This window comes from Cetorhinus maximus, chromosome 15, assembly GCF_964194155.1.
Source record: "Cetorhinus maximus chromosome 15, sCetMax3.hap1.1, whole genome shotgun sequence".
Taxonomy (NCBI): Eukaryota; Metazoa; Chordata; class Chondrichthyes; order Lamniformes; family Cetorhinidae; genus Cetorhinus; species Cetorhinus maximus.
In genome coordinates, this window is record NC_135893.1 from 70411263 (window position 1) to 70681149 (window position 269887).

The window sequence follows — 269887 nt, forward strand, 5'->3', positions numbered from 1 at the left end:
TTGAAAGTCATATACACCAAAATATTCAGGTCCCAATCCTTGTATCCAAAGTTAAGATACAAAGAGACTGAACAAATATGGTTGCATTCCCTGAAATTTAGACAGTTAATATCTTAAGGGGCGATTTAATTGAAGCTTAAGGGGAACCAATAGGGTAAAGAGAGAAACTATTTCTGCTGGTGGGGGAGTCTAGATCTAGGGGTTATAATCTAAAAATTAGACCAGGGCTTTCAGGAATGAAATTAGGAAACACTTCCTCACAAAAGGTGGTAGAAATTTGGAACTCTCTCCTGCAAATAGCAATTGATGCTATATCAATTAGTTTTAAAACAGATTGATAGATGTATTAGCCAAAGGTATTAAGGAATGAGGCACAGACAGGGAAAGAAGTTAATCCAAAGATTTGCCATGCTCTCATTAAATGGAAGAACAGGATTGGGGACTAAATGGCCTTTTGCTGTTCCCATGTTGCTGCATAGTGCTAAAAACAAAAAACTGCGGATGCTGGAAATCCAAAACAAAAATAAAAATACCTGGAAAAACTTAGCAGGTCTGGCAGCATCTGCAGAGAGGAACACAGTTAACGTTTCGAGTCCATATGACTCTTCAACAGAACTAAGTAAAAATAGAAAAGAGGTGAAATATAAGCTGGTTTAACGGAAATCCTGTCGGAGAGAAGAGCAATACTTCTTCAAGGTAGCATTCCTTGAAGAGGAGTGGCAGTCAATTAAACACTAAGATAAAAGCAAAAACAGGTTGATGCTGTTCTGACTGACACCACAAGGTGGCAGCAGACAATGGATAATCACAATTCAATTTACTGACACGAATAAAGACAAAAGCCTGGAACAAGCATAAAACTCACCCACATTTGGAAATAACAATGAAACAATTCAGGTGGAGACCCCTTGGTAGGACAGAAAGAAGAGCAGGGATACCCTTAAAAGATCAGAACAAAAGTGAGTGGGTGGGGGAGAACAATACATGTGAAGAGGGGGAGATAATGGTTTTAATAGCCTGTAAATAATTTGCAAATATGGCGCTAATGGATTGAATAGAATCATGGAGCACTGAAGGTTGTCATTCAATCCATGAAACTGTGCAAGCTCTTTGAAAAGAGCTCTTCTGTTCTTTCGTCCTGCAAATTTTACCTTTAAAGTATATATCTAATTCTACTTTTGAAAGATAGAATTGAATCTCCTTCCATTGCCCTTTCAGATCATAATCACTTTGCTTAAAAAGAAATCTCTCCCCACCAACTCCACCACCCCCAGCTCTTCTGCCAATTAACTTTAGTCTGTCCTTTGGTGACCTACCCTCCTGCCAGTGGAAATAATTTCTCCTTATTTACTCTTACCAAAAACCTTCATAATTTTGAACACCTATATTAAATTTCCCCTTAACCTTCTCTGCAATGAGTTATGGCTGAACAGAAATTATTTTAATAAAAGCAAGCTGAATAAGGCGAAAGTGCTCAATGAAATACAAAAGATTACCACCAGGAGGCATCATGATGACATGTGGAAAATAGCTCCACAGCAGAAACAGGAGACACTAAAAACCTTCAGCAGGTCAGGCTAACAATGGGCAGAAAACAGACAAAACACTTCAAGTACACATCCTTTAGGATACCCGACACTGCTTGTCCGCCCGCACCACAGATAATGTGGTATTTAGCTTATTGTCCAAATTCAGTGGAAGAATTGGTTATTCAGAAGCTTTGTTTATCCTCAACTACAACCGGAAGAAGAAAATAAGAGGAAAACTAAAATGTGCTTGATCAGTTCACTTTTTATTATTGCAAGAATTTTGATACAGATTTCATCTTATGACCAGCAAAGACAGCCTCAAATTAATTAAACAGCGCAGATTCTTGCTCCATTTTCAGTAAAAGAAAAATCTTAAAGTTTAAATTGACAAACCCCTGAGGATAGTAACTGGGACTTGCCCAAGGCACCATATGCAGCATTCAAAAGTAAAGCAATTCACTGAGTTCAAGACTCCTGTACCTTTAAGAGTACCAGGCAATACTACATAATATTGTTCCGTACATAGAATATAATAACAGGGTGATACCCATTTTGACATTTTTTGCCTTATGGAAATCATGTTGCGTTAAGCGAGGTGTATAAGAAAGACTGGCAGGACAATATAAGGACTTGCAGGTTTCGAAGAGATTAGTCCAGTGATTCAGACAATCTTCAAATCTTTCAAATCAGCCTCCAGGGTCTGTGGGGGAAAAAATATAAAACAGCTTAGTGAGGTTTTAAAAATAAAGAGGCCGCCAACGTATCCTCTAAAAAATATTTTTTCTGTGCTGTTTTGTAAGAGGTGAGGGATGCAATAATGTTGGGGAAATGCAGCAATCTCCAAGTTTGGCTCCCGGTGTCAGCAATGAGCAGACTCAGGCTTAGTAGATCACAGGCCAGATACCAAACAAAACTTCTCCCATTCTATTTTAAAAACATTAGAAAAATACCTCAACTTCCAAGAACAGTGGGATGTTTTCAATTTCTCTAACCGGCCTCCAGCCCTATGGCCTTTTGAGTTATCCCAGCTTGTGCCGAGCTGTAAGCAGCTTTGCACTGTAGTCCCAGTCTCAATACTAATTTAATACCAGGTGCAGCCCATAAAGCTGGTTGTGAGAGGGGACTTTTGCTTCTTCAATTGGGAAGATAAAAGAGACTGTTAATCCACTAGTGGCCTGGTGGCCAAATGGTTAAAGTCAGCACTGTGGCCTGATTTTTAAGGGGATGCTGTAACGAAGATAGCAGGGGTGGTATTTGGAATACACGAGGTTCCAGGGGCCAGCTACACTTAACGTGAACGAACCACAACATAAATAGTTTTATTAAATTCCTGTAACACAGTTCTTTTTAAAAATAATGCAACAGCCAGCAACAACTTGCACCTTTAACATAGGCTGCCAACATATGTAATGTTTTTCTATTTCATCACGAGGGACTCATTTTTTTCACTCTACTTGCACGCACGTATCTTTCTAAGTGGGAATACTGACTCCTCATTCTTCCATCTTACTAGACCAGGGGTGCTGAAGCAAATCAGAGAAGGTTCCAAGTGCTTCTTTGGCTGAGATCAACTCATTTAAATGAGATCATGGATCGAGTCTCCTGCCCTATGAGGCCCAGTACCACACTCAGCAGCACACTCATGCATTGCACTGTGGTTCTACAGGCTGTTCCTGAACTTGATATCAGGTGGAGGAAAGAGGTCAGCATAACTTTTACCTTAATATCCCAGAGAGCCATTCCACCATCCATACCAGTGGTGCAAAACTTAGAACAATTCTTCTTTCCACCCTCAATAATGGAGATTTGGCTGTAACAAAAATGAGGAGTTACGGTCAAAGTTCTGATTTTCCATTCATATAATTGAGAAATACAGAAACCAGGCAGAGGTTTTGTTCATTGTGACATCCCGTAACTTCCTACATTCTTCACATGCAGCTCAGGGCATTGCGATGTAGTGTAAAAAGGCAGTGGAACAGCACGTTGTGTACCCGAGTGACAGCAAATCATTCATCTCAGCTGAAATGCACCAGTAAATGGTGGTGACCTTGCTGGCAAATAGTAAGGTAGCTGCTTCCATATATGAGTTGTTGGGAGAGACAGTCTGATCTGCTTTCTGGTCTGTTCGTACACTCAAAACTCCAGGAATGGGCTGGACAGCCCTCACTAACAGTAAAATAAAAACAGTAGCAGGATCAAAGGTTTTGAGGCCAGAAGCCAGACTTATTGACTGTCTTGCCTTTTATAATAGATAATGCAGTGTTATGGAGAGCTCTGGTTGGTCTAGTTGGTTCTAACCACTGAACAGAAATCCAGGAATTCAGCCAGTTAGCATTATACCTTAATGTTGTTAAGATATAATTAATGGGCCATCAAGTCAAAAAACGGCCTTGTTTTTCATTCTATCAGAATTTGTACTAGAATGCTATGAAATTTAGTACCTCAAACATCAATTGGTTTCTCAAATGACAAACTGCTCATGTGTAACCTACTCAGTGGCAAACTACAAGCCATAAATTAAGGTAATGTGAATAAATTTAAGGATGTTTGTCCTCATTGCAGGAAGCTAGTTCAGAGGCAGGCAAATAGCAAGGTATACAGATCAAGGTGAAGAAGGATACTATAAAATATCACGCAACTGAGGAACATAGGAGTAGGTCATTCAACCGCTCAAGCCTGTTCCTCATTCAATTAGGTTATGGCTGATCTGTTCTGCAATTCCATTTGCCCCTCTCATTTTCACATATTCTCTACCCTTGTTTCCAAGACCCAATTCTATGCCTTTGTTTTGCTAACAGTCTCTTGCGTGAAACCTTATCCAATGCCTTCTGGAAATCCATAAAAGAGGATATCTATAGACATTCCCGTATCTATCACATTGGTGACCTCAAAAAATTGAAATAGGTTAGTTTGATAGGATTTATCATTTACAAACCCATGTTAGCTCTCTCTGATCAGTTCACATTTGTCCAAGTTCTCAGTCACTCTGCCCTTAATAACCTCAACATGGTATTTCACTGCCAAATGAATTATATTTGGAGTGCACTCACTTTTGTTAGATAAGCAAACTAAGCAAGGGCCCCAAGGACAGATGAGAAGCTTGTTCACTGGGGAATGGTTTGTAGGTAAAAGAAGAGCTCAAAGTGGCAAATAAAACATCAGAAACTTGGGCAAAAATAAAACCCTACAAAATAATGGAATCAATGGAAAATGCAATATTAGACACTGCGTAATGTATGCAAGTGGGAACTTGTTCTCAAGCCAGTTTCTGAGGGTGTGGTGCATTGAGTCACCCAGAATGTTGGAATTCATTACAAGAAAATAAATAAAGTTTAAATCATGTTGGGTGGAAAAAAATATATAATCCAGACAAGTTGAAAGTCTCAATATCTCATGGAGTAACATATTTTCATGGGTCTTAGTGATCTCCTGAGCTTATTTTTAGAAAAGTATGCTCGGTATTGCTGAAAAAAAGAGACATGTCGAAGCTTTTCGGCTTGCACTCATCAGGACACTTCACAAGAATACCAATATAAGGAGAAAATGATAATTTATAGTGTGTGAAGAGAGTACTGATTGATAGAGGCGTTGCCATGAAGAATGCACCAGTGATGGTGAATTCTCCATGGTAACACCTCTACTAGAGTCCACTTGCCAACCAATCAACATTTTCTTCACATACAGTACAAATTGTTGTTTTCCCCTTGTATTGGTATTCTTGTGAAGTGTCCTGATGAGAGCAAGACGAAAAGCTTCAACATGTCTCTTTATTCAAGTTCTGTACTACCAAATGACTATTTATATGTTGTGTTGCATAGATAATTAACTTTGTGGTACTAATTTTTCCACTTACGAGGCACACCAATAACTAAATTCCCTTTCACATGCAAGTTCTGCCCACCTGAGTCAATTTGATTTCATTGTTTCTTGTTTCCAAAATTCAATTTCAGTGACCTTCTCCATTCTTTCATCACTGCTGAACTGTTTCTCTCCCTGTCCCTCCACATCAGTGGCCCTTCCTTTCAGTCCTGCCTTCCACAATTCTCCCTCTAAGTCACTTTGTTTCATCAGACTGATTCCTCGGATGGCAGGATTGTTGTATGAGGAGAAATTGGGTCGACTAGGCCTGTATTCGCTGGAGTTTAGAAGAATGAAAGGGGATCTCATTGAAATGTATAAAATTCTGACAGGGCTGGATACAGATACAGGGATGATGTTTCCTCTAGCTGGGGTGTCTAGAACAAGGGGTCACAGTCTCAGGATATGAAGTAGGACATTTAGGACTGACATGAAGAGAAACTTCTTCACTCGGAGAATGGTGAACCTGTGGAACCTCTACCACAAAAGGCTGTGGAGGCCAAGTCACTGAATATATTTAAGAAGGAAATTATCAGATAGATTTCTGGACTCTAAAGGCTTCAAGGTATATGTGGAGAGAGCAGGAGTAAGACATTGAGACAGAGGGTCAGTCATGATCATATTGAATGGTGGAGCAGGCTCGGAAGGACTACTCCTATTTTCTATGTTTTTGCTACGAGAAACCCTTCTCGTCCACTGCACCTACAAAGCTGCACAACCTTTTCATTCCCTTTTTCCACGCTTGATGCCAACTCCCTTTTTCCCACCTTGCTCAGTGTTCAGAAGAATGTTCTTTACCCTTTTGCTGAAACAGCTGTTCCTTCAACCTCTTGGGTCCTGCTGCGCAGTGACATTTCTCCAGGAAGACTTCTTAAACAACATCTGCTCTCTCTCTCTCTCTCGAACTATAAAGATGGGACTGTGGTACAATGGGGTGGGGATCCGTAGTCAGGTGTTGTAACTGGCCATAATGGAGCAGGTGCAGCAGAGTGTGCACACCAGAGATGGGAGCTTTCTAAAACAATATACCGACAGATGAGGAAGGCATATTTACCAGAGAATTATCACCAGGAGCTTTTTTTGAAGTTTTTTGTGAGCAACCTACAAAATTACGGGGAGAAGGTGGGAGAATGCCACTAGGCGAGTTGCTCATTCAGAGAGCTGGTGCTGACATGATGGGCCAAATGGCCTCCTTCTGTGCTGTAACAATTCTGCGATTCTGTTACTTGTAAGTTGCAAAATCTCTTTGCTTTCCATTGAAAATGGAAAATGATTCCTCACAGATCACACTGCAACTGAATTTCCCTCAGAAGCAGGTATGGTATAGACAGCTGATGCAGGCTTGTTTCATTACTGTGATAACTCTGATGGGTTAAACTTAGCCACTTCCATGCAGCACAGCTGTAGATAAATATATATTTTTTTTAAACAGTAAAAATGTGTGGGGGGAAATAATGGTAATCAAATTGAGTTCAGTGAATGGCTGTCTCAGCGAGCTGGAACAGGTATGATGGGCTGAATGGCTCCTTCCTGTGCTGCATACTTTATAATTCTACATTGGATGCTCAGGTTTTAGAATTCGAGCTTGGGTCACCTACTTACTTCTTTTCATTGTTTCTGATTTATCTCTCCATTTTTTTTCTTCCCCTCAAAGTCCTTCACTTAAGTCTCACATCAAGGGTCAGTTTTAGGCTCATTGTTCTTTTCAATGTTTATAAATGGACTAGACTCAGGTATGGAGAGAAGCATTAGAAAATTTGCAGATGATACAAAACTTGGCCAATATTGGTAATGATGAGGATAGTTGTAGACTTCACAATAGTGCAACGGGCAGAAGCATAGTAGATGGAGTTCAATGTGGAGAAGTGTAAAGTGGTACATATTTGGGAGAGAGAGAGAGAGAGAGAGAGAGCGAGCTCCACTCCTTACCTGATGCTGTTCTTGTGCAGGGTCTCAAGGCTGGCATTGTTGACATCGGCCGATGCATGTTTGTCCAGGTTCCTGAACTTTGCCAAAGCTGACATTCCACGCTGCACGTTCTGCTTGGGAACATCCAGCTTCTTGCCAAATGTCACTGTGTCTTTGCTGCTGTCGTAAGTGAACAGCACTGGGTAGCAGTCATGACCCTGTGAGAAGACAGCAGACAAAAAAGTGAATCCTCAGTCCATTAAATTGAAATTTACTTACATCCAGGGACTGAATGTTACAGCTCACTGCCCCAGGTCACCTTCTGTTGATGTGCAGATATTCAAAACACTACACTCAAGTGATTCAATGTAACACTTAGAAAAAATGTCTGCTAATTTCCTTCTCAATAAGGCATCAACCCATGTTGGGCTGAGGCCATCAGGTACTAGGAGTCTTTCAGTAGTTCACTCAAGGGCCACCCACCATGTGTAAGCCTAATCAGCTGGGCTCACCTCCACAGGGTATCAAGTGTGAAACCTGGTCCCGTCTTCAACTCATGTCTACACATGCACATCAGGGATGTCTTGGCAGCAGTCTAGAATGAGCAATCTGACTGATGTTTCCCCTCTTCCAAGCTGGGGTTCTAGGCCAACTTAATTTTCCAAATGCTGCCCAAGGTAACTCAGCCTGGGCAGTCTCTTCAGGTTGGTATCAGCTTAGCACAGGCTACATGCATACCCACTGAGCCATTTCTTATCTCTCCTGAGCACAGAGTGTTCCGCCCTTTTGACAGTCTAGCACATGACTGCTGAAGGCACTGACACATCATAGTCTACAATCATTGGCATGGCTATTCTATTACCCATTACACTCCCAAACATATATCCAATTCCCTTTTGAAAGTTAGTATTGCATCTTCTTCCACCGCCCTTCCAGGCAAATCATCATAACTCACTGCATAAAAATAAAATTCTCCCCATCTCACCTTTAGTTCCCCTATCACCCTTGTGTTCATTGACTTAGGTTCCAGTCAAGCAACACCTTCATTTTAAAATTCTTATCCTTGCTTGCAAATCTCTCCAAAGCCTCGCCCCCCACCCTGCCTAGGGGCCAAGTTTAATATAGGTGACTTGGGTCTTGCCCACAGGCTGGGCTCTCAGCGACCACCCTCTCACTTCCCAATGTCGGGTCCAGGTCCCTCACCAAGTGCATTTAGACCCCCCTCCCCCCCCAACTAAGCAATCCGGACAGGGTTTGCTTTCTAGGCTTCCTGCATGGAAAATCCACTGCCTGCCCCTGGTTGAATACCAGCAGTGCCAGGATGAAGCCCTTAATTGGGCCCACTTAAAAAACTCCAATTGGCAGCTGGGCAAGAAGGCCGCAAACATTCCCACCAGGGATTTAATCGAGGCACAGGCAGGAAGGTGGCGGGGTACCCTCCTGCCCAATTAAATGCCCACCCTGTCACCAAACTCACCATGGGGGAGGGCATTAAGAACATAAGAAATGGAAACAGGAGTAGCCCATTTGGCCCCTCGAGCCTGCTCCGCCATTCAATAAGATCATGGCTGATTCTTCTTGTGTTTCAATTTCCACATTCCTATATAACCTTGATAATCTTTGATTCCTTTGCCTAACAAGAATTTATCTACCTCTGCCTTAAAAATATTCAATAACCCCCCCTCCACCACCTTCTGAGGCAGAGAGTTCCAAAGTCACACAACCCTCAAAAAATTTCTCCTCATCTCTGTCCTAAAGGGTTGACCCCTAATTTTAAAACAGTGCCCCCTAGTTCTGGACTCACCCACAAGAGGAAACATCCTTTCAACATCCACCTTGTCAAGGCCATTCAGGATCTTGTATCTTCAATCAAATCACCCCTCACTCTTCTAAACTCCAGTGGAAACAAGCCCAGTCTGTCCAACCTTTCCTCATAAGACAACCCACTCATTCCAGGTATCAATCTAGTAAACCTCCTTTGAACCGCCTCCAATGCATTTACATCCTTCCTTAAATAAGATCAAAACTGCACACGGTATTCGAGATGCAATCTCACCAATGCCCTGTATAACTGAAGCATAACGTCCTTACTTTTATGTTCAGTCCCTCTCATAATAAAGGATAACATTCCATTAGCCTTCTTGATTACTTGCTGTACCTGCATACTAACTTTTTGTGATTCATGTACTAGAACACCTAGATCCCTCTGCAGCTCAGAATTATGCAGCCATTCTCCATTTAAGTAATATTCTGCTTTTTTGTTCTTCCTGCCAAAGTGAGGAACTTCACATTTTCCCACATTAAACTCCATTTGCCAGATCTTTGCCCACTCACTCAACCTATCTATATCCATCTGCAACCTCATGTCCTCTTCACAACATACTTTCCTACCTATCTTTGCATCATCTGCAAATTTAGCTACCATGTCTTCACTCCCCTCGTCTAAGTCATTTATGTAAATCATAAAAAGTTGAGGCCCCAGTACAGACCCCTGTGAGACTCCACTTGTCACATCCTGCCAATCAGAAAAAAACCCATTTATGCATACTCTCTGCTTTAAACACCATCCTCTCTCTAATCTAACTGCAACGCTCTGAGATACCTATGCTCATCTAATTCTGGCCTTGAACATCCCCGATTTTAATCGCTCCTAACATTGGTGGCTGTGCCTTCCATTGCCTAATCCCTAAGCTCTGGAATACCTTCCCTACACCTCTCTAGCTTGCTTTTCTCTTTTAGGACACTCCTTTAAACCTACCTCTGACTAAGCACTTGGTCACCGACCCAAGATGTGGTTGGGCATTATATATTGTTATTTTACAACGGTCCGGTGAAGTGCCTTGGAACGTTTCATTAAAGACAAGTTGCTGCTGGTTCTTTTGCAAATTATCTTAAATCTGTACCCTCTGATCACTGACAATGGAGACAGTTCCTCATCGTTTACCAAAACCCTTCATAATTTTCAAGACCTCCTATAACTTTCTCTGTTCCCAGGAGAAACACTCCTGCTCCTCCAATCTCTCCACATTACAAATACCTTAACCCTCGCACCATTCCAGTAAATCATCTCTGCATCTGCACCAAAGCCTTGACATCCTTGTTGAAATGTAAAATCACTTCTATAAATGTTTGAAAAGAATTTCCCTCCAAGCAACTTGGTCCTTTCTGTGGCAAGTGGACACAGGGATACTCAGCTAACAGATTCTGTTGGAGGGACACTGGTGTATTTCTACCACGTGACTTACCGCTGCCACTAAACTGTTCTCTGTGATAAACGTAACAGTCAGGAGAGGTAAAGACTCTGTGTCGAGGGTAGCAACCCTGTAGGCAAGAAAAAGTAGCTTGAGTCAGTAGCAAAGCCAGGAAAGAAATATGATTAACATTATAGGAACATCTAGATGCTGAGAAGCTGAGTCAATAGTGTCATTACAGCACAGAAGCAGGCCATTAGGCCCATTGTGTCCATGTTGGTTCTATGTAGAGCATATCTCTATCCAATCAGCCCCATTTCCCTATTCTATTCCCACAGCCCTGCAAATTTATTTCCCTCAGGTGCCCATCCAATTTCCTTCTGAAATCATTGATCATCTCTGTTTCCACCACCTTTGAAGGCATCAGGTTCCAGGATATTACCATTTGTTGCATAAGTCACATCTCTTCTCTCTGCCCCACCCCCAACCCCCCACCCCCACCCCGCCCCGCAACTCTTACCAAAAACCTCAATTCTGTGTCCCCCACATCCTCATATGATCTGGTCTACTTCATCTAACCCTGAATAATCTTGTACAACTTTAATCAAATTTGTTCTTTTTCTTTTCTCCCCTCACCCACTCTCCTGTGATAGCAGCGACTCGTGCTGGGGATGAGCCATCCACTCGGACCTAAACCCGATTGCCATTCTTCACCCGCACCTGGACAGCTGCTCAAGTTGAACACATCACAGCTGAGCCCAATTCCATCCTTCACCAACATCCACTCATACACTTTGCAGCAGAGAGTGCGGGGAAGGATCCATCAAATAGTACTCAGCAGAGGCCAGGAACACCGAAGTCTATTGTAATGGTCCTCGTCTCAGCTGTGATTGGTTAACTCAGCAGCGAGTAGTTTTAAGGATTTGGAACGCTCCTGGTCTGTACTGCTCAACATCACAATGGACTGCACAACTACCAAGAGACCGGGTTTGAGGATAGAACAATGTTAAATATGGTCACAGCCCTTTAAAAGCAGAAATGTGCGTCACAAACACTGTGCTTTAATCATCAATAGTAACTGAAAGGAACACATGAGTTAGCCAATCACCAGTGCCTGATTTCAGGCGTGAAAAACCATGACATGCGCCTGGACAAGGAGGCCAGAGGCTGGCCCGAAATTTGGCTTAAGCCTCGTTTAATTAATCCAGGCCAGCTACAGGCACCTGTTGCACCTCCACAGGCAGCTTTTCCGCTGTGTAAGAACAAAATTTGGGCTGGTAGCCTTGTTGGCGACAGCCTCAGGTGAATGTCAAATGGGAGAGGAGGTCATCTGGAGGGAGGGACAGATCAGAGCCAATAGGATTGCTGAGGAGCAGGGAGAAACAATCCTGCTCTCCCTGGCTCCATGTGAATTTTAAATAAAATGACCAGAAAAAAAAACTTACCATGATGATGGCAGCCAGTCCTTAGTCTGTACTCACTCCAGATGAAGCTGAGCAGAATTAGCCTGGAGCCTGCCTGGCTTCTTGGGACATCAATGTTCTGAAGGGTCCCAAAACAGGTGTTAGGCCCTCATTGACATTAAGGGTCCTGAAATGCCCGTTTTAGGTGGCTGCTAGGGATTCCTGAGAAATTTTCCAACTCAATTTCAATTCAGAAGTCCTGCAGGCATCCTTGGGCACATTATACCCATGGTTATGTCAAAAGAATAGGCACAATGAGGTCCATTTTTTAACTCCATAATTAAATGGTCATTTTCACTTGAGCTGCCGTACGTTAATAGAAAGTTTAGAATATCCACTGGGAGACATTTGATGATGTGTGTGTTACCACAATTCAACGGGAGAATGTTGCAGAGGCCTCTCAGCATTAAAACATGTGGATTTTGGAATCAATGCCTCTCACTTTGCTATGACACGCACAAACCCTGCAGAGAGCAGTATTGCAAACCTTAAACGTCAAAAGGTCTACTGTGAACATCACCACCACTGCCAGGTGATCTTTAACCCTGTCACAATGTGACCACTATCAATGTAAGGACAGTAAGGGGCTGCACATTATTGGCATTTGATGTTAAATGTGACCGGTGAGTTATTTGACACTATGTTCTATCTACATTTCGTTCACAAAATTAAATTAAACCTTACTGCGTTATGTTGTTAGGAATATGTTTGTACATCAATGTGTGTTATTGATAAAGTTAACCATATCAAACGCACGTGAATTAAAATGGAGGCTTACGTTGTCTTCTTGTTGGCGTCGGTGACACACACAGTGCTGTCATGGCTGACCCAGGCCAAGCGGTTCCCACTGTCGGAGAAACAGACTCCGTGAACCCAGCCTCCAGTCCCACTGGACTCAAACATCAGCTCTCCAAACGGCATCTTCGAACCCCATGGCGTGGGCGATGGTTTTTCCTCAACTTCCTTGATGTAGGCAGAGAAAATCCTGGCGACGAGAATGCATTAGTGTTGTTAGAATGCTGGCGACGAGACTACATTCTTACAGCAAGCTACTGCCAAGCATTTTTGAGATTCTAATTGGACTTGGGCTGTGGTAAATCCAAATATGTGGACTCTGGCTCTGCTTCAAAAGAGTTTTCCATCACAGACTCAATACTGCTGACATTTGGCAAGGTGTTCATTTTAAAACCACAGACAGTAACGGAACTAGGTTAAGAGAACAGGAAAGCTTCAGTGCTTCATTGGCCTTACCTCTATGAACTGGTCGCTTTTGGCATGTGACCCGAGGTGCTGAATAGCTCGCCTGTGGATCTCCACATATCCCTGTTTAACCTGATGTCCAGTACTGGATACCCAATCAGGAGCAGATAGCCGAGATCGATTCCACATTCCCCACCCCCCAAACACTACCAACATCCTGCTCCATATGACTGAAATCAATTTTAATGGTGTCTTGGCTGAAATCAGGTTAACTTGGTGCAACCGTGAAGATCAAAGCCAATGTGCCACAGCACATGATGTAAAGCAACTGTCCAGAGCGTGGAATTATAGACTTCAATGCACACACTTATTGTTTTACACACTGCAACCTATTTTTAACCAACAAAACTTGGATGCAACAGGTCAGAGGGAGAGGAAGAGAAAAGAGGGAGTCACAGTGATGAGTGGATGACCAATAGCTAGAAACAACTGATTTGGAAAATCGGAACCAAGGAGGGGGGAGACTGGAGAGCACAGAAAGAGAGGGGAAACTTGGAAATCAGGAGCTGGAAGAGAGGAAGCCAAGAACAGTGGAGTTATCCCTGATGTCATGGCCAATACTTATGCCTCAAGCAGAATCACAAACAGATTTATCTGGCCATTCTCACATTAGTGCACACATATTGGCTGTTGTTTTTCTGCACATTACAACTGTGACTACACTTTAAAAGAACTTCATTGGCTATAAAGCGCTTCAAGATGTCTGGTGGTCTTGAAAACAACTTTATAAATACATGACTTTTTCTTTCAGAGAGGGGCCAGGGGTAGGTGAAAACGTTGCACTTTTGAGAGCGGCAATCCCAATGGAATTACTGAAGGATTGCCCTGGTCTATGGGAGCACACTCCAGCTCCACCAGTCACTGCATTCCCAAATTCCCAATTCCACTGCCATTGAGCACATTGTACTCCATGTTCCCCATTTTGATAGATTATGCAGCCATCTACCTTTCTCCAGGAATAGATTTAATTACCTCCTGAACACATAATACCCACCCCTCCTATGGCTTTCTTTGTTAATTTGTTACTCTGTGTAAAAAACAATTTGCTTCTCACTTCCAACTTCCTGATTTTCAAGTTTCCACATATATTTGAACTCGTCACATAAGGGTTCCTGATTTGTTATTTTGGCCTTGTCTTGTGGTTTACATTTTCTAAATACTTCCTCAGAAATTGCTATTTGTCCCAACAACCATAAAATTCACATTTCCAGTATAATATATAATGAATACTCCAATGTAGAACACACAGGACAGAGATGTTCAAGTGTAACATACACAATAAATGCTTGTGTAAATATATGCACAATATAGTTTAGTTTTATATATACACACACATGGTATTCTCCAGTATGCTGTGTACATGATTTCAGTGGAGGGGAAATGTTTAAAATATAAAGTTTAATTATAAAGGAACATAAGTAAGCCATTTAGCTCCTCAAGTCTGTTCCACCTTTTAGAGATTATGACTGATCTGCAACTTAGTTCCATTTACCTACCTTTGCCTCATATCCCTTGATACTTTTAGTTAAGAAAAATCTATCAATCTCAATATAAAATTAATTAATCTTACAATTAACAGTTAACTAATTGTTGTTCCCAACTTCTACTACCCTGTGTGTGAACAAGTGTTTCCTAATTGTGTGCCTGAAAGTTCTGGCTCTCAGTTTTAGACTATGCTCCCTAGTCCTGAACTCCTCAACCAATGGAATTAGTTTCTCTCTATAGTTTCTCTCTTTAGTTCCCTAACTAGGAAACTTTGTTTATTATCTTAAAATTATGAATGCAAGTCAGGGGAAGGTGGCATAGTGGTCATGTCACTGGACTAGTAATCCCGAGGCCCAGGCTCATGTTCTGGGGGCACGGGTTCAAATCCCACCATGGCGGCTGGTGAAATTTAATTACAATAAATAAAAATCTGGTACAATAAAGAAGGAGGGTCACGTGGACTTGAAACATTAACTCGGTTTCTCTCTCCACAGATGCTGCTAGGCCTGCTGAGTTTTCCAGCATTTTCTGTTTTTGTTTCTGGTATAATTCAGTAATCTTCTGCTCCTACGTCTTATGGTAATGGTGACAGACTACTATCAATTGTTGGAAAATCCCATCTGGTTCACTAACGTCCTTTAGGGAAGGAAATCTGCCGTCCTTCCCTGGTCTGGTCTACATGTGACTCCAGACCCACAGCAACGTGGTTGATTGTTAACTGCCCTCCGAGATGGCCTAGTAAGCCAAGGGCAATTAGGGATGGGCAACAAATGCTGACCTTGCCAGCAACACCCACATCCCATGAAAGAATGTTTTTTATAAAGGCTTTGTCTAACATAAACTGCTGACTATCCACAGGTGTAGCTACTACAACACAATGTTAGCTATGTGCACTAACTGTAGTAGAGACCACCTTACTAACACTCACACAATACATGTCTATTTACTCAACAGACATCCGCTATCATTTAATAATCAAGGAAGTAAAACACACTCAATGATCAAAAAAGTCACACACTACTTTTATCACACAAATTTTAAAGTTCATCTGCCTACATTGTGCCACAGGTCCAATTTCTGTGTCCATTGAATCACTTTTTACTTACTATAATGCATATAACAATATGCAGGTCTCACTATCTGGTAAAATTCATAAAGCAAGAAGATCAGTGAATTACGATTATGAAATCGAACAATTTGTGGAGACTGAATATTAATTTTTCAATTTCTGCAAATTTGCCTGAAGTGATAAATATATCAAATCTTCTGCATGTTACCTGCATTTGAAGTCAGAGGATCCAGCAGCCAACAGAACATTGTTGGGATGCCAATCCAAACTCAGTATGGTAGAACGAATTGGTTTCTTGATGTGTTTGCAAACCCACCTGTAAAATAAGCATATAAGATTAAACCCTGAGGTAATGTGAAGTGGGACAGTCCAGGTTTTCTTTAAATGCGTCTTTCTTTCATTCCTTTCCTAATGTGCACACACACACACACTTCCATCTATAAGTGAGAGTGCAGTTTGCATGGACAATGGGCTTCTCCTCATCTGACAGCAGGTACTAATTGCCAGCGTATTCTCTCAAAAATAGTTTCTCCCCCTTATCTAGCTGAGGGATGTTGGTGCTGGGAAAAGGAGCAATTTCCTTTTCAGACACCAAGCGCCAGTGTCAGGTTTGATTGTGCTGGATGCAGGGTAAAGCATCTTCTACTCTGCCACTTCAAGGTGGTCCAGTCCCAAACTCAGAAAGGTACCTTCTACTGAACTAGTGCGACATTTTCCATTTCCCCTACTAGGAATCCTTGTAGCTGCTCTAAGTGGCATTCGTGTTAATTAAAAGCAGTGAACCACTAGAACCCAGTGAACAATGCAGCGAGGGAGTTTTCACAACACATTTGAAGAATTTCGCATTGTGATAGTTTTAGGTAACACTGGGCCTCACAATAAAACTTGGAGAGAATAGTTAGAGTTGTCAGGGTGAGGAATATTAGTGCTGGGTGATGAAACATGTCCCCATTTCAGACACCCAGTTCTTAGCATCGTGCGCTTGTAGGTGGGGTATAACAGACTGAATACATTTGAAAGGCTCACTTCATACTTCAAGCAACATATTAACCCTACTGCACTGATGTAAATGTCTGCAGTAGCTCAGTGCATAGTTTTCTTGCCTTGGAGTCAGAAGACTGTGGATTCAAGTCTCACTCCAGAGGCTTAAGCAAATTATCTAAGTTGTCAATTCAGTACAGTACTGAGGATGTGCTGCATTGTTGGAGGTACCTTCTTTCAGATGAGATGTTAAACCAAGGCCCCCTTTCTTCTCTAAAGTATATGTAAAAGATCCCACACCACTATTCAGAGGGGTTCTCCCTGGATCCTGGCCAACAGTTATCCCTCAATGTCATGAAAACACATGATATGTTAATCTCATTGGTGCCTGTGGGATCTTACTGTGCACAAATTGATTGCCATGTTTCTTACTTTACAAGTAAGGGACTACACTTCAAAAAAGTACTTAATTAGCTGTAAAGTGCTTTGGGATATCCTGAGGTTATGCAAGGTGCTATATAAATACAAATCTTTAGCATAATATTAGCCATTTCCCACACCAGCCACTGTCTAACCTCTCAGTTTTGCTGATTTACTGATTAATAGAGGGGCCTCTATCCGATATCTACTCTTAGATTCATTTCCTAGTCCAGTCATTGCAAACTCACCAATCATTGTCCTGCTCAAAATAGCAGATGGAAATCAGTCGTGACCCACTGCCCACCGCAAACTTGTTCTCCTTTGGTGACCACTTCACGCATCTGGCAGCACGGTTGATTCTTAGGATGACAAGAGTTGGCTTCCAAACATTGCTCTTCAGGGACCAGACATAAGCGTTACGGTCAGTCCCGCAGGTCACAATTCGATTGCTCTCCGGAGCCCAGCCAATCCCTAATCCAAGAACAACAGCATTGGATTGGATTGATCACAAAGCATAAAGAACAGATTCTCAAGAACGTCCTACAGTTCTTATTATACCTGCACCACAAGAAAATTAACTAGGACTGACTGAAAGCAGGGATAATTAGACTATAAGACAGTCACGAATAAATCTGATTAAAAAAATTGAACAGAAAATTCTTTACCCAGAGAGTGGCGAGAACATGGAACTCACTAGAAGCTGACGGGAATAGCATAGAAGCATTTAAGGGGACTCTCGATAACAGCACAAGAGGGAAAGGAATATATGGATACATTGATCAGGTTTGATGTAAAGCGTAGGAGGAAGCTTGTGGGGAACATAAACACAAGCACAGACATTTGGGTCAAATGGCCTGGTTTTTGTGCTATAAGCTCTATACAATCCTATGAAATCCTGAGCACCCAAGCAGGTTGTGTACAGCGAAGATGTAGCTGAGCTGCTCTGACACTACTTGGCTCATAACAGGTTATTAGGCATTTCTATTTTACAGTTTACTCAAGTGTTTGAATTATAATACAGCAACTATTAGCAAATCCCAGTCTTGAACATTATATTGTTCTGCATTGTAATAATTTTATTTTGTATATTCCATATGTAGTATGGAATATCCCATATCTTATAATGGAGTTGTGTGTGTGTGTGTGTATATATATACATATTACTTAGTGGAATGTGCAGCATGCATTCCTGTCATAAGTAGCCCATATAGAAGTAGACTGTGGATATGTTGCACTCACACATGCTTGCATGCCATGCTAGAATGTGGCATGTTTGTGTGTTATACAGAAGTATTTTGTGCATATGTTATACCTGCATATACTTTGTATGTCATACTTGAATATCTCTGCTATGTATGTTCTAGGTTGGAGTGTACAATATAGATTATACTGCAGTATACTTGTGTAATGGAGTAAACCGGTTAGCTGTGCATGCAGTAAGGCAGTAACAATTTAAAAACGCTGAAGGAAAACTAGAACTTGGAGAAGGTATAACTATTGGGCAGAATCCTCTGTGGACACTGACAGGTTTAAGGTCATTATTATTTTTTTATTTATTATTTTAGTCTTTGCTAAATTTCCAATATTACAACAATGATTACACTTCAAAGCCAATGATTTAATTTGGAAGAACTTTGGGGCATCCTGAGGTTGTGTAGAGCTCCATACAAACGTAATGTTCTTCCTTCCTTATTTGCTAACACCACGATACTATAATTTATTTTAGATTCATTGCAGCTTCAAGAAATCCATCTACTTTGGAAATAAATATTACTGAAAAGAGAGACATGTTGCCAAAGTTTTAGTTCCTGCACTCACCAAGACAAACACAAAAATGCCAAATTTCAAATGATCACAACAATTTGTACTACAGGAGAAAAGGGTGCTGATTGGTTTGCAAGATGACTCTGATTGGAAGAGGTGTTGCTACAAGGAAATATTGGCTCCCCAAGCTCCCAGGTAATTCAAAAAAGGCACAAGGCTTGAACATACTCCTTTTGTTTGCAGGAGAATATGTTCGAGCCTTGTGCTTTTTTTTCCATTAAAGTTACCTGGGAGCTTGGGAAGCCAATTCCCAAGCTCCCTGTTGCTTTCTCCATGGTAACACCTCAGCTAGAGTTGACTTGCAAACTAACCAGCACATTTTTCTCATGTGCTACAATTTGTTGTGATCGTTTGAAATTTGGCAGTCTTGCATTTTTCTGATGAGTGCAAGAGGAAAAGCTTCAGCAACATGTCTCTCTTTTTAGCAATATTCAAATTCTGTACTACAAACAACTGTTATTATGAAATCGGCTGCCTTGTGATGAGACTTCTTCATTGACGAACCATTAAGGTGTGTGTCTGTCCTGAACACAGGGAATGTGTATGACCACTGATGTCTTGCACAAGTTGTCATACAGAGTGATGTACGGTGTCTCACCTGTCACATGTCCACTATGCTCCTTCAGCTCGTGAATTCTGCTCCACTTGGAGCCTTCTTTCTTGTAAATGTGGACCTCATGGTTGTTGGGGCAAATAGCAATTTCTGAGGAAACAATTAGAAAATGTAAACTACGAGACAAGGCCAAAATAACAAATCAGGAACCCTTATGTAAAGAGTTCAAATATACGTGGAAACTATTGAAAAACCTGGAAGCTAAGGGTGAGAAGGGAGTTGTTTTTACACAAGGGGAACAAGTTGGCAGAGAAAGCCATAGAAGGAGTTGGCATCTTGGGTTCAGGAGGTAATTAAATCCATTCTTGGAGATGTTTGAGGGACATGGTAAGAAGGTAGCCGAATGCTTAATCTTTCAAAATGGAATTGGCTTGTTGAGTGCAATGTCCTTAACAGTGGGAATGGGGATGGAGTTTGGTAAGAATGGGGGGGGTACTGGTGGAGCTGCACGATTTCAGATCTTGTTTTGTTTATTTTACTATGCTATGTAGATCTAGGCAAGGAACCGGGAAAAAAAATCAAAACAACAAAATGGTAAATGGATCAAAACACAGGGGGGAGTACTCAAGGGGGGGGAGAAAAACAACTATTATCTGTGTCTGGGCTGCCACCTCTGGCTGGAATATTGGAGGTTTCATCATGTGATCTCCCACCTTCAACTGTTCCATCCCATCAAAAACCCTTTTCCCTCCGTCTGCAATATTATACAATTAGCGAATAAATGGTGTTCAAATGAAGGTGAAAACCTAACAATTCCCCAATGGCTTCTCTCCGGTGTTAACTGCAGCAGTGCTGGGGGATTACTTTTTTTATTCCAGAAAGCTTTCCATGTCAAAATTGGAGGGACAGCAACCCTACACTGGTGCCGTTTCAAAAATTTCAACCAGTTTGCTCGGCTTTTTTCAGTGCCCCTAATAAACTACACACGTGCAATGAAATACTGTGTATTTCTTAGAAAATCCTGGCCATTAGATAGATATTCTACAGCAGGAGCAAGTGAGACTTGGGACTCAAAAGAGGGTGGGAAAGGGTTACGGGTAAAATTCCCTTCGAAGGACAAATGGTCTCTCAGTCATTAATGAAAGGCTAAACAAATCATATGTTTCAACGGTCTGTGTTTATTCAACATCATTAATGGACCATTAACTACTCAGGAAATCAGACATTCTCCCACTTTTGGCTAAAAGAGGAATTCCCTGCCCTTAACTCTTAGCCAAGGGATGTAGGTTTTCTGTGCTGGACTTCCTGCTGTTCAGTCCCCTGTGCCTAGCACATATAGATAAGACTTCACACCCATAAAAGCTGTCACTTGATATTTTAATGCTGGAGCACACAATTTAGGGTTAACCTTTTCACTGGCATGGCAGCGATTTCCAGAATTTAAAGACACAAATGTGCGGTGCAGTCCATTCGCTACACTTGTAGAGTATGATTTTACATGAAAGATGGCCTAAATGTGGTTAGCATCCATTGCCAAGGATGCTAAAGGAGCAGGTGTTAAATAATGCAAGCATGACCTTTTGGTCGATAGCGCGTGAAGCATTTTACATGCTTCATAAAATCATTCTCAAACTGCAAATAAAAGCAGTTGTTTTAAAGGGGTGTTGTCCCTATATTGAGGGTTTAGGGTGCTGGTTCCCAAAATGTTCATCACCTTGGTTGTGAGGGTCTGTTTACGTCACTGCGCATATAACAAATTTGTTATTAAACATCAAAGAATTCTGCTGGCAATGAGGTCACCGTTAGGCACCACACTGTTTACAAACTTTGTGAAGTATCTTTTAAGGAACATCTATCCATGGATATCTAGATTCAGAGTAAACTGCATTACCCAAAAAGATGTTTTGTTTATCATCTCCTCCCAAGTGGGACTCTGGGTGTTTGAATATTCAAGGATCTTGCTAAAAAGTGAAGATGGGTTATCGAAGTGGTTCATTTTGCATTCAGTCAGCCCCCTTTTCTCCTGTAGTATAAATTGTGATCGTTTGAAATTTGGCATTCTTGCATTTGTCCTGATGAGTGCAAGATGAAAAGCTTCAGCGACATGTCTCTCTTTTCAGCAATATTCAAATTCTGTACTACCAAGTGGCTATTTAAGGACCTTCTAATTCATGCATGGGATAGGATCAGAGGTGACCAACAGCCAAGTTCAACATCCTCCATGTTTACCACCAGGGCAAGATGCGACTTTGTTGATATATTTGATTGTAAACATCCCAAAGCATATTTAAAAATTAGAGAAATTCATTTGGAATATTGGGGTTAAAAGTGCTGTGCTTCACTTTATTCTACAGATCATAAAAGGGACTGTTTAAAAAAATATATAGTTTCCAGGATTTCCAAATATTTATAGCAATACCTTACAAGCGAGAAAAGCCTGTGATTTCTGCGGTGCTCGAGTGTTATATTTTTACATAAATTTTTCTGAAAATAAAACTGACCCAAGACAGGGCAGTGCTGGGGTGCAACACTGGCCTCAGTGCCCTTGGGTTAGTGAAAAAAAAAATCAGCCACAGCTTTCATATCCAATCACTTTCCAGTGACACGCGCTGGAAAGGAAGTGAAACTGTGGCTGTTGGAGAGGAATTTTCCGTGTATTTTTCCTTCTTTGTTCTGGGGTTTTCTTGCTTTTTCTGCCCCTCCCAGGGGTTAACTGTCTGCGGAAGTTGCGATTGGAGGTGGGGGAGAATGGGGGGGGCGGTGCAGGTGGAGGTGGTGGGAGCGTATGCTCCAGGACGTTTTTCCCTGTTGCCATTTCTGTTTGTTCAGATAACACCAGGTGAGGACAGTTGTGGTTGAAGAGCTGGTCAACATCCATTGCCAAGGTTCACTTGAAGATTGGCTACTTAAACAAGACACTCAAGAGTTCACACATGGCACAGTCCCATACCATGGCAAAGAGTTAATGTTTATGGCAACAGAGGGGAGGAGGGGAAATTGGCAAATTCCATAGCTGTGATTACACAGAAACAGAAGAAATCCACAAGAGTTATTCATGGATTCCTTATTTATTAAATCCCTTATTTGTTAAGCAACACCAGTGCAAAACTGATATAAAAACAACCCCTCCCATCCCTTCTAGACTAAAATGCTGACAAAGTATTACAAATATGAGGTGTATCAGATTGTTGTGTTTTCAGACAGTCTCTTTAATTTTAGATAAAATGGAGGAATGAGGAGAGACATGTGACCTGCTCTGAATACTGCCCGACAACAAGCCTATATGGCTGGATTGTTAAACGTTAAAGCGGAAGAAGGTGCAAAATGTTCACACCTGTAGACAACAGTAAGAGCAGTTGTGCTGACTGATCCGGTTAGTCTTGAAGTCTCATAGGGAGCATTAGGAATGTCAGGTTTTATAAATGGTTATACATTGAACTGTCTGTAATTCCAAGATAGAAGAGAGTTGGGGGTCTAGAGGATGGTTAAGCAGCATTTTAACTTGGATATACGGCCCATGTGATCACTTTGCCATGGAGACAAGCTGTGGGAAGAGAAAAGTCCATAGAAAGCCATTATAGTATCAGGTTACAGGTTTTCTAAAATATCCCTGATAATCGGTCAGAAATCAGTTTGCAAGAATCTGAAAGAGAGAGAGAAACAGCTAGTCTTGCACTTGAAGTAGGGAAAATGCTGACTCTATTGTTCGTCACACAGAGCTCATGCTCAGGTTGAAAAGACCAAGCTCGTGAGGACTTAAACAAGGCTGGAAGATTTGCCTAGCTTGGCCTAGAGGGATGGAATTTCCAGTGTAAAGTTCACAATGCAAGTCAGTTTTGGCTTTCGAAGCTACCCAGCTGGGAGAGGAAAAATGAAGCAAGTCCTTGGGGGCTGAGAAACTTGGAACTGGTTCCTGGAGAATAAAATGTCAACTTAAGGGACAGCACAACATATAACTGTGGTGGGAGGATTTTCGGCCATTTTAAAAGTTAAGTGAGGAAACTTTTCAGTAGTTGACAGTACAAGTGACTAAACACTATTTTTGTAGGCAAATGTTGCTTTTAGCATTTATTGCAGTAAAAGTCTTCTCTATGGGAACTGTGACAACTGTCCTACAAATTCATTGTGGCACAATGCAAATTGCATTTTATGCATTTATTACTGCTTGGGGTTAACACAGGGAGCTCAAAATTTAAATTTAAATGTATCCTTCAAATGCTCACAACATTTTTTTTTACAAATTTGTAATTTTGAGCAAGAACAATTTGGATTGGTGGAAATCATAGCCTTTCCAATGACTGACCTGTGACAGCCACAAACATCAGGAGAATCCTAGCTTTTGACAAAGCGCCTAACCCAGAAATCTTAACCCAAATTTTCCCTTTTACAGTGTTGATACACTTGTGTGCCATCCACATAGTTCGTTCCCCTGTTTAACTGGTATGAAGCTGAGTGGCAATGATGGCACTACACTGACAGCTGCCCTCCTTGATTTTAAGGAGGGTTGCCACTCTTAACTGCCTAACCTGTGACCCCCATCACTTACGGTCAGGACTCTCATGTAGAACAGCCATTTTGGCCATTGGTATGGAAGGCAGGAGAAGCCAAAGAATGTTACACTCTTTTTAGGAGAGAGGAGGAGAAAAAAGTGACGGAGATTTGTAAAACACAATAGTGAAGTTTGTAAATGTAACAAAAAGGATAGTGATTGCATTAACCAGTTATAAATATCAATACTGAGTTTTAATATAGTAGTATCCTATTTAACACTGGACCTATACAAACAAAAGAGACATTCATGACCTAAAACACTATCTATGTCACATTCTCATTCATTCTTCACTCCTCTGACATTAACTCCACCTATTCGCTTTGCCGCAATGTATTGATTTCAGAATTCTTGTCCTTGTTTTCCAAGCTGAAGTTTTGCCTTATCTGACCTAAGTGACCAGCTCCCATGTCTCCACATGCACTCCCTGCTCCTCTTCTCACCAGGTTTCCCCTCTTTTTCTGCCCCACCATCACTTGTTCAACCATTGCGCTCCTTCCCACTGGAGTTCTCTACCCAGGTCCTTCCCCTGGCCCACCCTGCCCCACCTGTTACTTCTCTCGCTGCTTTTGAAAAATCCTCCTTTAATTCCTTTACCTCCTGCCCATGCCTTTCAATTCTCTGTTCCTCTACCTCCTGCCCATGCCTTTCAATTCTCTGTTCCTCTACCTCCTGTCCATGCCCATACCCGCTGTATTTCTTTCCTCCTCTTCGCTCAAAGGTTCGAGAATGTTTTCTTCCAACTGAAAGGCGCCCAATGAATGCAAGCTGTTGTTGCATGTCCGGTTTGAATCTGACCTGTACATTTAGTAGAATGCACAAGGTCAGTCTTTGCAGCATTAAGAACACCGGACGTTCTACAAACTTGCCAAGACAAGAACAGTTAGCATTTATAACAGGCGCCAACATTAGCCAAATCTAGGTCCTGTGAATGCTAACTTGGCAAAGGGCCATGGTGAAAGAATTTCAGTCCAAATACAGTAGTTATGAACCAAATCATGCCCTGAACTGACATTTCTATTCTATGAAATGACTGGAGTGTATTTCCACCTCAAGTTCCGTTTTCCAATTTACAAAGAAAACATTCAAGGCCTTGGAGGCAAACAGTGTGACTGAGCCCAAATCAGCGGATTGGGTTATGAAGAAAAGCATTGGCTCTCAACTTTGAAAGGAGGGGAATTAAATGGGATCTCACTGTGATAGGTACAATACCAAAATAGAAAGGGTCAACTAAGAAAATGGTATTGGTTTTAACCCTATTTGTCTAGCAGTAACTGGCTGGTGGTTAAAAAATGAGCCATTTACTCACCTGCCAAGAATCAGACCCTCTGCCCCATTTTCAATTTTAACCTGCAGAGGAATGTGGTGCCCATTTAAAACAGGTGGAGGCTTCAACAATTGGTGCAAATATAACTCCAACTATATTTTAACTGGGTCCTGAGATAGGAAACCTCTGCAGACAGAAAAGTCAATCTTCCAGGGCAAATGTAAAACTTTCCATTGTGTTGCCAGCAGGGATCCTCTGCTCCTGACAAGGAAAGTCCTCGGCCTCCTGTCTCTTCAGACCCGCCATAAGACCCCACCCCATCACTCAGCTGGAAGCTGGCCAAGGCCTGCCTGTTCTGCTCATCTCTGCCAGCCAGGAAATGGGCCAGTAGCTTTTAAATAGAGAGCTGGGAGTTATAACAACAGACCTGTGAAGTCAGTTAGTGAGGCCAGAGTTGCGCGTTTCACACTTGCCCTTTCCCACCGGTAACCTGTTTGGGATTAAAATTGTGACCTCTGCCATTTTAAGTTAAACCACACTGCATGTGCATAGCTACAAACTGATAAAGGGAAATTCAGGACTAATTTCATGAAACACTTCATGTAGAGTGGCCTTCTGGGTTGGGTATTAGAGACAAAAACTCCGGAATAATTCAAGTGAGGATTAAATGGCGTGATGAGGGGACTATAGATCCCTATGGAAAGAAGAACTAGGTAAAATGAATGGCTTCCTCATTTGCACTTCTGATTCCGAGCATCATTGCCTTTATTTTTTGTCAATTTAATCTAGTAATGTGGATACTGAATTATATCAAATCGAAGCCTATTATCATTTTGTTAAAAAAATCTGTTCTGGAGGTGAAAACATGACTAGTCTGACTGCCTGATTTCTGTTGTTGTCAAACACCATGGACTTATGATGTGAATGCTTCTGGTTGTTTCTAGTTAATGGCCTGGGTGTATTTTAGTCCCCACAGAGCTTCAGTACAAGAAAGAGATACAGATGCTGTGTTATTTACCTTCTAATATCCGTTTAGTGTGTCACACCAAGTCAGTCATTATAGAACAAAGACGTGGCATACTGTAATTGCAAACAATGAGTTAGCTATAGGAAAGAGAACTGGAAGTCAATCTTATTTCCAAATAAGGACAACTTGCTTCAGCACTGAAGCAGGAACTCGATCTTGACCAAAGATGAAAGCAATGAGTGAGGTTGTTGAGAGAAGTTTTAATCATAAAGAAACTAAAGGAGGGTGTGGCTGCCAGAATACAATTTGCTTGAGGTTATGGACCAGAACTATCGCCAGGGCCCTGAGAATTTCAAACACCATGTTGGCAGAAATCAACATTATTTTCAGATGACCTGCTATTTTGCTGGCAACTCAATTATGGATTAATTCATTTGAATAAACTACCATAGGGACTTTTTTGCCACTGTTAATGCAGAGAAAGCATTTTTTTTAAAAACTCAAAAACGTATTAAATCTTTGAAATAATCTGTTAGGCAGGACAGCAGAGGCTAGAATCATAGTGTCAGGAAAATCCTGGCCTGTCTCCTGCCAACACAAGATGGCTGCTGATACCCATCTACACTGGCTGGATCTTACTCAGATTCTGCAGTAAATGAATTAAAAAATTACAGTTTAACTTGGAAGGTGCATGCTGGCCTCTATTGCACAGTTTTGCAGTGCATAATTGTATAGTTTTAGCAAGAGTGCATTGTGACAGAGCACCTTACCTTCACACTCTCAACTATATGTCAAACATCCCCACTTGCGAAATCTATGTGGAGCTGAACGCAGGGGATTTCAAACGTTAATGTGGTTCATAAAAACTGAGCTTCACCTGAACGTTTTGCTCCCCCTCCTCATCTTGTTTCTTATTAAAACCACCACATTCCTTCTGTCCAGTGATACCTTACTAAACTGTACTTTGTCTTTCCTTGTTCTGTCTTCATAATGTTATGGAAAGTGCGAGTTAAATTTTCACACAGCAATCATGTGCAAAGTTTGAAGGAACATTAATGCATAATCCAAAGAGCAACAATTAGTAAACAGAATTCAACTGTCTGAACGAAGAGGAAAGAATAACCACTGATTATTTTTAACCGCCAAAACATCAGATTCTTTATTTTCTTTTCTGGATCCCCCACAGAGAGAATATTTGAAATATGCGTAGCATTTGAATCGTTACCAAACATGAGAAGACTACTCAGAAGTGTCAGTCTGAAGTTAAAATAATCATGACAACACAAAGGCTGTTATGAAACTTTAGTTTGAGTGAATTTCCTGGCTGCTGCTTACTCCGTTGCTCGCAATGATGTCATGGGGTAAAACAGTATGACAAAGAATGCATGGCACTGGCAGCAAACGCAACCTTTTGGCAAAATAGGGAGAGTCCTCTTGTTGGGACTGTACATGGGTCCCTGAACCTGTTCTGGTGGCCACTGTCATGGCGGTGGTAATCTTCCTGCAGGAAGCCGATTACAAAGCTCCCGGCCCTCTGCCCAATTAACAATGGAGGGCTGGCACTCCATGCTGCAGGCCCAGAGGGCTGGCAGCTGGGGAGCCTCAGCACCATCACTGATGGAGGTGGCCGCTACTGATGCTTCAACGAGACCAGAAGGGCATCTCCATTTTGAGGCATCCTTGGAAAAGAAAGTAAAAAAAAAAAATGCCCCTGTGCTGGGGCCAGGCAGGCAGGCAGGCAGGCAGGCCCCTGGTGAAACCTCTCCAGCGCCAGCGTCAGGGCTGCGAGTGCTGCCATTGTCACTGGGGCCTCCCTCCTCGGACGGTGGAGTCTCGGGATGCGAAAGCCTACCACCAGGAGGAGAGCTATGCAGCTGGCGGCCTCCCCATACATCAGGGAGGGGTTGCTCTATTTGCCAGCAGCCTGGGAAAATGACTGTCAATTTACCCTTTAATTATCTAAATTGGCAGCTAGACTCCAGTTGGTGGGCACCCAAGCTGCTACTCCTGCCTCTGGGAAAATGGCCTTGCGCAGGGACTGTATTGGAGAGCCCTTCTGACACAGCCCCCTTCTTGCTTCCTAGCCCACTGTGCGCTGCGCATTTCCTATGTTACAGCAGTGACTACACTTCAAAAAATTCTTCATTTGGCCGCTAAGCCTTTTGAGACATTCTGAAGTCATGTAAGGCACTATACAGATACAAGTTCTTTTCATCTTAAATTAACTAAAAAACATTCACCACAGGCATTTACCAGGGGCTGCTAAAATCTGAGAGTCATACAGCACAAAAGGAGGCCCTTCAGCCCATCATGACTATGCCAGCTCTTTGATAGTGTCAAATTTGTCCCACTTCCTTGCTGTTTCCACATTTAAAAAAAAAGAATTCTGTACATTTTAATTTAGCCAATGTTGTGCAATTGGGTTTCATGATAGTATCATAGCCAACTGTTTCCTCATTGGTCTCAAGTGCAAGACATTTTTTTCCCATTCGTTCATGGATGCTAGGCCAGCATTTATTGCCTATTGCTAATTGCTCTTGTTCAGAGGGCATTTAAGGGTCAATCACATTGCTGTGGGTTTGGAGCCTCATGTAGGCCAGAGCAGGTAAGGACAACAGATTTCCTTCCCTAAAGGACATTAGCGAACCAGGTTGGTTTTTAATGACAATTGGCAATGGTTTCATAGTCATCATCAGACTTTTAGTTCCAGATTTTTTTCTTATTAAATTCAAATTTCACCATCTGCTGTAGTGGGATTCAAGCCCTAGTCTCTGGAATACTAGTTCAGCGACAATACCACAATGCCACCAACCCCCCACTAATGTTGTGACCTATGGTTCAAATTGGAGGATCGAGGTAAAATACACAAGAGGCCTACAACATATGAAATGCCCAAAATATAATTGGATGTTGGCTTAGAAAGAAAACTGTATTTATATAGTGCCTTGCCAATGAAGCACTTTTAAAATGCAGTTACTGTTTTAATGTGGGAAACAAAAGAAGCTAATTTGCACACAGCAGGATCCTATGGACAACAAGTCTGTTTGACCTTTGCACAAAGGTTAAATGTTGGCCAGGGCGCTAGGAAGAACTCCTCAACTCTTTTTCAAAATAGTACCTTGGAAGAGCAGATAAGCTAAGCCAAGCCAAGAACTCCCCCCCCACCCCCACCATATTAATTTACGGGATGTGAGCTTCACTGGCTGGGCCAGCATTTATTGCCCAACCCTAATTACCCTTGAGAAGGTGGTGGTGAGCTGCCTTCTTGAACCGCTGGAGTTCCTGTGGTGTAGGTACACCCACAGTGCTGGTAGAGAGGGAGATCCAGGATTTTGACACAGCGTCTCACCTGATAGAGGGGGAACCTCAACAGTACAGCAGTATTGCACTGGAGTGCCACCTTAGATTATGTGCTCAAATCTCTCAAATGGGCTTAAACAGATAAACTTTAGACTTAGAATTAAAACCACTACTAACGGAACTAAGCTTAACACCTAAGTGTACTGATGATAAAATGCAGTGATGGCTCTAACATTCTAAATCTCTGAAACGTTCTACACCATCTAATTCAGAGAGAAAACAAACTGCATTAGCACTAGAATAAAGTACGTTTTTTAGAAAAACATTGAAATTCCCAAACAGGCCCCTTTGACTCAACACAGTTAATATTCCTCCTCCTACTGAAGTTTTGCAATCTCAAAACAAAGCCTTTCTTTGAACAGTATTCCCGGCTGCATGAATCACTGCAATGCCTTTTATTGCAAACACCTTTTGTGCCCTGTGCACCTAATTATTTATCTGTTTCAAAATATTAAAGAGTTTACAAAGGGGATTTTAAAGGAATATGAAATTATGGGTGTAGTTTCTGCCACTTAACCAGATTTTTGGATTCCTGGGGAAAAAAAAATTAAAAATTAATGAAATAATTGACAAGTTACTAAAATATAGTAATCATATTAGTCCAGTATCTACACAAATATTCATGAGATTTTCCCACTGACTCAGTCAGAGAAGTAGTAAACTAAGGCTTCTTCAATGCTCAGCTGGCTAATACAATGAGTAGTTGAGCCTTATAGAGCAGGAAACTCTTTCGAGTTATCAACAGTCACAGATTGCAACTCTTTCGAGTACAATCACAGTTCTTGGTTTCCAGGAGTGGGACATGAACTCACAACCCTCTGATTCAAAGGCGAGGGTGCTATGAACTGAGCCACAGCTGACACCTCCTTATAGAGCAGGAAGGTGTGAGGATCAGCTAGCATCACTGAATAATCTGATTAGGATCACATTCCTGTTTGTGGAAGCTTGCTGTTTGCCACGTTTCCTATGTTACAGCAGGGGCTACACTTAAAAGGCTTAACAGCTAAATGAAGTTTTTTTTTTGAGATATTCTAAATTAACGAAAGGCACTATACAAATGCAAGTTCTTTTCTTAAATTAACCAACATTTACCAGAGGCATCAGAGCCATTGCCTTTAGCCTGGTCTGGTTTTACCGAGGTCAGTCGGAGTTCCTGCCCCTGATTGCCCTCCCATTGACCCCAGCTAGAAGTGTGATTATGTGGACATTGGATGAAGATAGGAGTGAGCATCACCCTTATGGATCCTCTCCATCACCACACCCTCTACCTTCACTCACATTCAGCTGAGCTACCAGAAAGTTCCTTCTGCTCATTGAGTTCCAATCCTTTTGGTAGAGGATAACAACAGCAATTTGAATTTATATAGCACCTTTAACCTAGTAAAATATTCATATGTGCATTATCAAAGTCTGATGTTGAGCCTTGAGAAGACATTAGGACAGCTGACCATAAGTTTGAACAAAAGGTAGCTTTGAAGGAGTGTCTTAAATGAATAGAGAGGCAGAGGGAAGGAATGGAGAGGAGGGAATTTCAGAGCTTAGGGCCTAGGTAGTTCAGGCATGGCCGCCAATGGTGGAGTGACCAAAAATCAGGGATGTGCAAGAAGTGAGAATTGGATGTGTGCTAAGGTCTCAGTGGACTGCAGGGCTGGAAGAGGGCAAGGAGTAATTTGAAAACAAGGATGAGAATGTTAAAATCAAGGACTAATAATAGGGCTTGTTGCTGTCTCACTGCCACACCAAACCCTTTCCATTCTGTATGCAGCATTACAAAGAGTAAAAAGAATTCTTACTCAGCTCAGCAAACAAAACTGTGCTTGAAGCTAGCAGGGAGCTGGTTACCATTTCCTCTACCCTGACCAGGCAGCCACAAGCTTTGGCCCCGGCTGCTGTATGTCATCATCCTGCAGTTTCTGCAGAAACAGAAGTTCCCCAACATCCTCTGAACGGCTGCAACCGTGGAGAGAGAACGGCTTGCACTTTGCAGCTAATGAAGTATTTTTTACCCATAGGCACAGTTGTAACATAGGAAGCATGGCAGCCAAAATCAGGCACAGCAAGGGTCTCACAAACAGCAATGCAACAACAACAATTTATGTTTGTACAGTATTTTTGTGTACTTTAATGTAATGAAACACTCCAATGTGACACTGAGCCACATAATGAGATACTGTATTAGGTTGGACGGTGAGAAGCTTGGTTTTAAGGAGTGTTTTAAAGGCATACAGTGAAGTAGAGAGCCAGGAGGTGTAGAGAGTATTCTAGAGCTTTTGTGCAGGCAACTGAAGACACAGCCAATGGTGGAGAAATTAAAATTGGGAATGCACAAGAGGCCAGAATTAGACGAGAGCAGATACCTCGGATCAGATGAATGACTATAAGTTTAGTGTTGTTGTTTAAGGGATATAACTTCTGAAGTACAGCCATGGGGCTTGTGGCATCCAATTGAGAGAACAGATGGGGCCTCACTTAACATCTCATTCAAAACTGAAACAATGCAGCTCCTTCTCACATTGAGTTGTCAGAGTGGGAGTTGAACACATGGCCTTCTGACTCATGAGTCCAGAGTGGTACCAATTGAACCATGGTTGATATCCTCTGAAGGGGAATCAGCTGCATGTTTGGCTATGTTCATGTTCTAGTACAACTGCCCAGAGAAAAGAAAATAAGCAGGCATCATAGATTCCTCCATATCAGTTGCAGGTGGCCTTCCAGCAGTCAGACTGAGTTTATTTTCTGATCACCACAGATTAAAATTGACCGTGGCTTTCCATTGTTGGGTACTCGGAAGACGAGTACTCGCCCCTCTGGCCAGAACCTAATAACACTATTTACATTTGTATCACACCTTTAATATAGTAACACATCCCAAGGTGCTTCACGGGAGCGATTATCAAACAAAATTTGGCACAGATCCACATAAGGAGGCATTAGGAGTAGGTGAGCAAAGGCTTGTCCAAAAAACTATGTTTAAAGGGGTTTAAGGGGGAGAGAGGGATAGAGAAGGTGGAGAGGTTAATGGAGGGAATTCCAGAACTTACAGCCTAGGCAGCTGAAAGCCTGGCTGCCAATGGTGGAACAATGAAAATCAGGAATGTGCAAGAAACCAGAATTGGAAAAGCACATAGATCTCGTAGGGTTTTAGGGTTGGAAGAGGTTACAGAGATTGGGAGGAGCAGTTCAATGAAAGGATTCGAATGCAAGAATTAATTTTTTTTTTTAAAAACACGGTGTTACCAGCTGGGAACCAATGTAGGTCAGTGAGCACAGGGCAATGGATGAACAGAACGAACAGAATGGACAGGCTCAAGTTTATGGAGACGGAGGAGAGCTATTCTGGAGATTACTTCACTCATATCATCAGATTTCTTTAGTCTGGGATGGGGACAGCCAGTGGTTTGGCAAGTGATTGACGCAAAGTAACACTGTTACAGTAATGAACTGTTCTAACATCTTTGCATTCCAACATTTAGCTACTGTTTTGAAACAATTAGGAAACTCCACTGACACAGATCTTACAAATGACTGGGTCCCCAATGATGTTTGGAGTCATTTTGAAATGGTGCAATGACACAGTTATAATCCGCACAACAAATAAACAAATGAAGTGGTTTTTACAAGCAATAACCAATGCCACGTTATTCCCTCAGGTGGGCATAAAAGATCCCATGACACCATTTTGAAGAAAAGGAGGGAGTTATCTTCAGTGTCCTGACCAATAGTTATCGCTCAATGTTACTAAAAACAAGTTATCTGGTCGTTATTAGAGTGCTGTTTAGGAGAGCTGTGTGTGTGCAAATTGGCTGCATCATTTCCTACATCACACCAATGATTATACTTCAAAAAGTATTTCATTCATAGTGAAGGCCTTTGGGGCATTGAGGCTCTGAAAGGGGCATTATGAATGCATATCCTTTTCCTCACCTCTGTAATAAAATATTTTTGTAAGAATCTTGTGCTGTAATCAGCGGCCCAGATATTATAAAGTGATCTGTTTAATTGTCCTCCATTTAAATATTTAAATTTGGAAACTGAAGGAAAGAAGTTGCAGGACCTTAATACCCTAATAGGTTGCTGGATTTTCATGTCTATTTGCATCCCACAGGTGCTGGGAGAATAATTTCTCATTTGCAACTCCAAGCTGTTGAAACCCTCATTGTCGCCCCCAGACTGTCCTAATCCAAGGTGTTCCTTGCTGGCTTCCCATCCTGCATACTCACCCAAAGAAACTATGCTGCCCATTGGAAGAATAGATGGAACAGCCACAAGAAGTTTTGCTTAATATATAAAATATATGGGCATATATTAAAGACTAATTCTGCACTAACTGCAAGAATACGTTACAAAGCTGGAGTGTGGAGGGCATTACCTCACCAACAGCACATGCAAAAGAGATGAGAAATTTAGCCAGATCGTTACAAGAATGCCAGATTAACCAGCTTGAAGAGTTAGTTATGGATGTTTTTGAAGGAGATAAGAAAGGAAGACCATAACGGATAGTTTCTCATTAGTGAGCACAATGAACAAGAAACACACAGCAACCCATTGAAGGGAGGTTAATCAAATATAGGGGGATGCATTGACATAATGGCATCGCATTAGGATGGTGTGATTAATCTTATAAAGGTACTGGAGTTCCAGAGAGACTTCAATCTAGTTTTTCTAAAGCTAGTGTGAGCAGCCAAGACATATTCCTGATGGGTCCTTTGCATGTGAGTTACTATCTGTGCCAGTATCTGGAAGGTGCTGTATAAAAAGAGTATTAACCTGACATTGCAATGTGTCCACATGCTTGAACTTGTATTAGAGGTAAGGAATGTACTAAAATATCTGTATTATCTCCACACAAAGGTAATATTGATGTATGACATTATCCTATAAAAATCCAACAACCATATGATATTGCACACCAAGTCTCACTCACCTATCAACCCTGTCCTCCCTGGCCTATATTGGCCTTGGTCCTCCAGTGCCTCAAATTTAAATTCTCATTCTCACATATAAATCCCTTCATGTACTCAGCTCCATTTTTGCAACCTCCTCCCATCCTACAATCCCCCACATCCAAACTTCTATTCCTTAGACTCTAATTCCTTGTGCAGTCTTCCCCTCTTCACCACACCACCTGCAGTCACCCATTTAACCACTTAGATCCCCACTTTGCTATTCCCTCTCTAGACCCTTTCCCCTTTCCACATCCCTCTCCATTAGGGACCTCCATGAGACCCATCCCTTTGGTCACCCATTATCCAAATATCACGTTCTTTGGCTTAGCGTCCACAATTTTTATTATGCCTTTTTGAAGGGCTTTGGGGTGCATTACTACATTAAAGGCGCTACATAAATACAGCTCGAATCCATCCTTGTAGCAGCAAACTTGACAGTGCAAATAGGAAATTCCAAAGGCAAATATGATTTTCTCATCATTTACTTATTGGAATACTCCAGGCTTGTAACGTATTTTTGCCCGAATTTCTGATTTGTGTTGCTAGTCAACATTGCGCACTCATTAAATTATCCCCTCAGCACCAACTCTTAGTCACACTGCCTCTACAGGGATACACAGCAAAGACCAGGGACTCCTTCACTTGAACTGACAGAATATTGAAGGGACAGGGATCCTGACTACAGTATGAATTTACTCATGTCTGCATGCAGAATTGTTTTCTTATTGGACTGAGAGCTTGTCTCCTTTGCGTTGACTGGAGATGGTGAGCTCAGTGGTTTTAAAAAAAAAATTGGGAGTCTCACCACTCCAAAATAGATTACCTTAGACGTGAGTTGTAACTCCTTCAGACTTTAACTTGTAAATAACAACTTTGAAATATTGGATTTTGTCCTCCTCCCTGTACTGTTTCTTCGTCTACTGTACTAAGCGCATGCAAGAATCCATCTAGTGAATAGTTCATATTGTTTAGAAAACATTGAGCAGAATGTGCCTCCCCAGGTTATTGAGGTGGAGTTGTGGCTCTGACATCATCATTCAAACATGTTAATACGTTAATGTGAAATTCTATTGACTGCAATTCAGACAGGATGGTAATGTTCAGCACACAAGGTAGGCTGACACTTCAGCACTGCACTGTCAGACGTGCTGTCTTTAGGCTGAGTTGTTAAACCAAAGGCCCTGTCTGTCTCCTCAGGTGGCCCGCAGCACTATTTCGATGAGGAGCAGAGAAGTTCTCCATGGTATTCTGGCCAATATTTTTCCGTCAAACAACATCACTAAGACAAATGATATGGTAATTATCTAACTGCTGTTTGTGAGACCAAGCTGTGTGCAAATTGACTGCCACACTTCCTACAACTGCAACAGTAAATGCACTTCAAAACATACTTAATTGGCCGTAAAGTGCTTTGGAATGTTGAGAGGTCATGAAAGGCACTATCTATATGCAAGTTCTTTCTTTCATTATTTTCAACCAGATTTCATACAAATGTGCAACATCTTTACATACTATTATGATGCATTATGATTTCGCCCCACACCCATAAACAGTTTTTGGGGTCAATCTCAGCATATTAATTGATAATTACCCCATTTATAGTTTGATAGCGACAATGTAACAAAACAAAAAGTAGTACATGGTTCTAATGGGAGAAATGAAAGCCTACGGATCTGCCAAGCCATTGAAGGTGGGAGAAAACTGGGTAAAATAGGCAGGTAAGGCATCTTAATCACTGTGTACCTACAATTGGCTGACACATTGGCACAGGCACATGAAATAAGAGTTGCCAACGCTCCAGGATTGTCCAGGTGTCTGTGATGCTGCTGTGTGCAACCAAGGGAACAATCATAAGGGCATTAAAAAATGGTTTGTTTTAATTTTCTTTGAACACTGTTGTTTATTAGTTCTAAAAATATTGGAGGAGATGGACAGTACAGGATTGTTGCACTGGACTCTTTAATGGCTGCAGGAGGTGGAAGGTCATGTGTTCAAACCTCCAGGACTACACCCAACCAGAGTTGGCAACCCTAATATGAGTAGGTCAGCTGTGTGCCCTCTCAGTTGTCAATTTTTTTTTGATTCGTTTATGGGATGTGGGCATTGCTGGCTAGGCCAGCATTTTTGCCCCCCTAATTGCCCTTGTTCAGAGGGCATTTAAGAGTCAACCACATCCTTGTGGGTCTGGAGTCACATGTAGGCCAGACCAGGTAAGGACAGCAGATTTCCTTCCCTAAACGACAATTGAATGGTGGATGGCCTTTGGGAAGACCTAAACTGAGAAAGTAAAACACTTGCAAAATCAAAATGGGATGGGGGGGTGGTGAGGGGGAGTGGGGGCAGGGGTGGGGTGGTGGGGGGTGGAAGGGGGGTGGTGCGTGGTGGGGGAGAGGGGAGAGGAGAAGAGGGACGCCCTACAACTTTAAATCAGCTCCATCTGAACATGTTCAAACTACCTTCTATTTATTTATTTTTGTGAATTAGCACTGCGAGACCATACAAGCCTGGGCTAGAACAAATGCTTCCGTAGTTGCCTGAGCAATCCTTCAGCATACCAGTGCCACTCAACAAGTCAAATGCAAGCCGAATTGCATGCTGCTTTCAGACAAGCTCCAACATTGCTGAGGGAAAATATATTTTAAACTTGGAATAGAAATAATTGAATGTGCCAAATAAAGCCAGAGGGATGAGAACTCAACATAGAGGGGTTTAGAGAGGTTTTAATGGGCTCTCTCTTTAAAATTATTTTGAGGTGATTATTTTAAAATAAGAATGCACCTTTGTATCAAAGTGGGTTTTTCCTATGCAAAAAGTTCACTGTAAATGCTCAAAAAGCAATATGGAACTTTTCAACCTCCTCATCAGTAAAATTAGCTAGGGTTCACGAGGCTCCCTTCACCGCAGCCACAAAGGGAAGCTGTGGTTCGTTAGGCATTCACTGAGATGGGATTCTGTCAAAGTGCAGCAGTATTATGTATTGGGAAAGGTAAAATCTAGTGGGCCTGAGCAACTGTTGAACTGAGTTACTGTTGTTTCCTGCTGCAACAGTGTATGAGAGTACATGCGGGACAAAGATTAAAAATCCTGGTTAGCATCAAGTGCCAGAGTGATCCTTGATCCATCTGCATTTGATTTATTGAAGCTGTAATCTTTCTCTTGTGTTTTACCCATCTGGATTTTACATCACTGCGCAGGCTGTTTCCATGAATTTCAGTTAAATGCATACATTTCTCAGTCTGTGAATTCAACAGCTTCCTTCATAAGGGTCTTTTTGTTAGGAGTTGTCAAATAGTCTCCAGTAATTGAACAAAGCAGGCCTTTGAAAATTTTGCAAGTTGCTGCCTATAGCATGTAACTCACCAACTTCAAGGTGCTTGGACTGACTTGTCAGTTAAAATCTCATGTGGGCATCTTTGATTAGTCATTACTGCTCTCAGTTACATTGGAGTGTACATCGCATAGCCAATCAGAGCAAATTTTTCAAACAGAGTGATCAGACGCCCTACAAATGATATGCTGGGACTAAAGGCTAATTTATGCTTAACAACCTAGTGACTAGGGCTCTAAACTGTACATTAGTTCTGCCTAATGGGACAAGTTCCATTAAATCACACACATGTTTAGGGTCTTGTCTTAGATATTCTCTTTGGTATAGTAATGCTCATTGCTCTCATACTTGATCTGAATGCCTTATATTTAGGCCTGTGCCTATATTGCCCAACATCTCATTGTCTGATAATGTAGCCCCTGGGTATAACTATGAGGTATTCTTGTTATCTGAATTGGATACTCAAGTCTTTAACCTTTTCAAAGGCAAACTGAGAAAATACTTGGTCAGACCAAACCAGGCATGAAATTGTTAAACTGTTTCATTTCACAACATGCAAAGCTACAGAGCAACAGTTATATTCAGACTCAGTTCAATCAGTACAACCGGTTTTTGAGTGACAATTTAAAATATCGAACATGCTATGTGACACCACATCAGAGCACTGTTCTATTTAACTTAAACAAAATCAACTTCCAACTAGCCCCCTGAATTCTCTTTCCAAGCCTAGCTCTTGCAGTTTTCGGTTTAAAACCTGACTTTGCAGCCTTAGCTGGACTGGACTTTCTTTGCAGGATCGTTAAAAAGCCCCTGTGTCTCTTGGTTATTTATCTCCATTGGTTCGCAACAAGAAGGGATCAGCCACAATGGGTGTGACATGCTTATCAAGTACTGAGGCAGGCTAACAAATTTCATATTAGTTACAGTCTATGGCAAAACAATATCTAGGTTTAACTCATTCTCTTTTTAACTATCATCTTAGCAGCTCTTTTACAAAGCCTGTGAAAGCACAATGCTTTAACAACACATTTAAATGGAACACTTTTTTCCAATCCTTTCTGTGGAACCCCATAAGCAGTACTGAGGCTATTGAATTCTGCAGATGTGCAATGATGTTAAGAAGCACTGAAGTTGGTCAGCAGTTGAAACAAGGACATCAGATTGCAATCACTTTATTTCCGGGGAGTCAGAACTGTTTGATCTGCACTTGTTTGTAAAATAAATACTCACGGGTCCTGTCTTTATTCCAGGCATGACAGCTGATTGGTTCGAGGAGGAAGCTGTGGTAAGACATTTCTGTTCTCCTGGAACTAAAGCAGATGGAGGAAATTAGTAGCTACCGGAGCCATGCATTGATACAGAAATAGAGCAGCATGAAATCATTGGTTATTGTAACAACGCTGGCATGCACTAATGGGCTTTTCATAGCTTTAGATAAAATATTTATATCCAGCTCACAGAGCACAAAAGTGGTTTGCTACACTCCCAAAGCCATCATTTGGATATTTTTCAGAAATGTCTGGTTACAATTGTGGGACCTTTTTAAATTAATATTTTCTATTGGATGCCCTATTTCTTTCCTTCTGCTATGACTCCTAAATGGGTGCCTTCAGTCCACACCCCTGATGGGGCACATGTAAAACCCCTAAGAGGTGAACCCACTGCCGCAATATTAACATGTTTGATCTTGTGGTCTTACACCTGAACAATAATCTTTGCCCTTTATATGGCAGCTCGGCTGCACTTATCATCCTAACCATGACCTCTGCACTCACAGCTGTGACCTACATTAGCCTCACTAGCAACATAGGGTAAACTTGGGAAAAGTGCTTTTGTTTTCAAAGCTACATCCAGTTTTTAAATCAATACCAATCATTAGTATTTATAGTTAGTTTGCAATGATAGATGAATAATGTACTGAACATTAACATTTCATCTTAACTTTATATACAAGCAGAAAGATGCCATTTAGCCCATTGCTCCCATGCCTGTCCTTTGGGAGAGCTATCCAATTAGTCCCACTCCCTTGCTCTTTCCCTATAGCCCTGCAAATTATATATTCAAATATGTTATACATATTTTTCTGACCAATTTTCTTTACCTTCCCAAGATTGTGACATCTTGTGAGAGTATCATCCAAGGGATGCTATCTGAGATGGGGCTTGACAGGGTAGATGCTGACAGGATGATTCACCTCGTGGGGCAGAGTTTAAAAATAAGGAGTCTCCCATTTAAGGAGGAGGTGGAGGAATTTCTTCTCTCAGTGGGCTGTTAGTCTTTGGAATTCTCTTCCACAGAGAGCAGGGGAGGCTGGGTCATTGAGTATATTCAAAGTTGAGTTAGATAGATTTTTCGATCTACAAGGGAATCAAAGGTCATGGGGCAGGCAGGAAAGTGGAATTAAGGCCATAATCAGATCAGCCAAGATCTTACTGAATGGTGGAGAGGGCTCAATGGGCCCAGTGGCCTACTCCTAGTTCTTATGATCTGCAATGCCATTCAGAACCTCACCAGTGAATATTCAACCGCAAAGATTATCACAGCTGAGTTTCACCCTTTTCATAACCAACATTCGAAGTTACTGGGTACTGATCAGGGATGGAAACACTGACTGGGTTTCCCCACCCTAACCTAGCAGCATTGCTACCAATTGTACCTGGGGTTGGTTAACTTGAACCTGGGGATAATTGCAGAATGTATGGCTCAGCTACTCACCTAAGCAACATGCTAAACCATTAGGTTAGCCCCAAATTCTGTACCTTAAAATGATCTCACATACAGTATTTGCTATTAGTTTAGCAACTATTCTGACTGCTGGAACATTTTGACCTGACAGTTGCGAAATGAAAGTATCAAGATATTCAAAATATCTAGCAGCTAATAGAGAAACAAATGCATTCCATATTATTACTTCTCTCCAACAGAATCAGTAGACCAACTTTTTGGAGCTTGGACCAGTACAAGCCAAATTTCATATTTCTCTCATTAAGCAAAAAAATTTAGTGAACAATGGGATGGACCCCACTCATTGAGTTACATCAGAGAACTCACAAAAATTGTATCCAAAGCTTCACTGTCTTACTTAAGAAGATAAAGTCGGTATCTCAATGGCTTCAACACAAGGGTATTGTGTACTTAACAGAAGGTTTGAGTTTAAATTTTAGTCTTGAATTCCAAGGCTTCTTCAACAAAATTTCCCAAATCTGTTACCTCTCAACACCTAAAAAAGGACAAAGGCAGCTGGTGCAGGAGGATATCATCACCTTCAAGTTTCCCTCCAAGTCATGCACCATATTGAACTTGTACATATTGCCATTCCTTCATTGTTGCTGGGCCAACATCCTGCTACCCCCTACCTAACAACACCTTGGAAGTGTCTTTGTCACATGGACTGCAGTGGTTCAAGAAAGCAGCTCACCACCATCTTCTCAAGGGCACCAGAGATGGACAACACATGACACCCACATGCTAGGAACTTTTTTTTAAAAAACGTATAAAAGTACCCTAGTTTTTCCCTAATAAAAGAGATGAGCCCATCAGCTTAGGGGAAAGGGGAAAGCTATCTCACTGAGAGGCTCCGAGGGCCTTTCACAGCACGTTCGAGCAATACTTGGATTGGTGAACAAGGAACAACATTGAGAGTGTTGATCGGTTTATTGCTGGTTTTTTTTTTTAAAAACACCCTCCTAACAAGGAAAGTGAGCATTGGAAGCAGGGAAAGACTGCAGCCTCTGAAACAAAGAACTGCAGAAAGTTAAATTGAGGTGTAATTTTCCATTGTATTATCTGGAAGAAAAGAAAGTCTAGAAAAACAGATTTTGTCAGCCTTTGCTTCAAAATCTTTTCAAATTATGGTAGGAGATAATGATCAGATCGTTGAGACAGGCTTCAGATCAAGAATTGTTTAAAACTGTTGCCTCAAAATATTACATGTCAATGTCCCTAAGGAGCTAAGAATACTTCCCATCAGATTTAAAAGATGTCCTGATTGAATGCACTCATTAACAATTATATGTTTTACTGTCAATAGATGAATGGTATTGCCAGATCTGGGTTGATGACGTAAGGAACATTGGAATTACAGCTGTACTGGCTGTGTACCCACAGCGACAGATGCAGAGAATGCACTAGCTGAAGTTGTGCAAGGAAAAGAGAGGGCGGAAACTCTTACAGTGAAACGTTTCTTGCTAATAATGCACCAGTAAGAGCCTGAAATAATGGGCACACAAAAACTCTGCCAGTAATCACCAGAACCAACCAGCCAGGGCAGACCTTAAGACTATTAATCATGTCTGACATAATGCAAAACCGTGAATACTGAAACTCTGAAATAAAACATAAATGTTGGAAATGCACAGCAGGTCAATTGGTATCTGAGAAAGACAGGCTAATATCGAGTGCGATCATGAATCAGGACAACAATGTTCTTGGACAGATTGCACCTGAGGTTTCTCTTATTTTTCCCCTCCAGATGCTGATCAGCCTACTAAAAATTTCCACCATTTTTGATTTTACTTTCAAAGTCTTGCATATTTATTGGGTTGCCAACTCTGGTTGACTGTATTCCTGGAGGTTTCATCACATGACCTCTTACCTTCAACAACCCTGACCCTAAGCTTCACCACTGGTCAGTCATCTGCAATGTTCTGCCTTCCCACGTCAACTGGGAATTCAACAGACTCCTGGCTACCCATTTGGGTGACTCTTAACTTTCAGTCCAACAGCCTTTTTATCCCCCTTCCCCAATATTCTCATTGGACATCATCATTTATTATCTAAGAAAAGGAAAAAGAAAACCAGCATTTTTAAAAAATCTTAATGCCTTTAGGATTTTTCTCCCTGGTTGGTCTCAGCAGTGGCCTGGGGACTAATCTTCAATTCCTGGAGACTCCAGATCAATATTAGAGGATTGGCAACTTTATTTGTATGGCACCTTTCACAACCCCAAGACATCCCCAATGAAGTACTTTTGAAGTCTGCTCACTGTTGAAATCTAGGAAATGTGGGGGCCAATTTGTGTGCAATAAACTCCCACAAATAAGGTAAATGGCCAGATAGCTTTATTTGTGATGTGGGTTAAGGGATACATATCTGCCAAGACACTGGGAGCAGAAGACACTTCCTCTTCTTTGACTTTGTGTTACAGGATATTTTATGTCCACCCGAGCTGGCAAACGGAGTCTTGGCTTAACACCTCAGTCATAGATGGCAGTTCAGACTCCCTCAGTGTCAGCCTCGATTTTATGCTTAAATCTCAGGATTAAGACCAGAATCCACAGCTTTCTAATAGCTGAGTGTGCTACAAGCTGAGTGATGCTGTAGAATATATAAAATGTTGAACAGAAACACACATTAGGAACAAAAGTTTTTTTCCCCCACTGACTAATACTTTCCATTTATACAACCCACTGCTGGCCACAGCAGACATCTCTATAACACCCGCCAGTAGATCGCTCCTGCTCCTTCAACACTCCCCACTTACGCCATACTTTCCAAAGAAACCCTATCCAGGTTCACAGTGCTGGTTAAATAATTCTTTCCTAATGCTCCACGCCAGAGCAAATAGAAACTGCCAAGCACCGAAATTTCCATTTCCATCCTCCAAAAGATCAGTTTAAAAATAAAATGACTGCCAGCTTAAAAACTGTAACGTAATATTACACAATCGTGCATCGCTAGACCACACAGGCTGGCAACTGGCAGGGACTGATAGCTCCTTCAGCACACAAAGGGTTAAGACGACATATTTCTCAAGTGCTTCCAGAGTAGCACATAGAAAATTTCAAAAAAAAGGTGTCATAGCTGGTAATAGTTTCACCTCTGGATCGGAAGACTGAGTTGGGACCCACCTTCCATGGGTTCTAGGGTTGCAATATGGGACACTGCCCTGGTTAAAGTGACACCTTAAGCGAGGAAATATTAAATTGCTGCCTACCAATTGATCGGATTCCTCCAATACCAACAGTACAGAAAGCTGGCTCATGGTATACCCTCTCCCCAGACACAACTGAGCAAGATGTTGCGTCCACTGAGATAACTTGTGGTAATTTCTTGGAACAAACTACAGATTCAGTTTAAACAGTTACAAACACTTCATGACAAGCTCTACCCTATTCGGCCGTATTGAAAAGCTTCACCGAAAGAAACTTTTACACAAACAAGTGAACTACCCTCGCTCTGAAAGGGGACACCCAAAATAGCGAACTTACCTGCAAACAAAAAAAAAATCACAATGAAGCAGTTGAAAAGAAATTTAAATGTTCTTTTTCTTTTGAAAGGAGTTGCTTCAGTTCATGGACTCTGTTCCGTCAACATGAACGGCTGTGCAATGGTTGAAAAGTAAAGAAAAGGGCTGCGAGACTGCTTCTGAGAACCTTCCCCTACTTCCCCTTCCTCTCAGAGAGATCCGACCACTTCCTGATGTGGGCGGCTGGCTTGTTCAGCAGCTGCTTTCACACACTGCTCTAACTGCAGAGTCGAGTTGTGCAAGTCCCCTCCTCTCCCTCTATACAACTGCAACAGCCACTCTAAGGAGAACAGACTTGCTGGAGCAAACTAATTAACCCTCTGTGAGCCACAGTGGAAGTGTTACAGCAAACTAAAATAGATATAACATTCTCCTTTAATTCAGCGGTTACCTGTTGATCTTAAAAGTTGTTTTTGTTCTTTATATTGCTTCAGTTCCATAGAATCCTACAGCAATAGGAGGAAGTCATTTAGCCTCTACCAGCTCTTTGAAGCTGCTACCTAATTAGTCACACAGTCCTGCTCCTTCCATAAAATCTAACAGTATAGAAGGAGGCCATACAGGAATGAGTGGCCTCCCTCCAGGCTTTTAGATTCTATGGATAAAGCAGGGGAGTGGGACTAAATGGATACAGGAGTGAGGCTCCTTGCATATTGGTGTTGTACTTGGGTTCCTGTAACAGGAGGAAAATCCAATTCATGCTCCGTGCTGACTTTGCAGATTTTAGTCAGGCACTGGTGACATGGTTTACCGTTCCTGGCGGGGGGAAGTGGGGATTGGGGAGGCAAGGGTTCTCGGCCCTGATTGTTCTCCAATGATCCCCACATCAACTAACTGCACAGGCTTTGGTTGGGGAGAAGATGGTTTCAACTGTGACATCCTGTGTGGTCAAATTCAGTCAATGCTTCCTGGTGACAAACTTGATGACTATAGGTGCTTGTCAGTTATCAGCTCTGGCTCAATTGATAACATTCTCGCCTCCGAGTTAGATGATCTGCCAGTTCAAGTTCCACTTCAGGCACAATATTTAGGCTGACTGAGGAAGTGCTGCACAGTTGGAAGGTTTTTAGAAGAGAGATTCAAAGTGCAGGAGTGTGCTGATTGGAGACACTGATGCTGAACTGGATTTTGGGGGTGTGGGGCTGCCAGACATAATAATATTTCCAAGATGCTTATGCTGCATTTAATAGTTAAGATTGCAGAGATGGGGTGAAGACCATGGGACAATTTGGAGGGACCCAGCTGAAATCAGTAAAGACAGCTGGGCAGGGCAGAATACAAGTGGTAGAGTTTTGAATGAATTTATGTTAATGTAGAGTGGAGCCCATGATGCCAGTGCGAAGTCAAAGCATGAAGAAAGAATGAATGTGGATTTCAGCAGCAATGAACTGGACTGGGGGGTTGGGAAGTAGGGGTTGGGAGGCAAGAGTTCTCAGTCCTCATTGTTCTCCAATGATCCCCACATTAACTAACAGACAGCCAGAGCAGATAATTGACGACCGCCTATAGTCATCAAGTTTGTCACCCAGCGAGCGTTAACCGAATTTGACCACAGACATTGGCTGGGGTGAAGATGGTTTTAACTGTGACATTCTGTGTGGCCGAATTCAGTCAGTGCTCGCCGGGTGACAAACTTAATGACTGTGGGACACACAAGTGAATAAAGGTGCAGAGATGGAAGTCGATGGCCTTTGGCAACATAACAGAGAAGCTCCAGGATTTGAAGCTTAGTTAAGGGTGTCTATGCACAGAAAAAAGTAGTCCTTTTACATGTTTAAATTTTTAGTATCATTGTCCAGATACAACTTTCCATATCACTCAAATGGCTCACTAAATGCTGTTGAAAACTATGGGCAATAAATTTGATACTCAGCCTCTAGGTTTTGATTGAGACACCAGGCATGAGTGCGCTGCAGACAGAGCAGGTTGTAAGGATAGCACAGGTGCCAGCTCACTAGAATGGGTTTGTACACAGGTTCACTGCAAAGGATTCAGATGAGGACTTCGATGGGGCAGCCTACAAAAGAATGCTGATGGGAAGCCTGCCAGAATGCCTGCATTCAACATTAAGGAGCATGAAGGAGCCCAGCAGCAAGTTGGCACATGGCCCTGAAGAGAGCATGGAGCCCACCCTTCCTGGCATGGAAGTGGGTTGAGGGTGGGCCTGGAAAATCGTACACTCTGAAGGCACCTCAGGCTTCCGACACCTTAATGATGTGATTAGGTTTTCAAAAGGAGGGTGAAAAGGAGAGAGCCGGCAAATGGCACGGGTTCAATTAATTGCTTGTTGAGCTCATTGTAGAGCTGGTTAGGAGGATGGGGAGCAACAGTTAGCAGTTTTCAACTGGCTAGCATAGGGAACATGAAAGGTGTGAAACAAGTTTGAGCATAGTTGATGGGAGCACACAGGGTGCCATTAGTGCTCATGACTGCAGTGTGACAAAGTTATATAAAAGGGGAGATTTTTTTTATATTCATACATGGGATATGGGCGTCGTTGGTTAGGCCAGAATTTATTACTCATCCCTAATTGCCCTTGAGAAGGTGGTGGGGAGCTGTCTTCTTGAACGGCCACAATCCTGTGGTATAGGTACACCCACAGTGCTGTAAGGGAGGGGGTTCCAGGATTTTGATCCAGCGACAGTGAAGGAACGGTGATATATTTCCAAATCAGGATGGTGAGTGACTTGGAGGGGAGCTTCCAGGCAGTGGTGTTCCCATGTGTCTACTACCCTTGTCCTTCTAGATGGTAGTGGTCGTTGGTTTGGAAGGTGCTGTCGAAGGAGCCTTGGTGAGTCCCTGCAGTGCATCTTGTAGATGATACACACTGCTGCTACTGTGCGTCGGTGGTGGAAGGAGTGAATGTTTGTGGATGGGGTCCCAATCAAGTGGGCTGCTTTGTCCTGGATGATGTCAAACTTCTTGAGTGTTGTGGGAGTTGCATTCAGCCCGGCAAGTGGCGAGTATTCCATCACACTCTTGACATGCCTTTTAGACTGTGGACAGGTTTTACGGAGTCAGGAGGTGAGTTACTCATCGCACGATTCCTAGCCTCTGACCTGCTCTTGTAGCCACAGTATTTATAGGGCTAGTCCAGTTCAGTTTCTGGTCAATGGTAACCCCCAAGATGTTGATAGTGGGGGATTCAGTGATGGTAATGCCATTGAACATCAAGGGGTGATGGTTAGATTCTCTATTGTTGGAGATGGTCATTGTCTGGCATTTGTGTGGCATGAATGTTACTTACCACTTGTCAGCCCAAGCCTGGATGTTGTCCAGGATTTGCTGCATTTGGACATGGACGGCTTCAATATCTGAGGAGTTGTGAATGGTGCTGAACATTGTGCAATCATTAGCGAACAACCCCACTTCTCACCCTATGATGGAAAGAAGGTTATTGATGAAGCAATTGAAGATGGTTGGGCCTAGGACACTACCCTGAGGAACTCCTGCAGTGATGTCCTGGAATTGAGATGACTGACCTCCAACAACAACCATCTTATTTTGTGCTCGGTATTTAAACTCAGTTGCTATTGTGGAGGCACAGAGTTGCCATCGCAATAGCTCAGAGGCTTGATTTTGCGAGGAGACTGTGTTTAGACTTGAGGGGAACAACGGACATCTGGCAGCCGTAGCCGCCTCTAGTCATGCCTGTTTGGTCTGGCTCGCTCAGGTGTTTCTTCCAGATGGAAGGAAGAGTGCAGCTCTCCTGTCCACCACAGCCTCAATCAGGGCCTCAAGGGAGGCATGAGAGCTGGCCCTCTGCTCTCCCTGCTCATTCATTTTCAAAGGGAATGGCAAGCTCAGTCATGGTTGCCATTTGCCTTTTAAATTATCCCTCCATGCTTAGCTCCTGCCTGTGCCTGATGCCCTTAATTGGGCGCTGAACTCGGTTCTGAGCCAATTAGTGGCTGACATGGATGCAGTGCAGGGTTGGGATTCAGAAATTTTCCAGCCATTGGATTCCTGACCCTGGAATGAAAATTCACCCCATAAAAGTTCATTGCTCCAGCCAAATGGCCTCCTTCTGTGCTGTAACAATTCTGTCATTCTGTTGTGACTGCAGCGGGTGGAAGATTTCAGTGATAGTGCCCATCTTGAAGCACAGACGTCTCACATGCTGTTCCTCACTGAGGTTCAGCTAGGAGAATTGTTCCCTCTGCCCTCCTGCTGACAGCCCTTCTCCACCACCAATCCCTCCCCCTCTAGGGGCTTGTCCTGCTCTGTTTGTCTTATGCTCACACTGTATTCCAAGAGAAATGCCTGTTAGTACATTCGTGCCAACTGGTTTGTGAAGAAGCCTTGAATTCAGTGAACAGGCCTTCCAGCACATGCCATACCTCTCTCTGTGGGCCATTACAACTTGATGGAACTTTGAAAGTACTAAACATTTGTAGGATTGTAGCAACAGCCATAAGAAATTAATAAAAAACAAATCTATAAGTAGTTGACAACTTTTGCGGGGTTGGGGGGTGGTGGGGGGGGGTGGGGGGGGTGATGTGGCGAGGTGCGGGGCATGGGGAGGGGTGCTTAACATCTTCAGTTATATGGGATTAATAGAGGACACTGCTGGAGCACTGAGATTCAAAATGGTACCACTGGGGTCAAATTGGCAATACATGCTGACCAATGTTATGATTTCCCTGCTCTGCGTACTTCTGGTGGGTTTATGGGGGAGGTGGAGGTATAGTGGTAATGTCACTGGACTGGTAATCCAGTGGTCCAGGCTAACGCTCTGGGGGCATGGGTTCAAGCCCCGCAATGGCAGTTGGTGCAATTTGAATTCAGTTAATAAATCTGGAATATAAAGTTAGTTTCAGTAATGATGATCATGAAACCATTGTCGATTGTTGTAAAAATCTGTCTGATTCACTAATGCCCTTTAGAGGAGGAAATCTGCCATCCTTACCTGGTCTGGCCTACGTGTAATGACCCACAGCAATGTGGTTGACTCTTAATTGCCCTCTGAAATGGCCTAGCAAGCCACTCAGTTCAAGGGCAATTAGGGATGGGCAGCAAATGCTGGCCTTGCCAACAACGCACACATCATGTGATAAGCAGCAAGTGATAGACAAAGCTAAGCCATCCCACAACCAACGGATCAGATCTAAGCTCTGTAGTCTTGCCACATCCAGTCATGAACGGTGGTGGATAATTAAATGACTCACTGGAGGAGGAGGCAGCTCCACAAATATCCCCATCCTTAATGATGGAGGAGCCCAGCATATTAGTGCAAAAGATAAGGCTGAAGCATTTGGCTACAATCTTCAGCCAGAAGTGTCGAGTGGATGACCCATCTCAGCCTCCTCCAGGGTCCCCAGCATCACAGGTGCCAATCTTCAGCCAATTCAATTCACTCCACGTGATATCAAGAAATGGCTGAAGGGATTGGATACTGCAAAGGCTATGGGACCTGACAATATTCCGGCAATAGCACTGAAGACTTGTGCTCCAGAACTTGCCGCACCCCTAGCCAAGCTGTTCCAGTACAGCTGCAACACTGGCATCTACCCGGCTATGTGGAAAATTGCCCAGGTATGTCCTGTACACAAAAAGTAGGATAAATCCAATCGGCCAAATTACCACCCCATCAGTCTACTCTCAATCATCAGTAAAGTAATGGAAGGGGTCATCAACTGTGCTATCAAGCGGTACTTACTTAGCAATAACCTGCTCACTGATGTCCAGTTTGGGTTCCGCCAGGGCCACTCAGCTCCTGACAGAGTGTGGCATCAAGGAGCCCTAGCAAAACTGGGGTCAATGGGAATCAGGGGGAAAACCCTCTGCTGATTGGAGTCATACCGAGCACAAAGGAAGATGGTTGTGGTTGTTGGAGGTCAATCATCTCAGCTCCAGGACATCACTGCAGGAGTTCCTCAGGGTAGTGTCCTTGGCCCAACCATCTTCAGCTGCTTCATCAATGACCTTCCCTCCATCATAATGTCAGAAGTGGGGATGTTCGCTGATGATTGCACAATGTTCAGCACCATTCACCACTCCTCAGATACTGAAGTAGTCTGTGTCCAAATGCAGCAAGACCTGGACAACATCCAGGCTTGGGCTGACAAGTGGCAAATAACATTCGCGCCACACAAGTGCCAGACAATGACCATCTCCAACAAGAGAGAATCTAACCATTGCCCCTTGATGTTCAATGGCATTACCATCACTGAATACCCCCACTATCAACATCCTGGGCATTACCATTGACCTGAAACTGAACTAGACTAGCCATATAAATGCTGTGGCTACAAGAGCAGGTCAGAGGCTAGGAATCATGCGACGAGTAAATCACGTCCTGACTCCCCAGAACCTGTCCACCATCTACAAGGCACAAGTTAGGAGTGTGATGAAATACTCTACACTTGTCTGGATAATGCAGCTCCCACAACACTCAAGAAGCTTTACACTGTCCAGGACAAAGCAGCCTGCTTGATTGGCACCACATCCACAAACATTCACTCCCTCCACCACTGGTGCACAGTAGCAGCAGTGTGTACCATCTACAAGATGCATTGCAGGGCTTCACGAAGGCTCCTCCAACAGCACCTTCCAAACCCATGACCAAGACAATCAGGGCAAGGGCAGCAGATAGATGGGAAAACCACCACCTGGAAGTTTCCCTCCAAGCCACTCACCACCCTGACTTGGAAATATATCACCGTTCTTTCACTGTCGCTGAGTCAAAGTCCTGGAACTCCCTTCCTAACAGCGCTGTTGGTGTACTTACACCACATGGACTGTAGCGGTTCAAGGCACCTTCTCAAGGGCAATTAGAGATGGGTAATAAATGCTAGCCCAGCCAGCGAAGCCCACATCTGCGGATGAATAAAAGAAAATGTGACTCCAGACCCACAGTAATCTGGGTGACTCTTAATTGCCCTCTGAAATGGCCTAGCAAGCCACTCTGTTCAAGGGCAATTAGGGATGTGCAGCAAATGCTGGCCTTGCCAACGACGCCCACAACCTGTTAATAAATTTTTAAAATTAGGTACGCACACATGCCCTCAGCAAGATGGCATCATACACAATGTACAGAAGCGTGTATGCATTACTGGATGCCATTTTGGTCCCTGAGCAGCACACATAGTGCTCAAACAGGTGCTGCCAAGGCCAATTTTACAGCCTACCTTATTAAAATTTCATGAACTCAAGATTATTAAAGTGAGAAACTACATTACTTTGCATTTACAGGAACAAACCTGTGATGTCCAATCACACCGCACGTCTGTCCACACTAGCAAGATGTAGTGAGCCATTTTCATGATTGTGCATCATTTTAGTTTGATTGGCGAGGTACCAGCGCTCAATAAGTGCAAGAAATCCAGAAGCTTCTCCACATAGCTGAGCCACAAGTAAAGACAAGGGAGGGAGAGAGGAAAGATAGGGAGCCAATGTGGGGGTCGGGACCGTGGTGGTGGCAATGAGCGAGTAGCAGCAGGCTGAATGTTGTTTTTGTGGTGAGGACGGCTGGTTTAGCTGCTTAACCGTCAGTCCCACTGAGCGGAGCGTGTGTTCAGCCCAGTGGAACACCAAAATTATTTCAGGGCCTTACAAAAGGCTGATCTAAATATGCGAAGTAGGCCCAGTGCCTGTTTTGGGCAGAATTGCTGGCTGTCCACTGCTCAGAAATTGGGTGAGGTTTTAGGTGGCTAGTGAGCAGTTGATTAGTAAGTCTTCCCCACCTTTTTTTTTTAAGCGGGTTATGGGGTAGTCCAAAAATGAAAAGCGCTCGCTCCATAATTTTAACACACATATCTACACAAACTTCAGAACACGAGAGAGGTGGGAGAGCATAAACCTGTATTTCCATTAGCTTCTTTTACCTACTATGCTAAATTTTCTTCGGTGTTCTCCTAAATTGAAGATGGTGCTGTTAAAATGGTCTAAACTTCATTTCATACAAAAGACCCACTTGTCTTGCGAGTATAGGGAAGAATAAAAATGTCCAGTGAAGAGTTTAGCAATTTGGAGCTATGGCTATCTTGAATGATTAGTTGTCTAGGCTGTGGTCAAGGTTCAGTACAGTAGCATTCTCCTACACCCTATGGTTTCCATTCCTCTGTCGAAACACAGCCACACATGTTTCATGTTATTCTTAGTTATACTTCAGGAATGTCACGGGCGTGTTTCCTCTTCATCTCAGAACACAGTGCCAAATTGATTTTACAGTTCGAACTGCATAACCCTCTTTGCTGCCAAGGTCTTCAAAGTATATCCTATAAATGAGCAGTTCAAGGGGGAATGACAAAATAATGAGAGTTAAATACATCAGTCCATATAAAATTGTAAATAGCTCCCCACCCCGAGCACTCTGTTCCTCCTGAACAGAGTCTTAAAGGGACATCTTATGAGTTTATAAAGGTTGCATTTAAAAGCTGGTAAGAAAAGAAAACTTCATGTTGCATGACAGCTTTAGAAATATTTACATGGGTGCATAGCTCAATAAGAATTCTTTTGAAGATCACGCATTTGGAGTTTTAGAGAAAATATGAAAAGATTCACACCTTTAAATGTGCAGCAATGGACATACTCACGAATCACCTCTGGAAGAGTCCGAAGAGCATTTTTGGATACTCAAGCTCTTGAATATTGGCCCATGATGGGAATCCCTTGTTTTCTCCAGGCCTACACCAGGATGTCATTCAATTGCATGACGGAAACAGAGTCAAATGCACCATCAAGAAACTGAATACTTCAGAGATCTGACTTATAATTCATACCTTGGAATGAGTTCAAGGGCTTCCTATTATCCACTGTTTTGGATCCCAACATAAAAAATCATTTCAAAGGCCATCTGAAAGAATTATGTTTTGATGGAAGACGTACAGCTTTAGTGCTGCTTTCTAGCTAACGCAAGCAGTGTGATTTTTTTTATTTAGTGGGATGTGAGTGTCACTGGTTGTCCAACATTGAGCTTCTTTGCGGCAGCTCTGAAGAGCCACACCTGAAATTTAACCTGAATTTCTTTTCTTAGAAGCTGATTTCTGTCTTCAGTTCTGACATTTATTTAAAAAATTGAATCGTAGATTGATAACACAGGCCATTTGCTCCATCAAGCCTTTGCAAGTTCTTTGAGTGATATCCAATTAGTCTCACTCTCCTGCTCTTCCCCAAAAACCCTGCAAAATTTTCCCTTTCAAGAATTAAGCCAATTCTCTTTCGAAAGCTAGCTTCCACCACCCTTTCAGGCAGTGCATTTCTGATTATAACTCATTCCGCCAAAAAATTCTCATGTCACCACTGGATCTTTTGGGGATTTCTATATTCAGTTTTCTATTTAGTGTTTATATTGATTCGATTCATTTAGAAATGTTATTCGTTCATTGCACGCGGGCATTGCTGGCTAGGCCAGCATTTATTGCCCATGCCTAATTGCCCTTATTCAGAGGGCATCTAAGAGTCAACCGCATGACTGTGGGTCTGGAGTCACATGTAGGCCAGACCAGGTAAGGACGGCAGATTTCCTTCCCTAAAGGACTTTAGTGAACCATATGGGTTTTTACGACAGTTGGCAATGGTTTTGTGGTCATCAGACTTCTACATTCCAGGCTTTTATTCAATTGAAATTTCACCTGGGGCCCCTGTGTCTTTGGAATACCAGTCCAGTGACAATACAACTGTGTCACCGCCTCAAACCACCTCTCCCCAGTACAAGAAGTTATGATTCCTCATCTATTACGAAAACTTGAAAAAGTGAGAAGTGTGGATAACAGATCCCTGTAGAAAGGAAGCTGATTTCTACTTGTTGGGGGTGGGATATTGTACACACTTAAAGATACGTATGTGTCTGAATTGTTTGCATCCAGTTATTTACTACACAATTAGGGAAATTGGTTCAGAGAAAGTTAAAGTGGATAAATCAATAAAAATTGCCAGTAGGAACTGTCATTTTTTGTAGTTTGCATCTACAGAAATGAAACTATCATTGCAGCAGATTCCATTTTTAAAAAATTGCTGATTGGATAGGGAAACAAGTTTTTATAAATAGATATTCATAATCTGCCTATTTAAGTCAATTTATCGTCTGCTTCTGTAATTGCACCAACATCCCCAGTTGGAAAAGCCTTAGTCTGTGAAATTGAAGGACTATATGTTCCCTATATAATAGCCACAGAATTTCAGAATTTAATTGTATGAATTACTGCCAAGATGGTTCAATTCAATGAGATGCTACAGAATGCAAGACTTAATCGGTTGTCTTTATTTCTAATCCACAAATTTATTAAAAAAATGCTTCACCAGCATCGGGGAATTATTTTTTTCTCTTTTGTGAACTCTTAATAGGATTCATGACAAAATGCCATCACAAAAGTTACTGCCATCTTTCGGGTGATAACATAGGAACAGGAGGAGGCCTTTCAGCTTCTCGAGCTTGTTTATGTCATTTAATTAGATTGTGGCTGATCTGTACCTCAAGTCCATTTATCTGCCTTTGATTTGTATCCCTCGATATCCTTACCTAACAAAAATCTGATCATCTCAATCTTGAAAACTTCAATTGACTCTCAGCAAACACAGCCTTGGGGGAAGAAGGTTCCAGATTCCATTACCTCATCTTGTGAAATGTTCACTCATTTCACCCCTGACTAATGTTAATGTTAAAATGATGCCACTTTGTCCTGAATTTGCCCCACAGGGGAATACGCTTCTCTACATCTACTCTATCAAATATCTTTAGCATTTTGAAAAAAGTGATTAGTTCACCTTTTAATCTGCTAAACCAAAAGGAATACAAGCAAAGTCTTTTGCAAACTGGCCTCATAATTTAACTCTTTATAACTTGGTATAAAATTCTGGTGAATCTGCACTGGACCCATTCCAGCCATTACACCTCCCAAGGTTAGGTGCTGAAAACTGAATGCAATACTCTAGATGGGGTCTGACCAAGGCTTTGTACAACTAAAACAAACTTTGTATTTCAGACCCCATGAGATAAGGGCAGCCATGACATTATCTTTTTGATTACCTTTTGTATCTAAGCAATAGCTTTTAGTGATTTTTGTAGCTAGCCATCCAAAACCCTTTGCTACTCTAAATTCTTTGTATCTGGTCATTAAGAAAATACTCTGATTTGTCATTGAGGAGAAATTTGTTTATGAAGAGGGTTGTGAATCTTTGGAATTCTCTATCCCAAAAGACAGCAGATGCTCAGTTGATAAATATATTCAAGACAAAGATTGATAAATATTAAGGGATTTGAGGGATATTGGAATAGGACAGGTAAATGGAGTTGATGTAGATGTTCAGCCATGATCTTATTGAATGGTGGAGCAACCTCAATAAGACCATAAGACATAGGAGCAGAAATTAGGCCATTCAGCCCATTGAGTCTGCTCCGCCATTCAATCATGGCTGATAAGTTTCTCAACTCCATTCTCCCGCCTTCTCCCCGTAACCTTTGATCCCCTTACCAATCAAGAACCTATCTATCTTGGTCTTAAATACACTCAATGACCTGGCCTCCACAGCCTTCTGCGGCAATGAATTCCATAGATTCACCATTCTCTGGCTAAAGTAAATAGGGCATACAGGCTACTGCTGCTCCTACGTCGTATGTTCTCATAATCCCTTGTCACTGACTTTGAGGCCAGAATAAATGGACTTTCCCTAACTTTGACCAAACTTCTCAATTTTAAGTGTTTATAATATTATCACTTCTTATCTCTACCAACTAACTGCTCTAGTTACTTAGATTACCCTTTCTCCTTTTCTGAATAGAGGTGTAACATTTGACAGCCTCAAACACATTAGTGCAATTTGTGTTTTCAAAGAATTTGGAAATTTAGTTAGTACCTTTGCTATATCACTAGCCTCCAGAATACAGTTTTCCAGAATACATCTAGGCATGGTGACATCCTTTAAGCATCACAGTCCATTTGAGATCATCTTTTGAAATATTTATCAGTTGCTGTTCAGCCTCCTCTAGAGGCAAAATAGTGTTAAACAGCTCCATAATTCATTTGTATAGAACCAAAATCCAGAAGATGCTGAAAATCTGAAATAAAAACAAAAATTGCTGAAAATATGCAGATCAGGTATCTGTGTAGAGGAAGAGCTTACATTTCAGGTCAATGACTTTTCATCCGAACTGAGATCTGATAAGATCACTGACCTGAAATATTAATTCTGTTTTCTCTCTCCACAGATGTTGCCTGATTTACTGAGTATTTTTAGTGTTTTGTTTTTAGTCCATTATTCATTTATTCTCTCCTGTAAGATTGTCTCCTTTATTCCTTAGTGACTAACCCCTTCTCTAATTACTCATTCACTTCCAGTCTCTAAGTTTTTGTGAATACCTTTCATGTTGGCTTCCAGTCTTTAGCTCTTCTAATTGGCTTTTCTTTTCTGGATTATCCACATCCACATGTTCAGTCCTTACTATTGAGCAACTCAAGTTTAAATCTTTTGAATACTTTTAATGACAAAAATAAATAGTGGCTCTCATACAGAGTTGTGATAACTAACTTTCCAAAAGCGCTGTACACATTTTGGTAGCCTTGCAGAATTTGAGATTAATGCAAACTTTTTTATTTGAATCCATCCATGGCCCCTTCCTATTTCTCATATCTGCCTCTCTGCGACATCATCTGAAAACAATCAGTTTCTGCACGTACACTGATTATATCCAGCTCTACTTCCCCACCTCCTATCTCTAATCTTTCACTGCCTCTGATTCTTCACGTTACATGTGCGACATCTAGTATTCAATGAGCAGAAACTTCCTCCAATTAAATATTTGAAAGACTGAAGCCCTTGTCTTTGGTTCCTGCTACAAATATCATTCCTAGCCACTGACTCCAAAACTTTCCCTGGCAATTGTCTGAGGCTGAACTAGACTGTTTGCAACCCGGGTTCCTATTTGACCCTGACCTGAGCTACTGAGCCCACCATCAGACCACCTACCTCCACCTCCGTAATACTGCTAATCTCTGCCCAACCTCATCTTATCTGCTGCTGAATCAATGATTTTGTTGCCTCTATTAGCACTGACAGACATGATGAGGCAAATGAGTTCCTGTCCACAAATTTAACTTTCTGTTGTTGCAATTTTTGGTCACTCTTCTGTTAACACTTATCAATGTAAATCCCAATGGGTGGAATTTTCCGTGCCCGTTGGCGTCGGGTGTCATGGCAGGCGTGATTGGACAATATGGCGGGAAGGCCAAAACACAGTTTCACGACATCATGAAATGAGCTTGCAATCATCCGCTCCACCCGTCAATGGCGTTTCCTGCCACTGCACGCCGGGAACTTCATTTTAATACATCTGCATAACTTTTATAAGCCCTGCTCGCCGGAATCATCCCCCCCACCCTGGATCATCTGGGAATTTCACAACAGCATTTATAAGGCATGCACCTGGTGAGCTGCACTTCAAGGGGAACTCAGAAGTGAGTGCACAGTAACGTTGTGCAGCGCTTGGGAGGGTTGCCTGTTGGACTTCAAGGTTGAGGCGCCACACATTCAGGCAAGGGCACAGGCAAGTTGCGTTTTTCCAGCTGGCTGACAGTGTGGTGCTGGGGCAAGGGCTGCACTGTGGTTGAGGCGAGTTGGGGGGTGGTGGTGGCGGAGGGGCGAAGGCTGCACTGCGGTTGAGGTGAGTTGTGGGGACCAGTCTCCCCCATGGTTCAAGTTAACAGTGCAGCCTTGCAGTGCAGGTTAGGACAATGCCTGCGACTGGGCTGAGAGCACAGCATTCAGTCCAGTGGGCAAAGCTGCCGCCAATCGGTCAGGTGGAGTGGGGCGGAGCAGCCGTGGAGCACACGAAACTCTGGCCATCCAAGTGGCGGCCAGAACTCACTGGGATGCATTAAGGGGCCTTCAGACTTAACCAAGAGAGGTTTTTTAGTACACCCAAGCTAACCCATGCGTCTCTTTCATCCTGCAGAAGTAGTACATCAGGAGCATGGAACCTGATGACCTAGCTGCATACCTGATGGCTTCCAGGGAGCGGAGATGAAGGAAAAGAGAGTGACAGAGGTGGTGGGGAAGTAGAGCTGGGTATAATCAGTGTACGTGCAGAAACTGATTGTTTTCAGATGATGTCGCAGAGAGGCAGAAATGAGAAATAGGAAAGGGAGGAGCAGCACCCTCAGGAAGAGGGGCAGCTGGGGTTCCCACGCACGCCACTGAAGAGCCACAGCAAGCCGTCGCTGGTTGGCGCCTAGTTAGACCCAGGGTCTATAGACAGCGCTTGTCGTTCCTGCAGATGACTGAGAACCAGTGTCGCCAAAGGCTGGCATGTCTAGGAAACTGGTCAGTTACATCTGCCATCTGCTGTAGGATTTGGTGCCAAGGGGACATGGAGGGCATCCACTGCCAGTGGCCGTGAAAGTGAGCATGGCGTTCAATTTTTATGCTGGTGGCTCCTTTCAGGGCTCCACAGGTGACCTCTGTGGGTTATGGCAAGCCTCCACACACAAATGCATCTATGAGGTCATGGACACCAATTTAGCGATGGCACATAACTTTGTGCATTTTGCCTGGGATCAGGAAAGCCGGGAAGCAAGAGCACTGGGATTTGCCCAGATCTCTCAGGTGCAGGGTGCCATCGACTGCACTCATGGTGCTCAAATCTCCGTGGCAACAAGCAGTCAACTATGTCAGTCACAAGGGCTTCCACTCGTTGAATGTTCAGCTGGTGTGCAACCACCACAAATGCATCCTGCAAGTCAGTGCTGGGTTCCCAGGGAGTCCATGACTCCTACATTCTCAGTAGTTGTCAGCAGGTCTTCTAGAGTCCAGAGAGGCTGCAGGGTTGGCTCCTTGGGAACAAGGGCTACCTGCAGAGGACGTGGCTGATGACACCTGTGCAGCAGCCTCAGACTGCAGCAGAGAAGGTGCAATGAGACTTATGCTGCAACTTTCAACTTGGTGGAGCAAACCATCGGAATGTTGTAAATGAGGTTCTGGTGCCTGGGCTGGTCTGGCGGAGTTCTGCAATACAGTCCCAGAATATTCTGGTAGCAATGATAAGCCCCATCAAGGTGCAGGCACAACTGATGTGACCAATGACGGTGAAGGCCCACCACCAGTGTGCAGGGAAGGTTGCACAAAGCAAAGGGAAGAGGCCCTAGACTGAGACACCTGCCTTTATCTTGTGAAGGGACCAAGGTTTCACACCTGAGCAACACAAACACTGCTCATCAGAACAAGGAGCCATAGGCAAGAAGACATTCTTGGGAGTTTACTGACAAAGTGAACATTCTGTACAAGTGATTAACACCTGTGCCTAAGCTGTGCAGCTGTGGCTCAGTTCATAGCACCCTCGCCTTTGAGTCAGAAGGTTGTGGGTTCATGTCCCACTCCCGGAAACCAAGAACTGTGAATGTACTCGAAAGAGTTACATGCGATCTGTTGATAACTCAAAAGAGTTACATCTTCTTAACCTTCCTAACCCTGCCGTTACATCTTGGTGCTCCCCAGACAGCCACAGCGGACGTGGAGGCAGCCTGTTGACTGCTGCGCCCCGTCTGTGATGACCTTGATGGGCATCCTCTGAAGGGCCGAGACCTGGAGGACCCTGGCCTGCTTTTGGGATCCTGCAGTGTGGCAGTGGCACCCTTCTCGGCCTGTGGAGCTGGATTTGCTGGGGTCACAGGAAGAGGGGATTCAGATGGGCTGGACACTCCTGGAGTTACTGGATGGATGGCCCCAGGGTCTGCTCCTGCTGATCCTCCTATGGGCGCCTGAGGACCTCTGGCTGACTCCTTGAGGAGAAGGGGAAGCTGGAGTGAGGTTCAGCTGCCCAACACCCCTCTCACTTTGACACTGTTGGAGGCCAACTAGTCAGCGATGGAGTTCAGCCCATGCAGCAATGCAGGACTGATGTCCTGGATCAAGGTCTCCATGGTGGCTGCCATCCTACCAGTGTTGACCTCGGTGCATTGGCATGCCAATGCTATCACCTCAGACTGAAGGCAGATGGACTGCTCCATCGTGCCTTGCAATCTGAGGAGTGCAGCGGACATGTCTTCTTGATGTTCCCGAGCTTGCCTTTGCAGCTCCAACAACTGAGGTATAATTGAGTCCAGAGGCTCTCATCTGACTCGGACTCAAGAGATTTCTGGTCTCTAGCAGTCCTTCGAGTGCGTAAACCTGGGAAGTCCCTGCCGCCGCCTGCTGTGTATCAGGCAGTGCGATGTGCTCACCAGGTTGTGATCCCGAGGCTACTCTAAAGCTAGGTTCCACCAAAGTGTATGTCTCTGCGCTGGTGGAGGGTGTGGGTGAGTGCTGTGACGGGTCTTCAATGAGGGTTTCAGCAGATTCCTCTTTTTTGGGGCTTGATTGGTGGCCCTGGGTTGTGGACTCCCTCAACTGTTTCCCAGATGGGCCTGCGAAAACAAAGAGAGATAATTTAGTGCATGGCAGCGGCCTCTGAAACAGGACTCATCACTCAGCATGGTTGTCTGATGGACCTTGGTGGATCCTCTCTTGGTTTAGCATTACCTTACCATCGGCGCAGGAATGGTCCAAATCTTCACAGGCCTGTTGGATGACTATTTTCAAAGCCCATGAGCACCTTGATTTCAGCTATTCCTCCACCAGTCTGTGACCTCTCCCTTTTGTTGTGTGCTAGCTTTACCTGTATGAATATAGATGGGGTGTAAGCAGAACACCTGCCAGGCTGGATGATAAGTATGCCTGACATGTGTGGATGGTGAGGGTGCCATGGACAAGATAAGGACAATGAAGGTGTATATGAGAGAGTGAATGGTGATGTCCCTGAACTGGCAGTGAGTGGGATCCCTGTGGATGCGTGATGGATTTGAGAGTGAGAGTTGAGTGTGATGAGATAAGTGACTTACCCTGGCAGAATGGAGGAGTTAATTGATCCTCTTTTGGCACTGGTTGGCTGTCCTCTTTTGCAGGGCGTTGGAGCTTACTCTGACCACCACCACCCATGCTGAATTTGTCACCTTGCTTGCTGGCCATCACCCAGAGTGGGGGTAAAGGACATGGCGGGCCTCCACTGCGTCCAGTAGGTGCTCGAGGGAGGCATCAGTGAATCTGGGGGCAAGATGTTTCCTCCCTTTGGCAGCCATGATTTTGCAGCAGCTTCCTATCCCTTGAAGAGCACTCTTTCTTTGCAGGGGTCTTTTAAATATGGCGCTCAGTTTACTGAAGGCCTGATGTGACAGCAGGGCGGGGAATGAAGCGCTGCCCTGCCAGCAACCCAGCGTGTTTCCTGGCAGTGTGAGATTAATGAGGTGGGATTGGGACAATACCACCACTGTGGCCGGCAGGTAAAATGTTCTTTTCCTGCCCGCTACCATACTTAGTGCAAACCTGGGACAATTCCGCCCAATTTCAACATTTCCCCATTTCATTTTGTCATAGCTGTCCCTATGTAATCTCAGTTCCCAGCCACCAGGTAACTATGTGGAGTAATTTTCTGAAAGTTTTCTCCTCCATCTTGTATATATAAGAATGTACATTAATCAATTTACTATGTGCAGGATCACGCAGAATTTACTTACATTAAAAAAAATAAAATATTGCAACATGTTCAACCACTGTCACTTCCACTTGATTTCTTCCCGAGCAAAACATTTTATATTTTATCATCTTTATGAAATCAAGTCACCAGGTTAAAAGTTTGTTGTGGTCCAAGAGAAGACATAATGAGTGCCAGTGAAAAGTAACTCATGCCCAAGTTCACAAGATACTTAAGGATGAGGGACTCCATTTGGCCCATCTTACTTCATCCATCCACAACAACTGACACTGCTCATCTTACAATGCCTAATTGTTTCTTACATGATTTTCACCTCATCACTCAGCTTCAAAGTCCATTCCAAATGTTAACCACATTCTGCATGAATAACTCCAGATATCCATCTTAAAAGTTATCTTTTACTAGTACATCCCCATGTCCCACTCCAACAAAGATCAAACATGATTTTTAAAATCATGTTCTGAAATAACTTCTAGAAAGACTGCTCTTACTTTGGGTATGAATATCCAAAAGCCTTTTTCTTACCCATTAATCACAACTAATTATAAGGAGCTATGAACATTGACCATTTGTAAAAACTTACCTAACTCAGATGATCATAATTTGTCAATCCTTGGAGGTTTCTGACTGAATTGTATATTTATAGTTCCCCAATGAATGTTTAAATGTACAGGCCAAATATCGCTACTGATTGAAGAGTTTTGGGAGCAGGTCAATCACTTAAAAAGCAGTACCATTCTTACTAGCCCTAGGATTCATATTTAACTATCATTCACCAGTAGATCATAAGAAATAGAAGCATAAGTGGGCCATTGTGCCCCTTGAACTTGCTCCACCATTCAATAAGATCATGGCTAATCTGATTGTGGCCTTAACTCCACTTTCCTGCCTGTCCCAGGTAACCCTTGACCCCCTTGTTGATTAAAAGCCTTAATGCAAGTACAGAATGCAAGTTGCGTCACCACTGTTGGAATGTTTTTGTGTTCACTTATCCAATATGATAGCCACCACTGCTGAAAAAAAGAATCTACAGGATTAAAGCTCACTGGCCAGATAGAATATTTACATATCTTACAAATTGTGTTTAGAGAATTCTGCTGAGAGGCAGTTATATCAGTCTCCAATCACCACCAGACCCTGATGTAATCTTACCACAGAGCTCCATACCATTTCCTGAATCTTTCTCATTACAAGACAGAACATGACACACAGCCAAAAAGAGTGAACTTAGAAGGCACATCAGAAAGACAGCTACACATTTCCATTTTGCTGAAAAGACAGACATGTTGAAGCTTTTCATCTTGCACTCACCAGGACAAACGCAAGAATGCAAAATTTCAAATGATCACAATTTATACTATAGGAAAAAAAAGGTGCTGACTGGTTGGCAAGTCGACTCTGACTGGCCGATTCATTGCCATGGAGAAAGTGCCGGGGAACTATAGGCTACCCAACCCCCGGGTAACTTTTTAAAAAGCACAAGGCTTGAACATATTCCATTTATTTGGAGAATATGGGTCCGTGTATGCATGTATGTCACTTCTAGCTAGCGTAAGTGAGCCATGTTACAAGCTTGGCTAGTTATCTTAAATTGACTGTTAGTGTAGCTATTAGCGCATTCAGGATTGTTCAGGAAGTGCTGCCCAATCAAAAGTCATATCTAACAGTAGATGTTTTGTTTTGTGTTTTGCAAGTGCAGGCTGGTTGAGTACGGTAGGACTCTGCCTTAAATGAACAACCAAAGGAACAGGGCATTTGATTCGATCAGCCAATCACTGGGGCATGTGGCCTACGTAACTCTGCCAGATTTGACTTCCCAACTAATCAGCACCTTTTTTTCCTGTAGTATAAATTGTTGATCGTTTGAAATTTGGCATTCTTGTGTTTGTCCTGATGAATGCAAGGTGAAAAGCTTCAGTCACTACTCCCTTTTCAACAATATTCAGGTTCTGCATACTATCAGCCAGTGGATCTCTTGAAAAGAACTAATCTTGAGGTTGTGAAACTACAGCTTTTATAAAGGGTACATACAATGAATTTATGGAACACAAGGTCATAAGTTATGCACCTCGAATATGCACTTCAATGTACCAAAGCACTCCCATTCATTTGATTCATCTGGCGTTACAAAATATAATACCTAGTCATTTTGAAAAAGATGCATCAAACCTTCAAGTATTTAAAGGAGATGAGTCCTATAGAGGGAACTTTCAATAAACTGGTAATGGGCTGGGGAATGATTGCTCCCTATCAGCATCTGGAAACAGAAAATCATTTTAATCTACACTTCCACTAATCAAGGTTATGGAGAAAAGCAGGGGAAATTGAATTTGATTAGGTTGCTCTAATGTGATTTAGCCTGATCTAAAATGCAGAATCTCTTTGGAAATATACCACAGTGCCACCATGAATTCTCCAAATAGGTTTTATTTTGCTTTGGCCAACCCAGTGTCTGACTACATTGATTTTCCAAACCCAGCTACTTAAAAATTATCACAGGTTATTCATTTCTGTTTGCCTTACATGGAATGCATACTCTTTAGCCTGCAGGGACATAACTGACTTCTGCAAGCTCAGCAAAGCTTAGGCACTGGTTGGCAATAGGCTTAGGGAATCCCAAGCTTGTGAAGGCTACTGCTGGAGTTTAACCATCTAATAGCAAGCAGCTTACCAACATGGAAAATTTCCTGCTTTTTTTTTTAAGTCAGGATCATGCTACTGGCTTGAGGGTATCTGAAGCACAGTAGAAGACAACCAACCTGCAGTGACAGGTCTACCCTCCAGTCTCATTAATAAACCAGATAGATCAATCACCTATTGTGCCTTATAGTTCTGCAGATCTGCAGTCTTGGATATCGAATTAATGAATATGTCACAGGACCTATGGGCAGACAGTGGCGTAGTGGTAGCGGTGATGTCATTGGACATACAGAGGCCCAAGCTAATGCTCTGGGCACAGGGGTTCAAATCCCACCACAGCAGTTGGTGGAATTTAAATTCAATTAATAAATCTGGAAGACAAAACTGGTGTCAGTACGGTGACCATGACATCTATCAGATTAATGAAACAGATGGGTTTTTACAACAATGTCCTTTAAGGAAGGAAATTGGCCATCCTTACCTAGTCTGGCCTACATGACTCCAGACCCACAGCAAAGTGGTTGACTCTTAGCCTTCTGAAATGGCCGAGCAAGCCACTCAGTTCAAGGGCAATTAAGGATGAACAACAAATACTGGCCTTGCTAGCAACACCCAAATTCCACGAAAGAATAAAAAAATCAGGGGATATCTTTCATTCCCAAGCATGTCATTTCAGCAGTTAAACACCAAAGAGGTTAGCCAATAGTCAACCATACAAGACTTAAAAAAATTCTTTCATAGAATGTGGATGTCACTGGCAAGACCAGCATTAGTTGCTCATCCCTAATTGCCCTTGAACTGAGTGGCTTGCCAGGCTGTTTCAGAGGGCAGTTAAGAGTCAACCACATTGCTGTAGGTCTGGAGTCACATGTAGGCCAGGCCAGGTAAGGGCATTAGTGAACCAGATGGGTTTTTAACGACAATTGATAGTTTCATGGTCAACACTACTGAGACCAGCTTTCAATTTCAGACTCTCTTTTAAAATTAACTGAATTTAAATTCCACCAGCTGCCTTGGTGGGATTTGAATGCATGTCCCTACGGCATTAGCTTGGGTCTCTGGATTACTAGCCCAGTGACACTGCCACTATGCCTCCATCTCCCCTGTTAAAGACAAATAGATGGGTGAAGAGAGAAATACCTTGCAGGGAAACACTTTACACTCTGGCGCTATAGTACTCATCCCCCTTAATATGCCTATGTACATCATTCTCCAGAAACAAGCATAACACTGTCTTGGATTGCTTCTTCGGCAACTCAATGGACAATAAAGAGGCACATTAACAGCCAAGTTTTGTAGTGTTTATTTTCTAGCAGACACACTTCATCAAAGTCCCCTTAAATTAGTGTACATTATTACCCTCTTTGGGGTATGTCCCTCAGAATGCTGTAGAAACTGCTTTGAAGGCAGCTTTAGCTAAGAAAAAAGGAAAAAAAAGAACCCACTTCAAACCAATTCCTTTAAAAACAAAACAAAAAACAATTCCCAGAACGATAAAGCGGTGGAGCATTGATTTCAGTATTTTTCAGTGCCTTTCCTTGTTTTTCTTTTCAGGATTTTCTCGCCGGCCTCTGGTCAGCTGCTGCTGGGAGGGCAGGGGGAAGCTCTTCTTTTCTCATGGCTTTTTGTCATGCTAGATCACAAGGATTCCTGTTCACATGATGCGCACACCTTGGATCGAGGATTCCAGAGACTGAAAGTAAATAAGAGTTCCAAATAAGTGCGTGGTAGCAGCAGGAAGGAATAGTGTTCTGACAAACTGGATGAAAATACTGGGGGAAAAAAACTGAGCCCAAAACTTGCAGACTGTACATTTCACGTGTGCTGAGGGAATCCTAATTGGGGGCGGCAAAGGTGGAGCAAGTTAACAATACACCATGCAAGTTAGAAATGTAACAGCTGAGGGGATGAAATGCAAAGCAGGAGCTTAATGATAATATAAGCAACCCGAGAGGCTAATTCTTCTGTTGATTAGCTGTTACCAGATTTCGGAATTGACACTTTGAAACCTCATTACAGCCCCTTATTGTGTTTGCTGGTGACCCAATTGCAATATTTACAGTGTCTCAAGCAGATTTCATCACCCCAATAATACTGCTAAACAGCTGGCAATGGGATCATTAAATGATTTCCTTTCTGCCCTCCACCAAATCAGTTTCAATTCCCTCCAATATTCTCTCCTTTTGTTGGGAGCTTATCCACCTCAGCCCAAAATTAGCAAGTTACCCCAGTGTAGGCAACATAAAAATTCAGTCATGTCACTTAAAACATTCCCTCTTGCCCTTTCAGAAGTTATGTTTGTAGATGCTGACCAATCTATGTATTTTATAATGCCTTTACATGTTACCTTAATCAGTGGTAGCATTTGCACTCAAGTTAAAAGGTCAAATCCATGCAAAAGACTCCTGAACATACACAAAGTTGAAACTTCATTGCGATGTTGAGAGAATGATACTACAGAAGGGGCCATGTTGTACTTGAAACATTACGTTGAGACCATGCCTGCTTATCAGGTAATGTAAAAGATTCCAGAGCACTCTTTTGAAGATCAGTGGCAGTTGGGGCGAGGGAGCAGGGGAATGGCCTGGCCAACATTCTTCCATCAACCAATGTCACCCAAACAATTAACTGGTCATTCATTTCATTACTCTTTGTGGTACTTTGTATGCAAATTGATCACCATGTTTGGCTACAAAACAACAATGAAAACACACAAAAGTAATCAAATAGCTTTGAAGTATTATGGGGCCACCCAAGGATGTTAAAGGTGCTACATAAATCCAAGTTCTTTCTTTGTTTTTTTTCTTCAAAACAGTTATTTGGACCATTCCATTCTCTCAGCTCTCATCCTTTCAGTACTGAATATCTCTGCCAAGTTACTAACCAGTTCTTTTCTATCCTTTAACATCCATAGTCGATAAATTTTCAATGCTGCCTATGTTTAAGACTTTGGATGTTGAGACGAACGGAAACTTAATTGAAGCAAAAGTGCAACCTACTGACTCAAGAATCTTAAAGGCACAGGAGGCGGCCATTTGGCCCATCATGTCTGCACCAGTTCTCCAAATGAGCATTATGACCTAGTGCCATTGCCCTGACATTTCTCTGTACCCTTGCATATTGTTTCTATTCAAATAATCATCTAATGTCCTCTTGAATGCCTCGATTGAACCTGCCTCCACCACACTTCCAAGTAATGCATTCCAGACCCGAACCACTCGTTGTGTAAAAAAGTTTTTTCTCACGTCACACTTGCTTCTTTTGCAAATCACTTTAAATCTGCGCCCTCTCATTCTTGATCCTTTTACGAGTGGGACAGCTTCTCCCTATCTACTCTGTCCAGCCCCTTCATGATTTTGAACATCTCTATCAAATCTCCCCTCAGCATTCTTCTCTCCAAGGAGAACAGTCCCAACCTTTCCAATCTATCCTCATAGCTGAAGTTTCTCATCCCTGGAACCGTTCTTGTAAACCTTTCCTGCACTCTTTCCAATGTGTTCACATCCTTCCTATGATATGGTGCCCAGAACCGTACACAATATTCCATCTGAGGTCTAACGAGTGTCTTATATAAATTCAACATAACCTCCTTGCTCTTGTACTCTATGCCCCTATTAATGAAGCCCAGGATACTATATGTTTTATTAACTGCTCTCTCCACCTGTCCTGCCACCTTCAATGATCTATGCACATATTGACCCATGTCTTTCTGTTCCTGTGCCCCCTTCAAAATTTCACCCTTTATTTTATATTGTGTTCATGTTCTTCCTACCAAAATGCATCACTTCACACTTCTCCGCATTGAACTTCATCTGCCACCTATCTGCCCACTCAACCAATTTGCCTATGTCCTCTTGAAGTTCCACATGATCCTCCTTGCAGTTCACAACACTCCCAAGCTTCATATCATCCGCAAACTTTGAAATCGTCCCCTGCACATCAAGATCTAGATCATTAATATATATCAGGAACAGCAAGAGTCCCAATACCGACCCCTGGGGAACTCCACTACAGACCTTCCTCCAGCCTGAAAAATATCCATTGACCATTACTCTCTGCTTCCTATTTTTCAGCCAATTTTGTATCCACGTTGCTACTGTCCCTTTTATTCCATGAGCAATAACTTTTCTCAAGTCGGTTTTGTGGTACTGTATCAAATGTCTTTTGAAAGTCCATGTACATCATATCAACAGCATTACCCTCATTGACCTTTTTGGTTCTCTTAAAAAAACTCCAGCAAGTTAGTTAAACATGATTTCCCCTTTAGAAATCCATACTGACACTTCCTTATCATCCCTTTTCTTTCTATGTGACTACTAATTCGATCCCAAATAATTGTTTGTAGAATCTTGCCCACCACTGAAGTTAAACTGACTGGTCTGCAATTGCTATGCTTATCCTTACAACCTTTTTTGAACATGGGTGTAATGTTTGCAATTCTCCAGTCCTCTGGCACCTCCCTTGAGTCTAGGGAAGACTGAAAGATTATGGCCAGTCCCTCTGCAATTTCTACTCTCACTCTCTTCAAAGTGCTTGGATGCATCTCATCCGGTCCTGGTGCCTTGTCAACTTTAAGTACTGACAATCTATTCAACACTTTGAACCCTTCTAGTGACAGAGTTTCCTCATTTGTCACCGTGGCCTGGATAGCATCTACCTCCTTGGTAAAGACGGATGCAAAGTATTCATTTAATATCTCAGCCATGGCCCTTTCGTCCATGTGTAAATTTCCTTTTAGGTCCCTAATTGACCCTACTCCTCCTTTTACCACCCGTTTACTATTTATATGCCTATACAAGAGTTTGGGGTTCCCCTTTATGTTGGCTGCCAGTCTTTTCCCATAATACTTCTTCGCTTCTCTAATCTGCGTTTTCACCTCCCATCTGAACCTTCTGTATTCCTTTTGGTTCTCAATTGTATTTTCTACCTGACATCTGTCATAAGCGCACTTTTTCTTCCTTATCTTAATTTCAATCTCATTTTTCATCCAGGGAGCTCTGGATTTGTTTGTCCTACCTTTCCTTTTCGATGGAATATACCTTGACTGTGCCCGAACCAATTCTTTTTTGAAGTAAGCCCATTGTTCAGCTAACAGTTTTTCCTGCCAACCTTTCGTTCCAGTTTATTTGGCCCAGCTCCGTTCTTGCCCCATTGAAGTCGGCTCTTGTTCAGTTAATTATTTTTACTCTGGATTGCCTATTGTCCTTTTCTATCATCATCCTAAAACGTACAATGCAATGATTACTGTCTCCTAAATGCTCCCCCACTGACACTTGATCTACTTGACTCGCCCCATTTCCAAGAGCCAGATCCAAAAGTGCATCTTTTCTTGTTGGATTGGACACATATTACTGTAGAAAATTCTCCTGAACACATTCTAGGAACTTTCGCCTCTCTTCGATCTTTACACTGCTACTGTCCCAGTCTACATTCGAGTAATTAAAGTTCCCCATTATAACTACTCTACAATGCCTGCATCTGTAATTTCCCTGCAGATTTGTTCTTCTACATCCTTCTCACTATTTGGCGGTCTATAGACTACACCGGGCAATGTAATTGCACCTTTTTTGCTTCTTAGCTCTAGCCAAATTATTCTGTCCTTGAAACCTCTGGGGCATCCTCTTTCTCCAGCACTGCAATGCTCTCCTTTACCAATATTGCCACCCCATCTCTTTTCCTATCTCTTCTGAAGGTCTTGTACCTGGAAATATTTAACAACCAGTTAAACCTTCCTTGAGCCAGGTCTCTGTTACCACCACATCATCATATTTCCACATGGCAATCTGTGCCTGTAACTCCCCAATCTTATTTACAAGATTCCATACATTCACATACATGAATAGTAACCCTGATTTAGATTTTGTTACTTTCTCCCTTATCCCGACTTTACCCATTAATTTACTATTCTCTATTCTAGAGCTATCTGTCTCTCCTAGACTTATGTGCACCCTGGTGTTCCTCTCTAATATTTTCTCTAGCTTCCCACACCTCTGCCGAGTTAGTTTAAAGCTCATCCAACAGCACTAGCAAAATGCCCCACAAGGAACTCAGTCTCAGCTCTGTTCAGGTGCAACCTGTCCGGCTTGTACAGGTGCCATCTCCCTCAGAGCCAGTCCCAGGAATCTAAAGCCCTCCCTCCTGCACCATATTTCCAGCCATGCATTCATCTGCCTTATCCTCCTATTTCTGTACTCAATGGCACGTGGCACTGGGAGCACTCCGGAGATTACTACATTAGAGGTCCTGCTTGCTAATTTTCTACCTAGCTCGCTAAATTCTGATTGCAGGACCACATCCCCCTTCCTACCTCAGTCATTGGTTCCAATGTGGACCACAACCTCTGGCTGATCACCCTCCCCCAGAAGAATGCCCTGCAACTACTCTGACATCCTTGACCCTGGCACCAGGGAGGCAATATACCATCCTGGAGTCATGTCTATGGCCACAGAAGCACCTGTCTTCTCCCCTAACCAATGATTCCCTTATCACCATAGCTCTTCCTTTCTTCTTTCTCCCCTCCTGTACAGCTGAGCCGCTCATGGTAAACAAACGTGGCTCTGACTGCACTCCTCTGAGGAGCCAGCCCCCTCACCAGCTTCCAAAACGGAAAACTAATTTTTGAGTGGGACCCAGGGGACTCCTGCACTACCTACCTACTTCTCTTGGACTGTCTGGTGGTCACCCATTCCCTCTGTTTCCAGGCCCTTATACTGTGGTGTGACCACCTCTCTGAACGTGCTATCCACGTAGCTCTCAGCCTTGCGGATGCGCCACAGTGACTCCAGCTGCTGTTTGAACTCTGAAACCCGGAGCTCAATTTCTGCAGCTGACAGCACTTCCTGCACATGTGGTCAGCTAGGACACCGGTAGCATCCATGACTTTGCACACATTACAGGACACGCGTTCCACTTGACTAACCTGCCCTGCCATGTCTCAACTCTACTTCCCTTACGTTAACTTTATTCTACTTTGGATTATTTATATTACTTTATTATATTGGCCGTTAAATTTCCCTTATTCCTGGTGCTTCACAATCAAATCCAAGTATAGGAACTTTAAAAATATTACACTTTTCTAATTTACTCACCGGTTCCTACTTACCAAGGCCGCCGCTCTTCTTTCTGAGCAAAGGTAGAAAAAGGAGCACCTCCTCCCTTCTCACCGAACTCTCTCAGTCACCAAAACAACTGAAGCACTCTACTGCAGCCAAACACAGTACTCCAGTGCCAAGTCAGCACTATATTGTAGCCTACTTTTATACTCTCTGAACCTAGTCTCTGAAAACCTGATTAAGTTAGTTATCTAATTAACTAGTGGATGGATGATTAACATGTCAAGGGTGTACACAATTATACAGTTAATACCTGATATTTCTCAAACATTGTCTCCTGCCAACACGAGATACACCGATACTCATCTGTGCATGCGCAACAAACCCATGATGCCACTGACTGGAGACAGTACCAGCAAAATCTGTCTTTAACACTTCTGTGGAGCACAGTCCAGAATTGGTGCTGTTTGTACATTTTTAAAAATTCATTCATGGGATGTGGGCTTCGCTAGCTGGGCCAGCATTTATTGCCCATCCCTAGTTGCCCCTGAGAAGGTGGTGGTGGTAATATTAAGTATTAACATTGAATCTTCCACTTCTAGCACAGTCACCTCTCTTTCTCCCGCTCTGTTTCTCTCCCCTTTTCTCTGTATCTATCTAGTCCCCCATCTCTGCTCATCTTTCTCCTGCTCTTTAATGTCGGTCAAAATCTCTTTTCTTTTTTTCTCTCCCCATCTGAGGATTAATTTTGATTGAAATGCATTCTGAAAAGTTTCTTTACCATTTTAAATTGACACACTGTGGCCATGTTTTATATTTATCAATGATTTACATTGAGAAATGGTATGTGGGGAGGGAAGTGGGGGAGAAGGGGAAATGGAAGCAATCCACAATCAGGTCATCAGTGAAATTAATTTGGGGAGGTGTAGCCACGGTTGCAGTGCAGGAAAGACTGCAGGCAATTGTGTCACAAAGTAAAACATTACAACTGCACATGCACTGCATTGCCAGCAAACACAGCCTTTCTCAAATCAGTCCAAGTAATTCTGAAGAAACTGGTAACAGAGCATTGAACTGGTTAACGGCTTGAATATAAATTCCAACTGCATAGAGTTTTATACAATGCATGCAATAAGCTAGAAGTTTTAAGTACAAACTATTTATAAACATTTACCATGTGGTTGGAACCGATTGAAAACCCCCTAAAATAAACGTGATTTCACCTTAAAATCCCAAATTGTCATTGCGCCGTCAATACCAGTAGTGCAAAACTTCCGACAATCTCTCTTATCACCTTCATATACTGAGACTTGGCTGTGGAGAGAAAATCATAATTTTATATAATACACACAATTGGCACAAAGCACCAAAACACTTCAGTCCGGTTAGAAACCAGGAGTCTACAGGCAACTCTTTTTAACTTCAGATATGAGGGGTTTGATATTACATTTGGGTTTACAGCACTTAATCCCTAGTTCCTTCCATCCTACTTCATCTGTTGGACAAATTAGTGCGAACAATACAGCATGGAACTAACCAGGTACAGACTATTTTGACCTAGTAATCTATAATAAGATAGGATTAATAATCTGAGAGTGAAGGAACCTCTAGGAAGCAGTGAGCAAGAAAGAATTTCACATTCAGTTTGGAAAACGTCGGCTTGAAACTGGTGACCTAAACTTAAATAAAGGCAATTGCAAATCACAACTCCTCAGATACCGAAGCAGTCCATATGCAGCAAGACCTGGACAATATTCAGGCTTTAGTTGACAAATGGCAAGTAACATTTGTGCCACACAAGTGTCAGGCAATGTCCATCTCCAACAAGTGAGTATCTAACTGTCTCCCCATGATATTCAATGGCATTACTGTCGCTGAATCTCCCACTAACATCATCCTGGAAATTACCATCGACTAGAAGCTGAACTGGACCAGCCATATAAATACTGTGGCTACAAGAGCAGCACAGAAGCTGGGAATTCTGTGGAGAGTAACTCACCTCCTGACTCCCTAAAGCCTGTCTAAAGAATGAGTGCAGCTCCAACAATATTCAAGAAGCTCGATACCATCCAGGACAAAACAGTCTGCTTGATTGGCACCCCATCCACCACCTTCAACATTCACTCCTTCCACTACCAACACACAGCGGCAGCAGTGTGTACCATCTACAAGATGCACTGCAGCAACTCACCAAGGCTCCTTCAACAGCACCTTCCAAACCCATGACCTCTGCCACCTAGAAAGACAAGGGCAGCAGATGCATGGGGACACCACCATCTGCAGAGTCCCCTCCAAGCCACACACCATCCTGACTTGGGATTATATTGCCATTCCTTTACTCTTGCTGGGTCAAAATCCAGGAACTCCCTTCCTAACAGTACTGTAGGTGTTCCTACAACACATGGACTGCAGTGGTTCATGAAGGCAGCTCACCACCACCATCTTCTCATGGGCAATTAAGGGATGGGCAATAAATGCTGGCCTAGCCAGGGAAGCCCACATCCCATGAATGAAAGAACAAAAGTTTGAAGACACAGTTGGCTAAAGTGGAATGGGAAAATAGATCAGAAGGTAAGATGGTAGAGAAGCTGTGGTAGACATTTAAGGATATATTTCATAACACTCAACAAGGACATATTCCATTGAGAAAGACTCTAAGAAGGATGAACCACCCATCCACCCATGGCTAAGGAAGTTAAGGATGGTATAATATTGAAAGAAAGGGTGTACATTGCTGTGAAGATTGGTGGTAGGCCAGAAGATTGGGAAAATTTTTAGAAACTAGCAAAGGGGAACTAAAAAAAAAAAAGAGGGCGATATTAAAATATGAGAATATATATTTTACATACAAGTATATAAAAAGAAACAGAACAGCTAAAACTAGCAGCAAGTCCCTTAGAGGATAAGGCTGGGGAATTAATAATGGGAAACAAGGAAATTGCAGAGATTTTGAACAAGTATTTTGTATACGTCTTCCCAGTAGATGATATGAAAAGCATCCCAATAACAGTAAAAAAATCTGAAGGGAAAAAGGGAAGAAGTTTCAATATAATTTGAGAAAAAGTACTAGGAAATCTAATGGGACTAAAGGCTGACAAGTCCCTTGGACCTGATGGCATGTGTTCAAGAGTTTGAAAAGAGGTGGCTGCAGAGACAGTGGATGCATCGGTTGTCATCTTCCAAAATTCCCTAGATTCTGGAAAGGTCCCAGCAGGCTGGAAAACCATAAATTTAACACCTACTCAAGAAAGGAAGGAGACAAAGCAGTGAACTATGGGCAGCTAACCTAATATCATTGCGAAAATGTTGCAGTTCGTTATTGAAAGTATTAGCAGGATACTTAGAAAATCGTAATACAAGCAAGCAGTCAACTTGGTTTTGTGAAAGGGAAATTGTGTTTGACAAATTTATTTTTGTTTTTTGAGGGAGTAACATGCATTGGTGGATAAAGGGGAAATCAATCGAGGTAGAGTTTTTGAATTTCCAAAAGGCATTCGATAAGATGCCACATAAAAGGTTATTACACAAGAACTCATGGTTTTAGGGATAATATATTAGCATGAATAGAGGATTGGCTAACTAACAGGACACAGGTAATCAGGAAAAATGGGTAATTTTCAAGTTAGCGATCTAGTAGTTATTAATTAAGATTAATAATAATTAATAAGATTAAGAACATACAAGTGGGCGCTCATTGGATAATTACTTGTGCAAATAATGAGACACACTTATTGGCACTGGTGGTGGGTTGTAGAGTTAGGAGCTAAACACTTGCGATGTTTTACATTGCAAATAAATCAAATTGAGCAAAGATTGACTTCTGTTTTCCTTCACCAACTGCCTATCAATAGTGGGATGCTACAGGGATCAGTGCTGTGGCCTCAACTATTTAAAATCTATATTAATAACTTGGGTGTAGGGACAGAATGTATTGTAACCAAATTTTATGACATTACAAAAATAGGTGGGAAAGCAAGTTGTGAGATGGATATAAAGAGTCTGCAAAGAGATATAGATGGGTTAAGTAATATACAAAAATTTAAGAGTATAATGTGGGAAAATGTGAGTTTGGTGGGAAGAATAGAAAAGCAAAATATTATTTAAATAGGGAAAGACCACATAATGCTACAGTACAGAGGGATCTGGGTGTCCTCTTACAGGAATCACAGAAAGTTAACATGGAGGTACAGTAAGTAATTAGGAAGGCAAATGGAATAAAAAAACAGAATTACCTGGAAAAACTCAGCAGGACTGGCAGCATCGGTGGAGAAGAAAAGAGTTGACGTTTCGAGTCCTCATGACCCTTCGGCAGAACTGAAGTATAGTTAGGAGAGAGGTGAAATATAAGCTGGTCTAAGGTGGGGGGCGGGGGGAGAGAGAAGTTGAGGATGGGGTGGTTGTGGGGACAAGCAAGCAGTGATAGGAGCAGATAATCAAAAGATGTCACAGACAAAAGGATCAAAGAGGTGTTGAAGGTGGTGATATTATCTAAGAAAAGTGCTAATTCAGAATGGATGGCAGGATACTCAAGGTACAGCTCTAGTGGGGGTGGGGTGGAAAGACTAACAAGGTATTAGTTGTAGATTTAAAAATAATGGAAATAGGTGGGAAAAGAAGTATCTATATAAATTATTGAAAAGAAAAAAAAAAGGGAGGGGGAAGAAACGGGGTGGGGATGAGGGGAGGGGGAGTTTAAGATCTAAAGTTGTTGAATTCAATATTCAGCCTGGAAGGCTGTAAAGTGCCTAGTCGGAAGATGAGGTGCTGTTCCACCAGTTTGCGTTGGGCTTCATTGGAACAATGCAGCAAGCCAAGGACAGACATGTGGGCAAGAGAGCAGGGTGGAGTGTTAAAATGGCAAGCGACAGGGAGGTTTGGGTCTTTCTTGCGGACAGACCGCAGGTGTTCTGCAAAGCGGTCGCCCAGTTTGCGTTTGGCCTCTCCAATGTAGAGGAGACCGCATTGGGAGCAACGAATGCAGTAGACTAAGTTAGGGGAAATGCAAGTGAAATGCTGCTTCACTTGAAAGGAGTGTTTGGGCCCTTGGACGGTGAGGAGAGAGGAAGTGAAGGGACAGGTGTTGCATCTTCTGCGTGGGCATGGGGAGGTGCCATAGGTGGGGGTTGAGGAGTAGGGGGTGATGGAGGAGTGGACCAGGGTGTCCTGGAGGGAACGATCCCTACGGAATGCCGCCAGGGGGGGTGAAGGGAAGATGTGTTTGGTGGTGGCATCATGCTGGAGTTGGCGGAAATAGCGGAGGATGATCCTTTGAATGCGGTGGCTGGTGGGGTGATAAGTGAGGACAAGGGGGACCCTATCATGTTTCTGGGAGGGAGGAGAAGGCGTGAGGGCGGATGCGCGGGATATGGGCCGGACACGGTTGAGGGCCCTGTCAACGACCGTGGGTGGAAAACCTCGGTTAAGGAAGAAGGAGGACATGTCAGAGGAGCTGTTTTTGAAGGTAGCGTCATCAGAACAGATGCGACGGAGGCGAAGGAACTGAGATAATGTAATGGATATTGTAATGGAATGTTGGCCTTTATTGTAAGGGGGATGGAGTATAAAAGTAGGGATGACTTGTTACAACTGTACAAGGCGTTGGTGAGTCACACCTGGAGTATTGTGTACAGTTCTGGTCTCCTAATTTGAGGAATATATTTCTATTGCAGTTAGTTGAGAGAAAGTTCACTAGGTTGATTCCTGGAATAAAGGGAATGTATTATGAGGAGAATTTGAGCAAGTTGGGCCTATACTCATTGGAGCTCAGGAGAATGAGAGGTGATCTTATTGAAACATATAAGATTCTGAAGTGGTTTGACAAGTAGATGCTGAGATGATGTTCCTCTTCATGGGGAAATTGAGAACAAGGGGGAAGGGGGAAAAGTTTCAGAATAAAGGGTTGCCCATTTAAGAGGAGATGAGGAGGAATTTATTCTCAGCGGGTTGTTAATCTTTGGGATTCTCTTCCCCAGAGAGCAATGGAGGCTGGGCCATTGAATATATTCAAGGCTGAGTTACGACAGATTTTTGATCTGTAAGGGAGTCCAAGATTGTGGGGGCAGGCAGGAAAATGGAGTGCAGGTCACAATCAGATTAGCCATGATCATATTGAATGGTGGAGCAGGCTCGAAGGGCTGAATGGCCTACTCCAACTCCTATTTCTTATGTTCTTATGGAACACTTATAGTCTGAAACTCCCACCAGCCTTATAAGGGATCTAGTTTATGGGAAAGAACTCTTGTCAGTTAACAAATAAAATTAAACATCAGACTGTTTCATATTGTAGTCAATATCTACCATTGAATTCCAAGTGGCATTGACAATCAGGCTCGGTAACAGGGTACTTCCAGGGTACTGGACCAGTACACTCAGCAATATTAAAGGTAAAACCATTCCTCTCAAGCCCTTGATAAGTAAAGTCAAAGTCCAAAACCAAAACAAATTGAGCAGTATAACATAATATTATTGAGCTTTAGGATTTGTGCCAGCCTTGTGGGTCCAAAACTTCCAACTAATTGCTTCTAGAGGGGATTTCTTGCATAAAACACACCACATTTTTCAAAGAAATAACACATACATCAAATGTATGCACTATTAGATTACAGATAAATTTTAGTGGTTGATAAATGGACTAATGCAGCTTGTCTAATTCTCTAAAGACGTCAATTTAAATGAGCTAAAATTCTAAGAACAACACACTCAAATCTATTTGTTGGAAAAACATTCTTATACTGTAATGGGGAAGAACCATAGTTTTATCCAACACGTTCTTGCCTATCCAGTTTGGTCTCTAGGGTCCACTCCCACCCAGCTCCTCATGGAAAAATATGATTTGGTTACAGAATCTCAAGTGTCCATTAGTTAGTTCCAAAGAGTAGGTTATTACCTAAAATGCTGTCTTTATACTGTACAGAATTGCTTCTAGTACAAGTTGTTTGCCTTGACTGCTGTCATTTGGAATCCACCCCATTTATAATGTTGAGTGTATTCCTGAGTATTGGTAGCACAAACATATCCTGGAATACACAGATGAAAACCACCAGATTGAAGACTCATCCTTCTTGTGGCTCAGATCTGGTTATCCCTTACCAAAAAAATTCATCTTGCAAATTTTCAAAAGCTTCCCGTTCAGATTTAAAAAAAAAGTTTTAAAAATTTAATAAGCTATATATTTCTACATTCACAATACTGACAATACAGAGGTCTTGTGCTGCACTGTTGGTATCCCTGCCTTGGAGCCAGAAGCTCCAATTTCAAGTCTCACTCCAGGACTTTATGGCAAAGGAAGGTTTGTTTATAACGTGGTCAGCCAAGTTGTTCAACTTGCAAATCCTTCCAAAATATGCCAAAAGCAGTTGGTAAGGGCAGGAAAGATTCCTGATCAGCCATGAAAGAACATTGGAGCCTCTACCATCACTGTTCAAGCTCCAGGACTACAATATGCGTGTAAATGTGCATGTTGCCACAGTAACTCAGACTCCATTGGCGGGGGGGGGGGGGGGGGGGGGGGGTGGGTGGGTGGGTGGGTGGTGGTGGTGGTGGTTGGTTGGCTGGAAGGCCAGTGTGGATCAGATTGGTGCCAACAGCACATGGCACGGTCCCCGTTCTGGCTGGGGTGGATTCAGAACCTGATTTCATGCAGAGAACTGAACAAGAATATTGACAATAATAGTTTGAAAGCTACCTGGTTAATCCACAAGTCAAAGATCGAAGCATGAAATAATCACCCGCTCCAAAGCCCTTAAACAGAATTAAATTACCAAATCCTTTTTTTTGTCCCTTCAAATTTCTGTAATTTCCCCATTTGTCTTCCCATCAGAACACACATCACCTCTAACAAATTGACAGATAAAAAGGTTTAAGCAACGACATTTCAAAACAAGTTATTCCAATGATGTTCCTGATTGCTAGGTACCAGTTCCACTTGTAGGTGAATGAGAATGATGATGTATTTTGCTTGTTGCCATCTCATGGGTTCCTGCAAGTTGGGGTGGTAATGAGAACAGGTGAAGCTCAACATGACTGAGACGGGGTGATCTAACTGACAAGCAGCTAAGAATAGGAACTCATCAACTGTGCTTTTGGATTTGGAAAACAATCCTGATGCATAAAATACCTAACCACTCCAATTAGATGAATTTTGACAAGCAATATAAACACTCAAGTCTAACGAAATAGTACATGAAAGTGGAGCCCCAAGGTAGTTTGGCTGAAAAACTGCTAGCCTTGACTGTCTCAAACTTACGTGATACTGTTCTGGTGGAGAGTCTCGAGCGTGGTATTTCGATCTTCTGTGGTTGCCCTTCTATCCAGATTGTGGAAGCGCTGCATGGCAGACATGTTGCGCTGAATGCTCTGCTTTGGAATGTCTAGCTTGGAGATGTAGGTCAAAGAACCACGATCATCATACATGAACAGCATCGGACAGCAATCATGGCCCTACAGATACACAGAAAGCTGTAGAACAGGCTATCCAGTTTAATGTTTATCATGGATAAATACTGATAAATGTGCACAATTTTAGAATCAAAAACCAGATCCTCTATACTACCATACAAATCTACTTCTAATCCATGTTCAGTAAGTGGAATCTGATTAAAAATAGCACTACCAACCTAATACACACTTAAATATTAATACTGAGATCAGTTTTTAACAGTGTTAATTTAAACAGAGCACCAGGAAGCAGTACTGCTAGTGGGATCAGAGTCCTTTATCCTCCTTCACTCCCTCAGTTTCCTCACCTTTAGTCCTGAAGACTTTCACCCTACGGGAGTAAGGTACCTCAAGTGGCTGAGCCCTCTGGTTGCCATTATTAATATGGAAGCTTAGACACAAACTGCCAGCAGACTAGTTGCTAAAGGGTGAAATCCTGGCTAAGTACAAACCTGCCCCATTTGATAGGTGCTTCTCCTAACAGAGGCCAGTGAACAACACACAAGGCTGAGTCTCTCCTCTCTTATTCCTCCTCCTTTCTACCTGATCCAGGGCCCAGTGATGAGTTGTACACTATATCCCAAGGGATCCAACTTTTCTTTGACTTACCCATGCTAGATTGGTTCTAGAATATCAAAGTAGGAGTGAGGATCCAATGAGTGGCATTCTGCCACATAGTGGCAAACACTACATTTAAGACATTTAATAGCAAGTGTGGACTATACAATAAAGAAGCTCGAGTCATTCTCATAGACTTTTGTAACATGAAACTAGGTTGTACTCACTGCTGCCACTATGTTATTCTCAGAGACAAAAATCACACTCAACAGAGGGAGAAATTCGGTCTTCGTTTGAGAAACCCTATAAAGAAAGATTGCACTTTAATTCTAACCACTTATCTTTTAAGCATTCTTAGCCACTATTTATTCACCTATTTCCCTTTTAAAAGGTAGAACTCCTACAGTTGAAGGTAGAATTGACAGAAATTAAGTCAAAATTGTTTGACCAATTTTCTCCTGACAGTGCAGGTCCTTATTATAATAGTTTGTAGGCCAGCTCTCTGATACGAGTGCAGCTAGACAGTAGGTGCTGGCAGACTGTTCAACTGTGGAAAGTGTTGTAAAGCACTATTCTGTTTTTGACTAGGCATTCACACATACACACTTTCCAGTTGAGATCACTGAATGTGTTCAGGAGCGGAAGTGCTGGCTAACTTTTCCCCTGTCTCTAACCAAAAGTGACTGAAGACAATTGTAGAGAGTTAAACCAATGTGTCAGCTGAGATTAGATAACGCAAGACAGATCAGGCTCCTTCTGGTCTATACAGTTGGACTAACCTGGGAAAATGGAACAAAATCCCTAGTCACTAATCAAATTGCTATTTCTTACACTTCAGTGTTGAACTAAACTGAACTATCCAACCACAGAGTGAGAAATTGCTAATGTCCTTTTTTTTGTCTTCGTAATAAGCACGGCCGTAGCTTACGGGGAGCGAAGGTGTGGGAAGAGTACATGTTATTCAAGTACTCCTTGCTTGTATTGAAGAAAATTATATTCCTGTCAAATACTTTGACATATATATATATATATATATAAAAATATATTTTAATCATCACCATTGCCCCAGGGAGACCCTCGAGTAGGATCTTATTCCCTGTCCAACTGCTCAAGTGATGTCAATTATAGGGACTGGCTCCATTACAAGCATGATGGAATGCAAGATTTCACAGTAGCCTTAGCCTCTGGAATCAATGCTAAGACTGGGATGTCAATTTCCTAGCCTGCAGCAAGATTTTCTAAAATTTCCTCACCCTGGCCTGAAGCTGCACCAACTGCTGCTTGCGAGAGAATAACTCTTGGATTTATGGTTGGTATTTCATAATAGACACCCTAGGAACAGCCTAGAATGAAAGAAGAACCTACTTAAGGGACTAAAGATAAAAATAAAATTGCTTTTAATAATTTATGTCTAGCAACAGTATAATGTACTTTCTATAAAATCAGGGATTGTTTTGACCAAGACTACTAGCCGACATTTTCCTCCCACTGTTAGATGTACAAGTTTACATAGCGTCCTACTGACACCATGTGGGGTGAACATGCATTACACAGGAAAGCACTATGCAAATGCAACAACTCAATACAAAAGAAATCCCAACACTTTACACAGAAACATAGGAACAGGAGTCGACTGCTCACTATGTTCAAAGTGAACTACTAAGGATGCCAAAGATCAACATTTCACAATACAATGGTTACAGTAGATATTTCCAAAGATCAATGTATCAAAATTGCTGTGCAAGTTTGAAATAAAAACATCAGAAATGTGATGATTCACAAATATGCTTAGATTCAAAACCCATCTTCCTATGTTGCTCTTCAATGATTTTAAATTTGAGGCTGGCATGGTCCTACTTTCACCTGAAAATAAGAGAAGGAATGGCACTTACGTCATATTTTTACCAGCGTCAACAACAGATATAGTGCTGTCGTGGCTGACCCATGCCAGGCGGTTTCCTGTGGCAGAGAAAGAAACACTGTGGACCCAACCACCACTACCGGCACCCCCAAACTCTGCCATCACTTGTCCGAAAGGCATTTTGGAACCCCAGGGTGTGGCAGAAGGCTTTGTGTCTACTTCTTTGATGTAAGCAGAGAAAACTCTGAAGAAAATAGAAATTGAACTGTCAGAACAATATGCTGAAGGAGGGTTTATGACATTTTGCATGGTCAAATATAAGATAACATGGCATCACAAAGCATTACAAAGTATTTGGTGTAGGACAGAAATGCTTGAGTTAACGTGCTAACACTACCCAAGTATTTTTCTATAATTTAACCTTATCCCTGAACACGTTGTCATCACCGCCCCACCCCGCAAAATCCGATCCCAACTTTCCTGGAGCTCCATGTTTTATTCCCTCCAATCAGCTTTCTGCCCCTGCCATAGTACTCAAAACGTCTCTTATCAAAGTCACAAATGACATTCTTTCTGACTGTAAGAAAGAGAAACTAACCCTCCTCATCCTTCTCAACCAATCTGCTGTCTTCAACACAGTTGATCACACCATCTTCCTCCAAATTCTCTTCACTGTCATCCAGCTGGGTGGGTCTGCACTTGCCTGGTTCTGTTCTTACCTACCTAATCATAGCTAGAGAACCATCATCACTGGCTTCCCTTTCTATTCCCGTACAGTTACTTCTGGTGTGCCCTGAAGACTAATTCTTGGACCCATCCTATTTCTCATCTAATGCTGCCCATCGGCGACATCACCTAAACCACAATTTCTGTATCCATATGTACACTGAAGCCCCCAGATCTCCCTCCCCACCACCTCCCTTGACACTGCCCTATCTCCATATTACTGGATGAGCAGAAATTTCCTTCAATTAAATATTAAGACTGCAGCCACTGTCTTCGGTCCCCACCACAAACTTTGCTCCCTCGCCACCAACTCCATCTCTCCCTCTTTCTGTCAATTGCCTGAGGTTGAACCAGACTGTTCTCAACCTTGGTGTTATATTTGACCCCAAAGCAAACTTTCGTCCACATATTTGCGCAGTCGAAAGCCTCAATCATGCCTATGTTACTTGACTATTCTAATACACTCCTGACTGGCCTCCCACATTCTAGCCTCTGTAAATTTGTCATCAAAAACTTTGCTGCCCAAATCCTGTCTACCCATCATTCCTCGGCTTGCTGACCTACACAGGCTCTCTGTTGAGCAATGCCTCGATTTTAAAATCCTCGTTTTGAAATCCATCCATGGCCTTTCCCCTTCCTACTTCTGTAATCTGCTGCAGCCCCACAATCCTCCGAAATATCAGCATTCCTCTAATTCAAATCCCTTAAGCATCCTGATTTTAATTGCCCTACCATGATGACAGTGCCTTCAGCTTCCTAGGTGCTAAATCTCCGGATTTTACGCTTTAAATCTCCCCATCTGCATTTAAGATGGAGTTTGATTCATCCATGAAGGAGAAGCAAATAGAGGACCATGAGGGGACAAGGTGAGATGAGTGGAGTAAGAGGGGGCTTGCATGGAGTATCAAGCCTAACATAGACCAGTGAGACCAAACTGCCTGATTCTGTGCTGTAAATTCTATGTCATTATAAATTTCATCTTGAATATCATCAGTAGCTGCTACCTACAATTGGCTTTACAAGAAATCAGCTGACCAGCAGTGTTCCTATATGCTAGTTCAAAATGTGAGGGAGACAGCAATAGAAGTTTGTGCAGATTGAGTTAAATGAAGAGGGATGGGAGGCAGCTTGCATTGAACATAAATTATGGCCTGGACCAGTTGGGCCAAACAGCCTATTTCAGAATTACATAAAATGCATGGCGCTATGTAAAAGCAGAACCCTGCTCTGGTTCTGGAAGAGAGGGGAAGAGGCGAGAGTAAAGTGGGGAAAATGGGATGGACACTATTGAGGGCCGTCAACCACAGGGGATGGAGTGGGAATCCTCAGTTGAGGAAAAGAAAGACTTATCAGACGCACTTTTACGGAAGGTGGCATTGTTGGAACAGATGTGACGGATACTGAGATACTAGGAGAATGGAATAGAAGGTAGGAGGAAGCATAGTCAAGGTAATGATGAGAGCCTGTCAGCTTATGTTGACAGCCTGTCCCCACAAATGGAGACAAAGAAGCTGAGGAAGGGAAGCGTCAGAGATGGGCTACGTGCATTTGAGAGAAGGGTGAAAATTGAAAGCAAAGCTGATGAAATTTTCAATTCAAGGTGAGAGTAGGAAACAGCACCAACACAACGCGAGCACTAACAGTTTGGACGGCAGCTATTGGTGATGATTTTGCTTTTCCCATTTACACTTCCTCTAGGCTCTTTTGTTTCTTTATTTGTCCCATTACCAGCTTCTTTGTCTTGCACCATCCATTTTGTCATTTAAATCACTTCTGCCTCCCCACCACATCCAATCACAGGCATGTTTTTTCCTCTCCTTCATCCCTTTCCCTGCCTCTGCACTGGTTTAAAACCAGTTACCTCTAACTTTTTTTTTTGAGTATTAGCATAAGGTCACCGACCTGAAATATTAACCCTGTTTTTCTCTCTCTCTCTCTCCATAGATGCAGTTGAGCACTTCTAGCAATTTTTGTTTTCATTTCAGATTTCAAGCATCTGCAGTATTTTACTTTGTTGTTAACTTTTATATCATGCTTTTTCATGAGAAATGTTCAGTTTATTAAATTCTAATGCTCAATTCGCCATGAAATAATACTTTTCAATCTACTGTACTTCCAAATAAACGGTAACATTACAGGTAATTGTCAGGTGATGCACTACATTTAGGCCTTGGTGATAAAATTGAAAGCATCCTTTGTTTGTTGTGGCCTACTTAATCTTCAAACATTGGAAATCTTCCACAGTAATATACAGTATAGCAAGAAAATCAATCAAAATGAAGAGCTTAGATCAGTAACTCAACTTCAGAGTTCAGATAGCTCTCTTTGAGGCATAATGCAGGAGATTACTTGAAGCCTTAGGCAGTGTACAGTTAGGTGAAAAATTATATGGAGAACAATGTGAAGTACATTTTGGGGTAATATCAAAGATCGGAACTGTAAGATTCTTAGTGGATTGAGGGAGGTGGAGATTTATGGATACAGGTCATAGGGCAAAAAGAACAAAACAAATGTGATTTTTGGCGCTATCTCCAGCAGCACTGAATATATAGCTAGGAGTTGGTGAATTGGGAGAAGTTACTGTTTATGCCACAGCTTGGGCATGCTGTTAGAGGAAGCGCGTCAAGCCATAGAAAAGTAGCAAAGTAGGTTCACTGAAATTATAATAGGAATCAAATGATATAGTTTGGTGACAATGGCTGTATTCACTGGAGCAGAGAAGTTTAAGGGGATCTAATAGAAATGCTTCTAAAAATTGAAAGGGTTTGAAGAGTGAGTAGGAAGATTTATTTTCTCTGATGAGTTGGTACCAAAAGTATAAATGGAATTAATACAAAGAAAAACTGGGGAGATCAGAAAGATATTCTTTGTATCAAAAGTGGTTATTGAAACAAGCAATCATTATATTTAAGAAGGAATTAGATAGAGAATTGAAATATGGGCATAAAATACAGGAAAAGAGAACTGAAATGGGATGATAGCAAACAGTTGTGGTGAGAACAACTTGCAGCACAAGCCACAGGGAGAGTGATGGTAGTATTATTACAATCATTCATAGGGGCCACGGATTAGAAAGGGCAAAACGGGTTTCCAGCATCTGAATGACCTTTTTCTTCTACACTAGAATTTTAATGACTACAATAATCAGAACTTCACTCCAGATCATCTGAATTCTTAAATTGAATTGCTACTATCCATATTCAAAACTTTTTGAAGGAACTACGCATAGGTTTCTTCGACATAGAGAGGAAGCTGTATGAAATTAATTTTGATGTGGTACAGGATGACCAAAACCAGCACCTGTAAATTACATAAAAACCTCAAACAGAAGCTGCAGTGCCTCTCACCTGCATTTGAAGTCACATGAGCCTGCTGCCAGTAAGACATTATTGGGATGCCAATCAAGGCTAAGGATAGTAGAACGAATTGGCTTCTTGATGTGTTTACTCACCCACCTAAAACAGAGAACTACAGCTAATTATGTTAAAGCTTAACAAGTGCACTCTTTCATAAATACACAAAATATAAATTTCACCTAAAGCGAGATTTATGATCTTGAAACTTCCATTCAAAGATCTCTCCCTGTTCCACACCTTCACTGTTTTGGAGTGCATCATTTCATGAGCAAGAAGGCAGATGGGCTCAGTTCCCAGGCTTTAGCAAATGCTGTGCAAATGGTGGGCATTAGATACACAAGAGCCTCAAAGATTACTTTAACTTTAATTTTCCATTTTACCCTCAAGGAGGAAAGCATCGGTCTGAGTCCAGCATCTCTCTCTGAAGGTTTAGACAAGAAAATTTCAGCTGTATGAATTGTAGACATAAACCTGCATTCCATCACGATGCAATGCAGCAGCACAATTTACATGCTGCAAGTTAACCAAAAGTTTACCAAACTGTTAATGGAAAGATCTGCTTGCAGATGATGCTAAATTTGGAGAGGGGATTCACACAATTGCAGAAGTAAAGCGAACACAAAGGGATCTGTATAGGTTTAGATGATGAGCTGATAAGAGGAGAGAAGGGAAACAAATGGTATAGTTAGAAACTAAATGCTTCTAAGCTACAGGACATAACAGACCTAAAAGCGTTAATGGACAACTCATAGCAATCAATAGTAGTGTTTGCCAGCAGTAAGAAAAGCTAACCAAACATTTAGGCAAAAGCCAAGAGATAATAGATAAAAAATCAAACGCGTACAAGCAACTGCACTGGCTATACCTGAAAAATGATATAATTCCAAGTGGTTTACTATAGCAAGGATATCCACGATTGGAGGCAGCTCAGAAAAGAGTAACCAAATTGATATGTTAAGGCACAGGATTCATGAGGAAAAACAGAAAAACTTGGGATACTATGCAGAAGGCACGTTTCTGTGGTGGTATTATTGAAGCATTCTTAAAGCATTAAAGAACTCAAAACCCAATAATACATTTGAGATTGCCACAAACTCCAGAACTGGGGCGTTTGCTTAAGAGAGAATGTAGACTGCCCTGGGAGGAAGGGAGCATGGAACCTTTTCAGGAGGAATTGGATAGATATTTTAAGGGAATGTATGATTGAGAAGTATTCAAGGGTCAGGAAAATAGACTACAGCATCTTTTCCATTCTTGTACTTCCTTATTGATTAACACTTCTTAAGAAGGCTCAGCTAGTTAAGGCAGAGAGTAGCTGAACTGCACAAACCAGGAAGGTCCCATATTTGACACTCAGCATTCTGTTAACTGGCACAGATTATCAGTAGAGCAACAATTGTCCACAGTGCCCATGTTTTGGTAAGCAGAGACACTGGATATCTATCTACCAGTTTCTGCTGCAAGGGACACGCATGTGAATGAAGGTGTGGCTTAGCTGTGATGCGCCCTGTGGTTGAATATTTAGCCAACACTCACTATTTAAGTTTTTATATGCAGAATTTAGTAGTGGAGGACACCTATGAAACAAGCAAGCAAGGAGTCAACACATTCAGCAGATGAGCTGAACGTTCAGGGCAAAGATTGGAAAATACCATAAAACAAAACATTTTAACAAACAGTCTCTGAACACTGATATTCTATTTAGAGATCCTTCTATTCTAGTGTCTGCTTCTACCCCCAAGATGCTGAATAAAAAGTGCATATTTTAAAAGCTACTAAGGAAAAATATTTAAGCAGTTTAAAATGTCTTTCTCGCATCAGCTGGAAGTTAAAACCATCCTGAACAAATTAAAAAGGCTAAAATAACTCCACAGCTAAAAATACTTTTGCCATTGAAACAATGTCACCTATCTTCTGCAGATGATGACCTGAATAATCTACTGAATGTGCACACTGTAGCTTGTCCATAATGACTTACAGAAAGAAAAAATAATTATTCAATTTCCTTCCATCTGTTTATATGTTAAACAGTCCCTGAGTATTGTCAAGCCTTGTTCTGCATTCAAGTCCCAGCATTTGCAAATATTATGAATGAATAATTACTTAACACTGATTCAGTCTAAATGAACAAAATGTATTAAGAGTCCAGGCATAGTTTCAAACCAAGTTATTTACCATTTATATTAATGACTCAGATGAAGGGACTGAGTGTAATGTATCTAAGTTTGCTGAGATACAAAGCTTGGAGGAAAAGTAAGCTGTAAAGAGGACAGTCTGCAAAGGGATAGATAAGTAGACTCAGTAAGTGGAAAAGAAGATGGCAGATGGAACATAATGCAGGGAAATGCAAGGTAAAAAGGATAGAAAAAGATTATTTTTTAAATGATGAGAAACTATTACATAGAGGAATTTTGTGTTTCCAGTACATGGATACCCAAGTTAACACACAGGTATAGCAAGCAATTAGGAAAGTAAATAAGATGTCAGTCTTTATTTCAAGGGGATTACAGTAAAGACTAAATAGTCTTGTTAAAATTGTACAGCGCTTTGAAATAATGCTTTAGTCTTCATACCTAAAGAAGGATATACCTGACTCAGGGGGGGTGCAATGATGGCTCAATAGATTGATTCTTGGGACAAAAGGGTGGTCCTATAGGAGAGATCGAGTAGAATGGGCTGATATTCTTGTGGTTTTGAAGAACGTGAAGTAATCTCATTGAAACAACCTTTTGAGCGGGTTTGACAGGATAGATGCTGAGAGACTGTTTCTCCTAGTCAAAGTCTAGAGTTAGGGGGTCATAGTCGCAGGATAAGGGGACGGCCATTTAGGACTGAGATGAGGAGAAATTTCTACATTCAAAAGTTTGAGTGTCTTTAGAAGTCTCTACATCAGAGAGCTGTGGATGTTCAGTCATTGGGTATATTGAGGTCGCTAAATTTAAATGGAATTTAAGGTCACGATCAGCCATGAGATTATTAAATGACGGAGCCTGCTTGAGGGCTATATGGCCTACTCTTGCTCCTATCTATTGTGTTTTCAAAACTATAATGCATTTGTTCTCAAGCATTTGTTTGTTGATACAGCTCATTAATCAAAAATCCTATATAATTTTACAATAAAAGCAATGTTCCCATAGCTATTGTACATCTGACTACAGGAAATAGATCATAAACATCTAACAAAACAGTGCCAATTGCTGAAAACCCAAATTCCTTGGAAGGCACTTAATTCTGTCTGCACTCTTGATTTTATCAAATACTCACTCACCAATCATTTTCTCCTTCAAAGTAGCACACTGAGATCAGCCGAGCACCACTACCTACAGCAAACTTATTTTCCTGAGGAGACCACTTCACAAACGTTGCAGCGCGGTTAATTCTTAGAATGACCAACGTTGGCTTCCACACACCATCTTTCTGACTCCACACGTAAGCATTACGGTCAGCGCCACAGGTTACAATGCGGTCACTCTGGGGAGCCCAATCAATGCCTGTACAGATAACATAGCAATCAATTAGTTTAAACTGTTTAGGAATCCAACAACTAAAACATGCCATAAAAGCACAGAGAAGGTAAATCTTATTCATGCTGCTATATTTCTTTGATTTCAAATGTCAAAAAAAAAACCCGGTCAAAACAGGTAGTTCTTGACTTTAATATTTCAATTATAAATAACCTAACCGTTGCTAGTTAATCAAAAATAATGGCCATGGTGGTAACATCTATCCAAGTAAATTTAAAGGATGCGTATTAGAACTGGCCACTAATTATAACAAGTTTAATTATTTTTTGCTCTATATCACTACGTTTGTGTTTCAGAAATGCTATGTCCAAAGATTCTACAATGCTTATTGGCTCAAGTTACTTCATTTATCATACAGAAAATACAACCAGGTGACATGCCAATCATGCTTTCAAGCCAACAGGAGACACAAGCATTCTAATATACTTTTCCCTATCTGCTCATATTAAACAAAAACTCTTATTGTACATGTGCGTGCGCACGTATTTGCGTGTATCATGGCTGAATGTAGATTTGATATAAATTATATGGTTAAAAAAAAATCAAGGTAAAAGAGTTTAGCAAGCCTGAAATATTCTTCCTATCTGGTTCCTCTAGCACAATCAATATCAAAAAATGCTATGTTCTATGAATTAGACGCTTGCAAAGTACCTGCTCATTCACACAGCAAGTGGTTAGGATCTCTGGAATGAACTGCCTGGGAGTGTGGAGGAGGCAGGGTCAATTGAGGCTTTCAAAAGGGAATTGGATCATTGTCTGAAAAGGAAGATTGTGCAGGGTTAAGGGGAAAAGGCAGGGGAGTGGCACTAGGTGAATTGATCCTTCAGAGGGCCAGCACAGACGTGATGGCCGATGGGCCAACTGGCCTCCTTCTATGCTGTAACCATTCTATGATTCTATAACTTACAATAACAATGTACACTCAGTAAATTACTGCTAACCAGTTAATGAGCTCAGTTAGAGAGATGGTGGCACAGTGGTAACGTTACTTGGCTAGTAATCCAGAGGCTAATGCTCTGGGGGCATGGGTTCAAATCCCACCATGGCAGCTTGTGGAATTTAAATTAAATTAATGAATCTGGGATCGACCATGGCAGTCATCATCGATTGTTGTAAAAAACCCATCTGGTTCACGATGTTCTTTAGGGAAGGAAATCTGCCATCCTTACCTGGCCTGGCCTACGTGTGACTCTAGGACCACAGCAACATGCTTGACTCTTAACTGCCCTCGACAATGGTCGAGCAAGGATAATTAGGGACCGGTAACAAATGCTAGCCTTGCCAGCAACGCCCACATCCCGTGAAAGAATAAATAGTTAAATTTTTCAATCACCCAGATTCTGTCAATTACCAACCATATCCCTAACATCCTTAATGTTGAGATTTCACCTCAATTTCACTTTTGTCTTAGACATGCATAATGAAAGTTTTCCAATCATAAGCCTAGTTACAGTAACAACTCATTTAAATAAGCACATTTATCATAGTAAAACATCCCAAGGCACTTAACAAGAGCAATATTAGTAAAAAAAGACATTTTTAACATTAAGCCACTAAGGCAGAAATCAGGAAAGATGACCTAAAAAATTGATCAAAAAGATAGGCTTTTAGGAACATCTTAAAAGAGAGAGGTAGAGAGATCTCAGGAGGGAATTCCAGCTCAATGGGGAGTAAGCACTGAAAACTGGTTAAAGTAGATAGATAGGATTTCACCCTCATTATTGGTAAAAAGCGTTGCCTTACAAACACAATAGATTTACTTTGGCTGAAATAAGCACAACAATTACCTTAACTAAAAAGAAACTACAAAGCACCTTAGCTTTATATAATTATTACACTATGCAACCATCTTTCTTCAACTGGTGACAATACTGAGACCAAGTAAAAATGGACTTTCTTGACAGTCAGCTTTAGGGAATCTGGCAAGCTTACTTTGGAGTTGCAGCTGCCCATGCAAGGAACGTTGTTACAAATTCAGGTCTGTTGTAGATAGGTTCTTAGGTTCAGTGGTGTCAATTACTCCCAAAGCTCCAAAGCAGCCTGAACATTAATGGGAATTGCCTTGTCTACTTGTGCAACGGCAAAAGCCAGTGATGTTGCAGCATCCATTACGCTCTAGACCAGCTGTTTGTTTGTTGCACGTGTATTCTGCCAACCCCTCTGAAGTTAGAGCACGTTAACATGCAGTTAGGCAAGGTTTGGTATGAATCATTAAGTTGCTTTGTCGCACAGTGAGTAAACATACAGAGCAATGGTTTTGACTGATCAGTACAACTCATCTTTACATAAAAATGCTTAAAAAGCATGGCCCATTTGGTACCAGTGATCATGCTCAACTTGAATAAAATATCTTCTAACTATACTCTAGCATATCTAATTTCTGAAGTCAATAGAAAAATAAACTAAACAGGGTGTAAAATGGGTTGCTGATTCCTCATCACCTGTTTTGTGCTTCTGCTGAAGACAAAGCCCTTCAGTTTACAATTAAAAACTGGATTTTGCTGAATTACTGTAAGCAGTTAACATTTCACCAGAAAATGTTTACCTGTTTGATCAGAACACAACAGGTAACTTACACCCTATGGAAGCCACTTTAACCCACAACATTTAGCTTTGTAACTGATTTAATTGTCCATTAGCCAAAACCTACACACTATACTGAAGAATTTTTAGTTTGGTTATTACTTTCTGTCTGACAATAGTAAACCTGTGATCAGACCCAAATACTCTCAGGGAAAATGATTAGCTGATTAATGATCTGCCTAACTTGTTAAACAATAAATGTTAGTGTTTAGCATGTAATCTTGTAGGTAAGCCTCAAAGCTCATTTATCTTCCAGTAATGTTTGTAATTGAGCCTGGGATACACTTTAAAAATAGAAACGTCCAATTTCAGTACTTGAAAAGAACACAGATTTGGTTTTTCCAATTTAATTTTGAATGATTTACATAGATGGGCAATGCAAATGGCATATGGCAAATTGGATAATCAATGAGCCCAAAAGAGCAGAACTAAGGTTAATGTGCTGTCACTAAAACACATTTGGTGAACACTTTTGTCTTAGACATGCATAATGAAGATTTTCCAGTCATAAAGCCCAGTTACAGTAACAACTCATTTAAATAAGCACATTTATCACAGTAAAACATCCCAAGGCAATATTAGTAAAAAAAGACATTTTTAACATTAAGCCACTAAGGCAGAAATCAGGAAAGATGACCTAAAAAATTGATCAAAAAGGTAGGCTTTTAGGAACATCTTAAAAGAGAGAGGTGGAGAGATCTCAGGAGGGAATTCCACAGCTTATGGCCTAGATAACTGAAAGCACAGGCGACAATGGTGGACCAATGAAAATTGAGGATGTGCAACAGTCCACAATTGGAGTGCAGAGATCTTGGAGGGTTGTAGGGCAGGGGGATGTTACACAGAAAGGTGACACCATAGAGGGATCAGAAAACAAGGATGAGGATTTTAAAATTAGGCGCTGTTACATCAGGAGCTTGCGAAGGACAGCAAGCAAAGGGGTGATGGGGGAATGAGATTTGGAGTGAGTTAAGATGCGGGCAACAAAGCTTTGGATGAGCACAAGTCTACGTAGGATGGAAGATGGGAGGCCGCCCAGAGAATCATTAGAATAGTCAAGTCTACAGGTAACAAAGGCATGGATGAGTGTTTCAGCAGGTGGGTCAAGGGAAGGTCAGAGTTGAGTAATGTTATGGAGGTGAAGTGGGCAGCTTTGGCGACAGTATGGATATGTGGTCGGAAACTCAACTTGGGGATCAATCCCAAATCTGAGGTTCTGAATGTTTTGTTCAGCTTAAACAAGGACCAAAGACAATAGGCTTTTGTCTTAACAATAATTAGAGGACATTTCTGCTCATCCAATATTGGATGTTAGATAAACGATGATAAATCAGAGACAGATGAGGTGTCCACATATCCATACAATCACAGGTGCATACTTGCACCTCCTTAATATTGCCCAGCTTCCCCACTACCTCAGCTCATCTTTCCATTCATTGATCTTTGAATAGTGAACAGTTTTAGTACTAGAGGGCATTGCCTGATAATGCTTTAAGTGGTCTAGCCAAATCTGGCTATGAGTGGTTAAACCAATTGTTCAAAGATGTTAAAGTCTGCATCTCTTGGACTCAAAGGAGCAAAGATGAGGGGTATACAGGGGAATAATTACGGAGACAGGGGAGAGAGGAAGACAGAGGAGTGGGTGAGAGGCAGAGGATACTTCTAGTGTGGAAAAGGGCATTAAAGGCATGAGTGAGGGAGATTCAGCACATCAGCAGCTGTCATGATGAATGGAAGGCCAAAGGCAAGATAGTTGGGAATTTGAGTGCAGTGATAAGTGACTTGAGGAAGAGTTTAAAAAACAATGATAAAAGCTGGCATGTCAGCAGAAACTGTACAGCAGAAGTTTGTCCTGGAGGAAATACAGCTGTTGTAGTTATTACTTCTCCTGATCCTCACATGCAGCTCCAAAATGGACTTTTCAGGCAAGCTATTCAAGGTAAGAGCCGGTCTAAAATGCTCCTCAAACAAGCAACAATGGTTCGTATATAATCATTGAGACAAGGTACTTCAGCAATTTAAAAAATCATTCATACTGCAAACAGGAGCATCTGTCGAGAAGATATAATAAATCTCAACGTTATTGGAATTTATTGTAAAATAGAGTAATAGTGGGATGCATCTATGTGTGTGTGTGTGTGTGTGTGTGTGTGTGTGTGAGAGAGAGAGAGAGAGAGAGAGAGAGAGAGAGAGAGAGAGAGAGAGAGAGATTTAATTGAATTAGAGGCAGCTAGTCTGGGTGCTTTGATCTAAGAGGAGAGGTTAGGTTTGAAATGTTAATTAGATAAACATGGGGAAGTTTAGAAACATAGGTGTCAATGGAACATTTGCATTTTGAAATGAACCAGACTGGATTGTTTTCAAAGGATGGATGAAATGTGTCACTTAGCCAGGTGAAGTTTAAAAGCAGTGTTTATTTTCCCCCAAAGATTACTGGTAAAACTTAGTGCTATGAGAGGGTTTTAATATCAGGGAGATAAAGTCCAAAGACACAGTGAAACAATGGGTATCTGCATTCAAAGAGAAAGATATGTATAAAAAACGAGCAAAGGCTGTGTGTAAGGGAAAGCATTTTTAAGATCTTACAAGTGTGTGAAAAAGCCTTTGGCATCTATGCCTCAAAGGACTGAAGTTAAGAAAACTTTTCGGAAGTCGACTTGTTCAGGGTATCATGTTTCTTTGCCTGGGTCTTTTAAAATCTATACGTCTTACTGTTGCCTTCACGAAAGTGTGACTGGGGGTTATTAGTAGCTTTATATATGTATTTAATGTCATTTCTTCTATTAATAAATGTTCAACCTAGTTTTGTAAAAACCTTTAAGACTTGGTGGTCTTATTACTACTGAATTCAGGACACGAATCTCAAAATTTATACAAATTGCAAAACAAGTTGTGGCAGTTATTTCAAGTTTCCCTTTGGGATTTGAACAACTCAGCATTTACCACTGGCTGTGCCATAACATGTCCCTGATCTGCATTCTCATTCTAACTTTATATTTTCAATATGAAGAGTAAATCCTATCAACTTGGAATATCACCAAGGCAGAACAGGGAGGTGCATAGAACCGATTATTTTCTGCCTTTTGTTTCACGAATTGAAGTTTATACCTCCCCTCCACTCAGCTCAACTGCCTAAATTTCTATAACACAGGAAAATGCTATTCAGTTTTACATTGAGGAAAAACTCAAATTGTGGGCTAATTTGATGATAGCACGGACATAAACTTGATTTTCTGCCTCTCTCCTAATGTTGACTGTATATTGTATTTAAATGTATGCAGGTGGTGAGGATGAACTGATGATTTATTTGAATGAGAAAATGAAAAATGAGAGGTGAGCTCATTTAAACATATAAAAATCTTATAGGGCTCGACAGGGTAGATGCAGGAAAGATGTTTCTCCTGGCTGGCGGGGTCTAGAACCAAGGGACATAGTCTCAGAATAAGGGGTAGGCCATTTAGGACTGAGATGAGGAGGAATCTCTTCACTCAGAGGGTGGTGAATCTTAGGAATTCTCTACTCCAGAGGGCTGCGGAGGTTCAGTCATTGATTGAGATTGATAGAATTTTAGATATTAGAGGCATCAAGGGATATGGGGATAATGCAGGAAAATGCAATGAGGTAGAAGATCAGCGACGATTTGGTTGAATGGCAGAGCAGTCTCAAGGGGCTGAATGGCCTACTGCTCCTATTTCCTATGTTTTGTATAAGTAGACACAGATTGAAACTGTAGTGGTTGGCTTAAGAGGTATATGGCTTGTAATGCGTAACTCTGTAAATAAATATAAAGTGTATAAATATTGGCTCCTGTTCCATCCTTCATCAGCTGGCTTCTGGAGATGAACATTAGAACCCTCTTTCATCATTTGTAACAATTAAAATAAAAAAGAAACAGTTTGAAAATCTGTTTGATTTTTAGCTTAATAAAAACAGAAAATGCTGGAAAAGCTCAGCAGGTCTGACAGGATTTGTGGAGAGAGAAACAGAGTTAATGTTTCTAGGCTGTATGACCAGAAGGGTCTGTTTCTCTCTCCATAAATGCTGTCAGACCTGCTGAGTTTTTCCAGCATTTTCTGTTTTTATTTCAGATTTCCACCATCTGCAGTATTTTGTTTTGATTTTTAGATTAATGATCTTAAGAAGTCTTCTTTAAAATCAATACAGTAAGAAAAACATTACATGGTCACTGCTTTTATTAAGGTTGATATTTAGTAGCACCTTTGAATGAAAATGCTATAAGACTCAAGAAACTAATGCATTTTGATGTGGAATATCAAAAAGTAGCAACAACTTTGCTGTTTGGTGCTGCTCTCAATTCTTCAAATAAATTTGGAGTATTAATATATAGAACCAGAAGCATTCAAGCTTCTATTGTACCTGTTATTCGACCATTATGCTCCTTCAGTTCGTGATTCTTGATCCACTGGTTCCCACTTTTCTTATAAATATGAACCTCATGGTTATTTGGGCTAAGTGCTATCTCTGTAGAAATCAGAAAAACGACTAGTAAAAATTTACATTAATAAGCACCCATTCAATATTAAGTATCAGATATAAAGAAGGGTCCCTGAATTTTAAATTCAAGATTTTGAAGGATAACTTTACTAGACTGGTAGACTTCAGGCCAAATACATTCTTTTACCTCAAGGAATTGTAACTGCACCAATGGGTCAGATTATCTGTTCATGTACAGCGGTGATGTAACTAACACATTAGATTATTAGGCACTTTTGCAATTTGCTGAAGTGATCTTGTACTATACTGAAGTAGACCATGCAAATAATAGTGGGAAACACCTATCTTTTAATTCCATGTATTTCTTTGGCAATTAAGGAGAATATTACACCATTAAACCAAGAAAGTGGGCACTGGAGGATGTTCTTTTCATATGCAAATTTAATTTGGTGCAACATATTGTAGAATAAGGGATGGAATCATAAAAGGAGGACATAATCTATTCCTGCTCACTTAATGTAGCTTTTTGGCCAATTTGAACTGAGCAACTTTGAATTAAGAGTTAACTAATTAGGCTGATTCAAAAATTGCACTGAGGACCACAAGCTAAGTATTATAGATAACATTTTAACAAGCTGACAGTGACAGCAAAGTATAGATAATAGGGGAACAATTTACATAGGATATACGGCACAGAAAGAGGCCATTCGGCCCGACCAGTTCATGCCGATGTTTATGCTCTACTCAAGCCTCCTCCCAGCTTTCCTCAACCAAATCCATCATAGTAACCCTCTATTCTCTTATCTCTCCCTCATATACTTGTCTTTTTAACGCTCAGTTCAGCTTAAGGTTCCAAACCCACAAATTCTACCACTTAGAAGGACAAGGGCAGCAGATACATGGGAACACCACCACCTGCAAGTTGCCCCCCAAGTCATACACCTTGGAACCATATCGCTGCTCCTTTACTGTTGGTGGGTGAAAATCCTGGAACTCCCTACCTAACAGCACTGCTGGTGTTCCTACAACACATGGACTGCAGCGGTTCAAGAGGGCACACCACCTTCTCAAGGGCAGTTAGGGATTGGCAATAATCGCTGGCCTAGCCGGCGATGCCCACACCCCTTGAATGAATAAAAAAATTTAAAACATGGATTTTGTTAATGATCTCTGGATTATGTCACATTTTCTTATGTAAATCAATAAAAAAATGTAAGTACAACTTCAAGTACCAAGTTGATGATAATCACTTGCAAATCAAAGCGTGCTTTTAAAAAAAACGACAACCGGTAACACTGAAGATATTTATATAGCAATGTATAGAAACCAACCATTCAGCTCAAAGAGCCTGCACTGGTGATCATCTGCCACACAAGCAAGCTGTCTTACTGATACTTATAGTTCATGTGCCCAAATTCCATTACTCCCCTCTTTCTGTCATCCACCTATTTTATTTAATCTTGAATGTTGACACAACCTTACCCATTAACTCAGGAAAGTAAATCCCAAAGCCTCACAATTCTCTTGCTCTCCATTTTAAATCTTACATTTAGTTTTAAATCTTACATTTTAAATCTTACATGTATCTCTTGGCATTCATTCTAGCTGCTTTAACTAATACGTACCTTAGCATTCTGCTCCTATATGCCCTGGCCCATACTTCCACAATTTTAAACACCATTGTTTTGTCCCATAATCTAGATGGTTTTAATGAGACAGGCCCCAACTTTTCAAAGCTTTCTATGCATTTGTAGTGCTTTATACCAGGAAATAACCAAATTAATCTCCAGTGTACCCTTTCTAAAGCCTTAGCAGCCTTCCTTCAGTGTGAAGCCCAATACTAAACACACTTCTCTAAGGGAGATCATATCAAGGTTTTAGACAGGTTCATCATTACCTCACGGTTTTTACATTCTCTTTACCTCATGATTAAAAAAATTGGAATTCTAGGTTTTAAGGTCTTATCAGCCTGAGATGCTATCTTTAATGTCCTGTGATTCCCTTTGCTCTTCCACAGCACTATTTCCATTCAAGGTATAACATCTCGCACTTTACTGGCATTAACATTCCATCTGATGTAATAACCTAATACAACTTCCTTTGGTCTGCTAAATAATTCACCACACCATCCACCATGATATCATTTGCAAATTTCAACATCAATTGCTCTAGATCTATATCCAAAACATTGGTATACACAGTGAATAGAACTGATCTCTGAGGGGCATCATTTCCCACTTCCTACACCCTGAAAAACTGCATATGTTCTGTTTTCTCCCTTATTAAATTTTAAAACCAGTTTGCCACCCTCCTCCCGTTTCCATATCTTTTAAACAACTCTAGTCATCGCATGTGTGCTACCTTGTTAAAGGTTTTCCGAAAGTCCCAATGTGCTACATCCACAGTGTTTCACCATCTACCATGTCCATTACCATCTCAAATGTTATTATATTTGTCAAGCACAACTGTCCCTTTGATAGCTGTGATGGCTATCTCTAAATATTTTCTCAACTTCTTAAAGACTTTCCCCTCATGTCTTTACTACAGATAGGCTAACTGGCCTCTAAATATCTGATTTTGTTGTCTCTTATTAAAAAAGGCACCACATTAGCCACATTCTACTCCTCCAACATGCATCCATATTCATGTAGACCTGAGGTATAATTTCTAAGATTGAGTCATTTCACCCTTCAAGATTATGTATCCTGTCAGGCTGTGATACTTAGTCTTCATTCCACTTCAAGATTCATCACTGTTCGAACAACCTCTCTTTAGTAAACACCAATGCAAAGTATTTACTTAATAGCTACACCATTTTATGATCTTTGTCTGTGAATCCTCTCATCTCAGGGGTACCACCTTACTGTAACAATTCAATTTTACCGATTAATTTGTCCCTTTTGATTTTTATTCCCTTATACGTCCCCTTAGCTTTTCATATCCTGCTCTTAACTTTGTTATTTTTTCATATTCTTAAAGGCCTCCAAGGTCTTCCTCCTCAATTTTAATTAGTTTCTAACTTCTATTTATCCATGGCATCTTAAAACTTGTAGTGAACAGCTTAACCTGGAAGTAACAGACACTATATACAAGATGATACTGTGCCAGCTACAGTGTGTCACAGGAGTGACTGACAATTTTTTTTTCATAATTTAAAGACATCCACATTGGGCCACATTAAATGTACCATCTCACGCAAATATAACTACAGAGTTTTTTTAAGGGTAACTGATCACATTCCTGGACAATGGAAATACCTCCAGGTATTTCTGTTTCTGTTCTTGTTTTGGATTTCCAGCATCCGCAGTTTTTTGTTTTTATTACTTTTGTTTTTATCTAAAATATGATTAGCCAACCATGAGTCACTAGCTGCTCCTTAAACAAATAAAGGTTAGCGAAGAAACTCTCATTAAGTAGAGCCTTTTAAAATTCTCATTGGTTCTTTTACACAGCCTCAATTAAGTTGTCAATTATGCTGTATTTTTTATTTGCAGTTATTTTAATGGAGTTTCCACAACTCAGGGTATGAATTGACACTTTTACGTTACAGAAGATAGGAGATTTATGTAGGACTGAGTACTTAGTTAAATTATCTTCTCCAATCTCGAGAGCAACATTTTTTGGGTCTACCATTCTACCTCTGGGATATGAGATTTAGCGGTATAAACATGAGGAGCCAGCAAAAATTATAAAATGTATAAGATCATGAGGGGCATAGATAGGGTAGACAGGAAGGAACTTTCCCCTTGGTGGAGGGATCAATGACCAGGGGGCATAGATTTAAGGTAAGGGGCAGGAGGTTTAGAGGGGATGTGAGGAAGAATTTTTTCACCCAGAGGGTGGTGGGAATCTGGAACTCACTGCCTGAAAGGGAGGTAGAAGCAGAAACCCTCATAACATTTAAGAAGTATTTGGATGTGCACTTGCGATGCCATGGCATACAAGGCTATGGGCCTAGTGCTGGAAAATGGGATTAGAATAGGTACTTACAAAAAGCTAAAAGCTACTGCGGATGCTGGAAATCCAAAACAAAATAAAAACAGAATTACCTGGAAAAACTCAGCAAGTCTGGCAGCATCGGCGGAGAAGAAATCAGTCAACGTTTCGAGCCCTCATGGCCCTTCAGCAGAACTGAAGCATAGTTTCAACAAGGGAGAAATATAAATTGGTTTAAGGTGGGTGGGGGGGAAGAGACACATTGAGGGTGTGGTGTGAGCAGATAATCAAAAGATGTCAGAGACAAAAGGGTCAAAGAGGTGTTGAAGGTGGTGGTCTTTGTCTGAGAAAAGTGCTAATTAAGAATGCAAGACAGGATATTCAAAGTACAGCTCTAGTGGGGGTGGGGTGGAAAGACTGAAGGTTTTAGTTTTAGATTTAAAAATAATGGAAATAGGTGGGGAAAGAAGAATCTATATAAATTATTGAAAAAAAAGGCGGGTGGGGGAGGGAAAGAAACGGGGTGGGGATGGGGGGAGGGGGAGTTTAAGATCTAAAGTTGTTGAATTCAATATTCAGCCCGGAAGGCTGTAAAGTGCCTAGTCGGAAGATGAGGTGCTGTTCCTCCAGTTTGCGTTGGGCTTCACTGGAACAATGCAGCAAGCCAAGGACAGACATGTGGGCAAGAGAACAGGGTGGAGTGTTAAAATGGCAAGCGACAGGGAGGTTTGGGTCTTTCTTGCGGACAGACCGCAGGTGTTCCGCAAAACGGTCGCCCAGTTTGCGTTTGGTCTCTCCAATGTAGAGGAGACCGCATTGGGAGCAACGAATGCAGTAGACTAAGTTAGGGGAAATGCAAGTGAAATGCTGCTTCACTTGAAAGGAGTGTTTGGGCCCTTGGACGGAACTCATTTCTCGTTATCTTGACTCCCTTCTCTCTCCCCTTGTCCAGTCCCTTCCCACCTACATCCGTGATTCCTCTGACACCTTACGTCACATCAACAATTTCCAGTTCCCTGGCCCCAACCGCTTCCTCTTCACCATGGATGTCCAATCCCTCTACACCTCCATCCCCCACCAGGATGGTCTGAGGGCCCTTAGCTTCTTCCTTGAACAGAGGCCCCAACAATCCCCATCCACCACTACTCTCCTCCGTCTGGCTGAACTTGTTCTCACACTGAACAATTTCTCCTTTAACTCCTCTCACTTCCTCCAAATAAAAGGTGTGGCTATGGGTACCCGCATGGGCCCCAGCTATGCCTGTCTCTTTATGGGGTATGTGGAACATTCCTTGTTCCAGTCCTACTCCGGCCCCCTCCCACAACTCTTTCTCCGGTACATCGATGATTACTTCGGTGCTGCTTCATGCTCTCGTCGGGACCTGGAAAAATTTATTAATTTTGCTTCCAATCTCCACCCCTCCATCATCTTCACATGGTCCATCTCTGACACTTCTCTTCCCTTCCTTGACCTCTCTGTCTCAATTTCTGATGATAGACTGTCCACCAATATCCATTACAAGCCTACCGACTCCCACAGCTACCTCGACTACAGCTCCTCACACCCCGCTTCCTGTAAAGACTCCATCCCATTCTCTCAGTTCCTTCGCCTCCGTCGCATCTGTTCTGATGACGCTACCTTCAAAAACAGCTCCTCGGACATGTCCTCCTTCTTCCTTAACCGAGGTTTTCCATCCACGGTCGTTGACAGGGCCCTCAACCGTGTCCGGCCCATATCCCGCGCATCCTCCCTCACGCCTTCTCCTCCTTCCCAGAAACATGATAGGGTCCCCCTTGTCCTCACTTATCACCCCACCAGCCTCCGCATTCAAAGGATCATCCTCCGCCATTTCCGCCAACTCCAGCATGATGCCACCACCAAACACATCTTCCCTTCACCCCCCTTGACAGCATTCCGTAGGGATCGTTCCCTCCGGGACACCCTGGTCCACTCCTCCATCACCCCCTACTCCTCAACCCCCACTTATGGCACCTCCCCATGCCCACGCAGAAGATGCAACACCTGCCCCTTCACTTCCTCTCTCCTCACCGTCCAAGGGCCCAAACACTCCTTTCAAGTGAAGCAGCATTTCACTTGCATTTCCCCTAACTTAGTCTACTGCATTCGTTGCTCCCAATGTGGTCTCCTCTACATTGGAGAGACCAAACGCAAACTGGGCGACCGTTTTGCGGAACACCTGCGGTCTGTCCGCAAGAAAGACCCAAACCTCCCTGTCGCTTGCCATTTTAACACTCCACCCTGTTCTCTTGCCCACATGTCTGTCCTTGGCTTGCTGCATTGTTCCAGTGAAGCCCAACGCAAACTGGAGGAACAGCACCTCATCTTCCGACTAGGCACTTTACAGCCTTCTGGGCTGAATATTGAATTCAACAACTTTAGATCTTAAACTCCCCCTCCCCCCATCCCCACCCCGTTTCTTTCCCTCCCCCACCCGCCCTTTTTTTTCAATAATTTATATAGATTCTTCTTTCCCCACCTATTTCCATTATTTTTAAATCTAAAACTAAAACCTTCAGTCTTTCCACCCCACCCCCACTAGAGCTGTACTTTGAATATCCTGTCTTGCATTCTTAATTAGCACTTTTCTCAGACAAAGACCACCACCTTCAACACCTCTTTGACCCTTTTGTCTCTGACATCTTTTGATTATCTGCTCACACCACACCCTCAATGTGTCTCTTCCCCCCCACCCACCTTAAACCAATTTATATTTCTCCCTTGTTGAAACTATGCTTCAGTTCTGCTGAAGGGCCATGAGGGCTCGAAACGTTGACTGATTTCTTCTCCGCCGATGCTGCCAGACTTGCTGAGTTTTTCCAGGTAATTCTGTTTTTATTTTGTTTTGGATTTCCAGCATCCGCAGTAGCTTTTAGCTTTTTGTTTTTATCTTTGTGTTTGATTGACTGCCACCTCTCTTCAAAAAAATGCCCTCTTGGAAGAAGTATGGTTCTGTCCTCCGACAGGATTTCCGACTGTCTCTTCTGCCCTGCTCACCTTCATTGCTTTCCATTTCTCTCCTGGTGTTTGACAAGGTGTTTACTAAAACCCGCTTTCACAGCCATATCTCCTTTCTCAGTGACTGTCTCCGTCTCCGACTCACCCCACGTGGATTTCAACTGAAATTCCATCCCTCTTGTTTCGAACCCACCCAGGATTACAGGTATCTCCGGGACATAAAACGTTTCTCGGACTGCTGTTCCCGTCGCATTCTGAGATCCACACTCAGTGCCATGCGCCGCCATATGAACACACTTGACCTCTCCCTCCAGCAGCACCGCCGCACCCTTTTTCAAAGCTGCGCGTGCCCCCAGTTTCATTTTATTCTTCGCCTCATCCGTCGCCTCAACAAGAAACTTTTTCTCTTTCTCTCAAGTGCTAAGGAACGCAAGCTCCAACAACTCATCGACTCCAACACCCATCGGGGACCCTCCACCCCTGCTTGTCCCTCCGTCCTCACCCCATCTTCCAATCCCAGCCCCAGCCGCGTATTCACTATACCCCCTGACCTTCCCCTCTCCGATGCTGAACGTTCAGTGCTCAGCAAAGGACTTAGTTTCATACCCTTACGCCCTCATCTCAATGAATTTCGGGCTCGGCATGATGCTGAACTCTTCTTCCGCCGTCTTCGTCTCCGTGCTCACTTCTTTGGGCAGGAGTCCTCTCCCCGTTCAACGGATCCTTTTACCCACCTCCAATATTCTCCCTCCACTTGGACCCCTCCCTCTGGATTCTTACCTTCTCTTGATCTTTTCATTGAGAACTGTCGGCGTGACATTAGCCGTCTCAATTTCTCTGCTCCTCTCACCCATTCTAATCTGTCTCTCTCTGAACTCACTGCACTCCGTTCTCTCAGGTCCAACCCCAACATTGTCATCAAACCCGCTGACAAGGGTGGTACTGTTGTTGTCTGGCGCATTGACCTCTACCTCGCGGAGGCTGAGCGTCAACTCGCAGACGTTTCCTCCTACCTCTCCCTGGACCATGACCCCACCACAGAACATCAAGCCATTGTTTCCAGGACTGTCACTGACCTCATCTCCTCTGGAGATCTTCCTCCCAGAGCTTCCAACTTGATAGTCGCCCAACCTCGGACGGCCCGCTTCTACCTCCTACCCAAAATCCACAAACAGAACTGTCCTGGCAGACCGATCGTGTCAGCCTGTTCCTGCCCCACGGAACTCATTTCTCGTTATCTTGACTCCCTTCTCTCTCCCCTTGTCCAGTCCCTTCCCACCTACATCCGTGATTCCTCTGACACCTTACGTCACATCAACAATTTCCAGTTCCCTGGCCCCAACCGCTTCCTCTTCACCATGGATGTCCAATCCCTCTACACCTCCATCCCCCACCAGGATGGTCTGAGGGCCCTTAGCTTCTTCCTTGAACAGAGGCCCCAACAATCCCCATCCACCACTACTCTCCTCCGTCTGGCTGAACTTGTTCTCACACTGAACAATTTCTCCTTTAACTCCTCTCACTTCCTCCAAATAAAAGGTGTGGCTATGGGTACCCGCATGGGCCCCAGCTATGCCTGTCTCTTTATGGGGTATGTGGAACATTCCTTGTTCCAGTCCTACTCCGGCCCCCTCCCACAACTCTTTCTCCGGTACATCGATGATTACTTCGGTGCTGCTTCATGCTCTCGTCGGGACCTGGAAAAATTTATTAATTTTGCTTCCAATCTCCACCCCTCCATCATCTTCACATGGTCCATCTCTGACACTTCTCTTCCCTTCCTTGACCTCTCTGTCTCAATTTCTGATGATAGACTGTCCACCAATATCCATTACAAGCCTACCGACTCCCACAGCTACCTCGACTACAGCTCCTCACACCCCGCTTCCTGTAAAGACTCCATCCCATTCTCTCAGTTCCTTCGCCTCCGTCGCATCTGTTCTGATGACGCTACCTTCAAAAACAGCTCCTCGGACATGTCCTCCTTCTTCCTTAACCGAGGTTTTCCATCCACGGTCGTTGACAGGGCCCTCAACCGTGTCCGGCCCATATCCCGCGCATCCTCCCTCACGCCTTCTCCTCCTTCCCAGAAACATGATAGGGTCCCCCTTGTCCTCACTTATCACCCCACCAGCCTCCGCATTCAAAGGATCATCCTCCGCCATTTCCGCCAACTCCAGCATGATGCCACCACCAAACACATCTTCCCTTCACCCCCCTTGACAGCATTCCGTAGGGATCGTTCCCTCCGGGACACCCTGGTCCACTCCTCCATCACCCCCTACTCCTCAACCCCCACTTATGGCACCTCCCCATGCCCACGCAGAAGATGCAACACCTGCCCCTTCACTTCCTCTCTCCTCACCGTCCAAGGGCCCAAACACTCCTTTCAAGTGAAGCAGCATTTCACTTGCATTTCCCCTAACTTAGTCTACTGCATTCGTTGCTCCCAATGCGGTCTCCTCTACATTGGAGAGACCAAACGCAAACTGGGCGACCGTTTTGCGGAACACCTGCGGTCTGTCCGCAAGAAAGACCCAAACCTCCCTGTCGCTTGCCATTTTAACACTCCACCCTGTTCTCTTGCCCACATGTCTGTCCTTGGCTTGCTGCATTGTTCCAGTGAAGCCCAACGCAAACTGGAGGAACAGCACCTCATCTTCCGACTAGGCACTTTACAGCCTTCTGGGCTGAATATTGAATTCAACAACTTTAGATCTTAAACTCCCCCTCCCCCCATCCCCACCCCGTTTCTTTCCCTCCCCCACCCGCCTTTTTTTTCTCAATAATTTATATAGATTCTTCTTTCCCCACCTATTTCCATTATTTTTAAATCTAAAACTAAAACCTTTAGTCTTTCCACCCCACCCCCACTAGAGCTGTACTTTGAATATCCTGTCTTGCATTCTTAATTAGCACTTTTCTCAGACAAAGACCACCACCTTCAACACCTCTTTGACCCTTTTGTCTCTGACATCTTTTGATTATCTGCTCACACCACACCCTCAATGTGTCTCTTCCCCCCCACCCACCTTAAACCAATTTATATTTCTCCCTTGTTGAAACTATGCTTCAGTTCTGCTGAAGGGCCATGAGGGCTCGAAACGTTGACTGATTTCTTCTCCGCCGATGCTGCCAGACTTGCTGAGTTTTTCCAGGTAATTCTGTTTTTATTTTGTTTTAGAATAGGTACTTGTTTGATTGGTGCAGACTTGATGGCCGAAGGGCCTTTTTCTGTGCTGTAGACCTCTGTGACTTTATGACAAAAAGATATCAGGCCCCTGTGAACAAGTATTGGTGTAAAATTGCCTCCAACGTAAAAACACCAAACTAATAGCATAACCACAATCTTTCCATTTTTCCTTAAAGGTTGTTTATTAATGTCTGCTTAGAAGGGCATCCCAAAATATAACTTACGTGTCCGATCTTGATTCCAGGCATGGCATGTGATTGGTTCAAACAAGAATTGATGGCGAGACATTCTAGTGTCAAAACTTCCGTATGACTGTCACTGAACCTGTAAGATTTTATGAAGAGTGAAATAACATTTCAATCAGCGTTTCACACACATACCTAGTCAAAGAAACTAATGCTGCTCATGTCAAAAATATTAAGACAATAGTATTATCTTAAGTAATCACACCAAATTACTGAAAGGAAGGCCATCACACATTCTGTATAAGATGTTAGCTACTGTTGAACCCAGATGACAAGTACCAATCATAAAGGAACAGGCTTTTAAAAAATAAAGCAAATTTTATCACAGCACTTCACGTTACATGAAAACCATAGCATTAACCTTTTTTCTGAATACATAGACATTAGTTGTGTTTTTGGTGAAGGCAACCCTTAGTCTTTATGATTTTCTCATGAAATACATTATTCATTATACATTATTCCTATATTACAATAGTTACTATACTCCATAAGTACTTTATTGACTGTAAAGCACTTTGGGACTTTGAGGTCAAGTAAGGCACTATGTAAATGCAAGTCTTTCTTTCTAATCTCTAGCTGAAATTAATAGGCAGCTGATCTGCTCTAATGCCTCTAGTAATACATCTAAATAACCAAAGGGGAACAAAAGATATTCATTAGTGAGGTGCATCTAGCCTATACCTACACCTTTATCAAAATTCTTAAACCAAGATTGAAATCACATCACTTGGAAAACTGCTGGCACGAACCCGTGTTCTAATCAATATGTTCACAGGGTGGGTACTCTGGAATAGTTACCATCTGCACTTGAATTGTTCCAGCGCAATCAGCCATAAACACCTTTACAGTCTGAATGAATAACAAACAACTGAACCATGTTTCTTTTGAACACTAAAATGTCTTTGATCACTAGTTGTCAACAATTTACACACAAGCACAGGAACGTAGGAGTCTGGTAAAGACCACTGTCATCTCTCTCTGGTCCCAAAGTTTGAATAATAGCTCTACTTATGTTCCACAATGACTTTTTTCACAAAAACATAATGCATTCCCTCTCAAGTTGATCAACACTATCTATCTCCACTGTCTCTGCAGGTAGTCTGTTTCACACATTGAGAACCAGTGTGTGGAACAAGAAATCATGAAAAGCTGTTTCTATTTTGTGCCGTTTGACTGAGTGCACCAATCTCCTGTATAGCTGACTGAGGGACAAGTCGAGTTTAATGAAGGTCATTGAACACTATTGTAATGGAATGTGAGAACTCACTACACTCTTCCAGTCAGCATGGGTGCAGAATAACAATAGTTAATCACTTAACTTATATTTGTTTTGTAAGCTGACAACTCAAATGAAACCTTACATGATATATTGGTCTTCAATAAATTCCTTCCTGAACAACCTCCTGCAAAACTGAGGCTGCTGGTCTCAATCATTAAACCTATGCAGAAGTTGCCATGTGTTCAATATTAAATATAATTAGGTAGCTGCAATTAGCAACATTTCACTCTCCGAATCAGAGCTCACATTTTGTCCTCAATTTTGATCATCATGGATTCCATTCTGCTTGCACTGCTTAGCTGTGACTCAAATATATTTTAGTCCAAAGAAACAAGATACCGATTGTTACACATTTAAGCAAATGATAGGACCAAGTTTTCCTATATTTCTCAGAAAAGGTATAATGCAGACTGTGTATTATGTATGTGGGAACAAACTACCTCAGCAGTAGCCACCAGTGTGCAGTTGAGTTATCCAAAGTTCAACTGAAGTTGGTGACAAAAAATAAACTTCTTGCCAAAAAAGAACTGTGGCAGCAAGGTTACGAATTTATTTACAGAAGCAAGGTATCATTAATGATTAGTAAGGACACGATGTAGCCAAATATTTGTAAAAAGGTGTCTTAGAGTGTGTGGCAATTTCACCACACCCGGTTCCGGTTCCTCAATTAAGTAACCTTTCAAAAGTTCCAAAAGTAAAATAAACTTACTTGAGATATCACTATATCACTGAATCCTGCACTTTCAACATCTTGGGAGTAACTATTGACCAGAAACTAAACTGGACTAGCCATATATATACTGTAGCTAAAAGAACAGGTCAGAGGTTGGGAATCCGTGGCGAGTAACTCACCTCCCGACTTCCCAAAGCCTGTCCACCATCTACAAGGCACAGGTCAGGAGCGTGATGGAATACTCGCCACTTGCCTGGATGCGTGCAGCTCCAACAACACTCAAGAAGCTTGACACCATCCAGGACAAAGCGGCCCACTTGGTTGGCACCCTGTCCGCCAGCACCTTCAACATCTACTTGCTCCACCATCAACTCAGTGTCAGCAGTGCGTACCATTTACAAGGTGCACTGCAGCAAATCACCAAGGCTCCTTCGACTGTATCTTCCAAACCCGCAACCTTCACCACCTAGAAGTACAAGGGAACAGATGCATGGGAACGCCACCACCTGCAAGTTCCCCTCCAAGCACACACCACCCTGACTTGGAAATATATCGCCGTTTGCTCACTGTCACCAAGTCAAAATCCTGGAACTCTCTTCCTAACAGCACAGTGGGTGTACCTACACCACACGAACTGCAGCGGTTCTCAAGGGCAATTAGTGATGGGCAACAAATATTGGTCCAGCCAGCGATGCCACATCCCGTGAAAGAATAAAATAAAAAATTGCCACTTAAGCTGATTTTATGAAATTCAACACAAGCCCTAACAAAATACATTAATTCAAGAGAAACAGGCTTCTTATTACCTTATTAATGACAGATGGTACAGGAGGTTTAAGGTTGCCTGGGTAACAGAACATCTTTCATTTGAGATGCCAAATTCGAGCAACTGCTTTTGTATTGCAAGTACATTATGGCTCAAATGTTATTGCTGATTGTTATGAACCATTACTAAGTCTTTCATAACTACCATTACAGAACCTTCAAGAATTTGGAACAATGGACATTCTTCACTGTTGAATACCTTAAAATATTCTACATACCAGTCACCAAAGTTAATTCTTTGCTTACAGCATCAGAACATGTTAGGATTGTTGGTGACAAATTGAATCTCAGCACTGGGATATAGACACATTTGGCACTGAATTTCATTTAAAAAGCTGACTGAAATGCTGATTACCAAAACCAAAAAAAAAAATCTCTCATTCTGCTAGCTAGCTAGGATTAACAATTCCACTCATAAGAATTTCAAGAGTTTGCTTTTTGCCGACTGGAGCTGGCTGGTTATTTTGTGCTTAGCTACAAATAAAAGGTTAATTGAAATACTCCTAATACATTCATGCAGAAATAACTTTAAAATGACATTTCCAGATGTTGAATCTGAGGATTGACAACAGTACATCACAAATAAAACCCACTCAATTCTTTCTTCCTACTCCAATAAATGAGCCACACTAACATACAAGTAACTGAAGGAATAAAAACTTGTGTTGTCACTAGTGTAATTATTCACTGCAGTTGATATGTGTATGCGCGTGCGCAGTTTGTGGTCTTGATTAAAAAAACACACCCTGTGAAATCACAGATTCATATGAAATGCTTTTGCATAAAGTCTACAAAGGAAAACATACACAGGAATGGAGTAGGCCATTTAGCCCCTTGAGCCTGTTCTGTTCAAAGGCATCATGGTTGATCTGCAACCTAACTTTATATGGGGCCTTTGCCCCATATCTCTTTGGTTTATAAAAATCTATTAATCTCAGATTTAAAATTTTCAACTGATCTGATATCAACAATATAAGTAGACAGTATTTGCTCAGGCATGGAATGTGAAGTAGAGAGATTAGGAACAGAGTGCTAAATTGGAAATTTGGTACAAGCGGGAAATTGGTGCAGAGGATGAAGGAGGTGCTGCTTTTTATTCTTTTTTGTCTTACCTCCAGTAGCTGGAAAGTGTTTTGTCGTCTCTAAGCTAGCGACAGCAACTTACTAGTTATTACTTCACTAAATTAGTGATTATTTAACTAATCAAATCAATAAATAAGATTAGGCACGATGTAGGACATGTGATGTGCCATAATTGCAACTTGAGTGTTTTTGTAAGCATTGCAATCTCAAACAACACCTCTGAGACAAGTGTCGGCAGCTTGAGTAACTTTGGCTTGATTTCGGAACTGGAATTCGAGCTGCAGATAGTGGGGTATGGAAAGGGAGAGTGACCTGAACATTCAGGAGGCAGTCACACCCCTTAGGTTTAGCAGAACTTTAGAGATGGTCAATGGTCAGGAGGGTATGACTCTGAGCAGGCTGGTATGAGGATCCAGCTTGTAGTGATGGAGGAGTCTCGGCCCTTGCCTTTGGCCAACAGATACGAAATACTTGCTACCTGTTTGGATGAGAACAAGGGCTACTGCAAACCAACCACAGCTTCATAGTGCAAGAACCCATTCAAAGGAGTCGGTGGGGGGAGGGCATGTGGGAAAGGTGAAAAGAAATACGTAGTGATAGGGGACAGTATAGTCAGGGGGATAGATGCTGTTCTCTGCAGCCATGACTGGGAGTTCAAAAGGTTGTATTGCCTGCCCGTGTCCAGGGTTAAAGACATCCCGTCGTGGCTGGACTCAAACTTGGATTGGGAAGGGGAGGATCCAGTTTTCATGGTTAACATAGGAACGACGACATCAGTAGAACTAGGGATGATGCTCTGCTGAGACTTTGAGGAATTAGGGTCCAAATTAAAACAAAGAATCTCAAAGGTGTCACCTGAGCCACATGCCAATTGGCATAGGGTCAAGCAGATTCGAGAATTAAACAAATGGCTGAAAGAGTGGTGTGGAAAGAATGGGTTCTGATTCTTTCCCTAGTACTCTTGCCCTCCCGAACCCTCACGCTCACCGCCTCGCCCGAACCCTCGCGCTCACCGCCTCGCCCGAACCCTCGCGCTCACCGCCTCGCCCGAACCCTCGCGCTCACCGCCTCGCCCGAACCCTCGCGCTCACCGCCTCGCCCGAACCCTCGCGCTCACCGCCTCTCCCGAATCCTCGCGCTCACCGCCTCTCCCGAATCCTCGCGCGCACTGCCTCTCCCGAATCCTCGCACGCACCGCTGTCCTCCCAAACCCTCACACTCGCTGCTGCCCTCTCGAACCCTCGTGCTCGGTGCCTCTCTCAACTCACTGCTGCCCTCCTGAACCCTCTTGTTCACCTCTTATGACTCAACACTGCCCTCCTGAACCCCCTTGCTCGCTGCCTCTCTTGACTTGCTGCTGCCCTCCCGAACCTTTTCGCTCAGTTGCCTCTCCCGATCTGGGCTCGCCTCTTCTGGGGGAGATGGGTGAGTAATGGTAAGGTCACTCAACTGGTAATCCAGAGGCCCAGGCTATTTCTCTGGAAACACGGGTTGGAATCTCACCATGGCAGCTGGGAGAATTTAAATTCAATAAATATACATCTGGAATTGAAAAGCTAGTCTCAGTAATGGTGACCATGAAACCATCATCGATTGTCGTAAAAACCCATCTGGTTCACTATTGTCCTTTAGGGAAGGAAATCTGCCTTATCTGGTCTGGCCTACATGTTACTCTACGCCCACAGCAATGTGGTTGACTCTTAATTGCTCTCTTGAAATGGCCAAGCAAGCCACTCAGCTCAAGGGCAATTGGGGATGGGCAACAAATGCTGGCCCAGCCAGCGATGCCCACATCCCATGAAAGAATAAAAACTTCTCCCCCAAACCCATTCACTTGCCGCCTCTCCCAAGCCAGATTTGCTACTTCCCTCATGAGCTCTCTCACTTGCCACCCCTCGTTTCCGAATCACCACTTCCCTCCCGAACCATCTCACTCGCTGCCTCTCCCTACTTGCCACTTCCTTTCAAACTCTCATGCTTGCTGCCTCCCTCCTGAACCCCGGCGCTCACCGCCTCTCCTGAGTACAGCTGATTCCGGAAATCCTCATGTTCCCAATCCCACTGGTTCCTTACCAGCCAATGTAAGCAGCTGCATCCCTCCTGGGATAACAGTACCTCAAACAAATATTTGTGCCAACAGAGCTCACGGTCTCTCAGAAACAACTCAATGGTTCGCAGCAGTCAGACAAATCCAATTCTTAAAATGGCAGGTCCTTCTCTGCATCTCCTGCTACCAGAGCATGCTCTCTCTCTGTCAACTAATCAGCTTTTGCTACGTGGCCTGGCCAGCTGCATCAAGCAGGATCAAGCACCACTGGAAATCCAGCCATACATTTAATCATGGCTTCACAAAGCATCGATTAGTAGAGCAGCAGAATATTCTCCAAATACCATAGGAGCAGTGTTAACAATCAAGTGCGTGGCCACACAGGTGCACAGTTTAGAGTGAATTTAGGGATTGGGAGTGTTTTAGAAATTAAAGGACTACCAAAAAGTTGATAAGGTAAAAAATAGAATGAGAGTAAACTAACAAAGAGTATAAAAACTGACTGCTGGACCTTTATGTGTATATAAAAAGGAGTAGCTAAACTAAATGCTGGTTCCTTAGAGGCAGAGCCAGGAAAAATTATGAGGAAATGGCAGAGATATTGAACAAATATTTTGTATTTGACTTCACATTAGAAGATGCAAATTACAGAAATAAAGGGTAACCAAGGGGCTAATGAGGAACTGGGAGGGTGGAGGAGGCGGGTTGCCTCACATCCTTTAAAAAGTACCTGGATGAGCACTTGGCACATCATAACATTCAAGGCTATGGGCCAAGTACTGGTAAATGGGATTAGGTAGGTAGGTCAGGTGTTTCTCACGTGTCGGTGCAGACTCGATGGGCTTCTTCTGCACTCTGTGATTCTGAATAGTAGCAGAGAAAAAATATTGGACAAACTTAGGGGACCAAAAGATGACAAGTCCCCTTTAGCACCTTAGGGTGCTAAAAGCAGCAGCTGCAGAGATAGTGGATGTGCTGGTTATGATTTTGCAAAATTCCCTGAATTTTAGAATGGTCACAGCAGATTGGAAGTTAGCAAATGTGACACTGGTGTTCAAGAAAGAAGGTGGAGAGAGAAAACGGGGAATTATAGGACAGTTAACTTGATATCAGTTGTTAAGAAAGTGCTGGAATCTATTATTAAGAAAGTCTTAACAGCACATTTGGAAAATCATACATGATCAGACAAAGTCAACATGAGGTTTTATGAAAGGGAAATGGTGTTCGACAAATTTGTTAGAACTTTTGAGGATGTAGATAATAGGATAGATAAAGGGGAACCTAAAGACATTACACACTTGGAATTCCAAAAGGCATTCGATAACGTGCCACACAAAAGGTAAATGTTCAAGATAAGTGCCCATGAGTTGGGGGTAATATATTAGCATGAATGGAGAACTGGGTATCATACAGGAAGCAGAAATTAGGGATAAGCGGGGCATTTTCAAGTTGGCAGCTGTAACGAGTGAAGCGCTGCAAGGATCAGTGCTGAGACTTCAGCTATCTGCAATCTATATTAATGACAGACGAAAAGACTGAGTGTAATGTATCTACATTTGCTGACCATACAAAGCTAAGTGGGAATGTAAGTCATGAGGACGCAAAGAGGCTGCAGAAATATAAACAGGTTAAGTGAGTGGCCAACAAGATGGCAGATGGAGTATAATAAAGGGACAGTATGAGATTATTCACTTTGCTAGTAAGAATAGAAGAGTAGAATATTTTTCAAAAGGCGTGAAACTTCTAAATGTTGATGTTAAGAGAGTGACTTGGATGTACTCGTCAAAGGAATACAACGTTGGCATGCAGAAACAGCAAGCAATTTATAAGGCAAATAGTATGAGGCAGCGGCATAGTGGTATATAGTCACCGGACGAGTAATCCAGAGGCCCAGGGGTAATGGCTCTCGGGACTTGGATTCAAATCCCACCAAGCAGATGGTGAAATTTGAATTCAAAAAAATTCAGAAAAATCTGGAATTAAAAGTCTAACAATGATCATGAAACTATTGTCAGTTGTAAAAACCCAGCTGGTTCACAAATGCCCTTTAGGGAAGGAAATCGGCTGTCCTTAGCTCGTCTGGTCTACATGTGACTACAAACTCACAGCACTGTGGTTGACTCTTAAATGCCCTCTCAGCTATATCAAACCGCTAAAAAGTCTAAAAGGAACGAAAGCGGATGGACCACCCGCATCGACCTAATCACCGGAAATGGCAATGGCAAACTCAGCCCTGTCGACTCTGAAAAGTCCTCCTTACTAACATCTGGGGCTAGTCAAGCAACTGCCTGACAGTCACTCATGGAATTATATCTTACAGATAACGTCCGAGACACCATCATCACCATCCCTGGGTATGTCCTGTCCCACTGGCAGGACAGACCCAGCAGAGGTGGCAGCACAGTGGTATACAGTTGGCAGGGAGTTGCCCTGGGAGTCCTCAACATTGAGTCCGGACCCCATGAAGTTTCATGTCACCAGGTCAAATGTGGGCAAGGAAACCTCCTGCTGATTACCACATACTGCAATTCCCGCCACCCCCTCTCCCCCACCCTCAGCTGATGAATCAGTACTCCTCCATATTAAACATCACTCGGAGGAAGAAGCATTGAGGGTGACATGGGCACAGAATGTACTCAAGGTGGGGGACTTCAAAGTCCAACACCAAGAGTGGCTTGGTAGCACCACTACAGACCGAGCTGGCCTAGTCCTGAAGGACATAGCTGCTAGACTGGGTCTGTGGCATGGGGTGAGGGAACCAAAAAGGAAAAACACACTTGACCTCATCCTCACCAACCTGCCTGCCACAAATGTATCTGTCCATGACAGTACCAGTAGGAGTGACCATTGCACAGTCCTTGTGGAGCCTTCACATCGAGAGTACACTGTGGGTGTACCTACACCACATGGGCTGCAGTGGTTCAAGGCGGCAGCTCACCACCACCTTCTCAAGGGCAATTAGAGATGGGCAATAAATGCTGGTATAGCCAGCGATGCCCACATCCCATGAATGAATTAAAAAATGGTTTTCTTTGCAAGAAGATTTTAGTGCAAGAATAAGGATGTTTTAGTACAAATTTTACTGGGTTTTGTTCGGGGAGACCTACAATTAGTTTTGGTCTCCATATCAAAGGAAGGATAGATTTGCCTTGGAGGAAGTACAGCGGAGGTTCACTAGATTGGTTCCTGAGATATGAGAGGCTGAGTAAATTGGGTTTATACTCTCTGGGCTTTAAAAGAATGATAGGTGATCTCACTGAAACATGATTCTGAAGGGGCTTTACAGAGTAGACACTGAGAGGTTGTTTCCCTAGCAGTGGAATCTAAAGCATGGAGGCACAGTCTTAGGATCATTCAAGATTGAGGTGAGGAGAAATGTCTTCACTCAGAGGGTTGTGAATCTTTGTGAATCATAAACGATTCTGAGGGATTTGGCAGGGTGAACATTGGGAGGATGTTTCCCCTTGTGGGGAAAGTTTAAAACTAGGGGACATAGTTTAAAAATTAGGGTTCTCCCATTTAAGACCGAGATAACAGGGTCTCGAGGGTCGTTAGTCTGTGGGATTCGCTTCCCCAGAAAACAGTGGAGCTGGGTCATTGAATATATTCAAGGCTGAGTTAGACAGGTTTTTGATCAATAAGGGAGTCAAGGGCTAAGTGGAGCAGGCAGAGAAGTGGAGTTGAGGCCACAATTAGATCAACCATGATCTTATCGAATGGTGGAGCAGGCTCAAGAGGCCAAATGGCCTATTCCTGCACCTAATTTATGTTCTTGTGGAACTGACTACCCTAGGGTATTGTGGCTGGTCCATTGTTGAGGTCCATATCTACCTGTGTAAAAGTCAATCTTATGTTAAAGCGAATCTCATGATTTCTGGCCTAAAAAAATCATACCTTTTCTTATACCTTGTGTAAACATTGACCCTAGATTTTCAGGAATCAAAACCAAAAAATGTCAGAACTAATGGGTATGTGACAGAGGATAGAGTCTATGACTCTATGTGGGGTTGGGGAGAGAGAAACCATTGCTTTAAATGCTTGAGGTGCAATTGGAATGCAAGAGTTAAACCAACCTAATACTTCTCCATGTGAGTTACGATAGCAAAAAATAAATCCTAGCTGTCATAAAAGTTATATAGAGATAAATACAGTGATGGTAACTAGCTGAGGCTATAAATACTGCTTTATTTTATTTTTAAAGAGAGAGAATATTATCTGGAACTTCGCATTGTGCAAGAGTAGAAGGTGGACTCACTGATATATCACTCAAACTGTAGCAAAGCTATTTTCATAAATACATTTCTATGCAGTAGAAATGCAATTACAGGCTTGGTTTTTTCTGCAGCAGTACATGAATACGAATATTGAGCATAGGATTTGGTTTGAAAAATTTATTTAACAGACTGCAACTCCCTTTTATAATGGGTTGAAAACTACTTAAATTAATCCGACAATGCCTCAGGCTTTCTAGCCACTAGAGGTCACCTTGTCCGTTCAGTGTGACCCAATTCAAGCACGCAGTTCAACCCCTTGAAAACGTTACCCAAGTAAAAGTCGACCACATGACTTTTGGCTGAAAAAATTGTCTCAAGAATTCAACTTTTACACGAGTATATGGTATATTTAATAATACCACCCTTTATACGTTGTAGTCTTTCCTAATTTCACTTATGATAGGTCTGGCTTTAATATTTAGACTACGTACCTTAGCCCGTGATTCTCTAACCAGTTGAAATGGTCCTATGTGCCCTGTCTGTTCACCTTAATATCATGAAAACTTCGATCAAAGTAGTAACAACTAGAGTTCGCTTGCTGACGACTAAAAGTTATTCTTTGCGCAAAACGTTCTTGGAACTAAAATAGATTAATCTGAATTATCATTTTAATTCAGTAATATAGCATGGTGAATTCAGTGCTAAAAATGAACACAAGGATAATTAAAGGCTAGACTACATATATTTGCATGTGTGTATATATTTCCATTGTCTTACAATGCAAAAGCTTAATTCTTAATTTAAGAAATGACTTTGTGAGGCACTTTAAAAGAAGCATTGTCAAACACCAGTAGTGCATAAAATCACTGAATGAGCATCACTGTGGTTTTATTGCCCGTGAATGGGCTCTGGTTTTAACTACCATAGTGATCCAAAGAATACAATATCTCACTTTCACATAAACTAATTTCTCTGGAGCACAGGTTAACAGGAATGACAGTGAAAAGCTGAAGCGCATCACTAGAAGTTAGTGCCATCCTGAGTGGAAATGCTATGGCACCGTTTGTCATTGAATTACAGTCAGCATTTTAAAAAAAATAATACTGGTGCTCTTTGAATGTGCAGTCAGCCGGATTTAAATATTGATCTAACACTCTGCTTCCTGTCTCTTTTAATCAGGAATACAATATTATTTGTAGAAGGTTTCACTTTGAACTTTTAAATAACTAAAACATTGTGTGCTACAAAGAGGAAGTTAATGGACCAGACAGGTCCAATGGACTTCACCCATTCACTTATGTTGTGCATTACCATAGTGTGCTTAGTAACATATATAGGTAATGGAGAAAAAGAAATTACCAGTAGGTTTCAATATTGAATGATAAGTGCAAAATAAATGCAGTTTAATTCATTCGCCTGTAATTGCTCCCCTCTCCCACAAACAGTTCTATAGTTCAAAATGCTCTTACGGAGCATGAAATCAAATATGGTAGGGCAAAATCTAAAATCGTACTGTTGGATGCTTTCCACAGTCCAAGGAGACGGTATAAAAATTTCACTTACCCATAAAACTTTACTGATAGAGACTGAAACAAAGATAAACCCAGTATCCTGATATAGAATTTGACATTTCTAGAAAAATGATAGGATTAATTGCAATCTACAATGTTGCTCTTTCCAAAATTCCAGCCTTTTGTTGGTAACTATTACCCTTTACATAAAAGGATTCAAAGTAGTGGAATTCATCCAGCATCCTATTGGTATATTATCACATATTACATCAACCGTGACTACTTAAGGCTGAAAAACATATTTCAGAATATTGTTTTTTCAAGTACATAAAAATGATTCTGTGCAGCAGGACTTGAATGGTGAGGTCAAGAGCATTAAAAGGACTTAGCTAATGGACTCGTGACAGGATAATTAAAATTAACTAATGTTTTCAGCTGATTAAAAGTCTTGAGGCATAAATGACAATATTATTTTTGTCTAAGCTTATAGACAAGCGTGGGAAAGAAGGAATTTGAATTTGTACAGTGCTTTTCACACCCTCCGGGTGTCCCAAAGTGCTTTACAGCCAATGAATTACTTCTACAGTGCAGTCACTATTGTTTTAGTTAATAAAGGCGCAGTTTGCAAGCAACACAATCCTACAGAAAGCAATGAGATGAATCACTAGTTAATCTACTTTGGTGAACGTTGACTAGGATACCATTAGAACTTCTAGATCTTCAAATATGCTCACTATATTCCAGAAAGCCAGTTGGTGAAGGATAGAACTGGAGCCAGTATTCTACACAATTTTACAAGCATTTATTTACCAGAGTTTCATATTACAAGCATACACTCCCTAATTCAACAACCAGTTTCAGTCTTTGTCTACTTATAGGGGCACAGTGAATCCCCAGTTATGAGCACCACCTGCATGCAGTTAAACACGATTTACGTAAAATTAACAGATTCCCTTCTATCCCTTTAAATAAAAAATAGACTTTATATGTATAACCAAAAATTTCATAAAAAATTAAATCAAAAACCTCCATATGCACTATAAAGCATTACATTGAAAAATGCCCCTTCTTTTAGGACCCTTCATTTATTTGTTACACAAAAAGAAATGCATGTACAGATAGTTGATGACTTACAGCCACCCATTTAATTTGAGATTTCTTTTCTCTCCAGCATTTGTTTCAAGCCAGAAAGTTCAATTCGTAACTTTTTCTTGCTCTCATTTTTCGTAGGTTGCACATTTATCCCAAAATGAGCATTTATATATACAGCATTAAATGGGTATACTAAGTTTAGTATGTCCAATGTCCAGAATCTCACTTAAAATTTTAAGAAATAGAATCCAATACCACTGCCTCCACAAGAGTCAGTATTTCAGTAGGCAAAGTATTTTTTAACAACCCTTATTTTGTTAGCTTCCCAAACTATAGGACAACATTTCCCATTTTCACTCATAAGAAATATGAAACAAGCTGCACTAGAAATCCCTTTGGGAAGATTAATATGTGAAGCATTTTTTAAAATGACCAGTTGTATGGTCTTTGGGTCACCTAAGAGTGAGTACTTAAGTAAACATTTCTCCAGATTTAATTCTTTACTGCTTTTTTTGTCATTAAAACATTCTAGACTTTAGGATGTTTCATTGTACTACTCAAGTCCAACACACTAAAACGAATAGTTGGTCTAGCCCGAGTGACCAATCAATTCAATTGACCAATCACCCTTTACAATTCTCTGTCTCCTCTTTAGATATAACCTCAACTCTCTACGAGGACCTAGTACAATTAACTGGAATGGGAGTAACTCTCCAAATAGGATTGTTGATTTAAAGTTAGTGCAGGCATACTCTGCTGAATATCGAAACCAATACATTTAAAAGTCCCATAAGATTGACTCCCAATTTTACATTTTGCTCCAACCTTATTAATAGTCAATTTCTCAAATTCCACTGTACCAGCCCATAAGAAATTAGTATGCAGGGTGAAGACTCTTGGAAGTTTTCCTTATGATAAAACATTGTGACATCTGCTTTTAGTTGAACACAACCCATTTTCAGAAAAATAGGTCTTACTGAAAAATAACATACCCTGAAAGCACCATTTAGGTCATTGATGTATTTGTTTAGCTTTTCTGATGCCTCTTTGGGATGTTGCAGAAACGCTTATTTCTCAAAAAGTATCACACTGCAGAAATACAGCTTTTACATTGATTGATCTACACACTCATGAATATGTGGCCAAAAAGGTTTTCAAGATTACTTTTCCAGCTGTGGGTGAGTCCACTCTAACATCCGTATTATCCAATCACTCTGCAAAATTCCCAGCAATAGCTTTTTGTCAAATCTACAATGACATTTCCTGTACAAATCCACCTATATGATAAAGCTGGTTGCCCTTTATCTGGTACTTCAGAACTCCAAGCTAATTCCTTTTTTTGCCTCTTATTAATTTATCCTTAAGTTTGTCAACAGCCACCAAAGCTTCATGATCATGAGGACTTCTGTTTCTAGCTTTGTTCTGAAGCCTTTATTTATTGCCTAATCTGTTCAAGATCGAAAGCCTCTCCTTGCACTTTTATGTTTGTCAGAACTAATACTGTGAAATCATTCTCTTGCATTACTGGAGGATACTACTTCAGTACGTGATTTTTTTTTGACAAGAGCCAATTCTGGACCCATTTTCATTACTTGCACTGCGCTTTCTTACTTTACACTTTCACCATTCTGCTCATCAATGGACCTCACTTCTTGACCAATCTTCAACTAATATTTAAACTTGCCAGTAGCTTTTCCTGTACATCCCACAAGTATCGCATCCCTCTATCCACTAGTACCATCTGGAATATATGTCACCTGAGTACCTACCCTTGAGACTTGGTCTTTCGGATATGGCAGCTCTTTCATGTGTCACGATCACTCACATTACCACTATCTAGCCCTTGATCTGCTGTATTCTGTTCCTCGAAACCTTCATCACAAAACATGTACATTTGAGGTGCAAGGTGCCTCAAATGCTGTTCAGAGTCAGAGTTTGTAATTAATTCCATTTCAGCGTGAAATGAACCTCGACTGTTTGCCATGTTTGACAAGGAATCTCTTATCATCAGGACCTATTACCTCACCAGGGCCTTTCCATTCCCTACAATCCCCTGTTTTGTAATACACCAAATCTGAGTTAAATTCTCTGATGGTCTTATACAATGCCTCAGTGCACTCTGAATTTTCTCAGAGACCTCAACCTTGATGAAAACCCATCACCTTGCATGCAAGGCATTCAAATATACAGAAAACATTGATTGTGCTGCCTTCTGGATCAAGAGCGACATACAGCACAGAAATGTGCGATTTTGCTCAAAGACCAATCAATAAGGACTATACCACCCAGTGTGAGTTCTTTGCACGAATGCCCATGCCAAAGCAATTGTCAACTTACAGCCTGGGTGAACAGCTAAAATTTTATGCAGAATTTTATCGATCACTGCATAATTCCTGTCACAAAGTCCACTGCTGAAAGAACTTTCAGCTGCAATATTTATGACTATGATGTTCATATTTTCAATTCTCTGAACTCATCATTACCAAATTCACCTTCATTATTTGTCAGAAACTTTGTTGGTAGTCCAAGTCCAGCCTCTATGCATTTATCCATGATTTTGCCCATAATAACCCTTTTGTCTTTACTATGTATTATTGTAGAAAGACTAAATCTGGTTGTCAAGTTTACAAAATGTAAAATGCAAATATTTATTTGTTCCCATATCTTTTAGATCGGTGACAACTATCTCCTAAAGCCACATGCCAATGAAAGGTTTACAACAGGACATGTCAGTGTCCAACACCTTTACAGATTTCACACTTCTCACTAATCTCTTCTATTAGCCTTGTATAGATTTCTTCAACCACACTTGCATCTTTTAGCAGGAATTTTAACTTTTGATGAGGAGGGTGAGCAAATTGTCTATGCATCTTTAAGACAATGTTTCTTTTTGATTCTTATCACTTGGTTCCATTAATACTTGTCTAACACTGGACGAGAAACATCAGGTCTTGCTAAGCGGACACAAAAATGTCCTGGATGGGTAAACTGCACATCCACCGACTTTTCAGAAATAATTGCCTTATCATACTCATGTCAAGTTTCATTTGTGCCTTCTTCATAGTAGATTTACTCAGCATCGCACTAGAGACTACATCAAACCTAAAGCAAATATTATTTTTATATGCCTTAGCCTTGCGTTAATCCTCACTACTTAGGAAATCAACACTTTGCTGATCCAAATACCGTTTAAATGCAAGGCCATCTAGTACTGCAAAGTTAAAGGTGTTCATGACGAACACATTTATCACAGGACTAAAACTCCTTGTGATCAGCATAATTTGTTCAGATACGCCATTATCTCCACTATCTTCATTAGAATTATTTTGGTCATGCGTCACTTCTAGGAGCCTGCTTCTCCACTTTGAGCAGTTTACTGCAGAATGGCACTTTGAGTCACAACTGAAGTACCAACTGCTCTTTGGGCATTCCTGGGATTCATCTGCCTATTATTGCTGTTCCAATTCTGTCTTCTGCTGCAATAGATAAATCTGCTAAAGATCCTTGCATCCTCATTCTGCTCGTCTTTAATCTTATCATATTGTTGCCTGCATCCAATATCTGGTCCATTTCGAAACTCAGCAATTCTTGTGTCCTCTATCCTGTGATGCTGCAGAATGCTCCATTTGCTCCATGAAAGCTGAAGGTATTGGCTGCTTCCACAGGAATTTTTTCAAGGCAGCAGACATTTGATCTAAAAAAAGTTATTGATCTTCAAGAACGAACACTAGTTAGAACCAGCAGTCTGTCCAGGAGAGGGGCCTTGGCACAATTCAGTGAGTTAAATCCTAGAACTAATCCAGGAATCCCAAATTAAATTAAGTCAATATTTTATACAATCTGTTAAAATCCATGATATATTTTTCCATGGAAGGACCATCTGATTTCCAAAACCTATCAAAATTTGACCATGCTTCATAAGCATTTAACAGATCATCTTTCTTGAGGATTTCATCCAAGAACCCTAGAGGTTTGGAACTTCATCATTCACCTCACGGGCATCCATCTCACATAATACTATATTTCGGATTTTACTTCTTGTAGGAAATGACATTGCCAAGACCATATTTTGTTTCTATTTTGGTTGGGACATAACCCATAGTCACATATCCACTTGATTCTTTCACTGTTCATATTGTTCATGCTCCAAGAATAAAGCATCACAAGGTGAAGATTGAAAACTAAAAAATTCAGACCGAAAACTAAAATCCTAGTGGCCATTGTGAAAAATGGCAGAAAATAATGTTAACTGTTGTGGTATGATCATTCTCTGACAGTTATACAGCATTAATTTTCATATGTATGCTTCACACAAGCATTATAAAATAAAACATAAGACAAGCCACATGAGACATTAGGTCAGGTTACCAAAAAATCAGCCAGAGAGGTGAGTTTTAAGGAGTGTCTTAAGGGAGGTAAGTGAGGTAGAGACGCGGAGAGGTATACTCCTGCTCCTAATTCATATGTAGGCTACTGAAGGCACTGCCAACAATGGTGGAGCAATTAAAATCAGAAATCTCAAAATGCAGAAATCTCAACGTTGTGGAGTGAAGAGGTTACAGAGATAAGGAGGGGCGAGGCTATGGAGGGATTTGAAAACAAAGATTAGAACTTTAAAAGCAAGACATTGCTTGACCAGGAGCCAATGTAGGTCAGCATCACAGGAGTGATAGGTGAACAGGACTTGATGTGAGTTGAGACACAGGCAGTAGAGTTTTGGATGACTAAGTTTACAGTGGGTAGAATGTAGGAGACCAGCAAGAAGCGTGTTGGAATAGTCAAGTCTAGAGGTAACAAATGCATGATCGAGGGTTTCAGCTAAGACGGGACGAAGTCAGGCATGTTGCAAAAGTGAAAAAAGGAGTTCTTAGTGGAGGTGCGAATGAGGCAGGAAGCTCATTTCATGGTCAAATATGATATCAAGGTTGCAAACAGGCTGATTTAATCTCAGACTGTTGCCAGGGAGAGGGATGGAGTTGGTAGCTCGGAACAAGTTTGGACTGGGGGACAGAAAACAACGGCTTCAGTGTTCCCGATATTTAATTGGAAGAAATTTCTGCTCACCCAGCACTGGACGTCAGATAAGCAACCTGATAATTTAGCAACAGTGGAGGAGTCGGGAGAGGCAGTGGTGAGGTAGCCTGGGCGGTGTCAGCAGACATGTGAAGATTAATGCTGTATAACTATTGGAGAGTAATCATACCCCAACAGATGACATTTATTATCTGCCATTTTTCACAATAGTCACTAGGATTGTAATTTTCGGTCTGAATTTTTAAAAAGGTTTCAATCTTCACTTTGAAGCAACATTCCCTGCCACTATGTTATATTCCAGAAAGCCAGTTGGCAAAGGATAAAACTAGGGACAATTTTTACGCAATTTCGATAAGCGTTTAACATTACAAGCATACACTTATGTATTGTGGAACTAAGAACCCCTTCTGAAAGAGGCACCACTAATATGGTGTAACAAAAAAAAATTTAAAGGAAGATTAGTTAATCATTTTAAAGTAACATTCTGAGGCCTGAGGATGCCCATCAGAGCCAGATGGCCTGAGGCGTACCAGCAGGCACCTGGGCATGGGCATAGCCACAGAAGAGAGGCAGAGCAACCTCCTCGTGAATTCCCTGTTAATGCCCACAATTAAACACAATTTATATGCAATTAACATATCCATGGGATCTTTACAGGAGGGTTGGGCCTTGGTTCATCACACCTCTGTTAATGCAACACTCCCTCAATTCTGCACTGAACAGTCAGTTTCAATTCAATGACCATGGAGCATACAACATGTCAACGCATAGAAGTCGACTAAACCGAATTAAACGGTACAACTTGTGATTTTCCTAGCTCTTGGAGAAAACATGAAAACAAGTGCAAACTGCAATTGAGTATTTTCAAAACTTGAAGAAAATAATTTTGCAAAGCATTTTAGCCTGCAGTCGCAAGCAACTCATTTTTGTTGCGATTCTTATCTTTGACAGGAACACTTTACATTCCTTCTCTCTTATCTTATTATTCCCCACCCTATTCAGACTTCAACCAAATGACTCAAGTCTCATTACACTGAAAACATCAGAGGTTGGTACAATGCAACTTCAAACTCACAAAGCAAACAGCCGTTCCAAAACCAATGTAAAATACAACCTTCTGTAATAATAGGCATTTCAGACACAGTTAACCTCAATTCTAAATTCAAAAAGATATCAGACTTCTCTGGAAGAAGCCTTTGATGGAAGCTTCTCCATTCATTTTTATGCAGTGTGAACATTATTGAAATTTCTCTAAAGTATGTATTGTTGCATCTTAAGTATATAATTGCAAAGTTTCCTGAGTCCACAGAAAAAATGCATAATGATTTAAAAATCTATTTGTTTAACGCAGTGGTATACTCACAACACGGGGTAATGGATTCAAGCCCTACAACAGGAACTTGAACACAATTACTGAGGGAGTGCTGCATGGCTCATAGTACTGTCTTTCAGGTAAGATTAAACTGAGGCCCCATCTATCTCAAAGAGGAGAAGGGGTATTCTTCCAGTGTCTTAGCCAGCATATATCCCTCAACCACACTACAAGAACTGGTCATTTCTCTGACTAATACAATAATCTAAATTCACCGTATCAATTTGTTCCCATCATGAGCACTGGCTAACCCACAACTGCTTCACTCTTGTACTGAAAGGCTAAACATTCTCTTTCTTGGCACATCTAAATTTAGACGGATGTTGGGTAAAAAATTTCATTTGACCATTACATAATAACCCTGTGGCAAAGCCTCATATACAAAACGTGAATGAATTTATAAAGAACCTTCACAGATGGTTAAAAGTTTCCACATTAGTTCCTTTTCAAGCTTTACATTGTAGTGCTTGGACAAAAGAAAATAACGCAGAACTCTGCTGTCTAGCTGACAAAGGATAGACACCTAATAGCTTTCTGAGGAGCATCAGCAATCTGGTCAAATCCTTTGCCAGGTATGCAAGCAGGGTTTCCTGGATAACATGCCTGAAATTCCTAAAACCTTAGGCTTTCTTTCTCTCCCTCCAATTAAAAGCTTTACAAATCAACTCCTTCCCCTGCCTCAAATAATTATTTTAAGGGGGAAGAAATGAAATAGTGAATACAGTAGGACAACTATGTCACTTCAGTCGTCCGAATAGAGAATTACTACAGTGTACTAGAGAATTGCTAAACATTTGAGCTTCAGCTTGAGGCAGAATCGTAAACGTACTTTGATGAACTCCAGTGAAAAATGTGTTTTTTCTGACCACCTCGTTACCCTGGCGCTGTAGTAACTCTTGAGTACCGAACTGTCCCGGTTTACTGTATTGTATTCACTTTCCCTCCCCTCGGCTATGTTACCAACCCCCGGACCCAGGACACTGCCTCAGCCCTGGAAACACCCCACCCCCTCCCGCGGACTCCCAAGCCGGGCTGACCCCCGGGTCGGGGGCAGGTCATTAAGGGGGGGGGGGGGAGGGGCGGGGGCAGGGGCAGCTTTTCTCCTTCCTGGGTCTCAGCGGTCATTTCCTAGTCGAGCCTCCCACGGAGTGTGACCGGCAGACCAGGGCCTGCCGCTCGGCTCGCCGACCATTCCCTCCACCCCCCCCCCCGCCGCCCCTTCCTTCCGCCAGCTCTGTCGGTTTTGCCGGCTCGTTCCCAGCCTAGGCCTCAACGGCTTCTTCAGCCAGTTGGGGCCCGGCTTCCTTGTGTCGGATTCCCGGTGCCCCCACACAGCCGCCCCGGATTCCCCTTCCTAGCCCTTACCTGGCGCGGGCTATCGGTGTCGGGCTTGAATTCGCGGACTCTGGTCAGTCGACACGAATTCGGTCACCAGGCGGAGACGGGATCCGGGAGCGGCACCCGCGAGCACGCACATACGCGGGCTCTGGGCGCGCACGCGCACGTACAGGATTGCGCGCGCGCGCGCATGCCGGACGCTGAGTTCGGCGGCGCGCCTGCAAACTGTTGCTAGGGTGCGCTGCCCTGGCGACGGTCAGTTCAACTGGTCAGCCTCTTTAGGAGAGATACCAGGTTGGCCATTGACCCCGTCAAAAAACTTAACAAAAGTGCCTCCTTTTTTCCTTAGATTGGCACAACAAGTAGAAGCAATTGATTAAAAAAGGAGCTTAATAAATTAAATAATCTTGTCACATGTGCCAATGATGCCTGCAAGTCCCTGCAGCGTCCGACCGTCGCAGAAGGTCTCAGGCGTACTGGCAAAAATCCCGTGCCCTTTTTCCCAGGATCTGCCAGGAATGGGCAAATCTGTGGAAGAGGGACAGGCAGCCAAGTGCAAATGCCCCTACAGGCCATGTCCAACCTGGACTGGTGGATGGTTTTGCCTCATAGTGATGTTCATTTGTTTTTGGGGTTTAAAATTTTAACTTTTTATTCATTCACGGGTTGTGGGCTTTGCTGGCTGGGCCAGCATTTATTGCCCATCCCTAATTGCCCTTGAGAAGGTGGTGGTGAGCTGCCTTCTTGAACCGCTGCAGTCCAAGTGGGGTAGGTACACCCACAGTGCTGTTAGGGAGGGAGTTCCAGAATTTTGACCCAGCGTCAGTGAAGGAACGGCGATATATGGTGGGAGACTTGGAGGGGAACTTCCGGGTGATGGTGTTCCCATCTATCTGCTGCCCTTGTCCTTCTAGGTGATAGTGGTTGTGGGTTTGGAAGGTGCTGTCTCAGGAGCCTTGGTGAATTCCTGCAGTGCATCTTGTAGTTGGTACACGTTGCTGCTACTGTGCGTCGGTGGTGGAGGGAGTGAATGTTCGTGGATGTGGTGCCAATCAAGTGAGTTGCTTTGTCCTGGACGGTGTCAAGCTTCTTAAGTGTTATGGGAGCTGCACTCACCCAGGCAAGTGGGGAGTATTCCATCACTACTGACCTGTGCCTTGTAGATGGCGGACAGGCTTTGGGGAGTCAGGAGGTGAGTTACTCGTCTCAGGATTCCTAGCCCCTGACCTGCTCTTGTAGCCACAGTATTTATATGGCTAGTCCAGTTCAGTTTCTGGTCAATTTAACACCCAGGATGTTGATAGTGGGGGATTCAGTGATGGTAATGGCATTGAATGTCAAGGAACGATGGTTAGATTCTCTCTTGTTGGAGATGGTTATTGCCTGACACTTGTGTGGTGCTATTTCGATGTGTACCTTAACAAAGACAGTTCCACATTATGACATCAAAATCTTAAGGCATTGTTTCTCTTTCAGGTGTTGATCTACCCACTGCAGGTTTCCAACTATCACAAATGTGGGATTCAGAGCCACAACAACTCACATTTATATAGTGCCTTTAACATGGATACTAGGACAGGTGATCAAAGGAAGAGTAAAGAGGTAAGTTTTAAATCAAAGAGAGCGAAGTAAAGAGCCAAGCAAGGTTAACAAAGGGAGTTCCGTAGTTAGAGCCTAGGCAGGTGAAGGCATGTCCACCAACGATGTATGTGTTGAAAATCAGGGATGCACAAGAGGCTATAATTGAATGAGCATAAAGTGCTACAGGGGTTATGGAGCTGGAGAAAGTTACAGAGATAGGGAAGGGAGAGGCAATAGAGGGAGTTGAACACAAGGGTGAGAATTTTCAAATTTGAGTATTGCTGAAAAAAGACGTTTTGTTGAAATGTTTCGTCTTGCACCAATCAGGACAATTGTAAGAATACCAATGTTAGGGGAAGCAACAACTTTCTACTGCATGAGAAGAGAGTCCTGATTGGTTGGCAAGTGGACTTTGATTGGTAGAGGTGTTGCCATGGTGAATGCACCAGTTAATGGTGACTGACAGTTAACTGCCAAACATTGTTTGAAATTTAAACCAGGCAGCTTGACTCTGATTGATCAAGGCATTGCCCTGAGGAAAGAACCAGTGAATAACTGTCAATTACTTTGTTTAGCTGAAACAGGTGCAACATGTGTACATATTCTTTTTGTCTGCAAAGAACAGGGCCCTATGTGTGTAGCTTCCAGTACACGTAAATGTGCCAAACTGCGAGCCTGACTGACAATCTTAAATTGGTTGTTAGCGTAATTTTTAGCACACTGAGGATTATTTAGCAAATGTTGTCCAGTAGCAGAATCACAAATAATGTTGGACACTGTGTTTTGAGTTTTGCAAGCACGGGCTGGCTGGGTATGGTCTGAACCTTGCCCATTGTGGACAGTGGCTGGGACATGCTGTTTGTTATGATCCGCCAATCTTTGGGATGTATGGCCGACATATGTAGCATCACACTGGCACTGAAATTCATATACCACATTACTCATTTGTGTGATAGGCAGAATGTCTTTTTGGCTTGATGGCAGCATCCTGTTAGTGGCGAATACCACTATTGTTGCTACTGCATAGTAGCAGTGTGAAACAGCTAGCTTCAACTGTTCCTCAAAGTTGAGAGATACCTTGCCCTTCCAGGTAACCTGGGGTAGACTGGGCACTTTTCAGGGCTGAAAGTGACAGCCTTAGCCCATTCATGAGTTTGCGTGATTTACAGCATGAAATGATCTGATCAAGGTAGCCATTATCCCACAGGATGTCTTTGATGCGCCCTATTTCAGCATCAAACTTGCCTGGTGAGCAAACGGCTTGGGCCCTATTTACATGGTTGCCGATAAGGCCAATTTGGAAGCGCGTGGAGCTGTAAGAATCCCAGTGCATGTATTGACTAGTGAAGGTAGGCTTGCGGTAGACCCTAAAAGGCTCAATGACCTCTTTCGGTCTGTCAAGATGCATGCAACCACCCAACCCTCAGGACAAATCTCAGGGCATGTACTCTCCAGCAGACACATCACTTGAGGACCCTCAGGCCACATGCTATACCTGATTTTGGGAGGGGTGTGTGCCCTTGGCATTTACTCATCCCTCAGAATAGCTCAGAGCCAGAGTATTGCTGAGGAGCTTCCACCACTGATACATGCACCTTCTAATGGATAAGGGTCAATGTCATTGGCCAAAGAAGACTGCAGTGCCTTATCTCACTCTCTTTTGTGTTAGCAGGAGAAACAGGCACACAGTGCCTGGGAAATGGCAATGACAAGTGGCGGGGTTCCCTACGACCAGAGGATAATGCCAATGGAGGAAAGAGCAGGATTCTGGATGTGGGAAAGTCAGGCCTGGCAAGATGGGAATCCATGGTGCAGATGGTGATTATAGAGGTCAAAATGTTCAATTGGATGTGCACTCTCATCCCTTCAATAGCATGCCGAGCACAGAGCTGCATTGGGAAGCCTCAAAACTGCTCTCCTAGGCCAGTTCTTATGATCTTCTCTTGTGTCTCCCACAAGTGCAGAAGTTCACCCAATGGCACCCTCTCCAACTCCCTCTAAAGCCCAAGAACAAACTCACAAAACCAAGGAAGCACCATCACACTGACAAGCGCACTGTCCAGCAGTGTAGATTCTCTCACCTCGGTGAGTTCTGGTAGGCATTTAGATAGGGTGGCACTGAGTGCAGAGCATGGCTCAAGTGTTCAGGTGGAGGTGTCAGAGGCAAGGAGGAAGGGCAGATGGAGCCATGCTTAGCTTGGTAGAGATGTAGGGCCTCAGGAGGAAAGGAGGCTCTAAGGAACAGCAGCAGGAGATGTGCTCCACATGTCCAAGTTCCCTGAGGCAGTGCAAGGTTATGGGCTGAGGATGGAGGAGTCCACCCAGCTCATTTGCATCACCATGGTTCAGGTCTATGAGTGCATGAGCTCCAACATAAAGTGGCCAACCTTGTGGAGAGCCATATGTGGAATCACTGAGTGGGTGCAAGAGCAGTGCACTGGCGTAAACAGGATGCTTGCAACACTGTAGCCTGGAGCGATCAGTTACCTTGGTGGCACAGAGATGTCTGGAGTGGATGCCAGTTGCATACCAGTTGGTGTTCCTCTCCATCAGGAGCACCAGACGAGGGCTGAGGATGTCACGGAGGAGGATGAGGACACCACCCCTCAAGGGCACCTTCATTATCCTCAGCCTCCTTGGCTCCTCTGACTGTAAGAGCCTCTGTGCAGAAGGGCTAAATGACAGAGGCTGTCCCTGAACAGGTGCAGTTGCAGCAGCCTATAAAACCTGATTCCCACGGGCACCTCCACAAAGTGGATGACTGCCACAAGCATCTTCACCACCGCAGGCAGAGGCCAGGTGAACAGGCTGCCTCCACCTCTTCTGAGGCTACAAGAGAAAACTGCATAGGAGTGGCTAAGTGTGGAGGTCACCGCATCATAGAACGTATTGTTTGGGTCACTGGGGTTTCTTCTCACTGTCTACGTGCATTGTTTCCCTTTCTTATCATTTTATAACTAATCACACTTCAAGACACATGCCTGAGACTCCTTTCATTGGCAGTGTGGCAAAAAAAAGTGGTATGAGGTGGCGAAGGAAGGAGATCAAGGAGAGGGCCAAGGCTCTAGGCAGATGTGCATCATCAATGCTAAGCCTACATCTTAAATGGATGTGTTAGCACAGTAACCTCAGAGTGACTTGCATCCCATGCTCTTCATCCTGGGACAGAGGGACAAAGTTCCTGAATCAAAAGATTCATGACGTCCTGGAGAGACTTTTGCATCCTTCCCCATGCCTGGCCACGTCCTTGTGCAGCCGGGGCACCTTGGTATTCTGTATCTTCCCCCTACACCTCCACTTCCCCCTCCTCCCCCACGTCCTGCTCCTCCTGTTCCTCTGATGAGCTATCTTGTTGCAGGGTTTCACTGTCCTCAGGCTCACTCCTCTTTGGAGGGCCATGTTATGGAGATGCAGCAATGTGCGAGATGCAGCAGACCACTACAGTGAGTGAGACCCCAGCAGGAGTATATTGCAGGGAACCTCCAGAGCGGTCCAGGCACTGATACGCATCTTCAGAAGCCTGCTCAATGGTTGTCCTTATAAGCAGATGGCCTTGGTTATATTACCTTTGAGCCTCTATCTGTGGGCTCTTGTTAGTGGGGGGAGAGGGTGAGTAGCCATCTCCTCAAAGGATATCTCTTGTCCCCTAGAATCCATCCTGGGACTTTGGGGGTTACAGTGAAGATTTCCGGCAGCCTGGACTGCCAGAGAATGAAGGAGTCATGTCAGCTACCACGATATCGAGCACAGATATGGAGGAAGCTCTTGTTGTGGTAAAGACCAGGTAAACATTGAAGGAATGGAAGCCTTTCCTGTTGAATCTCACTGGCCCATTATTGGGTACCTTGAAGGCACATGGGTGCAAAACATAATGCTTTGCACCTGGGGAATCCAGCAATAGCAGCAAAACCCAAAGCCCTGTGTCCCTGCAAGGGCTCTTGTTACTAGGGGGAGGGGGTGAGTAGACATCTCATCAAGGGATATCTCTCATCCCCTAGAATCCATCCTGGGACTTTGGGGGTTACAGTGAAGATTTCCTGCAGCCTGGACTGCCAGAGAATGAAGGAGTCATGTCAGCTACCAGGATAGCGAGCACAGATATGGGGGAAACTCTTGTGGTATAGCCCCGTTAAACATTGAAGGAATGGAAACCTTTTCTGTTGAATCTCACTGGTGGTTATTGGGTGCCTTGAATGCATATGGGTGCAATCGATGATGCCTTGCACCTGGGGGAATCTAGCAATGGTGGTGAAACCAAATGCCCCGTGTCCCTGTGAGGGCTTGGCTGTCGTGAAATGAATGTACTGAGCGATTCTCACAAAAAGGTCATCAGTAATCTGCGAGATGCAGCAATGTGCTGTCATTTGCAAGATGCCACCTATGTCTGCAGCAGTTCCTTGGAAGGAGCTAGAGGTGAAGAAGTTCAAGATCATAGTGACAGTCACCAGTAACCAGTGCTGCGACGTTCGAGGTCTTCAGTGACAAGGGAACAGGTGTCTGTGACCATCTACCTGGAGAGTCACAGTCTCCTGTGGCACTGGCTCTTGGCCAACTCCAGGTAGCTGAGTTGTAGATTTTACGTGGAAGGTATGGGCTTCGGGTCTTTCCTGCCTTTCATTCATCTCCTCTGCCTTCATGCTGGGGCTCCACCCTTCTTGTGGAGAGTGTTGCACCTCATGACCATGGGGCCCAAAATCTGAGAATTGTGCCCCCATTGCCAGCTTGTGCTCAGCTGGATGCCCAGTTTTCCTTGGCTGCCTCGTCCCCTGCTCTTCAGCCCAAACCACATCCCCCCCAATGCCAGGAGGGTGACAACCCTCTGCATTGCCTGAGCACCTACTTCCTACTCTCCCTGTCACTTGCACAGCACAATGGGCACCTGAGTCCCAGTTGCTGAGTTCCCTTTGCGCCATTGAAACTTTATGGCTCCAGGGTAATTTTGTGGATTGGACTGGATTCCCACTCTGCACTCATCTCCTTTCACCTGGTTTACCTCAGACAGTACATGTAGCCCATGCACCCCCATGAAACTTTTAACTCCCTCTGTTGACAAGCTCTAATAAGCTCTCCAAGTACCATCCTGGTGAACATGGCTGGTGTCTGGAACGGCATCAAAAAACCTGTATGCCAGGCCGCGCTGTTATTTTTAGGCCCAGTCTGCCTCCATTTACATCCCAGGCGGGGCCCAAAAATTCAGCCCTGGTATGTATGGGTGCTCTCCCATTCTCATTGTGTAGGCTGTAAGAGCTCATAAAACCCTTCTAACCATCTAGGACTAACCATCCTATCAGCTGATAAAAAGATGGTTACATGCATGGAAGGAATATTTATGTCATGGCCTGTCAAACTCTTAATCAGCCTGTGAATCTAATTTAGATAAAAACACTGAAAAATTCCTCTTAGCCTCAAAGATGTTCAAAAACGTTCCAGGAGACCATAGAGACTGGAAAACACACACCACACCGCCCCTTCTCATCCACCCACATATACCCACTGTCTGCCCTCTCAGTTAAACTTAAAAGATTTCATTGCATTATTTCAAAGAGCAGCAAGGGAATTATTCCCAGTATCCCAGCCAGTAGAAACATCAACACTATTTGTCATTATCACATTGTTGTTTGTGGGAGCTTGCTGTGTACAGTTGACTGCCGTGTTTCCTACATTACAATGGAGTCTACACTTCAAAGGTACTTCATTGGCTGTAAAGAGCTTTGAGACGTCCGGTGGTCATGAAAGGCAGTGTATAAATGCGTCTCTTTTTTATATGCAGGTATGTCAGCCATATTCAGGAGTCATCCAGCCAGCTTTCAATGTTTTCAGTGAATCTGCACTCATTGCATGAGCCAGGAAATAGATAGATGACTCTGAAATACCCCCTAACACCTAACCTAATTCCATGCTTAAATAACATAATCATAGAATCTCCCCAACCACCTAACTCAAATAATCTAACCATAAGGCCCAAATCTAATTATTTAATTACTGTAATGGCCTCAATCAAATCTCCTGGAATTCTACTCTTTTCGATAGTAAATTTCTTCAGCTCTTTAAATCTATTATGACATTTAAAGCTTTTTAAAGTAGATATCAATCAAGTGACACTTGTCTATCTGTCTTTCTCTCCACAGATGCTGTCAGGCCTGCTGAGTTTTTCCAGCATTTTTTGTTTTTGTTTCAGATTTCCAGCATCCACAGTATTTTGTCTTACCTGACTCTTTTCTGAAGCTATTTCAGGACCTTCTAACCATCTAGATTTCCAACATTGGCAGAATTTTACTTCTATCTAACCAATGGCATGTACCATTGGATGCCCTGATACAGCAAAATCTGACGGAATAATTCATTGCATTAAAATTACAAATTTTCTTTTGTTACACTAAGCTGCCACGTAGCATAAAATCTCAATTAATACTAGTGTTCCAAAATAAGATACTTTATATCTTATCACTATGTGAGGGGACCAAAACCGGACAAAACTTTCTAAATGAAGCCTAAACAAGGCCTTATACAAAGGCAGAATAGCAATTTTTGTTTTTTATTTATGAAATCAGTTTGATGACTCACTTTAGAGCACAACGATGAATACTAAGTGCATCCCACTCGATTTTACAAAAATGCAGTCACATTTGTTATTTTCAGATTCAATATCGCCACACTTTTTTGAAGCAAAAAACAAGCCAACTTTTTTTAAAAATGCTCATCAAATTTCACAAACTAAAACAAGGGAGAAAATCATCTATTAGATATTTGATGAAGTAAATAAATAGTGTGGAAATAAATTACAGAGATAAGGGAGGGGCTGTTTCTCTAGTTGTTCTTGGTTTTGTATATGGAACTACATAAATGATTTGAATGCCCTTCTGGTCATTTGATATTCCCTATGCAGCTCATCCTTCTGGCGTTTGTTAGATTTTTCTGATGTAGTACCTGCAAAGGAGGTTTACTTGTTCTCAAGTATAAAGCCAAGTGCCTTACAGAGGGATACCAGCTAGCTTGTGAGAGCAGACAATGGATTATGTGACGTTTGAAAAGAAAAATTGCAACAAGGTCAGAGATATAAAGTATCTTATTTTGGAACACTAGTATTAATTGAGATTTTATGCTACGTGGCAGCTTAGTATAACAAAAGAAAATTTGTAATTTTAATGCAATGAATTATTCCATCAGATTTTGCTGTATCAGGGCATCCAATGGTACATGCCATTGGTTAGATAGAAGTAAAATTCTGCCAATGTTGGAAATCTGAAAGAAAAGCAGAAATTGCTGGAAACACTCAGCAGGTCAGGGAGCATCTGTGGAGAGAGAAACAGAGTCAACCTTTCAGGTCAATGACCTTTTGTCAGAGTTTTGCTGCCAGACTTGCTGGGCTGAATTTTCCGTTCGGCGGGCGGGTGGAGCTGAACCAATCACGGGCAGGCACGGACCCGATCGCTGCGCCGCCATTTTGCGCGGGTGGGCCAATTAAGGCCCACCCAGCGCATTTCACACTCCCGTCGAGAGCGGGACTTTTAAAATTGCAGCGGGCGTGTACAGACCGCTGGTTCCAATGGGGAACTGGCAGTCTGTATAAAGGCCAGGCAGCCTCCTTTAGGCTGATCACCATGGCCAGGTCCAGGTTGCACTGCAGGGGGTTTGCACTGCAGGGGGTCTGCACAGCAGGCTCTGGTAGAGGGAAGGCCAGAGGAGGAGGGCAGGCTGCAGGGTAGGCCAGCGGAGGACCAATGTGCCCCTCGCTTCTCTGTTGACTGCCTTGCTGCCCTTGTTGAGGAGGTGGCAGCACGGCGAGAGGTCCTGTTTCCCCAGGTTGGGAGGAGGAGGGCCCCCCACGTGATGAAGTGGGCCTGGCAGGAGGTGGCGGAGGTGGTCAGCTCCAGGGATGCTGTGCGGCAAACATGGATCCAGTGCCGCAAGCGCTTCAATGATTTGCTGCGCTCTGGAAGGGTGAGTACCATGTTGGCCTTGGCCATTTAACCCATCAGGTAGCCTTAGACTTTGAGGGCCCCCCCCCACCACGTCTTAGTGTCGTTACTGCATTGGGTATTTGGCGCACGCTGGGTGGGCAAGCAGATAGTGACCATGCTTACATCAGCCTTAGTGGTTGAGGAGAAGATGGGTTCTCCCTGCACCATGTGTTGGTGTTTGTCACATTTGAGTAGTCTGGGGGCAACCTGCAGGAGAGGCAGCTAGGCACATGCTCAGAACTCCAACACATGCCTTATTGATGGTGATGAGATGGTGGAAGGGGAGCCTCAAGGTGTCATGGCCAAGAGCCAACTGGTGGCCTCAGCGCTGCACCTAGTTGCGCCTCCTTGCCATGGGCGCTAAGACCCGTGTGCTTTTGAAAGTGATGGACGCTGAATGTGTCCAAGGTGGCCGTTGGGAGAGGGGGTTGGGAGCAGCCATACTATCTTTTGGTGACTGATCACCAGTTGTGTGGACAGGAACCGCTGGAGGCCTCAGATGGGCCACTGTGGTTGGGGTGCGGCGTGCACGTGCAGAGCACATGAGCGATCAGCCACAATAAATGCTCTTCTCTGTTCTGCAGGTGAAAAATGCACACAACATCCATGAGCATTCACGCACTGGTGGTGGCCAGCCCATGTTCCACATACTCACCCGATTTGAAGAACAAGCCATGGAGCTGGAAAGGAGCCAGGCGGCCAGGTCGGCAGGTGTCGGTGAGGCTGGGGTGCAGCGGCCAGGTATTTGAGGCTTACAGTCCCATCCACTCTGTCTTCCCACCATCCAAAGCACTGATGATTGCTGCAATTGTTAATGCAGCAATACTGCTCATTCACAGACTGATACAGTCAGACGTGTGGGTCATACACAAAGGTCCCTCGGCCCCTTGAGGATGTGTGTCTCCAGCACCTTCCAAAGTCGCCTTATCCCATTTCTCACCACTATCCCCATGGCCTACCATGCCATGGCATCGCTGCTGCACATCCAAATACTTATTGCATCTTAGGAGGGTTTGTACTTCCACCACCCTTTCAGCCAGTGCGTCCCACATTACTCTGTCCTCAGCACCTTACCTGTCAACCTCATGGCACTCAAATAAATGCCACCAGGTTAGTCATCCCTCTGCCAAGGGGAAATGTTGCCTTCTGTCCACCCAGTCTATGCCCCTCATAACGGTATGAAGGTCAATAATGTGACCTGTCAATCTCCTGTGCTCCACGGCAAATGTCACAAGTGTATGCAATGTTTCCTCATAACTCCAACTCTCCAGGCCAGCATGCATCCTGGTCAGGAACCTCTGCACTCTCTCCACTCCAATGCCATCCCTCCCATAAAGCGCAGGTCACTGAACACAGAAGTGTAGCTGTGGCCTCAACAGCATTTGACCTCCCTTTTCCTACACTCTATTCCTCGGCTAATAAAGGCAAGTCTGGCCTTTACCTCGTTAAATGCCTTATGTTCCTGTTCTGCTACCTTAATGGGTCTGCCCAGCAAGGTCCCTGTAATCATCCTTACTTTCCATGGTCCTATCATTTCTCCTGTATTCCCGTACCTTATTTGTTTTGCCCAAGTGCATAACCTCACACTTATCCACATAACATTCCATGCGGCATTTCTTAGGCCATCTGACCAGCCTGTCTGTATGCATGTGTAATGTTTGGGCTTCCTCTTGACTATTTACCACCTTATCAACGTTCGTCTCCTTAGGTTCCTGGAGGTTGAGCACATTATGAGCCGGGGGGGAAAGGGATGAATTGTGTTACTGACTGAACGCTAACTGTTTCACTGTCCTTGTTGTTAATTTCAGCATCACCACCGCATGGCCGCCAGGAAGATGTCCAGAGCCCCCCTTCCACACCTGAGGGGCGTCAATTGGCACGAGCGTCACATCATTTCAGCGAGCCAGGCACCAGCGCAGCGACTACCACATCGGTGGGGAATGTAACATCGGCTGGTGTCCCGGGGCACAGTGGAGAGGGCACTCTACAATCACTGGAGGAGATGGCACAGACAGAGAGTGCCGATGGCGCCGACAGCTGGAGGACTGCAGGGGGCCAGGCACATGCTAAGTCAGGCCGTGATGATGTGCCTCTGGAGATGTCCGCCATGCAGCAGCTGCAGGAAAAGCGGCCGGCTGCGCGGGAGCATCTGGCAGTGTTGCATGAGTGTGTGCTTCACTTGGTCGCTGTGGTGGAGGAATCCAGGCAGAATGTCAGTGATGGCATGAACCTCATGTCAGAGCGTCAGGGTTCCTCCATGTAGAGATTGGCGACTCTCATGGAGAGGGGCTTCCAATGGATTGATCAGCTTCTGATGGGGTCACGCTCGGACCTGCAAGCCCTCACAGCACTACTGGCCAGATGTGGTTATTGGCAATTTGGAAGATGTTCTGGGCACCAAGTGTCCCAGCTTGGTGCCCATCCATCTGTGGTGAGCAGGGAGGTCCAAAGTGACCTCACGTCGGTGCAGCAGCTGCCTGTCATCTCTGTGAGCTCCTCTCAGGGCACTCCAGATGAGGGCAGCAGCTCCTCCGCCCCTCTGCCAGTGACCGTTGCATTCAATGAGGTTGCGACAACTGGGGAGGTGCCAGTTCTGGAACTGGCCACTCCCTCCCAGGCGGGGCCAGCACAGCCTCCACGGGCCAGAGGATGACCGCCAAGGTCATCGAGGCCAACGGGGCATCAGAGTCAGCAGGTTGTCTCAAAAGCCACTCCGAGCGATGGGGCGGCACCAAGACATAAGCATTAGGCATGTTAGGCACACCACGTGTTTCTCACTGGTGCTTTTCTGTTGGCCCTAGATTAGGGAATTTATATTTGTCAATGTTTTGTTTTGATTTTTGTGGCACCATCTGATGGATGGATGGGAATAAAGTCCATATTTGTTAACATGGCTGAAAGTGTCTCCCTTGTGCTGCATTTGTATGTTTCACAGACATATCATGAGTGTTTGAGTGGACATTGATGTTTCTATACTAAGCCCTTAGTTGCAGCTGATGAAGCGGAAGATGTAGCACTTAAGTGCCGCATATGGATGCGCCAGGCAATGCTGGTCCTGCAGATCCATTTGTGTGGAGCTAGCTGAAGGTCCGTTGGATTAAAGTCTCCCGGATGTCCTTGCCTCCTTGGTGTAGTTGCGGGTCAGCGTGCTGCCCCTCATTATTGCCCTCATCCTCTGAACCACTGCTGGAGTCATCGTGTGCAGCCGCATCTATTGCGTCAAGGTCTTCATCGTCCACTGCGTCCCCCCTTTCTAGCGCAAGATTGTGCAGAGCGCAGCATGCTACCACTATCACAGAGACGCGATCTGGGGGGGCACTGGAGTGCGCCCCCTGAGCGGTCCAGGCATTGGAAGCGCATCTTGAGAAGATCGATGGCTCTCTCCACCACAGCCCTTGTGGAACCGTGGCTCTTATTGTAGCGCGCCTCAGCTTCTGTTCTTGGATAGCAGAGAGGCGTCATGAGCCACCTTCCGAGGGGATAACCCTTGTCACCCACCAGCCATCCATCCAGCCGAGCTGAAGCACTGAAGAGTCCCGGCACCTGGGAGTGTCTGAGGATGTAGGCGTCATGGGAGCTGCCTGGGTACCTTGCACAAACTTGCAGAATCTGCATCCTGTGATCACACACTATCTGCATGTTCATGGAGTGGAAGCCCTTCCTGTTGACAAAGGCACCAGGCTCACCTACTGGCGCCTTGATGGCCACATGTGTGCATTCTATAGCACCCTGGACACGGGGGAATCCAGCAATGGCCGCGAAGCCTCTGGCTCGCTGTGCCTGACTTGCCTGGTCACAGCGGAATTGGATGAAGGTCAATGCACGTCTGAACAGAGTGTCTGTAACCTGCTTGACACAAGTGTGGACGGCTGATTGGGAGACACCGCAAAGATCACCCACCGAGCCCTGGAAGGAGCCAGATGCATAGAAGTGGAGGGCAACTGTGACCTTCAGAGCTTCTGGCATGGGGTGTCCGCCCACACAGTTAGGAGAGATCTCAGGGCCAATCATCTGACAGATGTAGTTGACCGTTTCCCTTGAGAGACGGAGCCTCCTTCGGCACTGCACCTCAGACATATTGAGGAGTTGCTTCGCCACCTGTATACCCTGGCAGCAGGATAGTGGCGTCTTCTGTGGCCCCTTCCACCTTGGACTACCTCTTGGCCCTGTGCCCTTTGTGCCTGCGCCTGACCTCCCAAAGGTGGCTCCCCTGGAGGCTGATTGTCTAATCCTGGCCTCCTCTTTATTCTAGCCCTCCCTTCCTCCTCAGAGGAGCTGCCTCCAGTGAAGATGTCAGAACCCATACCCACGCTAAATGGAGGCCTCCGGAAAGCTGCAGGCCTAGTAAAGATTACTGACTGCAGAGTGCTGAGCTGAAGCTTCAAAGTACAAAGACAGCTGCTGGAATTTGTTCTGAACGGCTGCAGATCACACAGGCAAATTTAAAATACTTGCTGCAATAAATACTTCACATAAAGCATTGACAACCCCACTGAGCCCACATATCCCACCCGTGGATGAGTTTTGTTAAAAAGTCACTTACCCGCCTGCCTGTTATGCCTGTGTGCCCAGCCGAAGATTGCATGGGCGCCTCAAAATCGGCGTCGATTGCCGAGTTAAGGGCCTTAACAAGCCCTTTAATTAATGGCGGGCACGTGTCGCACTTCATCGCACGCCTACCCAGCTAAATATTGCGATGGCACGCGGTGACGTTGGGACGCTCGCCCAATGTCAGCGTGCGCCATTTTAAGTGCTGACATGTGGGGCCCGCCCCCCACACGTCACCCAGAAAATTCTGCCCGCTGAGTATTTCCAGCATTTTCTGTTTTATGCCATTAGTTAGACTTGACCCTGCACCCTACAGCTCAAAACTATTTAGATCACAAAGTTGATGTAAGAGTGAGCTGATAACAATGGAGTAAAGGAACACAGCATTCAGCACCTTGCTGAACAAGGATCTCCTAAATGAAATTTAACAATTGGGAACTAAATAGTAGAAGGACTGAGAAATATCTTTAATTGAAGGTGGTGAATTCAATGTCAAATCTGGTATAGGAAGCTAAATACAGTGAGAGAAAGACTGCATCCAGAGGGAAAGAAAGGAGACAAAGTAAAAATAGCAAAAAAAATGCAATATGACATTATTAAAATCTTGAAACAATTCATAGCGTGAAGGAATGAGACTCCACACTTGCAATAGTTACTTTTTAATGTCAGAGAGGTTGATTGGCAGTCATCAACTTACATCATGTCATTAAAGAGTACTTAACACTCATAATTACTAGCCCTAAATATCCACTGTGAACTTAGTTCAAATCTATTGCACAAATGCAAATGATAATGCATATCAATGCTGAGTGAGAAAGCAAAGTGCTGTTTATACAAAGCCAGCAGCAGAGTCACACAGCTCGGACAGTAACTTTTGGATATTCTAATCCCCAATTTACTTAGAACTGTACTTTCAAAATCCCAACTGTCTAGCCTTTGCCCTTTGTTCACCACAACATTTCTGCAGCTACTGAGTTGCCTAACCACAACCTCACCTCCACATTTGGTCCCCTAGTCCCAATAAAACCATTACTCTTGCTTACCCTGGCTTTTCCCCCTAGTACAGCCCTCATCTCTGCTCCCTATGTCTAAGGAATGCAGACCTGAAAGGATATGACAGACAACTTGTTTAGCCATCCTCCACCAGATCTGGCTGGATCACTTACACTATTGGGTCCTGCTTTCATCTGTTTACATCTGCTCAGTGTTCCAGGATCATCCTGAAATGTGAAGATAACTCTGCTTCTTTTCTCTACTGAAAAATCATCTTCTTAAATTCCCAGCCCCTGTCTCCTCCACCCTCACTTTCAAAAGTAAGTGTGAGCAGCTCAAGGACTTCTTTGTCACTAAGATCAAAACCATCCGATCAGCTGCCTCTACCTTGTCTCTCCTTTTCACTAGTCCACTTGTCCAAACTTCCTCTAATGCTCCTCCTACCCATGCCCTCAGCTCGCATATTTCTGTAGTTTCTCTCCTATTTCCTGTCATGCTCTCTCTGAGCTCATCTTGTCCATGAGACCCACCTCATACTCCCTCGATTCTATTCCCACTAAACTGCCAACCACCCAACTTCCCCTCCTGGTCTATTTTTTTTTAATGTTTCTTTGGGTGTTGTTTCTCTCTCTCTCTCTCCTTCATAATCGCCTCTCCGCAAAAAACAAACCTTTGATCCCACTATCCTTGCCAACTACAATACCATCTCCGACCTTTTTTTCCTTTCCAAAGTCCTTGAATGTGCTGTTGCCTTCTAAATCCAGTCCCATTTTCCTGGATCCTCATGTCTGAATTGCTCCAAACAGATTTTTGCCCCTGTCATGATACTGAAACGGCCCACATCAAACCAACAAATGACATCCTATGTAACCGTGACAAAGGTGAATTTTTCCTCCTTGTCCTTCTCAACCTGTCTGCAACTTTTGACATGGTTGACCATACCATCCTCCTTCAATGGCCTTCCACTGTTGCCCAGCTGTGTGAGACTGCTCTCACCTGATCCCATTCTCATCTATTCAGTTGTAGCCAGAGAATCACTTGCAATGTCTTCTCTTCCTGCTTCCGCACCATTACCTCTGGTGTTCACCAAGGATCTTTCTTTGGCTTCCTCCTATTTCTCTTCTACATGCTGGCCCTTGGTGACATCATTCAAAAGCACAGCATTTGTTTTGACATATCCGCTGACGATACCAGCTCTACCTCACCACCACCTCTCTTCACTTCTACACTCTGTTATGAAGATGTTAATTGCTGCGCAAACCAAATCCCAGAAGGAAATTTGGCTTATAGGCCATACCCTTTTTTTTGTATTCTAAAAACAAGAAGAAAACATACTAATCTCAGCAGCAAGAAGTCCAGTAACACTTTTGGGGTTTTAAAAAGTAGAAGTAAAAGTTTTATTAACAAGAATAAAAGAAAACTTAAGCACACAAGATTACAGTTGCACAGTTAAAATTAGTCTTACAAAGCATTCCCCCAAAAGACTCCCTTCTTGGTCAGATCCACAAGTAAACACTCCCTTATAGATGTTTAACTATAAAATTCCAATAACATTACTCAAGGCAAACTGCTGGAGCTTTAATAAAGGGATACCATACAACCACTTAAACTCTCTCCACTCTTCTGTGGAAATCCAAAACTTCAGAGCACTACTGATTTTTGCAGCCCAAGACTTTTCTTGGCTTGACTGGATGGCTGATTCAACCTGCAACTTCTTCCAGCCTAGTACTGTTTCCAGGAGACCTTCCTCACATAGCCAACAGCCCACAGTTACAGCCAACAGCTACCAACTCCAGCTACAATAACTCTAAAATACATTTCTCTCCCCTTCCTCTCATGTTCCATTGTTCTCACACCTCTTTGCAACTCAAATCCTTCCAAATATAAAATCTTTCATGTTTTTATTATTTTGTCTCCACTTTCCGGTCAATAGAATGCAATATACCCTTTTCTGTTTACCTATGGAACTCCTGCAAATTGCAAACATGTTTCTTAATACCTTTGACTTCCCTTTGATATTCAAACAAACTCTCAACTCATCTACAAATGCAAATGTTAGATCCAACCTATTTACTTGTACCTCAGTCCCTCATAATATCTTATTACAAATGTGCAAACCTAACGCCTTTCTCCTTTCAAGTTTTAAATCCCCCAGACAACCTGCCTTCTTAGTAACCTTCCCCAGCTTAATTAAACCATTTACACACACACACAGCCTTCTTCACAGAATAACACAATATTCTCCAAAAATATTTTAAAAAATAACATTCATTCTCACAACTCTTGCTAAACTATCAAACAGTTTATTCAACATTCAGTACTGGGTAAGCAAAAATTTCCTCCAATTAAATATTGGAAAGACTGGAACCATTAATTTTGGTCCACATTCCAAACTCCATTTCCTAGCTATTGACTTCATCCCTCTTCCTGGCAACAGTCTGACATTAAGCCAGTTCATTCATAATCTTGGTATCACATTTGACCCTGAAATGAGCTTTTGACCTCATATTCGGGCTTTCACTAAAAACACCTATTCCTACCTCAGCAACATTGCCCAACCTTGCCCCTGTCTCAGCTCACCTGTTGCTGAAACCCTCATTAAATGCCTTTGTTAACTTTAGACGTTGCTATTTCAACACACTCCTAATTGTAAGCATTGTGTTGGAAAATATTGAATCGTAGGATGTGACAGTACAGAGAAAGGCCACTTGGCTCACATAGCCTTTACCAGGGATTCTCTCCACATGAGTACTCCAATCTAATTCCACTCTCGCTTGCTCCCCACACTTTTTAATATTCTCTTTTTTTAAGCAACTAATTTATTTTTTTAAAAAATTATAGGTTACTTCAACAATGGTTTGAGAAGCCACATGCTAACCCTACTGCCTAAAGATATGTTTACTAACCTCCTTTGACATATATTTAATATGTTATAAAAATATCTTGGCGAATGTAATAACTTTATTTCAATGGCTGTCAAGTCAATAAGTATACTGAAGAAACGCAGATCCTAGATGGTGCCATGGAATTCTTTTTCCATGTTGTTTATTTAATGGTTGACATTGGCCAGAATTTTACGTTCCCCACTGGCAGGTTCTTAGGCAGGTGGGCTTGAAAATGGAAGGACGGGATTCCCTACAGGTTCCTGCCCCGCTCTGATCAAACAGCAATTTTACGCTGGGGTGGCAAGGCCTCAGATGAGAAGCCCACCCTTGCCCCAATGCAACTCTCAAGTGGCCAATTATTGGCCACCTAAGGGCCATTTCCCACCCAACCTCAATTTTTAGGCTGGCAAGAATGTTGAACTTGCATGGGGGAAGGCTGAAAATCAACAGAGTTACATCTCGGGCGAGAAGGTGGGGGGTGGGGGTGGCACCTCCATCAGAAGCTCCCTTCTGAAATCGGGCGCCTTCCTCCTTAAGGTCCAGTGGCCACAGGATCTCCTCACCAACCCCAGCCTTTCTCCCGAGACCCCAATTGCCCCCTAGCGCCCCTACAAGCCTTCCCTACCCTAGGACCCCTTGAGCTTATCTGGGCCTCCAGTGCCCAGACCTAGTCTCAGGCAGCTCTCTAAGGTGGGACTCTCTCCTGAGTAAGGGGGGGGAAGTCCCGCCTGCAGCCGCTTAAAACTCATTTGAGTGTGGAATGGCTGCGGGGCACTTGGAGTTGGCAGGGATGTATTACTTGCTGACTCTTCAGCTGGCAGGAAGGGAAACCCTGCCATTGTGAACAATTCAGGCCATTGTCTTCTTGCCCTTGTTACATTTTGGGCACTGTACTGCATCAATCAATTGGTTTATTTAATGTTTTAATTGTGTTTAATGTATTTAATTCTGTTTATTTAATGGCAGTTTTTTTTCTGTAATGTCTGCCCCAGTTATAATGTTTATACCCCAGCTATTTGCTTGTTCTTGGGAACACCAAATCAATCACTTGTATACTGGGGAAAAAAATTAACTCTTTTTTCTGATTGTGAAAAATAACCAATCAGATACAAATCCCTTTCAGTTGTCATGACACTTCCCTGCTCAGCAGTAACGTAGTAAGCAGAGAAAAACAGGAATAAGTCCTGACTTACATTGACACCTGATCTATCTGCTTTTTCACTTGTAGCTCTTGGCCCTCCCACCCTAATTGTCACTAACTCTGTATCAGTTGTAGACATCTGCTTGCTCCCTGAACCTCCTACTCATTGATTCCCATGCCTCTTTTACAGTCCTTTACTCTTTCCTTTTATGTTTTCCTGTCCATTTTAGACTTGCTCGTTCCCAGGCCTTCAGTTCTTAATCTGTGAGCAACATCCTGAGACAGTAGATGTGGATTTTACCTCTGTTCTAGGGATTTGAGAATAGCAAAGTCGTTCTGAAGGACAAAGCCACAGCTCAATCAATCTGCTTTCTTTGTTTTACTGGTACACATGAACCAACTGCTACGGATTGATCATAGCTATTTGAGCCAGTACCCTATCCTTCCTGGATAACTGATTAATGTTCATCCGTGCATGTGCATCTTATTGAAGCTATCTTCAATGAAATCTGATTGGCTTCAATCAAGTTTGACTAATGAGAATGCTCTAGTTTCAAACGTGAATAAACCTCTGATAGTGTAAAATAAAGTCCTGGCATCACCACATTTGTCTTTTAATGCCCATGTCTTGGCTTCAGTTCTGCCATTCTCCAGGACTGTATATGTCATCTTTGCCAACCCATCCAGAAGTCTGTGTAGGAGAATGGAGACTGGATTAAGTGATGATTTGGTGAAGACAATACCATTGTTGGATTATTGCTATCTGATCTCAGTTTGTTTCCTATACTGCAGCATGGGAAGTTTCTCTTTGTGAGACATAAGCCTTACTTTGCACTTTTCCCCAAAATGTAACAGGATTATAAATAGGAATGGCAGATTTTAAAAGGTGGCAACATGCTATTACAATTTGTACTATCTCACTCTGAGCACTGATCTTGTCATCCATGATCTAACCAGGAATTAGATATAGTCATTATATCTTTTACATTGAACCCTGGTTAAGTAAACAATACCAACTTGACGCTATGGCTACTTAAAAATAATGTGGGTTAATGATTAGATGATCTATCATTATTCACTATCATCATGGTCTATCAGTATACCATTATTTTAGCACTGTTTATTGACACGTTAAACATGAGGGAGGAGATTTCCCTGGATCCATGCCTGGGAGAAGTGGGTCATCAGAATGTAGCGAATACTGACAGATTGAGGTGCAAGCTGGTAAAGGAACCTAACTGACTTTTCTCCATGAGTTTGTCAAATATCTTTTGGAAGTCTAGGTTGACTACTTTTCATGGTTTTCCACAGACCACTTGGAATCTTTCTTCGCCAAAGGAGCTGAGAAGATTCATCAGGCATGATCTTCCACTTCTAAATCTAAATTTGACTATGCTTGTTGTATTATTATACAGTCAATCCTCAAATTTATTCATGATAATATGAATAAATATACAAATTAGAAGGACTAGGCCATTCAGCACCTCGAGCCTGCTCTGTCATTTAATAAGATTGTGGCTGATCTGATTGTGGCCTCTATTTTCCTGTCTACCCCCTATACCACGCTTGTCCAACCTTTTCACTTGGGGGAATCACATTTCCATTTTCTTCTCATTCAAGGGGCCAATGAGAAAATTTCAGAAAGATAAGGTTTGGCACAACATTAAATATGAATTTCAAAATAAGGTTGAGATATGAAGAAAAGGAACAACTTGCTGAGCAAAAATAAAGCTATGTCAAAGCAATAAATTGATAATTTAAAAAAGAGTAATTAATAAAGATCACCATTAGAGTGTGAGAGGGATGGAATCTGTTTGTCTGGCTCAATCCTAATCTCTTGGTGCTCACTCAATCACCCTTCCCTCCCCCCTTCCCCTCTTCCCTCCCCCTCTGCCTCCCCTACCCCCCTCTCTCCTCCCCCTCTCCTACCCCCTCCTCTGCCTCCTCCCCCTCCCTCTCCCCCCCCTCCCTCCCTCCTATCCCCCCATCCCTTCCATATACAAAGGGTGGTAGAAGTTTGAAACTCTCCTTTGCAAAGAACAATTAATGCTAAGTGGTTAATTTTAAATCGAGACTGATAACACTTTTGGATAACAAAAATCGTAAGTTTACAGATCAATCATGATCTCATTGAATGATGAATCAGGTCCCTTACACTAAATGACCTACTTCTGTTCCTATGTTCCTATATTCCAGATGGTTGTGCTTGTTGGAGGCCAACCATCTCAGCCCCAAGACATGGATGCAGGAGTTTCTCAGGGTAGTTTCCTAAGCCAAACCCCCTTCAACTGTTTCATCAATGATCTTTTCTTAAGGTCAGAAGTGGGATGTTCACTGATGACTCCACAGTCTTCATTTCCATTCCCAATTTCTCAGACAAATAAGCAGTCCATGCCTGCATGTAGCAAGGCCAGGACAGCATTCAGGCTTTGGACTGATAAATGGCAATTCACAGCACACGAGTACTAGACAATGACCATTTTCATGACCAATGACGAGAGAGAGTCTAACCTCCCCTTGATACTCAATTCCCCACCAATAGCATCCAAGGAGGGGAGGGTGGGTTCACCACTGATCAGAACTGGACAGTCACACAAATGTGATTCCAAGAGCGGGTCAGAGGCTGGATATTCTGTGGAGAACAACTCACCTTCCGACTCCCCAAAGCCTTTCCACCATCTACAAGACACAAGTCAGGACTGTGATGGAATATTCCCCATTTGGCCGGTCAGTGCAGCTCTAATGCACTAAAGAAGCTTGATATCACCCAGGACAAAGCAGCTGCATTGATTGGCACCCAATCCCCCACCACCTTAAACTTTCACTTATCCATCACTGGCGCACTGTGGGTACAGTATGTACCATTCACACAATGCACTGCAGCAACGTACCAAGGCTTCTTCGAAAATATCTTCCAAATTTGCAACCACTTTGGAGGACATGGGTAGAAAATATATGGGAATACCACCACCTCCAAGTTCCTGTCCAAGTCACACATGTAGCATAAGGGCCTGTGGCACATACAGGGTTAATGTGGTACTGAGTAGACCCAAGAGTCAGTGTGGTGTTGAGCAGAGATGGGTAAAGACCTAAACGTGGATAAAGCTCCTAGACTGTACCCTTCACTGTACATGTGTAAATAGTTCTACTTGTCAATAAAGGCTTACAGGTAACCTACTGAAGACCACAAAGACTTCTTTAAGACACATGGTTCTGTAACCATATCCCTCCCAACAACACACAATCCTAAATTAGACATATATAATGTTCCCTTCATTGTCATTAGATCAAACTCTTGGAACTCCTGACCTCATCACACTGTGGGAGTACCTACACCACATAGACTGCTGTGGTTCAAGAGGTGGCTCGCCACCACCTTCTCAATAGCAATTACAGACGGACAATAAATGCTAGCCTATTCAGGGATGCCCACATCTCATGAATGAATAATAAAAAAACAAACATGTTTCTGCATTTTCTTCCATTCATTCCAGCGAGTCCCTCTTCCCTTCACTCTGCAGGTGTGCAGTTTTTCTTCATCATTTTTAATTTGTCGGTTAATCCAATTTGGGTCACTGTTTGCTTATTGGTTTTCAGTATGTATTTATCCTACATGTTCAGTGTGATATCTTTGAAGGTATTCCGGTTGTCTTCTACTGAAATGTTGTTAAACAAACTTTGCCCATTTACCCAAGTTTCTCCAGTTTTTCCTTCAAACTCATTCATCACCTCAGTGACAAAAAATGGACACAGTACTTATTCTGTTTTCAAGGATATTTTTTCTAATCTATGTAATGCTATCATTATCTGCAGCTAGTTAATGCAACTAGCTTTCCTGATGATCACAATTATACTGTGTAATTACAGCATCAGCTCCATAACAGCAATTTAGGATTAAAAGATTTTAATTTGCACAATCATTAAATCCCACATGCTGTTACTCTTCATTTGTACCACTGGTATATCACATTTTTTCATGATCATTTGGGGGCTGACAAATTATATTGTTCACAAAATAAAACAAAGAAGAAAACTGTTTTCATTACAGGCAGCAACCAGACAGTATTTATAGGAATCTCCTGGCTCCATACCATAGAGATTAGTAGAGATTTCAGTTTCAAATACCTGGGCTCTGCATGATGTTTACCGTTATGCTGGGCTGTATCCATATCATTACAACAGACCATTGAAATTCAGAACCTGTTGGGAGAAAATAAATCATGTTCAAGACTTGTCCAGACTAGTCACTCACCGCACAAAATATTTTTTTTACTAATTCATGGGATGTGGGCTTCGCTGGCTGGGCCAGCATTTGTTGCCCATCCGTAGTTGCCCTTGAGAAGGTGCTGGTGAGCTACCTTCTTGAACCACTGCAGTCCATGTGGTGTAGGTACACCCACAGTGCTGTTAGGAAGGGAGTTCCAGGATTTTGACCCAGCGACAGTGAAGGGACAGTGATATATTTCCAAGTCAGGATGGTAAGTGACTTGGAGGGGAACTTCCGGGTGGCGGTGTTCCCATCTATCTGCTGTCCTTGCCCTTCTAGATGGTAGTGTTCATGGGTTTGGAAGGTGCTGTCTCAGGAGCCTTGGTGAATCCCTGCAGTGTATCTTGTAGATGGTACACACTGCTGTTACTGTGCGTTGGTGGTAGAGGGAGTGAATGTTTGTGGATGTGGTGCCAATCAAGCGGGCTGCTTTGTCCTGGACAGTGTCAAGCTTCTTGAGTGTTGTGGGAGCTGTACTCATCCAGGCAAGTGAGGCACACTCCTGACTTGTGCATTGTAGATGGTGGACTGGCTTTGGGGAGTCAGGACATGGGTTACTCGTCGCACGATTCCTAGCCTCTGACCTACTCTTGTAGCGACATTATTTATATGGCTAGTCCAGTTCAGATTCTGGTCAATGGTAATTCCCAGGATGTTGATAGTGGGGGACTCAGTGATGGTAATGCCATTGAACATCAAGGGGCGATGGTTGGATTCTCTCTTGTTGGAGATGGTCATTGCCTGACACTTGTATGGCGCGAATGTTACTTGCCACTTGTCAGCCCAAGCCTGGATATTGTCCAGGTCTTGCTGCATTTGGACATGGACTGCTCAGTATCTGAGAAGTCGCAAATGGTGAACATTGTGCAATCATCAGCGAACATCCCCATTTCTGACCTTATGATGGAAGGAAGGTTATAGATGAAGCAGCTGAAAATGGCTGGGCCGAGGACACGACCCTGAGGAACTCCTGCGGTGATGTCCTGGAGCTGAGATGACTGACCTCCAACAACCACAACCATCTTCCTTTGTGCTAGGTATGACTCCATCCAGTGGAGAGTTTCCCCCGATTCCCATTAACTGCAGTTTTGCTAGGACTCCTTGATGCCACACTCGGTAAAATGCAGCCTTGATGTCAAGGGCAATCACTCTCACCTCACCTCATCTGCTGTGTCAGATACTGATGGCCATAAGGAAAAAAGTAGTGCAAGGAACCATTTAAATTTTAAATAGGGAAGGAGAATTACTGTCAAAATTACATAGGGTAGAATTTTACAGTGCTCACCCGATAGGTTTGCAGGTGGGGCAGCCTGTAAAATTCGGTGGGCGACTTCGCTGCTGGCTGACCACCCATCCCCATCCTCAAAGCAATTTTACAGGTGACAGGTGAGGCCTAGGGCTGCCATGCCTGCCTTCCCCCTTTTGAAGCCCTTAAATGGCCAATTAATGGCTACTTAAGGGCCACTTCTCCCCCTGCCGACTGCAATTTTTCAGTTGGTGGGAGAAGGCGGGGATGGGGAGCCTGGCAGGGTAGCCTGCTTAGTCCTTGAGCAGGAAAGGACTGGGGGGTGGTGGGGTGTAATCTTCATTCATGGGTCCCCTTTTGTGATTGGGGGACCCCTCCCCCTGGCCTTTGAACCCCAATCAGATGTCCAGCATATCTAGGAGGCAGGATTTCTTCCCCAGATGGGGGCAGAAGACCCAACTCCAACCAAATAACGCGCCTTAGAGCCATCAGGAGCAGGGTGAGTTCCACGGTGAATTTTTTGTGGCAGGGCAGGAAACCCCACCACCCATTAAATTCTGTCCATAGAATATACAGGACAGAAACAGGCCATTCGGCCCATCTGCTCTGTGTCAGTGTTTATACTCCACAGGAGTCCCCTCCCATTTCAGCTGCCTTATCTCAGCCTTTCAACGTATCTTTATATTCCCTTTTCAATCATGATTGTATCTTGTTTCCTTTTGAAAGAATCTAAGCTATTTGCATGAACACGTTGTAGTAGAGAGTTACACATTTTAACCACAATGAGTAAATAAATTTCTCCTTATTTCCTTATTGGATTTATTGGTAACTACCTTGTATTTATGCCCTTCCCACCTACATCCGTGATTCCTCTGACACCTTACGTCACATCAACAATTTCCAGTTCCCTGGCCCCAACCGCTTCCTCTTCACCATGGATGTCCAATCCCTCTACACCTCCATCCCCCACCAGGATGGTCTGAGGGCCCTTAGCTTCTTCCTTGAACAGAGGCCCCAACAATCCCCATCCACCACTACTCTCCTCCGTCTGGCTGAACTTGTTCTCACACTGAACAATTTCTCCTTTAACTCCTCTCACTTCCTCCAAATAAAAGGTGTGGCTATGGGTACCCGCATGGGCCCCAGCTATGCCTGTCTCTTTATGGGGTATGTGGAACATTCCTTGTTCCAGTCCTACTCCGGCCCCCTCCCACAACTCTTTCTTCGGTACATCGATGATTACTTCGGTGCTGCTTCATGCTCTCGTCGGGACCTGGAAAAATTTATTAATTTTGCTTCCTACTGACTCCCACAGCTACCTCAACTACAGCTCCTCACACCCCGCTTCCTGTAAGGACTCTATCCCATTCTCTCAGTTCCTTCGCCTCCGTCGCATCTGTTCTGATGACGCTACCTTCAAAAACAGCTCCTCTGACATGTCCTCCTTCTTCCTTAACCGAGGTTTTCCATCCACGGTCGTTGACAGGGCCCTCAACCGTGTCCGGCCCATATCCCGCGCATCCTCCCTCATGCCTTCTCCTCCTTCCCAGAAACATGATAGGGTCCCCCTTGTCCTCACTTATCACCCCACCAGCCTCCGCATTCAAAGGATCATCCTCCGCCATTTCCGCCAACTCCAGCATGACGCCACCACCAAACACATCTTCCCTTCACCCCCCTTGACGGCATTCCGTAGGGATCGTTCCCTCCGGGACACCCTGGTCCACTCCTCCATCACCCCCTACTCCTCAACCCCCACTTATGGCACCTCCCCATGCCCACGCAGAAGATGCAACACCTGCCCCTTCACTTCCTCTCTCCTCACCGTCCAAGGGCCCAAACACTCCTTTCAAGTGAAGCAGCATTTCACTTGCATTTCCCCTAACTTAGTCTACTGCATTCGTTGCTCCCAATGCGGTCTCCTCTACATTGGAGAGACCAAACGCAAACTGGGCGACCGTTTTGCGGAACACCTGCGGTCTGTCCGCAAGAAAGACCCAAACCTCCCTGTCGCTTGCCATTTTAACACTCCACCCTGTTCTCTTGCCAACATGTCTGTCCTTGGCTTGCTGCATTGTTCCAGTGAAGCCCAACGCAAACTGGAGGAACAGCACCTCATCTTCCGACTAGGCACTTTACAGCCCTCTGGGCTGAATATTGAATTCAACAACTTTAGATCTTAAACTCCCCCTCCCCCCATCCCCACCCCGTCTCTTTCCCCCCCCCCACCTGCTTTTTTTTTCAATAATTTATATAGATTCTTCTTTCCCCACCTATTTCCATTATTTTTAAATCTAAAACTAAAACCTTTAGTCTTTCCACCCCACCCCCACTAGAGCTGTACTTTGAATATCCTGTTTTCCATTCTTAATTAGCACTTTTCTCAGACAAAGACCACCACCTTCAACACCTCTTTGACCCTTTTGTCTGTGACATCTTTTGATTATCTGCTCACACCACACCCTCAATGTGTCTTTTCCTCCCCCCCCCCCCCCCCACCCACCTTAAACCAATTTATATTTCTCCCTTGTTGAAACTATGCTGCAGTTCTGCTGAAGGGCCATGAAGGCTCGAAACGTTAACTGATTTCTTCTCCGCCGATGCTGCCAGACTTGCTGAGTTTTTCCAGGTAATTCTGTTTTTGTTTTGTTTTGGATTTCCAGCATCCGCAGTAGCTTTTAGCTTTTTGTTTTTATCTTTGTATTTATGGCCACTGGTTTTGGATTCTCTCAAAGTGGAATCAGTTTCTCTACATTTACCATGTTCAAACGATTCCTAATTTTGTCAGGTTACCTCTAAGTCTTTTGCCTAAAGAAAAAAACCCAACTTGTTCAATCTTTCTGATAATTTTCATCTTTTAGTTCTGGTCCCAACCTTTAAGCCTTTTCTTCTGCACTTTCTCCAGTATTTCTATATACTCTTTCTAACATGAAGACCAGAACTTTGCATGGTACTTTAAGTGCAGTCTGACCAGGATCCTATACAAGTTTAACACAACCTCATGACTTTTGAATTCCATACCATTATAATAAATCTCAGGGCTTTGATAGTATTTTCATTGCCAATTGCTGACCAGTGATTGTACTTTTAATAATTTGTTCACCTGTATCCTTAGATCCAATTGTTCTTTTAACTCATTCAGTTTCTGATTTTCTAAGATGGAAGTGAAGTTTCTATATTTCCTCTAAAGTGTATCACCTCACATTTATCTATGATAAAGTAAATTTGCTGCTTTTTTAAAATTCATTCATGAAATGTGGGCATCACTGGCTAGGCCAGTATTTATTGCCCATCTCTAATTGCCCTTGTTCAGAGGGCATTTGAGAGTCAACCATCTTGCTGTGGATCTGGAGTCACATGTAAGCCAGACCAGGTAAGGACGGCAGATTTCCTTCCCTAAAGGACATTTGTGAACCAGCTGGGTTTTTACAACAACTGACAATGGTTTCATGGTCATCATCAGACTTTTAATTCTGGATTTTTATTGGATTCATATTTCATCATCTGCCATGGCGAGTTTCGAATCCAGGTCCGCAGAGAATTACCCTGGGTCTCTGGAATACAAGTCCAGTGATAATATCACTATGCCACTGCCTCCCCCATTAACTGCTCAGTCTGCAAGTTTTCTAACGTTTCCTTGTATTATGTTGCATTCTTCCTCAGTGATAGCTATACCCGCTAATTTGATGTCTTCTATAAATTTTGATATTGAGTTACTTATTCCTAAACTGAAATCATTAATGTAAATTATGACTTTCAGAATTTTGACGTCACTGAGGGAGGCCATTCGGCCCATCGTGTCTGCACCAGTTCATCAAATGAGCATTATGACCTAGTGCCATTGCCCTGCCTTTGCCTGTACCCCTGCACATTGTTTCTATTCAAATAATCATTTAATGCCCTCTTGAATGCCTCTATTGAACATGCCTCCACCACACTTACAGGCAGTGAATTCCAGACCCTTTCTGTGCTGTAGACCTCTGTGACTCTATGACCCGAACCACTCGTTGTGTGAAAAAGTTTTTTCTCACGTCACATTTGCTTCTTTTGAAAATCACTTTAAATCAGTGCCCTCTCATTCTTGATCCTTTTACGGGCAGGAACAGCTTCTCCCTTTCTACTCTGTCCAACCCCCTCATGATTTTGAACGTCTCTATCAAATCTCCTCTAAGCCTTCTCCTTGCCAAGGAGAACAGTCCCAACCTCTCCAATCTATCTTCGTAACTGAAGTTTCTCATCCCTGGAAACATTCTTGTAAACCTCTTCTGTACTCTCTCCAATCTATTCACATCCTTCCTATAATGTGGTGCCCAGAACTGTACACAATACTCCAGCTGAAGTCTAACGAGTATCTAATATAAATTCAGCATAACCTCCTTGCTCTTGTACTCTATGTCCCTATTGATAAAGCCCAGGATACCATATGCTTTATTAACTGCTCTCTCCACCTGTCCTGCCACCCTAAATGATCTATGCACATATACACTCAGGTCTTCCTGCTCCTGCACCCCCTTCAAAATTTCACCCTTTATTTTATATTGTCTGTCCATGTTCTTCCTATCAAAATGCGTCACCTTACACTTCTCCGCATTAAACTTCATCTGCCACCTGTCTGCCCACCCCATCAACTTATCTATGTCCTTTTGAAGTTCTACGCTGCCCTCCTCGCAATTTACAACACTCCCAAGCTTTGTATCATCCACAAACTTTGAAATTGTCTCCTGCACACCAAGATCTAGATTATTAATATATATTAGGAAAAGTAAGAGCCCCCATACCGACCCCTGGGGAACTCAACTACAATCCTTCCTCCAGCCTGAAAAATATCCATTGACCATTACTCTCTGCTTCCTACTTTTCAGCCAATTTTGTATCCACTTTGCTATTGTCCCTTTTATTCCATGAACAATAACTTTTCTCACAAATCTGTTGTGTAGCACTGTATCAAATGCCTTTTGAAAGTTGATATACATCACATCAACAGCATTACCCTCATCGACCTTTTCTGTTACTTCTTCAAAAAACTCCAGCAAGTTAGTTAAACATAATTTCAGAAATCTATACTGGCTCTTCCTTATCAACCCATATTTTTCCATGTGACTACTAATTCTACCCCACTAAAGTTAAACTGACTGGTCTGCAATTGCTGGGCTTATCCTTACAACCTTTTGTAAACAAGGGCGTAATGTTTGCAATTCGTTAGTCCTCGGGCACCTCCCCTGAGTTGAGGGAAGACTGAAAAATTATGGCCAGTGCCCCTACAATTTCTACTCTCACTTCCTTCAATATCCTTGGATACATCTCATCCGGTCCCGGTGCCTTGTCAACCTTAAGTACTGATAATCTACTTAACACTTCCTCCTCATCAATTTTGAATCCTTCTAGTGACAGAGTTTCCTCGTCTGTCACCATGGCCTGGGTAGCATCTACCTCCTTGGTAAAGATGGATGAAAAGCATTCCTTTAATACCTTAGCCATGGCCCCTTCGCCCATTTGTAAATTCCCTTTTAGGTCCCTAATCGGCCCTACTCCTTTTATCACCCTTTTACTATTTATATGCCTATAGAAGACTTTGGGATTCCCCTTTATGTTGGCTGCCAGTCTTTTCTCATAATCCCCCCTCCCTTCTCTAATATGCTTTTTCACCTCCCCTCTGAACCTTCTGTACTCCTCTTGGTTCTCAATTGTATTTTCTACCTGACATCTGTCATAAGCGTACTTTTTCTTCTTTATCTTAATTTTAATCACATTTTTCATCCAGGGAGCTCTGGATTTGTTTGTCCTACCTTTCCTTTTCGATGGAATATACCTTGACTTTGCCCAAACCAATTCTTTTTTGAAGTAAGCCCATTGTTCAGTTAACAGTTTTTCCTGCCAACCTTTCGTTCCAGTTTATTTGGTCCAGCTCTGTTCTTGCCCCATTGAAGTCGGCTCTTGTTGAGTTAATTATTTTTACTTTGGATTGCCTATTGTCCTTTTATATCATCATCCTAAAACGTACAATGCAATGATTACTGCCTCCTAAATGCTCCTCTTGTCTTGCCCTACCTTTCCATTCCGATGGAATATACCTTGACTGTGCCCAAACCAATTCTTTTTTGAAGTGATGGGCTGAAGGATCTTTTTCTGTGCTGTAGACCTCTATGACTCGATGAAGGTAGCCCATTGTTTAGCTACACTTTTTCCTGCCAACCTTTCATTCCAAACTATTTGGCCAAGCTCCATTCTTCCCCCATCAAAGTCGGCTCTCGTCCAGTTAATGATTCTCACTCTGGATTGCCTATCATCCTTTTCTATCATCATCCTAAGGCATACAATACAATGATCACTGTCTCCTAAATGTTCCCCCACTGATACTTGGGCCAGGATTTTCCGTTCCTTGGACGGGTGCGGTGGGTGGGCCTGGGAGCGGGTGGGAAATGGTCCGCCACCTGCGATTGGGCCCTGACCACAATTTCACGCTGGCTGGCCAATTAGCGGCCAGACAGTGTGAAACGCACGCTGAGAATCTCAGCGCTGCCGGGGTGGTGAAGGGAGAAGTGTGGGTGCTAAAGTCTGCACATGCATGGGGGAGCGCGCACTGAAAGCTCCCTGAAGGTACAGAGCAGCCTCAGGGAGCTGAAGAATTTTACAATCAAAAATAAAAATTTTAAAAATAAGAGAAATGTGTCCCCACAAGTGACTCAGTCACATGAACAGGGACTTAAAAATTATTTGTTTTTAATTAGTATCGGAAACCTCATCCCGTCCTTGGATGAGGTTTCGTAAAAAGTCCAAAGGTCGCTTGGCTGATTTGCCTGCCTGCCAACCGTAAGGTCAGATGGGCAGCGGAAAATACTGCTTAATTAATTGATTAATGGGCTTAATAGCCCTCTTAATTGTTGGCGGGGGTGCTGTCGACTCTTGTGCACGCCTGCTGACTGAAATATCACTTGAGTACGCGGTGAGGTGGGGATGCTCGCCCGATGTCATCGTGCACTATTTTATGCCCAATTGGGTCAGGTGCGCGCCCAACTGACGAACGTAAAATCCTGCCCTTGATCTACTTGGCCCACCTAATTTCCAAGAACCAGGTCCAACAGTGCACCTTTTCTTGATGGATTGGTCACATTCTGCTGTAGAAAATTTTCCTGAACACAATCTAGGAACTTTTGCCCCTCTCTGCCCTTCACCCTACCACTGTCCCAGTATACATTCAGGTAATTAAAGTCACCCTTTATAACTACTCTATAATGCTTGCATCTCTCTGCAATTTCCCTGCAGATTTGTTCTTCTACATCCTTCTCACTAGTTGGTGATCTATAGACTACACCTGGGCAATGTAATTGCACCCTTTTTGTTCCTTAGCTCTAGCCAAATTGATTCTGTCCTTGAACCTTCTGGGACATCCTCTTTCTCCAGGACTGCAATATTCTTCCTAACCAATAACACCACCCCTCCTCCCTTTCTTCCTTTCCTACCTTTCCTGAACACCTTGTTCCTGGGACTATTTAACACCCATTTTTGCCTTTCCTTGAGCCAGGTCTCTGTTGTCGCCACATCGTCATATTTCCACATGGCAATCTGCGCATGTAACTCCCCAATCTCATTTACTATACTCCATGCATTCGCATACATGCATAGTAACCCTGATTTAGATTTTGTCACTTTCTCCCTCACCCCGACTTCACCTATTAACTTACTATTCTTTATACTAGTGCTATCGGTCCCTCCCAGTATTTTGTGCACCCTGGTGTTCCTCTCTAATATTTGCTCTTGGTTCCCACACTCCAGTGAGTTAGTTTAAAGCCCTCCCAACAGCACTAGGAAAATGCCCCACAAGGAGCTCAGTCCCAGCTCTGTTCAGGTGCTACCCCAGAGCCAGTCCCAATGCCCCAGGAATCTAAAGCCGTCCCTTGTGCACCATCTTTCCAGCCAAGCATTCATATGTTTTATCCTCCTATTTCTGTACTCACTGGCAAGTGGCATTGGGAATAATCCAGAGATTACTACATTAGAGGTCCTGCTTGCTAATTTTCTACCTAGCTCCCTAAATTCTGATTGCAGGACCACATCCCCCTTCCTCCCTAAATCATTGGCACCAATGTGGACCATGACCACTGGCTGTCCTGCAGCCGCTTTGTGACATCCTTGACCCTGACACCAGGGAGGCAACATACCATCCTGGAGTCACGTCTATGGCCACAGAAACGCCTGTCTGTTCCCCTAACCAATGAATCCCCGATCACTTTTGCTTTTTTTCATCTTCCCTCCTGTGCAGCCAAGCCGTTCATGGTGCCACTGCACTCTGAAGAACCAGCGGCGTCACCAGCTTCCAAAACGGAAAACCAATTTGTGAGCGGGACCCCAGGGGACTCCTGCACTACCTGCCTACTTCTCTTGGACTGCCTGGTGGTCACCCATTCTCTCTCTGTCTCCAGGCCCTTAAGCTGCGGTGTGAACACCTCTCTGAACATTCTATCCACGTAGCTCTAGGCATCACGGATGCACCACAGTGACTTCAGCCACCGCTCAAGCTCTGAAACCCGAAGCTCAAGTTCCTGGAGCTGGCAGCAACTTCCTGCACATCAAGTCATCTAGGACACCGGTAGCATCCATGTTGTTGCACATATTACAGGACATGCTTTCCACTCGACTGAGAACATAAGAACTATGAGCAGGAGTAGGCAATTCAGCCCCTCGAGTTGCCCTGCCATTCAATACGATCATGGCTGATCTAATTTCGGCCTCAACTCCAATTTCCCGCCCTCTCCCCATAGCCTTTCAACCCGTTACTAATTAAAAATCTGTCCATCTCCTCCTTAAATTTATTCAGCATCCCGGCATCCACTGCACTCTGAGGTAGTGAATTCCACAGATTCACGACCCTTTGAGAAAAGTAATTCCTCCTCATCTCTGATTTAAATCTACCACCCCTTAGCCTAAAACTATGGCCTCTCATTCTAGAATGCCCCACAAGGGGAAACATCCGCTCCACATCTACTTTGTCTATCCCCTTTAGCATCTTATATACCTCAATTAGATCTCCTCTCATCCTTCTAAACTCTAGCGAGTATAGGCCTAAACTGCTCAATCTCTCCTCATAAGACAAGCCCCGCATCTCTGGAATCAACCTAGTGAACCTCCTCTGAACCGCCTCCAATGCAACTACAACCTTCCTCAAGTAAGGGGACCAAAACTGTGCACAGTACTCCAGGTGCGATCTCACCAATGCCTTGCACAGTTGCAGCAACACTTCCCTACTTTTATACTCTATTCCTTTAGCAATAAATGCCAAAATTCCATTTGCCTTCCTTATTACCTGCTGTACCTGCATACTAGCTTTCAGCGATTCATGCACGAGGACACCCAGATCCCTTTGCACTGAAGCATTCTGAAGTTTCTCTCCACTTAAATAATAAGTCACCTTTTTATTCTTCCGACCAAAATGGATAACCTCACACTTATCCACGTTAAACTCCATCTGCCAAATTTTGACCCATTCACCTAACCTGTCCATATCCATTTGTAAATTTCTTATTTCTTCATTGCAACTTACTTTCCCACCTATTTTGGTGTAATCTGCAAATTTAGCTCTAGTACCTTCTATCCCTGAATCCAAGTCATTAATATAGATTGTAAATAGTTGGGGCCCAAGGACCGAAACCTGTGGCACCCCACAAGTTTCAGCTTGCCATCCAGAAAACGACCCACTTATCCTGACTCTGCTTTCTGTTGGTTAGCCAATCCTCTATCCAAGCTAACATATTACTCCATGTGACCTTATCTTGTGTATTAATCTTTTGTGCGGCACCTTATCAAAGGCCTTCTGGAAGTCCAGATATACTACATCTGCAGGATCCCCATTATCTACTTTGCTTGTCACATCTTCAAAGAACTCTAGCAAATTAGTCAAACACGATTTACTCTTCATAAAACCATGCTGACTCTGATGGATTGCATTTTGACTTTCCAAATGCCCCATTACTACTTCCTTAATAATGGATTCCAACAATTTCCCAACGACAGATGTTAAACTAACTGGTCTATAGTTTCCTACTTTCTGCCTCCTCTCCCCTTTTTGAATAAGGGTGTTACATTAGCATTTTTCCAATCCACTGGAACCTTTCCAGAATCCACGGAATTTTGGAATATTATAGCCAATGCTTCCACTATCTCCGCTGCCACTTCCGTTAAGACCCTGGGATGTAGGCCATCAGGTCCTGGGGACTTCTCACCCTTTAATCCCAATAGTTTGCTCAGTACTTTTTCTCTAGTGAAGGTGATTGTTCTAAGTTCCTCCTTCTCTATACCCTCTGCACTACCTATTACTATTGAGGTGGTACTATTGTCCTCCACCATGAAAACTAAGGCAAAATATTGATTTAGCGTCTCTGCCATTTCTGTGTTCCCCACTATTAACTCCCCAGTCTCATCCTCCAAGGGACCAACATTCACTTTAGCTACTCTTTCCTTTTATATACTTGTAGAACCTTTTGCTATCAGTTTTTACATTTTGCGTGAGTTTTCTTTCCTCATTTACCTCTGATCTTTTTATTATTTTTTTAGTAACCCTTTGTTGATCTTTAAAAGTTTCCCAATATTTCAGCCTGCCACTGAGCTTTGCAATTTGGTATGCCTTAGTTTTTGCCTTTATGTTATCTTTAATTTCCTTGCTTAGCCATAGATGCTTTTTCCCCTTCTTACCATCTTTCTTCCTCTTTGGAATATAGTTACCTTTGTTTAACTCCAGAACACTAGTGTGGGACTCAAGTTTCTCGCTCTCAAACTGAACTTGAAATTCTAGCATGCTGTGATCACTCTTCCCTAGAGGATCCTTTACTATGAGATCATTAATTAATCCCATCTCATTACACAAAACCAAATCCAGAATAGCCTGCTCCCTGGTTGGTTCCACAACATGTTGCTCCAAGAAACAATCTCTAATACACTCTATGAACTCTCCCTCGAGGCTACCCTTGCCAATTTGATTAGTCCAGTCTATATGCATATTAAAATCACTCATGATTATTGCTGTGCCTTTCTTACATGCTCCCAGTATTTCCTGGTTTATACTGTGCTCTACTGCTGAACTACTGTTTGGGGACCTATAGATTACTCTCACCAGAGACTTCTTTCCCTTGCTATTTCTTATTTCTACCCAGACTGACTCTACGTCTTGCTCTCCAGTGCCTATATCATTCCTCACTATATCACTGATCTCTTCCTTTACTAACAAAGCTACACCACCTCCTTTTCCTTCCTGCCTATCCTTCTGAAACACTGAGTACCCTTGGATATTAAACTCTCAAACCTGTTCTCCCTGTAACCATGTCTCTGTAATCGCCACCAAATCACACCTATTTATCTCTATTTGCGCTGTTTACTCACTAGTTTTGTTTCGAATGCTATGCACATTCAGATACAAAGCCTTTAAGTTTGCCCTATTGTCAATTTTCCCTACTCTTATATGATTCTTTGGTGCAATATGGCGTTCACACACTCTGTCCCTTCCTTTCACTTTTTGGTAACAATCATCTTCGTCACTAACCTGCGCTCTTACCCTCTCCTTAAACTTTGATTTTTTCTATTTCCATGCAACTGAATCCTTCCCCTCACTATTTAGTTTAAAGCCCTATCTACAACCCTAGTTATGCGATTCGCCAGGACACTGGTCCCAGCATGATTCAAGTGGAGCCCGTCCGAACGGAATAGCTCCCTCTTTCCCCAGTACTGGTGCCAATGTCCCATGAATTCAAACCCATTTCTCCCACACCAATCTTTGAGCCACGCATTTACCCCTTTAATCTTATTGACCCTGTGCCAATTAACTTGTGGCTCAGGTAGTAATCTGGAGATTATTACCTTTTTGGTTCTGCTTTTTAATTTAGCCCCTAGCTGCTCGTATTCCCTCAGCAGAACCTCTTTCCTCGTTCTACCTATATCGTTGGTACCTATGTGGACCACGACAACTGGATCTTTCCCCTCCCACTCCAAGTTCCTCTGCAGCCAAGATGAGATACCCTTAACCCTGGCACCATGTAGGCAACACAGCCTTCGGGGGTCTCGATCCTGGCTACAGAGAACAGTATCTATTCCCCTAACTATACTATCCCCGATTACAACTACATTTCTTTTTTCTCCCCCTACTTGAATGGCTCCCTGTAACATGGTGCAGTGGTCAGTTTGCTCATCCTCCCTACAGTCCCCTCTCTCGTCCACACAGGGAGCAAGAATCTCGAACCTGTTGGATAAGGGAAAGGGCTGAGGCTCCGGCAGTGCTATTTCCTGGATCCCTCTACCTGCCTCACTCATAGTCACACCTTCCTGTCCCTGACCACTGGCTGAATTTAAGGTAGTTAATCTAACACAGCGTCCAGGTAACTCTCCCCCTCCCTGATGTGTCACAGTGTCCGAAGCTCAGACTCCAGCTCATCAACTCTGAGCCAGAGTTCCTTGAGCAACCAACATTTGCTACAGATGTGGTCACTAGGAACCACAATGGGGTCCACCTGCTCTCACATCATGCAGCTACAACACATCGCCTGGCCCTGCATCTCTATTTTATTTAATTAGTTTTTCAATTTGTTTTTAAATTTCCTACTGGTCTTTAGTTTAGCAATCTGTAAAATATTTCTCCTATTTACCTTTAATCTGAAAGCAAGTTAGAATAGAGATTCAAAATACACTTTTTAAAATCAACTGGAACTCGCCCTTTCTGCTGAGTTGAAGCTGAAGTGTTAGGCCTCCGATCCTGGGCCACAGTAGTCACCTTTAATCTGAAATCAACTTAGAATAGGTAGTTCAAACTAGCAGTTACTTATCAACGAATGAACTTATGGTTTTCCTGTGATGTCACTCTGTTTTTTTTCACTCGGCTTCCTTGTCATGTCTTAACTCTACTTTCCTCACGTTAACTTTATTCTACTTTGGATTATTTATATTCATTTATTATATTGGCCCTAAATTTCCCTTATCCCTGGCACTTCTCAGTTAAATCCAAATATAGCTACTTTAAAAAAAAAATTATAATCTTCTAATTTACTCACCAGGTCCTACTTACCAAGGCCGCTGCTCTTCTTTCTGAGGAAAGGTAGAAAAGGAATGGAGCACCTCCTCCCTCCTCATCAAACTCCCTCAGTCATCTCTGCTCTCGAACTTTCGCCGCTTCTCGTGCTATTTTTATAGCTCCTCTGCTCTCCTCTACGCGCTGTTGACTGCCTAGCTTGGGTCCTCCTCTCACACTTTCCTCTAGGTGCTGCTGACTGTCTGTCCCAAGGTCCTCCTCTCGCACTCTATTCTAGGTGCTACTGACTGTTTGGCTCAATGTCCTCCTCTCACACTCTCCTAACAGTGTCCCAACACTGATCCTTCAGGAACACTTCTTTCTACCTTCCTGTGATCTAAATAACTACCTTTTATCTTATTCCTTGCTTTATATTCTTTATGGATAATTTGCTATCTATTCAACTATTTGTCCTCTGATGCCACCTTTGTCATAAACTTGTGTAGTACCTTATCAAAGGCCATTTGAAAATCCAAATATATGACATCTACTACATTGTCCTCGTCTACTGTTTCTTTCTTTCTGTTACAGTATCAAAGAATTCTATTAAACTATAAAGTCTACTCAGAATCCATGCTGACTATTTTGCATTAAATTTTGTCTCTAGGTGTGATTTATTCATTAATTTAGTGGACTCAATATTATGTTTCCTACCACTGAAATTAAGTTGACTGATCTATAGTTCATGTTTTGTTCTATCTCTGTTATCTCTGTTAGTCCTCTCGCCCCTCTTCTATGGAATTTCGATTTTATATATACATATATAAATTAGTGCCTCTGTAGTCTCATCTATAATTTCCTTGAGTATATATGTGTGTGTACCATCCAGACCTGGAGTTCTATTATCTTCTAGTTTTGTTAGTTTGTAAGTTATTTTCTCCCTTTCTATCCCAACTGTATTAATATTTTTTATAAGCTCATCCTCTCATTAAGTTGTTTATCTCATTATCTTCTTCAGTAAAAACTGTGATAAAGTTGTTAGTCAATATTTCTGCCATTTGTCTGTCATTACCTGTGAGCTTATCTTGCTTATCCTTTAATGGCGCTATTCCTACTTGAATTTTCTTTTTGTTATTTATCTGAAAATAACACTATTCTTGATACTTTGATTTCCCAATTTCTCTTTGGCTTCCTAATAACTTTTTCACTCCTCTCCTAAATTCCTCATAATTCCTATTGTCTTTCTCTCCTGTAGTATCTAATCATTTCTGATATATCATTTTTAAAATTCAATTTTTGCAATTTTAATGATGGCATATCTGTCAGCATTGGGTATCATCACAACTCTGAAAATGAATGCAACTTCTGGTGTTTGCACATGCACATTCAACATGGAAATCCAGAAGTTGCTGTCAGTAATATCCCTGTTCCTCTATGAGATCAATGACTGCCTCCCAGTTGTCAATGTCCGCCAACTTCATATCTCACTTAAGGATGTCCTTGTAGTGGAGGTATAGACGCCCACAAGGTCGTGGCCCATGGCCAGTTCATCATACAGAAGGTCTTGGGTATACGGCCGTCACCCATCTGGTGAATGTGGCCGAACCAGCACAGATGTTGATGTTTAGCAAAGAGTGTATGTTGGTGGAATTAGGACACTCCAGGACCTCTGAGTTGGTGACCTTGTCCTGCCAAGAGATACCGAGGATATATCTAAGATAGTAAAGGTGGAAACTGTTCAGCCTTTTCTCCTGACTAGCATATGTTGCCCAGGTCTCACCACTGTAGAGGAGCTGCTGAGGATGCAGGCACAATAGACTTGCAGTTTGGTGTTTTCAGTCAGGTTTCTGTTGTTCCACACTCTGTTACTCAGTTTGGACATAACAACTGCAGCTTTTGCAATGTGTGTATTGATTTCAGTATCAAGTGACAAATTGTGGAGCCGAGATACGTGAAGCTATCAACAACTTCCAGCGCCACATTGTCGATGCTGATAGATGGCGGTATGGCAACATCCCAGACCATGACAATTACCTTCTTGCTGGTGATGGTCAAACCAAACTCTTTACAGACATGAGAGAGTCTCTGCATTTGCTGCTGAAGGTGTTTCTCAGTATGGAATGCTAGTGTGGCATCGTCAGCAACTCTCTGATGAGGACTTCATGCACCTCTCTCTTGGATCTCAGGTGAGCAAGGCTGAACATCTTTCTATCAGTTCTAGTATGTAAGTAGATACACTTTGTGGACAGCCTGAAGGCATATGCCAACAAAAGGAGAAGAATATGCCAATTTTGTTTGACCTCCTGCAGATTTCAAAGAGTTATACTGTTGCACTGTCATAGCTGACCTCACCCATCATGTTGTCATGGGAAGAAGAGATTACCATGAGCAGTTTCAGCGAGCAGTCAATTTTCTCCAGGAGTTTAAAGAGACCACCTCTGCTCCCATGTTCAAATTCCTTGGTGAGATTGATGATGGCAATTTATAGCAGTCTCCCTTGTTCGTGGTATTTCTCTTTTAGCTGCCGGACAGAGAAAATCATATCAATTATAGATCTTCCAGTTCTGAAATCACACTCGGATTTGGGGGTAGATGTGTTCAACCAGGATCTGCAGTCTGACAAGGACAACATGGGCAAATACTTTTCCTGTGATGTTAAGCAGGGAGATGTCTTAACAGTCGTTGCAATTGCTGCAGTCACTTGTGTTCATGTATAGGGTCACAATCTTTACATCACGCATATCCTGGGGCACTGACCTTCCCTCCAACAGAGAGAAGGAGGTTTGAGCAGATGCTGGAGTTCCAGTTTCCTGTGCTTGCTGAGTTCAGGGGATATAGCATCAGCGTCTGGAGCTTTTCCCATGGCAGGCGAATCATTAGCTTTGCTGTGGGTTCAATATCGAGCTCTGCCTGGCAGGCATGCTTTCTATGATGTCTAGATCTTCCTCAGTGACAGTGTTCTCCCTGGAGTACAACTCAAGTGTTCCACCTATCTCTCCAACTATCTATTGAAGCTGGTGTTGACCGCCCCTGCCTTTGTTTTCAATGGAGCTGTTTTCTTCTTGATGGACTTGTTGCCTTTTTGATTCCTTCATACATGCCCCTAACATTCCCCGTGCCGAAGGATATCTGGATATCCTGGCAAAGTTGTAACCTGTAGTCATCGGCACATCACCTAGCAATCTATTGGACTTTATTTCGAGTGGCTCTTAGTGCACTCAGTCTTCTCCCTAGGACCTCTCTTGTAATTAATTAGAGCTGATGGCTTGGCTTCAATGACAGATTCCATCACAGTGATCATAAGATCACAAGAAATAGGAGTAGGAACAGGCCATTTGGCCCATCGAGCCAGCTCTGCCATTTATTAAAATCATGGCTGATCTTATTGTGGTCTAATTCGACTTTCCTGCCTGTCCCCCATAACGTTTGGCTCCCTTGTAAATCAAAAATCTGTCCAACTCAGCCCTGAATAAATCAATTGACCCAGCTTCCACTGCTCTCTGAGGAAGAGAATTCCAAAGAAAGTGTCCCTCGGAGAGAAGAAATTCTTCCTCATCTCCATCTTAAATGGGAAATCTCTTATTTTTAAACTATGCCCCTGGTTCTGGATTCCATCACGAGAAGAAGCATCCTCTCAGTACCAACCCTGTCAAGCCCTCTCAGAATCTCATATTTTTTAATTAGATCACCTCTCATTCTTCCAAACCTCAGTGAGTATAGGCCCAACCTGTTCAACCTTTCCTCATAAGACAACGCCGTCACCTGAAGAATCAGCCTAGTGAAACTTCTATGAACTGCTTCCAATGCAAGTATATCCCTCTTTAAGTAAGGAGACCAGAACTGTGTGCAGTATTCCAGGTGCAGTCTCACCAATGCCTGTACAGTTGTAGCAAGACTTCCCTACTTTTATAATCCATCCTCCTTGCTATGAAGATCAACATTCCATTTGCCTTCCTAATTACTTGCTGTACCTGCATGCTAACATTTTTGTAATTCATGTACAAGGATACCCAGATCCCTCTGTACTGCAGCATTCTGCAGCCTGTCTCCATTTAAATAATTTTCTGTTTTTTTATTCTTCCTGCCATAGTGGACAACCTCATATTTTCCCACATTATGCTCTATCTAACAAGTTTTTGCCCATCTGTACCCCTATGCAAACTCTTTGTATCCTCACAACTTGCTTTCTTACCTACCTTTGTATCATCAGCAAATTTGGCCAAAATACAATCAATCCTTTCACCCAAGTCATTCATATAAGTCGTAAATAGTTGAGCCCCTGTGGCACTCCACTAGTTACAGTTTGTCAACCTGAAAATGGCCCATTTATCCCGACCCTCTGTTTCCTGTTAGTTAGCCAATCCTCTATCCATGCCAATACATTCCCCCAACACCATGAGCTCTTATTTTGTGAAATAACTGGGTGGTGGCTTGCAGAGAAACAGGATGCACAGTGATTTGGCTTAGTGATGTGGAATCAGGTTAATCCTATTGAATGGTGGAACAGGCTAACTGGCCTACACCTTTTCCTATAGTCTTAAGGCTGTTGGATATGATAGTGTCGTGATTGTCACGTTGGGCTAACCAACTCAGAGATCATAAGGCAATTTTCAACTTGGGCAGATGTCAAGTAGCCTGATTGCATTGTCTGTCTGATGTCATTGATGGGAGTTGGCATTGATTTTGGTGATTGGGCCTTATTATAATAAAATTATCAAGGTGCCAGTGGTAAGTTAGCACTGATGGCCTTTAACCAATGGGCAGGGAATGGCACTTCTTCATAATGTCATTAACTATGTGAAGGAAAAGCTGCGCTATTCTCGGGAAACTGCAATCCTCAGTAACACATTTTGTTAACTCCTACCAGCTTTATATCTGCTGGTGGCACATCATTAGATGAAGCTGGGAGCCTTTCCTAAGGCTAATCCCATGCAGCAGCTCCTTCTACAATCATTGCTTCTATTTCAACTACTCCATCTAAAGGAATACCAGGTACTCTTTTGATCAGCAGTAGTGTTTTAAATGATGCAGCTGACTTCAATTTTCTCCTTCACAGAACATAAGGAGCAGGAGTCGGCATTTTGGCTCCTCGAGTCTGCTCCACCATTCAGTAAATTCATGGCTGACCTGATTGTGGCCTAACTCTATTTTCCTACCTACCCCACTTAAACCTTGACTCTTTTGTAGATCACAGATTATACACCATGTTTTCCTTGTTGCCATTCTACCCTGCGTAGATAATTAGGCTGTCCTTCAGAACTTGAGTAGATAGTAGTTTTTTTTTAATTCATTTTCTCTCTCTCTCTCTCTGATGTCAAAGCTTGAATCAGCTGTCTGGTGTTTTGTATTTCAGTCGGCAAATTATTTTAGGTTCTGCCAATGTAGATTAACACTACAATAGCCTCCCTTATTTATTGTTGAGCTGAAATTTATATTAACAAATTATTCTGAAGGTTTTCATGTTTGAATTGTCCTTTTGAGCCTTGCTTTATTGTGACATCTGATTCTCACTGGAAGGGTTCTTTCAGAAACTGGGTCAAAGATTGTCATAGCATATCAGCACTGCAGAGGGTGCTGTACGCTGTAGTCAGATGCAAAGTGTTAGCAATTCAGTTCTGGAAGGAGAACAAGTTAGGAGTCCTCAAGTAAAACCATACTGCTGTTAAACACAATGCTTACATCTATAATCAATTTGAAGGCTAGAGAAATATGTATGAAGGCTACTAACTTTCAAAGTGCCATATTGCATTCTTAAATAAAATACCTGACTTACTAAGCAGTTAAAAGTCTATGTATTTCAAATCATGTTTGAAGTATATGGCGAGACAGCTGAGATTTGTTGCCTGCAATATCTATATAATATGGGAATTCTCAGAAGCTACATGTGTTCTGGATAACCATGTATGTAGAAGGTGTTTCTGGCTGCTTGAAGTTAAACTCAGTGTTTTGGAGATTGAGGAGCAACTGATGTCTTTGCAAGATATACAGGAGGCTGAAAATTTCCTGGATTGCACATTTCAGGAAGTGGTCATTCTGCAGCCACAGAGAGCTCAGGAGGATTGTAAGGGAATGGCCATCTGGCAGCTTAGGAAGAAGGGGTAGGAAATGCAGGTATACTCTGAGTGTGGCGCTCACAAACCAGTTTTTAATGCTAAATACCAGTGAGGGAGGCGCCACCTCAAAAGACTGCAATCCAGAGCAAATTGTGGCACCATTGGGCAAAGGACTACACATAGGGCATAGTAAAGCATGGAAGTGCAATGTTCATGAATAATTCAATAATCAGGAATAGACAGATGTTTCTGTAACTGTCCATGTGACTCTTGCATAGGTACATTGCCTCCCTGGTGTCAGGGTAAAGCATATCATGGATTGGTCCAGAGCATTTTGAGGAGGAAGGGAAACAGTCAGAATTCATGGCCCATTTTGGAACTAATGACAAGGAAGGAAAATGGTTGTGCCCCTGTTTCAGGAGCTAGGGAGGAAGATAAAGAGCAAGAACTCAATGGTGATAATGTCTGGATTACTCTCAATGCTATTTTCTAGTGAGTAACTCTTTTGAGTCAAAAAATAAAGCATGTTAATTCATGGCTAGAGCAATTGTGCAGATTTTGTTGGAGAAATTTTGCTTCAGATTCTCAGGGCATTGGAATCAGTTCAGAGATAGGAGAGACCTGTATAAGGTAGACAGTTTGCCTCACAGATCTGAGACCAACCTCCTCAGGAGGGAGATTAACTAGTGTGTGGGGAGGGTTTCAACTAATTTAACAGGGGGAAGGGCACCAGAATGAAGCATTAGAGGGGAGAAGTAAGATACACAGAAGACTGGGAATGACAAACAGCATTAGAATAAAGGGTAGTTCAAAAATAGGAAGGTTCAATGTGAGGCAGATTAGGGTGGGCTTGGAGTGCAGGTGTGCAAATGCATGGAGCATGGGAAATAAAGTTAATGAGCTGAAAGCACAAATTGTTAGATTGGATAGCGATATAGCGGCAATAACAGAGGCCTGGCTCAACATGGGAGCATTGGAAACTTAATATTCCTAGCTATAAAGCATTCAGAAAATTTATTGTAGGAGAAAAAAGGGGGTTGGCAGTATTGATCAAATATACTGGCCTTAATTTTCCTGGCCCCTCCGGAGGTGGAAGAGCTGGCAAAATGGCAGAGGGAAGTGTCGGTCATGCCCTATAGCCAGCGGTGAGAAACTGGCAGCTTGGCCACCCACTGGGCAGCCAACTTAAGTGGCCAGTTAAGAGCCATATCCTGCCTCTGGGGGCATTTTGCCTGCATTGGGAGGGCGTGCCACTGCTTGGGGAGATCATCAGGTAAATTCAGGAGGCTTCCCATTGGTTTCCGGGGATGGGGGGTGACCTCCTTATGGGCACTCCGTGGCCCACTGTGGGGCTTCCTCGGGGCAATGGCCATCCTTGAGGCAAGGGCACTGCTGGTGCTCCACGACCACCCCTTCCTGTCACTGGGGTCTCTTACCTTCCCCCATTTACTGCCCTTCAAAGATGCCCCGCCGTTGAGACACTTGCTCTCTGGTCATGCAGCCTCAGGAATGGACACTTCTAACAGTGGTGTTGCTGAAGCTGTCGAGTTGCCACCCCTTTGATTGGACAGGTAGCTCTTGAGACAGGCTATCATCCTTAATTGGATGACAGCCCTGGCAGTGACCTCTTAATTAGCCACTTCAGCCATTATGCCATCTTGGGGCTGCTGAGCATGTCACCTTCTACTTTCTGCCCCAGCAGTGGAAGTTGCAGGTAACCGACAAAATTCAGCTTGCTGTTACAGCACTGGAAAGGAATGGTGTACGAGGATTCAAGGACAGAATCTATCTAAGGAGGTAGAGGAGCAAATATTCAGGCAAATCTCAGAAAGATGCAATAACTTAGAGTAGTGATAATGAGGGACTTTAAGATAGACTGGGATAGTAGCAGTATAAAGAGCAAAGAGGGGCAGGAATTCTTGAAATGAGTACACAAGACCTTCTTGATTGGTAGGTAGCAATGAGGAATGAGGAAGGTAGCAATGCTGGATCTGGTTCTGGGGAAATGAAGTAAAGAAAATGGAGTAAATTTCAATGGGGGAGCATTTGGGAAACAGTGATCATAATCTAAGCTAGGTTTAGAGTTGCTGTGGAAAAGGGAAAAGGACAATCCAGCAAGAAAATCCTCAACTGGCGGAGAGCTAATTTCAGAGTTGAAAAGGGATCTGGCTTTGCTGGATTGGAATCAAAGGTTGGCAGATAAAATAGTAAATGAGCAATAGGACATTCTCAAATGGGAGATTATGTGGGTACAGACTTGATACATCGCTATGAGAGGGAAAGGAAGGGCAGCCAAAGCTGGATGACTAAACATCCAGGTGGTTTAATTGAATTGGACTCTGAGATCACAATGCGTGATAAACCTGCACCCCTTGACTACCACTACCTGCTAATTTAAATGATTGCTGTGTCCAGTCAACGTTTTGTTCATTGGTAGCGTGCTTCAGCAGCTGGTACAATATTGCGATTGCTTACATCAATCAGGAGTCAACCCTGCAATTCATACCTGACCCTTGCATACTTGGTACAGTTGCAACCCTCACATCCAGATCTCACAACTTGAACACTGGCAGCTATCAAACCCTGACAGACACATCACTAAACATATTGCACAACACTCACTGGCATACTCACCTCATTCCTGTAGGAGAAGCTGGCACATTACAGAAGGCTGCAGGAATTAACTGGAGGGAGGACAAGCCGTATTTGCATATTTTAACCCTGTGGATGAGACAGTGCTGGCCATCATAGAAAGGGACAGCGCTGTGGCCACTGGTGGGGTTGAAACAATTCATAATGAGGGTATCCACATACCTACTCCTCCTTCTCTCATCCTACTTCTTGCTCTTCCATCAATCTCTTCCAACTGAGAAGCTACAGAGGGTATAATCATGCACTTCTTACCTTCTCCTCTCCCTTCACCGCAAACTAACCCTTACCCTATTTTCGTTCAGGCTGTTGTTAATACTGGAGCCTATCCAGGCAGTGGAGGAAGAAAAAGAAGAAAGTAAGGATAAAGAGACACTGTCATTCAACTTCACAGTTGTAGCCAGTAGCTCAGATATTGACATTGCATGTATTTTAGAGGATAAGATAGAGGAGGAACCTGCACGTGGTGAGGCATAGGGCACAAATGCACTGGAGCCAGGTAAGAGAGAAAGGATAGCTTAGGTGTCAGCTTGCTAGAGATCAAAGTTCAACGTCTCCTGTTGAGAACTGAGGTGAGGATTTTGATGGGCCAGGCTACAGAAGACGACAAATGGTGTACACACCCCAATGCTTGGTGCACTGAGACCACTGCTGGAAAGCCTGTACTCAATCTCAGGTAGCATGAAGTACCCAGCACCAACATGGCACAGGGCTTTGCACAGAGTTGGAGCCCAACATTGAATGAAAGATGACCTCAATCAGCAACACATGAAATCATGACCAACTCCTTCAGCATATGCCACATCAGTCCCTGTAAACTTTGACAACTTTAATTAAGTCTAGAAAGCACCAGCTACCCTCCCAGCAGCATTGGGTAGCCAACTAGTTGAATTAAGTGCCAAGTTGGGGGCAAATTGCTGACACAATCAGGATCTCCCTGAGGCCGATGAAAGCAGGTGTCTCGAGGCTGCCTCCGGGTGACAGACCAGGGGCAGTTCTAGCAACAGCCAATAGCAATCAATCAGCAAGTAACCTGAAAGTAAGTGATGATTCCTTTAAATAGTGTTGGGGACTCCTACCTGCTGCTGAATGTGTGTTCAGCTGTGTATAACTAAGATAGTGTTAGCTGGAGTGTTGAACTCCAAAACAGCAATGGTCATATGAAATCAGCGTTGTATGCTGATTGACATAATGGTGTGCCTGCTCTGCATACTTCCAGTGGATGTTAACTGCAAACATCTTCATGAATATAGTGTCCAGTCAATGTCAATTCACACCAGAATTGTGCATGCAAATGCACGTGGATGGTATTTTGGACTTCTAGGCCACTCCTAGATTCCAAACAATGGGTGCTATGCTTCAAATTTTATTTCCCAGCTCTGGACTCTGCAAAACTAGTAGATCACACTTACTATTCTGGTTCCCACATCAGCTGACTGTTAGAAAGAAAATGAAACAACAACGTTAATACTGTCTTGTAGTTACCAATACCATAATCTCCACTTATTCCCTGCCAGCACCCTGCTTGGTTTCTTCACAAGGTATAGGGCGGAATCTTGTAGAAGCATGGGTGTCTCACCTGCTGATCGGAGAGCCAGTGAGAGACTTGCGCTGCCTTTTATTGGGACGGACTGCCAAACCACAAGCCAATCAGGCAGTGGTGAGACCAGCAATGGGCCTTCCCCTGGAATCAAGGCCCTGGAAGGAGAAATCTCACTGAGAGCTGCTGGCCAATCAGAGGCTGGCAGCTCTTGTGCTCAGTAGCGTCACAGGGGAGGCAGGTTGCAGGAAAAACACCTACTGGAGTCCCAGGATCACGGAGCAACCCAGACCACAGGTATGTAATGTAGGGATGGGGAAGGGGTTGTTTTGCAGGGTGGGGGTTGCTGGGAGAGGGATGTAGGGGGATCAGCACAAAGGGCAGGGGGCTGGCTCTCAGCCCCCCATCCTGATGTCAAGCCCCTCAATCAGGCACTGAGTGCCTTTGGTTGAGGGAGCCCCCTCCACCATAGGTGACAAACTGGCTACAGTTTTACCTGTTGTGCACACCTAATGTCAACAGACCCACCCGCCACTGGGTTAATACCAGTAGCAGCAGGATTAGGCTCTTAAGTGGACTTTAATTGGTTGACCATGGGATTTCCTGCCCCGAGCTTAATTCTAACAGAGGTGGGAAGGCAGCAGGGTTCTGATACATCACCACCCTTGCCTAGTTACATGCCCTTCTCCCCTGTAAGCTCACCTGAGCACAAGCGAGAGCATAAGATTCCGCCCATAGTCTACAAACTGACTGAGATGATGTTTCATTGATGGCTGGCTAAGAAAATAAAAACTAAACAAGCCAGAAGATCTAACAGCGAGACACAAAGTCAAAATTGCAGGCATGCTTTTTAATATTACAGATAGAAATATATTTAAGAAAAAAAACACTTTCAGCACCATGGATAGAAATGTAATACAAAATAAAATAAACTGTCAACGAACAAGGTCTTTGAAGATGCAGCAATAATCTGAATTTAATGCTTTCAAAGTGCCTTTGTTTCAATTTGCTGCTTTGTTTAAAAAAAAATGGCATTTTAAAATCTGCCTTAAAAGGACATGGAGAAACCAGTAAAACTGGTACATCTGGATCCAGAAGCTATCATCCAAGAAGAAAACATCCTCACCTAATTTAGATATCAAGCATAGTCCTGAAAATGTGTCATGGCACAAGGTCAAGAGGGAGTTGTTTCAAACCATTGGCAAATTGACTTGAACTTGTGCTCAAGGCACTGAAAGGCATTAATTATAAAAGCATACTTGCTTTTTGGAAGGTAAGGTAACATGACGTAAACTCAAATTAAACTCATGTTGAATGATTTGAAGACCCAGACTGGGACAAAATATATAATCTTCTTGAATAAAAGCAGAAAATGGTGGAAGTGCACAACAGGTTGATTGGCATCTTTAAGAGAAAGACTAGTTAATTCTGGGTGTAACCCTGATGATTAACCAGCTTTATCTCTTCCACATGTGCACCATCTCTCCCAGTTCAAATTAAGTCTGCTGCAATAAGTGAGTTCCCAATCTGTTTTAAGTCTATTTCTGAGGCTATGGGCAGTTGGAGGGAAGACTTCCTGCTCAGGGATTTGAAGAGCTGCATTAAGATTTTCACTTACTGAAGAATTAAAGGGGATAAAGGATAAATTTGCATTTATATTTATATTTGCATTTTATATCACTCCATTCACAACATCCCAAAGCCAATGTAATGCTTTTGAAGTATAATTGCTGGTATTTGTGTACAGTAAGGCCCCTCAAACAGCAAACCAATAAATCACCAGATTATCTGTTTTCAGATGGGATTCAGAAATCACAAAACATAAGGAGGCTGTTCGGCTCTTCGTGTCTGTGCTGCTTTCCGAAGGATCAATTGAAGACCCTAGTGCCACTCCCCTGCCTTCTCCCCCTAGCCCTAGACATTCTTCCTTTTCAAATAATAATCAAATTCCCACTTGACTGCCTTGATTGACCCTGCCTCCACCACACTCTCAGGCAGTGCATTTTAGATCCTAACCACATGCTGCGTGAAACTGCTTTTCCCTAAGTTGAGGTACAAACTTGTTTGAAAAGTGAACTAACTTGCAGAACTTTGCATGTTGATTGTGGTATAAATAATTTGAGCCAACTTGCATTTTGTAGGAGAAATATTACATTTTTCTGAATTGTCATTGCCTCATTTGCCAATTACCTTAAATCTGTGTTCACTTGTTCTCATTCCTTCCACCAAGAATCACAGAATCACACAGAATCACAGTGCAGAAGAGGTCCTTCGGCCCATCGAGTCTGCACCGACACATGAGAAACACCTGACCTACCTAATCCCATTTACCAGCACTTGGCCCATAGCCTTCCAAGGGGAAGAGTTTTTCCCTATCTACTCTGTCCAGATCCCTCATGATTTTGAATATCTCTGTTAAATCTCCTTTCAATCTTCTCTTCTCCAAGGAAAACAGTCCCAACTTCTCTAATCTAACCCCGGAATTGTTCTTGTGAATCTTTTCTGCACTCTCTCCAATTGCCTTCACATCCTTCCTAAAGTATGGTGTCCAGATCTGGGTGCAATATTCCAGTTGAGGTTGGAGTAGTGTTCTATGCAAATTTAAAATAACCTTCTTGCTATTGTACTCTATACTTCTATTAATAAAGCCTAGGATACTTATGCTTTACTAACCGTGCTCTCAACCTGTCCTGCCACCTTTAATGATTAATGCACATATACAACAGGTCCCTTCAGAATTGTACTCTTTATTTTATATTGCCTCTCCCCATTCTCCCTACCAAAAATGAATCACTTCACACTTCTCTGCATTAATTTTCATCTGCCACTTGTCTGCCCATTCCACCAACCTGACTATGTCATTTTAGAAGTTCTATGCTACCCTCTTCACAGTTCACAATACTTTCAAGTTTTGTATCGTCTGCAAATTTTGAAATTGTGCCCTGTACACCAAGGTCTAATTATATATCAGGAAGAGCCTGATTAACACCAAGCCTTGGGGAACTCCACTATACCTTTCTTCGGTCGAAAAAGATCCATTAACCACTATTCTCTGTTTTCTGTCACTCAGCCAATTTTAGATCCATGTTGCTATTATCCCTTTTATTCCATGAGCTCTAACTTTGCTCACAAGTCTATTGTGCGGCACTTTATCAAGTCATGTACTTTGGAAATTCATGTACAACTATATCAACAGCATTACCCTCATCAATCCTCTCTGTTACCTCATCAAAAACTCCAGCAAGTTAGTTAAACATGATTCTCACTTAACAAATCTGTGCTGGCTTTCCTTAATTAACCCCCATTTTCCCAAGTGACTATTAAATTTATCCCTTGCTCTTCTTTGCCTAGTGACATCCTATGTGACTGTGACAAAGGTAAACTTTCCCTCCTTGTCCTTCTCATCCTGTCTGCAGCCTTTGACAGGGTTGACCACACCATCCTCGTCCTCACCAATGCCTCCCATTGTCGTCCAGCTGGATGGGACTACTCTCATGTAGTTACATTCTTATCTATCTAATCATAACCATAGAATTACTTGTAATGGCTTCATTTCCTGTTTCTGAACTATTAACTCTGTTGTCCCCCAAGGATCAATCATTGACCTCTCTTAATTCTCATCAACAAGCTGCCCCTTGGCAACATCATCCAGAGGCACGGCTTTAGTTTCCACGAGTATGCTGAAAACACCCAGCTCTGCCTTATCACTACCTCCCTTGACTCCTCCAATTTTGCTAAATTAGCAGACTGCTTATCCGACATTCATTACAAGATGTGCAGAAATTTCCTCCAATTAAATAATGGGACAATTGAAACTATTGTTTTTGGTCCCGACTTCAAATTCTGTATCCTGACTACCGGCTCCATCCCTCTCTCTGGCAACAGTCTGAGATTAAGCTGGTTGTTTGCAACCTTGGTGTCACATTTGCCCTTGAGGTTAGCTTCTGACCTCATACTAGTTTTATCACTGAGACCGCCTATTTCCACCTCTAACATTGCTTGACTTTGCCCCTCCTCAGCTCATCTGCTGTTGAAACCCTCATCCATGTCTTCGTTACCTCTAGATCAACTATTCCAATGCAGTCCTGACTGGTCTCCCACATTCTACACTCCATAAAATTCAGGCCATTTAAATGTCTACTGTCCATATCTTAACCTGCAGCAAGTCCCATTCGCCTATCACTCCTGTTTTTGCTGACCTACATTGGCTCCCGGTCAAGAAACGTCTTGTTTTCAAAATCCTCCATGGCCTTGCTCCTCCCTATTCCCTGTAATATCCCCCAATCCCATAACCATCTGAGATATCTTTGCTTCTCTAATTCTGGCCTCTTGTGCACTCCCAGTCATAATTGCTCCACTATTGGTGGCCATGCCTTCAGTTGCCCAGGCCTCAAGCTCTGAAATTCACCTCCCTACACCTCTACCTCCCTACACCTCTACCTCCCTTTTCTGCTTTAAGGCATTTCTTAAAGCCCACCTCTTTGGCCAAGCTCTTGTCATGTTTCATTATCTTAGAGGCACTATATAAATGTAACTTGTTGTTGTAGTGCCTTTTATTTTCACTGAGAGTTCAGAGAGGTTTACCATCTCATTTGAAAGGCAGCACCTCTCAATGAGTTGTCAGCCTGGATTATGTGCTGAAGTCATTAGAGTGGGGCTTAAATTTATAACCTTCTAACTCAGAGGCAAGAGTGCTACCAATGAGGCAAGGCTGACACCTTATACAAGCTGGAAAGGTAATGGAACCATGTAAACCAAAATTGATTTAGTTTTTTGAAAAAGAACTGGAGTAAGTGCTGAAAGAATTGTACAGAGAAGGACTGCTGTGCATGATACTCGAGGAGACCCTCTCCACAAGACAGGAAGACCTGGAATATTCATGGGGATTCCACAGTAGAATCTCCAAGAAAATAGTGCAAACAGCAAAAAATGGTCATTTACTCCATTTGCGCAGGATGTCAGAATGGTGGTTGACTTGGGAGTGATCCTGTTCCCATAGTAGAGGCTCTTGTCATTCCCAGTATGGGACTGACATCTGACTTCACCATCTCCTAATTCCCTCTATTCTCTTGGTGCCAATTATTACCCAACATGGCCTCTTTTAATGTTAATGGTGAGATTAATTTTGTGTGTGCTTCTCCCATCCATATTTACTGCCTCCTGTTATGAGCCAACATGCTCTGTAAGCAAAGTAGTGTGAAGTGGTGAAACCCTCAAGAACACCAGATCACAGCCAATGCTATTTTGCTTATTTCCCCACCACCTCCAAATCCATTCACTTAGATTGTGGCAGTGTCTCAGGCTTAATCAGACAATTTGCAATCTTGGAATTCTGTTTGAGTTTCTGTCCAGATATCCTCCCCACCAAAAAGTCTCACAAAGTTAGAGTTCTGATGAAAGGTCATTGGCCAGAACTGCTGCCTGATCTGCTGAATATTTCCAGCATTTTCTGCTTTTATTTCAGATTTCTAGCATCTTCAATAATTTGGTTTTGTGTCATTGTTTAGTTTGTTGGGTACAATGACCATTTAATGATAGCAAAGCTACAAGGATTAGGAAAGAAAAAAAGAGATAAGGAAAAGGGAAAAAAAGAGTAAGAGGGAAAGGATGCGAGAAAGAAAGGATGAGAGAAAAATTAAGAGAGACAGAATACTGAAAGAGTGAGACAGAGAGTAAAAGAGAGAAAGCAGGAAAGAATATTGAAATCCAGTTATTGATCCTTCTAAGCAGTTACAGTGACAACACTTGAGAAATAGTTCATTGACTGTGGAATAATTTGGAGCATCCTGAGATGGTGAAAGGTGCTATATAGATTCTCTTTTTCTCCTTCTATCTTTCTTTCTCTTTTTACCTCCTTTTTCTTTTCCTCACGTCCTCTTTTCCTCGTTCTTCCTCTTTTCTCTTGTCCCTTCTCTCTTCCTTTCCTGCACTTACATAACATGCCCCAAAGTACTCCACAGCCAATGAACTATTTCTGAAGTGTAGTCACTGCAATTGCTAAGAGGGGTGAGTATAACTAGATTGCAATCAGCTGTGAAATACAAAATATTAAGAGACAGTATCAATCTAGCAAAGTAATTAGTTGTAAGGTGTTAGAAATGAGTGAATTCCATCACCACATGGATTGCAGAGTTTCAAGAAAGCAGCTCACCAACATCATCTCAAGGCTTTGCCAGCAACACCCACATCCTGTGAATGAATAAATTAAAAATGAATATAGGAGCAAGAATTTCAACAATGTTAAAGAACAAACTTGCAAAATTGACTGGACCAATAGCCACACGAGGGGGCTATAGGATGAAAAATTTATCAGGCAAGTCAACCGCACAAGACTCAATTTGAATGATGATCTTTGAAGATACTGGATCAATCTTGGAGGCTGGCAGGGTGTGCTGCTGGGTGAGTGATGGGGGTGTGGTGCATTGAACAATGTCAAGAGATGGGTAGTGTAAAAGGTTGGAGTAAGCTTTCTTTTCCTTTTTTAATAATGAGTTTTTAATGAAAAATTTGTGTAAGAATGAACTGTAACTGCAGATTTTGGTAAGAATCTGGAGCTCTTTGATGTAAATATGAAAACAATCAGGTTGGATGAAATCAGACTAGAGAAGCTGAGGAAGATTAAAAATTGTTGGAATAGGGCAGGAAAGTCGTCTCTTCATGAATGTCAAAGACAAAAGAAACCAGAGAATTTACGATTTCACTGTCAAGCTATGACTATGTACTGTGTTGATTTCATTTCACTGAATGCCCTTTAGAGAGATTAAATCAGGAGAAATATGGTTGAAGAATCAGAGACTGAAATCATGTACATGGCAAAGGAACATATACTAGCGATTAACTGGGGAGGGTGTGACAGATAATTGAATCATCAGAGATTAATTTTACAAATAGGATAGGTCAAGCCAGTGACAGTCCCATTATGGTAAATAAAAATAAAAAAATGGATATTTAACTGCATCTGCCATTAGTTTGTTTTATACTTTTAATTTTTTACATTTTTTGAATGGAAAATCGCTGAAATATGAGCTGATAATGCTGCAATGAGGAAAATAGCATATGGGACCTGAGTGACCTAGGGCTAACCATGTATCTCTTCAGTCAGACTGACAGGATGTGCTGCTGGGTGACTGATGGGGGTGTGGTGCATTGAACAGTGTTAAAAAATGGGTGGGGTAAAGGGTTGGAATAAGCTTTCTCTTCTTTTTTTTTAAATAATGAGTTTTTAATTATAATATTTGTGTAAGAATGAACTGTAATTGGTGAGTTGGCACGCAAGGTGTGAAAGGATGTCAAATGTACACTAAACTGAATACATATAATAAATGCAAATAATAAAGAAAGTAGAGCTACTGAACAGGTGTTACCTGGTATGAACTACCAAACTTTTTGTCACAAAGTCACATGATTTGATAAGAGTTGAGTTTTCCTTAAAATATTTAATAGCTTTTGAGCTTTTTCGTGGATTAATTTAATGACAATTGACTTACTGATTAATTTACTGGTAAGTTATAAAGATAAGGTATTGTCTCTGATAATGTAGTAATCTAACTTAAATAGTTTTAGAAATGTAGTAGTTTGAATAATTCTAAAATGTAAGCTGCATGTTTGAGCATACCCTCCTCTCAGAACAGGAAGTTCTTAAGGGAAGTAGATGCGATCGATAAATGAAACTCGCAAACTACATTAGCAATTGTTACTGTCAATAAAAGATGGATATTAATTGTAACTATGACAATTCTTAGTTCAATCCAGAGATTGGCTGAAAAACTACAGGATGTCCTTACAAAATGTTGGGATTAAGAAATACCTAGGTAGAATTTTGCTCAGATGTTTAAACTTGCAAGATAAGCAGAAAAAAAAGTGTTTGAGCTAGTGTGGACAAAAATGATTGGTATTATTGAGTCAGCTAACCAGTACTGTGGGAGATAAAAGAAGAGTGATTTGGCCAGTCAAGCACAGGACAAGACAAGAGGAAGACAGTTTACCTTGAGTGGGTGGATATAATTTTAGTTGGAGCCTAACATCCTCTTGCTAAAAAAACTGAACAAAAAGAAGTAGACAATACATGCTATTCTGCAGACGGTATATGATCTGTTTGGAACTGTAACTTACTGCCTAAACAATGTGTTAATCTCTGCACGGTGCCAATAAAAGATTTGCTAAAACTGAACAGTATCAAGTTTAAATCCCTTGAAAATCTGACAGTGGGAATCTGAGATGTATATGCAGATGCATTCACTTGCCTTGACCACTCAGGTGAGGTCATTAAACTTTTTCGACACTTGCCATATTCTCGGGGTGACACTCTGGGCATTAACCACCTTTGCCACCAGCTCCCATTCCCTCCTGAGGCTGTACCTTGAAGGCTTTGTGACCCCAGTGGAAATGTGAAGTCTCTCGTGGCTTCCACCTGCGTCACCAGTGCCTCTAGGGTGGTGCCACTGAATTAGGGAGCCCTTCCCCTGAACGGCATTGTTCAAAGATCAAAGGAAGTCTTAGATTGTTTTGCTAAGAAAAGGTGCAAGATATTTATGCTTGGAGACAATGGCAGCAGGCTCTGAGTTTGCTTTGAGTAGACTTAAGTCTCCTGAAGTTCCAAAAAGATGTTATTGGTGTTGGGCTGTAAACAGTTGTGCTGTAAACCGTCCATTTAATTCCAGGATGAAAGAGAGTTGGGATCAAAGATTAGCATTTCTACCCAGATACAAAGTTAATGTGTTTCACATTGCCATGGGGAAGAGGGCAGAGGAAGCCATTTTTGAGATTAGGCGATTGGCTCAGTGAGTATCACAGACAGACAGCAATTGGCTTGGAGTAATCAGCAGCCATCTGAGAAGCAGACAGCAGGAGGCAGAAGCAGCTAGACCTGCACCTGAAGCAGAGAAAATACTGACTCTCTGTGTGGTGAACAATAATGGGTGAAAGCTTGCACTCAGATTGAAGAGATCAAGTTTTGGAGGATTTAAAGGAGACTGGAAGATTCACCTAGCCTGGGCTAGAGGAAAGGAATCTCCAGTGTAACCTTCTCAGTAAAAGTTAATACTGGAATTAGAAGTTACCTGACTGGGAAAGTAAAAAAGAATCAAGCCATTGGGAACTGCGAATTTTAGACTAGTTCCCGGAGGATGAAGTCTCCCTTAAGGGACAGTATAACGTGTAACCATAAAGAGAGATTTTAGGTCATGCTAAATATTAAATGGGGAATCTTTACTTTGTATTTTAAAGTATAAGCTACTTACAAAAAGAAAATATTGTTTAGTCAATGGAGTTTTTTTGTCATCTGTTACAGTAAATGTTTAGAAATCATTTCAGGTCATTCTTTCAACAAATAATTGGAAGTTCAAATCTCTTTTTAAAAGTTGTCCATCTCTACGGAGATCGTAAGAATGCTCTTTATCAATTTTTAGCTAATTCAGTGGGGTGGATCTTGTGAGCTTCGCGACCCCAATGTTGGGTGCAAATGCAATCCTGAACCTGCCCTTGCAGGGAGTCAGACCGTTGGAGCTCTTTTCCCAGAGGCAGATTTCTAATTGGCTGCCTCTGCACTCCAGTGGGTGGGCTCCCAAAGCTGCTGGCCCCTCCGGGAGAGGTGAGCACTGCTGAGGTAGGTCCGAGAACATGGGAATGCCTCAAAATGGAGGCACCCTTGGAGAGTAAAAAAATTAAATATTTTAGGAGGAGGAAGACAACAGACCCCACAAAATATAGGGGAAAGGGCTCCGAGGGATTGCTAGGGTCAAGGGGGCAGCCTTTCCTGTCTGCGACCCATCAGTAGGGCTTGGGGACTTCAGCTTCAATGGCCCCCAGCCTGGTGCAGGGAGGCCACCTCCACTGAATTGGTGGCCTCCCCAAATGGCAAGAGGCCAATTCACTGCCTGCAAAATATTGGTGAGCCTGAAAAATGGCCCTTAATTGGGGTGTTAATTATTAAATTGGCTACTCACCTCTGTGGAGCGAGTAGCCATGCTGCATCTTGGCTGCTGGGAAACTTTCCTGATGGCAGGAATGTGTTGGGGAGTTGTGCCAGAGCAACTCCTCCCTATTTTCCCAGCCTTGTTGCCTCTAACACTATCTCTTGGAAAATTCAGCGTTTTAACTACCTACTCATTCATTATGACTCTGGTAGCATCTTCTTCCTTGGCAAAGACAGGTGAACACTACTCACTTAGTACCTCAGTCATGCTTTCTGCCTCCATGCATAGATTCTCCCTTTGGTACCTAATGGGCTCCATTTCCCCTTCACTACTCCTTTACTATTTATGCACATATAGAAGAGTTATGGATTCTCTTTTATATTAGCTTCCATTCTCTTCTCATACTCTCTCTTTGCCTCTCTTATTTTCTTTTTCATTTTCCCTCTGAACCTCCTAAGTTCAGCCTGGTTCTCACTTGTATTATCAACCTGACATTTGTCATACACACCCTTTTTGTGATTCATTTTACTCTCGATCCCTTTAGGCATCCAGGGAGCTCTGACATTGTATTTCCTACCTTGCCCTAGAAAATTGTGGGCTTTGTTGCAAAAGGTTACATCATGTTACACTAGTGGATGAAATTTTCAGAGGCTTCCTGCTCACATTTGGAGTATTGGACGTGTTGTCTTTTAAATGCCCTATCTGTCCTGTCTGTAAAAGATCTTGTAGCAATATTTTGAAGCAGAGCAGGGGAGTTATCTCTGGTGTCCTGAACAATATTTATTCCTCAATCAATTTCACTAAAAACAGATGTGGGAGCTTACAATGTTAAATTGGCTCCTGAGTTTCCTACTTTACAACAGTGACTACACTTCAAATGTACTCCATTGGTTGTATAGTGCTTTGGGATATCCTGCGATCATGAAAGACATGATGTAAATGTAAGTCTTTCTTGTAGAAGTGCGATTAATATCAGCGTCTCATGTTGAGTGTGCTGATCAAATTTCTTTGATCCTTGGGCCTTCTGGTTCAGGCCTGAGCTGCCTGCTAAGTGCCCTGTCTGGACCTGAAATCAGATATCACTTGACCATGATCAAAAGTAGGAGCTCAGTCTGATTTTTGCACTCTGTGAGGACACTGATGTCGCTTTCAGTGCCCCACAGATATCTCATTTGAGATGTTAATGGATTCGAGTTTAAGGATTGAACTTGTGACCTTCCTACTATGTATAGCTCAGTATCCAATTTGATGTTTGTGTTGCTGCATGGTGACTTAACTACACACGTTAGGGAGGGAGTGTGTTTCCTGAACAGTGCGTCACGCTCATTCAAGGTATGACTTTTAACCGTCATTGAGTGACATTTTAGGGCAGCATGAAACTCGCAGAGTGATTATGGCTTCAGTTCAGTTATATGCTGTTGTGAATCTGATGATGCTGATAGCAAAAAGGGTGGAGACTAAACCCTTCCCTACTTTAAGACTTTGCAAAAATATGATTTGAAAAAGCAATAAACAATGATGTATTTTGAAATTATGTTGTTGACTCATTGCATTTTGTTGGCAGAAAATGTAAATGACCAGGGAGGACATTTGCTCTGCCTATTTAAAAATAGAAATAGTACAAAGAGCCATGAGGCTGATCTCTACTGTCAGAAGATTGAGTTATGAAATGAAGCTAGAAACGTTCAGAATTTTCAGCCTTGAATGAAAATCACTGAGATGAGGGGCAGGATTTATGGGGCTCGCCATAGTGGTCATGATAGTGGGGGGCCTAGGAGAATCAGGAGGGAATAGAATTATATAAAAAAACAATGGAATGTCAAGGCACTGCATTGTTAACGCAGACCCATTGAATTGACTACAGCAAGGTGCTGTGGCATGTATAAGTCTGGTCTGCTAATTAAGAATCAGAATTCACAGATAACAATCAGAGAAGTCATTTTTTGTTTCAGATCTCCAGCATCCTCAGTAATTTGTTTTTTTTAATTATTCATTCATGGGATGTGGGCGTCGCTGGCTATTGCCCATCCCTAATTGCCCTTGTCCCTTGTTCAGAGGACATTTAAGAGTCAACCACATTGCTGTGGGTCTGGAGTCACATGTAGGTCAGACCAGGAAAGGATTTCCTTCCCTAAAGGACATTAGTGAACTAGATGAATGAGAGAAAGATAGCTGCACTATTAATTGAAAGCTAAGCAGCCAAATAAATATAAATGGACTGCTTCTAACATTTGACTGATTACTGAATCATTTGGCACAGCCCATGTACTTGATCTCAAGTTGCAGAAGGTGTGAACGTTGCACATAAAGTAGTAGTTATGTTTCTCACCAAGCATCTCTCAAAAAGGAATTTTCAAAAGGAATCTTTTTATTTAATTTTGCAACTTTACATTGCTGGTATATAACTAGAGTGTGTGATTTAATGGAACAAGTGGTTAATTGTTGTTGAGATCTGCGCAAAACCATTTTACCTCCCGTCTTTGACCTTATACATAGAATTGAAGTACTTGTATCACAAATTGCAGAAAAGATGGTAAACTTAGAAATTGGTTATTGCAAGAAGTTGCATTGTATTAATTATTTGCTTGTTTTATAATTTGGGTAAAAGAAATGAGTAAGAAATTCAAAATATCTTACTGCTCTCATCCCAGAATTTAAAGAAAAATAGTAGGAATGTCGTCTCACCTGGCTACTTTGTGAGGAAATAAATGCTACTGCAAGGGCTTCTGACCAACCACACAAATGTGCTGAAATGGCAAAATTTTCAGAGGCTTCCCTCTCCAGATTTTCCAATCTGCCCTTCCCTTTGAACAAGACTCAGCATTCTGCATGAAATAAAGAAAGACTTTTATATGTATAGCACTTTTCATGAACACGTGACATCGCAAAGCACTTTACAGCCAATGAAATACGTTTGCAGTGCAGTCAATGTTGTATGCAGGGAATAAAGAAATCAATTTGTGCACAGCAAACTCCTATAAACAGCAGTATGATAATGATTGTATAATCTCTTTGTGTGATTGAGGATAAATATTGGTCAGGACACCTCAGATAAACTCTTTGGAACTTCTTTGAAATAGTGCGATGGGTCTTTTACATCCACCCAAGCAGGCAGATAGGACCTCAGTTTAATGTCTCATTGGAAAGACAGCAACACTTCCAACAGTGCAGCATTCTTCCCTCAGTACTGCTCTGGACTGAGGCCTTGATTTTTGTTCTCAAGGCCTGGAGTTGGGCATGAACCCAAAACTTTGTGATTCAGAAGTAAGAGTGTGCCACAGTTGACATTTGATGCAAATCAAGCCTAATTGAAACAATAAATGATATATAACAGGCGGGGCAGTGCTTCACGTCACTCCGCTAGGTCAACCTGCAATGATGTTGCTTTATATTAGTTGCTATTTTGGATTAAAAAATTAGCAACATCCACTTAGATTCAGATCAGGTTATATAACAGGGATGCTCTTATCACGGAATCACATTGCAGAAGAGGCCATTCGGCCCGTTGAGTCTGCACTGACACGTGAGAAACACCTGACCTACCTACCTAATCCCATTTACCAGCACTTGGCCCATAGCCTTGAATGTTATGCCGTGCCAAGTGCTCATCCAGGTACTTTTTAAATTATGTGAGGCAATCCGCCTCCACCACCCTCCCAGGCAGTCACCACCCTCTGGGTAAAAAAGTTTTTCCTCACAGCCCCCCTAAACTTCCTGCCCCTCACCTTGAACTTATGCCCCCGTGTGACTGACCCTTCAACTAAGGGGAACAGCTGCTCCCTATCCACCCTGTCCATGCCCCTCATAATCTTTTACACCTCGATCAGGTTGCCCCTCAGTCTTCTCTGCTCCAACGAAAACAACCCAAGTCTATCCAACCTCTCTTCATAACTTAAATGTCTCATCCCAGGCAACATCCTGGTGAATCTCCTCTGCACCCCCTCCAGTGCAATCACATCCTTCCTATAATGTGGTGACCAGAACTACACACAGTACTCCAGCTGTGGCCTCACCAAGGTTCTATACAACTCCAACATGACCTCCCTACTTTTGTAATCTATGCCTCAATTGATAAAGGCAAGTGTCCCATTTGCCTTTTTCACCACCCCACTAACGTGCCCCTCCGCCTTCAGAGATTTATGGACACACACGCCAAGGTCCCTATGTTCCTCAGAACTTCCTAGTGCCATGCCATTTATTGAATACTTCCTTGTCAAATTACTCCTTCCAAAGTGTATCACCTGATACTTTTCAAGGTTAAATTCCATCTGCCACTTATCTGCCCATTTGACCATCCCGTCTATATCTTCCTGTAGCCAAAGACACTCAACCTCACTGTTAACCACCCGGCCAATCTTTGTGTCATCCGCAAACTTACTAATCCTACCCCCCACATACTCATCTATGTCGTTTATATAAATGACAAATAATAGGGGACCCTGTGGTATGCCACTGGGCACTGGCTTCCAGTCACTAAAGCATCCTTCTGTCATCACCCTGTGCCTCCTACAGCTAAGCCAATTTTGAATCCACCTTATCAAATTACCCTGTATCCCATGTGCATTTGCCTTCTTTATAAGTTTCCCATGTGGGACCTTGTCAAAGGCTTTGCTGAAATCCATATAAACTACATCAACTACACTACCCTCATCTACACACTTGGTCACCTCCTCAAAAAATTCAATCAAATTTGTTAGGCATGACCTCTCTCTGACAAAGCCATGCTGACTATCCCTGATCAAACCTTGCATCTCCAAGTGGAGATAGATACTCTCCTTCAGAACTTTCTCCAACAGTTTCCCTATTACTGACGTGAGACTTACTGGCCTGTAGTTCCCTGGCTTATCGCTACAACCCTTCTTAAATAGCAGAACCACATTAGCTGTTCTCCAGTCCTCTGGCACCTCCCCCATGACCAGAGAGGAATTAAAAATTTGGGTCATAGCCCCTGCGATCTCCTCCCTTGCCTCCCTCAGCAGTCTGGGACACTAATCATCCGGACCCGGAGATTTGTCCACTTTTAAGCCTGCCAACACCTCCAATACCTTGTCACTCCCTATATCAATTTGCTTAAGAACCTCACAGTCTCTCTCCCTGAGTTTGATATCTTCATCCTCATTCTCTTGGGTGAAGACGGACGTGAAATATTCATTCAACACTCTAGTGATGTCCTCTGGCTCCACACATAGATTGCCCCCTTGGTCACTTATGGGCCCTACTCTTTCCCTGGTTATCCTCTTCCCATTGATATACTTATAGAATATTTTGGGATTTTCCCTACTTTTACCAGCCAGAGCTTTCTCATATCTCCTCTTTGCTCTCCTGATTGCTTTCTTAAGCTCCACCCTGCAGTGTCTGTACTCCACTAATGCCTCTGCTGATTTGTTTCCCTTGTACCTGCTAAAAGCCTCTCCTTTCCTCATCGTAACCTGAATATCTCTGGTCATCAATGGTTCTCTGGGCTTGTTACTCCTTCCTATCACCCTAAGAGAACATGTTGAGCCTGTACCCACCCCATTTCCCTTTTGAACACCCCCCACTGCTCCCCTGTAGATTTCCCCACAAGTAACTGTTCCCAGTCTACCTTGGCCAGATCCTGCCTTATTTTACTAAAATCCTCTCTTCCCCCAATCCAAAACATTTTTTTGCAACTTGTCGATTTCTTTGTCCATAACAAACTTACACTGCACCTTGTTGTGGTCGCTATCGCTAAAATGCTCGCCCACCACCACCTCAGCCACCTGTCCGGCTTCATTCCCCAGAATTAGGTCCAGCAATGCACCGTCCCTTGTTGGACCCTCTACATATTGACCTAAAAAGTTCTCCTGTACACATTTCAAGAAATCCACTCCATCCAAGCCCTTAACACTATGTCTATCCCAATTAATGTTGGGAAAGTTGAAATCACCTAATATAATTACCCTATTGTTATTGTTTTTACATACCTCCACAAATTGTGCACATATTTGTTCGTCAATTTCCTGCTGACTATCTGGGGGCCTATAATAAACACCTAATAATGTGGTTGCCCCTTTTTTATTCCTAAGCTCTACCCACAAAGCTTCATTCGATGCCCCCTCCAAGATATCATTTCTCCTTACTGCAGTAGCTGATTCCTTAACTAATAATGCAACTCCTCCTCCTCTTTTTCCTCCTCCTCTTTTACCTCCTCCCCTGTCTCTCCTGAAGATTCTATATCCCGAAATGTTGAGCTGCCAATCCTGCCCTTCCCTCAACCACATCTCAGTGATGGCTACTATATCTCAATTCCACCTGTCAATCCTTACCCTTAACTCATCCTTTTTTCCTGTAATACTCCTAGCATTAAAGTAGAGGCCATCCAGCCTTGCCTTACTGCCTTGAAGCTTATTGCAGCTGTACTCCCTCTGACCTGATTGTTTTACTGTATTATGATGTGTCCCTATTCTGCTAACATTGTGTCCCCTCCCTCTTCCGAGTTAGTTTAAACTCCTCCCAACAGCATTAGCAAACCCACCCGCAAGGATGTTAGTCCCGCTCTGGTTCAGATGTAGACTGTCCCGCTTGTACAGGTCCCACCTTCCCCAGAAATGGTCCCAGTGATGCAGGAATCTAAAACCCTCCCTCCTGCACCAACTCTTAAGCCACGTATTCATCTGCGCTATTCTCCTATTTCTGAGCTCGCTTGCAAGTGGCACTGGGAGTAATCCAGAGATTACAATCTGAGAGGTCTTGCTTTTTAGTCTACTTCCTAACTCCCTGAATTCTTGATGCAAGACCTCATCCCTCTTTCTACCTATGTCATTGGTACCAACATGTACCATGGCCTCTGCCTTATCACCCTCCCCCTTCAGGATGCCTTGCAGCCGTTCTGTGACATCCTGGACCCTGGCACCAGGGAGGCAACATACCATCCTGGAGTCACGTTGACAGCCACAGTAGTGCCTCTCTGTTCCCCTGACTATAGAATCCCCTATTACTATTGCTCTTCCTCCCTTCCTCCCCTGCTGTACTGACAGACTGCTTGTGGTGCCAGAAGCTTGGCTCTGTCCGCACTCCCTGGAGGAACCAGCGCCCTCATCAGCCTCCAAAACGGAATACCGATTTGCGAGCGAGACCCCAGGGGACTCCTGAACTACCTGCTTGTTTCTCTTGGACTGCCTGGTGTTCACCCATTCCCTTCCTTCCTCAAGCCCTTTCATGTGCGGTGTGACCACCTCTCGAAACGTGCTATCCATGATGCTCTCAGGCTCATGGATGCTCCACAGTGTCTCCAGCCGCTGTTCCAGCTCTGAAACCCGAGCTTCCAGGAGCTGCAGCTGGACACACTTCCTGCACACATGCTGGTCCCAGGCACTGGAAATGTCCCCAGCTTCCCACATGGAGCACGAGGAGCACACCATGGCTTTGAGCGCTCCTGCCATGACTTATCCCTTTAAATTAAACCTTTTAAGTCAATTACTCTAGGGCCCTTCTTTTCTGATCCTCGTTACTGTAGAATATACAAACTGTAAACAACAAAAAGACCTTAAACTATAAGCATTTAAAGTAGTAAATCCCTTACCCACTACTTACCAGTGATTCCTTTCCCTTGTAGCCTCTCCTGCTGCAGCACGCTCTGAAGATTTAAGAAGTTGGATAGCAAGGAAAAAATGCAAAGAGCACCTTGTCCCCTATGCACCGAACTCCCGCTTTCCACCAAATTCCGAATACCCACTCTGGCTGTGCCCCACTCAGGATGTGCTCTCTCTCCTGTTCGTGTGCAAAATATGTTGCCATTTACAATTTCTTATCAAATTATTTCTTTACAATTGGTAATATGTTCCCATTCTCCACCACTGCAGTGAACCTGCCATATTGAAATACTCTTTGGTGGCAGTACAAGTTACGTTTCTTACTCATTGAAAGATGTTTCAAATCAGAGGGAAAAGAAGGGCTAAGCAGGTGGGAGGGGAAGAGAAAGATTAGGGAAGTGGAAGCAATTTCATAGCCAGGAATTTTAGGATGGCGGGCATTCCCATCCCATTCCGCCATCCAAAGAGTTGGCAGGGAACACATTCCCGCCGACACTGCCTGGCCCACAGCCATTTCACACTCCAATGAACGTTAATCGGCTGCAGGTGGGACTACCGCCCCTCACTTGGGAGGAAGCCCTGCCTGAGAGAACTGCTGACCAATCTAGTCCCTGCAGCGCCAGAAGCTGCAGTGGACAGGACTAGGAGTGCATGCAGATCCCGGGGCCTAAGACCTGAGATTCCAGAAAAAGGTAAGTTTTGTGAGTCTCAGGGCAGAGATGGTAGGGGAGACCTGGGCTGGTAGACAATGGAGGATTGAGGTGTCGGGGGAGAGGCTGTCTGTGGGGGCAGAGAGGTCCAGTGGTTACTGGACCTTAAGGTGGGCGCGCGGCCCGAAGTTAAAAGGGGGCTCCTGATGGAGGTGCCTGCCCCCCCCATCTTCTGGTCCAAGGCCTAAACCCGATTACCTTCGAGTCTCTCCACTGCCTGGGAACTCCTCCTGCCAGCCTAAAAATTGATGCTAGGTGGGAAAGGGCCCTTAGGTGGTCAATAATTGGCCAGTTAAGGGCCTCAATTGGGCAAGGGCAGGTGGCCCATCCAAGGCCTCGCCCGCCCCAGTATAAAATTGCTGAGAGGTCAGGGTGGGTGGGAATCCAGCAGAAAGCCCATTCGTGCTATTTCACACTCACACCCCCACCTACAAACCTGCCGGCGGAGGAGCTAAAAATTCAGGCCCATGACTTTTAAGGGATACTGAAAGGTGGAGGGTTTTAAGCTTTAAGATAGTGCCATGGAATACTTTGACTCCTGCCTGAAAGGGCATGTAGGGCATCCATTTAACATCTCATTTGAAACACAGCCTCTCAGACAGTATAGCATGCCATCAGTACTGAACTGGCATCAACTGGATAGATAAATTGCTCAAGGGCTTGGAGTGGGATGTGAAACTATGACATTTAGGTTCAGAAACGAGGATGCTACCAAGGAGTTAACAGCTGACACTGCAGCAATCTAATGACTGGTGGAGAAGTGCAGGGAGAGAAAAGTGAGCAGAGGCTGAATGCAGTGATATTTGACTGGAGGAAATTACTGAGGTGGGATGAGGCCATGGAAGGACTTGAGGGTGAAAACAATGATCTGGAAATCAATTTACCAGTGTTATGGTGAGCCAGTGGCCCTTGGGAACTATAAGAGCAATGATAGACTGGGACACAGACCACCTGCGGATGTGGGAAGCAAGCCTGCAGAACAATTGTCATTTGTGAAAGATGGAGACCAACAAGGAGAGAATTGGAGAAATTAAGCCTTCAGATGGATAAAAACAACTTGCATTTATATAGCGCATTTAATGTAGAGCATAAACATACAACAGAGCCAAAGATTAGGAGGGGTTACTAAGCTATGTCAAAACATAGCTTTAAGGACCATCTTAAGTAGAGAGAGAGGTGGAAATTTTTAAGGAGGGTTAAAGCTTGTATGGATTAGAATTTCAGAAATGGTAAAGGAGGTAAAACTGAAGTTGTTTACAAATGTGGAGAAAGCAGCCTGGGGAACGGATTGGCTGCAGAAAAAGTGAAGTTGCATCTAAGTTTTGGCAGTAATGCTTCAGAAGCAGCCTGAGAAGCTGTCACTTCATGCCAATTTTTGCATGCATCTGGCCTGTGGCATCCCAAGTCTCATGTGAAACAATAAGCACAAATCCTTTTCTTCAACTTGGAAAACCTCCTTTGACTCAATGGAACACAGTAAGCAGGTAAACAAAGTTGCAATTGGAACATATGTGCAATAAGGACACTTTGTCTCATTGCAGCCTTCTGGAACCTGTATGCTCTATATTTCAACTGCAAGTTGCACTAATTGATATGGAGGCAAAATACTGCGGACACTGGGAATCTGTAATATAGCCAATAAGTTGGAAGTACTCGTGTTTTCAGTATTTTCTGTGTCCTTTGACAGTGAGACCACTTTAGGGCGGCACTCGACTCTAAAATGACTCGGATACAACTGAGTTAATGGGCTAGATTCTATTGTTTACACTCCCAGCTCCACCCGTGCCAGTGGCTTATCACCCCGATTGTACAAACAGTGGCATTCATTAAGCAATTCATTGAGCAATTGGCTGAAGTGTTAAAAGACTGCTGTAACTATGGAACTATGTACACAAGTTCTCAGAAGTCAATGTTCTCATAAGTCACTGCCTTAAGGTATAGGTGATATAAATCATGTAGAAAAATTAAAATTAGCTGCCTTTTGGTGAAACGTCACAGATGCGTTGTTTCTGTGACCATTAAAAACAATATTTAATGGTGAATGAATGTAATGCATGTCAAAGTACTGCCAATATATTTAATTCATTTTTGAAATATAAATGACCAAATGCCATCCATGCCCCAAATACTTTTGCTGCACCTGACCTTGGAGTAGCTATATATTATGCCTTTATATTATGCCTCAGTCATTGCCACAATGTAATGAGCTGCAAAGCAGTTTTAGAATGGCACAGGGTGACTTGCTGTGACATTTTACCATCCTGCCTGTAGGGAAGCATGACTCTTGTTTGATAGCTTTCGTGTATGCCATCTTTCTACGATCTTTTTCTAATAATTTGCCTTCTTTCTTAGGTCTATCTTGCCATCAGGAGGCCATGTAAATATTAAACAGGTAGTAAGAGGTGGTGTGGGTCCTATTAGGGTCAAAGAGGAAGACATATGCTAAGAGGTACAGTGCAAGGCTAGGCTACTTAGTAAACACCAATACAAAGTATTCATTAAGGAAGAAGGTGCTGACAAAATATCAGTGGAAGTGGAGGTCGAAGAGATTGTGGATGAGGTGAAAATTGACAGGCAGGATGTATTGGAAAGGCTGACTATACTTAGAGTGGATAAACCACCTGGTCCAGATGGCCTACATCCCAGTTTCTAAAGAAATTGAGGGTGGGGATAGCATAAGGGCTTGCCATAATCTTCCAATTTTTCCCTAGAGACAGGAAAGGTGCCAGAGGATTGGAGAGTGGCAAATATGACACCCTTATTCAAGTATAGACATTCTCAGTAACTACAGGCTGGTCATTGTAATAGGAGTGGTGTGTAAGGTTTTAGAAACAATAACCAGGGGGAAAAAAATCAACAGGCACTTGAAATTTGGGTTGATTAAGAAGGGGCAGCACAGATTAATAAAAGGCAAATCATGTTTGACTAATGTAATTGAATTTTTTGGTGAAGTAATAGAGAATGTTTATGAAGAGAATGCAGTGGATGTTGTTTATCTGGATTTTAAGAAAGTTTTTGACAAAGTATCACATAAAAAGCTGGTTACCAAAACAGAGGGTCATGGAATAGAAGGGTCAGTGTCAGCTGGATAAAAAAATTTGCTTAAGAACAGAAAATAGAAATTAATGGTAAATCATTGTTTTTCAGATTGGAGGAAGGCAGCGGTGGTCTTTTAAAAAAATATATTCTGCAGTCTTTCTCTATTTAAATAATATTCAGCTCCTCTATTCTTCCTGCCACAGTGCAAAACTTCACGTTTTCCCACATTATATTCCATCTGCCAAGTTTTTGCCCACTCACTTAACCTGTCTATATCCCTCTATAGACTCGTTGTGTCATCCTCACCACCTGCCTTCCCACCTATTTTTATGACATCTGCAAACTTGGCGATAGTACATTCACTCCCCTCATCCAAGTCATTAATATATATTGTAACCAATTGTGGCCCAGCACTGATCCCTGTGGCACTCCACTAACTACAGGTTGCCATCCTGAAAATGCCCCCCTTATCCCAAATCCCTATTTTGTATTAGTTAGCCAATCCTCTATCCATGCTAATATACTACCCCCAAAACCATGAGCTCTTATCTTATTAAGTAGCCTTATGTGCGGTACCTTAGCCAACACCTTTTGGAAATCAATATATATTACATCTACTGGTTCCTCTTTATCTATCCTGCTTGTTACCTCCTCAAAGAAATCTAATAACTTTGTCAGGCATGATTTCTCCTTCATGAAGCCATGCTGATTCTGCTTGATTATATTATGTATTTCTAAATGCTCGGCTATTACATCCTTTTCCCAATGACAGATGTAAAGTTAACTGGCCTATAGTTACCTGTTAATTGTCTCCCTCCCTTTTTGAATAAAGGTGTTACATTGACAGTTTTCCAATCCTCTGGGACTTTTCCAGAATCTAAGGATTCTTGCAAGATTGCTACCAGTGCATCCACTAACTCTGTAGCTACTTTCTTTAATATCCTAGGGTGCAGCCTGTCAGATACAGGGGATTTAAAGGCTTTTAGCCCCATTAGTTTCCCTAGTACTTTTTCTCTAGTGATAGTTATTGTATTTATTTCCTCCCCAACTTTTCCCCCTTGATTATTTAGTATATTTAGTAACCATGGATGGTTTATCCCCTTCCTAGAATCCTTCTTCCTCACTGGGACATATCTTTGTTGTGAGTCATGAACTATTTTCTTAAACATCTGCCATTATTCATCAACCATCTTTTCTGCTAAACTTCTTTCCCCAGTTCATTGCAGCTAGCTCTGCCTCATTCCTTTGTAATTATCCTTATTTAAGTTTAGCACAGTTGTTTCCGACCCAAGTTTCTCACTCTCAAACTGAATGCTAAATTCTACCATATTATTGTCACTGTTTCCTAGGGTATCTTGGTACTCTGAGATCATTTATTAAACCTGCCTCATTACACATTACCAGATCCAAAATAGCCTGATCCCTGGTTGGATCAACAACATATTATTCTAGAAAACTGTTCTGAATACACTCTATGAATTATTGTTCATGGCTACTTCTGCCAATTTGATTTTCCCAATCTACATGCAGATTAAAGTCATCCATGATTAATGCACTGCCTTTTTTACATGCCCTCATTATCTCCTGATTTAATCTCTGTCTTACAGTATAGCTACTGTTAAGGGGCCTATAAACTACTCCCACCAGCGCCTTCTTCCCCTTGTTATTTCTTACCTCCACCCATATGGATTCTACATCTTCCAATCCAAGATCATTTCTTGCTATCGTACTTATTCTATCTCGTACTAACAAAGCTACCCCACCACCCTTTCCTTCCTGCCTGTCTTTTTGAAAAGTCACATAACGCTGAATATTTAGCTCCCAGCTTTGATCTCCTTGTGATGATGTCTTTGTAATGGCTATAAGATCATACCCATTAACCTTTATTTATGTCGTTAATTCATTTATTTTGTTCCAAATACTACGTGCATTTAAGTAAAGAGCCATTAATTTTATCATTTTTACCCCTTTGATCCTATTTGCTGCTTTTTAAAAATATATGTACACTCTGTCCCTTCCTGTCACACTCTGGATAACATTACCTAAATAGCTGCCCTGCAATGCTGCCATATCAGTTTGCTTTGTAAGCCTACGTATCCCCTCTCCAGAACCCTCCCCCACTCTATTTAGTTTAAAGCCCTCTCTATAGCCCTAGTTATTCGATTTGCCAGGACACTGGTCCCAGCATGGTTCAAGTGAAGCCTGTCCCACCGACACTGCTCCCTTCTACTCAAGTGCCCCATGAATGAAACCCATTCCTCCCACATCAATCTTTGAGCCACACATTTAACTCCTTGACTTTATTACCCTATGCCAGTTTGCCTGTGGCTCAGGTAGTAATCCTGAGATTATTACCTTGGAGGTTCTCCTTTTTAATTTAGCTCCTAACTGTTCAAATTCTTTCAGCAGAACTTCCTTTTTACTCCTATCAATGGTGTTGGTACCAACGTGGACAATGACAACTGGATACCTCCCCTCCCACTCCAAGTTCCTCTCCAGCCCTGAGGATATGTCCTTGGCACCGGGCAGGCAACACAGCCTTCGGGACTCATGCTCACGAGTTCAGAGAACAGTATCTATCCCCCTAATTATACTGTCCCCTACCACTACTACGTTCCTATTTCCTCCTCTACTTGAATGGCTCCCTGTACCACAGTGCCATGGTCAGTTCGCAGCTCAGGCTCCAGCTCCACCACCACTCTCCTCTGTCTGGCTGAACTTGTTCTCTCACTGAACAATTTCTCCTTAAACTTGTCTCACTTCCTCCAAATAAAAGGTGTAGCTGTGGGTACCTGCATGGGCCTCAGTTATGCCTGTATCCTTATGGGGTATGTGGAACATTCCTTGTTCCAGTCCTACTCAGGCCCCCTCCCACAACTCTTTTCTCAGTACTGCTTCATGCCCTCATCTGGACCTGGAAAAATTGATCAATTTTGCTTCCAATTTCCACCCCTCCATCACTTTCACATGGTCCATCTCTGACACTTCCCTCCCTTTCCTTGACCTCTCTGCCTCAACTTCTGGTGATAGACTGTCCAATATTCATTACAAGCTCACTGACTTCCACAGCTACCTTGACTACAGCTCCTCACACAGTGCTTCCTGTAAGAACTCTATCTCATTCTCAGTTACTTCGCCTCCAACACATATGTTCCAATGATGCCACTTTCTAAAATAGCGCTTCTGACATGTCTTCCTTCTTCTTTAACCAAGGTTTCCCACCCACTGTGGTTGACAGGGCCCTCAACCGTGTCCGGCCCATCTCCCGTGCGTCTGCCCTCACACCTTCCTCTCCTTCCCAGAACCATGATAGGGTCCCCCTTGTCCTTACTTTTCACCCCACCAGCCTCCGCATTCAAAGGATCATCCTCCGCCATTTCCACCAACTCCTGCATGATGCCATCATCATACACATCTTCCCTTCAAAGCCCCCCCCCCGCCCCTTTGGCTTGGCATTCCGTAGGGACCGTTCCCTCCGGGACAACCTGGTCCACTCCTCCATCACCCCCAACACCTCAACCCCCTCCCACGGCACCTTCCCATGCAATCGCAGAACACCTGCCCCTTTACCTCCCTCCTCTTCACCATCCAAGGGCCCAAACACTCCTTTCAAGTGAAGCAGTGCTTCACTTGCACTTCCCTCAATTTGGTCTACTGCATTTGCTGCTCCCAATGAGGTCTTCTCTACATTGGAGAGACAAAATGCAGACTGGGTGACCACTTTGCAGATCACCTTCAGTCTGTCCGCAAGCATGACCCAGACCTCCCTGTCGCTTGCCATTTCAACACACCATCCTGCTCTCATGTCCACATGTCTGTCCTTGGCCTGCTGCAATGTTCCAGTGAAGGTCAATGCAAACTGGAGAAACAGCACCTCATCTTCTGATTAGGCACTCTACAGCCTTCTGGACTTAACATTGAGTTCAACATCTTCAGATCATGAATTCTCTCCTCCATCCTCACCCCTTTTTTATCCCCTCTTTTCAATTTTCATTTTTATTTTATGTTTATTTTTATTTTTTCCACTTATTTTTATTATTATTATTTCTTAAATTTGTTTTCATTTTTATTCATTGTTTTATCCTCTTTTAGCCTATTTTCAATCTTTTTCCCACCACTGTCCCCTCTCCCCACCCCACCCCCACTAGGGCCATCTGTCACTTGCTCATGTTGTTCTTTCTAGAGTGCTTACCCTTGTCCGGCTATTATCACATTCTGCTTTCTATCCTTAATGTTACCATTAGCACCTCCTTTAGCCAGTACCACCACCATTAACACCCCTTTGACCTTTTGTTTATGACATCTTTGGCAATCTCTCCTTTGCATCCACCAATCATTGGCCTTCTATCCAGCTTCAACTGCTCCACTCCCCTTAAACTGTATAAATTTCACCACATTTTTACTTCTCTTAGCTCTGAAGAAGAGTCATACGGACTCAAAACATTAACTCTGTTCCTCTCTCCACAGATGCTGTCAGACCTGCTGAGTTTTTCGAGCATTTTTTCTTTTTGTTTCAGATTTCCAGCATCCACAGTATTTTGCCTTTATCTTACTACAGATGTGTTCACTCTGGAGCACCTTGGTGTCCAGCAGCTCCTACATGGTGCAGCAGCAACACATCACTCGTCCTATTGTATTTAATTTATTAATTAATTGGTCTGGTATCCCCGTTCTTTACACATTATTGTAATTAATTTTTTTTACACAAGTATTGATCTCATACTTAAGAAGTTATTTTTAAGAAGAGAGAAAAAAAGACTAGAGACCTAAACACAAACTAAAGACATTACTTTTACTTAAAAGGTTAGAAATACTCAACGATCTTCACAAGTCCTTCTCACAAAGCAGCTGCTTTCCCTGCACTCGTGTCACATTGTGGTTCATGATGTCATTCCGCTGCTGGTTTCACTACAGGTAGGCCTCTCGATCCACGTCTTTTATCCTGTCCCGCTCACTTCATGCTCAAAATATACTAACTTGAGCCTTAGGAAAAGAATAAACCTTAATCACTTACCAGATACTCACCAATTAACCAGCTTTTTCTCCTGTAGAAGGGCAAGAATCAAGTCCTGGAGGCTGAAAAGGTTTAGGCAAAAGCATAAACTATTGACTCTCCTCTCACTGTTTCAAACTGTGAAACTCCCGCTCTCCCTTCACCGTTTCATACTTGTGAAACTCCCGGCTCTCCTCTCTCTGTTTCAAAATGTGAAACTCCTGCTCTCCTCTCGCTGTTTCAAACTAAAACTCTCGCTCTCCTCTTGCTGTTTCAAACTGAGAAACTTCTGGCTCTCCTCTCGTTGTTTCAAAATGTGAAATCCAACTCTCCTCTCGCTGTTTCAAAACGTGAAACTCCTGCTCTCCTCTTGCTGTTTCAAGCAGTGAAACTCGCGGCTCGCCTCTTGCTGTTTCAAAATGTGAAACTGCCAACTCTCCTCTCACTCTTTCAAACCGTGAAACTCGCGACTCTCCTCTTGCTGTTTCAAACTGTGAAACTTCCGGCTCTCCTCTCGCTGTTTCAAACTGTAAAACTCGCGGCTCTCCTCTTGCTGTTTCAAACTGTGAAGCTCGCCTCTCGCTGTTTCAAACTGTGGAACTTCCGGCTCTCCTCTTGCTGTTCCAAAATGTGAAACTCCTGCTCTCCTCTTGCTGTTTCAAACTGTGAAACTCCCAACTCTCCTCTCGCTCTTTCAAACCGTGAAACTTCCAGCCCTCCTCTTGCTGTTTCAAACAGTGAAACTCGCGGCTCGCCTCTTGCTGTTTCAAAATGTGTAACTCCCAACTCTCCTCTCGCTCTTTCAAACTGTGAAACTCGCGACTCTCCTCTTGCTGTTTAAAACTGTGAAACTTCCGGCTCTCCTCTCGCTGTTTAAAACTGTGAAACGTCTGGCTCTCCTCTCGCTGTTTAAAACTGTGAAACTTCCGGCTCTCCTCTCGCTGTTTAAAACTGTGAAACTTCCGGCTCTCCTCTCGCTGTTTAAAACTGTGAAACTTCCGGCTCTCCTCTCACTGTTTAAAACTGTGAAACTTCCGGCTCTCCTCTCGCTGTTTCAAACTGTGAAACTTCCGGCTCTCCTCTTGCTGTTTCAAACTGTGAAGCTCGCCTCTCACTGTTTCAAACTGTGGAACTTCCGGCTCTCCTCTCACTGTTTCAAACTGTGAAACTTCTGGCTCTCCTCTTGCTGTTTCAAACTGTGAAACTCCTGGCTCTCCTCTTGCTGTTTCAAACTGTGAAACTTCTGGCTCTCCTCTTGCTGTTTCAAACTGTGAAACTCCTGGCTCTCCTCTTGCTGTTTCAAACTGTGAAACTCCCAGCTGTTGGCGTGGGTTGGCACGAGTTGGTACTAAGTTGGCATAGGTGGTATGAGGACTATGGTGGTGGATGGGGGCATGGGTTTGCATAGGGTTGCATGGATGGAGCATAGCGAGTGTGTGAGGGGGGTGAGAGGTGAGGGCTGGAGGGATTTTTTTTGTCTTATTATGATTTTTTATTCATTTAAACTTGCGCTGAGCCTGCCTCCACACCCGGCAGCCTCTGCACTCGTTCCAAGGTTGCCCACCCAGATTTCTATTTCGGCCCACCCACCCTGACCAAAAATCTGACCTGCGGGCAGCCACTTTTAAAGGTCGAGTTCGCCAAGTTGAGAAAAGTCCTGACTCTGCGAACCCAACCAGGGATGAAAACCTGGGCCATAGATAGCCTAGCCGAATGGGCAGACAAGCGGCAGATGGAATTTAATACAGAGAAGTGTGGGTTGATGCATTTGACAGAAGGGATAGAGAGAGGTAATATAGATTTTATGGTATAGTTTTAAAAAGTGTGCAGACAAAGGCATCCCAAGTTCGTCTCATTAATCAAACCTTTGAAATCTCTCCAAGTGCCTGTTAATTATTTTCCCTGATTATTGTTTCTAAAACCTTACTTAACAGTGACTGTAAGACATGTTAATTGAATTCCTTTCTTGGAATATACAACAGGAGGATTTTAAAGAACTTGTTTTGCCAAGCCAGAAACCGAGAGAAATCACCAAAGTCATCTGGAAAAACTGCTGAAAGAAGCAGTAAGGAATCTCTCTCTCTCTCTCTCTCTGAAGCTAAGATTGTCTCCAGCAAAGTGCAGCTATCTGACCTTCAATTCAACTCCAGGATTTTAAAGGAAAGCAACCAACTTCAAATAGCCACAATGTTCAACAATCTATGTCTCAAGGAAAAGCAAAGCATTTAATCGTATACCCTTTTAACTTTTATTTGGACTTTAACTTTTCCTACTTACAGTATATATATATATAATATATATATGTGTGCGTGCGCGTGCGTGTATAAAGGGGAACAAGTAAGAAGAATAAAAAAATGCATTAGAGGCAGTTCAGAGGAGGTTTACTAGATTGAAACTTGGAATGCGTGGGTTGTGGTATGAGGATAGGTTGGACAGGCTGGACTTGTTTCCACTGAAGTTTAGAAGAGTGAGGGGTGATTTGATTGAGGTATATAAGATCGTGAATGGTCTTGACAAGATCGACGTGGAAATTATGTTTCCTTTTGTGGGGGAGTCCAGAACTAGGGGGCACTGTTTTAAAATTAGGGGTGCCCTTTAAGGAGAGAGAGGAGGAGAATTTTTTTCTCTGGGGGTTATGAGATGTTGGAACTCCCTGCCTCAGAAGGCGGTGTCATTGGGTATCTTTAAGGTGGAGGTAGATAGATTCTTGTTAGGTAAGGGAATCAAAGGTTATCAGGGGTAGATGGGAATGTGGAATTAGAAACACAAACGAACAGATCAGCCATGATCTTACTGAATGATGGAGCAGGCTCAAGAGGCCAAATGGCCTACTTCTGCTCCTATTTCATGGGCAGAATTTTACATTTGGCATACAGGCGCGGGCCTGACATGCTAGAACGTAAACTGACATGCGATGACGTCAGGCGTGTGTCCCAACGTCACTGCGCACCATCGCAATATTTCGGTAGGTGGGTGCACGATGATGACAGAGGCACGCCCACCATTAACTAAAGGGCTAGTTAAGACTCTTAAGGCACCAATTGTCAGCCCATGCAATTTTCAGGACATCACACGGGCACAACGGGCAGACGGGTAGGCCACATTTTCAAAAACCTCATCCAAGGGCAAGATAAGGGGGGTGAGTGGGCTCGCTGATGCAGTTGTTAGTACTTTAGATTATTACTTACTGCTACTTGCTTGTGTGAACAGGGCAACTTCATTTCATTGTAAAGCTGCTTTGACAGAAATGACAGGCTTCAGTTCAGGACTCCAGAGGAGTCATAACACTTGGGGCCTTCCCGGCATCAGATAGCCTTCCCTTACCCTGGGAATGGGGATTGTGGTCTCCGCTGGAGGCACCTCCACTGAAGAGGAAGAGAGGGCCAGAAGGGGGAGGAGGCCAGGTGTCCCTATTCAGCCTCCAGGGGAGCGACCTGTGGGAGGACAGGCGCATGCACAAGGGGTGCAGGGCCAACAGGAAGTCCAAGGCGGAAGGGGCCGCAGAAGACGTCACTATCCTGCTGCCAGAGTTAACAGGCGGCAATGCAGCTGCCTCAATATGTCTGAGGTGCAATGCTGAAGGAGGATCCGCCTCTCAAGGGAGACCATGACCTCCATCTGTCAGATGATCGGCCCTGTGATCAGCTCCAACAGTGTAGGATGGACACCCCATGCCAATGGCGCTGAAGGTCACAGTGACTCTCAACTTCTATGCCTCTGGCTCTTTCCAGGGGTCGGTGGGTGATCTCTATGGAGTCTCCCAATCAGCTGCCCACAGTTGTGTCAAGCTGGTGATAGACGTCCTGTTCAGGCGTGTATTGACTTTCATTCACTACCACATGGACGAGGCCAGCCAGGCAGAGCGAACCAGAGGCTTTGCCGCGATTGCTGGGTTCCCCCACATCCAGGGTACGATCGACTGCAAACATGTGGCCATCAAGGCACCAGCGGTTGAGCCGGGTGCCTTCATCAACAGAAAGGGATTCCACTCCATGAACGTGCAGATAGTGTGTGCCATAGGATGCAGATTCTGCAAGTCTGTACAAGGTACCCAGGCAGCTCCCATGATGCTTACATCCTGAGACACTCCCAGAAGCCGAGACTCTTCAGTAATCCAGTCCGGCTGGATGGATGGCTGCTGGGCGACAAGGGCTATCCCCTCAAAGCAGAGGTACAATAGGAGGCATGCCTCCACAAGGGCAGTGGTAGAGAGAACCATCGGTCTTCTCAAGATGCGCTTCCGATGCCTGGACCGTTCAGGGGATGCACTGCAATACCTCCCAGATCATGTGTCGATGTTAGTGGTTGCAGGCTGCGCCCTCCACAATCTGGCGCTGGAAAGTGGGGGATGCAGTGGAGTAAGAAGCAGCTGCTCTGGCAGAAGATGAAGAGTCCAGTAATGAGTCCGAGAACGAGCATGCTCAGGAGAATGCTGAGGGGATAGATGCTGACCTGGGCAACCTCCAGAGAGGCAGGGACACCCGGGAGGCTTTGATCCAACGCTCCTTCAGCTAGCCTACCAAAGATGAACCGTCACCACATGCCAGGGCTGCAGAATCCATACTCGGTATCTGACAGGAACATTTTCTTGGTGAATAACAGGCGCTATGTGCCATTTCAATAAAGTTCCATGACAAACAAGTCACTCATAACATCATGGGTTATCCTGCACCTGCAGAACTAATGAAACACCCAGAAGCTTGTTGAACACAAACACATTTAATGGTGTGGTGCCTGGCATACATAAAACAAATTAAATGGAAAGGTGTTCTCCATCACACCTACTAATAATTAACTTAAAAGTGGGGGAAAAAGTATCACAGTGATAAGCCCGTGTTGTGCTTCATGTGCTTTAAGTTTTCGTTTGTGGGTGCTACGTCTAGGTGCTCCCTCCTCGCTGGCACTGGCATTGGAGACAGCCTGCTCACTCTGTTGTCCTGCTGGCCTTGATGACCTTGGCGGGCGTCTTCTGGCCCGTGGAGCCTGCGCTGGCCCTGCCTTGGAGGGAGCGGCCAGTGGCATGGCTGGCAACTCCCCAGTCGCCACAGCCTCATTGGACGCCACAGTCACTGGCAGAGGGGCGAAGGAGCTGCTGCCATCATCCGGAGTGCCCTGCAGCGATGACAACCAGCTCATGCGTCAATGTCAGATCGCATTGGACCTCCCTGCTCACCATTGATGGATGGGCACCTAGCTGGGATACTGGGTGCCCAATCCATCTCCCACGCTGACAGTGACCACCTGAGGTCATTGCCAGTGTGAGGGCTTGCAGGTCCGAGCGTATCACCAGGAAGCCCTGATTCAGCTCCCGGGGCAGCCTCTCCACGAGAGTCACCACTGTCTCTATGGAGGAGGCAGTGCGCTCGGCCATGAGGGTCATTGCATTGCTCATGTTCCCCATGGACTTCTCCACAATGGAGACCATGGCACGCATTCCCTCATGTATCTCCACCAGATCCTCCTGCACACCCTGCTGGACTTCCAGCGTCTGCTGCCTCAGGGACGACTCCAGAGGCCCATCGTCAGCCACCGACTGAGCATGTTCCTGGTCCCCAGCAGTCCTCCGACTGCCGACTGGGCATTCTCTGCCTTTGCCTGCACCTCAAGCGAGTGTGAAGTGGCCCCACCGTTGTGCATCGAGATACTATTCGCCGATGTAATGCCCACCGAAGTGCTGGTATCTGTGCTGGTGCCTCCCTGGCTGAGAGGGTGTGATGCTGGTGCGATTCTATAACCTGTGTCCTCTGGGGTGAGCGATGGGCTTCTGGTAAGCCTGAGAAGAAGAACATGGACATGTCATTAGTTGAAGTCATTACACTGTTACTGTGTATGCCTGGCACCCCATCAGGGTGCCCTCGCCTTTCCATTATCAATGGGGATTCCATGTTCGAGGCTGACATCAATATAAAGACAACAGTGGAATGGTTGCTATTACAGACATTCTGGCCTCAGTGCACTGCACTCTTACCCCCATGTGGCACCCCAACCTCACCGCGGCCGGTTGACCTAGACGCATGGCGCCTCTCCAGCTCCAGTGCCTTCTGCTCGTATCTGGTCGATTAGAAGGTGGAGTAGTCCTCCGCCAGTCCGCAGCCTTTCACCATTGTTGTGGGCTGTCTTCTCCTGAAAGGAGAGAGGAGCATTGATTAGTCCACCCTGTACCTGCCTTGCCATTGCAACCTGGCCAACCCCACCTGAGGAACACCTCGCATACTCGGCAGATATCGTGACCCTGGAGCAGCAAGACACTCATTCCAAGCAGCCAAGTTTCAACCCCTTGCCCAGATGCTGCCTCATTGACATTTGCTACTCACACTCTAAGAACTCTGAAGTCTGGGTGGGTGCTCCTAACTGCTGTGCTAAGTGACCCATGCCAACATGGTACTCATCCTTCCCGATTGCAGGAGATCATTGAAACGCTTATGGCACTGCACCCATGTGCACCTCACCGCATCGTGGGAGCTCACCCTGGATGCAGGGCAATAGCTTTAAATGAATCAGCAGCCTGTTTTACACCAAGCCCAATGAAGTCAAAATAAACTGGCTATTCATCAATGGAAGACCAATTTATATAATCTATATAAATTATTGGAAAAAAACAAAAGGGAGGGGGAAGAAACGGAACGGGGGTGGGGATGGAGGAGGGTGTTCAAGATCTAAAGTTGTTGAACTCAATATTCAGTCCGGAAGGCTATAAAGTACCTAGTCGGAAGATGAGGTGCTGTTCCTACAGTTTGCGTTGAGCTTCACTGGAACAATGCAGCAAGCCAAGGACAGACATGTGGGCAAGAGAGCAGGGTGGAGTGTTAAAATGGCAAGCGACAGGGAGGTCTGGGTCATTCTTGCGGACAGACCGAAGGTGTTCTGCAAAGCGGTCGGCCAGTCTGCGTTTGGTCTCTCCAATGTAGAGGAAACCGCATTGGGAGCAACGAATGCAGTAGACTAAGTTGGGGGAAAATGCAAGTGAAATGCTGCTTCACTTGAAAGGAGTGTTTGGGCCCTTGGACGGTGAGGAGAGAGGAAGTGAAGGGGCAGGTGTTGCATATTTTGCATATGCATAGGGAGGTGCCGTAGGTGGGGGTTGAAGAGTAGGGGGTGTTGGAGGAGTGGACCAGGGTGTCCTGGAGGGAACGATCCCTACGGAATGCCGGCAGGGGGGGGTGAAGGGAAGATGTGTTTGGTGGTGGCATCATGCTAGAGTTGGCGGAAATGGCGGAGGATGATCCTTTGAATGCGGAGGCTGGTGGGGTGATAAGTGAGGACAAGGGGGACCCTATCATGTTTCTGGGAGGGAGGAGAAGGCGTGAGAGCGGATGCGCGGGAGATGGGCCGGACACAGTTGAGGGCCCTGTCAACTACCGTGGGTGGAAAACCTTGGTTAAGGAAGAAGGAGGACATGTCAGAGGAACTGTTTTTGAAGGTAGCGTCATCAGAATAGATGCGACGGAGGCGAAGGAACTGAGAGAATGGGATAGAGTCCTTACAGGAAGCGGGGTGTGAGGAGCTGTAGTTGAGGTAGCTGTGGGAGTCAGTAGGCTTGTAATGGATATTGGTGGACAGTCTATCACCAGAAATTGAGACAGAGAGGTCAAGGAAGGGAAGAGAAGTGTCAGAGATGGACCATGTGAAAATGATGGAGGGGTGGAGATTGGAAGCAAAATTAATAAATTTTTCCAGGTCTCGACGAGAGCATGAAGTAGCACCGAAGTAATCATCGATGTACCGGAGAAAGAGTTGTGGGAGGGGGCCGGAGTAGGACTGGAACAAGGAATGTTCCACATACCCCATAAAGAGACAGGCATAGCTGGGGCCCATGCGGGTACCCACAGCCATATCTTTTATTTGGAGGAAGTGAGAGGACGCAATTGTTCTCACACTGGACCCAAAACCTCTTACAGAGGATTGGGCTCCATCTTCCCCACCTGCCAGTGCTCCCTCATCCCCCAATAGATCAGATTCATACTGTGATTCACCTCTCACTGGCTCCGACAGATTTGCAGCTGCCTGTGAGAGAGGTGGTGGTTGTGATTTGTGCAAAGTCCGGGCAGGGTGGGGTACTGGGAGCTGAGAGGGAGGGTGAGTTCCCAGGGAGGGAGGGGGATGGAGCTTTGCTGCTGTCATGTGTTCCTCCCCCTTCCCCTATTTCTGCGTTGTCACAGTGGAGTGTGTGCTGGTGCCATATTACCTGCGCTGATCAGTCCCTTGCCTCCCGGGGCATGCAGCTTCCTGTTCCTCCTCCCGGTCGTCCTATTCCTCATCTTCAGGCTCAGTCTGTATATGTTTGCTCTCTTCAGCCACTTGCCATGGGCCTGTGGAAAAGAAGCACAAATGTTATAATAGTGCAGCAACATGTCATGTCACCGAATATTATTTCTGGCATGCAGCATATAAAGGGCTCCAAGCAGTCTCTATCAGTGCTCATAGTATTGTCTGACTCTAATTATCTTTTCCCACCCTGGAGACATGAAACAGGTTGCATCCATGGAATAAGTGCATTTCATAAGTGTCAAATGTTCCTGCCCTCGGCTTTCATCCTTGGGTGGTTCCCTGCCAGGAGACAAAGCTCAAGGGGGGTTTGGCACATGCCAACATGGCTCCAACCCCGGTGCAACCATGAAAGCCTTGGAGCTGTTGGGCTCTACCCACATCAGGAAGAGCGTATGAATTGGGAGAGCTCCATGAGGAAGGGGTTCCTCCCATCCTGTCTGTGCCTGCTATCCTTGTCCTGCATGGAGAGAACACTGAAACTCACATGGCTTGCTTGTTGGGGATGCTTCTTCTCAAGCATTCAAATTTTCTCCAGCAGAATCTTCACTTTGGAAAAGCTACTATTACAATTTACTTGCCTTTGGGTCCAACCTTGGACCAATAAAGGTTCAGGCAACCTTTACAATCCCCACTGCCACCCCTGCCTTCCTCAGTCCCTGCACTCTAACATTCACCATTAGGACTCTTTTAAACCCGGGCTAAGAAATCAGAAATAGAAACAGGAAAATCTTGTCAATCATTATGCAGAAAAAAATGTTCAATGGTATTCTAGGTTGCAAATTTCCTCAGCCCCAACCAACGGGACCAAACTAATCAACACCAGACATTAACATATTTTCTCTTTTAGATGCTAATACACATTTCCAGCATCTCTTTCTAATAAAACAAATGTAACATACTGCAGAAGCTGAAAATCTGAAATAAAAATAGAAAAGACACACAGCAGGTCAGACAGTAAAACAGAGGGAAGTCTGGACCTTTGTCATTCTCCATGAAAATGACTGTGTTGCCCATTTGCTGGCTTCTCCCATGACCATTAGCAATGCTACCATCTTTGCTGAGATGGTTGCTATCTTGCTTCTGGGGTCCCAGTGTTGACAAGGGTTTCCAGAGTGTCACATCATTCTTGCACCCTGTCCTTATGCAGAACACCCCATAGAAGTGCTGAAGTGCTGTCTAGAAGAGCGGCCCTGGGAGAGGCACTTGCTAACCTCACTCAAGATGACAATGTTCTTACTCCCACGATCACACTCGACTAGTGCTCTTGTAGGTGTCACACAACCTGCTGGACCCAACTGCTGAAGCCTATGCTGACATGATGCAGCCTGACATGGGGTCATCACAGCCCTCAGCCTCTTGAGGGCATCCAAGGAGGACATCTGAACTGCCCTCCTCAGATTCTCAGCAATCATTCACCTCGCCTGCTGCGTGAATTGTACTTTGTTGAAACACTAGATTACTCAAGAGCACTTATAGATAGCCATGAAGGATAAACACCACGGGGAATAGTTTAATATTTGTAAGTGATGTCGGTTCTGTTTTGTTTCCATAGTTTGCTTTTGATTTCTTTTTGATGTATAGGAACAACCATTATGGTAACTGGATATTGGTGGAATCAGTGGTTATTTTTGAGATCTTCAAGGTGTGAGAATGGATGTTTTAAAAAATATTTTGAGGTATATTGTGTTATTCTAAAGAAGGCTGGATGCCTGTGTCTCTGTGTGTGATTTAATTAAGCTGGGCAAGAGTTTGTTAGGGGTCAGGCTGTCTTTGTTTGGAAACATAAAAAGGTTAAAAGTGTTAAGTTTGAGGTACAAGTAGATAGGTTAGATCTAACATTTGCATTTTTAGATAAGTTGAGAGGTTGTTGGAATTTCAAAGGGGAATCAGAGGTAACAAGGAAAATGTTTGCATCTTTCAGAAATCATTGGTAAATGGTAGTAGGGATATTATATTTTTATTGACCCAAAAGCAAAGACAAGATGGAAACATGAAAGATCTTATATTTGGAAGGGTTTGAGCTTCAAAGGGGTGTGAGAACAATGGGATTGAGATGAAAGGGGGAAAAAGGTATATCAGAGTTACTGTGGATAGCTGTTTTTTAGCTATTGAACTGGATAGCTGTTGAGCCATTAAGCTGGAGATAGCTGGAGCTGTTTGAGCTGTTGAGAAGTCTTGGGCTGTAGCAAGTAGTTTGATTCTGAAGTGAATTCCATAGCAAAGTGAAAGAGGGCATAGGTCATGTGGTACATCTTTATTGAAGCTGCAGCAGTCTGCCCTGTGTGATATTACTGGATTCCGTATTTAAATATCTATAAGGGAGTGTTTACTTGTGGTTTGACCAAGTAGAGAGTTTTTGGGGGAATGTTTTGTAAGACTAACCTTAATTGTGTAACTGTAATCTTGTGTGTTTCATTTTATTTTATTTTTTCTTGTTAATAAAACTTTTACTTTTAATTTTTAAATCCCAAAAATGTTACTGAACCTCTTACTGCCACGATTGGTACGTCGTCTTCTCATTATTACAATACAAAAAAAAAGGTTGTGGTCCATAAGCCAAGTTTCCCTCTGGGATTTGGTTTGCATAGCAATTAACACCGGCTGTAGTCATAACAACTGTTCAACGGTATTCAATGGGGAAGGGGATGAAAGGATTGAGTGCAGATAATGGATCCTAAGTCATAGGAGGTGCATCATTTGGCAACAGTATTCCGAGTCTGAAGGTGCACAGGTCTCTCAAAAGCGCTCTTTAATTAGATGGAGGTCAGCTTCCCTGCCAGATGCGGTCTGGTGCACTCCCTGATCCCCTTCCCCCTCCCCCCTCCTCCTGCTCTGCTGCCTCCTGAAATTGACCCTCTGGTACAATTGCTGGTGGTAAGGGCTAGTCTCTCATGACTGCCAGATTGCAAAGCATATGGAAAATCATCACAAATCTGAAGACATTCTTGGCTGAGTACTACAGTGCACGTCCTGAACAATCAAGGCATCTAAGCCTCTGCTTGAGGCCCCAATGGCCTGCTTAATGATATTCCTGTTGGCTGAGTGGCTCTCATTGTATGAGTGCTCAGCTGGTGTCTGGGAATTTCTCATGAGGATCATGAACCATGGCATCAGAGGGCTTCTCTTGTCACCTAATAGCCAACCATCCACATTGCAATAGGGCTCAAAGTTCGGTGCAATGGATGACTGTCTCATTAAAAATGCATCATGGCAGCTTCCTTCATAACAGGCAGTCAGCTGCACAATGTGTTGTTTGTGGTCACAGACAAATTGGAAATAGAATCATAGAGTGGTTCCTGAATACCTCCGAATTTAAATAAGGGGCTTGCATGGACACATACCTAGATGTCAATGGCTCTCATGGGGAATCCAGCAATCTATCAAATCCCAGTGCTGTCTGTATCTGCTCATCCCGGTCCATAGGGAGTAATATATAATGTTTCCCTTGAGCATATAGAACTGTGGAAACTGCCCACCTCAAACTGATGGAGAGGTCCATAGAGACGATAGGCAGCCTGGAAGGTTCCAGTAGTGTAAAAGATAAGCGCTATGGTATCCTTGACTGCCACAGGCAGTCCTTTCTGCATCTTTGTTTCATAAATATCTGTAATGACCTCCTTGGAAAAGCACAGCCTCCTCATGAGTCAGGTGAATGCAGGGATAATTTTTTTTATTCATGGATGTTGACATCACTGGCTAGGCCAGCATTTATTGCCCATCCCTAATTGCCCTTGTTTAAAGGGCATTTAAGAGTGACATTAAAGGATATTAGTGGAACCAGATGGGTTTTTATGACAATTGGCAATGGTTTTGTGGTCATCATCAGGCTTTTAATGCTGTGGTGGGATTCAAACTCGGGCCCCCAGGGTCTCTGCATTACTAGCCCAGTAATAATATCACTATGCTACCGCCTCCCCCCTGCTATCTGTATTCCCTGGGTGGATAAGGTATCCTTCTGAGAGCCCTCCTCACCCTGCTTTCCCTCCTGCCCCTCTTCTTCAGCAGCAGATGCTGCTCTGCTTTGTCTCAGCTCCTTCTCCAAATCACCAAGCAGAGCAGGGGCACCCCCCAGAAAGGTGCCCTTTACCAACTATTCCCTTTCTCTTGGTAACTCCTGTAAGGTATCCACTATGGTAGAGTAGCACAACACTCAATCTTTGTAGGTGAAGTACTGAGAGAATATCAGGCAAAGATATTTATGGATTGTTGGTGAAGTCTTGAAAAAACGTCCCAAGAATGCTGTGTCTCAAAAATCCTCTTCAAAGGCAGTGTCAATCTCAAGCATCTCAATAGTGATAGCTGGGTATGGCTTTAAGTATCTCCTGAAATATTCAGCAAGAGTGTGTTTATTTCTCTTCAGCTGGTTGCTATTAGGAGAGGTGACGAAATGAAGCACTATCCACCGAAATGATGTGCAAGCCTCTTTAATAACAAAAAGCTAAAAGCTACTGCGGATGCTGGAAATCCAAAACAAAAACAGAATTACCTGGAAAAACTCAGCAGGTCTGGCAGCATCGGTGGAGAAGAGAACAGTTGACGTTTCGAGTCCTCATGACCCTTCGGCAGAACTGAAGTATAGTTAGGAGAGAGGTGAAATATAAGCTGGTCTAAGGTGGGGGGCGGGGGGAGAGATAAGTAGAGGGTGGGGTGGTTGTAGGGATAAGCAAGCAGTGATAGGAGCAGATAATCAAAAGATGTCACAGACAAAAGGATCAAAGAGGTGTTGAAGGTGGAGATATTATCTAAGAAAAGTGCTAATTAAGAATGGATGGCAGGATACTCAAGGTACAGCTCTAGTGGGGGTGGGGTGGAAAGACTAACAAAGTATTAGTTGTAGATTTAAAAATAATGGAAATAGGTGGGAAAAGAAGAATCAATATAAATTATTGAAAAAAAAAGGGAGGGGGAAGAAACGGGGTGCGGATGGGGGGAGGGGGAGTTTAAGATCTAAAGTTGTTGAATTCAATATTCAGCCCGGAAGGCTGTAAAGTGCCTAGTCAGAAGATGAGGTGCTGTTCCTCCAGTTTGCGTTGGGCTTCACTGGAACAATGCAGCAAGGCAAGGACAGACATGTGGGCAAGAGAACAGGGTGGAGTGTTAAAATGGCAAGCGACAGGGATGTTTGGGTCTTTCTTGCGGACAGACCGCAGGTGTTCTGCAAAGCGGTCGCCCAGTTTGTGTTTGGTCTCTCCAATGTAGAGGAGACCGCATTGGGAGCAACGAATGCAGTAGACTAAGTTAGGGGAAATGCAAGTGAAATGCTGCTTCATTTGAAAGGAGTGTTTGGGCCCTTGGACGGTGAGGAGAGAGGAAGTGAAGGGGCAGGTGTTGCATCTTCTACGTGGGCATGGGGAGGTGCCATAGGTGGGGGTTGAGGAGTAGGGGGTGATGGAGGAGTGGACCAGGGTGTCCCGGAGGGAACGATCCCTACGGAATGCCACCAGGGTGGGTGAAGGGAAGATGTGTTTGGTGGTGGCATCATGCTGGAGTTGGCGGAAATAGCGGAGGATGATCCTTTGAATGCGGAGGCTGGTGGGGTGTTAAGTGAGGACAAGGGGGACCTTATCATGTTTCTGGGAGGGAGGAGAAGGCGTGAGGGCGGATGCGCGGGATATGAGCCGGACACGGTTGAGGGCCCTGTCAATGACCGTGGGTGGAAAACCTCGGTTAAGGAAGCAGGAGGACATGTCAGAGGAGCTGTTTTTGAAGGTAGCGTCATCAGAACAGATGCGACGGAGGCGAAGGAACTGAGAGAATGGGATGGAGTCCTTACAGGAAGCGGGGTGTGAGGAGCTGTAGTCGAGGTAGCTGTGGGAGTCGGTAGGCTTGTAATGGATATTGGTGGACAGTCTATTATCAGAAATTGAGACAGAGAGGTTAAGGAAGGGAAGAGAAGTGTCAGAGATGGACCATGTGAAAATGATGGAGGGGTGGAGATTGGAAGCAAAATTAATAAATTTTTCCAGGTCCCGACGAGAGCATGAAGCAGCACCGAAGTAATCATCGATGTACCGGAGAAAGAGTTATGGGAGGGGGCTGGAGTAGGACTGGAACAAGGAATGTTCCACATACCCCATAAAGAGACAGGCATAGCTGGGGCCCATGCGGGTACCCATAGCCACGCCTTTTATTTGGAGGAAGTGAGAGGAGTTAAAGGAGAAATTGTTCAGTGTGAGAACAAGTTCAGCCAGACGGAGGAGAGTAGTGGTGGATGGGGATTGTTGGGGCCTCTGTTCAAGGAAGAAGCTAAGGGCCCTCAGACCATCCTGGTGGGGGATGGAGGTGTAGAGGGATTGGACATCCATGGTGAAGAGGAAGCGGTTGGGGCCAGGGAACTGGAAATTTACAAGAAACTTTATCTCTTTCTCTCAAGTGCTAAGGAACGCAAGCTCCAACAACTCATCGATACCAACACCCATCTGGGACCCTCCACCCCTGCTTGTCCCTCCGTCCCCACCCCATCTTCCAATCCCAGCCCCAGCCGCGTATTCACTATACCCCCTGGCCTTCCCCTCTCCGATGCTGAACGTTCAGTGCTCAGCAAAGGACTTAGTTTCATACCCTTACGCCCTCATCTCAATGAATTTCGGGCTCAGCATGATGCTGAACTCTTCTTCCGCCGTCTTCGTCTCCGTGCTCACTTCTTTGGGCAGGAGTCCTCTCCCCATTCAACGGATCCTTTTACCCACCTCCAATATTCTCCCTCCACCTGGACCCCCCCCTCTGGATTCTTATCTTCTCTAGATCTTTTCATTGAGAACTGTCGGCGTGACATTAGCCGTCTCAATTTCTCTGCTCCTCTCACCCATTCTAATCTGTCTCTCTCTGAACTTACTGCACTCCGTTCTCTCAGGTCCAACCCCAACATTGTCATCAAACCCGCTGACAAGGGTGGTGCTGTTGTTGTCTGGCGCACTGACCTCTACCTCGCGGAGGCTGAGCGTCAACTCGCAGACACTTCCTCCTACCTCTCCCTGGACCATGACCCCACCACAGAACATCAAGCCATTGTTTCCAGGACTGTCACTGACCTCATCTCCTCTGGAGATCTTCCTCCCACAGCTTCCAACCTGATAGTCGCCCAACCTCGGACGGCCCGCTTCTACCTCCTACCCAAAATCCACAAACAGAACTGTCCTGGCAGACCGATCGTGTCAGCCTGTTCCTGCCCCACGGAACTCATTTCTCGTTATCTTGACTCCCTTCTCGCTCCCCTTGTCCAGTCCCTTCCCACCTACATCCGTGATTCCTCTGACACCTTACGTCACATCAACAAATTCCAGTTCCCTGGCCCCAACCGCTTCCTCTTCACCATGGATGTCCAATCCCTCTACACCTCCATCCCCCACCAGGATGGTCTGAGGGCCCTTAGCTTCTTCCTTGAACAGAGGCCCCAACAATCCCCATCCACCACTACTCTCCTCCGTCTGGCTGAACTTGTTCTCACACTGAACAATTTCTCCTTTAACTCCTCTCACTTCCTCCAAATAAAAGGCGTGGCTATGGGTACCCGCATGGGCCCCAGCTATGCCTGTCTCTTTATGGGGTATGTGGAACATTCCTTGTTCCAGTCCTACTCCAGCCCCCTCCCATAACTCTTTCTCCGGTACATCGATGATTACTTCGGTGCTGCTTCATGCTCTCGTCGGGACCTGGAAAAATTTATTAATTTTGCTTCCAATCTCCACCCCTCCATCATTTTCACATGGTCCATCTCTGACACTTCTCTTCCCTTCCTTAACCTCTCTGTCTCAATTTCTGATGATAGACTGTCCACCAATATCCATTACAAGCCTACCGACTCCCACAGCTACCTCGACTACAGCTCCTCACACCCCGCTTCCTGTAAGGACTCCATCCCATTCTCTCAGTTCCTTCGCCTCCGTCGCATCTGTTCTGATGACGCTACCTTCAAAAACAGCTCCTCTGACATGTCCTCCTGCTTCCTTAACCGAGGTTTTCCACCCACGGTCATTGACAGGGCCCTCAACCGTGTCCGGCCCATATCCCGCGCATCCGCCCTCACGCCTTCTCCTCCCTCCCAGAAACATGATAAGGTCCCCCTTGTCCTCACTTATCACCCCACCAGCCTCCGCATTCAAAGGATCATCCTCCGCCATTTCTGCCAACTCCAGCATGATGCCACCACCAAACACATCTTCCCTTCACCCCCCCTGGTGGCATTCCGTAGGGATCGTTCCCTCCGGGACACCCTGGTCCACTCCTCCATCACCCCCTACTCCTCAACCCCCACCTATGGCACCTCCCCATGCCCACGTAGAAGATGCAACACCTGCCCCTTCACTTCCTCTCTCCTCACCGTCCAAGGGCCCAAACACTCCTTTCAAGTGAAGCAGCATTTTACTTGCATTTCCCCTAACTTAGTCTACTGCATTCGTTGCTCCCAATGCGGTCTCCTCTACATTGGAGAGACCAAACGCAAACTGGGCGACCACTTTGCAGAACACCTGCGGTCTGTCCGCAAGAAAGACCCAAACCTCCCTGTCGCTTGCCATTTTAACACTCTTCCCTGTTCTCTTGCCCACATGTCTGTCCTTGCCTTGCTGCATTGTTCCAGTGAAGCCCAACGCAAACTGGAGGAACAGCACCTCATCTTCTGACTAGGCACTTTACAGCCTTCCGGGCTGAATATTGAATTCAACAACTTTAGATCTTAAACTCTCCCTCCCCCCATCCCCACTCCGTTTCTTCCCCCTCCCTTTTTTTTTTCAATAATTTATATGGATTCTTCTTTTTCCACTTATTTCCATTATTTTTAAATCTACAACTAATACTTTGTTAGTCTTTCCACCCCACCCCCACTAGAGCTGTACCTTGAATATCCTGCCATCCATTCTTAATTAGCACTTTTCTTAGATAATATCTCCACCTTCAACACCTCTTTGATCCTTTTGTCTGTGACATCTTTTGATTATCTGCTCCTATCACTGCTTGCTTATCCCTACAACCACCCCACCCTCAACTTCTCTCTCCCCCCGCCCCCCACCTTAGACCAGCTTATATTTCACCTCTCTCCTAACTATACTTCAGTTCTGCCGAAGGGTCATGAGGACTCGAAACGTCAACTGTTTTCTTCTCCACCGATGCTGCCAGACCTGCTGAGTTTTTCCAGGTAATTCTGTTTTTGTTTTGCAAGCCTCTTTAATGAGTGCTAGCAGACAATTAAATTGCCAATCAGCCCTTTAACGATCCTGTGAGCAACCAATCCTAGCATGCACATCAAGTTCTTTACTAAGATGGCATCTTGCATTAAACACAATCTAGGCTGGACTTGCAGCCAAAGATCTCTTCCCAGCAACCTCTTTACGTCTTTAGCATCTAAGGTATTTGGCCAAAGTCATCCCCTGGATTTTTACAAAATCAAAGTCGATTATTAAGGCCATTTGACTCAACTATCCTGAAAAATGTACAGTACCCCATTATAACTTTCAGCTTGCTTCTGAACTGGCTTTTGCCTCCACTATCTCATTTGGATGTCCATTCCACGTGGTGATTTTCATTCCTGTGAGGAATGTATTGCACCCTTGAACAGCTATGTGTACTCATGTACATTAATTGATATGTCAGTGACATTGTATTAATGAAAAATTCCTAAGTACACTGAGGGCTGTGTTTTATACTACACTGCCATTTCGCTTTTGAGGAATATCCTGAGTTTAAAACCTCTGTAAACTTTGTAGATAATCCCTCCTTTCTGCTGGCTGTGAGGGCCAATATGAAATATGTTTGGGCAGTCGCAATTCCAAGGGCCTGGGTTAGCTCAGTTGATTAGATGGCTCGCTTGTGGTTCAGAATAATACCAAAGGCAGAATTTTTAGCTTGGCGGGCGGGCGCGCGGCCGACCCGATCCAGTGTGAAATCACATGAGATGACGGCAAGCGAGTGTCCCGATGTCATCCCGTGCTCACGCGATATTTCGGTTGGCGGGTGCACGCAAAAGTCGGAAGCGTGCCCCCTGACAATTAAGAGGGCAACTAAGCCCATTAATGGAGCAATTGACTGCGATTTCTCGTGGTCCGTCCAACCTTATGATTGGCAGATGGGTGAATCAGCCATGCGACCTCTACATTTTTCATGAAACCTCATCCACGGGATGAGGTTTTCATGATGAAATAAAATACATATTTCTGCAGACAGCACTTTTAGTAGCTAAATTTTCAGGTGATTTATTATAATGCATGGACACTTTCTTTCAGCTTCTGAAACCTTTATTTTTGATTTTTCAGGTCTTCAGCTCCCTGAGGCAGCTATCTGCCTTCAGGGAGCTTTCTCTCAGTGCTGGCCCGTGCCCGTGTTGATGTCAGCACCCGCCCCCATCCTGGCAGTACTGAGCTTCTCTGCATGCGTTTCATGCTGGCTAGCCATTAATTGGCCAGCCAACGTGAAATTGCAGTCGAGGGCCGATTGCAGTCAGCGGTCCATCCCCTGGCTGATCCTGGGCCCACCTGCCGACCTAAAAATTCAGGCCCAAAAGTGAGAGTTTGATTCTTGTTCCAGCTGAGGTGGGCCCTACCTCCTTGCTCTGCCCTGAGAGTGGAAGGCAATGGCAAACGACCTCTAACAAAAAAAAAACTGCCAAGAAAATGGCTCAAGATGAAACATCAGCAGACAATGAGCCAAGGACCAGCCTTTGGGCACAGCACACATTAATGAATGAACGAAGTCACAATTCTATTTCGAGTGATTATTGATCCGCTGCACTAAAATGGCAGCCACATTCAGAGGGAGAATATTTCCTTTGTGTACTAGATCTAGCAACATTAGAAATGCAATCTTTATAACTAGGTCTTGTCATATTTAATGGACAGAATATACTCCTGCAAATAAGTCAAAGAATAGTTGGTATGAGAAAAGGATGCAAACTTCATCCATGTAGCTACGTAGGCCTACCTAAAGATTTGCAGTGTGGGAGGTACCACTGGGGACTGCTCACAGAGTTCACGCTGCATAACTCAACTGCAGTTGTACACATAGGTATGTCCTTAAGTGCTCCTGAAGTTGCTGAACATCCGTGGTCATAACATCACTGACATCAATGAGCTGTTGCAACATTCGGGCACCAAAATTGTGCAGGCAATCTCTTCCTTATTCACTTGTGAAACAACAAGGGTTATTGAAGCTATTTGGGCCCAGTTCTGGGGCTATTTAAAGGACCACTCAACAATTTGCAACTGAGGTGCTTTTGACTTGTGCTCAGGCAAAGTTTGTGATGAGTTACTGCAGAAATTTAGAGGTCTTCACTGACTACTGAAAGACAAAAATTACATTACATTAGATAAGTAAGTGATAGTATTTGCAGTGCCACTTGAGCAGGACAGGAAGAGACGTTGGCAGAGGGGAGAACCCCTGCAAGGAGTGGGGGAGAAGAAGGGTTCTCCGTAGACTAGGCCCTACCCTGGCAACCTTTTCTGGGAAAACCAATCCCACGTTGCAGTGAGCCAGGAATATTGCCTCAGGAGGCTTTACTTCACAAAGGTAGAAGTGACAGAGTTATGCCATTTCCTTCACGATGACCTGAAGCAACAAACAAGGGTGAGGATGGCCTTCCAAGTGGGGGAGGAAGCAACATCAGCAAAATGTCATAGTTTGCATTCACAGAAGCTTCAGGGAGGTGACAGGGATAACAAAAACAAAAATAGCTGGAAAAACTCAGCAGGTCTGACAGCATCAGTGGAGAGGAAGACAGAGTTAACGTTTCGAGTCCATATGACTCTTCATCAGAACTAAAAAGAAATAGAAATGTGGTGAAATATAAGCTGTTGAAGGTGACAGGGATGCTCTACAGGTGGATAAGGGACTTCATTTTCTACTCCCTGAGGGAGGAAAACCAAGATGAAAGGGCACATAGGTTTGCCAGGATAGTGGGCTTCCTGGAGATGCTGGTGCCCTGACTGCAGGCACGTGGCTTTGCAGGCTTCTCTCGTCAACAGGGAGCAATATTGCAACCACAAGGGCTACCATCCTGTCAATGAGCAGTTGGTGTGTGACCATACCAAGGTATTCATCTCAGTAAGAGTCCGCTGTCCTGGTTTTTATCCTGCAACAGTCAGCAATTCCCACCCTCTTCCAGCCTCCAAGTCAGACAACAGGATGGCTACTTGGTGACAAGGGCTTTCACAAATGACTCATGACCCCCTTCCATCACCGCATCACTCGAGGTCAGAGGACTCCTACAAGAAACAAAGAGCCACATGCAACACAGTGGGGCAAGCCATTGGTTTCTTAAAGCAGAGGTTTCACTTGGGGGCTGGGTTGGTGGCATATCTCTGAAGTATACACTCCCGAGAGGGTCTCCATGTTTGTGGTTGTCAGCATCTTTCTCAGGCTAATAATAATGAGAGCCCAGCTCTACCTCCTGGATTCTGGAGGCCAGCTTGGGAGGAGGAGGAAGGAAGGAGGTCACAACCACCAGGTCCAATTGGATAGAGCAAGAGGGACTGAATTGTGAGGTTTCCCTGGCAACCTGGCCAATATTCATCCCTCAGTATCACAAAAACAAATGATCAGATCATTAACTCATTGCTGTGTGTGGGAATTTGCTGTGTGCAAGTTGGCTGCTGCATTTCCTACATTACAACAGTGACTTTACTTTAGACGTACTTCATTGGCTATAAAGCAATTTGAGATGACCTGTGGTTGTGAAAAGCACTATATAAATGCAAATATTTCTTTCTTTACACATACAGTGGTGTACCTACTATTGCATTACACTTCATCCAATTCCATTGGCCTACAGCACTCAGTGATGGCCACAACAAAACCCTTTATACAACAACATTATCCAGCAACACAATAATAATACAAAAAAGAACTATTCAGCCTTGTGCATTCTCTTAGTGTCTACCTTCCATGTGCCCTTGCCTGGCCTAGTGCTCCTATGTAATGCTACTCTAATGGCTGCAGCACACCCTTGAGCAGTTCTGGGCCTGAGAGCCTGGCTTCAGTCTGCACCATGTCAACATGGGTTGCTGCAGTCTGGGTTGACTGGCTGAGAGGCAACAGCAAGGGCATTGGTGAAATCGCAGTGACAGGAGCATGAAGGCTGTCATCTTGAGAGAAGACAGCAGGTTTGTGTTCCCAAGGGGTGGTACCTCAGCAATTTTCAGAATCTGCTGGAGCACAGATGCTGGACTGCTGTGACAGCCTGCATGCCCTGTCAAGCACTGAGCTCCACAAGCCAGTCTGAGCCTGCATGCCAGCCACCAGGGATCTCATGACCCCTGACTGAGTTTCCTCTGCAGCAGTGACCCAGCGAGAGAATTCTGCCTGTACTGCAGTGGAAGCTGAGGCAGCGGCCAATGGATGCTCCAACATGGGTCGATCTGGAGTGCTGGCATGGAGGTGCTCACCACTTCCATGATGGAAAAGGTGGGCTCCAAGCTCTGCAAGATACCCTATGCCAAGGTGGAGCCTGACTTCTCCATGCTCCTAGCCATTGACTGGAAGCTATCTGCAATGTACCCTCTCATTTTTTTTTGGGAGTGTACAGGCAATTTGTTTAAGTGCTTTCCATTTTTTTTTCATCCATCCTTGTTCCGAGGGTTGGCCGCACTATGAACAATCTTTCTCTTCTGATTTCTATTCTCCGCTGCCGTCACTGTGCGTCCCATCGAGAGGCCAGTCCATGCTCTGATATTATCCATCCATGCCATCTTGGGTCTTCCTTGTGCACATTTTCCAGGTGTTTTTCCTCACATTACCTCTTTTCCCAAACACTCCTTTCCTGTTCGCATCATGTGTCCAAAATATGTGAGCTTCCTTAATATCACTGCCTCAAACAAGTTCCTCCTAACACCAGCTGTTTATGTTTCAGCGCATGGCTTCTTTAAATTGTTTTGCATGGCCGTACATGTGCAGTAACTTAAAGGCCAATTTGTGCATGACCTGAATGGAAACTTTCGAGTTGCTGTGCAGCTTAGAGGAAACGTGGGCTATTTGGTAAGCCTGCCAATGCACCAAGCATCTCAGCATATATGTTCATCAGCGTTTTCCTTTGGTCTTCCCCAATTGTTCTCAAATGTGTCTTCTGTAGCAGAACAAGTGTGTGGTGTCACGACTTGCTGGGGATAGTGCGCTGCCATATCAAGCCCCAATACTCCTCAAGTTTGACAAATGTGAGACGTTTAATCAGACTACCAAATTTCCCCAATTCTACCTAACTGTTTAATTTAGGTTAAAAGAATACAATCATCAGGTTTGTAAACTTAACAAGTAAATAACTGTTTATTAAACAAATTGTCTATAATTGTGGCAAAAGAAAGAAATATGAGCTGCTAACTTTTAACTCTGTAACTTAAACTCTACCCTTTCTTCAACCCCTAAACACAAACACACATAAGACATCACAAAACATGGATTTTAAGGATGAGATAAAACAGTTCAATAGCACCAAGCCGGAGTACAGGATTAGATGGGTAGACTTTGATTGCTTTCTTCCAAATTTCTTGCAGACTGACACGGGGTCGTCTCCCAGCACTTGCAGTCTGTGGTTCTCTGGTTGAAACTTGTTTTTAATGTCTCTACTGTGATTTTTTTCCCCTTTTCCTCCCAACATGGGTTTCTCAAAGAAAGTAGGATGCAGCGATGCGAGGAGTAACCAGCTAGCTACTGTTGCACGATTATTGGAGTCTTACAAAACGCAGGAGAGAAAGGTTTCAGGTCTTTTCACTTTTCAGGCTAGGAGCTGATCTACTGCATTAACCTCACACAGAACCTGGCCACTTGGTCAAGAGCCAATCAAACACTGTTGTTAGGCGGTTTCCTCTTAAACCAGGTCTCCGTCCAGCACTATTCTGTCTAACCTGGCACACACTGTTCCAGAAGATACCAACATTGTAGATTTTCTTCTTCTGCTCCATTGAACCTCTTTTAAGCTGCAGCCATGGTCGTTTTTAAAGCCACAGTCCAAAAAATAAAAATATGTTCTTTACAGTGGCCTCACCCTCCACTGAGTTCATACAGATGTTGACTTATCCCCTGACCTGGCTGCAGCCCATTCGTGCTTGGTGACTCACCACGTGCAGAACCTGACTCTAAACTAGACTCTAATGTTCACACAGTGCCAGTACCTGAGCTGGTGGCTGTGAGTGTTAGGTCAAGTGGTGGTGTAGTTTCCACAGAGCTTTCTTCCTCCTCCCCTTTTCACATGAGGCTGTTGGAACTGACCAGGCAGCAGTTCTTTGGTATCTGAAAGCAAAAAAACATAAGGCGAGGGTAAGCAAGAGGGAGAAAAGCAGAAAGTCCATGATCACTCCACAGCAGTTTCCATTTCATGGCACTTTTCAGGATGAGAGTGAGGAATTAGTGGAGGTGCATAAGGCAGTAACGTACCATCATCCAGCATGGTCTCGGCACTCGTGCCCATGATCCTCAGGAACATCGGTTCAAAAGCACTGAGGACATGGATCCTTTATGGTCCACTGCCTGTCATCTGCCTCTCCTGCCTCTTGTGGGCAATCATCTCCTGCAAGAGAGAGGGCACAATGCCAGTGACTGTATGACAATGTGTTTGGGTGATGTTCCACCCATTAAGAAAAATAAAGACATATTTATATAGCATTTTTCACAACCACAGGAAATCTTAAAATGCTTTACAACCAGTACTTTTGAAATGCAGTCACTGTTGTAATGTGGGAAATCTGACAGCTTACACAGAAAACTCCCACAAACAGCAGTGTGATAGTGATCAGATAATCTATTTTTGGAATGTTGCTTCTATCATTCAGGGATAAATATTGGTCAGGACACCAGAGATAACTCCACTGTCCTTCTTCAAAATAGTGCCATGGGATCTCTTACAACCACCTGAGAAGGCAGACTTGGTTTAATGTTTCACCCAAAGGACAACAGTTCCAACAGTGTATCACTTCCTTAGTACTGCACTGAAGTGTCAGCCTTGATTTTTGTACTCAATTCTCTGGAGTGAAAGTTGAACCTGGAACCTTCTGACTTAGCGACAAGAGCACCACCAATTGAGCCAATAGCTAAACGCACCCTAGGTTGTGAGAGGTGAGTGTGAGGCTGGCAGCATTGGTGGGCATTTGAGCATCAGGTGTAGTATTAGGATATTAGGTCCTGAGTGTTAGGGAGTGTTGCTGGGTGAGCGATAGAAGTGTATTGGAGTGAACAGAATGAGGAGTGTGGTGTGGTGGATGAGAGATCTGATGTGTAGATTCATTCCCTCACCTGAGTGAGGTCACTCGATAGAAAGTAAACTTCTATCAGCTTTGGTGCCATGTTCACAGTGCTACATTCTGGACATTCACTATCTTCACCATCTGCTCGCACCCCCTTCACAGGGTTAGTTTGGAGGGCTTCCTACCTCCTGCCAGAAATATGGCCTACTTCATGGCCTGGAATTCTCTGCACAGTGAGTGCAAGGTGGCATTACAGAACCTGGAAACTTTCTCCTTTCCTTGCTGTGTGTGCCACTGTTTCTCCCTGAATGGCAAAAAGTAAATTATCCAGTAGCCAGAGGTGCATTACTTCAATTTCCCTTTTATGTGCCTTTAAAAGGGGAACAGCTTTGGGCTGCATTAGAATGCTTCAGTTGGAGCTTGGTGAGAGAAGGAGTTCACTGAGGAGGGAAGGACGGATCCTTTCATTTTCTATCTTTCCCCAGAAGAGTGGTAGCCTTGGCCTGCAGGACCTGGTGAGTATCTCTTCTGTCCTTAATATTCTCTAACCTAGAGGAATTAAAAGTAAAGGGAGTAATTTAAGGGGAAGTCATGGCAGGGCAGCTTGGCCATTTGGATTGCTCCTCCTGTGTAACGTGGGAAGTCAGGGACACTTCCAGTGTCCAGGGCAGCCATGTGCGCAGGAAGTATCTCCAGCTGCAGCTACTCGAAATCCATGTTTTGGAGCTGGAGCTGCGACTGGAGTCACTGTGGTGCATTTGCAAGGGTGAGATCTTCGTGGGTAACATGTACAGTGAGGTGGTCACACCGCAGGTAAAGAGTGCACAGGCAGAAAGGGAATGGGTGACCGCCAGACAGAGTAAAAGCACTAAGCAGGTAATGGAGGAGTTCCCTGGGTCCATCTCCCTCTCCAACAGATTTTTCATTTTGGATATTGCTGGGGGTGATGGTTTCTCGGGGGAATGCAGCAAGGGCCAAGTACATGGCACCATTTGTGGCTCAGCTGCACAGACCGGGAGGAGGGGGAAGAAAGAGTGGGAGAGTAATAGTGATAGGGGATTTATCATATGGGAATAGATAGACGTTTATGTGGCCACAGATGTGACACCGGGGTAGTATGTTGCCTCCCTGGTGCCAGGGTCAACTGAGTGGCTGTAGAACATTCTGAAGGGAGAGGGTGAACAGCCAGAGGTCATGGTCCACACTGGTACCAACGACATAGGTAAAAAGAGGGATGACGTCCTGAAAGTAGAATATAGGGAGCTAGGAAATAAATTAAAAAGCAGGACCTGAAAGGTAGTAATTTCAGAATTACTCCCAGTGCCACGTGCTAGTGAGATCAGGAATAGGAGCATAGACCAGATGAATGCATGGCTGGAAAGATGGTGTAGGAGGGAGGGATTTAGATTCCTGAGGCATTGGGACCAATTCTGGGGAAGATGGGACCTGTACAAGCTGGACAGATTGCACCCCAGCAAGACTGGGACCAATATCCTCGCAGGGGTATTTGCTAGTATTGTGGGGAAGGGTTTGAACTAGACTGGCAGGGGGATGAGAACCTGAGCAGGGAGGTAGAAGAGAGGGAAACAAAGATAGGAATGAAAGACAGAAAAGTAGAAAGGAAAAGTAGAAGGCAGAGAAAACAAGGGCTAGCAGCAAATAGGGCCATAGTAGAAAAAAAAGTGTAAAAATGTTAAAAAGACAGGTCTAAAGACACTGTATCTGAATGCACAGAGCATTCACAATGAGGTAGATGAATTAACAGTGCAAATAGATGTAAACGAGTATATGATTGTGATTACGGAGACATAGCTGCAGGGTGGCCAAGGCTGGGAACTGAATATCCAAGGGTACTCAATATTTAGGAAGGACAGGCAAAAAGGAAAAAGAGGTGGCATGATTTTGTTAGTTAAGGATGAAATGAGGGTGATAGTAAGAGAGGATATTGGCCCTGAAAATCTAGATATAGAATCAGTCCGGGTGGAGCTAAGAGGCAACAAGGGGCAGAAAACATTAGTGGGAGTTATTTATAGGCCTCCAAACAGTAGTGGTAAGGTAGTGGATGACATTAAACAGGAAATTAGAGATGCGTGTAACAAGGGTGCTACAGTAATCATGGGTGACTTGTGATGAAAGTATTATAATTTTCATAATTTATTTTGGCTTAATGTGAAGTAGGTTTTTGGGGATAAGTATAGTTGGGTCTGTCTGTGTGATGTAATTACATTTGGAGTCAAGTAGACAGCAAGCTTTAAATCATCAAAAGAAGCTAGGTGCTTGACATGCTAATGAGTAAACATCACTGCTGGCTTATCATGTAAGGTGTGAAGGGGATTTGCACTTATAGATAAATGAAGAGATTTGGATTTCAAAGAGATCTTAGTCTGTTTACAACTAGCCAGATAAGCAAGGCTAAGGAGTGTATTTATTTTTCCCAAAGGTTACTGACAGTTTTGGCTACATGAAAGTTTTTATATTATGAGGAAGATACAGTTTCAAAGACATATGGAACAATAGAATTTACATATTAAAAAGAGAGAAACATATATAAAGGAGAATGAAAGGATATGTGGGAAGAAGGCCATGTAAGATCTAACAGGAGTGTGTGAAACAGCCTTAATGAAGCCTCCAGCCATGTGTGCATAACGCTGCTATATAATGAAACTGAAGTTGGGGAAAAGCCATTTGGAATTCCACTGTCAAGTGGGTATTGTATTAACTTGCTGGTTCTGTTTTAAATCTAAAATCTACTTTGGACTGTTGTCTTAAAAGGGGTGTGTAACTGGGAGTCAGGTTAATTAGGGATTTTAGGAATTATTATAGTAGTAATTGTAGTTTTATGTAATAAATATTTGAATTTAATTTTTAAAATCTTTAAAGGTCTTGGCAGACTTATTACTTCTGAATTCAGTGCACACACCTTCTCATAATAAATACGAAATTGCAAAATCGTTGTGATAGCGCGACCATGTTTCCCTTGTGGACTTGGTGCACCTGGTACACATCATCTGCCACGTCATAACAGACTTTAATCTACATATAGACCGGGCAAACTAAATTAGCAATAATACTGTGACGGATGAATTCCTGGAGTGTGTATGAGATGGATTTTTAGACCAGTATGCCGAGGAACCAACTAGGGAACAGGCTATCCCAGATTTGTTATTGTGCAATAAGAAGTGGTTAATTAATCATCTGTTGTGCGGGGTCCTTTAGGGAACAGTGACCATAATATAATAGAATTCTTGATTAGGGTAGAAAGTGACGTAGTCCAATCTGAAACTAGGGCCCTAAATCTAAACAAAGGAAACTACAATGGTATGAAACATGAGTTGGCTAAGATAGATTGGGGAACTTTATTAAAAGGCCGGATAGGCAATGGCTAATATTTAAGGAACCAATGTATGCATTGAAACAGTTATACATTCCTTTCTGGCACAAAAACACAACAGGAAAAACTGCCCAACCATGGCTAACAAAAGAAATTAAGGACAGTATTAGATGCAAAAAAGGTCATATAAAGTTGCTAGAAAAAGTAACAAGCCTGAGGATTGGGAGCAGTTTAGAATTCAGCAAAGGAGGACCAAGAGATTGATTAAGAGGGGAAAATTAGAGTATGAGAGTAAACTTGCAAGGAAGTTAAAAGCGGACTGTAAAAGCTTCTACAAGTATATAAAAAGAAAAAGATTTGTGAAGACAAATGTAGGTCCCTTACAGTCCGAAACAGGAGAATTTATAATAGAGAACAAGGAAATGGCAGAGCAATTAATCAACTACTTTAGTTCTGTCTTCACAGAGGAACACACAAATAACTTTCCATAAATACCAGGGAACCAAGGGTCTAGTGAGAAGGAGGAATTGAAAGAAATTAGTATTACTAAAACAATCATGCTAGAGAAATTAATGGGACTGAAAGCCAGTAAATCCCCAGGGCCTGATAATCTACATCTCAGGGTACGGAAGGAGGTGGCCATGCTTGTCATCTTCCAAAATTCTGCCGATTCTGGAACAGTCCCAGCAGTTTTGAGGGTGGCAAATGTAACCTCACTATTTAAAAAAGGAGGGAGGGAGAAACGAGTCAATTACAAGACCGGTTAGCCTAACATCAGTAGTAGGGAAAATGCTAGAGTCTATTATAAAGGATGTGATAACAGGACACTTAGAAAATATCAATGGGAATAGACAAAGTCAACATGGATTTATGAAAGAGAAATCATGTTTGACAAACTTACTAGAGTTTTTTGAGGATGTAACTAGCAGAATAGATAAGGGAGAACCAGTAGATGTGGTGTATTTGGATTTTCAGAAAGCTTTTGATGAAGTCCTACATAAGAGGTTATTGTGTAAAATTAAAGCACATGGGATTGGAGGTAATATATTGGCATAGATTGAGAATTAATTAGCAGATAGGAAACAGTGAGTGGGAATAAATTGGCCTTTTTTGGAGTGGCAGGCTGTGACTAGTGGGGTACCGCAGGGATCAGTACTTGGGCCCCAGCTATTCACAATATATATCAATCATTTGGATGAGGCAACCTAATATTTCCAAGTTTTTTGATGACACAAAACTTGGTGAGAATGTGAGTGGTGAGGAGGGTGTTAAGAGGCTTCAAGGCGATTTAGACAGGGTGAATGAGTGGGCAAATACATGGCAGATGCAGTATAACGAATGTGGATAAGTGTGAAGTTGTCCATTTTGGCAGGAAAAATAGAATAGCAGAGTACTATTTAAATGGTGATAGATTGGGAAATGTTGATGTACAAAGGCACGTGAGTGTCCTTGTACACCAATCACTGAAAGCAAGTATACAGGTGCAGCAAGCAGTTAAGAAGGCAAATGGTATGTTGGCCTTCATTGTGAAAGGACTTGAGTACAGGAGCAAGGATGCCTTACTTCAGCTGTAGAGACCATACCTGGAGTATTGTGTGCAGTTTTGGTCTCCTTACCTAAGAGAGGATATACTTGCCTTAGAGGAAGTGCAGCGAAGGTTCACCAGACTGATTCCTGGAATGGCAGAATGTTGTATGACGAGAGATTGGGCTGACTAGGCCTGTATTTGCTGCAATTTAGAAGAATGAGAGGGGAACTCATTAAAACATATAAAATTCTGACAGGCTGGACAGACTGGATGCAGGGATAATGTTTCCTCTGACTGGCGGGGGTCTAGAACAAGGAGTCACAGTCTTAGGATATGGGATAGACCATTTAGGACTGAGATGAGGAGAAACTTCTTCACTCAGAGGGTGGTGAACCTGTGGAATTCTCTACCACAGAAGACTGTGGAGGCCAAGTCACTGAATATACTTAAGAAGAAAATAGATAGATTTCTGGACTCTAAAGGCATCAAGGGGAGAGAGTGGGAGTATGGCTTTGAGGTAGAGGATCAGCCATGATCATACTGAATGGCCGAGCAGGCTTGAAGGGCTGAATGACCTACTCCTGTTCCTATTTTCTGTTTTTTTCCTATGTATTCTGGAACACATGGTTTCTGCACTGTGATACTTGAGCCCCTGGAGTGAGAATAGGATACCTGCGCTAGGGATAGAGATGATACTATGTGGGAGCTGGTCATGTCCCCCCATGCTCAAATTCTGGGGCATGCATTTTGCCCATATCATCTGATAATACGTTAGCATCGAAGTGAGGAACCTATATTCTGCTCTCCAATGTGAAGCCTGTAAATGAAGCCGAAAGACAACATTACACATTATTCAGTGAAAGTCAACATATTTTCAGATAATAAAGTGACAAAATGCATTCGTCCATGCAACCACTTGTAATCAGAATTTCTTAACTTTCCTAGGCTTATCTCTTCCAGGTGTTGCCCTGACATCTGCAGCAGGGGTGGAGGCAGCCTGTGCAATGGTTGGCCCTGTTGCCTCTGACGAATTTGGCATGCATTCTCTGGAGAGCTGAGGCCTTGAAGGCCCTGGCTTGATTTGGCTGCCCTCCTGTGGGCCAGCTGCTCCCTCTGCAGTGACAGAAGATGAGCTTGAGGGGGTCACAGGCAAAGAGACTCAGAGAGAGCGGACAGCCTCTGAGATTCCTGAGTGGATGACCCAGGGTGTCCAGCTGCCGCTCCTGCTCCCTTTGGGTGCCCGAGGGCCCCGGCCTGACTCTTTGAGGGGAAGGAGTACCTGGAGGGATGCCTATTCCCCCTCATGTTGCCACTGCAGGAACTCACCCGTAGCTACCATGATGGAGTGCAGGTCTGCGCTCATCTCTGCGTTCTGCTGGACCAGGGTCTCCATGGTGTCCACCATTCTTCCCATGGAGACCTCCATGCGTGCACATGTGGGCACCACTTCATCAGAGAGCAAGCTGATGCACTTCGCTGACTGTGTGCCACTCTGCTGAGGGCTTCGAACAGCTCTGTGTGATGATCCCCCACCTTCTGCTGACTCTCCACAATGAGTTGGAAGGCCAAATCCAGAGGCTCCTCATCTGACTCGGGCTTGACAGATGCCTCTTCCCCAGCAGTCCTCAGGGTGCTGGGGAGCTTGGCTGAACCTGCCTCCTCTTGCTGCGGACATGTGTCCATGCAGTGATCACCAGATTGTGAACCCGAGCCTGCTCTAGATTTAGGTCCCACCGAGTTGTGTGTCTCAATGCTGGTGCAGGGTGTGAGTAAGTGCTGTGATGGGTCTTCCAGGCTGCTTATTTCCAGTTCTTCAATGGAGAGGGTGTCCTCTTCGCTGGAGGTGAGGACCGGGATGGAGCTGAGGGACTGGCTAGCTGTGACGGTGTCGATCACTTGGCAGAGCCCTCTGTGAACCAAAGTAGACATAATTAGTGCATGGCAGCAGAGTCAAAAGCAGGAGAGAGAGCACTCACAGTTGCATTAAGAGAAGAATAATCTGGTGCAGGATCCTTACGTGGGTGTTTGTCGCCAACCTTACCGTCGCCACAGGCACGATCCACATCCTCACCAGTCAGTGCGATGGCACGCTTCTCAAAGTGAGTGAGAGGCCTAATGTGGGCCACTGCAACCCGTGGTCTAGGACCTCTCCCTCCTGTTGTGAGCCAGCTTCTCCTGCATGAAAACAGATGGAGAGTGTGTGAGCAGGACACATGCCACAGCAGATGATAAGTATGCGTGGAATGTTTGTGTGGTGAGTGGAGCCATGGAACGGATGAGGACGTGAGCTCCAGAGGATATGAGCGTGATGGAGATGTGAGGGTGTGTGTGAGAGTTAGTGGTGTTGTCCCTTGAGGTGCGAGATCCCTGTGGATGTGTGATGGGTTTGGGAGTATATGTTGAGAGTGGTGTGGTGGTTGACTTACCCTGGTGGAATGGATGAGATCATTCATCCTCTTCCTGCACTGGATGGCTGACCTCCTCTGTGTTCCATCGGCACTGATCGCCGCTGCCCACCGCCTTCTAGGCCAGATTGGTGACTCTGGTGGACCTCCTGCGGCCAAGGCTGGGGTAGAGAAGTTCACGGCAGCCATCCACTGTACCCAGCAGGTGCCCCAGAGAGGCATCACTAAATTTGGGGGCTGTCGTCACCTTTGCTTTCGGAGCCATCTGTCACCTGGAGCAGTCCTGGTCTGTGGACATGAAGTCAGCTGCACTCTGGTGCGCTTAAATATGGCATCCGGAGCGAGGAAGCGCTGAGGTCATGGCATGGTGGGAAAATCTGAGCCCACGCGCCAACGATTGGCATGTTTCCTGTGAATGTATTATTAACCAGGCAGGACGTGCTGGGAAGCAGATGATATGGCGTTAAAATCTATCATTGCGGCTGGCAGGTAAAACGTCATTTTTACACCCCCTACTGCACTTAACGCAATTCTGTGATAATTCTGCTCATAGTGTCTAACATTAGATGTGATTCTGTAATTGGACAACGTCTGCTAAACAATCTTGATTGTGCTAAGAATTACACTGAAAACCAATATAAGATTGTCAGTCGGGCTCGCAGTGTGGCCCACTTACACATGTTAGAAAATGCAGAAAAAAAATTGAATATTGGCCTTTCATGTCCAAGGCCTAAAATGAAAACCTCCCCCCAGGTTATACAATACGAGTTTGAGCAATTACAGTCCAGGTGCCCATGTTCATTTGTCCATATCATGAAACTAATAACCATTAAATATGATTTAGCCCTTTTTGGAATTTTCTCATTTTGTTTTGAAACAATATATTGAGACAGAGTACTAGAGAAGTCCAATGGCCAAGATTCACGTGCAGGAGCTGAAAGACCAAATGACCACGTCAAAATGGATCACATCCTTACCATTCACAACTACTGTTAGGGGTGTGCGGTGGGGAGGGGGAGTGTTCGTAGGTTAATCGCCCGTTGTACAGTTCTGTCGAAGGAGCATTATTGCATCAATTCTAACTCCAAGCATGGAGTTAGAACATTAATATCACAACACAATAATCCCTAGTTTGGGATTTAGGGCATTAAAATCACAATGCAGTAATCTCCAGCATGGGATATAGAGCATTAGTATACAGCCCAACACATTTCAGGAGAAGGTTCTTTTCCCAAAGGGAAGTAAGAATGTAGAACTTACCATATAGAGTAATTGAGGCAAATCATGGCAATACATTTAAAGGGAAGTTAAATAACTACACGGGAGAGAAAGGAATAGAGTATGCTGACAGTGTGAGATGAAGACGAGTGGGAGTAGGCTTTTGTAGAGCATAAATGCCAGCACAGACCAGTTGGTTCGATTGGTCTGTTCCTGCACTGTAGATTCGATGTAATGGAAGCAAGATCAATTATTTCAGGAACTGGAATTACTGTTTTCAGAAGAGTTCTTGCTCACCTGGTAGAAAAACAGCTGTCTGAACATGACACTTGGTGTGGTGCATGTTGGTTTTCCTGGGGCTAAAGAGAAGACCAGTAATTAAAAAAGGGAGCAACTACAGGGAATAGAATGTGGAAAATTTTTGCTTTGAATTGAAATTATTAGACCTGTTATACTCTGGATGCTAAAAATACCAAATAGCCTCAGAGCATGAACCATCTCTTTAGATGTCAATGTGAACATAACTGGTATCTCGAATGCTGTAAAATGTAGACTACGTGAGTAAAGACGAAGGAGCCACACCTGGATTTTAGCATAAAGCTGTAAGAGGGTAGCTACAGTTACAAGTCCTCAGTTTTCTGTTCACTCTCTCTATACAGTGCACAGCAGGTTGCCCACAAGACAGGAGGTAAGTTTTCAAGATTTGATTTACTTTCTACATATTTAAAATGAACAATTTTATATTAAAATGGCAAATTCAGAATTAATTTGGGAAAAGGGTTTGAGATTTATAGGATAATTTTCACATCACATCGGTGTCAGATGCAGTATTATTTTACTTCCAGGCTGAGTTTGATATGACTTAAGTGGAGCCGCACCTTGAAACTTTTCATGTGGTTCATATGTACCTCAATGTACTAGCACAGATCTCCCACTGACTGTGTGAAGCAAGTGGAAACTTAATCTCCACTTGCCTGCTTACACTCCCAAAGATATAGTATTCATAGCAAACACATGCTCGCTTAATACTGACCAATGAATCTTTATTTTTTCATATACTAGGCAAAGCATGTTTAGCACAACTAATGGAAAACCTCTTTTCTTCTCCACCGATGCTGCCGGACCTGCTGAGTTTTTCCAGGTAATTCTGTTTTTGTAATGGAAAACCTTTTGTTATACTGTGTGGCTTAAACTGTTTAGATCTAAGTGGTCTGTACAATACATGTGTCACATGTTTGGTGTTGATGTTCATGAAAGGGGGTAAATTTTGGACTTTAAAATCAAGGCATTATTTATGGTGTTTATCCACCTTTCACATTAAGAGTTTGATCAAAAAGTTTATTCCTCATAGAATTTGACTGCCCTGCTGTACATTTCCAGTAGATTTGTTATTGTTTTTATCTCAGATTTGCAGGTTTTCTTGAGTTGAACTGCACATAAACGGCCTTGAATACCTTCTAATAAAAGGCCACCTGAATAACTGATTCAGTCCATGTCAAATTAGCCTGACCTAGTGAGTGTTAAAACCACTGGGGAGGGGGAGGAAGGTAGAAGCAATATTAGGATTGTCAACTTAGAAATGATCTTTGTGTAGGAAAATTATTTAGTAAAGGAAGCAGAAATACCTGCTGAGGCATGAGAGACTAGATCAAGAAAGCTGGAAGTGATCTGACAGCTCAGGATTAACAGTACCTTTTCTCAAGGCGGTCACAGGAAGAGGAAACAGAAATAGAAAATGCCGCAAACATTCAGCTTCTCAGCCATGTTTCCTTGGTCTGTCAATATTGAGGACATTGCATTTCACTCATCTCTATGACATTCATAACCCTTGTTCCCTCTCAACAGGAAAATCCACATTGTTTCTGGTTTAGAAAGTGACATATTTCACCAGCAATGATGGCGAATACAGCCTTAGCCAATTGCACCTTTTCAGTGAAGCTCATGACACTCATCATTGGTAAGTAATCCTCTTAGTTGTTGTTATTTAACTCCAGAAACTATCTGTAGCTGAATGCAGGTTAAAAACGTGAAAAGCCAGTGAAATAAAAGCAATGCATTTTTAGATTGTGCTTGTGGTACCAGCTTCCCTGAGCAGTGGTCCTTGTGCAGCCACTTACAGGCCAAACATACAACTGCCAAACAGACCAACAGCCCTGTTGGACACCTGGTAGAAAAGGGTCTTCTCAACAACCAGGCTCAATTTTATACTTGGTTTTCGGATGGTACAAATCCTGCGCATAGAACTCGGTACCACTAGCACAAATAAAAGCATCGTAATTCAAAACTATCATCAGAGCAATTTAATTTGTGGAATTTAATACCTCCAAGGTTTTGAATATATTGTAGTGTTGACTAGTTCAAGATTATTTCACTTGTGTCTGTTACAAAAAATTAGCAGCTGAAATTTGACAGGAAGAATGTACTAAATATAAAGTGGTGTTATGCTTTCCAATTTCTTGCTCTTGAGGTTGCTGAAGCATTTATATGGCATTGTATATGGCTTCAAACAATTCACTGAGCATTGCAGTGGCACGGCATCGTGTAATATTGCTTAAAAAAACCTCCTTTTGTAGGAGGATGGTCCAGACGGTGACCTCCTCCATCCTCAATGATGCTTAATGTTCAAGTGCCAATGTACTGGGCTAGATGATATAAATCAGTGACCTTTCCCTCACTGAATTGCTGTGATCTGGTGCGCTACCTCATGGCAAGATCCTTAATACTCCTTATAACTGTGATTTGCCAACTTACAAACTGTTAGACATATGCTTAAGTACCAAAGATATGAAGTGTGTATGTTTTGATCAAGGAATGATTTGTGGGACTTACTTTTAACAGATCATTCTGATATTTCCTTTTGGGTTTCTTTTTGACCACTTTGAATGCTCAGCCGGTAAGAGAAATTTAGCATCTTCCTTGCATGTCTTGGCTAATTGTTGAAAATATAATTTAGTGATAAATCAGGAAGTTCACAGTAATTTCAAAATCAGGCTGATTAAATTTATTGTACAATAATTAATGAGAAATTTGATAAACGCAGCGCAAGGCAATGAGAGAATATGACGACAATAGCCTCTATGTTTTGGTACATGAATAGTGATGTAGTGCTTATAAAAACAGTAGGACCCATTTATTAACATCAAAGGCATTTTATGCCTCATGCTCACTGCCTGTGTATGACCTTTTCCATAAGTATTTATGATGAACTGTATCTCTAAAGAATTAGTTGTTCATTTAAACTGCAATACATGAACAAATGCAATAGAATATTATATTCCACCCTACAGGTTCTTGGTGACGAAGAGTCACAAAGACTCAGCCAGCTATTGTTTAGAAGAAGAATGAAACATGCCACTGGTAAGTAACAAGCAATGAAGCAAAGTATTAATTGATCTAGACTTCTATCTCTATTGCATTGCCCGACTCTGCATCTGCTTCAGCTCATCTGCTGCTGAAACCCTCATCCACGCTTATTCACCTGAATAGTCAATGGACTTGCCTATTCAAATGCACTCTTGACTAGATTCACAGCTTCCACCCACCATAAAGTTATGCTCATCTAAAAGTCTGCTGCCCATATCCTGATTTACACCACCTCCTGTTGACCATCAGTCCCATGCTCACTGATGTATGTTGGCTCCTGGTTGGACAATGCCTCGATTTAAAAGTATGCATTCTTGTTTTCTAGTCATTCCACGGCATGCCCTTCCCTATCTCTGTAGTCACCTCTCTCGCTAACACTCTCGGAGATTTCATTCTGACCTCTTCCAGGTCCTGAGTTTCAGTTGTTCCACCACTGGGCGGCCTTGCTTTCATCTACTGAGGCCCTAACCCTGGAATTCCATCCCTAAATCTCTCCGTCTCTCTACCTCTCTTTCCTCTTTTGACATTCTTTAATCCCTACCTCTTTAACTAAGCTTTTGATTATCTTTCCTAATGTCACCTTATGTCATTCAGTGTCAAATTTTGTTTGTTAGCGACCTGGGGAAGCACCTTAGGGCAATTCACTAAAGTAAAGGTGCTCTATAAATGCAAGTTGTTGTTATGGACCTGACTGGATGTCTAAATGAAGGTCCTCCAACTGCAAGAATATCATAAATATCTCGAGTTGTTCATGAGAATTAACTCTTAGCTAAAAGAATGTTGCTCTACATTTCCTACGGTCTCCAAAAGTTGAAACACTGAATGAGAGCTAGGCAGCTCAAATCAGCAAGTGCTATACTCTGCTGAGAGACTGGTTATTTGCTGATGTTCCTGAAATGGCCTTCATCCCACCATCGCATGTTGTTCAATGCATCAACTAACAGAGCACTATCTTCCTGAACTATTTCCTCAAGCACAGAAAAAGTTAGAAGAGTGATGTAACCTTTGAAGGTAGAATAGTTCCAATGATGCGAAACAACTTCATTGTGTATATTTTTGTGATTTGCATATGATACCAAAAGCAAAATGCAACAGAATTATATGATGTGGGTAAATTCAGTTTCTTTTTGCATTGACCATCAGTCCCATGCTCACTGATGTATGTTGGAATAGTTGAATACCATCCATACTCATTCTTCCTGTATTTAATCTTGTGCTGAATTATCCAAAGTAGCCCCGTATATCATTTAACTCAATAAAAATTGCCTGTTTCTCATTTCCATTGATTTCCACTGAATTGATAGCAAGAATATAGGAAGACCCCAGTGGAAATTCCAGGTGAATGTCCCTATAACACTATATAGATAAAGAGATAATGCTATAGCACTGAATACTCAGATTTCTTGCCTCTCGGCGTCTTAATAAAGATTCATATTCCCTTTTCTCCATTCATTCCAAGTAAGTGAATGCTGATGCAATCAGTGAGAAATTACTGAGGTCTGCCTTCAAGAAATATTCCCATTTCTCTGCCCATGACAGGATAATTATGGATTATGGAGGGGGTGAGCATGATGAACAGAATGGCCTTTTCGCAATCTGGATTCTTTTTCTGTCCTTATGTTCTGGATAAAACGCTGACCAGCATGTTCCATGTGTTCCATTATTCCATGAAAAAGTAACCTAGGATCAGAGGGTTCCATTTCCTGCAATGTGCTAAAAGTTCAAATGTACTTTGTGCCTTACATTGGTTTCCTTCTACATTCTTTTAAAAAATTAACGTCTGCATGATTTTCACACAATAATGTTTATGTTCACAGATTGTACCAAGGGTTTCATTACAAGAGAAATGACCAAGAATTCATTGTTGCCTGCTCTTTATTCTGTTGCCCAGTTAGATGCCTGTTTGAACAATAGTGTGCTGAAAGCAAACCTCACTGAACTGGGACACATAGCTTTTAGCAGAGACTTATTCTTATTCTGAAAAGGAAACTGGGAGAGGTAAGCCTGTAAGATTTGAGGATAAGGTTTTCCTGCTGAATACCTCCAGTACCCAAAGCAACTGACTACCAGTAACCATCCATGCATTACTGGCAGCTCACTTTGTAAAGCCTAATGGTCCATGGATTCCAAATAAAAGCTGTGCTTAAAATCCTGGTGCATCTTAAAGAACGTTAGATTGCAGCTTTAGTGTTGGGTTAATTGCTCCATTCGGCTACACATCTAAGCTGCTGTTTTTTTTCCCCTTTCAGTGGTAAGGTGGGTGGCCAGTTGTTTTATTTTAACCTGCCAGAGTCTCTACTTTGAGGTACATTCCAGAAAAAATCAGAAAGAAGCAATGAAAGGTTTGAATAGAGCGAATGGAGAAAATGACCCACCATCTACAAGGCCCCAACTGGTGGTATGCAGTCTTAGGAAGTTCCACCATTAAGTTCTGTCGTAGATATGACAAAAGAAAGAGAAATCCCATTACACAACCATACAAGAGAACCAGGGGTTACAACAGGGAAATGTTGAAAATGTAGTTTCTGGAACTTGTGCTCTTTAATCTGACTGAATATATATTTTTGTTATTTTGGAACAGATCTACACAAATGGACTGCCAGAAGAACGGATACAACAGTTGGGATTCATTATTACGGTGTACGGCCCTGAGGAAATCAGCACATGGAACATAACAACTGCAGATACCCTTGCACTTGTTATAGAGAATAACCCACATATCAATACAGTATGGATCAGCAGCAGGCTTCTGACTCTATGGCTCTCTTAAAGAGCTTGTCTTATTCACAAATGTTGTTTGTGCTGTAATGGATGACAACAAGAGCTAGGAGTAGATGGAACTCTTTTGCTTCCAAATATTCCCCATCAAATACTTTTTAAAAATTTCTTTGAGTGTGAAACGACCTACTGTCTCTGATTGTCAATTCCTGTTTCGCACCATTACATCCCTGGGTGCCAGTCACAGAAATAATGCTACATAAGGGGCACCAGAACTGAGATGATGGAAGATTTTTACTTAGAGAATCAAATCCACCAAAAATCAGATTCTGACAAAACTTATTTTGATGTCGTGACAACAGAGAGTGCTGGAAGTACAGAGCAGGTCCTATCAATATTTGAAGGAACTTGTGTTCTCCGTTTATTGTTTTCTGTTTCGATTCCAGATTTCCAGTAAGTTCACCATATCATGTTGTAATTTCTCCTATTTAAAAGCTAGGTCCTCACACATTATAAAAAGTTGTGCAAAAGTTTGAATGAAATGAATAGGTAATTAGAAAAATATCTGAGTTTATACTGTGTATGAAGTAAATGTAATAAACTGAACTTTCACTGTTTCCTTTCATTTCAGACAAATACAATTATTGCAAATTACCTGCAGAGATCTGGGTCACTAAATGCCATTGCATGGGATGCTATTGGTAGACCAATATTGTGTAGTGAGTGAAGAGAACCTTAGAACCATCCTTCCCAGTGAACTAAAGTGAGTGTCAGATTCTCTGAAGCCACTCTGCGAATCTATTGTTTTAATTAAATGTATGACATTCTAGTTGCCTCAGTAATGACTCAGCAAACCTGTAAAAGCCCAGAAGAACACTATGTATTCTGTTTAAATGAGGCAAAGTGAAGTGATGAAATAAAAACATAAAATGATGGAAAAATTCAGCAGGTCTGGCAGATGTGGAGAGTGAACCGAATTAATGTTTCAACTTGAAAGGTCATTAACCTGAAACGCTAACTCTGTTTCTCTCCACAGATGCTGCCAGGCCTGCTGAGTATTTCCAGCATTTTCTGTTTTTATTTCAGGTTTCCAGCATCTGCTGCATTCTGCTTTTCGGAAAGTGAAATGATGACCTTGTCAATGAACACAGAACACCAAAGCCCTAAAAGTGTTAATATTAACTAAAATATAACAGCACAACTATTCTGTTACAGAAAAACCAAGCCACTTAATATTTCCACATGTACCCAGGCAAAGAAAGACATAATTTTTGGGATCGCTAAAGTTGCATTCCAGGATCAAGCTGGTGATCCCAAAGCCTATTTTAATCAACTCAAGCCGTATGTTGGTAAGTAATATGACAATCTGGTTTGATGATTATTTGAAGAGTTATTCAAAGAAACAATTAATTTTCAGACCATTGCAATTTCTGTGTTAAACAGACAGTTCTTTTCTATTCTCTAAAAGGTGGTGCACGAGCAGCTGATTTACAGAGTTTAGCTGCTGGCAACATCAACATGGACTTCCAGACATTCAGCGGACTCAATCCAGTGGAAGTAGAAGTAGGTACCAATGGAGGATTGCAACACCATTCAATGTTTTATTGCATTACATATGAACCAGATATTAGATACAGTGCCCGAAAACAGTCAAATCCATTGTGCATTAATCACCACAGACCACATCATTGTCACACAACTGCTATATTTATGACATCTTCCCTTGACCAGAAACTGCAAGGAGAACATTATGTTCTCAGCTGTGAGGAAAAAAGAATAACAAGAAGTTCTTCATATTTGAAGCAAATTTAAAGTCGGACTGTATGAACTCAGACTTCTTGCCTGTTATTAAGCAAAGGATGTCATAATAGATTTTCAGCTATCATTCATTTCCATGTCCATAATGGAAGTGAAATGGTGTGGGGTCAACAACAGACAGCCAATTCACTATTGCCCAAACGTGTTAATACTCAAAATCATTTCACTCTCAATGTTTCCATTTAAAGAGGCAATTTATAGAACCACTTAACTAGAGCTTCACAGTTCCGATTGATGGGAGGGAGTCAAACCAGGATTGGAGTTAAATCCATCTGAGTAGCATTATTAGTAGATGTAAGAGACTGAAAAGGTTGAGACAGAGACCATGCGAACACTCAAGGTCAAATTGAATAGGTAGATGAAGGAGATGTGGTTGAAGGGATCTGGGAACATGGCTGGTAAATACATGTTTAAGATTATTTACTTGCACTCATGTCACTCACCAATATATAACCTGGAAATAGTCAGCATGGAGGTGAGGATCCTAAATTCTGTTCTGTTCTCATTGACAACACAAATATGTTGGGCTAAATGACCTGTTCCCCGTGTTGTCTTTTTATGTTTTTTCTATATATGTTACTGGTTTAATGGTGCGTAGCTCTTTCTGACATATTATTAAAGAACTACATGGAACCAAGAATGAACATAAGATAAAAGCAAAATACTGCGGATGCTGGAAATCTGAAAGAAAAACAATGAGAATGAGCATAATCCTATCATTACATTGTGACCAACTTATCTTTCAGAAACTCACTGCTCAAAACATACGAGATCTACTTGGAATAAACCTGAATTCTCTTAAAGAAAATGAAAATCATGAACTAGTGCAGCATTGGGTTAACTCACACACAGTAGGTGAGGTTATGAGTCTAGGAATTGGACTTCAAGGAGGAATATCACCTGCTGGACTTGGAATCTTTTCCTTTGAGGAATGTAAGTGGCATTTTACATCTGATGTTCTCCACACTGACAAGAACATTGGATAGCACCTGGGACTGGTTGATATCATCATGGGGGCAAAGTGGAAATGTTTTATTTGAAAGCTGCGCCGTCCTTGAGGATACATATATGCTTATATAAAGACTCAAAACTAACCACATGGTTAGTCTAGAGTCAAAATCACTTCCATTCATAAATAATAACATAGAAGGGTGTACAGAACCAGCAAACAACATGTAATTGTACACAATTAGAAGGATGTAACAAAATAAAGTGTAAAAGAAAATCACAGTTTGAAAAGTGAACACTTCTTCAGTGTGAAATAATATTTATGAAAGATACTATTTTACACTAAGAACAATTCCAGCTCAAGAAAGGTTAAAGAATGTTGTAGAGGATAACAGTTAACAATGTGTTTCTTTATTTCATTTTATTTTTAGTGCCTGATTCTGCTTCAGTCAACAGCTACAGCCTGCTGCTTTCCACCTGCATCGCAGTGATGGGAATCACAGTGCAATATCTTTGATAAACTGTGATTTAGCCCATCTGTGCCTTCTGCCATATTAAGTGGAAAGAATCAGAGATTCCGGTATCAAGTACTAAATAATGGTTCTTAAAGAAGGTTTCACAAGTTCAGCACATGGACTCACTTTAAGCCAGCTTCCTAGACATTGTTCTGATCAAGTATAAAACAATGATTTAGAGATAACTTTGGATCATCACCAGAATGTTGACATCCACTAGCAGTCAGAAGGATTCTGCTTTTGCTGCTTACCTAATCTTGCACCACAATCTTTCTTAATTTTCATTTCACCAACTCCTTGTAGGATAAAAGATGAGAATAAAGTTCCAACTCACTTTTACACGCACGATACATAACTTGAGTTGTTTTTATAATGGGCCTGGTATTGATGTATCCATTGGGTAAGCAAAACCCACATTATGGGAGCTAAAAGCCAAAGAGGATTTGGAGTACAGAGATGAGGGGCACGATTTTTGCCCCTGCTTTTGGGCAAGAACAGTGCAGTGGGTACTCTGATTATCACAGGCTGAACTTACTATTCTTTTCCCACTCCTGATCAATAGGTTGACATTTCTTTGCAGAGCTAATCTCTGCTACCAGTTTCAGGTGAGAACCCTACTTACAATAAGCATATAAGGAACTTTCTCCAGTTTTAGGCCCTCAATCCAATTTTGAAGTGCCATTGGGTGGAGTTTGCACTGCTCACCCAATGCCTGGTTAAGTGAAAATTGGCTATTTTGTGTGCACTATTTTGTGCATTTATGAAGGAAACTTGATCATTTTGCATCATGTAAATAGAAGGTATAATTTATTGTTTAGAGATTCATCCTAGTAAGTGATCTGTAAAGTTAGCTTGTGAAGATTGCATTTTGAAATGTTGAGCTTTTATATGTATATGTATAAATCTTACAAGATTGCAGAGTATTGTTAACTTTTGTGCTTCCCCAGTGACCAAATATGTTAAAGTCCTAGATCTTGAAGCAGTCAACAGTAAAGATCTGAATGTCTATGCTAACTTTACTCATCTCAGTGGAATTACAGTGAAGGTGGGACAGTTTATATTAGATTTAAGCAGCAACATTACTTCTATAATCTCTATGTCTACATAATTTCCTTTCCCATCTTTAAGATTTTTGATGTATTTATTTTATGATGCACTTACTGACCTATTGTTTGTTCTGTTCTGTTTTGTTTGCCTTAAGTGTTGTAAAAAAAAGTTATACTTTCAATAAAAAATGAATTATACATGAGCTTGGTTTATCATGTCATTCACATGATAAATACCTCAAATATATAGGACTGAATTTTACTTCCTGCGGGCGGGTGTGTGCCCGACCAGATCGGTCATAAAATCTCACAAGATGGCATTGGGCAAGCATCCTGATGTCATCGCGCAGTTGGTGGGCACGCGCAAAAATCAGAAGCGTGCCTGCCGACAATTAAGCAGGCCATCAAGCCCATTAACGGCACAATTGTCTCTGAATTTTCAAGGTCTGTCCAACCTTATGGTTGGCAGATGGGTGAATTGGCCAGGTGGCCTTTACAATTTTCATCAAAACTCATCTGTACACCTTTATTTCATTATTCGATTGTTGTAAAAACCCATCTGGTTCACTAATGTCCTTTAAGGAAGGAAATCTGCCGTCCTTACCTGGTCTGGCCTACATGTGACTCCAGACCCACAGCAACACAGTTGATTCTTAAATGCCCTCTGAAATGGCCTAGCAAGCCACTCAGTTGTATCAAACCGCTACAAAAACTCAAAAAAGGAATGAAACCAGACGGGCCACCCGGCATCAACCTAGGCACTGGAAATGACAACAGAAACTCAGCCCTGTCAACCCTGCAAAGTCCTCCTTACTAACATCTGGGGGCCAGTGCCAAAATTGGGAAAGCTGTCTCACAGACTAGTCAAGCAACAGCCTGACATAGTCATCCTCACAGAATCATATCTTACAGATAATGTCCCAGACACCACCATCACCATCCATCAGTATATCCTGTCCCAATGACAGGCCAGACCCAGCATAGATGGCAGGACAATGGTATACAGTTGGGTGCGAGTTGCCCTGGAAGTCCTCAACATTAATTCTGGACCCCATGAAGTCTAATGGCATCAGGTCAAACATGGGCAAGGAAACCTCCTGCTGATTACCACCTACTGCTATCCCTCAGCTGATGAATCAATGCTTCTCCAGGTTGAACACCACTTGGAGGAAGCACTGAGGATAGGAAGGGTGCAGGATGTACTCTGGGTGGGGGACTTCAATGTCCATCACTAAGAGTGGCTCGGTAGCACCACTACTGACTGAGCTGACCGAGTCCTAAAGGACATAGCTGCTAGACTGGGTCTGCGGCGGGTGGTGAGGGAACTAACATGGTGAGGGAAAAATATACTTGACCTCATCCTCACCAACCTGCCTGCCGCAGATGCATCTGTCCATGACAGTATTGGTAGGATTGACCACCACCCAGTCCTGTGGAGGTGAAATCCCGTCTTCACATTGAGGATACCCTCCATCGTGTTGTATGGCACTACCACCGTGATAAATGGAATAGATTTCGAACAAGCCTAGCAACTCAAGACTGGGCATCTGTGAGGCACTGTGGGCCATCAGCAGCAGAAGAATTGTACTCGAACACAATCTGTAACCTCATAGCCCGGCATATCCCCCACTCTACCTTTACCATCAATCCAGGGGATCAACCCTGGTTCAAAGAAGAGTGCAGGAGGGCATGCCAGGAGCAGCACCAGGCATATCTAAAAATGAGGTGTCAACCTGGTGAAACTATAACACAGGTCTACTTGCTTACCAAACAGCATAAGCAGCAAGTGATAGACAGAGCTAAGCGATCCCACAACCAACAGATCAGATCTAAGCTCTGAAGTTCTGCTACATCCAGTCGTGAATGGTGATGGACAATTAAACAAATCAATGGAAGAGACGGCTCCACAAATATCCCCATCGTCAATGATGGAGGAGCCTAGCACATCAGTGCAAAAGATAAGGCTGAGGTATTTGCTACAATCTTCAGCCAGAAGTGCTGAATGGAGATCCATCTAGGTCTCCTCCGGAGGACCCCAGTATGACAGATCCCAGTCTTCAGACATTTCGATTCACTCCACATGATATCAAGAAACGGCTGGAGGCACTGGATACTGCAAAGGCTATGGGCCCTGACAATATTCCAGCAATAGTACTAAAGACTTGTGCTCCAGAACTTGCCGCGCTCCTACCCAAGCTGTTCCAGTACAGTTACAACACTGTACTATGTGTTGTATGTCCAGCTATGTGGAAAATTACCCAGGTATGTCCTGTCCACAAAAAGCAGGACAAATCCAACCTGGCCAGTTAGTCTACTCTCGATCATCAGTAAAGTAATGGAAAAGGTCATCAACAGTTCTTTCAAGTGGCGCTTGCTTAGCAATAACCTGCTCACTGACCAGTTCGGGTTCTGCCAGGGCCACTCAGCTCCTGACATCATTACAGCCTTGGTTCAAACATGGACAAAAGAGCTGAACTCCCAAGGTGAGGTGAGAGTGACTGCCCTTGACATCAAGGCCGCAATTGACCGAGTGTGGCATCAAGGAGCCCTAGCAAAACTGCAGTTAATGGGAATCAGGGTAAAACCTCTCCACTGGTTGGAGTCATACCTAGCATAAAGGAAGGTGGTTGTGATTGTTGGAGGTTAGTCATCTCAGCTCCAGAACATTACTGCAGGAGTTCCTAAGGGTAGTGTCTTTGCCCAACCATCTTCAGCTGCTTCATCAATGACATTCCTTCCATCGTAAGGTCAGAAGTGGGGATGTTGGCTGACGATTGCAAAATGTTCAGCACCATTTGCGTCTCCTCAGATACTGAAGCAGTCCATGTCCAAATGCAGCAAGACCTGGACAATATCCAGGCTTGGGCTGACAAGTGGCAAGTAACATTCGTGCCACACAAGTGCCAGGCAATGGCCATTTTTAACAAGATAGAATCTAACCATTGTCCCTTGGTGTTCAATGGCATTACCAACACTGAGTCCCCCACTATCAACATCCTGCGGGTTACCATTGACCAGAAACTGAACTGGACTTGCCATGTAAATACTGTGGCTACAAAAGCAGGTCAGAGGCTAGGAATCCTACAACAAGTAACTCACCTCCTGATTCCCCAAAGCCTGTCCACCATCTACAAGGCACAAGTCAAGAGTCTGATGGAATACTCCCCACTTGCAGCTCCCAAAACACTCAAGAAGCTTGACACCATCCAGGACAAAGCAGCCCACTTGATTGGCACCCTATACACAAGCATTCACTCCCTCCACCACCAACGCACAGTAGCAGCAGTGTGTGCCATCTACAAGATGCACTGCAGGAATTCACCAAGGTTCCTTTGACAGCACCTTCCAAACCCACGAACGCTACCATCTAGGAGGACAAGGGCAGCAGATAGATGGGAACATCACCACCTGGAATTTCCCCTCCAAGTCACTCACCACCACCTGGACTGCAGTGGTTCAAGAAGGCAGCTCATCACCACCTTCTCAAGGGCAACTAGGGATGGACAATAAATGCTGGCCCAGCCAGTGAAGCCCTCATCCCATGAATGAATAAAAAACATTCCATGTTCACTCCAGCTCATCATAGTGATGAAGTTAATTTCCAATAAGCTTGCAAAATAGGCATATAATTGATAAATAAATTGGATATTACAAAATGTAATACCTCACATTTACCTAAGAAAAAGAAAAATATCATATAACACCCAGTAAATAAGGATAGAATAATTCCAGATTTGCACTAAGTGCGGTAGCAGGCGGGAAAATGGACATTTTACCCACTGGCAGCAATGGCGGCGTTTTACGCTTATCGCCCCACCTCATTAATAATGCATTCCTGGCAAAACATGCCAGGCTACAGGCAGGGTGGCCTCTGATTCATCCACCCTACAGTAACCCCAGGCCTTTAGCAAACCAGGCGTCATGTTTAAAGGGTGCCCTTGCACAGAGCTACCATTCTTCAAGGGATTGGAAGCTGCTGGGAACTGATGGCTGCCAAAGGGAGGAAACGTGCTTCCCCCAAACTTAGCGACATCTCCCTCGAGCACCTACTGGATGCAGTGGAGGCCTGCCACGAAGTCCTCTACCCCAGCTGTGTGAAGGCCAATAAGCAAGGTCACCAATTCAGCATGGGAGGCAGTGGCAGCGTTGGTCAGTGCCAATGCCATGCAAAAGAGAATGGCCACCCAATGCAAGAAGAGGTTGAATGTTCTCATCCATTCTGCCATTGTAAGTCACTCTTCTCATCACACTCAACTCTCACACTCACAAAGCCATCACACATCCAAAGGGATGCCACACCTCAAGGAACAACACCACTAACTCTCACACACACCCTCACATCTCCAACAGGCTTATATCCCCTGGAGCTCACATCCTCATCCCTTTCATGGCTCCACTAACCACACAAACATTCAATGCAATGCCATGTGTCCTGCTCACACTCTGTCCATCTGTTTTCAACCAGGAGGTGCTGGCTCACAACAGCAGGGAGAGCACCTAGACTGGGGGTGGAGTGGCCCACATTAGGCCCCTCACTCACTTTGAGGAGCGTGCCATTGTGCTGACCGGTGAGGATGTGGACCATGCCTGCGGTGATGGTGAAGTTGGCAGCGAACACCCACGTGAGGATCCTGCACCACATCATCCCTCTCTCAATGCAGCTGAGAGTGCTGTCTCTCCCATTTTGACTCTGCTGTCATGTACTAACTATCACGACTTTGGTTCACAGGGAACTTTGCCAAGCGACCGACACTCCTAGCCAGCCAGTCCCTCAGCTCCATCTAGGTCCTCAGCCCCAGCCAAGAGGGTTCCTCCTCCATTGAAGAGCTGGAAATAAGCAGCCCACGCTGGAGTCATCAGAGGCAACAGGGCAAACCATTACACAGGCTGTCTCCACCCCTGCTGCGGATATCAGGGCAGAACCTAGAAGAAGTGGTGGGCTAGAGAAGTTAAGAATTTCTGATCACAAGCAGTTGCATGGTTGAACACATTTTGTCACTTTATGATCTGAAAATATATTCACTTTCACTGACTGATGTGTCATGGTGTCTTTCAGCTTCATTTACAGGCTTTGCAAATCCACCCCCTGCATCCCCACCCCCTCCAACCCCCAATAGTAGTTCAGTGGTTCTGGAGGGAGAAGTGTGTGTGTGGCAGGGTCTTTCGGAGCCTCGTGCCAGCATTCTCCCACATACACACAGCCTTTCTCAATCACACTCATCTCAACGTCCCAAGCATTTTCAATGCTGCCTGCTGGGGTTCTCTTTTGGTTGTCTATCAGAGTGACCTGCATCTCCACCCACTGATCACACTCCCCTGCAGCATCTGTGCCAGCCCAACACAAGGCTCCTCTCACTTTCGATTTAAGAAAAATGATAGCTGTCACATTTCTGCTCAGCTCTCCCATCCTTTTTCCTCCCTCAGTCACCCATGTCCTTCCCCCACCACTGTCGACCCCCATGGCATCATCTTCCACCTCCCCATCGTCACCTACCAACCAGGACCCTTTTCTTTCCAGGATGTCCAGGTGAATGCGCACGTTCCTGCCTTCCTAAGAATCCCAAGCTTATTCACATTGACCTCCCCGACCTCCTCCTTCCTACCCCCAAGCTTCGTGTCTGCCTCCAAGTCCCCACCAGCCACCTTCACTGTCCCTTCTACCACTCTCGACGCACCATCACCCTCCCACCCATACTCACCATTCCCTCCTACCATGCCCACCCTCAGTTCGCTTCCCAGGGGACAGTCATTGACTCCACTGACCCCTTCCTTGCACGTTCACCTGGATATCCCCCCTCCTCCACCCTTACTTCCTCCTTCCCACTGGACTCCCCCCAGACCCCTTCCCTATGAAGTCCTTACTCCCTCTGATCTCCTTCCCATACACCTTCCTCCTACCCTATACCTACCTCCCTAGTTGCTGTATTCTCCCCCGTTACACCCTCCTCCCCCATACTCCCTCCCCCTCCCCACCTCACCCCCCAACACCTTTGTTCCCCACCTCCAACCTCACCCCTAACACCTTCGTTCACCCCCCCAACCTCATTTCCCCCCCGACACCTTTGTTCCCCCCTCCCAACCTCACCCCCCACCCCCTCCTCCCGTACCTTCCTCTCCCTCTCACAACTGGGCCTTCCTCCCCACTCCCAGACAATCATCTGTAGCAGCCCATGGCCAAGACTGTGATGTCCCGAAACAGACTCCAGACATCAACAGAGACCTCCCACCTCTGCTTCACACATGTTCCAGGTGCATATGTTCCTCCAGGGACCAGTAGCTTTAGGGCTCCAGCATCTTCTGCTCCTTGGATATCCGTGATATGAGCAAGGCCCTAATGGTAAGTCCTGGCTTCTGCACGTCACACTTGTCAAGACGTGTTCTGGGCCAGCGTGTTTTCATGCTGACATGGGTGGTAAATTTGATGTGGTGGGATGATTGCGGCGAGCAGGCAGGATGATGAGATGCAAATGCATTGAAATTAGGTTACCGATGCTGGACGGCAGGAAAGGCGGCCCAACACTGAAGGGTGGAGTGGATGATTGCAAACTGGTTTCATGACGGCGTAAAACTGATTTTTGACCTTCTCGCCATATTGTCCACTCATGCCTGCCATGACGCCTGATGCCAACGGGGGCAGAAAATTCCAGCCTAAGACTCTAAATGAGTTTGTGGAACAATGGATTCTAAGAGTACAAATACACAAATCACTATAGCTATATATGTGACTAAGCCCGCTAAAAAAATACCAAGAATTAGTATTTATTTCTAGATGGAAAGAATTAAAAACTTGTATCAAACCTTGATTAGGCCAAACTTGGAGTAATGTGTACAGTTCTCATCACCATATTATAAAAAAAGTATGTAGAGGCACTGGAGAGGATGCAAAAAAGATTTACAAGGATGATACCAGAACTGTGTGGCTATGACTATCAGGAAAGGATGAATTGGCTGGGTTTTTTTTCTCTTGAAAAGGTTGTGAGATGACCTAGAAGTTAAAATCATGAAAGCTTTTAGCAGGGTAGACAAAAACTGTGAGATGTTAATGTGCTCAAAACCAATCCACAGAGTTAAAATCGGGCCCAAAGAAAGTCTTTTCACTTATGGGGAAAAGCAGAACTAGGGACCAACAACATGAGGCAGTTACCAAGAAACCAAACAGCCTATTTTGAAGCAACATCTTTACTCAGAGAATAGTAAGACTTCACTACCATGGAGTAGGTGAAGTGAATATGATAGATGCATTTAAGGGAAAGCTGGATAAGCAGAAAATGGAGTTGGGAATAAGGTACTATTCTGAGAGAGATAGCTGAGGAAGGACTGAGAGGAGTGGAGCATATATGGTGGCATGGATTTATTGAGACAATTGGCCAGTTTCTGGGCTGTATATTCTACATAATTCTACATATAAAGAATTTTGCTTTAAGATCCTGCAATCACTCATTGGCTGCCAAGATTCACAAGAATGATGATGAAGGAATAGTACTAGGCTAGCTCACCTTTCTGTTTCCCTCAGTGCATGAAATTATTCCAAATCCCTCACCATAGAAGAACTTTCCTTGCTCATGTGCAGTGTTAGTATGCATGCATTGAACATAAATATCAGTGAGAATTACTCTCATGAAAACATGCTTTATATGTAAAAAAATGATCTTTGAATCCACTGGCTTCCAACCCCTAATTGAATTTTTTTTTTAATAAAAGGAGACATTCCACTTTTCAGTGACTTGAGCTCACAGCCAAAAATGGCTACATAATTTGCATCACTTTACCTCCATATTCTGACAGTATTGAGATGGACACTACAGGCTGGAGTTTCGCAATGACGAGCCTGAAAATTGAAAGTCCCTGAACACGGCATGTACCATATTCACAGGGGCAGGAATGGGGTTGCGTTGCATTTCACAATGTGTGTTTTGTGGAGGCAACTGCCCATAAAAAGCAGCAGCTGCCTCCACTCATGTCTGAAACCCAACGTGCGCCGATTAGAGCTGATAGAAACAGGTTTGAACTTTGTGGATTCATTTGGATAGCCAGGGTACTCATTTGGAGAGGTAAGGTAGTGGTCCGGGACACCTTTGAGAGAGGTAATGTGCTCTCTGGGAGCAGTCAAGTACCCTTTGGGATTTCTAAAATTAGGCATGAATGTGTGTTAAAAGTGCATAAACTCATTGAAGTTTATTGGAACTGTCAAAAACAAGTGTCAGGGCGAACTGTCAGAAAATAATTGTCAAAAATGGTCAAGATGAACTGTCAAAGAGAGCTGTCAAGCTATCAAGGCATTTAAAACTCTTGCCCTTTAACACTTTAAAAAGACTGGGGTATTAAGAAAATGATTGCTTGCTATTTCATTCAGTGCAAACCTGAGACGATTCCACCCAAAATGCGGTAGTGGGCAGGAAAAAGAACATTTTTCCCTCTGGCCGCAATGGCAGCTTTTTGCGCCATATCCTGCCTCATTAATCATACATTCCCTAGAAACACGCTGTTTCAATGGGGGGTGGGCTCTCATTCACCCACAACACCATCACCTTACCACTTCATCATGCCAGACGCCATATTTAAAGTGCAGCTATGCACACAACTCTCAATGCTTCCAGCCCAGGAAGGCACCGGTGAAGACATGGCCCCAAAATCCAAGAAGAGTGCCCCCTCCCACCCGATTCAGTGACACATCCCAGGGATGGACACGGTTGGAGTCCACTGCGATATCCACTAACCCCGCTCAGGCCGCAGGAGGCCCATCAGTGTTACCACTTTGGCATGGAAGGCGGTGGTAGAGGTAGTCAGTACCAATGCTGCACACAAGAGGTTGGCCATCCAGTGCAAAAAGAGGTTGAATGATCTCCTCTGTACCGCCAGGTTAAGGCAACCATCTTATCACTCTAAACTCACACACTCACAAGCCCAGCACACATCCATTGGCATCTCACTCACGGCCAGCTCAATGGACATCACCACTCACTCTCTCACAAACACCCTCACATCCCCATCTGGCTTCATCTCTTCTGGATACTGCCTCCTCAGCCCTCACCCTCTCAAGGCTACTTGCACAGATCAACATGTGCCCCCACGCACACCCTGGGATATCCCCTTTCCTCAGTACAGCTCTTGCCCTGCAGCCTCTCCCTTTGCCTGAGGCCACTTCTCCCCTTTCCCCAAGTAAGCTCAAGCCCTGCAGCTATTGAAAAGCCACCCTGCCTTACAGCTGGTGTTGTAAGCAGAGACCTGCCCGTGAGCCACCCTAAAAGTAATGTGGTTCTGCCTGTGAAGCCTGGTGGTGATGACCGCGAATGCTGCCCGAAGCAAGGTGGGCAAACAAACTCAAAGCCCCGAGTGAAGTGCAGCCCGTCAAGTGCACGTCACTTATGTCCAGTTGCGAAACATGTCAGCGCTCGGCGGACCCAGCGTGGGATGATGATTCCGGCAAGCTGGGTTTATAGTGATATGCAGATGTATTACAATGAGGTTCCCGACATCCAACAGTGGGAAATGCGGCCCACCATCGATGGGTAGAGCTGACAATTGCAAACTGGTTTCATGATGCCGTGAAACCAAGTTTTGGTCTTCTTTCCATATTGTCCATTCACACCGCCGAACTCGCCCAACACCAGCGGGCACGGAAAATTCTGCCCTCTGTCTTTTGACATAAGCCTTCAGGCTGCCATTACTGGATTAGTGCTGCCTGATTGATTTTACTACAGTCGATTATCACAGTAGGGTGCCAGCAATTTCAGTTTGATTGACAGCTCCAAGTGGTTACGGACTCTGAAGTGGGACTATGAATCCCAATGCTTGTTTTTATAAGGGATTACGCAATTTAATGAAATGTTTGCTATTATAAGGGATAACACAGTTGAAGGAAAGTAATGTGTTTTTATGAATGAGAGGTTTTTTTAAAAATAAAGTCTGCAATAGACACTTGAAACATTTATTTCATTTACTCTCAACACAGATGCTGAGGTCTGCCCATTGTGGATACTTGTTGAGTTGGCATGGTTGGTGTAAGGGAATAGGTGGGTGGGGTACATGGGTTGGCATGAGTTGGCACTAAGTTGGCTTGGGGCTATAAAGAGCTAGGGATAGATGGGGCACAGAGTATGAGGGGCCATGGGGATAGGATGGTGGAATGGGTTGGCATGAGTGGGGCTTGGGGAGTGTGTGAGGGTGAGGGGATGTGAGGGGTGTGGGCTGGAGGGCTGTTTTATGTTTTTGTTTTTTTTATACTTCAATACAGTGCCAGTGCACTGAGGCAGACTTTCTGCCTAGCCCACCTCCACAACTGACATCCTCTGCAGTTTTTCCAGGGTTTCCTAGCCCAACTCCCAAGGAATCTTGCCAGCCCTGAACGAAAATCCGGCCTTCTGGACCACTTTCTCCCAGCTTGGATTTGCAGAGCCAAGAAATGTCCTGACTCTATGCTCCTGACCCAGGAGTGAAAATCCAGACCTGTTTGCAAAAATCTACCAAAGACTATGACCTCAGGGGAATGTGAATGGACCACATCTCCCCTCCCATTAGCACGATGTCCAGACACTCATCTAGGCGGAGGCAAACAATTAGATATAATCACTTGGACAATGGGACCCTGGCTGACAGAGGGATTCCCAGACATGATCTCATTAAGTTACAATTGGAATACACTGGCTATGACCTTATTTGGATCCCTTGGCAGTTGCATAGAGAAAATCATGTGACAAGCCAACCCTTTGTGTATTTAAGCACCGGCTTTCTCTGCATAACAAGATCAAAGGATATGGGGAGAAAGTGGGAGCAGGTTATTGAGTTGGATGATCAGCCACGATCATAATGAATGGCGGAGCAGAATCGAAGGGCCGAATGGCCTACTCCTGCTCCTAGTTTCTATGTTTCTAAGCAATTGAGGTGCTGAAGGAACAAGACCCTGAGTGGGTTCCTTCCTCTCTCTCTGACTCTCTTTCCAACCAAGTCGCAAGATTTTTGAATCTAGTCAGCTGATTGTAACTAATCCAGGTGCCATGGACAGAGCGTTTTGAAAGAATTCAACCTAGCCCTACCGTCTCCAGAAAAACAGATAAATTGTCCGTCTGCATCCATGAATCACCTCAGCTCCGGAAGCAACAGGACCACTAAATTCAACCTGAAGCCAGCCAAGTCAAAACCTCCATAAACTGTATACCCCTTTAATTTTACTGGACTCTAACTTGCTGAAACTCTCTTTCCCCGTTCCATAATCCATTTGTGTGTGCATAAGTTGGAGAATATTTTATTATTTTTACTTAGGCCGGGTTAAGTAAAATAAAAGATATCCTCTTAGTTAAAACTCAAGAAAACGTGTCTGATTGTGTCTTTTATCATCACAGTGCATAAACCGTGGCAAGTATATCCTTTTTAAAAAACCTGTTGTGGTCAAACGAGGTGTGAGAAAAGAGAGGGGGTGGGGGTGGGTGGGAAACCATCCTAGCCCTCCTCACTTGATTGTATCAGTACAGAAAGGGAATTGACTGACAGAGTGAATTCAAAACTGACCTTTCATATTAAAGGCCTAAATTAAAAACTTTTTCCCAGGCTAGATGATACGAGTTTGAGCAACTTCAGCACAGATCCCCATGTTCATCAGCCTATAGCATGAAACTAAACTGCCATAAACCTGTTTTACCTTTTCTGTATAAAGAGCTTTCTCATTTTATTTTGTAGCTGCAACGCGTTGAGAATACTAGAGCAATCCAATATTCGAGATTCATAAAAATAGATCTCATCCTTATCCTTCACGATTACTGTGGGGTGGTGAGGGGTTTATGTTAATTGATTAATAACCTGATGCACTGTTCCACAGAATGAACATTATTGCGTTAATTCTGATTCTAGTTTGAATATTAGCGCATTAGAATCACAATACAATAATTCTCCCATGTGGGTCTTAGAGCAATAATCTCCAGAGTTGAAGTGAAAAAATTAAAATCTGCAAGAAAATGATCCCAGTGTTGGATTTAATGAATTAAAGTTGCAATACAACAATCCCCACCGTGTGATTTTTAGCACTAATATCCCAAAATTGATTCCTAGTCTTGAAGTATCTCAGTTAAAATGCTCAAACAATTTTCTTAGATTTTGGTATGAATTGATTAGTTTCTTATCACAGTGATCCGCAGTAATGGAGTTAATACATTACTATTAGGAGTGACAAGAGTGTCTGGGACTCTTGGCCTCCAGAAAAGAAAAAGTTCAGGGGAGACAAAAACAAAAAATGCTGGAAAAACTCAGCAGGTCTGACAACATCTGTGGAGAGAGAAACAGAATTAACGTTTCAAGTCCACGTGACTCTTCTTCAGAGCCAAGTTCAGTGGGGGCCTGACGGAGCTCATTAAGACAATGAAGGGATTAATTGGTGAGAGGAGGCACATGTAGAGCATAAATGTCAGCATTAACTAATTGGTCTGAAAGGTATGTTTCTGTGCTGTTGGTTCAATGTAAAGGTAGCAAGGTAAATCAACTGAGGAACTGGTGACTGTTTACAGAAGTGTACTTGCTCAGCTGGTAGAATTATCATCACCTCACCCCAATAGCCCTGTCTTTACTGTGAGAGACACTGAAGCAAATCCAGCAAATCTCAAAATCAAATGTGTGCTTCTGAGGTTGCATAACTGCTTTCTTAAGTTTGGGGTTGATACTTTAACTGTAAGTAAGTTCATTGCCCTTTATTTCCCACATAAAGCTGTATAACAGTTCCTTTCTAGGTCAGACCCAGCCCTCTTTAATTTCTAAGACAACCAGAATAATGGAAGACTGTAAACCCTCGTAATGGTAAATTTTCATGATTCGTCTGGCTCCATTTCAAGATTATAATTTAGTTTGGCCTTTGTCAAAAATTCAGTTGACTGGTTTAGAGCTATCAGCATAAAATCATGTTATTAAATATTACACTGTGGGTGGCTTTTGTTATAGTCCATACAACTATGTTATCAATAGTTTACACGCCGACCAAAATATTGTGATGCCACGCACTGACATCGGGACGCTCGCATGCGACATTTTAAGTGCTGGTGTGCCAACTCCGCCACCCGCATGCCAGCCAGAAGATTCTGCCCCAGTGTTCAATGACATTTTCGAACGAAGCACGCGAAAACCTTTCTTGATGAAGCGGGATTGTGGGCATTAAAGTTTAGAGATCTGTGGGGTGCACTTGAAGCTACTGAGAGAGATCATGGGGCCTCTGTTGTGACACGGAAGTCCCTGCCAGTGAAATCTAACTGATTGGAGAAAATTGCGATTGCAATGCTTTCAGTACATACCTGTGGCAACAGGTGTTTTCACACATGAAGTCAGTCCTCAGTCCCTCTCGGACCTGGTTAACAACAGATTACTCAAATGCCTGTGTGCAACTTAAAGTATCCAAACACATTGGAAAACACAGTAAGGATCACATTAAACTGATGAGATCTGCATTTTAATTTAATTTTAAATGAAGCTTAAGTATTTTAAAAACCTTACTTACTTTACATACAACAATAGTTTAATTATATATAGAGACCTGATAGACATTAAAATGTATTGTTGGCATGCAAAACCTTGAATTAGAGTGAATAAATGAAGTTTTAGCACGCCATTGCTGAAAGGTTGCTGACCCCTGGTGTATAGGCACATATGACAGCCTTGTAAAATAAGATGTAGGAGCAGAAGTAGGCCATTCAGCCCATCGAGTCTGCTCCACCATTCAATGAGATCATGGCTGATCTGATAATCCTCAACCCCACTTTCCTGCCTTTTCCCCATAACCCTTGATTCCCTTATGGATTAAAAACCTGTCCATCTCAGCCTCGAATGTGCTTGTCTGACGAGAGTGGGCAGTTAGTTAATTTCCACTTGCCTACTTGCACCTTTCAGAACATAGGGCTCCTCCACTGGCAGGTTTGTAGGTGGCGGTGGGGGGGTGGCGGTTGAGTGTAAAATTCCTTGGATGGATTTCCTGCTGGGTTTTCTTTTTCCCAGACTGCTCTGCAATTTTACACTGGGGCGGGCGAGGCCTCACCCACCCTTGCCCAAATTGAGGCCCTTAAGTGGCCAATTATTGACTTTCTAAGAGCAGTTTCCTGCTCAACCTCAATTTTCAGGCTGGTGGGAGGAGTTCCTGAGTATGGGGGAAGCCCAAAAATAAATCAGGTTCAGGCCTCGGGCTGGAAGCAAGGGGGAACGCCTCCGTTTAACCTCGGGCGCATCCCCCTTAAAGTCTGGTAACAGCAGGACAGTCCTACCCCCACCCCCGGCCTCTCCACCGACATGACAATTGCCCTCTGTCCACCCTCGCAGGCGTCTCCTACCTTCCCCGTTGAGATCGCCCCCCCCCCAAAACCCCCTTAACTGGTCCTGGAATCCCGGGATTAGGGCGGGATTTTCAGGCCCCACCTGCCGCCAGGATCGTCCGATCCCGCCGTAAGTCATCCCCCAGGGCCGGAAAATCCCAATCTTTGACCCTGGGGACTACATGCAGTCTCAGTCCTGGCCACTGCACGGACTGGAGAGCTGCTGGCCAATCAGATTGACTGGCAGCTTTCTAAGGCAGGACTTCCTCCTGAGTGCGGGGCGGAAGTCCTGTCTCCAGCCAATTAATGTTCATTGGAGTGTGAAATCGGCGTGGGGCAGGCAGTGTTGGCGGGAATGTGTTCCCTGCCTTCCTAAATATCCTGGCCATAGTTCTGGTAGCAAGCGAGTGCTTGGAAGATAACTACATGATGAATCTTTATTGTTTTTTATATACATGTTGAACATGTTTAGGCTAACTAGTAGAAAATATAGCCTTATGTTTGTTTGAGAATTTGCTGTGGGGTCGAACTGTTTAGATCAGAACTGCAATGGTTTTAAAGTGGTCTGCATTTGTGACATATAACTTGTATTAATTTAATAATACGCCCTTACTAATTTTCGACTTTATAACCTGGGCATTATGTATCTTATTGCTGGAGTACAGAAAGGACAATCTGCCATGGATGATGCTCAATGTGTAAAGCAAGAAAGTCATAAATCTCCCCCATAAAGATTAGCTGAAAAGGCAGGGCATTTATCTACCTTTCATTTGTTTCGAGGTCAATCAAAAAGTTTATTTTAAGAGCATCTCCTCACACATGTTGACTGCTCTGCTGTATGTTTCCAGTAATTTTGTTTTTGTTTTTTCAGCCTGGACCAACAAAGTTGGAGGTGGCGTGAGAACACGGAATTGAACAATAGATTTTCTCAACATAATGCAGCCTTCAAGTAGTCACAATAAGAGGAAACAGAAAAAGAAAATGCTGCAAACTGTTGGAGTCCACTAGCTTCTCAGCCATGTTTCCTTGGTCTGAGAGAATGGAAGACATTGCATCTCACTCGTCTGGGGGAGATGGTGACATAGCGGTAATGTTACTGAACCAGAGGCTCAGGTTAATACTTTGGGGAACACGGGTTCAAATCCAACCACAGCAGCTAATGGAATTTAAATTCAATTCATAAATTTGGAATATAAAGCTAGTCTCAGTAATGGTGACCATGAAACCATCATTGACTGTCATAAAGACCCATCTGGTTCACTAATCTGGTTCACTCCCTTTAGGGAAGAAAATCTTCTGTTCTTACCTGGTCTGGCCTACATGTGACTCCAGACCCACAGCTTTATGGTTAACTCTTAACTGTCCCCTGAAATGTTTAGTTCAAGGGCAATTAGTGATGGGCAACAAATGCTGGCTTCGCCAGTGACGCCCATGTCCCATGGAAGGATTAAAAAAACAAGCCCTGACCTGTTTTCCTGTCTTACAGGAAAGTCTATGTTGTTTCTGGTTTGGAAAGTGTCATATCTGACCAGCACCTAATATTTCCTTATGGGGCTCAGTGTCGTACTTTGTTTTGTAATGGTCTGTTGAAGGGCCTTGGGATGTTTCACTATGTTAAATGTGCTATATAAATATAACTTGTTGTTGAGAATACCTTCACTTGAACAACAAAATTGCTTCACTTGTGCGTTGCCCAACTGTACCTTTTCAATGAAGCTCATGGCAGTCATCATCATTGGTAAGTCAATCCTCTTAACTGTTGTTCAATTCCAGAAACTATCTGTAGCCGAATGCAGGTTCCTCCTCCTCTTTCTGGTACCATGGTCACAATTGTGAAAAGCCAGTGAAATAAAAGCAATGCATTTTTAGATTGCGTTCATGGTACCGGCTTTCCTGAGCTGTAATCCTTGTGCAGCCACTTACAGGCCAAATATACAACTATTGGACACAGCTACTGCCCTCTTAAAAACCTGGTAGAAAAGGGTCTTCTTAGCAGACAGGCTCAATGTGTCTTGGCAGTTTTTATATTTAGTTTTCAGCTGGCTGAACAAATCCTGCGCTTAGAACTTGGTGCAAATAAAAGCATTGTAATTCAAAACTATCATCAAAGCAATTTAATTTGTGGAATTGGACTCCCCAGAGTTCTTGAATATATTGAAGTGTTCATTGGACCAAGACTTTCACTTGTCTCTGTTACAAAAAATGTCAACAGACAATCTTGGAGGAAGAATATACTAAATATAGAGTAGTGTTATGCCTTAATTTTTTGTACTTCAGGTTACTGAAGCATTTACTTGGCTTTGTAGCGGCTTCAATTGATTCAATGAGTATTTCAACAGCACAGCACCATGTAATGCCAGATTTATATTGCTAAATCACTCTTTGGGAGATTGTCCAGAGAAAAGGGGGATATTGCTTTAGCATTGGACATTTCTTTTCTATAATTGCCTTGAGAGAAGTTTTTCATCTGTTTTCCCCATTCATTCCTGGGAGGTGAATGCTGATACAATGAATAAGAAATTACTGAGGTCTACATTTAGAGGTTCATTCTCACTAACATGTCTAGCCCAAAAAAAAGCTACTTAGACTCTGGGTGGGGGACCATGATAGGCAGAATGGCCTTTTCTCTCTCTGGATTCTCCTCTGTCCTTACGTTCTAAACAAAATGCTGACCAGATGAACACTGCAGCATTTTGATATTCCGTGTAAAAAATAACAGGATCAGAGTGCAGTGTGTTCAAAGTTCAGGTGTGGTTTGTACGTTACATGGGTTTCCTTCAACATCCTTTGGTAAATCTGCACAATTATCACACAATGAGCACACTGTGTTCAGAGACTAACTCAGGCTTCATTACAGGAGAAATGATCGACAATCCATTCTGTCCTCACTTATCACCCCACCAGTCTCCGCATTCAAAGGATCATCCTCCGCCATTTCCGCCAACTCCAACATGATGCCACCACCAAACACATCTTCCCTTCACTCCCCCTGGCAGCATTCCGTAGGGATCGTTCCCTCCAGGACACCCTGGTCCACTCCTCCATCACCCCCTATTCCTCAACCCCCACCTATGGCACCTCCCCATGCCCACGTAGAAGATGCAACACCTGTCCCTTCACTTCCTCTCTACTCACCGTCCAAGGGCCCAAATACTCCTTTCAAGTGAAGCAGCATTTCACTTGCATTTCCCCTAACTTAGTCTACTGCATTCGTAGCTCCCAATGCGGTCTCCTATACATTGGAGAGACCAAACGCAAACTGGGCGACCGCTTTGCAGAACACCTGCAGTCTGTCCGCAAGAAAGACCCAAACCTCCCTGTCGCTTGCCATTTTAACACTCCATCCTGCTCTCTTGCCCACATGTCTGTCCTTGCCTTGCTGCATTGTTCCAGTGAAGCCCAACACAAACTGGAGGAACAGCACCTCATCTTCCAACTAGGCACTTTACAGCCTTCCGGGCTGAATATTGAATTCAACAACTTTAGATCTTAAACTCCCTCCCCCATCCCCACCCCCATTTCCGTTTCTTCCCCCTCCCTTTTGTTTTTTCCAATAATTTATATAGATTTTTCTTTTCCCACCTATTTCCATTATTTTTAAATCTATAACTGTAATACCCTGTCAGTCTTTCCACCCCACCCCCACTAGAGCTGTACTTTGAGTGTCCTGCCATCCATTCTTAATTAGCACATTCTCTTAGATAATATCACCACCTTTTACACCTCTCTGTTCCTTTGTCTGTAACATCTTTTGATTATCTGCTCCTATCACTGCTTGCTTGTCCCTACAACCACCCCACCGCCCCCCCAACTTCTCTCCCCCCCCCACCTTAAACCAGCTTATATTTCACCCCTCTCCTAACTTCACTCAGTTCTGCTGAAGGGTCATGAGGACTCGAAACGTCAACTCTTTTCTTCTCCGCCGATGCTGTCAGACCTGCTGAGTTTTTCCAGGTAATTCTGTTTTTGTAATCCATTCTGTTTGCCCATTATCCTGCTGCCCAGTCAGACTCCTGTTTGAACAATAGTGTGTTGATGGCAAACCTCACTGAACTGGGACTTATAGCTTTTTAGCAGGGACCAGCTTCTTCTTCTGAGAGAATAAGAGATCAGGCCTGCATGATTTGAAAATGAGCTTTTCCCACTGAATACTTCCTGTACCCTAAGCAACCAACCACTGGGAGACATCCATGAATTGCTGGCAGCTCATTTCATAAAGCTGCAATCTAAGGTTATTTAAGGTGCACCGGAATTCCAAATAAAAATGGTCTGGAGAAGTGTGGTGTGACTTAAATAATGTTAGATTGCAGCTGCAGTGATGTGTTAATTGCTCCATTCAGTTACACATGTAAAACGCTGTTTTTCCCTCTTGGTGATAAAGTGAATAGCTGGTTTTTGAGTGATTTTAATCTGCCAGATTCCCTACTTTGAGATGCTCCTGAAAGAAGCAATAAAAAAATGAAGGATTTGAATACAATGAACAGAGAAGACAAGGGGGTACCAGTATAAATTGTCATTAAGAGAATGACACATTGGGCAGAATTTTCTGCCTGTCGGGCGGGTGGGCCCGACCCAATCCCCGCCGGAGAAGCGGGCTGCGCTGCCATTTTATGTGGGCGGGCCAATTAAGGCCAGCCCAGCATGACGTCCGGCGAGAAGCGCTATGCGCTTCCTGTGCAGGCGGGGGGATTCCCTAAAAGTGAGAGTGCGCTCTTTCGTGCATACGCACAAAAGAGCGCACATCTCCCTGGAGGCTAAGAGCTGCCTCAGGGAGATCACTTCTACTTGAAAAATATTAAAAATAAAAAAAAAAATCCCTAACATGTCCCCCTCATGTGACAATGTCACATGAGATGGGACATGTTCATAATTTACAGAAAAACTTTATTTAAAATTTTTAAAATCTTGCATGAAACCTCATCCCACCGCTGGTTGAGGTTTCATGTTTTCTCTACTTGCCGCTGGGGCTCCTGGCCTGCCCACCAACCTTAAGGTGGACGGGCAGGTCCTTTAATTGTTTAAATGATCCTGTCGATGGCCTCAATTGGCCATTGACAGGTCGGTGGGCCCGCAGCTGATTTTGCTGCGCCCCCGCCTTCCTGAAAATTTAAATGGAGCGGGATGACATTGGGGGTTTCGCCCGACGTCATCCTGCGTCATTTTACGTGTCGGCAAGGGGGCCCCGCCCCCTGCTCGCCGACAGCAAAATTCTGCCCATTATCTATAAGGCCCCATTTGGTGTCTTGCAGTGTTTGAAAGTTATACCATTACATTCTCTTAGCTATTTCATTTCATAATTTCATCAAAGGTTTATTTATTTAAAACTCAATCAATCGCCATTGTGGCCAAGGGCCAAATTAAGGTAAGTTTTACAATCAATCATTGCAAGTGAAACATAAAATACAAAAAAAAGAACAGAATAGAATAACGTACTGATCATCAGTCTAGGGCCTTTACTTTATCAGGGTTCAAAGTTTAACCATTATTAGTTTGTTCATTGTGCAGATGAGATATGGCATTGGATTGTTCTTAAATCGTGTCGCTTTACATCTTAATTCAATTAGATATTTTGAGTTCCGTAGCTAGTAGCCACTATGGAATCTGTCTGCAGGCAATAGGTAGTGAAGTTTGGAGTTCGGCAGCAATCTCGCAAAAGAACAGCAGAGTTGATCGCGTTTGTTCTTGAGTGTCTCCAGACCACAGACATGTAAAGCATCTGAGTAACTGGCAATTAGGGCCAAGAATGACTTTGCAAGACCTATTCTGAACACTTTCAATGGCTTTACATTGCTACTTTGCGATTCTGCTCAACGGTGCCTGATTTCAACATGTGACAAAAGAAGGGAAATCCCAACACAGAGCCATACAAGAGAACAAAGAGTGTGCAGGGAATGTGTTGAGAATGTGCTTTTTGGAACTTGTGCACTTTAACCTGAGTAACTGTATATTTTTGGATACATGGAACAGATATACACAAATGGGCTGTCACAAGGATGGATGCAACAATTGGGATTCATTACTACTGTGTACATCCTGAGGAGATCGGCATATAGAGTCAAAGAGTCATTATGGCAAGGAGAAGGCCATCTGGCCCATCAAGTCCATGCCAGCTCTCTGTACAACCATCCAATCAGTCCCACTCCCCCGCCCCATCGCTGTAGCACTGCAAGTTTATTTTCCTCAAGTGTCCGTTCAGTTTACTTTTGAAATCATTGATCATCTCTGCTTTCACTGCCCTCATAGGCAGCAAATTCCAGGCCATAACCTCTCAAATGTGTAAAAATGTTCTTCCTCACATCCTTCTCTTATCTCTTCCCACAAACTTAAATCTGTCCTCTAGTCGTTGTACTATCAACTAATGGGAACAGCTTTTCTTTGTCTACCTTATATAAAGCTTCCCAGTATTGTCTGTTAAATTTTCCTTAAAACTCCTTTGATCCAAGGAAAACAACCCCAGCTTCTCTGACCTAACCTTGTAGCTAAATTCCCTCATTCTTGGTAAATCTCCTCTGCACGTACCCTCTCAAGGACTTTCAATCCTTCATGAAATGTGGTGACCAGAACTGAACACAATTCTCTAACTGTGACCTAACAAACAATTTATAACGGTTCAGCATAACTTCCCTGTTTTTGTTCTTAAAATGTTTACTCATGAAGCCCAAGTTCTCATATACTTTGTTAACTACTCTCTCAATATGTCCTGCCATGTTCAAAGGTCAACGAACATGAACCCCAGGTCCCTCTGTCCCTACAGACTCTTTAGGGCCATGCTATTACGTATATATTGCCTCTCCCTATCCCTTTTCCAACATGCATCAGGTCACACATCTCTGTATTGAATTCTATTTGCCACTTGTTTGCTCGTTCTGTTAGCTTGTGTCCCACTGCAGACGACAGGTATCATCCTCACTGTTTGCTACACCTCCAAGTTTGTTATCACTGGCAAACCTTGAAATTTTATCCTTAATTCCAAAATCCATGTCAGTTATATGTCAAAGAAAGCTGTGGTCCCTTGGAGAACACCACTGTCTACCATCCACAATCTGAAAAAGAACTATTTATTACAAATCACTGTTTTATCTCCTTAAGTGAATTTTTTTTATCCAAGCTGACATTGACCTTTCTATTCCATGAACCTCAATTTTGTTAAACAGCCTTTTTGTGGTACTTTGTCAAACGCTTCCTTAAAATCCATATATACAACATTCACTGTATTCCCTTCATCAACCTTCTCTGCTACTTCATCAAAAAATTCAATTAGATTAGTTAAACACAATCCACCTTTTACAAATTTGTGCTGGCTCTCCTTAATTAATTAAAACCTCTTCAAGTCCTTGTTACTTTTTTCACTGATAATTGTTTCCACCCACCACTGATGTTAAACTGATCAGTCGGTAGTTACCTTGATTTCCTTACACCCCTTCTTGAAAGAAAGCATCACATTTGCCACTCTCCAAACCTTTGGTGTTTTTCCTGTATCTAGGGAAGATTGGAAGATTATGGCAAGCCCTTTTACTATCTCCACCCCCACTTCCTTTAGCAACATGGGGTGTAACCATCCGGACCAAGCGACTTATCCAATCTAAGCACAGCCAGCATTTCCAGTACATCCTGCCTATCAATTTTCACCTCATCCATTATCTCTACCATTTCCTCTTCTACCGATATTTTGTCAGCACCTTCTTCCTTACTAAGAACCAAAACAAAATACTCATTTCGTATTCTAGCCTTGTCCTGCACCTCTAAGCATTTATCATATATGTGATGGTGGTGCAGTTCAAAGCCCAGCCTTCTTGGTCCAGAACTACTTAAGGGCACCAATCAATTGCACAAGATTGGTTAGACATAAGAACACAAAAAATAGGAGGAGTAGATCAAATGGCCCCTCAAGCCTGTTCTGCCTTCCAATATGATCATGGCTGATCTTCTGCTTCAATTTTATTTTCCTGCCTGCCCCCCATATCCCTTGATTCCCTCAGAGATGAAAAATCTGTCTATCACAGCCTTAAATATATTCAATGATGGCACATCCATAACCCTCTGGGATGGAGAATTGTAAAGATTGACAATCCTTTGGGTGAAGAAATTTCTCCTTGTCTCACTCCCAAATGATGGACCCCTTATCTCAAGACTGTGCTCCTGTTATCTCGATTCCCCAGCTTGGGGAAAGCCCCTTCAGGGTCTTGTATGTGTGAAAGAGATCAGCTTATTCTCTTCTAAACTCCAGAGAGTACAGACCCAATTTACTCACTTTCTATTCATAGGAAAACTCTCCCCTCCAGCAACCATCTAGTGAACATTTGTTGTACTGCAAGTATATCTTTCTTTAAATATGGAGACTAAAACTGCACACAGTACTCCAGGTGTGGTCTCACCAATGCCCTATACAATTGCAGCAAGATATCCTTGTCCTCATATTCCAATTTCTTTGCAATAAAGGGAAACATACAATTTGCCTTCCTAATTGCATACTGTACATGCATGCTAACTTTTTGCATTCTGTGTACGAGTACATCCAAGTGTCTCTAAACATCAACATCGAAAAGTTTTACTCCTTTAAAAAAAATATTTTGTTTTTCTTTTCTTACATACATATGAACATATGTTACTACTAAATTGAATAACCTAACATGTTCCCACATTATACTCTGTCATCTTGTTGCACACTCATTTGACCTGCCTATGTCCTTTTGCAGCCTCTGTGTCCTCCTCACAGCTTACATTCCCATCCAGCTTTGTATCAGCAGCAAACATGGATACATTACTCTCAAACTCATATGTCCAAGTCATTAATATTGACTGTAAATAGCTGAGGCCCAGGACTGATCCTTGTGGTACTCCAGTTGTCACTACTTGGAACATAAATGCTGATGCCCTTGCACTCGTACTGCAGAATAGCCCAAATATCAACTCGATATGGATTAGAAGCAGGCTGCATGACTCTTAAAGAGCATGTGTTTACACCCTCCCTTTTAACGTTTACAATGTGTTGGACAATAACACAAGCCTAGAATAAAATGGAACTCTTCTGCTTCCAAAATATTTGTAAAATATTCTCCGTCAGATATTTTAAGTATTTTCTTTATTCGCTGTCTTTGATTGATGCTTCCTGTTCCCCACATTATCATACTTGGGAGACAGTCATAGCAAGATTATTGAATAAGTGGCACAACTGCTGAGATGAAGGAAGGTTTTTATGATGATGGTAATAGAAAGTGCTGTAAACACACAGCAGGTCAATCAATATTGGAAAGAACTTGTGTTCAGTTATGACCTTTATCATTTTCTGTTTTGATTACAGACTTCCATTGAGCATACTTATGTTGTAATTTCTCCTATTTCAATAGTTAGACCCTCACATATTTTACAAAACAGTTCAAAAATGAAAAAATAATTAAAGAAAATATTGAGTTTATACAATGTTTGAAGCAAAAGTTAATGAAGTGAACTTTAACTGTTTCATTTCATATCAGACCAATGTAATTATTGCAAATTATCTGAAGAGATCTGGGTCACTAAATGCTGTTGCATTGGATGCTATTGGTAACCCAGAGGGGTTTTTATAGTTGTGATCAGTTTTCCTGGTGCTGGATGACATATTTACTGATTTATTAAACTCAATTTTGCAACTTGTTTTCTGTTCCTGAACCCTGGGTAACAAGTTCAATACTATAACCTTTACATTAATGTACATTTTTATAAATGATCTTAGGTTGAATGTTGAACAATGGGGAGGATATGTTCCATGTTCACTGCAGTCCCAGTGCAAAAAATAAATTTCAAATACACTTTCAGAACAGGCATATCATTGGGAAATGAATTTAGATATAGGTAAGTATGAGGCATTACATTTTGGCAAGAAAAATATAGCGGTCACATATCGTTGGGTGAATGAGTCTCAAAAATAGGATACTGGAGCAATAGGTTTAGGGACTACAAATATATCAAACACTGAAATTGGTGACATAGTCATTAAACAAAAAAGTAAACCAAGAGCTATAGGGTTTATTCCTAGAGGGATCAAATTGAAAATTAGAGAAGTTAAACTAAACTTTGAATCATGGTCAGACTACACTTAGAATATTGTGTACAATTCTGGTCATCATATTATTAAAAGGATATAAAGGCATTGCAGAGGCTACAAAGAAAATTTACAGGGATGGTGCCAGAGCTCAGAGGTTTTATCTGTCAGGAAAGGAGGAACTGGTTCAGTTTCTTTTCTCTTGAAAATGGAAGGCCGTGGGCTTACCTAATAGAAGTCTTCAAAATCATGACAGCTTTTGATAAAATAGACAGACAGTACTGGGGGGAGGGGGAAGAGTTTTATGGAGCCTGCAAGAGTGGGAAACATGGCTTGTGGGTGACCGAATTAGGCAGGCTATGAAATTTTGATATCCTGACGTTGGGTTGAGATGTAGACATTAGGTCAGTGGCGTGTTTTTGGCATGTCAGCCTTATGCCATGCTTCAGGTCTACGATGTGCACTAGTTCTGACGAAGGGTCAAGTGCCCTCTGTCTCTCTCTGCACAGATGCCGCCAGGTGTGCAGAGCATTTCCATCACT

At 43.2% G+C, this 269887-nt stretch overlaps 2 protein-coding genes and 3 long non-coding RNA genes across 5 annotated transcripts; 2 read left to right on the forward strand and 3 right to left on the reverse strand.

Moving 5' to 3' along the window:
• Positions 1-1771: 1771 nt before the first annotated feature.
• Positions 1772-44283, reverse strand: arpc1b (actin related protein 2/3 complex, subunit 1B). Its single transcript, XM_078558609.1, has 10 exons — positions 44164-44283; positions 39189-39259; positions 19587-19691; positions 17413-17635; positions 15972-16079; positions 12728-12934; positions 10541-10616; positions 7317-7513; positions 3249-3339; positions 1772-2229 (listed from the first exon to the last, which is right to left on the reverse strand). The coding sequence occupies exons 2-10, from the start codon at positions 39250-39252 to the stop codon at positions 2191-2193; spliced, it is 1110 nt and encodes a 369-aa protein (XP_078414735.1). The 5' UTR covers positions 39253-39259; positions 44164-44283; the 3' UTR covers positions 1772-2190.
• Positions 43002-43646, reverse strand: LOC144691232 (uncharacterized). The gene is made up of 2 exons (XR_013579066.1): positions 43441-43646; positions 43002-43274 (listed from the first exon to the last, which is right to left on the reverse strand). It is a non-coding gene; the product is annotated as an uncharacterized LOC144691232 (long non-coding RNA).
• Positions 44284-65593: 21310 nt separating the features above from the next.
• On the reverse strand, positions 65594-127833 carry LOC144690792 (actin-related protein 2/3 complex subunit 1A-B). Its single transcript, XM_078558610.1, has 10 exons — positions 127703-127833; positions 107187-107286; positions 96780-96884; positions 89564-89786; positions 86287-86394; positions 82245-82457; positions 80580-80655; positions 79604-79797; positions 72582-72672; positions 65594-65999 (listed from the first exon to the last, which is right to left on the reverse strand). The coding sequence occupies exons 2-10, from the start codon at positions 107248-107250 to the stop codon at positions 65961-65963; spliced, it is 1113 nt and encodes a 370-aa protein (XP_078414736.1). The 5' UTR covers positions 107251-107286; positions 127703-127833; the 3' UTR covers positions 65594-65960.
• Positions 127834-239972: 112139 nt separating this feature from the next.
• Positions 239973-241410, forward strand: LOC144691233 (uncharacterized). The gene is made up of 3 exons (XR_013579067.1): positions 239973-240001; positions 240585-240731; positions 241353-241410. It is a non-coding gene; the product is annotated as an uncharacterized LOC144691233 (long non-coding RNA).
• A 526-nt stretch (positions 241411-241936) lies between these two features.
• LOC144691234 (uncharacterized) lies at positions 241937-243435 on the forward strand. Its single transcript, XR_013579068.1, has 3 exons — positions 241937-242070; positions 242190-242284; positions 243286-243435. It is a non-coding gene; the product is annotated as an uncharacterized LOC144691234 (long non-coding RNA).
• The last annotated feature ends 26452 nt before the right edge of the window (positions 243436-269887 follow it).

Coding starts and splice junctions, on each gene's coding strand:
- LOC144690792 (XM_078558610.1), bottom strand. CDS start 107,250: ATGTCTCGCCATCAATTCTTGTTTGAACCAATCACATGCCATGCCTGG. Junction 86,395..89,563: donor TTTGAAGGAGAAAATGATTG/GTGAGTGAGTAT, acceptor TCTCTGTTTTAG/GTGGGTGAGTAAACACATCA. Junction 66,000..72,581: donor TGACAATTTGGGATTTTAAG/GTGAAATCACGT, acceptor ATTTACTTTCAG/TCTCTGGAATCCTCGATCCA.
- arpc1b (XM_078558609.1), bottom strand. CDS start 39,252: ATGTCTTACCACAGCTTCCTCCTCGAACCAATCAGCTGTCATGCCTGG. Junction 3,340..7,316: donor CTGCACAAGAACAGCATCAG/GTAAGGAGTGGA, acceptor TTTTTGTTACAG/CCAAATCTCCATTATTGAGG. Junction 2,230..3,248: donor TGGCTCTCTGGGATATTAAG/GTAAAAGTTATG, acceptor TTTCCCCCACAG/ACCCTGGAGGCTGATTTGAA.